This window comes from Nelusetta ayraudi, unplaced genomic scaffold (assembly GCF_046127955.1).
Source record: "Nelusetta ayraudi isolate G7.1 ecotype Tasmania unplaced genomic scaffold, CSIRO-AGI_Nayr_v1 ptg000050l, whole genome shotgun sequence".
NCBI lineage: Eukaryota > Metazoa > Chordata > Actinopteri > Tetraodontiformes > Monacanthidae > Nelusetta > Nelusetta ayraudi.
In genome coordinates this window covers 159510-416461 of record NW_027466100.1, presented here as the reverse complement: position 1 = coordinate 416461, position 256952 = coordinate 159510, and the positions used below count along the sequence as shown (strand labels likewise).

Below are 256952 nucleotides of genomic sequence, written 5' to 3'. Positions count from 1 at the left end.
ATTTGTTTATTCATTTTTCTGTCTATCTTTACAGATTTTCTTTTCTTTCACAATATTTTGGTTTCGGTTGAGCTCCAGATGAACTGTTTTCACTTGAAACCTTTTCTAGCATTTTTAACAATGCGTGCCACTAACACAGAACAAATACGTTTGGACTTTGGTCGGCTCTTGAAAGGAAAGTGTTTAAGTTGGACTTGAATTTTTTTTTTTTTTTTTACCCTTCTTCCTTGACCATCCTCCAAGTAATTGCCCGAATCCTCCACATCTTGTCCTGGACTTGTCTTTCCCACGGCTGGTAAAGGAGGGGTCAAGTAGGTGGGGGGGGTCTGGTATGAATATATGACTACTAATGAGACAGCTCTCATAAAGAACTTTGCACTTTGTGTATGAATATGCAACCACAAAGAAGATCAGACAATGGTATATCCTAGCAACTGTTGTCTGGAGGAATTTCAGAGTCAAGTCTTTTCTCTGAAGCACCGTGTACTTGGAGAGACGCGACCCTCCATCTGACAGTGGAGCACAGTCGGCCATCCTGACAAGGACCTCGCAAAAAAAAAATCAAGTGAAGAGGCGGACATTGTCTTGTCCGACGTTTCCATACACGCACATTAATCACACAAGAGGCAGAATGAAAGATGTGGGTAAAATAATAGGTTAACAAGTTAAGTGTGGGTTGATTTATGGATCTCTGACCTCCAACTGACAATCCCAAAGGGACCAACTGAATTTTAGTAAGTACATGTCGCCTAAGGAACATGTGGAAGAGAACACCGTCTATGTCTGCATGCTGCGCAAATCCTGTCAATCGACCAACAAATGCAAAAGGAGTATTAATATCTTTCGTCATGTCAAAGTAAAGTTATTAGTGAGAGAAGCACATTTGAATTATTTCCTCAGAAACTTTTGATTTCACAAATATTGATGGACCCAATACAATTCACTGGCAAGGGCAGTTCATTCATTCATTTTTAGGAGAATAAGATAAATGAATCGTACAGATGTAACATTTGTCTGTGTCTGTGTAACATAAATTGTCTTCATCTTACAGCCATAATCTTGAAAGACAAAAACCTTGATAATGTTTGTGTGTGTTATGCTTCCAGACCCCCACATCCTTTGCTTGCAAATGGTCCGACACTCTTTCGTTTTGGGAGAACCACTTGAAGGGAACCTCCATCCCCTGCGCCTCTAACAGCCCCTTTATCTCCTCTGTTTATTGGTTTTGATACACACTGAGGTGCGCCGAGGTGTTATTTCCAAGTGTGTTAACGCCGCTCGCCAGAGAAGTGGTTTCTGTTGTCGACCAGTTTTCAAACGTGTCAGAGGTCAACATCCTTTGTATCACACAAGTATGCAAATGCCTCCATTACAATACAAGCTTCTCTTCAGCCACCTATACAGAGCGCTGCCTGCCGCCTGAGAGCAGACTGCAGCCTCGCAGCGCTGATGAGCCCTGACGCCCACCACACCTCCTCTCGCCCGCCCCAGCCGGGCTTTGACGGCGATGACAACACAAAAGTGCTTCACACTGGGGGCTGGGTTTGCATTTTGTGGGTCACTGAGCTGTGGCCAAAGCAGCAACGCCGTGTCATTCAGACCCTGCTCCCCTCACACCCACAGCTACCCTCACACTTACTGCTGTGGTATCAGCAAACATAGAGATGGAACAGGCACTGGGGGGAAATAAAATGCATCTGTTTTCCACCATCTCAGCGAGACTTGCCCCCCCCCGAACCCTTGTTAGGATGTATTCACGCCTTCATTTATACATCCTGATGACCACAGTCTGACCAACACTGACGGTCGATGAGAGTATGAATTAATCATTAGTAAGTAACGGTCACATAAATAAAAGCACATTTACAAGTTAAAGTTGTATTTAATATTTCAATGAGAAACTTAATATAACATATCATTACATATACATACATATTTGCAGATGTACATATATATATATATATATATACATATACATAAAGTTTATTATTATGATGGTAACATAATCTTTGTTACAAAAGTACTACATAAGTAGTTCTTTCACTTTTGAAGTCATTTCTATTCAACCTCCAATCAGATTTAGTTGAGACAACGCAAAACTACAAACCTTTAATTTCAAGTGTGAAGATTCTACCCACATCACATCGAACAATGCAACAGTCAATGGAATCAAACACAACATCAAAGATTTTTAACAGCCCTGCAGCCTTTTCCACGGCTTCTATAAAAGCCAGTCCTGGTTTGAAAGTGTAAAAGCAAACACCCTTCCTCCCCATAGGTTTGGATGAGCCCATGAGGAAAGAATTTTCCAACCACAAAGGAGTGTGTAATCTTTTTGCTCATCTTACAGCGAAAAAGAAAAAAAAAATTACAAGGCAGAGGCTGCCCTTCATAGCCAAGTATAAACAATCAGGCGTAACAGTAAAAACTGTAGATAACTCAACAAAGGCAGCACTATTTGATTCACTACTGTACTGTAGTTTTATAGTCTTAAGATAGCATATGTCGATAAGGCCCACAAAAGTAAACCACAAGCAAAACTCGCCTGTTTCATTGGAAGTCCCTAATCTCTGCATGGCAACTTTGAAAACAATAAAGTCTTTCATGGTATCAAAGCAAAAACTAACCAAGATAATGGGAAACATCTCCCATAACAAGTGTGCTACCTAGGAAAAAAAAAAATCCCCAAGCCATCATCCTTTAATGTTCCCTAACACACGTGATTATCTAAAAGCCTTTTCAGCCTGCGCTTTACTTCTGTTCTGAGAGGTATTGTTTATTTCCCCCCGCTCGCTATCCTCATCCCCTTCCTTTCAAAGGCTCCACATCCCGCCTGCGTTCAGACCACCACCTCTGGCAGCTGGAATTCCGAGTGGGTGTCATGTCATGTATGTGGGCCACGGTGTGTTGTTTGGAGCAGAAACAAAAGAGAAGGAGCAGGCCGGGGCAAGCCACGAGAAGAAAGGAAATGTGAGAATCCGCAGCGGAGAAGGCAGAGGACTGCTCATACATTGCACGGGTTAAGTCGCTGTGGCTTCATCCGGATCAGCCGTGGCTGCCTGCGTTAAGGCCAACCTCACGCATCAAAGGGCAGCTGTGAAGGAACTTGAACACTACCGGCACGAACGGATATTTTTTGCAGGAACGCTTAAGATGGATAGTGGAGAGGATTGTCTCATCTTTGAAGTGGAAACCGTCGTGATTACAAGAGCCAATTAGTAATAATCACCACTTTAGGAGTAACTTGAAGGGAATGAGCGGCACCCAAAACGGGCCTGTTACCTTTGCCCAGAGTTCTCGTAGGTGTGTAACAGGTTGCGTATTCTGATTCACCGCAGTCTGGCATCACTTTAATCCCCTTCGTCTGGCAAGTAGGAGTCAAGGGACCAGGCATGAAAGTGAGATCTCTTCAGTAAAGAGTCGCGTTAAATGTAATGGTGTTGGCAGGGAGGCCTAATAAAGATGACAGCACACATTCATATTCATTCGTTTGTGTGCTCAGCTTGACGAAGTATGCCTCACGGCCTTAACAAAGGGGAGGAAGGAAGCCAGAGGCTGTGAAGAATGCCTGTGAGGGGGAGTGTGGGGTGACAACACACACATAGTTAAAGCACACACACACACACACACACACACACGCAGTGGGCCTCCAGCTTGTGGTCTCTCTTGCCTGGAGTTACAGCAGTGACAGCTGGGCTAGCACACTCCGCATGTGCCCATTCTGATCTTGGACACACACACACACACACACACACACACACACACACACACACACACACACACCCCAACAGTCTGTAACACACACAGGATGCTCCATCCTGTTTACTGTTTACAATTCACAGTGGGACTTGGTCCACTTGGGAGGGCTCCTCAGTCTGTTTATTAAGTAGCCAGTGTTTGAGTGTCGTGCTCTGTGTCTGTATGCGTCTGTGTATTTCAGCGTTAGGCTTGTGGGTTGCACAACACGTTGGGATTAATAGTGACTTTATAATTTACAACAACAGTAGTCTGAACAAAAGCTGCATTAAACGATCGTAACTCAGGGTTTAATCAGCAGGTTCAGTTTGCAGTTGGGCATAGGTAAATATTGAGGTGGTCCTGGCACTTGACAAACACTAACCCAAGTGGTAAAGTTTTGTATTTCAAGTTTCACCGTTGCATATTTATATAAATGAGCAAAAACTGGCAGATATGGTTGAAATGGGATTTGCCAGATGTGTCTTGTGGTGACACAGTGTCAAGTTAAAGCCAAACAAATTAATTGTCGTAGTTGTACTCAAAACCTGAACAAAAGACAAATGAACATTTTGCAGCCTCTAGATCATCCATCAAATAATCTGAATGCTTCATTACAGCAGCTGTTTTGAAATATGTACTGTATATTTTGAGTGGGCGCAGTGCCCCTCAGCCAAGTGTTTGTGCTGTATGGCCACAACTGTTTCGACAAGTGAAAGGGGAGGAGCGCAGAGGGCAACTGGCAGTGTGGCCAAAAACACTCAGGTCATTATTTCGCCAAAAGGGGCACCTGCTTTGTCTGAGGTAGGCCAGGATGCAGCGGGTGATGGTGTTAAACAGCTGAACAATGCAAAAGCCCACAGGAGCTGATGTTTAGGTCAGGTCAGCACTTTGTGTCGTTGTGTCTGTTGTGTTCATATTTAAAAAAGAAACAAAAAACGGCTGAGTTTTAGTTTTTTTGGTTTTAGTTTCTACAAGTGACAACCGCTTGTGACTACCTTTCTGCTGAAAATAAGTAATCAAGAAGAAGATTGCATTTGAATGAGGTTCAAACAGACGTTGAGCTTTGAGGATGAGTCAGGCAGGAAGCGGCTATGCTACACAAAGACCAACAGAGGGCCCTCTTGATTAGTCTACATCGGCCCCCAAGTGACATACAACAGAACATGATAAATGCACAAATAAAACAAGATGTTTTCTGCTATGCTGTTGTCTCACAGTAATTAATGATTAATACTTTTTCAGCAACTCTGACCATGAGGAACCACAGTACTATGCATTTACTATACAGTACTATTGCATTCTACCTCTCCATCTCCACAGTCTTGTACCTCTGCTCCACACTGGGTTTCGATGCTGTGACCTCCATGTTGGGAGTCACCGTTGCTCCCCACAAGACCGTCTTCAGCGCTGATGACAAAACAACTATAAGCAGGGTCAGTCCATTGCTTGCAGCTTACCCATGGTTGTTATTGCTTGAAGTGGATTTATTTGAACTATGCTGTTGTGGAGTTAAATATATAAGAGGATCATATTTGTGAGGGCGGTTATTTTAGAGTGTCTCAGCTTTGAGGTCACATTCAGTACATTTTCAGTACAAAGAAAAATTAAAATGTATTGTTATTAAAAGTGTAAAACATCCAACAATGGCCATACCTATTACTGATTACAGTGTAGTTGTGCTGCAGTTGAAAAAAACAAAAACAAAAACATATCGTATCAAGAGTACCATAGCTGTGGAAAAAATTATCCAGATGATCCTGCAAGACCTCTGGTCAGTTCACTCCAGATTACTCTGTCACAACTGTTTAATTGTTTTTGCTAAATTATCAACAAATGTTTTATTTCAATTATTTAAATATGTTACTTTTTTTTTTTAAAAAAAACATACATACCTACATTTCAAAACCTTTACTTTCTTACTTTCATCTGAGTTAAGGAGATGAACCATACGTTTCCTTTCAACTGAGTTTTTTTGTTTGTTTGTTTGTTTGTTTTTTTAATAATATCCCTTACTTTTACTGAATGTGAATACTTTTGACACTTCTGTTCATTGCTTTCCACACCTTGCTTTCTGTTCCGGAAACACTAAAACAGGAAGTGACAGAGCTACTGTAATAACTCTATGTTACACTGTACTCTTGTTGTACGGAACGAGGGTTTATATTATAATAAATACCGTACGCAAGGATGCGGTACAATCGTTTTACTAATGGAACATTCAACAACCTACAGACTCAAATAATCAATCACGAACTGAACTCAATGTTGACATGTCGTATGCAGTCCAAACCAGCTGAGCACCGAGTACTCGATCAAACACTCCACGGCTACAAAACAAAACCTACAGAAGTAAGATAGGGCATTTGCAGAAAAAGCTACGCTAATATTTACAATATTTAAAGATGTCCCGTCTAGCTATCGTTAGCCCGATTACCAATCAGCGAGTATCGTTCATCGACACAACAAAGCAAACCGGAAACACAACCAAACATAACGTGTAAGGCAGAGCCATGGCTGTAACATAAGAACAAACCCTGACAAAAACCTGTCTCGGAACTACTGACTAAGTTTTCGTCGACAACCTTGTTGACTTACATGTTAAAAAAAACAAACGTGACGAATGCCGTAAGCAGCGCCCTCTGTCGCCGCAAAATCTGTCACCGGTTGGAGCGCAACGCCAATGCACCCTCAACGTGAAACAGGTTCGTAACGACACGTGTTGGGTTCGTATCCAGCGATTTTTTTTTCACAGTGCTGTGCGTGCTCTTTTGCATGTGCGTCGCTATATTTATTTCCTACGAGCCGCCGAGTTGACGCCGCTGCGGTGGAACTGTGTGCGTTTCTGTGTAACGGCACAGGAAGACATCGTTGACAGCGCTAGCAGGTGGAAACGTGGGTTAACAGACGTTTGTTTGGGGGATTTATACCCTCTCTTGCAGAACTACCAGGAAGTTAGCAAAATGCGGGTTCTCTCTCGATATTCTTGGAGATATAACACGTAAAGCTACGCTGAGGTCGCTGGAAGAGGCAATTGAACAAAGCATACGTTTGTAGACATTACTGTGGGGCGGGGAGACGTTCAGAGTCCTGTGTAGTACAGCGGTGTGTTCAGGGACAAGTGTGAATTCCAGTTGGCTCGCCTCCACCACCTCTGCACCATAAAAGCTAGTTTCATTAGAGCAGTTAATTTCCGTGTTCCGAGTGTTTAAACTGAGCCTAAAGCAAGTGTATTAGCAAATAATCGTTAAACATGGGCTCGAGCTTATAGTTTCTAGTTTTTGTTCCTCAAATCACCCAACTGTGACTATTGTTTTTTACCCCCACTCCAATCCAACGTCACTTCAGCAAGTCAAAAAGGCACAAAAAGTGTCACAAAATTAATCAAAATACTTTCAAAATTTGTATAACTGGGACACATTACAGTATATACAGTATGCAGGATTTTTTTTTGTTTGTTTTTGGATTGAGTGTAAATTAAATAAAGTTCATATTCATGTTCATTCATAACACAAGCTAATTGCATTTACCAACAAGAAGCAGATGCTTTATATTTTCTGCATAGCTAAGTTGTTCCCGAACAACGGAGTTTGCACTGTATAAGCTCATTTGCTAAAGCTGACATGCTTGAGCTTCCGGAAAAAAGCTAAACTGGGAACTTACTGAAACACTTTAACACACTGTGGTAGCCTGTCTTTATCTCTACAACAACCACGTGCATGTGAAAAGGGGGTCAGTCGGCAGAGGTTTTATGTCTTCAGTAAAAGGCCACTAGCTGTGTATTACTTTGATATTGTCCATTAACCAGAATTTCATGCAAGAATCCCTCATTGTCATTTTTACTCCATTATAATCTTTATTATCCAGCAAGGAAATTACGTTTTACTTTGTAATGTTAAAAATGTATGTGAACGTAAATGTTTTTTTAAAAAAATCCATTTATTTATTTCTTTTTTTAAGATAATACAATATATAGATTGTGCACTTAAGACACAGGAAGAGACACAGTGACTCCTGTCTAAATCTGACTGAATTCCGAATCCAACATTCACTGGAGTTTTTGTACTCAATTACTGTGTGACAGGGCTTTAGCCCCAAAAGGCATAACCTTTTCAAGTAGGTTGTTTAAACAACAAAGAAGATGGAGCATAGAATATTATTTATTTCTGCACTACTTCAGGCCTGTTTGATCTGAACTAGAACACAATTTCAAAATACTCTTTTGAATCCAGTCCAACCTGACTAGTACCAGCAAATATTGTCTGGCGTGGGTTCAGGGGTCCACCAGCCAAAGAGGAAGGTTGAACAGATGGTGATGATGATCATGCCTTTCGGGACACCATGTTTAATGGAGCCATTTCCTTTTCCTTGAAAGTGTTTTTTTTTTTTTTTTTTAACTTCCTGACTATTGTGAAGTTGTGCATTGATGACCACATAAGCTTGACAAAACTTTCCATTTTCATGTAGATAACAATTCTGATGTCCTTGTTTGACCATGTTTTTATTGAGTTAGCTGAAGCCCATTCATTTGTGGAGAGACATGAATTCATTTTGATAAATATTGAAATGATCCGAAAGAATCAGCTCAGTTTGTTCTTGTTCTGAAAGAAAAAAATTAGACAATTTAGTGCAAAATCGTATTAGAGAGCATTTTTACTCTAGCGTTTACCGTTGAGATAATAAAGCTTGTTTTGGAAGTGATTCAGCTGTTGGTAAACCTGGCACTTTTGCCCAGTCAATAATGAATAGAATACATCCCTACAGCAATGTGAATAGACTCATGATATCTTCCCCGAACCACTCGGCTGTGACAAATCTGACCTCAAAGATGCAAAGACGGCATAGCAAACCATCTTTGCAGTGCCTTAGTCCTGAATGAGACCTCTCAGTCAGTATCTGTGGGCAATGCTGTTGGTTTTTATTGAGCATCTTGACTATTGTTTAAGATGGGGATTTTTTTCATCACAGTGTGCAATTATTTATTGCATGATCATTTACAGAGCGGCCGTTATCATGGGTATATGTCGTGGTGTATGCCCTTTTCGATGGTTGATCGAGCCAATTTTCAGTGTAAGACTGGTCTGATAAAAGATTTTCTGTGCTGATGGAAAATAAAAGCAGCTTGTGACCGAGACGGAATTACATGCCTTGAAAAAGCAGAAAATGTCAAAAGATTTGCCACAGAGGATGAAATGAGACTGTGAACGAGGATCCTGTCCTTAATGGAATTATCATCTAAATCTGAATAGTAGGAGCTCTTATCTTAAGTGTAGTTTTTAACTATCAATTGTTTTGTTTGTCTTGTCTTGAGTTAATGCTCGTATCAGTTTTACATAAAATGTAGTCATTTTTTTAAAGTCACTGTTTTAAGAATATTGTTTAAGTAGCTCAGAGGTTGCATTGAATCAGGGAGCAGAGGTGAGTTGGCCTTTGCTGTTTGCTTGGCTGTTGCGTAAACATTTTTCAGATTCAGACGCGGCATTTTACTTTTTTGGTCTTTCTAATTTTTTATTTTTGCTTTGGTAATCAATATTCCTCCCAACTCTTTTCATTAGGTTTCATCACCTTTCTATTGACTGTCTCTTTCTGTTATTTCGGGAGGTTGGTAAAAATATTTAACATCAAATTCAAAAGCCTGGTTTCTTTTTTTTAATATGGCCACATCCAAGGGGCTGATATGTCGACTATGTTTTTATGCAATTATGATCTATCAAACAGTGTCCTCATTTACCATACTTGGCAGCATCCATTATATACAAATAGAAATGATTTGCTCACGAGAGTCTTTCAGGCTTCTTGTTGGGGTCCTTGCGAAATCATTTGGTAGGACTTTCCCGGCATTTAACTGCAGGACTGTCATACTGGAAGCTCAAAGCCCCAAAGCAAAGTGCAAAGTCTGTCGACTGCTCTACAATGATACGCTGCTCATTGCACTCATGACAGCGTCAGGAAACCGCATCACTCGCTCTCAGAGGACCTAGGAAATTGTTGGAGAAGGAGATATTGCCAAGTAATGTATTGCTTTTCTATTTAGCTTTTGGAAGTAGCTTAGACATCTGTGCAACTACTTGTTTGTAGCTGCAGTATAGACTTTGCTTCATAGGAGTTGCAAATCTTGTTGTTTTGAGTATATGTTGAATTCTCTAAATTGTGAGGAATGTTAATGAGTTTTAGCATTTTGGATGTGATGGCTGTAAAAAATAAAAAACAGGACTTTTAAAATATATATGTTTTTTGTATTTGTATTGTTTTATGGTTGTTTACATGTTTGAAATACATAAATTAATAAAATAAACTATTTTTATGTATAGCTGTAATGATTAAGTTATGTATGATACACATCCTACAAACATATAATAAATTGCTCAGTTAGTTCTGCCGTTTATTCCTCTATGTTTGTTTTCTCTTGTTGCTTTGTTCATGCAGGAGTCTGAAGACTGAGGACCAGAGGATGGCTGCCACTGTGTTCCTTCTCCTGGTCGCTCTGTGCGTCCAGGGAGCAAAGACCATTGAGAAAGCAGATTCACAAAGACCCGGACACGTTTCAGTGGTAATAGTCGGTGGCACAGGTGACCTGGCAAAGAAGTACCTGTGGCAGGGCTTTTTTCAGCTTTACGTCAACCAGGTCAGCAGCGGAAACAGCTTTTCCTTCTACGGCGGCGGGCAGTCAGCGGCCGACACAGCCACCCCGGTCCTCTTTGAGATCCTAAAGGGGGTGACCTGCTCGGAGCACGTCTCACTGGAGCGCTGTGCAGTTCTCAAAGAGCAGTTCCTGAGGCTCTCAAAGTATCGGCAGCTCAAGACCATAGAGCAATACCAGGATCTGGCCAAGCACATTGAGCAGCAGCTTCAGCAGGAGGGAATGACCGAGGCGGGCAGACTCTTCTACCTGTCCGTTCCAGCCTTTGCATATGCAGACATTGCTGAGAAGATCAACAGCAGCTGCAGGCCGAGCGGCGGGGCGTGGCTGAAGGTGGTGCTAGAGAAACCTTTCGGACACGACCTCAGGAGTGCCCAGGTTCTTGCGTCTCAGCTTGAGACGTCACTGCGAGATGAAGAGATGTACAGAATAGACCATTACCTCGGGAAGCAGGTAAGTGCCCAGCATGATGCGTTTGATTAACCTGGACATCTTGCCTCCTTTCATGAAAATGTGTCTTCTTTATGCTATCCAGTCGCAAAGGGCGAGAGTCCTTGGTCTTCGTTCACCTTCATTTAATCAAAAATCTTTTTTTTGCAACCCAATTCTGAAAAATGCATCATTTTTGCAAGGTGCAGGGTGGGCGATGGAGGTCTGCATCATAGCCTGTTGACTCTGTGTTATGTCCTTTTTTTCCCTTCGAAAGGTGGTTGCAAAGATACTTCCTTTCAGAGTAGAAAACAAGAAATTCCTGGACCCCATTTGGAACAGACACCACATAGAAAGAATTGAGATAGTACTAAAGGAGACATTGGATGTTAAAGGTGAGTTGCATCTAAACTAACTGCAGTGACCTGGAAACTGAAAACTAACAACTAAAAACTATGTTGTCTTCTCCTGAAGGCCGTATTTCCTTCTATGACCAATATGGGGTGATCCGAGACATTATACAGAATCACCTGACCGAGGTCATGACCCTACTGACCTCAAGAATTCCAAAGAACCTGAGCAACACTGAGGAGGTCCAGCAAAACAAGCTGCATGTCTTCAGGTCCCTTCTGCCGCTGGCAAAGAATCAAGCTGTGGTGGGACAGTACCAGTCTTACGCATCAGAGGTGCAGCAGGAGCTAAACAAGACCAGAGGTCACATCACTCTCACACCAACATTCGCAGGTGAGGACTGATCCCTTAACCTGTCACGCCACATTGAGCATTTTTTTGTCTCCATCTGGGAAAAAGCTCACAAAAGTATTTGTAAATAGGAGGCAAAACTTTAAAATTGCTTCCTAGTTTGTCCAAGAAAAAAAAAAAAAAAAATTCTCAGTACCGATAAATATGAGAAGATTGTCTGTAAGACACTTTCACCCCTCTGCTATCTTTGTGTTTTTCAGCTGTCTTGGCTTACATCAGCGACCCCCAGTACGAAGGCATCCCCATCCTTCTCACCTCGGGGAAGATGCTCGACGAGCGGGTGGGCTACGCCCGCGTACTTTTCAAACACGACGTCTTTTGCCTTCAGAAGCACGACGGCGTCCACTGCAAGCCCAAGCAGATCGTCTTCCATTTCGGCCACGGCAGCCTCAAGTATCCCGCTATCCTCGTGAGTAAGAATCTATTCAAGCCGGCCGTGGTGGACAGCGAGTGGAAGGAGGTGACCGAGCACGGCGACATCGACGTCCTGGGTTTGCCCGTCTCCGACTATTACGTGCAGACCCCGGCTGAGCAGAGGGAAGCCTACTCGGAACTCATCGCCGACATTTTTTCCGGACAAAAGAACAGCTTCATCAGCACCGAGAACCTGCTAGCGTCCTGGCGCGTGTGGACGCCCCTGCTCGCCAGCCTCGCCGACGCCTTCCCGCGCGTCTACCCGGGGGGTGCGGAGAACGGAGACGTGCTGGATGTGAGCATAAGAGCAGCAGAGGTCAGTTACCACAGAGAGGCGGTGATCATCGGCAAAGAGCAGGCAGGTCCCGGCAGTTTCCAAGCCATACAGGGCAAGTTTCGCAACGACGAAATGGTGTCGGCCTGGGCCGAGCAGTTGGTGACCAGGCTCGCCGCCGACCTCCAGGAGGCGGCGGAGTCGGCGGTGCGCGAGGGCGGAGTCTTCCACCTCGCCCTCTCGGGCGGCTCCACCCCGCTGGCCCTCTTCCACCGGCTGGCGCGCCACCACTTCTCCTTCCCCTGGACTCAAACCCACGTCTGGTTGGTGGACGAGCGCTGCGTGCCACCCGCCGAGCTCCAGTCCAACTTCCGCAACGTGCACAATCACCTGCTGCAGCACGTGAGGGTGCCCTACTACAACGTGCACCCCATGCCTGTGCAGATCGGGCGGCGCCTGTGCGAGGCGGAGGACGGCGGGGCGGCGCTGTACGAGAGCCAGATCGGCGAGTCGGTCAACGGCTCCCGCTTCCACTTCGTGCTGCTGGGGGTGGGACACGACGGCCACACGGCCTCGCTCTTCCCCGGGGCCAGCCCGTTCGATCACGGGGAGAGGCTGGTGGCCCTCATTGAGGGCCCCAGCGAGCCCCGCCGGCGCATGAGCCTCACCTTCAAGGCCATCAACCGCGCCCACAAGGTGGCACTGTTGGTGATGGGCAAAGGCAAACACGAGCTGGTCACGCAGCTGAGTCGCGTGAAGGACGTCCCGGAGAAATACCCCGTCACCGCCGTGAAGCCAGCCGATGGCACTTTAGTTTGGTACATAGATTACGACGCACTGTTGCTGTAAGAGTTCCCATTTGTCACTCTCGGCCAGGCGTTGCTGAGGGGCTTTCGTTGCACAGAATTTGAATGACCTCGTACTTTAACTGCATTTTCCTGCAGGGAAATCTTTCCAAAGTTTTAAAGAAGAAAACTGTGATGCACCTACATTTAAAAATGACATACTTTACAGAAAACAATATGTGACATTCATTCTTATTTACAATCCGTTTTGAGCATATGCCATTATTTTTACTGTGATTTAATAAAAAAGAAGCCTCTAGTTTAGTGTGAGATGTGTGAATGAAGCATTTTCCAAATTCCAAGGCATGTACAATCACCTGTGTGCAAACACAATGCAAATCCACCAAACTGCTGCGAGACCTCAGGGGATTTTGTGAATGACCAAATATTTGGTTAACAGTGTGATCAGTACTTGACCTGATTGCAGTGTACTTTTGTTTGGATATAATATGTTTTTTCTTTATTATTATTGATTTAGAATAAACCCCATTCCTGACACTCACATTCCAACCTCCTGATCCAAAGTGCCTCTTCCTTTTTAGGATGCACAGTGGCTTCCTTAACTGGATGTAGGGGTACAGATGCGTTTTGATGGCAAATGTTCTTTTTTTCTTTTTGGGGAGGTCTGGAGTGTTATAACTTCAACTTTTGAGGTACTTTCTTTCATATGTACAAAGAGGGAACATTGCACAGCTATGATAGAAAATACATCATGAGATACAGTGCAACAATTGTATTATATTACTCTATATACAAAAATAAGTTACAGACTTAAAGGTGGCTAGAAAGTATTGACACAATGTCTTCAAGACAAAAACATGGACAATGCACAGAATAAGCAGTGTATTGTTTATTATGTTTAAAGTGCCTTTCTTTTCCAACCAGAGTTCCATGTTCTCCAGAACAATTGGGATCGTCAAGTGTGAACAATGCACAATGAATAGTTATTAATCCATAATATCTGAAAAGTGGTATCCAATTTGACTTGACTGTAATGGAAATGTAAAGTTTAGAACAAGTTACATTTTTCCGGCTGGATTGTCTTTGTCTTCGGCATTGACTGTAGGTTTCACCAACAAATAAAAATAAAAACAGCTTTAACATCTGCTCTGGGCTATTATTTTGAAGTGGGCTTTAAAACGTGAGGAGGATTAAATGGCTTTCCCTTTTTTTTGTTCCCATGGTTTTAGGTTACAGGTGGACGCCGGCATGAAAACCGCATGAAACTTTAATATGCGGTGGATCGGATGTCAACAGTGGGCAGCTGGGCTGTTAAATCACTCATTGTGGCTGCTCAGGTCTATTGTTGGTCGTCTGTTGGTCAGCCAGAGCCCCCCTCTCACCATGACAACACCTGGACAGTGATGAGAGGTCATATTCATTTAAAGCTAAAACACTGAAGGTCCAATGTGCAACATCTATATGAGTATTTCAGCATCAAATAGGGTTGGAAGTATGAAGTCACTTGATGGCTAAGAATAATTACCAATATTTACAAAAGGAGCTGTTTAGATGGTTGCCATATTTTAAAACCACAAAAGTTCAGAATGTGGCTCTGCTAAGTGATTTGGGACGTGAACCCAGAGTCACAACTGGTTTAAAAAAAAAGTCGTGAGATTGGGCAGGATGTCAGAAACCTGAGACTCCCCCGATGCTTTCTAACCACTCGTCATACAGTGTTATCACTATATCTAGCACACTGGTCCTTTAAATAGTGATGAATTCTGGTTCCCTTAGTGAGTTAGGCAGATCATTTTACTCAGTCCACCAAGTGCAGGCTCTTCATGATTCAGTCATATTAAGGCCTTGTTTGATTAGGAATTCCTGTTTGTATTGTCTTAAACGCAGTTATTTTTAGTGACCTTATCTAAGGTTAAACATACAGTTTTGTCCATTGTGAAATGCCTATAGGTCCATTTAAATGCCATGAAACCAGCTTTCAAGTGGTACCAGACAATAATAAGTGTGCCCCACCTGTACTGCAAATGGAAGCCACCATCAGAACTAGAGACATGTAGTACAGATCAGGAGTGGTTCTAACCTGTGAATGTACAGTACATGTTCATATCATACTGATGCTGCAGCCGACCTGTTGAACATTTTTTCATGACAGTCCTGTAGTCTTGTTCTTACACATGCTGATGCTGTTAAAGTCAGAATGACGGTGCACAGTCCATGTCCACATGAAAGCAGCCCAAACATGTGATAGGAGGCCCAGAGTGGCTGAGGAACCAGGTCTAATAACGTGAATATGACTGAAAAACCTGATGGAACAAGGTAAGAGACAAGGGAGGGGAGGGAAATTAAGTCCATGCACTTTATATATATATATATACACACCATTTCTTTCCTTCTTTTTTTCAGAATTCACCTGAAGCCATAAAGGACAAAGCAATTGAAGCAGACAGGTTGTTCAGAAGGGGCTGCTTGCAGTATCTGGAAGATTTGGGCCTTGTTAACAAAGCAGACAGACGGCATTATTAACCCTTCAATTCAAGCAAGCCAACAGACGGACTTGTTTTAGTTACCTTCCCAGAACGTAGAGCTGAGGAACCAGCACAAGTGCGGTGAACATTGCATTTACTATTTGACTGCACATTCGACAAATTAAAGACAAAGCATGACATGGAATAGAAGCAGAATGATTCCGTTTGGTAACGCTTCAAAACAAAATACACTTACAATTTTAGCCTCCGCTTTCTCTGTATCCACCTGCTGCCGTGATAAGCCAAAAAGATGAGCAGGTAAAGGAACATGACATTTTTTTTCTACAGTCAGATCAATGCTGCAAGGGCGGGTTTCCAGCCTGAGAAGTGGCAGCCCCACTGAACGTGGGCGGCAGTGAGGATTACGTTTCACCCCGCACCTGTACCAGACTTCCTGCTCAGTACTGCATGACCTTGAAGCCCAATATCGGCACGTATGTTAAGCCTAAAGATTAGCTTGTTGTGTTTTAACTCACTGAGTACTTTTACATCATGGTTCCTTTGAGCGAACCCCATGATGATTGAATTACTTATGTTTTCTTTTTAAACATTAAGACCAATGCTTTCCTTTAACTATATCCAAAAAGGGAAAAAAGAAAATCATGTCCCACCCCTCAACGCCCCTACTTTGTGTATTCTAAAACGAGATAGAGCCAGCGACATATTACCTTTGCCCTATGTTCACAGGATGAAAAAAAAAAAAATCCATCGGATCACTCCGAGTTTGTTCAGTCACTGTGCAGTCACGACTACAGAACGGTTGAACGTCCAACATGCCTGTTGACTTCAGTGGAACATGGGAGCTTCACAGCGCTGTGAACTTGGAGGGATACATGGTAGCACTTGGTAAGGGTCGCTGATTAACATGAAATGTATGAATTCTTAACTGAGATTTTTTTTTTTGCCTTTAGCTAAGGGTTATATTAAAACAAGTGCAAAGATTTGTAAATATAACATGACAAAGGGTACTCTCTCTGTTGACCTTCTTTTAGTGATGTTTACAGTAAAATGTACTCTTTTTTTTTTTGACCATACAGAGAGCATAAAGCAAAGTGACTACGGCTTAACTCTCCTCTCATTTTGCCACGCAGGTATTGATTTTGCAACCCGCAAGATTGCCTCACTGTTGAAGCCCCAGAAAGTGATTAAGCAAGACGGAGACTCTTTCACAATCAGAACACTGTCTACATTTAGAAATTATGAAGTGTCATTCAAAATTGGGGAAGAATTCACAGAAGAAACTAAAGGGCTGGACAACAGATCATGCCAGGCAAGGGGGAAAAAACATAGTAACAACAAAATTTGTGTCCTTCAAAAGCTGATGTTTTGTTCAAATGTTCAAACTTATTTTAAAGCAGCTTTTCTTCCCTGTTAGACTGTAGTGACCTGGGAAAATGACAAGCTGGTGTGCGTCCAGAAGGGAGAAAAGAAAAACCGTGGCTGGACTCACTGGATTGAGGGGGATGAGCTTCATCTGGTATAAGAACCATTGGTTAAATACTTTTTCCCCCCTCAATTGGTTTTCCCGCCTGAGAAGTGAAAATGTACTTCATATGTTTTCTTTTCAGGAGCTGACTTGTGAGGGTGAAGTCTGCAAGCAAATTTACAAAAGAAGTCAAAGATCTTGAATTTGCCAATTGAAACTGTTTCATGCTAGACTTACATTATATTTGACGCAATTATCTGTACCTACTGTGCAAAAAATAAATAAAAATCCTCGGACGCAGTCGTGAAAGCATGATACATGATAGGTTTTTAAAACCTTAAGAGTTGCAGTACCTCCTCCATACCACACGGTGGTGGTACAAATAACACTCATCAATAAAGGAGTAAAACGTCACGTGTTGTTGGTTTGTTGGTGAATTTCTACCGCGAGTTTTTGTTTCTGCTGTCCGCTTCACGCAAACGACTATATTGTCGTTACCGCCTCGTTTTGTGTAGTTCTTTGCAGGGGTTTGTTTTTTTTTTTTTTTGTGAGCTAATTTGTAGCATTTTAGCCAAATCTCTGGCGTTGTTATCCCGCTGTGCTTCGGCTTTTTTTTTGCTCTCTTAAAATGTCAACCGACACAGATGAAACGCATCAGGTGAGAAATAGCTCAACGCCGCGATAGATGCTACATTTTAAAAGTTAAACTACGGTGGGATTTGTCTTTTTCTGTTTACACGTGACGGCCTAAGAGCGTTGCGCTGATTGAAACGAGTGTGGTTGAACGGTGTGGATTTCAGAGGCTGAAGGCGGCCGTCCACTATACTGTGGCTCGCATCTGTCAGAGGATCGGAGAGGAGCAGCGGAGAGAGTTCAGCAGGCAGACCATCGCTGCTATCGCCGAGACGGTGGTCCGACAGAGTGGTGGGTGGCCGCGCAATTCAATTCGAGTTTATTTGTATAGCACAATTCCATAGACAATAAAACCAGCTGAAGCATTGATAAAGTACAATACAATAAAAATGGGGGGGGGGGGGGGGGAGACAATCAAATATAATGCAGCAAGTAAGGAGAATTTACACTTATGAGTTCACTGCAGTGAACAATAATGTTTTTTTTTTCAGCACTGATTCAAAGGCACCAACAGTTTTAGCAGACCTCAAATCTGCTGGTTTGTTCCACAGATGAGGAGCAAATTAGCTGAATGCTGCCTCACCTTGCTTGGTTCTTGTTATTGGTAAACACAACAAACATGTTCCAGATGACCTAAGGCACGGGTGCCAACCTCAATTACACAGAGGGCCAAAATGTAAAACTTGGACAAAGGCCAGGGCCGACATTGATATTTATTGAAAAAAAAACTTCCTCGAGATAGAACAGTGAACCTTTTTATATAGACCCAAACTAGCTTTGCTTCAACCTGAATATGGAACAAGCAAAGCTTAATACTAGACAATAAATGACTTAATATTGTACACATGCAAAACCCTATTAAAAAAAAAAAAACCCCACTCATCAAAATGATAAAGTGTAAATAAAAAATACAGACTTCTGATTTAAATTTCAACAGTAACATTTTCCCATTGGCTAATTATAAATTTAAAAATATAAATCAACAATAAACCAGTAATAAGTCATAATAATATATCCTTCAATGAACATCCTGTCCTAATTGTGGTGCCAAAATACCAGCAGAGCATTCTGAGATTTGTAGCATTAGCGATACATGTGCTGTGTAATGCTGGTGGGCCAGCTCTAGTAGTTATTTTGTATTGCCTTACGGGCCAAATGTAATCACACTGTGGGCCAGAGTTTGACACCTATGACCTAAGGGGTCTGGATGCTTCATAAGGAACTGATAGATCAAGTATATATTTTGGCTCAAGACCATTCAGCGCTTTATAAACCAGCAATTTGATTTTAAAATCTATTCTTTCAATTCAATCAGCCTAGCTAGCGCTTAAAAAAGTTGTCCGATTATTTATATATGTTTTTGAATTGATTCACTGTTGTCTACTAGAGTCCCGTTACATTTACAACAGGTTTGCTTTGGAGCAAAGTTAACTGGGTGCATGGTAGCAATTCTGTAACGTTTCTCTTCATTACACGTGTGTATTGTTTGATTAAGCTTGACTTTTATACATGTACAGGTTAGACACCTTTAGCGTCAAATAATATTCATATCGAGCTTCTCTGCACTATGAGCTCTATCTTTGCATCACCAATGAAGTGGTCACCTGTCACTTTCATACAGCTTAGTGTAAAATGAGAGTGTTACTTGTGCATCTGTCAGCTAATATTCATAAGACACACCACAGACAATGTTGACAGTTCATTAGTGATGGCATAAAAACACATTTATTATTATGACGTTCGTCCAGTGTTCATAATTGCAATTTTTTTTTATCAGGCAAAATCAGTTGACACAATTGCCCTGAAGGTTTGTTTTCTTTCAGACATATCTACGTTTCATACACATATCGAAATGGTTACTCGAAGGCACAGATGGTTATTCTGTGGCTTGTTGCTCATTGGTTATTCATCAATGGCTGCTGAATTTGCCCTTAGATTAACCTTTGAAAGAAATGTAAAATAAACTCATGTTTACATTCCACAATAATGTGGGAAAAAGTACAAAAATCATTTCTGGAATTTTTTTATTTTCAGATATATTTGGCAAAGATCTGGAGGCTTTTGCAAGGTAAGGATAGTTGGTCATCATGTGTATTATAGGGATTTTTTTTTCTTCTTTTTGTTAGCATCCATTCACCCGCACTTAATATTTTCAGACACGGCAAAAGGAGAACAGTGTCTACAGATGACGTAAAGCTTCTGGCTCGACGCAGTACTGCACTGGTGAGTTCTCGCCGATCCAAAATCAACTGACACACTCCACCCACACATTTCCACGCTTGAGTATATATTCTACTGCACACAGCAAGTTTAATGTTGGATTTGCCTTTATTTGTTTCAGTCCAAATATATACAAAATAAAAGCGAGGAATTGAACCGGGAGCAGGATTTGGAAAAGAAGAATAAGGGGAAGAGGAAGAGCAGAGACACAGATGAGGAAAGCAGGGAATAGAAAGACAGGCAGGTGGATCTGGAGTGTCTCAGTTCTGCCTAGTATTAAGATACACAGGTATTAAACTGGGCAATACATGGCATTGAGTTAAGTTTCAATAAAAATAAAAAAAAATACTGCATTTAAACTTTTAAGTTCTGTCATCGTTTCAGAGAAGGCTTTGTACGCCTCTCCGACTTGGGATCTACAAATATCAAATGTGGTGCAGCTGGCACTGTAAGCAAAAAAGATGTTCTAATAAAATAAAGTTATAATTTGCAAGAATTGATCATTTGATTTCCACAGTACCTGCTTAAAATGCCTGTTTCTAATATGTGTCAGTGGCCATAATTAAATGACTGCTTGCACACACATCCTACAAATAGTAACGAACTTAGAAAAAGAGCACTGCTTATGCCAGATCACATGTTAAATGCAATTCAATGATACCATATAAGGAGCCACTAGAAGTCAGATTTGAATTAAGAAGAAATATCCCCACCACCATTTGTAAGGGTTACCAATGTGTTGTCTGGAAAGAACACATTGCTTGGAAAAGGTGATGCGAGCGATTGTTAAAAAAATTCAGTGCGACAAGCCATTGAAAGCAGCAAAAAGACAGTACTACCCCATGTCATGTCTGAGAAGGCCACACAGTGTAAGTGTTGCAACTTCCATCTTCATCCTTCAGAACAGACTTCAGTCAGGGTTCAAACGGAGACCTCGACCAGCGGAGCCCAAGGTCCCTAGATATGTGGATCGAATTAGATGCTTTTTTATTCCACAAACCGACTCCAGTAAATATCAACTATGCATCTATTCAAATGAACTTTATTAGAGAACTCCTTTCATTTGACATGTTTTTAAGCACCTCACAAACAATAAGAGCTACCGGGAACCATTGTACACACCACTCCACGTTCTCACACTATCACTCGCGTCCCCCAGAGTCTTCAGCAGGTGTCATCCACATCAGAACACACTTAACAGATCAGTTCAAGAACATGAAAGCACACACCATACAGCATTCAAATCAGATAATATAAGCAATACAAATATTCATCACAACATTCTACTACATTTGATATTTCAACATACTTAAGAGTAAAGGAAAATCTTGTCAAGATTTAAAAAAAAAACAAACAAAAACAAAATCTTGAAGTACTTATTAATGAATGTCCATGTATGGGAAGGTGCACGTGGCACCTGCAGCTTCCACTCACACACTCAGAAAGCAGTCAGATTTGGGCTCTTTCACCGCACATCCAGTCCCGTTTCACGCTTCTCTCCGTTCGCTCACTCATCGCTTCACTCTTCGCCACAAGCCATCCGCAATCGCACTCATCAGTTCTTAAAATGTCAGTTGCGCAGTTCTTCTCATTTTAAAAAAGTGGATAAAAATGAAAACACCCACCGTCTCTCAGAACATGCGGAGTGAAGCCGTTCTTTGATGGCATTGCACTAACAGGTGGGAAGAGGGACAATGATACCGAGATCAGCCCAAGAATGCTGCCAAAGAGGAGCTTCCTCGCAGGGAAATGGAAGAGAGGTGAACTGCAGAAGAGATTTCAATGAAGGCTTTTCCATAGAACTTGACTACAAAAAAAATGTTGCACTTAAAACATTTAGGTTTCAACCAGATTCTTCCCAATGCAAGATTGCCTTTTTAACTGGTGAAAAAGCCAGATAGTGGTGACTCACAAACATTCATGCATTTTCTAGATGGTTATATCACGTTTCACAATACATGCATTAGAGAATCCAGTTGAAATAGATGCAAACGAGACAGCAAAAATAGCACTTTAGTTGAACATCCTGGTAAACAAGTCACTTCACTCTAACTTAAATCTTTAGCATCTTTTCAAAATGTACAAAACATCTTTCAAAAAGGTTAACTTGTCAGACACGCATCAACACCAGAAATAAACTTTTTGAAAAGACTCATCCTCGTCACAATACTTACCCATACAAACACTTAGCTTACATACCCCACCCAGATGACTTAGAATCCATACTGGACCCAAACCCTGAGCTAAAGCCACTACCACTCGTTGCAGAGTTTGACCCTGTTCCCCAGCCGAGGCTGGCCGAGCTGGCGCCGTAGCTACTGCTGCCTGTACCGAAAGACTGACTCTGGTCCCTGCTCGAGCTCGTCCCACTGGAGGTGCTCCCTGACGTGGAAGTCTGCTGCTGGCTAGCCAACATACCCATCATACCCCAGCTACTCTGCAGAGCGGCCTGAGCGGCAGCCATCATAGCTGGGTTAAGGCTGAAGGAGCCAAAATTGGCCAGACTGCTGTTACTGCTACTCCCTAGCCCACTGCGGCTGCTCCCAAATGCCTGAGCTCCGAAACCATTCCCAAACCGTGTTGTGCGATCATATTGCCTGCTTCCATGTTTGGGTTCAGCGTTTGAGATGTGAACACTGACACCTTTAATGATCAGGTCCTCTCCACAGAGAGACTGGGCGACCTGACAGAGAAACAAGAGAGGTAAGCAAAGACATTAGTGCATTGACATTTACAGACATTGCATAAGAAAAAGAATAATTGTATTATCGCAACTTATCATTTTGAATGCAAACTCATACATCATATATATAATCCGAGCCCGACTTCATGTCAAGCAAGTTTGCACAGGCGCAACAAAAGAGTTTCAAAGTGGCAATATTCTGAAGAAAAACAAACCCTGGTAGTCAATCTGAAAGGTGTTTACAAGTAGCAGTGGATGAAGAATGATGAGGGGACATAGGCACACTTTATATTAACTAAAAATTATGACATTTCATCATGTTCAACAGAAAACAATTTGTAAACAATTCCTGTGAAAAATAACATTTGTTTTCCCAACGCATCAGAACAATGCTTGTTAAAATGCAGTGCCACATAATTGTCACAAGCATTTCATGTTCTGTCTTCTTGCTCTTTGGGCTTTACGTAAACAAAAAAAAAAAAATCAAAAGATAAATATAGTCTGGTTTCATTTTTTGGAAAAGAATTTGCAAACATCAGAATTCATAATGAGTTTAGGCTTTTTTTAAATTCTATATTCAATTTGAGCACTCAACACTGTGTCTTTGTGCCGCATTTGGCTTGAACCATTATGTTGTTCATCTTAACGAAATACTTTAATATGTTACCTGATCATCCCCAAAAGTGACAAAAGCAAAAGCACGGAATGGCTTTGGAATGAAGACATCTGTGACTTCTCCATACTGCATGAAAAACTGTCGCAGGTCATCTGTGGTCATATCTTCGGTGCAACGGCCCACAAACACTTTCCTGCTCCTCAGGGGCTCATCCAGACCTTGCTGTTGAAAGAAAGATGGTGGGAAACCAGAATACTACAAGTTAATGAGTATATAAGAGTCATCGCATAGGGATACCGTAATGTGTGCAGTTTATGCATGGACATTACCAGATTCACCTTCGAGTTAGGAAGCTTGCAATCACACCATCTTCCGTCGATCATGTGACGTTGCGAGATCACCTTGTCTTGAGCGTCATACTCTGTGAACCTCACAAAGCCGAATCCTTTGGAGTTCCCAGTCTTGGCTTCTCTTTTTACCTGCAACATCGAACAACTAAGTACTTATGGAAATGATTTTACAATCAAAACCAAACACTGCTTTTAGTTAGACTGCATCTTTTTACCTGAACCATGATGACTTCTCCGAATGTGCTGAAGTAGTCTTTGAGGTCCTGCTCAGATGTTTTCCAAGGGAGGCCCAGAACAATTAGGTCAGAGGTCTTCATGTCACCTCTCTTCATTTTCACAGCAGAAGATGCATCAATTTCCTCCATCTTTCTCTTGTTGTCTGGTGAATAAAATAAAAGATGCTCTATGGATAACACTGCGGCCAAAATAGTACAATTGATAAAAGAAGGCAATGTTTCCCCTAATTTGCTGTGCCTATATATCAGTATATTGTAGTTGGACATGTTTACATTTATAATGTTTAAAACCATGCAATTAATTGCTATTAACATGGTTGTTATGGTTTTCATCTTTTCTCTCTCGCGCTACAAAGTTCCTGCCATACGTCAAAAATGTTCACATTTAACTGCAATTGTTTAAATGTGGTTAAAAAAATAGTTTGAATACTAATTAAAATATTTTGTGAAAATGTTTGGGTTAGGCGAGTATTCATGCAGTCTAAAAACTCAATCCTAATAATGTTAATACGATTTTTCAGAATCGCTAATTCGTGAATGTGTTATTTTTGTCATAATAATCATGGGGAGTGTTTAAAAAATTCAGTCATTTCTCATTTTAACTGAAGAGGAACTCGGGGACACGCGTCTGTGGGCGTTGACAAACACTGTCACGTCAATTCCGGCTAGTTTACAGTTCCGAAACTACATAAATAATATATATCGATGTATCGGTCAATAGCTGTGTGTTTCGGGTTACAATTAGATGAAACGTTGGTTTCATAGTTCGTTACCTTTTGGGTAGTTCACCACATACACAATATTGCCCCATCCGGTTTCTGGCGCGTGCAGGATACCCTCCACGAGACGCACTCCTCGCATGCACTGAGACACGGGGCTCCGGAAGCGAAGGCCACACGCTCCGGGGAACTGGGCAGCCACGGTGGAGAGCAGCACTGTCCCGTCGTCCTCTGCAGGGATCTCCATAGGTTCTTCATTCTCCTCTTCGGCCACTCTTATGTATCCTTCGGCCATGTTCGCGCAACGAAAACACCGAGCTCTGAAACTAAACTACGCTGGAGATAACAGCTAACTCGCTAGTTGCTCAAAAATAGCTGCTAACCTTAGCAGAACACGGCAGGACGAGTCACGCTAGTTGTTTTGCTTACGAAAAAAGTAACTTCCCAACAAGAATAGTGTTAACAAAACGCGCAGGAATACGTTCAACCTTAAATTACGAATATTATTGCGCCGCATGTGCCGACAAGCTTGCCCAAAACTCACGGTTCCTTTGTTCGCGGCGACAGGGAACCTTGTGTTGTCAACAGGACGACCGCTCAACGGAGGCGCTGCACACGATAGTCACCTACTAATCCGACACGTTTTTCTCAAAAATTGTAAGTCAAAGGAAATTAAAATGTTGACTCCAGTTCAAAGAAATCATTCGTCTTGTCCCAGACGCAAACAGAATATTTGTCAACGCAGTGAAAACTGGAACCACCATGCAAGGCCTGCTAAAATGGCATTACCCAAACGCAAAGGGAAGTACGTCATCAGAATGGAAGGTTTCACTTTATGGCTGCTTTATTTGTGACATTTGTTTCCTAATTTAAGCAAGTGATGAGTTGGAAACACACTCGCGTAGAGTACCGGTAACGTCCCAGTTTTAGCAGCCCGTACGAGTTGGTTGGCATCTATAAAATAGTGATATTTACTTTTATTCCTCGCTCGTCCTCCCCCCCTTCTTCCGGGCAAATAAGACAGGCCGATTGTGGCGCTGCAGCAAGCTTCCGCTAGAAGCTGCTCCTAGCAGCTAGCTGTGACGTCGGCTGGTTGAGATTGTAAAGATGGCGGACGGTGGAGCATCATCAGTATTAAACGTATTTAAACATAGAGGCCCTTTTCAGTGGTTTTGCATTTCAAACAATATGCAATTAACGAACACAGCGTCAACGTAATCATTTTCATCACAGACGACCGCTACGTAACGAGGATCTTCCCATAAGAGTTGCTATTTTAAGATCATGGTGTGAATAAGACGGATTCTGATGATGTCCAAAACCAGGCCTGGAATTGGAAAATGCGACATGCATTTTCTAAAACGTGGCCATTATAATCCCTTAAATTTGATTCAGCGACTAACAGTTAAGTGTCATAAATTATAAATGGGATAAAAGGAAAGAAAATGCAGTAGGAGAAACATCCTACAAAAAGGATCACGTTCAAGATAAACTGAACAATGTTGCAGTGAACAAACTACGAAACAGCCACATTGCACACTAGGAATCACCTTCTTGACTTTTATTCTTTTCTTTGTTTTTAGAAGTATAATTTTCAACATTGGAGACTCTCATGTGATGCAGATTCTGGATTCAAGTCCACTTAAAGAGATCTCAAACAGCTTTTTATTAACATTTTTCAATCAATAACAGTACAATTTAGTACAGTATCTATCTTGCATCCAGCTCACCGTGTAACACCAACAGACTGAAATGATATACAAAAAGTGAAAAGGTACATAAGGGTGCAGAGCTCTATAATATTAATGGAAAGAGAAAAGGGAATCCATCTCATTTGAATTGCATTTTCACTTGTGGCCACACACGAATACATCACATTTATTGTACATCATTGCAAAAAAGGGAAAGAAAAGAAAAGAGTGAAAATATGTCACAACTTTAACAAAAGTGCTTCTGTATACAGTGAAATGTCATTCAGATGCTTCAGATTTTCTATTTAAGACCAAGGGTAACAAAGAAAAAAAATGCTCTAGGGTTTTAGCATGGACAATATATGAGAACGTTTTTGTTCCATTAAGAGTGTAGATTTTTAAGAGAAAAGGACTCCTCGAGGATAGAATTCTCACAATGATTGTTATAATTATTACAAAAATTGGCATCAATAGTACTGGTAAGCATAATTTACACTAAGTACGCAATCAATTTGAAGGTTGTTTTTTTCCGTTCTTGCTCAATCTGGTGCATAGCATTACCAGTATAAGTACATGATGTATGCAGAGTTGGAGCCAAAAAAAATGGCCTTTTATGTTGAATCAATTGATTACTCTCCTTTTCAGAAACAGAAAATCTAAGATTTTGCACCATTGAAAGCAAGTCTACAGCATGCACATCTAAAGGAACTCATGGCAGACAAAATTAAACGCCTTAACTTAAAACATCAGACCATTATTTTCAGACATTGATTTGTACATTTCATTCACAGAGTTGCAACTGCAGTCCCAAGCAAAGGAAGTGTCTATATAGTCAGGTGAGGTGTTTCACTCAAAGTGGATACTAAAAACACAATTCCCCCATCCATATAATAAAATCCGGCCATGCCCCAATTATCTCAGCACCTACTGTACTACCCTAGGCCCCCCTCCCCCTCCCGCACCCAAAGTCAAAGGCATGTACAAGAATTAAGGGGGTTAACTGTATAAGTTACTCGTAACAACTCCTTTTTGTACTGGAATGAGCATTCATAACTTATAGCATGTGCTTGGTTAGTTAACATAGTATTAGTTGAGAGGCAAAGCTTCTTCATGTGCAAAAGGCTGTGATGAAACAAAAACAGCTAGTATATAAATACATCATGGACATTTTGAAAGCTGCTCGTGTAATATGATCCAAGCTTTTATTTGCATTACTTGCTGCGCGATGTCTCTCATCTGACTTACATGATTTAACTGGATTAGAAAGACAAGCAATTCAAACATATCTAAAACCATGAAAGAAATGACAAAAAGAAAGCCATCAAGAATAACAAACCAGAATAGAATTCTTTAAAAAACAAAAAAAAAAAAAAAAGGAAAAAAAAAAGTTAAATAATTTGTACAATTACACTCCAACATTTGCTTTCAAGACGCACACATTTGCATGGGATGATAGTGTTGTTGTTTTTTTTTCTTTCAAAGTAACATAAAATGGTCCGGGAAGGAATGCACAAGTTTTCGATTTGATACCACAGGAGATCCTTTCTTAACTAGGTGATAAACAATTGTGCTCTTCTTTGTGTAGGAAAGGCATTGGTTTCCCTTCGTTTTTTTGTTGGTGTCCGAGTCAGTTTAAACAGTGTTAAAGAAGATGCTGTGAACATTCTGAAGTTGTAATGGTCTTCCAGTCAACTTTGAAGTTAAAAGAACATCTGGAAAACAAAGAAAATTAAAATTTAAATGTAACTATTCTAGCCTGTGGTGGTTGTGTAATTCATACAAAGTAATTAATAAGTCGAACATTAAGTCTGCTGAAGCGCTGGAAATTTGTTTATGTACTTACAACCAGCTTATAAATTTGTTGGATTGTAGGAGGGGGGGACTAAAGCTACATTACTGTCAGACGCATCAATACATATAGTAGGGTGTCTATTTATGGAAACTACAGTTTTCCAGTCTCTCCATTTAGTGAGATGGCAGCAACTTCACTCTGCACTGTACTGTTTTGCGCACAAATTTGGATTTCCCATTAAGTTTTGAAATATTGTTTTGACGGACCATAATTGGTCAGGGTGAGAGATGTAATAATGTCACCAGTTAGGTCATTTTCTTTATTCAGCAAGTTCAAAATAATACACAAAGAAAAGCCTTAAACGAATGCTAAAACCTGACCGTTATATAGTTCAGACTCGAAACAGCTGCAGTTGGCTTAATATATCTAGAGTTTACTGAAGTGGGGGCAGGAATGTAAAAATTAAAAAAGTAAAAAAATAAAACAAAACAAAACAAAAAAAAAACCTTCAGGCTTCAATTCCAGATCTTCAGAAAACTGTCCCAGGATCCCGTTGCAACGGCCATGCCGTCATCAGTAACTCCCAGGCAGCTAACACGGTTGTCGTGTCCAGCCAGCACACCTAGAAACAACAAAAGTTTTACTTGCCATGGACAATACTGGGACACGCAGCATGTAAACTGCATAATGTACGCTAACTTGGAAAACAAAAGTTAACTGCTTACCGGCACGATCTGCCTTTAGTGTGTCCCACACATTACAGTTGAAATCGTCATATCCTGCCAGGAGGAGGCGGCCACTCTTGGAGAATGCAACAGAGGTGATGCCACAAATGATATTATCATGGGAGTAGATCATCAACTCCTGATCGGCACGCAGGTCAAACAGCCTGCAGGTGGCATCATCCGAGCCCGTGGCAAAGGCATTGCCATTGGGGAAGAACTAAAATAGAACACCAGGATTAGTGCAAACCCAAGTCATAAATAAATAAAAATACAAGAATCAGCCCGTCCTATTGATTTCAATCTTCTCAGAAACTTACGCAGATGGCATTAATGTCAGACTCGTGGCCAGTGAACGTCTGTCTGCACATGCCCTCTCGAACATCCCAGAGTTTGGCGGAGGCATCGCAAGCACCAGAGACGAATAACCGGGCGTCGGGAGCCAAAGACAAGCTCATGACATCACCTGTGTGGCCAGCAAACGTAGTGGTCTGCTGACCAGTCTCAATGTCCCAAAGTGCACTATAAAAATAAAATGGACAGACGCCTCAGTTCCACGATTGCGCACTGGAAAGCTCCTGCATGGAGACGTTGATTTCATGGAGCGTGTCACTCACCAAGTGGTATCTCCAGAGCTTGTTACAATCTGGTTGTCATCAAGAAAGCGACAACAGGACAGGTATCCTGAGAGGGCAGAAAAAAAGAAAAAGAAAAAAAGTCATGAATGGTATGTTTTATTGATGTTTCTTTTGTGATTATTACTGCAAACTGCAGATTGACTTCAAGGTCAAAAACTATGCAGTATTTCCGAGGGAAATGCTACACTATTTGACAGTATTGACAAGACTTGAAAAAAGGAAGTCACTATTTTCAGTTAGTGATTTTTGGACTATATGGTCTTTTAGAAGAGAAGCATATCAAATGTTAAATTGCTATATAATAGTCATATATATCACCAAGATGACAAATGAAATCAATGTGAGTAAATCCCACCTGTGTGTCCGGCGAGCTCGCGGCTTACGCGTACATTCCCCTCACGGGTTTTCAGGTTGTAAATGGAGCAAATGTTGTCTAAGCCACCACAAGCAACGTAATTTCCTGATGGTGCATAGGCGCAAGTCATGACCCAGGAAGATCGAAGTGGAATGGCATGAACCTACAATGAAAGTGACAACAGAACAATTATGTTTCATCAACAGACTTGAACAGAAAACAAAACTTGCAGTCCAGGTTTCAGTCCACTGAATGAGCTGGAAGGAGGTTGGAGCAAAATATTCCGTCAAATGCCGCAGTGTTGTACACGTCCCAGTTTTGTTCTGCTACATTACACGCTGACGACAATAGTTTCCGACTTCACTTCAGTGTAAAATTTTAAATTCAAGTAAGATTAGTATTGAGCATACAACTTTATACTTTGTGGTTGTGATGAGAAATGTTTCAACACAAACTGTTCTAACGCAGGAGGTCCAAACATAGCGCGACTGCAGGTCCATGTTACCCATCAATGAGTTGCATGAACTTGGGAAGCTAAAAATTGAAGCTGAAACTGTGCGTGTAGCCTTTGCATGCAATATATAGTTTTGAGAATGCAGAAATATCATGCAAAACACTAAAATGCAAAGAAGCTATTGTAAATGCAGCAGCAGCTACAATATTTCCATGTTGATGGCAACACCGCCTCGATATTATGTGCAAGTCTAAAATGAAATCGCGATCAGGATGACACAACCATGACATCATTCAACTCACAAGAGGCCGGGCTTACCTTATTTGTGGTGTAACTGTCCCAAATGATGAGTTTGCCATCTTGAGAGGCACTGACCAAGAGCCTACACAAATGAGAAGACCTTCATGAACATCAATTCAAATTTGGTCACTTTTCAATTAGTTTTTCACTTCACTCGGTTTTGGTCATTTTATATAACAACTGAATACCACGTCAATATGGGTGGAGTCACCGGAGCAAGGCTGCCCAAAAGTCCCTTGACGTCATGTGTTATGGTGTTCTATTTGTAACCACTTTTTTTTAGTTTTTCCTGCTTCTCGACACATTTTTTCTGTCCGCTGGTAGCAGTTAGTGGCAATCGGCTCGGAGGACTGATGGACCTCGCTCTCATGACTCATACGTGTCGTCACTCCCTGTCCAATCACTGGCCTGCACTCTGTCGGGGCGACTCAGCTCGCTTGGAACCCCAACCGAGTAGGTACTAAAATAGTACCTGGTATGACAGATTACCGCCGAATGGCACAGCTTCAAAGTCAGGGAGTCAGGTAGAGCAAAGACGCAGTTGAAAATCAAATTGTACTGCGAAGGCAAAACTCTCAGTTGTCTTACCTTGAATCTGTTCCCCAATGCATGGCATAGATCTTAGCCAAATGGCCCCGCAGGGTTCGTCTTGTACGCATTTGGATTCGGCCAACAGGGTCGATGTTGGCTGTGATCTGCAAAACAATGACTTTGTGGATTAATGCTAAACTCAATGTATTGCGTGCCGGGATAAAAAATAAATAAATAAAATACAGATTGTAAACCATTTTCACCTGTGAGAGTGTGGCATCTGCGCATGCTTTCCTTGCATCCTAAGAATAAGAGGGAATAAAAAAAAAACAAAAATGACTGTTGCGTTCCAAATTTACATATAACTTAGTTGGTTTGACGTTATTGTCAATGGAGGGAGAAGCGTTATACGTGTGGATTACTCACTCTGATCTGATTCTTGAGCTGCTCTGCCTCTTGGCGTAACTGGTCCAGTTCACTCATTTTACTCAGCGTTTTTAATTACCTTACTCCAGCTACTAGGGCACTTGTTGATCTAAGACACAGACAGACAGCAGGGGAAAAGAACAGACTTAATTATTATCCACATGGATTCTCCTCATTTGAAAATGTGGTACATATCAGGTGAGAAAATGGAGCGTTGTGACCTCGACATGGCAAAGAATAACGTAAGGAAGGTGACACTTATTTTCCATTGGTTAACCATAAGCATTTGTGAAATGTATCAAGGCTTCTTACATGCCTCAATGTCACTGACATAATCCCAACATACAATTTTGATTACACAAATCCTTTTAAGGCATAACTTTCAAATGATCCTAAAGGAGTCATTATCCCGCTGACCTCAATCCCAGAGTTACTCAGAAATCTACTGATCAATAAGCTACTTATATTAATACAAAACCTCAAGGCCCCTTTCCAATGAATAAAATCCTCATTTTTGTGAGAAACAACAATCAAGCAAAAATGTCTTGAAAATGTTGTAGTATCAACTGGAGTGTTTTGGTATTCATATGTTCGGTAATACAGCGTTGATGCTAATATTTGCAACTCAGTTTGGACGAAAAACTAGAGAGGCTAAAGAAATGCCTTTAGACTCGAAAAATATTAAGAGAACAATATTTAATAGACCACTAATAAGTAAAATTGCATACCTAAGTCAAATGAATAGTAATAGTAATGGTTAAAGAAGCAATTCATTAATCTGAACCTGGTCAGTTACATTAACATCACTGTTACTGTTATTTACAAAGTGGACTGTCACCTGGTCATGCAGATATGACCAGCAATTTTTTTTTGTCAGAAACCGAATGTTCAGAGGCCAAAATCACTGTATTACATCTATAATAAATACACAATTATAAGTGCAGCAGCAGTGGAAGCGCTCAATAGTATTAATAAAAATAAAATGCTAATGTAAAACTGGATTGAGTATTGGAAAATCATGAAACATCAATACTTTCATTAACCTAAGTACACTACAATTATAAGCAATCTGAAAGAGTCCATTAGCTGAGCATCTACAAGAGGCTAATTGTAACCGGCATCTTTAAGGGAAAAAGAAGAAGAAGACATTAAATAAGAGAGTGTCAGGGTATTGATGACAAACTAGAATCTAACATAGCTTTCGGTCGACCTTGCACCCCTAGTTATCTTACCTGGTGGATTTCCTGCTCTAAGGCTGATGTTACAAGACGGTTTTGGACAAGTCTGAAAGTCTGAACTACCTGTCAACGATATCCTGTAGGCCATCTGATTGGCTGGGCTTTTTCAAACACAGGTTATCCTCTTACACTCATTAATCTATAAATGGATGACAGAATGCCACCGTCACCTTGAAAATATTTTTAAAAGCCCGATACAACCGTTGCGTTGCACTTTCATGTTAGTTGGTATTTATGATTCACCAATGTCCATATTTGTATATATTTTTTAGGCACAATAAAATAGACAATGTTCAATTTAGTTGCAAAATGCCGCCTCAACGACGAACTGACTGTAATGAACACTTTAAAAGTGACATGACAATAAAGAAGTTATTTATAGTGGAGATATAAATATTCCTCATTTAAAAACTGTTCCTTTGCTATTGATCTCGACCGATGCTTACAGTTAAGGAGTTCTCTTTCCCTCATCACTTTTGCTTTCCAAGCGCCTGATCAGGGTCAGCTGACTGCCTGATAAACAATGAGCAGTAGCAAACAGCCCCAAGTTGTAGATCACTAGCTGTTCCCAGGTCCCTTAAGGCCTCAACTGCATACTGCTTTTAAAAAGGTGTCTTTTACATCTCCATTCCAACTCGGTCTAAATGTATCTCTCTGTACAAGAGAATTTATCTCTTCTCAGAGGGCAAGTTAGCAAATCCTTGCCGTTAAACAATAATGTGATGGTTCGCCGGCACAAAGCTGGATCATCGGGAGGGCCATAACCAGCAGTATCACTCAGCAACTCCATAATCCTAAAAGCTAAAATCCCACAGTCAATGGGTCTCTAATCCTATCCATGTCCACTAGCATAAACAGCTGGCAGAAGCAGCCCAAGCATTAGACATGTTTTCCTAATCATAATAGGATGAGTTTAATCTTACTTATTTTACACACCGCATGCTTATGGCAAGTGCCTGGATTTACACACGTCCAGAAAATTCATAATCCTGACACACTCCCTCCTTCCTGTGTCTAGTTTGGTAAGATACTGTATCATTAATGGCAGAAGGGATGTGTGGGGGGGTAAAGGTGCATTTAAGGTGTCGCTAAATAAATACTTTATACGGATACCTTACTAAACCTGTTTGCAGAATTATTTAAAACAGAAAAAAGGTACAAAGCAAATTCACAAAAAATTGCCTTAAAATCACATATTATAATGGTGTCTTCGCACAGTTTACTTGACGTTTAAAGCTGTATGCTTAGGCACTGTGTGTGTGTTACTGTGATTTGCCTGCAACAGTAGACATTCGTTTGCATTGCATTTGAATGGCTGCTAGATGTTGTTTTAGTCGCACAGTTAGTCTAACGCGCTTGCTGGGATCGGCCACAGAAGGGCTGCACATCACTTCAACGCAAATTTGGTGGCAACTGTAAGCTGCGATGTGGCGAGATACCGAGGATTCTGCCATACGTGTCTGACTAGGAGGGTTCGAGTTAGGATGTATTTAAAACGCTATCAATGAAATAATAATACGACTCGCTGAGATGGAAATATGAGAAGATGCAGCTAAACGCCATCTTGCAGACCGCTGTCTGCTAAGTTAGCCTGCTAGCGGGCTTGACAGCGAAGGCCTGTAGGCAGGGCACAAGCACTGCTTCAGTAGGCGAATGCTCCAAGTTCTGAGTGTTCGACTAACGATAGGATGGGGAAATGCCCAATAACAAGATAGGCTTGAGTGGCATAATGATCGGACGAATCGCATCAAGCACACCCAACAAGCTGTGGCACCAAAGTAAAATTGGAACTACACACACTTGGGGCTAGACTAGGCAGCTCTTCCGCAATTACACGGAGTGCTATGCAGTTAGCGTTAGCTTTAAATCCAATGCGCTGGGTAAACCCACAGAAATCCAATTACTTGTACAGCAACAATCTCGTTAAAACCGACACTGCAGGGATGATATGATTACAACCTGTGTGTATATTTAATCGGTCTCCTAATCGCAAGGAAGGCGTGAGACTAAAACATTGCAAGGTCGGGCGATGGCCCGGTTAACTTCAATGGGGAAGAACTGTACTGTCAGACGGGTGATTTTGAAATAAAATTAAATAAACAAAAGTGGATAGCCATCAATAATCCATCGCAAAGTTACTGCAAATCAGTTGACCAGTGTCAATTAACTAACGATACAAACCCCGAGTTAAAGGCGTTGCACCGGCGCGGCCCTTTGGTTGCAGGGAAACAGCGATGAGCTAACTTATTAGTCCAGCTTAGAAAAAAAATGGGGTGTTTACGAGGCTGCAACATTGCACACCAAGTGTTCTGTGTGCGTCGTAATAGATATGTAATAGAAATAAAAAACAATTTAAAAATGCATTCCCGAAATACTTACCACGATCACATGCAGAAACCACATATATCTACGGAATAATTCATTAAAAGCTAAAGCATCAACGTAGGGCAGCGCTATGTAATGTGATGGAAGCGGAAATATTGAACAAGGAGAACCCACAATGGTGATTCCATTTGTTGTTTTGTGACTACAGTTACCTTTTCTCCTGTAACGTTACTGGATTTTTAGGCCGAGAGGCCATCACCGATATCAAGGCTCTCTCAAACATCAGTGGTACTTAAACGCCAGCAATGATCTTTCGCTAACTGTGGTTAACCCTGCCCTATTTGCCTAGATATGGTAGCTAATTAGGCGAAGATTTTTTTTTTTCTTCCTGTAGTCATCATTTCAACCATCGAAAGAAAACGAGCCACTGTGTCAATGGTACGAACATTACAACAGGATCCATTTACTCATGATAAAACACCCAGCTTGACGCTCGCTTCCCCCCAGCTAACTAAATGGCTAGGAAGCTAGCTTTCGACACCCCACCCCCGTATAGTAAAATTCCGCAACAATTCATCAGCGAATGCTATTAACCATTAATGTGAAAGATGGTGGAGTGGCACCGTTGTCGCCTCTTTTCACCTTACCTGATTCAATATTCGTTTGTTTTCGCGTTTGGCATTGACTGGAAAACAAGACGGCGTATACCTCCGATCCACGCATCAACGAACACCACAGCGCTAGCTCACAAACTAGCTAGCCCGCTAGCGTTGGGTTTCCGAGGAGCAGCCCTTCCCGAACGCAGGCGACGGCTACGGCTACGGAGCCTGACAACCTCAGTCAACCAACCGAAGAGGGGAGGGGAGGGGAGGGGGTATCACACCCACTAGCCTTCCGCTGGAGACGTTGCCCTGGCAGTCAAAATGGCTTATCTTTAAAGTCACTATACCTCATTCAACCAGGCAGTCTACCGTATCCCCCTTGCCGAGCTTAACATCTGTCCTTTCCGAAGAAATACAGTCGTCCGGCCATCGAACGATTCAGATGGGCGCGGTAACCCTGCAGTCAGCGCTAGGAAACCCCACGTTGCAGCAGCGATTATTGGAGAACCTTCCACCGATTGGCGTCCGTTTAGCTTTTAAAAGAGGATTCTGTCATTAACATCTTCAAATTAATGTTTGGTACCTCCTTCAAACAACCGAAGCAGTTCTTGTTTTACAAAAAAAAACGGCTGAGGCAACAAATTGTTTTCCTCCACCAAGCTAAAAGGCTGAGTCACAGCAGATAGTCAGCCTGGCACCAACTTGGTCCAGGAGAAGGAAATACTGTTGATTTATTTCAGGGAGGGAAAAAAAAAGCACTTTTGTGTTAACAATTGCAGCGTCAAACAGCAAAATATTTGCGGAGCTAAGTGACAAAGACTGCACAGATTTCAATATCCGTGTACTGGTTCCGTGTACAGAGTCAAATTTGAACAGTAAACAAGAGTAGTCAAGGTTTTTTTTTTGCATGGCAAATAGCTGCAAGGTGTGAACCAACAAAGGCACACATATCAAAGTCTCACTCTCGGTCATGATTAACTTATGAAAGACATCCGATAAGACGGTCGTAGACTTCCCTCATGAGATACTTTCTGGAAAACCAACAAAAGTAATCCATGTTGCAACACGACAAAGATATTGTGCCAATTGATAAGCGGGCTAGACCTCATACAACTTGAGGCAAATCATTTATCTGGCCTGGTCTCCGTGTGTGCATTTGATATAAATATAATGCTTAAAAAAAAAAAAAAACTACTCCAACTGCATATTTCTTTTAGTCTTTGACATGTGTGATTTCTTCACTGAGTTCAGATAAAGCCAGTGAAGTGGACCATCTCAGAATGAAACAATCTAGGAGATTATTTGGAGAAGAAAAACATAATTTTTGAGAATTGTGGGAGAAGAAAAACATGTCTGTGATGTTTGAAGTAGTGTTTGTCTTCAGTTTTGTACAGTGGAATAACCAGTTTGGAATGGTAAATTGTAGATGAGAGTTAATGACTTTGATTGTCCATCAATTTCCTTTTTTAACAACATTTTTAACCATGTATCAAGTTGACATTACTTGTCAGAGGATCTGGGGTTCTTTCACAAACTAAGTTTGGTCCAACAATTTATATATATATATATATATATATATATATATATATATATATATATATATAAATTATATATATATTATGTATATATATATATGTATATATATATATATATATATATATATATATATATATATATATATATATATATATATATATATATATATATATAAATTGTTATCCCCTTATCCCCTTATCATTTTTGATAAAATAACGGGGGGTAAAAAAAAATTATTATTATTTCTTTGTTATTGCAAATCCTCATATTTGTTGTTTTGAATAATATCTCAAAAAAAGTCTGTACATGCTTTGTTATTGTATTATATTATATTATATTATATTATATTATATTATATTAATACTGATGCTATTTATTAGTAAACCACTGACCATTTGTCAATGAAGAGTAACTTATGAACACATTTTTTTTTTTTTTTTTAAATCAGTTGTTGTACCAAGATCAGGATAGGAGGTCCACCACTGTGAGGCTGAAGGAGGATAAGGAGAACAGAGGGTGATAGGGAGAGAGAAAGCACTGTCACTTAAGCTGAGCTGGTCAGCATTTCACATGTAAACTTCTGCCCTCATAAATAATGTGGCATGTGTTCTTGAGTATTATTACTTCCTCCAGACACTTCTGTTGTGATCACCAGAATGACTAATGCCATAGAATGACAGGAGGACATGCCTTCTGACAGGACTTTTACTGTCTTTGTTATACTGAAGAGATGGTATCTTTCGATTCCATGGCGACTGTTGCTACTTCATTTGTTGGTAGATGAATTTTGACTCCTTGCAAAGGAGTTGCCCGGCACATGAACCCCAAAGAAGGTAAACTTCTCTGCACATGTGAGGGGAGCTAAGTGGATGCTGCAGAGTCTCAGAAAGGTTAGACATGGGTACCTCAACAACCAAGGGCAGCACCCTTTGGAGCAGAAAGGAGTCCTTGGGAAGGATTAATTAAAGTAACAAGTGAAAAAAACAGATCTATCGTAAAACCTGGGGAGATTTATCCACATACTGATGTTTTTCTCCATCACGTTTGTCCTGCACCTGGGCGCAGAAATGCACAAGTGCACAAGGTAGCGCATGCACATCCATTTGTGCATGCACTACCTTTCTTCCCGATCACAAAAACTCCTCCTGGCAGTAAGTAAAAGCTGTCACATATGCTTTTATAGCAACATGCAATGTCAAATAGACAACACTGGAAAGGAACGCCCTGACCCAATTAGATACGACACAACATCCACTCTCCTTTCTATGCATAAGAGTCGAAGAGCCCAACCATTTCATTCTAAAGTTGGACAAGTTCCACCAACCAGAGGGCACAGCCTGTGTAAAATAAAACTACCTTGTTCCAAGCCAGTAAGGTAAGACAAAAGCAGACCAGTCAAGCTTAAACTGGTGGGATGCATGAGCCAATGAGTTTCATGGTAATCAATCCTCGGAAGACACAGTCCAATGAGCTGATCAAAATTGTGTTAAAAAATAAAGAGGTTAATAAGAGACTGTTCCACCTTTGAATCGACCACAGAACAGATTTTTTTTATGTATGCTGTTTTGCCCTGATTTTGGGTCAATAACTATGTAAAATAATACAGAAAAAAATAATAGGTTGTGACACAAACTAGTGACAGTTTGCCAGTAAAATGTTACCACTGTAATGTGCCAATTCATGTTACATCTGGTACAACAAAGTATTGGAGACAATTTTTTTTTGGTTTATTGTTATTTTCATTTCTAGTGTATTAGAAATCGTTAAGCATGATATTTTCATTTTTATCGAAGAAAACTGTCTGGTGTAGGATGACATATCATTATGATGGAATGTCATCAAATGAGTCTAACCAAAAGCTCTGACTGTGCTTTGATCTGGGAGGGAAAACAGAGTCATTTTGCTGCGTTCTCATTCACGTAGTACATTCTTTTTAAATGCAGGTCAGTATGTGAATCACTGGGTGTCGCTGTTTCTCTGTATGGTGTGCAAATAATTCGAGAACATAGCTACGGCAAGTCAGACAAATGCACACAATACTGCAAATATGAACTATGAATTATGAAGTAAAGTGATGAAAGGCGCAACCTAAAAAGAAAAAAAATATTCAACTCAGAATTAAAAAAAAAAAAATTGAAATTCTAGTCGATTGAATTTCATTCAACATTTTCATGCACATTAAATATTTTAAAACAAAACAAACAAAAAACAAACAAACAATTACTTCCTTGATCACGTCCAGCAAAGTTGGTGGGAAGTGACTAGGCTGAAGTCACTGACCAGCTTAGTACATCACAATTCCTGAAGAACAGGAATTGTGGGCTATGAGATTGTTTAAAGGTGGACATCTTTAAAGCTGAACTATGTGTATGTTATAACAGTTCAGCAGGTGAAGCTGCTGTCCTGGAGGATGTAACTTGTCGTTTTCTTTGCTGTTTCCTAATTCCTGTCGCTATGCTATTCAAATTCATCTCTTCTCAAGAACAAACATAATTTGTACACTTTTTTTTTTAATAGAATAAACCTATTCTTGAGAGTCAGTGTCTGTTCAGCAACAAAGACTAAGACAAGAAAAAACAAATTATTTGCTTAACTTCTAAGCAGATAATCTTTTTGATTCAGCTATATTAAAACAATGACAGCTTCCTTGGTCTGATAAAACTCTTACCACGGCATCAAGAAGGTGCAACTTTCAAAAATTCTTAGTATCTAAGTACGTCACAAATATACCAAAAATATTTACTGCCTGCCTGATGTACTGAAATAGTAATAGTAACATAAGGGTTGAGTAGCACATTTTCATTTCTTTTTCCTATAACCTGAATGGCTACCGATTAGATATATTTCATTGCTCACCTTTAACCTTCCCTAATAGACCCTTTTTCAAAATTACAAACTTACATAATATTTTATTATGTGTTCGCAAAGGGTTTGTCTTAATTTATAATATGTTACGATTGGGATTTTATATTTACTTTGCCTAAAGTAAAAAGACAACTGCTCGGTTGTCAGTACAACCCAAGAAGAAAATATCTTATACAACTCTTTTAGAAAAATATCTTTCTTATAACTATGTATTTACATGGTCAATAATATCATTTAAGAATTCTTAATACTGGTAATACTGATTTAATATTAGACAATTTGTGTTTCTATGATTAAATCATTTTATTAAAAAATGCAGCTTTAAATGTTGAGAATTCATGTAATCACAAAGAAAAAAAAATCACTAATCCAAAAAAAAAAAACAACCCACACCTCAATTATACGTGATATTTTTTTTGTCTGTTTCGCAGCGACGAGACATGAAAGGGTTAATTCCCCCGTTCGGAAACCCGGATGCAGTCATTCACATGAGTCTGACAGCATCTGGTGTGCAGAGCCATTAAATCTCATTCTCACCCCTGCAAAGCCAAACTGGCAGCTGCAGAAGCCAACTGCGTCCCCAGTCCTGAAGCCACCGGACCAATGACAGACTGAGGGGGGCGGGACCTGGCTGTACTGATCTCTGTGTGCAGCATCCTTGGAGCAGCCTCTGTTGTGTGAAATACAAGAAAGGACAGGACGGGGTGATCCTCACAGGCTAGCTGTGAGAAAGGTGAAGGGGGTCTCTTGGAGGTTTCCGGGACAGGGTTGCTTTGATGAGGGGAGTCCATCTTCAAAGGAAATGGCAGTTTTTTCAGTGTAAACAGCCTGAGCTGTACCTGCATTGCTAAAGGGGGAAACAGAAGAGCAGGAGGAGGAGGAAGAAGAGGGGGAGGAGGACGTGGAGGAGGAGGAGGCGGGGCAGCTGCTGGAGAAAATGCAGCCTCTTCCAATGAGAAATTTCCCCTCTCAAGCCAGCCTGGGCCTGCTGCAGCTCAGCACGGAAGTCATGCATGTTGTATGTTAAGGTACGTATGCATCTCTAATCTGGGACGACACATGGACCACTAGCCGGTCACGTTGGCAGGATTAGCTGTTCAGCTGTCTGCACAGGGCGGCTGAGATTAGGGCGAATCTTGCCTCGGGAAAACAATAACATGCTATCTATCACCAACACACACTTGTGAGACACACTGCAACAAGGTCGAGTGGAAGATGTTGCAGGCTCGGTCTTGCGTTGCAGCCCCCGAGACTGTTCACTGGTCAAACAGCAAAAACGCCGAAGCCAGCTCTCCCATTGGTTGTTTGCTGCAGCTCCACATGTTTCCTATTAGGAGCACAAGCAGACAGGATGCACTACGGGGAGAGGAATGGATCATGTGTCTATTTTCACTGCCTTCCTGTGTCGGCATGTTGCACTGCTTTAAAATGAAACATGCTCGCGCTTTTTAAGTGCTCGTATATTAAGATCTTCGGGGATGAGTTGGTTTTTATGCACACAGGATGCGTAGCCTGCATGTGGGGGTGGGTTGGTTGGTTGGTTGGTGGGTGGGATGGAAGTACGTAGTCCTGGATGCAGTGGATATTTTTGGAGGCTGCGTCTTGTTGTGTGTGTGTGTGTGTGTGTGTGTGTGTGTGTGTGTGTGTGTGTGTGTGTGTGTGTGTGTGTGAAACAGGGGTGGCAGATTTGGTTTGATTTTTTTTCTTTTCTTTTTTGAGAGTTGCACCGCCGCCACATACATTTCCTCACAATGTGTGTGTGTGTTTGACAGTTGAGGCCATCAGTCATGTCACTTCACCCTATCCTCCTGTGTTTCTGCTACCCACATCCTGCCCTTCAACACCTACCACAATCGAGTTGGCACAATCACCCGGGGTTTGAATGAAACTGAAGGTGTGGTGTGGCAAAACTGAAAAATTTGTTGAAATTTCGTTTGTATCGGGAAAAAAAGAAGAAGAAGAAAAAAATGATATCCTTATAACCCATATCTCAAGACTGAGATTCCTGGACTGATTTTGCATGGAGGTGTCCTTTATTCCAACAGTGAAGCAGCCACCAGAGCAGTGACTGATTCACCTGCTTCTCTTCCCAGGTCACATGACCAATGCCTCAACCAGACTCATACGACACGTGTGTCAAACTAGCCACTGAGCAGCAAAACAACAACAACAACAACAACAACAACAACAACAACCGTTCAGATTAGACGCACCAACCAGTGCAACCGCGTCGCCCGATCATGGCTGCTGCTGCGGCGGCGAAGACGACGGCGAGCTTTCTCCCGCCGGCAGCGACGGCCAGCCCGACCCCCTTCCTCTCCACGGCCTCGGCGGACAACGTCACAGCCTCCAGGACGACGCTGATGACTGTTACGATAACGACAAACGAAACTCACCTGAACGCCACCGCGTTCCCGGAGGCGGTGATTGAGGGCTCCGGGATGGGAATGGTGCTCGTGCCCTTTGGAATCATCACTGTCATCGGCTTGGCAGTGGCAATAGTAAGAACACACGTCAAGGTCCAGTCTGTGCGATTCGATGTTATGTAGAGATTAATTAGGGGTCTAAATATCAAAGTTTTGTCTTAATGTATTGAGCTAAAATTTGAAATTTAACAAACAGGGAGAAGGACTTCTTCCAAACAGCATTTGTGTGTTTATATTTGTCAATAATGTGTTCTTATATTTGTAAATAAGGATTTTATTCTGAGAAAGGATATTCATTTTTCTCGTCCTAGATGCTGTATATTCGGAAACGAAAGCGGTGAGTTGAAAAAAAAACACATCAAACTTGCTGAACACAACAGGTTTGATGAACCCAAACAAGACATCAGCTGCCTTTTCAGGAGTGTCATGCGGTCATTCACAAAATACATCACTGTGCAAATTAAATTATTAGTACACCTTGTCAAGCAAACCCGGTATAATTTGTTTACATCTCAGTGTAATTTATGACACAAAATGACCTTTTTTTTTTTTTTTTACAATCTAGGCCAAGGGAACAACTACTGTAGTTGGATGAATTGTGAAGCCACATTTATTTCTGACTGGTCCTCTCCTGTTACTACACAGGCTGGAGAAGCTGAGACACCAGCTCATGCCCATGTACAACTTTGACCCGGCTGAAGAACAAGACGACCTGCTGGAACAGGAACTGCTGGATCACGGCCGGGAAGGAAGTCTTGCTGGACCCAACGCCAAGGTAAACCCGAAAGAGCACCGTAGCAAATTGATTTCTTTGTGTCCGTGTCGAACAATGAACGGAAAATGCTCAAAGTCATGGATGAGCTGTGATAGCCCTACATATGATACCTTGAACTGGACATAGTTTTGTTTGTTACATTAGTAGTGGCTTATATTGTGTGTTCTACGTAGTGAAGCAGTTATTAAGTCTTTAATTCAGGCTGAACCCCATCTATGTGTTTTTTCTGTATTAAGTTTCTTAATTTATACCATACCATTGCACATTTGCTCTTTATTTGAGGCCAATAATCATTTTTTCACAATATTTTTTTTTATAATTGTGTTGTTGCATGAATGACTTCTTTTGTTTCCTCTCAAAATCTATACACATTTTCTTTTATGTCTTTTAAGTTTTGACAATGGCACAGTGGTTAAACAATCATGGTAAAGTATCAGCTGTGTGGCTTTTCATCCATCTCTTCAAGCCCTTTCCCCCAAAGAAGTCCTCAGTCTTTCATTCATGCCATTCAACAGACGAGAATGTTTAGAATTCCTATTCATTTGAATCCATAACCAATCAGTAACTCTGTGTTTGAAGGACATTCGAAATACGCTTCACCCCATCACACTTGCATTGTGAGCGTACATTCGTATTCTCTTTCAACCTTTCCTTTCTACGCTCCTGAAACTTGACACTTGAACTAATGTTTCAGGGGCCACATGAGCGCAGAGGTATGCAAAGAAAAAAAAAAAAAAAAAGAGCCAACTCCTGTATTTTGATGATTGGATCCAATACGTGCAAGTCCAATGCGAGAGCGTGTGCACACACTTTTGTACGCTGCGAGTTGTGCCACAACATTACGGCTGACGACTGGATCACAAGAACTGCTGCTCGCAATCTCGGCATTAAGGTCTGCAGTGGTTGCATCCTCGCGGCAGATACTTGAGTCATATGTACTGAAAAAGTGCATGAAATGTACACAGAGAAGCTGTTTGTTAGCAGGATCTTTGCCTCGAAACACGCTGTTCCATGTGGCTTCTGATCTTCGCTCACTTGGCCTAATTTTGCAAACTAAATTTTCAAGACATATACTAAAACGTAACACTGTGTGCGCGTCTTCGCCCCCCCCCCCCCCCCCCCCCCCCACGAAAGGTAAGATTATCGGTGACGTGACCTTGATCGCCGCTCACAGTTTTATCTCCTCCGCAGACTCTAACAACCTCCCAAGGCACCACACAGAGGCCCAGCCGACTTGTCTTCACAGACGTAGCCAAGGCCCTCAATGCTTAGCAGTGATCTCGCTGCACTGAACCTTTCGAGGACTCTCTGGAGCTCTTGCAGACTGTTGCACAGGAAGGAAAACTAAAGGACAACCGTGTTGGAACTGGCACTGCTTTATTTTTGGAGCAACCGGAGCATTCGGCGGATGTTTCCATCGCCGCTACACAGTCGAACTGTAATCTGGCTGCAGGTTTCAGGATGGGGGCGGGAGGGTACTGCAGGGGTTGGTACGTGGGTGCATGTGTGATACGGAAGCACAGCGAGAGGCATTATCTTTTATCTTACACTGACTTCATCGGGCACACAAACAAGGTGTGATGCACTTTTCTTGAATCATGCTGTGTCTTTTCTGTTCTAATGTTTGGTAGCTTGTGAGTGGAGCTCCCGAGAGCTTCAGTATCTACTTCCATGTTTGATAAGACAGGGGTATAAATTTGTCTCCTTTTGATTTCGTGGTCCTGGATGTGTTACAACTCTGGAATGATCCGTTCCTTCATTTTGACTTTGTTCCTCCTGTATTTGACGCTGGGCGACGGTTGATTCTGGCTGTACATATTAAAACCATTTAAACTATGCGACTGTTGGTAAAAAGTCCGTGACAAAGAGAGGGGTGGTATTTGTGGTGATATTTTATTGATAAGCGATAAAGAAGCAGAATAAGCACAAATCACAAGGTAAAGAATCATAACAAAATATATATCACAGGTTCGTGAGTTGTATTAATGAAGTGGATAAGGACACATCAACAACATAACTACAAAATGGTGTTAAAAGTAAGAGGCATAAAAGATGATTTCTCAAGTTACACGTCAACATTTCAAAAGTTGAAAATGGATCAAGTACTGTATTGAATATATAACTATCAGCAAGATCACAGAACAACATTGTCCCTGTAGCGAGTAAATATCCAGACACAGCTCATGTAAAATGACACACATTGACTCAGCTGCAGTTTCGATTGACAAGGCACCATTGAGGCTGACTACTGTTCATCATGTAGTGAGATGAGATGAGCGGACTACAACAGTACTAATCTGGCATTTATTTAAAAAAAAAAGAAAAAAAAGAAAAAAAAAAGAAAAGCCATTGTTTTTTCAAGATTTCATGATCCACATCGCCTGCTCAACTGTAGGAAATGGTTTCGGCATGACCATCCAAAACATTTCATGGAGATGTCCCTGGCTAGTTAGTCTTCAGAGGTAGTCCAGAGGGCGAAAACACGTAAAGTCAATGCAGTTTGACAAGAAAACACACCTATCTGTAAATGAATTAAGCGGCACGGGCAGCAACTTTAACAACAATGCTGAAATACAGGGTGTTAAACACAGATGACCCATCGCCAGAGAGAAAACAGACTCATTCTTTCTTTTTAGCTGCAAATTTCCTCAATGGTAAAAGATGCAGAACTCGACAAAGAGATTTACACAACTCATGTTGCATGAATGTCCACCAGTCCTGATGACTCAGGGTCCAGGGGATTTACTGCTGTTGGTATTTGTCTCCATATAAAACTGAACATTAATCCAAGGTTATAGAAGGTTCCGGGTTAGCTGATGTGCTCCCTACCCACTCTGTTTAGTTTTCAGTATTGAAAACATTTTATGCATAATCTCAAATTGTGCCTTAAAATGCAGACATTTTTTGGTTTTTCACTTATGGCACTGGCATAATACTTTACATGATGAGGTATGACTCTGGATAGCAGACACTAAGAAAGGGGGAAAAAACGAGAAAAATGCCCGCACAAAAGATCCAAGCCACAGAAAAACTGCTTTTGTGAGCAAAACATTGGAATCAAAGGATCTTGTCCAGGTCAAACTCTCCAGGTCAACCCACAGATGACTCTGACTCAGGCTGCGTGTACAAAAGCCATGTTTTTTCAACAGTCCTTCATGTGGCATTCGCTGCTCTCACGGTGTGGAAAACAAAGAGTATTTTTGAGCCATCTTGATGCGCATATGGTATTTTTGCACAATGTTTAGGCTCCACGAGTCTCTTGTTTAACTTTGACATAGCACACCTTCACTTGAGAATTCTTTCGACCAAGAGCAGAAAGATCATCCATCATGGTTTTTGGGTCTAAGTCTGTGTGTGTGTGTGTGTGTTTTTAATTGCTGGATGGGACAAACTGAACATCAATGTGGTGGTTATGGGTAAATTTAGAGCTGCTTGGGAACAATAATCATGAGGGGGGGAAAATAATAGCGCCTGGTATGTCTGGCAAGCCGCAACTATACGACTTTCTATTATTCATTTCCAGTAAGAATCATAAGAACACACCACAACAGTCCGTTTCTGTGTTGACCAAAGCCCCTGAGGAAGGTAGTGTGGTGCACCCCATGCTTTGCAGGTTGCTTTACTGGTAAGGCCCTTAGTTTCTATTCATTTGTACAGCACCTGGATGCGTTCCGATGTAAGTGATCACTGATTTTCAGATGCACGCACAAGCAAGGCAAGGACTTTTTTTTTTTTTTTTAAAGGCATTTGGTAAACTATTGGTTACTGCATCCTCCCAAAAAGACGGAAGACAACAGGTTTGAATTTGAATGACTGTTCTTGTGTAGCTGAAGGTACTGCACTCACCACTGGATGGATATAGTCACATCAGTGTTCCTATTGGTTTTGTGAATGCTAACAGGAAGCAGTCCTTAAAGGTATTTGGTTCTCAGGGGAGCTCCTCAGGCCAGCTCCTCTCAAAGAGTCCACAGAACTGGTTGGAGTTCATGCACATACTGCCTTGGCTAAAACGACAACTACTAATTTGACGATTTCAAATGTTTAAAAAAAAAAAAAAAAACGTTTGACGGCACGCCGTGACATCGAAGACGTCCTGCCGTTTTCCCTCCACCGTCATGTATTTCAGCACGTTGTTGTTATTTTCTGCCCACTTTCTTTCCCAATCACATGAAATAAAAAAAAAATAGAAGCTGTCACACATACATTTTACAGTGTAAGAATCAGAAAAATACACAATAATAGTAAATGAGAAAAGAGTAAGCAACCCCCCCAAAAAAAGAAGCATTTTGTAAAGAACTACCCCTAAAAAGCAAATATTTCATCAAGTTGTTGTAAACTACCGGCTGCATTTTATTTCCCAGAAGAAGTTATGCTTCAGCTTTTAACAAACAGGGCTACAGTTATTGTTTCACATCTGACACTGATGCTTTGAGTTGTACTCTGAGAGTGACATTCTCCTCTGGAGTGAGCGACGTGTGTTGCCATGTAGGCTGGAAAACTCCTCGCTTGTCAGTGTTGTACATGAGCACACAAACAAGCCCGTGTGTGTACAGTAAGTGTGTATGTCGTCGCCGTTGCAGAGGGACTGGAGAAGAACCTGTCTTTTTGCGTAACTGAGGTAGAATGAGAGACACTGAGGGCAACTGAGGTTTAAATGAGGTCTTTTTGTCAAGGCATACTGGTAATGTCAAATACAGGTCAGAAATGCACAACAAACACAGCACAACAATTATTACTGAGTAGAATGACATGTTCCTGAATAGTTCTGTACCTGAGGTTTCAATATGGTGTAATAGCACTGTAATAGCAAAATCCTGAGTGTGGTAGAATGACAAGTTGCCGACGTAAGTATCTATGAAAAGTTTTATATCCAAAATGAGACATCCTTTCTAACTTTGGCTGCCATTTCTCAGCTGGTGATTGGAGGAAAGAAAATATTGTAGCTTTGAGCTAAATACTGCAAGTCGTGCTTTTACATTTTGAATAAGTAAAATGTAGATTTTTTTTTTGGAGGGAAAAAAATACAAAAAAACAAAAAACAAAAAACAAAAAAACAACAAACAGACTTTCTTTCCACCCAAAGTGGATATTTCATTTTGGAGTAGAAAACCATTCATGTTCATGTTTGTATTAATGACTTCAGAGCACCATGATTATAGTATAACATTGCTAAAAAAGAAAAGAAAAAAATGTCACCGTCTTGCTCTCATCATATGAGGATTCCTGACACTTGATGTAGAGGCTTGTTCAAAAAAAAAAAAAATCAGTCTGGTTTCTTTTTTTTTGTAAACCCACCTAATGCTTAAACCTGTAGCCTTCAACCACCTCTCCATACATTCTCTCCCATGCACACACACATGCACACACAAAACAGAGGAGGTTGAGGAAAGCATTCGTTTTCAAAGATTAAAAAGCTGGAAATTTCAGTGAAAACCCCTCTTGGCCTTTTGCTTTTTTCACCAGGATTTAAAATCAATGAGACGATGACGGTTAGCTTAGCGTAGCAAAAATACTGTAAAACTCTTCAGCTCTGTCCGAAGGTAAGGAAAGGTAAGGCACATGTCCACTGTAAAAATAAACACTTTGGTTTGTGTGTGAATTAAACAACAATCAACACTGGAAAATGAGCTTCAGAGGTGCTTGTTGGCAATTTCTCTTACCTTGGGATGCCAAGCTGGGCTAGCCGCCTGCTTCCAGTCTCCTTGTTAAGCTAAGCTAACCGTCCACTGGCAGTAGTTTGATGTCAACTCTTATCATCAATACTAAGAAGTGTTTCCCCAAATGTAGAACTATTCCCTTCAAAACCTTATCTAAAGATCAAATTTCATGAATGGTTAAAAGTTGTTGTTTTTTTCACCACGTTCTCTTGTAATGAACCAACAGAAGCAGACAGTGGTTTCAAATGTGAGGAAGAAACTCCTGTCTACTGTAGATTTTGAAAATATGTTTGTTTGTTTGTTTTTTGTGTGTGAGTGCGTATGTGTGTGTTTGTGCTCCTGAATCCTCATGACAGAAAGGAGTCAGAGTGAATCCGTTTGCTTGAGGCCAAACCTTGAGGTAGTTAGTTGCGTCCTATCTAATCTCCTTCCTCTTTGCCTGGAACCTGAGATGTCGAGGACTCAAGCTCTGACGGACCCTCCTCGGCCTCTTCTGATTGGCCCTGGAAAAACAGGGGACCAACGGTCATTCGGTAGGTTCACACGGAGTCGGTAAGAATATGAATTGTCTCAGCGTCAACTGCGTCAACACTGTAAACTACTGAGCTAAGCAAACCGACAAACCAAAATAAAGATGTTTGGAGTTGAACTGCACCAGACAAAGACTGAGCAAGATTATAGCGATAGGTGAAAAAATGTTCACAACCGGATTTTGGAATAAGCATGGAGTAAGTTTGTTTTGTTGTGACACCAGACTCTGTTAGTTGATATCGCATCCTGTACTTACAAAACTGAAAGGAAGCATATGACCACCTGTCGCAGGTTGCCGTAGGAGTAGAACCCAACGCTGTCAAGAAATGAACATCTGACCCTTGGCTACATGCTGGCTAAAGATTAAGAGTCGCGCTAAGCTATAAATGTCGCCCCACCCAATTGTGCACGTAAACACACTGACCAACTGCAATTATCTCTCTCAGCATGGTGACTCATTACGCACACAGTAATGAATAGACGCGGCACGAGAATTCAAGAATGAGTGTTGGGATTTTTTTTCTTCTTCTTCTTCTTCTCTTTTTTCAATGGTTGCGTGCGGAGGACTGGGTCCAGCTGTCAGCCCTCGAAATGTGAGGAAGACGACGGTTATGCCAGGAAACCGAGAAGACAGAGGAAGGCAGCAGTTAGATCAGGTTTCCCCACTCGACATTGACTCATTCTTCCCCTTGGTGAGCGGGTGCGTGCGCCTGGGAGACGAGTCTGTCTCAACGGTTTCAGTTCTTCAAGCATCTCTTGACGAAACGCTCGGCGCCGGCGGGGCATCAAGGACCCTGCCCGCTTTGGTGGCGAGCGTTGCGCAACGCCGTCGCCTTCAAAAAGTGAACACGATGGCAAAGACGAGGCAAAGTTTCTCAGAAACACGACGGGCCGCGACGCCCCGGTGGCTGGATGCCACAGAGGATGTTCGGAGGTGTATCTGGGGAATTCAACGCCGCCATCTGCGAGTTTCCAGGAACTCGTCACATCCTCACAGAGCCAGTTAACGTACAAGACAAGAAAAAAACGTTTCGCATTGGCGGTTTTTTGATCCAAACGTTGTGCGTGCGAAGGCAAGACCGACAGAGATGTTCAGCTCTCGGATAAAATTAGAGTGCGCGCCTGCGGTTGAACAGTAACCTTTACAGGTGAACATAATTTGACCTTCTCTCAACCTTCCAAAAGTTCACACGTCCGTCTCTTCACTGTTCCTATACGTACAAGATGCTGCAGCAAGGAGATTAACTCAAAAATCTCAAGCACAAGAATCCACCACTAAAATGTTCTGGTTCAGCGACACTGTATTGAAACAGCTCTCCTCCTCACAAAAAAAAACAGTACATTTTGACTGTTCACATTTTGACATCATGTGGCCAGGTTTTTTTGCGGTATGGCCACAACTGTTGTTAGCTTTTTTTTTTTCTTTCTTTCAGTAAATTGCTTCAGAAGAAGAAATGGCCGTTGAAACGCTTTTACTTAAATGCTCTACTTTCATGACAATGCATATATGAGTAAGATGTGAACTCTTGAAACTCTTGATATGAACCATGAACTTTCTGCAAGGAGTGTCTTGGTATCTTGGTAGTTCAATTTTTTTTCTCCAGATTATAACAAAGTCATATTTTCTTTTTCCCAATCTTCCAACACCCGCTCCATCCATCTCCTAAAATTGTGCAGAGTGGCTTAATAAACTCATGTCCCATCTAGTGCCGAAGCACCAAGGGCAGGTGGGACCGTCAAAGCGTCGTTGGGCGGCTGCAGTGCAACTTCAGTGAAGGCAAAGTGCTTTGAATGTTTGTTCGGGTTGTCAAGAAACACACGCCTTGACATCTCTGCACTACAGACGTTAGGGAAAGTCAAACAGTGAAGTAATGACACAAAATGAAATTTCTTTTGAAATCCAGTAGAAGTTTCACTCCAGCAGTTACAGCAGAGACAGAAACTAAGTGAAGTAAACACATTTAAAGAGTTTTGCCGTTACACAGATTCTTAAATAGTACGTTTATTTTGGTATCTTTTATAATTTGTCACTTACATTTTGCATTTGCACTTGCACTTGTTGCCATTTGCTGCTGCACCTTCTGCAGTGCAGCTTTCTTTACCAGAAGCTGACTTCTCTTCTTTGTCTTACATAGACTGGAATATACTGAAAAGATCTGCCAGAGCTGCTAAGGGGCTACATGTAAGCATCAAAATAAATCCTTAGAAACCAATAAGCACGGAAGGATTTTGCGTTCCTCACCTGCTCTTCAGGTACTTCTTGAACAACTTTTTTTTGGGGCTGTGGAGAAAGGAGGACCACAAATTAATCAACCATGAAAGCCAAGTCGCCGTCAAGGACTGTACAGCTGCAGCAGACACCTTGGAGGCTTTGGACATTTACTCCTTGTCTCTAACTGTCAACGATTGCGCCATACCCATTTCCTTGGTCGCCCACGTGGTCGTTTCTCCCCAGGCTCTACTTTCTGAGGAAGAGCAGACGGGTTGGTTAAAATCATTAACAGAGGTTTCAAACTTCTGATATATTATCAAATTCCTGTGCTAAGTGTATTTTCTGTTCATCTTTTCAGAAAGGTTTACATTATACATCTCATCGTAGATCGCTTTTTCGATTTTTAAAAAAATTCTAGACATTACATCTTCTAACTATGTGGACTTAAGAGAATAAAAATCGATGAAGGCCTCATAGCCTCCTGCAACAGCATTTGAACTACCTGCCTATTAGACCTGTAATGTTTGGGAGGGAGCATAAACAATGGAGTCACAAGGTGGCTGAGCCTGAAGGAGGTATCTGCAACACTGCCCCTTATGACATCACGAAGGCTGCCGAACGGCATGAGTTATCCATCACTTTCTGAAAAGTGGATTAAGAAAATTAAGCACATATGTAGATTTTTTTTTTTTCAACTCTTGGGTTTTAACAGACAGGCTGCAAATGCATGTAACTGTTGGAAAACAGTCACATGTAAAAAGAATTTTGTACAATACCAGACCCATAATGCAAAGGCTTCAATGATCTCTCATATTAGTTTGAAATGCACATATACCTCTGTGCAGTGCGATTATCCAAACCAGACCTACACCTGTCAACCTAATGCAAGTAATGAAATGGAATTAACCAATTACATAGTTAAATGCAAAGATTATACTTATAAAGATCATACAAAGATTAATTAAAGCAAAAAAAAAAAAAAAAACTACTCCCCCACACACTCACATATTGGATTTGATTAATAAAAGTTATCTGTGGCAGTCCAACTTGTCAATAAATATTTCAAAGGTACAATGTAAGTACAGCGAGAAAATGAAGCTAATTGGTGGAGGCAGACACATCCAGCCTGTCAAATCATATAAAGGCACCTTTGATAAAGCATTCCAATTCATTGCGAGCTTTGCAAAAGGCAGTCACAATGAAGTCTTCAGAATATGAATGGAAGCTAACAGAACCGTTTCGGATCAATTTGTATGCGGGGGCCTCCAGTGACTTCACTGCACAGCTAGTCTCACCCATTTTATGCTATTTCTTCATTTTATACCTCTCTTATTCTTCTTTTTTTTTAAAAGCTGAAGCATATAATCATCAAACTGCTGTTCTTTTTTGTAAACTAGTGGGTGGGTCAGTGGGTCAACAACTGTGTTGCTGCAGACATCTGTTTCCACGTGACATTGTTGTGAAAAGATCACCTCAGGAGCATTTTTATATTGAATATTTTAAATTCATTTTTCATAAAGCCTTGTGCTCTATTGACAAACTAACAAAAATGAAATGCAGTAATCTTTTTCATATAGCAGCAACAACGTGTGGAAGCTACCCTTACTTCTGGTTTGTTTTTTCTATCAAGGAGTGATACAAAATTATGGTCAAAAAACACACAAACACAAGACTTCAATCCATGTTAAGTCATGAAAACCTTCTTGTGGCATTTTAAACCGATAGAAGCGTCAACATTTACAAGACTGCAATTAAAAAGTGAACGTCTGAGAACTCGTTTTAACCTTCAGTGCAGTTTTTGGGCCTTTGTTTTTGCTGCCTTTGGGTCGCCCTCTCGGCCGCTTTGGAGTTGGTGGTCCAACAGGCTCCTGCAGAATCGGGATCAGGTATGGCAACCAATGAAAACAGAGCTCCTCACCGAGAAGATATGAAACGACAATTAGAATGCATCACCTCCTGCTGTTTCCGAGGCCGGCCCCTGCCCCTGCGCTGAGGCTCAGGAGCCGACTGGGCGGTGCTCGGCTGGGGAGACGGCTCTTTGGTCCCACTGTTACTCATGCCTGGGTCTGTCCACCTGCGTCAGAGAGCGTGGGCATCAAATCCAAGGAGGAGCTGCCTTGAGAGCTTTGAGGACAGAAGGCCAGAGTGTCAGCGGCGTGACAGCGTTAAAGAAAAGAAAACACTTCTCCTCAGCGTGATCATCCCGGGTTATGAAACTCATTTCGTTTGAGCGCAACGACGGGATTGAATACAAACAGGTGCTTAACGCATTATTAAAAGGGGATGGACGGAAAGTCACGCAGGCCTCCTTTCCAAGAGCGAGCGTGGGAACCGCCTGGACAGGAGGCTTGGCACCAGGTTGATCGGAACACAAACAGGAGACTGGCAAACGCAGGGAAACATGAGAGTGGTGTCCAGCGACTAAAAGTAGCACAGATATTCACAACTCATTCTGCCATCCGCGCTCAGTATCTCCTGCGCTGCACACTGTCTCCCATCTGCCTTCTTTGAGCTCTTTTTTTTTTTTTCTCAATGGGGTCCCTGCGGGTTGTAGGTGTGCCCGAAGCTGCTACAACTTGTACCCTGCAGCTCAGACGGCCTCAGACAAACCAACACGTCGACAGAAAGCACAAACAGAAAGAATCAAAACATAAATTGAGCCTTTATTGAGCTACAGTGGGGGAAATTTCTCCAATTAGCATCTCATCTATTTGTTTTGTTGTTAGCACCAGGTAGTTTGTGCTTGTTTACACAGTTGGACGATGATCAGTGATTGATCTTGATGGAGTATTTTTTTTTTTTTTTTAATCTACACATATTTATCATCCCAGATTGCACAGTTTTGTTTACATTAGATCCAATGACTTGCTCACAAGGTGTTTTTTATTTGGATTTTCAGTGTGACTGCCGTACCACCCCTTTCTTAAATTCTACAGACTGAGGAAACTAACGAAAGGACACACTGATCCAGGTTTCCAACACGTTTCCTGGAAATCATGGTCATAAATGTAAACTACACAGAGATTAAAAGCCCCACTTCAATTCAAAAGCAAACATCTACTATAGATCCACTATTTTTTTTTTTTTAAAGACCAAACGTCTTTGGAGTTCCTATTTATTTATGATGTACAACTTTTTCTTTTTTCTTTTTTTTTTTTTCGCTCTGTCAGGCCTCCGAGTTAACCATTTATTCCGCTGCTATTCCTGCCAATTTCCTCGAAAGCGCCCCAGCGACACCCGGCTCGATTTATCAGCGTTGCTCGGAGGGCTTTCACCGTAATCGCACTGAAGTGACACCGGCGGGACGTCCGCGGCTCGCGGAGGTGCCTTTTCTTTCCGCACCGTGTTCGCTCCAAAGAGGAATGTGCCAAACACTAATTGCCAACACACCCTATCAAAAACGGCCGCGGCGAAAAGCAGGAAGTCGCGGTAATTTGAGCGATCGACGTGCCTCGGCAGACACGATTTAAAAGGCCCCCCCACCCCCCCCCAAAAAAACAAAAAAACTAGACGCGCGTACGTCGCTTATAAACACATTTTCGCAGCAATGCAACAAGCGAGCCGCACGACTTCTTCTCCTTCTCCTCCTCCTCCTCCTCGTCCTTCCTCTGCAGGATCGGCGGCACACATAGCGAGCCAGCGAGCCGCCGTCCGCTGCAGCTCGTCCGTGTTTGGCAGCCGAGCACGGGACTGAATGTACTCTTTTTTTTGCATAAGGGCGGCAGTGGCCACCATTAAAAAAACACACACACACACACACACACACACACACACACACATACTTCAACTGGCCTTTTTTTTTTGCAGGAGGTGCGCGGACGGATCGTGCAGCAGCGGAACCGACGCTGGCCGACTTTTCTCGGCTCGAGCAAACAAGCGCGTGTAAAAGTGGGGAGAAAACGGCAAAACAACAGCCGAGCGAGGCCAGCAGTGTGTGTGTGTGTGTGTGTGTGTGTGTGTGTGTGTGTGTGTGTGTGTCTGGGGAGGGGGGCTTCGGGGGGCAGAGCGTGTAAAATGTGCACATCTCCTCGCTCCCATCACTTGCGCAATCGAGCTTTTTAAAAATGCAGGGATTGTGTTTGTTTGTTTGTTTGCTTGCTTGTTTGTTTTTGCCGCGATCGAGGTGGGTGAACCGAAGCGTCCGCAAAAATGATAATAATTAAAAAACAAACAAACATAGGAATGATAAACTTTGTGCACAGAGGGACAATGGCGAGCAATACAGGTGCAAAAGCTCTCCTTTCAGAGCAGCCTCTATACACTCACGCATACACAGGCTAGCCTGTACATACATACATACATACATACATACATACATGCATGCATGCATTCGGGCTAATGGGTCTCCATGTTCAGGGCTGAGTGATCCCACTTTAAATGCGGGGCCGGTGGTCGCAGGGAAAGAAGAAGGAGAAGGAGAAAGAAATCCCGCCAGGGACGCGAGGACCTACCTTGCCGTTGCTCTGCAGTTTTACCTGGAAGTTCACAGTCTGCTCACTTTGTGCTGCAGCACAACTTTGAAAGTGTAAGTGTATCGACCGTCTCATTGGTTGGTGTGGAACTCTCTCTCTCTCTCTCTCTCTCCCTCCCTCCCTCCCTCCCTTTCCCTCCCTCTTTCCTCCCCCCGCACCCCTCCTCTAATCGGAAATGTGTGTGATCCCCCCCCCGCAACCCCCCCAGAAGTCCAGTCACGAATACCCCGGTTGCAGTATAATTGGGGGGTTGTAGCCGAGCAGTATGCATTGCATACTTTCTCTATTAAAGCATGTTTCAAGGAAAGAGCGCGAGTGGTAGGAGTGTGTATGGCAGCGAGCCCCGCCCCCCCTCCCTCCCCCGAATAGCTCACCGGACCACCCACTTGAGAGGAGGAGGGGGCGAGAGGGGGCGGGGGGAGGGGGACGGAGAGTGAGCGAGGAGCTGCTGGTTCCGGGGTTCCCAAACAGGGGTCTGGCTGGGGGGTGGGGAGGGGGTGGTGGTGGCTGGGAAGTTCCCCTCACCAGAGGGAGGGAGGGAGAGAGAGAGAGAGAGAGAGAGAGCGAGAGAGAGAGGGAGAGAGCGAGAGAGAGAGAGAGAGAGAGAGAGAGGGCGAGAGAGAGAGAGAGAGAGAGAGAGTTTCTCCAGTGGAAATGCTGGTGAGGCCAGGCAGTCTAGACTGTCTGAAACAGGTTTCACGACCAGTGTTGTTGGGATTACTCCATAAAAGTAATCCAACTACTGATTACTGATTACTCCTTAAAAAGGTAATCTAATTACTACATTAACTACTTTGTTTCATATGTAATCAATTGCTAATTACTGTACTTTAAAAAAAAAAAAAAAAGGTAAAGTAACAGTTGAGAACGTCTTGTTTCCTGCACACAACGTACAACGAACCACAATATTCTTTCATTTATACGAGATGAACTCAAAATAATGTTTGTATTTCCAGCTGTCAATGACAATGCATGCACGGCTGCACCATCAATCTGCGACATCATTGTTTTCGGTTGTTTTTCTAAATTTCAGACATTTTGTGCGTAATAAGACTTTTTTTTAAGCTTGCAAAATATTTCCGAAAAGTAATGGAATCTTTACTTGACAAAGTAATTATGATATAATGACCATTTTTGCCAGAGTAATCCCTTGACATTACTCTCTTACAAAAAAAAAGTAGTTTGATTAGAGTGGTGGATTAGTTAGTAACAGATTACTCGCCAACACTGTTCACTACTCAGCCCCTGCTGACTGATGTCCGCCTACAACTGCTGCTGAGAGAAATGAGTCGGTCTGCATCAAGCGTCAAATGAGTTCCATGCAAAAAAACAACAAAACCCCCCCCCCCACAAAAAAAACAACAAAGTCAGTCATGCAATAAGAACAGTCTGATGTTCCGTCAACAGTGGGGGAGGGGGTCCTGCATCTTGTAGCAGAGGTGGGCTGCAGCACGCAATTGCATCGGCACTCAGCAGGTGGAAAAACTGATTGACTGATTAAAAGCAAGATTTGTGATCAAAACATTACCTTACAAGGAAAACAAAAAAATGTTTTCATCGAATTTTTGTTCTTTAACTATTAAGAATATTAGTTACTTAGTTACTAACTGCTTGATGAGGACAGTTTATTTTTTTCCTGAAATGAAATGTGAAGCTAAAGCTTGACAAACTACAAGCGCAGAGGAGGAGCCCTCCCTCTCTCCCTCCAGTGAGTGATCGATACACACAGGAATGTTGGCTCCATGGGGAAGGCACATTCCAGGGAAGACCGCGCTGCGCCTGCTCACGGAGTCATATCAGGTGAGCGCGGCTGGCATGACAGCAAGTAAAAGAAGAAGGGCGGGGGAGGGGGGGCGGGTTACCGTGAATGCAGCTCATTTAACCTGTAAACTGTTGAGTCGTTGCGATAGAAAAAACAAAAACCCGATCACTTGTTGAACCTCAATGCCGTTGGCCCCGAAAAAGGAGGTGAAAAAAAAATAAAAAAAATTTGTCCCCGTTCGTGAGGGCAGCAGCATGAGACTTCTGAGAAGCAACGGTGCTGCAAGTCGCTCGGGTCACAAGTGAGCGTGATTAGTCATTACTTTTAATCTTACTGCATGAAAGTGAAAAAAACGAGCGTCCTAACTGTCGCCCTGTCATCCTGAAACGCCGCTCGGTCTAACGGCAAACCGGAGAGGAGAGACGGCGAGACTCTTGCTCGCTTGGGCCCCGAGTCTCTCCACACTGCGGCTGCAGGAGAGATGCAGTGTCAAAACGGCCTCCCCATTGACTGGAAAACAGGGGGGAAAAAAACATATTGGCGAGGGTGTTTCCAAGAGGCGAAGGCAGCGATGGAATGGGGGGAACAGGGGTTGGGTGGGTGGAGGGAGAGGGGGAGGGTCTGCAAGAGAGAGAGAGAGAGAGAGAGAGGGAGAGGGAGAGGGAGAGGGAGAACGTGTGTATGCAAGAAAGATTTCAGTGGCCCTCCGCAGTCTGGTGCGCCTGAGATTCGGTCAGACTCTGATCTTGAGGTTTATTTAAGCTGAATTCCGTGGGCTCATCAGGACCGGGTTACAAAAATCCTCCTATAGAACTAGAAAGAATGTGCAGCGCATACAGTTCTGCATAAGGCACAAAGGCATGTCTTTAGAGGTGGGGGCAGGCATCAAAAGACAGGGAGAGGAGGGATTTCTTTAGAGTCTGGGGGCAAAGAAGGTATTTTTTTTTTCTCTTCCTCCCTTTTTTCGGGGCTCCATTCAGTGCCAGCGAGAGGAGGGGAGGCGTGTACTCTTGTGGAGGAGAGGAGACGAGAGGAGGGGAGAGGAGAGAGGAGAGGAGGGGAGAGGAGAGGATAGGAGAGAAGGGGAGAGGAGAGGGGAGGAGAGGAGAGGAGAGGAGAGAAGAGGAGAGGAGAGGAGAGGAGAGGAGAGGGGAGGAGAGAAGTGGAGAGGAGAGGAGAGGAGAGGAGAGAGGAGAGGATAGGATAGGAGAGAAGGGGAGAGGGGAGGGGAGGAGAGAAGGGGAGAGGAGAGGGGAGGAGACGAGAGGAGAGGAGAGGATAGGAGAAAAGGGGAGAGGAGAGGGGAGGAGAGGAGAGGAGAGGGGAGGAGAGGAGAGGATAGGAGAGAAGGGGAGAGGAGAGGAGAGGAGAGGAGAGGAGAGAAGGGGAGAGGGGAGGAGAGGAGAGGAGAGGAGAGGAGAGGAGAGGAGAGGTGAGGAGAGGAGAGGGGAGGGAAGGGGAGGAGAGGTGAGGAGAGGGGAGGAGAGGTGAGGAGAGGAGAGGAGAGGAGGGGGGAGGAGAGGAGAGGAGAGGGGAGGAGAGGGGAGGGGAGGAGAGGTGAGGAGAGGAGAGGGGAGGAGAGGGGAGGAGAGGTGAGGAGAGGAGAGGGGAGGAGAGGAGAGGAGAGGAGAGGAGCATTTCCAGGGGATGTTAGGAACTTAAAATGTGTGCTGTAAACACCCCCAGCCCTCCACCACCACCCCTCTCTCTCTCTCTCTCTCTCTCTCTCTCTCTCTGTCTCTCTCTCTCTCTGTCTCTCTCTCTCCCCCTATCTCTCTCTCTCACACACACACACTGCTCACGTTATTGTCACTCAGTCTGTACATTTGTATCCCCATGTCCACATTTTGGATTTTTTTTTTTAATGTAAACACATTAAAATGGAGCTTGAATTTAAAGGATTTCACATTTATAAGTTGTACATTCAGAAGACATTTTACACGGCGGCTATAACAACTTTAAAAAGAGGAAATAAGCGTTTATTAGCGTAGATTTTCTTTTTTCCTCCAACTGCAACCTCCCCAGGCAGCTCAGACATGCTGATAAATATTGTAAGGGATTAACAAGTGTTACTGTCTCGCATGCAACCACATAAACTTACCATTCATCCAATTGTTGTCAACGGCTTAATAAATGCTGAGCTGAAAGGATTGAGTGAAAACTGGCAAAACGAATGGACGTCATGACCGCCCTGCTAGATCGCCAGTGATTGCCACTGTGTGTGTGTGTGTGTGTGTGTGTGTGTGTGTGTGTGTGTGTGTGTGTGTGTGTGTGTGGATTCTGGCTGCTTGCAAACGTGAGACACGTGTCGGAAAGGTGCACCAGCGAGCTCTTGTGAAAGTCATTCCAGCTCAAAACACACATCCAATATCAAAATCCATCACTGCGGGTTTAGGGCCGCCGGATGACAAGGAATCACAATTTTGCCCACGAAATGAGAAAGCTTTACATTGTAGAATTGTTATTGTTACAGTAATACATTTGAGCGTATATATTTCACTGCGCTACTGAAAATGCTTTGCGTCGAACGACGGTTAAAAAAACAAAACAAAACAAAACAAAACACAACAACACATGAGCTTGGTCAGTCCCTGTTGGAGGCCAGCTCGTGCCTCTAAGCCATCTCCATGACCTTCTTGATCCAGTCTACATAGACAGACACCCGGATGAAGATGTTTGGCTGCCCCTGGTGTCCGCAGCGCCTCATGGGAATGATCACACCCTCAAGTACCCAGCAGTCCCTGTTCTGACACGCCAGAGGGCCGCCGTAGTCTCTCTGCAGACACACAGGAACAACACTCGGGAGTCATTACTTGTCTCTGTTATGACTGACTGTCACTGCCGAGGTTGGAAACATCTTGCAGTCGCATCTTGTCCAGTCCCCCTCCATTATCCACACAGTGACTGCGGCTTGATTTATAGGGGTGTATAAATAGCCGTACGCTCCCCTCTTCACGTGACTCTCAAAAGCGATTATTTGATGTGTCGATTTGCGTCAGTGATGGGGCGGCGGGGGGGCTCGCACAACCTTCTCGAAGCAGGGTGAAGTTACAAACAGCAAAGTGTCAAGCGGATGCTGGTGTTGAATCTCAATGGTGAACCTGTTAATGCGTCTCAAGTCGGGCAAGAAGATGTTCAGTGTGGCCGTGTGGCTGGCCGGTTTCTTTGCCTGGATGCACTGGTTGAAGACACCAGAGTGGCTCTTCAAGTTGGAAGAAAATATTTTGGACCTTTTTTTTTTTTGTTCAAATTTGTGCCCAAATTTTGATGTGCCAATTTGTTGTGCAAATTTGTGCACAACAAAATAATTGTTGTGCGCAAATTTGCTTCACCTGTGTATTTGGGACGCACAACGTGATCAATGCACTTGGTCAAATGTGGTCACTGATGCAATTAAATAGACATAAAATTGCTGTATTTGAAAAAATATATAATTCATGATAAGTACATGGCCAGCCATGTTCAAAAATGGGGGAAAAACCTCCAAAACCATGAACAGTTTCTTTATTGTCAACTCTAAAAGAACAAAGTGAGCTGTGGTCTGATGTGCTCAACTGGGCTCAAGAACAATACCAGTTTAATCACAATGTCTCCAGTTTGAGCGATGTGGTCGTCTTTGACCATCACTATCTCCTGTCTGCTTCTTCGCACTTAAAGTTTTTTCATTTAATTACAAATAATTTTCAACAAAATGTGAAAAATTTTGAAAATGAAAATGAAATCCTAAACATGCTGCTTCAGTTTCTGGGAAATAAATAAATAAATAAATAAATAAATCTGTCGTAAGAACAGAACAAGGCTGCACCCGTTTGCATAGACACCTACCTCACAAGCGCCGACCCCGCCCTGGAATGAGCCCGTGCACATCTCATTCTCACGAACGCGACCTCTGAAGTATTTGTTGCATTCCCTGTTACTGAGAACCGGTATCTGGGCCACGTTGAGGACGGTCTCATCTCCAGTCCCTTGGGGAAAAAAAAGAGGGAAGAATTTGAATATGTCCATGTATAGGTGCAGCAACAAGACGAGGACTCTTAGCCTGTCGTGCACATCCAGCTAATAAATGGCGTTATAGTTAATGAGCGGGAGTCACCACTTGCCTCTCGTCTCGCCCCATCCCGCAATTTCGCAGCGCGTGCCCTCCTCCACGATGTAGCGCTCGGGGGGGAGGCAGATCTGAGCCACGCGCGTGTTGAACTGGGCAGGGCTGGTGGGAGGAGGAGGGGGGGGGGAGCAGCAGAGGTCAGGTGTGTGCGCGTCGGCGTGCGCGGGGGTGTGGTGTTGCACGGCGGCGCTCACTATTCCAGCTGCAGCATGACCAGCTGAGACTCCGACGGGCCGCAGACGATCTTGGTGAGGGGGATGGTCTGCACGTCGGGCTCCTCTTCCCGCGGATCTCGGAACAGCGTTCCCAACCTGGCCGAGTATCCGGGCAGGTCCACGTAACTGCGTGGGGACAGCAAATCCGATCCGTTCTGTTTACATCAGGGCTCGCTAACTCTTTTTTTGAACCTGAGAGCTACTTCACGGGTAAATGAGACACACTGATCTATGTGAAGGCAATGATCACGTTAATGAGTTCTCAACAATTATCAACAATGACTTAACAAGGTAGGATGAAATTAGATCCTGGACGCAGCTCAACGAGTTGTGCTATTTTTAGAGCAGGCCTGCGGGCTACTCATGTGGTCCTTGGGGGCTACCTAGCACCCACGGGCACCGTGTTGGTGACCCCTGGTTTACATCCGACCCTGGACTTTACTTTGACTCCTGAAGTTTCTGTAGGTCAGCAATGCTAACGTCATCACACTTTTTAGGCTAATAGTACCGTCCTCATTTCATTTTCGCCACAGTGAGTTTGAGGAGTGGCAGTAATATTGACAGTTGCTTAACAGTACAGCTAATGTGTAATTATACTCAGGAAAGCACTCACACAAAGGCAATCTGAACCTCGCTCACGCACGTGCGACCCCAGAGTCGACTTTGTTTGACTAGCGCTCAGCACCATCCTCAAGCATGGCTCTTCTGGCCCCAGGCACAGTTGCAAGAAGTGTATGTTGACGGTACAGCTAGCCGCGCACAAGCACCAGCACGGTAAAAACCCCATGAGGCGAAAGCAGCCACTTCTTTTCCGCTGAGTGGAAGTCCCAGACTTTGTTTATCACTGTTGTGCGGCAGCTCAACAATTCTTTACAACGGGAATGAAGCGACAACGTGATGATGTAAGGTGGTTGGCCGTGCTCTGGCACGTGAGCGCACGCCAGTGAGGGTCTGGGGAGGAGGAGGTCCCTCTGTGCTTTGGCACAGTACAGAACGCCCATATGAATCCCCTTGTAGATGGACTTGAGTTGAAAATTTTAAAGTCTTGAGTGGAGAATCACGGTTCATGCCCGAGCAACTTCTTGGGTTGGTTTGTTTTCTCCTGTGAGAACGCGTCTCCGGTCTGAAAGTCAACTCGCCGAGCATGAGAAAATCCAGAGGATTTGCATGGAAACATGCACTTCTTGAAGTCAACCTTTGCTGAAAGATACATCTTTTGTCTATAAACAGAGGGCTAAATGTGGTGTTTCCTGAAGACCTACAGTTGGTTATTAAGGAACCATGCAGGGCTGCTCCACTTAAGCGGGTATAATATGAGAGCTGCAAAAGTAAAAATGTATATTAACATCTTTCATTGGTACTTGTAAATGTGGACTATGTGTTTTTATAGGAGTCTTTTTCTGTTGAAAAAACACCACAGGTTCTCCATTTAAATCTGGATTTTCATGGCGCATGTCGCCGTGGCTTCCTTTGCACAGCACGATCGTCACTATCCAGCCATATTTACATTCTGTATATAAATGCTTTGTGGAATGTGACAGTTTTCCACTTGTACCCTGCTGGATTTTTTTTTGACTTCAACAGGCAGTTCATGAATTTAAACGAGCCTGCCGGTGCACCCCCGCAGAAGAGTTATGCTCCTAAAAGCCTTTAAAAAGCTTTAAATAAACAAAGTCTACCAGGAGGAGAAACACTGCTTGGTGCTGATCACCCATCGAGAGTTCACCAGGGATCCTCCGCAGAAATGGTTCCCTTTCCTGCAACAGGAGAGAGGTCAGATGTCAGACGCTGCATGGCACAGGAGCGTGTTCCATTTGTCAATGGCCGAGACAAGCGTGCCCACCGGTCTCTGAGGCTCACTGTCCACGGCGAGTTGCCTGGAACCCCGCCCACAATCCGCAGTCTAGTTGGAGCACGATCGTCCCTCTGGCCGCACTCGCTGAACTCCACCTTCTCTGAAAGGACAATATGGTCACGGGGGATTTATATATATATATATATATATATATATATATATATATATATGTATATATATGTATATATATATATATATATATATATATATATATATATATATGTATATGTATATATATATATACATACATATATATATGCATGTATGTATGTATGTATGTATGTATACATATATGTATATACATATATATATATATATATATATATATATACATATATATATATATATATATCTATATATACATATATGTATACATATACATATATATGTATATATATGTATATATTTACACAACAGGGCTGTCAAACAATTAATTTTTTAAATTGCGATTAATTGCAAAATCATCATAGTTAACTACGATTAATCGCGGTTTTAACTGCATGTGTACAATTCTGTTATTTTGCATATCAAGGCAGTTTTAACCCCATACTGACAATTTACATTACTTCATCAAAATCTATCTATCTATCTATATTTCTATCCATCTATCTATCTATCTATCTATCTGACCACGATGTAGTTTGTCCTAATAGAGTTGCCGTAAGACACCAGACAGATCCCATAGCCTCGGACAGATTCTGTCCCTACACCGGCCTTACGTTTGAAATGCGATTAAAGAAAATGAACGCGTTAGGGATTGTATTTAACTAATCACGATTAACGTGTTAACGCTGACAGCCCTAATATACATATATACATGTATCTTAATGACTTGTTGCTCAGTGATAATTCAGAAACTTACCCGGGGGGTCAGGTATGGGCACCTTCTCTCCGGCTGTAGGGAAAGTGGAAGATGAAAGAGATGACACATCCCACATAAAACTGCACACAGTGAGGGGGAGGGGAAGAGAGAGAGTGGTGCGAGGAAGTACCACACTGCTTGATAGCGCAGTAGTCAAACTCAGTTTTGGGGTCGGTGGTGTAGCACCAGGGTCCGTGCTGGTCCCCGTCTGGATTACGACAGTAGTTCTCTGTCAGATTGGCCTCAGGATGCGTCCGCGGGTTTATCCTGGAAAATCCCACAGAGCCATTAAAGGGATTCAGCCATCTAATAAATGCTTCTCACCGCGGGTGGGTGGGACCTCTCCCCCTGCATGTTGTTATCTTTTCTTATGTACGCCAATGCTTACAAAGCACATTATGAATGCACACTGGCAACATCTTCCAAATGGTTTTAGGTGTTCATGAATCTCCAGCAACTCTGTAAAGTATTTTTTTGAACTTTTCCGTAAGTGTCTCATTGTTTGGAGTTACATTGTTCACGGACTGCATCATGATGTTGTAAAGTCTCTTTAGACACATAAAGTGGTTAAGAGGGTATGCAGTGTAGACCCAGCTGTTCTACTACTACTGCTGCAACTAAAACAACTAGTTAAAAAAAAATAAAAGAATAACAAAAAGGATAACAATGTGTACCACGCAGTGTCAGAGATACCCCTTAGAACGTGTTATTGTGACACGACGTGCTCGTCTTACTTGGTCCTGTGAGGTGTGTTGACGTTCCACTTCTGGCAGATGATGCCCTTCCGTGTTTTGCGGACGATGCCTCTGTAGTTTCTTCCATTTTCGTGGTAGCAATCTGGGAGAGAAACAGTCTTGCTCTAACAGTGACGCTGATGGATGACGTCAGGAAGTCAAAAGAGTAGCAAAGCTGTTGTAATTGTTGACATTTAGGTTATGTGCAATTGTCCATCCATCTTCTATACCCACTTCGGTCGGGTCGGCCTGCTGGAGCCTATCCCAGCTGGGCGAAGGCATGTTACACCCTGGGCAAGTCACCAGTTCATCGCAATGCCACATTGAAAGTTCAAATAAAGATTCATATCCACGCAAACACCTATGAGCAATTTAGAGTTTCCCAATTGTCCTCACAAGTGTGTTTCTGGACTGTGGGAGGAAGCCGGAGAACCCGGAGAGAACCCACGCAGACACAGGAAGAACATGCAAACTCCACACAGAAAGGCCCCAGACCTGGGCATCAAACCCCCAACCTTCTTGCTCCTCTGCATCACGATGAAAAAGGTTTTTGGATACCCCATGCAGCTGTGACATATTGCTTTATGAATCAGTTGTAAGTCTGGAATTTCTTTAAGCAGAGGCACCCACAACCCACACGCTCCCTTCTGCACGGGCACTGATCCGTCCAGGTCAAGACTGGATGCCTCAGCCGGATAATTCTCCTCACCACACATCCAGGGCAAGGACAAGAATTGACTTTTGCCATTTTTTCTTTTTAGAAAACCAAAAAAATCATTTGCATTTTCTTGTGTCAGTCTCCAATGATTTCCCCACAAACATGTCTTGATCGTATTTGTTTTTTTGAATTCAGGGTGTTCAAAAACTTTTTTTTTTCCATAGTTGCAAGTTAGATTTTAATAGCTTGTGTTTTACTACAGGCTACTTGATCCCACATCATTAACCCCCCTTTAACCTTAAATATCATCAGAACCACGCCCCTAATTACGGTTGCTGACAATGTCAGTATTCATACATTCTTACAGACATTTACCCATTGTAGCAGCTAAGAGAAAAACATGTTGCCACTATCGCTCTGCGCCGCTCTGTTTCATTCATTCTCACCCTCGGCCTCGATGTCATCTGCACAGCGTTTGATCTGCAGACAGAGCGCCGTCCTCATCTCCTGCACAGATGTGAAGCACCAGGGAGCCTCCGACCCGTCGGGGTTACGACAGTAGTTCTCCTCCAAACCCCTGGATGAGACCAGTGCTGCTCATTAACCAGGACCCGGATCAGTTCCGCTGACTCTAAACAAGTCATACTCAACAACTATTACCACCTGTCTACATGCTTATTCACCCAAAAAACACTCCATGGATTGAAATTACCCATGTGTTTACAGCCTCCAGTGAAAACGCTCAGTTGTTGCATTCTGCTAAATCAGACGCATTGTTGGACTTTCCACATTTTCGAAGGGGACAGAAAAAGTTGGAGTGGTAGTCATGGGCAGTTTGTCACAAAACATAGGATGTAGCATTGCCCTTTATGACATCACAGAGGGCAGATTTCCATAATTGCATGTTTCAACAAAATATTTTATTGGAAGTGGAGCAAGCAAACAGGTAATGGTAAGATATGAATAAACGTTTCTCATTGATAACTAGAGACTCAGATTATTTGTAATGTACATTTTGATTTGCATATATCAGCCCTCATTTAGAAACACTTTGCTGCTCTCATTAGGTAGAAGGTACAATATATAACATATAATATATAAACAATCCAAGTAATTATTGTCTCCCTTCACCTTCCAGCCTCTGGTAAGCTTAAACACATGTAAATTAGCATTCCCAGACCAGTTTGGCACTTTTCCATGCCTCGCTGCACAATCCTGACCCTGTTAGCAATGTTTAACCCTTCTAAGGATGTGTCTCATCCTCTGCAAAAAAAATGTTTTGTCAATGAACAAAAACATATTATCCCATCAGAGACAATTATGCAGGATAGGTTTTCAAAGCTTCAAAGGCAACCATATCTGTTGGATCTTGATTCTATTGTGGCCACAATTTGTTAAAACAATTCCTGAATTTCCCGAAACTGACAACTTAAATCACTCATCCTGGAAAAACACCAAGATATTACACTGAATTATTGTGTAGTACTTCCTCAATCCTCCACCTTCCATTAAACCTTGACCTGACCGGACTCTGATCATGACATTTTGGCAGCAGGATTGATGAATCATCCATGTTGCCACTTAGAGCCAAGAAGCTTTTTTTTTTTCTACATCTATCTAAAAAAAAAAGAATAAGTCCAGTGACTCAACTGCAGTGGCATCTTGACATTAACATTCATGTGAGGAGCAGCAACAAGAGCCTTTTGAACACTCTTGTCTCCTCCTCCTCCTCCTCCTCCTCCTCCTCCTCCTCCGCCTCCTCCTCTTCCTCCTCCTCTTCAGTTACTCACTTGCATTCGTACGTGTTTGGGTAGAAAGGATGCTCATGAGGGTACTGGGCGTCCCACCGCTGGCACGGGATGCCCGAAGTCGTCTCATTGACTTTCCCACGGTAATCTTCGCCACGGCTGCGGAAACAGTTGGTGGTGAAGCTGGAGCGCTGGCGCTTCTCCACCCGCACCTCCGCTGTGGGGCGAGGCAAGGCAAGGCAAGGCAAGGCAAGGCGAGGAATTAGCCAGCCACCTCTGGACCACACAGAGGTGAGCTCGGTTAATGTGGTTAATATTTACGGTGGCAGGCCCGCGGAGGAGGGAGAAGGAATTTGGGGTTTATGTTGCGTTAAATTAAAGCCGAAATGGAGTGATTTCTTTTGTCTCTTTCGGCTCCGTCGGTGTGATGACACAGAGGCAGCGAGCCGTTACATTGTGGCGGGTCAGCTGTAAAAGCTGTGAATGGAATTACAGCGATCTCCTTTCATTAGTGTGTCTGAGCAGAATGATGTGATTATCATGTATCCAGACAAAGTGTTGTTTTTTTTTTAATATACATATGTATGTCTAAAGACAGACATGCTGAAGGCCGATACAGAAAGCTTTTCATAAGAGGCCAACCCATGATGTTTTACTGATTCTTATCTTAGCTTTACTTTGGATGTTATACACTTTCGAAAAAAAGGTCCCATTTAACTCATTATCAAGTCTTTATCTTCATGCTAGACTCCCTCGGAGCAGCCTCACACAATTATCCATTCAAAGACTCCCTGAAAACAGAATGTTTAGCCCTCTGTTTGCAGCCTACTGCAGAAAAAACGCTGGTTGTAGCCTCTGGCTTAAACTGAAGCTTCGTCGCTGTGCCTTACACATATTTGAGGGCGTAAACAAGGCGGCTTTGTGGTTGTCTAACGCAATGGAACCAACACCTGACCTGGGGGTCTTGTCAGGGGCATCACAGCCCTTTGTGACATCAGAATGGCCTAAATTCCCAAACGGTGACTTTCAGCACACGGTCGGTAAACTCGAGCAAATGAATGACTTCACTCGAATCTGGGAAGATCATTGACGGGGAAGCATCTTATTGTTAGGAAATGCTGGTAAAGTAAATTCCCCATGATGATAGAGTATAACCAGACAGTGTTTCCTCTTTTAACTCATTTCTTTTAAAGCGTATTGTGTCATGTGTCCGATGAAGAGACAGTATGAGTGTTGATATGTGTAACTATGCGTGTTCAATTGATTTCTAATTCATTTTTTTTTTTACTGCCGACACTAGATGGTGCTCTCTTAAAGTTTTTAAGTCCCATGCCCTTGGTGGAAGTGCCCGCGTTGCGCAAGTCATTTTGAAATTCTGGAAAAACCGATGAATATGTGTCAAGGCTCATTTATTTATTTACTTTGTTTAAAGCCAATCGTTCAGCCTCTGAGTCTGGGTTCAATGGCATCTATTGAAATGTTATGCACATTAAACAAACCACAAAATCAATGAGCATGTGGAACGTGTAGGCTTCAGACGTTTTCTGTTCCAGTTAAATAAAAAAAAAAGAAACACACAATCAATTCATAAATTAGCAACAATTATAGCTGATGTATAGACATAAACAGCAACTACAATATGGATTAAAGGCTGTCACTTGAGCAGCCTTTATGTTTTAAAGAAAGAGGTACACACATCCAAAACACCACTAAAGCAGTATTTCTAAATTTGATTATGCCAACACTAGTTAGCTCATCTCTCACATCCTGCTGGCAATTTATCCAGAGAAGGGTCTGTTATTGTCCCATTTCAGTAAGCAACCAGTTTCCAATAAACATAAAAAAATAAATAAAAACTGTCTGGTATAAAAGAAGATGTTTAGGACAAACAGGGCAGGATTCTTAAACTGCCTGTTCCCTTGTGAAAGTTCAATGTGAATTCTCCTGTGATGCAATAACAAAATCAGATTGGTCTTACTGCACATGCTAATGTCGCAGCTCTCTCTTTCCACTTCAGGGTCTGTGGTGTAGCACCAGGGCACCGGAGAGGCGTCCGGATTACGGCAGTAGTTGTCGTCCAAACTCTTATCAGGATACCTGGGAAAAAAGAAAGAGTTTGAATAAATATCAAGATGCTGTTGCAAGTTTCTTTTTTGTTGATGTTGTTGTCGCTATTGTTAGCAATTAACAAGCTTGCTTGACGATAGCAATTAAAAATGTGCATACTTCTCCGGCTGGTAGATGTGCTGATGAGGGTATTGCTGGTCCCACCTCTGACACTCCCTTCCACTCACAGTGTGGTCCACCTGCCCCCGGTAGTCCTCTCCATTGCAAGTGATGCAGACGTCTGCAAACCACAAGCGGTCCTTCAAACACACCCTGAATGTAACACTCCATAGACAGTGGCTGGAAATTGCAAAAGCCGGCGTAAGGAACAGGTATAATTGCAGTTTCTTGGGAAGGGTTGCATAATTAGTTTGTAATTACAGGGGGAAATAGAATAGAACTGCTCCATTTAGTAATCACATCCTCCTGTTGGCCAGCAGAACCATCTTTTCGGGTTCAATTTAAATGAAGTGAATCCATTTTGTTGGTTGTAAACTTTGAAACTCTTAACCCACATAAACGTATTGCTGTATGTCCACATTTAAAAAAAACAAAACAAAACAAAAAAAAAACTGAATTGATGACAATGAGAAACAACCTTGTGTCACTCATGCTCTCAGATACAACCTCCCAGAGAGCACAAAGTGCCGCGGTTCATTGCAGGAGACCGAACAGTTTCAGACCTGCGAGCACGTTTTTCGGGATTTGCAGAGGAATGCGGTTAGCGTACCGTCTCTGCACTGTGGGATGTGACAGCTTTCATAACGTCGCTCAGGGTCTGTGGTGTAGCACCACGGGCCGATGCGATCCCCATCTGGGTTCCGGCAGTAGTTCAGCTCCAGACCATTTCTCGCCGTGGGGGTCCACCTGAGATGAACAGTGACGGAGCGGCAGTTATGGCACAGCCACATTCTGATGACATATCGGGTCAGATCCTTTTTTTTTTTTTTTTTTGGAAACGTCTCCTATTTGCTTGCGTTGAAATGATCCGTGAGCAGCCATCAGGTGGAACCTTTCCCTTGCCGGCTTACCGAAGCATTTTGCTTCTGTCATGTCCACTTTGGCCACTGGGCTGCAGAAGAATTCCACATTCAGTCCTCATCCCAGCTGTATTCAAATTGCAGCCCACACCCATACAGCATTTGTCAAGAGTCCAGACGATCTAACTAGTGTCTGTTAGAGAGCTGCCTCACTTGTCAAAATAATAATAATAAAAAAAAGAATCTGGAACGACATCAGAAAAAAGGTGAGAGCTGAAAAAGGCAGCGAGGCGCTTCACTTTCAGCATATTAAGAATAGTGAAATATGATCACATTCTTTGTTATGGTGGTGGACAATTAATTGTTTTTAATAATTGTGACTGTCATTTGACACTTACATGACTGTCAATTGTGAAGACTCCAAAAAAACAAAACAAAAAACCCTGCAACCCCTTAGTGCAGGAGAAAGCGGCTATTTATCATTACGTTTTACCTTTGTGGCTAAATCACTGTATTGTGACTTGATTCATCCATTAATTCAAATTTCCATTCCCCCCCCCCCCCCCCAATCCACATAAATATAACCCAGGCCTTCCCAGGACATTGAGAAAGAATGAATAAAGTCTCTTTGTTCCACCTGGAGGCATTAAACAGTACAATACAGTAAAGCACCAGTCAATGTACTGTGCCGTGTTGTTGCCATTGCAGTGGCAATCACTCGCCTGTAATAAAACCAGCAGACAAGCAGCAACAATTACAGGGGTTTCAAGCGGTGAGTGTGGCCTTCATACAAGGTTGAGATGAGTTGAGGAGCAAAACAAGGCAATAAAAGAGCCTGAAGGGCCCTGAAGACAGGGCGCAAAGCCTAGCAGCAGTTCAGACCTTTTCAAACATGAGTCATGAATTTTTTAAATGACAGCCTGCTTTGCCTTTTCCTCCATGCGACTGTTGTCACACTTGTATACCGAGCTCTGAGATGCTATTTTGCATGGCTTTTTCTTTTTTTGACTTCTTCTTTGCAATGCAGTTTTGGAATTAGTCCCATGGTGATGTCATAAAGGGCACTGATAATTCAATGGCACCCCAATGACGTTGGTGCCAACACACTGCAAATTATTCCTTTTCTTCAAGCACTTGTGCACCTTGTGTGTATCTCTTCAAAACCTGAGGCAGAGCATCAGTTTTAGCAGAAAACCTTTTCTGTTTTTTTATTGCGGGAGGCTGTAAACAGAGGGCTAAATATGTTGTTTTCTGAAGTTTTTTAGGAGGGTTATTTCTGCAAAGGTACTCCACTGGGGTTTGAGATAAAAAAATAATAATAATACATTTTTAAAAACCAGGAAAAAATATGAGGCCTTTCAGTAGCTCTGGAGGACAGACCAAGGTGTCCAATCACTTCCTGCTCAAACAGGATGTAAAGGTGAACCTTCCAGGTGCCTCACCTGTGATCATGAGGAAACTTGGACCACCACTGCTGGCAGGTGAGCCCGCTCCTCGTGGTGAGGACTTTCCCCCTGTAGTCCTCTCCTTTACCCACGATGCACTTCCTAACGTAGACTTCACAGTTGAACAGCCAATTAGATTTCAGTCGTGCCGATGCCAGATCTCCGGGTCTTCATGCGAGAGCCTTACCCTTCTTCTCGTAAAGGTCGCAGTTGACGTTTCTCTTCACCTCGGCGTTGCTGCCGTCCCCCACCCAGGGCAGGTGTTTGCAGGTGACGATGGGACGTGTCTCGTAGTTGAAAGCTCTGATGTCCAGGGATATTTTAATGTCAGTGTTTGGTGCCTCCATCAATACAACAATATATCCCCCCCCCCTTTTGTTAATTACAACTTGGCTCTTAATATAACCATTTTTAAAAATGACAGACGTGAATAACATAGGTTGATAGCAGGATAAACAAGAGTATCAAAAACACATTTTGTTTTATATCAGAGGTCTAAAAATACTCTTGGTAATAACCCTTTAATACAAAGCATCTGCGTCTATTAAAAGTTTGCAGGCTGACATCCATTAATGTTGAGAGCCAACATAAGAGAAACAATATGCAGGCACAGACTTTGATCCCGCAGTTTTATACTGTTGCGAGGCTGAAAAGGGAAATTGTATAACCTGAATAACCAGAGGTAAGTAACGTATCTAATAACTGTAAAGGATTTAGGGCACAAGCAGACTGCAATTCAACTCTTCCATACCAGCTGCCAATTAATGTTCAATTAATTACACTAAATTCAGTTAATAGGCAGGCTTATCTCTTAATGAGATACATGTATATATGCGTTCAGAAAAAAGCCGTAGGTGACAATTTACGCCAGAACCAAACCTAATAATTACACCTTATTTCTGTGTTTAATGCAGAATGAAACGGCTGGCTACCTGCAGTCCAAAGACTGTGAGCAGCGCGAGGCGCACTCCTCCAGGTTCAGGCCTGGCATCAGCAGCACCCGAGCCGCATTCCAGGGCAGGGGAACCAGCTCTCTGCCCTCAGATCGCTGGAAGTCGTTCAGCGAACTCCGGTGGCCTGTTTCATGTAGAACAGAAGAGACGAGTCGGACTCAGAATATCAATTGGGCTCGGGCTCAGGCCGGAGTGCAGGTGGTCAATGGTACCAGCTGGGCACAAGTCAGCTGCATACATATAACCTTTGGACCAAGAGTGCTCCTGTTGCATGAGACCACTCTACCACCGCAATGCATTTGTGTTATAAAGAAAATAATTTTGTTGTGCGTTGTTGTATTAAAAATTGGTTGATTTTTTTTTTTTAAAACTCTAAACACACAAATGAACTTTTCTTTTAATTGTGTAATTCCATCCACAAAAACCACACACGTTTGTGTTTGTCTTTGTGGTGAAACACTAAAAAACACATTCCTTACCTGTGGTCACTCGGGCAGTCAGTAGGATAAAGAGCAGCGGCAGTTTCATTGTTCGTGATGTCAGGCTGATCATCTGCTCACCACCCTCAGCGAGAGCCCGGCTGAGATCTCTGGCCCAACTTTGGGGTTGCAAAACATCCAAATCCGGCCCGAATGTGGAGGGAAGAAAAAAACTCCCCGAGGCAAGTTTAAGATGTTAAAACAAAAAACAAAAAAGGCAGAGGGACTCGGGAGAAGGCATGAAACCCAACCACCCACACTGAATAGCCACCGAGCTCTTATTCAAACAGTCCCTGATCCCCAAAACACAGCCAATCAATATGTGTATTAATCATTAATCAAGAGTGGCATATCAGCATACGGTCATGCATCTCCTCAGATGATTACCAAATACTCCGAAATCAGTGTGTCCAACGATCAAAACAGTGTTGTTTTTTTTTTTGTTGTTGTAAATATCTGGCAGGCGTTAAACGTAGAGGTGAAGCAGAAACGTGTGCAGTTCCCTTGGCAGCCGCTAGACGTCAGCAAAAAATGCAATGAAACAGGAGCTGCTTCCACTTTTCGCTTTATTTATTATTTATTTATTTATTTACCATTTTACTCGCACCTCGTCGTTCCTGGAGGGGCTGACAGGCAAGACGAGGTGGATGACTGTCTTTTGGAGGGGAGAACAAACCCCCTCCGCGTTAGAATGAAGCGGACTTTGACCAGTGGCTGCTCTCCTTTTCCTGCTCACTCACACCGGACATCGCGGCTGACAAGCGGAGTAGCTCGTCTGAAAGTCCCGGAAGTGCACAGACAGTCCGTGCATGTGTTGTGTGTAGCGGCTCGCAGAAGTTGTCGTCGCTGAAAGTGGCCTGGCGAGGTGAGGCGACGAGTTCTTTAACCAGTGTCGACTTGTTTCAAAAGCAATAATAACAAGGCTCCTGCCTCCAGACCACAAGGGTTAAAGATCAGTTGCGTAATTTAGCTTCTAAAAAGCGAAGCGAAGGGTTGTTGTTGTTGTTGTATGCAGTGCTGCAACTTGTTATGTAATATACATTTAAACAGAAACCAGTAAAAGTTTTTTTTGACTTTACATTGTCTATCTGTTCCTGCACATTTTGAAATCTGTCTGGTAAAATGCACGATTATTTTTTACACAAACTGATTCAAAATGCATCACATTAAATGCTCTCAATGTGATTTAGCTGCAGCAGCACGCATTGCAAAAACCACAGTGATCACTTGATAATATTTGCATCTTTAAATGGACATTTTCTGATTTTTTTGTTTTGTTTTGCCACATGTGGCACATCTTTTACCCTTTTCTCTGTTCAGCATGTCTGACGTGAAGATGTCAACGGGGAGCGTGCAGGTGGACGGCTGCAAAGCGCCACTGTTCTACAGACAGAGTGAGCCGGCCAGTGGGGAGGTGAAGATGTCGGTTCTGCTCCTGCACGGCATCCGCTTCTCTTCAGAAAACTGGCTCAACATCGGCACCCTGGAAGTTCTGGCAAAGTTGGCCTGCCGGGCTGTCGCCATCGACCTGCCAGGTGAATATAACTAAATGAATAGATCAGATAGTCTCGTGAACAAAAAAAAGGTCTTGCGTTTTGGACTTTATGCCTTGGAAAGCTGGACTTTTCTGTCCCATGATCTACCTACAGTTTTTCTTTCTTTCTTTTCTGTCCTTCAGTGGAGTGATTATTGATACCCTGTACACAGCATATTTAGCCCACTGTTTACAGCAGCCAGCCAAAGGCTTGTTTTCAGCTTCCTGTTGAAATTGATGCTTTGTTGGACTGTCTACATCATAGGTGTCAAACTCAAATTTGGCCTGCAGTGTAATATAGGCAAAACAACATCAACTAAATCACTACTAGAGCTGGCCCGCTGGTATTATGCAGCACATGTACCACTAATACTACAAAACCCAGAATGCTCTGCTGGCATTTGGCACATCAACCAAGACAGGATGTTAATTGAAGAATATCATTAGAACTCAATTGGTTTATTGTTGTTGCTTTATTTTTGAAATTTACATCGGAAGGCTGCAAATAAAAAAGAGGCATAAGAGTTTTTTTTTTTTTTTTCATTTGAAATTCAGTTTAGCGTGTGTGCAGTATTTAGGTTATTTTTGCTTGTTCCGGGTTCAGGTTGAAGCAAAACATCCATTTAAAAAGATTCACTGTAACACCTGCAGGAAGATTTGTTCAATAAATATCAACGTTGGCCCACGACTTTTTCCAAGTTTTACATTCTGGCCCACTGTGTGTTTGAGTTTGACACCCCTGGAATCTACATGTTTGGAAGTGACAGTTGCTAACAGTGGCCATGAGAGGGGAGCAACATCTTGGTGGTTAAATGACCACTGGAGTGTTATCAATGCCACATGTTGCTGTTAGGAATAATTATTAAAGTGAGTTTTGCATGATCGAGTGGTAAATTCAAACCGGACCACAGCAGGGAGGCTAATCAGATAAAATTCTTTTGAAGTGTGGTAGATGGGCCTTGACCACTTTCGGCCTCCATTACATCCATTCATAAGTTCACTACGATTCCACTATGTTAAAAATGAAAACTTCTCTGGCAAGTTTTCTGGGGTTTGTTTTTTTTTGTCGCTTTTAAGCGTATTGTGAGCGTTTAGTCACAAAGCAGCTCAGGGATACGCAGGCACATCCCGCCGGAGTGTCCAGATTGAGTCATCACGGAGTCCTATTTCTGACACAAACAAGAGCCTCTGTTTGCAGTCGCTGTGTTTAGAACGCCCGCGAGCACCCGCCGCTCTCACCACCCGCACCATCCGTCTCATCCCGGCCTGTCTGTAAATGTCCCCAGGACTGGGTCAGTCCAAGGCTGCCGAGGCCCCGGCAGCCGTCGGAGAACTGGCCCCTGCGGCCTTCCTGAGGGAGGTGTGCGAGCGTCTGAGCCTGGCGCCGGCGGTGGTGATCAGCCCCTCCCTCAGCGGGATGTACTCGCTTCCCTTCCTGCACCAGCACCAGGACCTGGTCCGAGCCTACGTGCCCGTGGCTCCCATCTGCACCGACAAATTCACGGCCGAGCAGTACCAGAGTGTCAAGGTACGAGGAAAGGTCACGTGCGGCTTTTCGTCTCCTGAGTGGCTCGTCCGTCCTTGGGCAATTATGAATGTCAGACGCATTTTCTGGACGTCTCCTCTGGAAAGAAAGAAATAAAGCTCATATTTCGTCCTAGCCATGGGTGGAGCAGATACCAGGCCACTTTGTTCTTTCTCGGGCGCCACTTCCTTTCATCCAGCTCCCAACTCTTTTCAGGATTAGGCGTCTTTGAAGGCGGCCCAGGTAGAGGTGAATCAGGCATGAAGGAGATGCGTTTGTTCTTGCAACGTACGGCCCCTTTAAAAAAAAAAAAACAAGGGGTTCCTCTGAGGTGAAAATGAGTAACACCTACATATCTCACGATTTCCGTGAGTGAGGGAGTGACTGGGCAAAAATAAATGAGCAGAGCCGCAGTGACACGAAGGTGCCTTGGGCCTCTGGTAAAATGGATATATATTGAAATCCGTATTCTTCAGTCTTTAGCTGTGATGCTGAATCACTAATTGGCAGGTTTGGAAGGGATTCAAAGTGTCCTCTTAGTGCCAGCATTGGCTGTGAGATGTAAGTTATCTCAGACTTCAGTGGCGTCGCCTCGCACCGTCAACTAGCCAGTAAACTTATGTTGAGTTTTGGCTTGCTGCTAAAGCTGATGCATTGTGGGAGCTCTCATTTGTTTGGAAGGGGACAACAGTTTTAGAAAATGATCTACAGCTAGGTTGGCTTCACCATGGCCGATATTTCAAAGAATTTAAACTTTCGCTTTCTGGTCATTTGAATGAATAATGTGGGGAAATGACAAAAAAAATGAATTTTTTGATTGCTCCCTTATTGTTAGTGAAGGCACTTTTTAACAACATGTCCACACATGTTATGTCTATTTCCTCACTCTTTTCTCAGGCCAAATGTTTTAGAATTTTTCTAAATGACTCGTTTTGAATTGAACTGTCTTTTGTATTCAAAATCCTAGTATCTTAACTTCTGTAGCCTCTCCGCTGCATGTTTGAAGGTGAAGTTTTCCCTCACCTGGAGCGTCTCGGCTTTCCGTCTCGACAGGTTCCGACTCTGATCGTCTATGGCGACCAGGACGTCGATCTCGGGAATCTGTCGCTCACCAACCTGAGCAATCTGGCCAATCACAAAGTGGTGGTGATGAAGGGGGCGGGGCATCCCTGTTACCTGGACGACCCGGACACCTGGCACAAGGCTCTCACAGACTTCCTCACGGCGTTGTGAAGGGTCACACTAATCACACTGAAGTGGTTCAGAGGTGCGAGGGGAAATCGCAATTTTATTGCAACATTATTGATCCAACACGTTGACCAAATGTTTGTTTTGCACTGTTCTGTTTTTTTTTTTTTTTAATATCATCCAGCATGACACTAGAGGAATTGTACAAGACATGCTTACAGCTAGCCGCTTTAGCATCAAGCACAGGGTCCAAAGGTAGAGCCACCGTCACTCATTGTTATATATTGATTCCTCAATCAGAAAGAGCACTTTCATGTGAAAGCCACTTTGATCAGCTTGCTGCGGTCATCATGAGCTCTAAAAGGCCTAAGTGTGACATTTAAGAAGGTCTTTTGCCGTAACATGGAAAAGAAAATGCATATGAATGTATTTGTTATACAAAAGTATACAAATAAACATCTGTTTTTGCTAATAATGAGCATTTGTATTGACATACCATGGGTCCACGTGCGTCTACTGTAGCCTAGAACGTTGATAGCTGAAGCTAAGGCCAGCAACGCCATACATAATTGGTGAACTGACATTACTGCGTTCTCACCACTAGATGTCACTGAATGTGACACTCCGGTCCTTGAAATGATCCGATGCCGTTTTAAAGCGATGCTATGCTACTGAACTCGAATGTCCCCGTCCCTCCGAACTTCAAAGAGCAAACACAGCAGGCCAAAGTGAAGTGAAAAATATGAACATTATTTAATAACTGATTCTCTGTAATAAACGATTTGAAAATATCTTACAAGGAGTCACAGACACAATATCTTACAAATTTTTGCCCTCTTTTTTTTCTTTTAAGCTTTATCTGTACAAAAGAATGGAGCGACATGGACAAGTGCCCAGAAAAAAGAAGGAACTAAATCTCCACCCACGCTGACACTCACACTCACACAAAAAAATAAAATAAACAAACCATTTAAAACATTTGGACTTCAGATCTCAAACTTACCAACAGTGCTGTATTCCTATAGATATATATATATTTTTGAACTTCACTTAAAGTTCGACTGATTTTATTATTCATTTTTTTTCTCTAAATGTTTCCTTTTTTTTTTTTTGTTTTAAATCACACACTTGTCAAACATTGTCACATAGCACCAGACTACAGACTACAGATTCACATACACACGTGTCTTTCCCAAAGAGACGCACTGACACAGACGCAGCCAGGGGGTCGAGAGGCGGTCCCAAAATGCTTTCCTAGGCATGGATCTTAAAGCTGACCTGTCCCTCTTTCCCCCTGAGCCGCTTCGAGTTTCTTTTTTTTTTCCTCTTTTTTTGGCAAAAGTAAATTTGTCAAACCACAGTAATCACATGTGTCCCTTTACAGATGTTTATTTTATTTTTTTATCCTATCCCTTCCTCCAATTGATATTCTCACAGAAGCATCACCACGTTGATTCTCCCCCCCACCCCCCACCTCCACCGCCGCCTTCAGTACGACAGGCCCGTGCTGCTCTGTGGAGACCCACTCCCTGAGCTTCCCTCTGACATTCCACCCGCTAGCCTCCCTCGCAAAGCAATCCTGACACCTGGGAAGTGACGTCCTGGGCTTCCTACTGCCTGGTGCTTGACATCTCTGTTGGATATGAAGAAAAACGCCCTAAATGTTTACTTGAAGGTCGGTGGTGTGCGAGTGTGAGCGCGTGTGTGTGCGTAATGCGACGTCAGGGTGCAAAGAATCAGGAAGGAGGGGAAAGTTGAAGGGTGCTCGGCTGCAGACGGTGGAAACGGCGACGGAACCGATGGCACGCGACTCGGGCAGACCGAAGCCAGGAGAGTCGGACTGGGTGTGGCCCAGCAGGCAGGAGGAGCCTGATGGGGAAACGCACCACCTTAATGTTTTGACTGCGAGAGGCAGATTATTTTTGTGGGCTTTTTTTTTTTTTTTTTTTTTGTAGTTTACAGTTACTGTGCCAACACGTTCATCACACCAAACAGTGCTGACAGGTGTGCAGCAGAGGTTCAGCTCGGGTCGACCCACCTTAGCGCCGCGGGCAAAGCCTAGGCGAGCTGTTTCAGACTCTTATCTGCCGTCAGGCGTCGAGTCATCATGAATAATTCAAAAACGTGGAGATGCGAATAAAAAAGGAAACAAAATGACGTCAGAGATCACGAGACTAAAAAAAAAAAAAAAAAAAAAAAAGATTTTGGATCCGTTTTCTGTTTGTGTGTGTGTGTGTGTGTGTGTGTGTGAGGGAGGGGGAGCTCCATACTGAATAACACTAAGGCATTTTATAGAGGCTTTCGTTAATTGCGTTGCACGTGAAGCGGAACACACTGATGAGCTACACATTCTTCTGGACTCCTCTGCTCCCCAAGATGAACTCGTAGGCAGGCCGATGGTTTGAAATACAAGATTCTTCATCTAAAATCTTTTTTTTTTTTTTTAACCTGCCCTTATAATTATTATTGTTATCATTCTTTTGAAAACAACTTCAGCGACACATTTCAACACAGGAACAAGAAAAAAAATAAACGAAAGAAAAAACAAAAAACAAACGGCTACGCTACCCTCACTGTCAGCCCTCAAGCACTCCAAGCATCTCATTTAAAACACATTCCCCCTTTGAGGGTTGCTAACGGCAACACGCACGCACGCACGCACACAGTTCAGGCAGAGTTAGAGCAGTCAGGTGGCCCCCAAAGGTTGCTGTATACCTATGTGTGGTGTGTCATAGCTCTATAGACGGCCCTGCAAAGGAACAGTATGGTTACTCCATGTGATGGCAGTCTGGTGAGGTCACAGCCGGGAGGCCAAATACTGAAGCCAGAGCTCATTCTGTAGCAGGTCTGCTCTCGCAGGTCACTATACAGTCACTTTACACTCATACAGCCATTGTGGTCCAAAACAAAGTGCGTCAAGGCACTAATAAAAACAGAACCGGCTCCTAAACACGGGAGTCTAGATGAGTTTGTTTTTTGTTTTGTTTTTTACACATAGTGAGGATCAAAGACGGCAAAACCATAATTGACAGGTTGACAAGCGAACTTGGACACGGACCCCCCCCCCCAAATTCAGTCGCCTCTCCTGCACTTTTGTTGGGAATACTGATGAGCCCCTATCCCAAAGCAGCGAATGGTTTCGAAGTTTGAACAGCATCAGTCAAAGACAATCCCTCCACACTTCAAACAAAAGAAAAAGAAGACGAGCGAGCAGCTCTGTGAAAGTCATGAGGCAGAGACCTTGGTGTAGAAAACCATGATCTGCAGTCTAGGTCGAGGTTACTGGAGGAGCCTCGCGAGGATTGGCAGAGGTGAGCTATCGCATCAGAGAGCACAGGGGGTTCTGTTTTTTTTTTTTTTTTAAATCCCTAAACTTCAGTTCACACCAGAGGTCAGAAAGGTCGAATCGCCCCGACGGAGAAACGGCGCACGACATCGACGACGGCGCTCCGACGCCGATTCGTAATGTGCAGCTTCTGACCGCCAAGTGGTGGGTTTTAAAATGAGAAAGGACCACCGCAAAATGTCGAATGGTGCGATTGCAGTCACCTTCGCACATCGTCCACTTCCAGAGCGCCACTGTGGCACCAGGAGCTGCACAAAACCAAGCGGCGCTCGGCCTCCGTCTTTCTCCTCATGGTTTTCCTCCCAAAAAAATCTAAATCAGAAGCCGTTTCCTCCTCATGTTTTGGCTATAAAAATAAGACCACATGAAAGTCTATCTCATTTTGGCAAGTAGATATAGTGCATAAATGAATTCTTTTTTAACACCTAACAACTTCCTTTCAAATCAAAAAGTTAGTATACTGTAATGTTTGGAATACTTATCACTTCAGGTTTTTTTTTTTTTCTCAACTTGACATTTTGTATACGTGACAGTTCTTCTTCTTCTTCTTTTTTTTTTTTTTTTTTTTTTTTTTTAACTTCTATGGCGGCTATAACAGGCGGAATGATCCTCGACAGAGCGGCGAGACTCTGGGATGAGGGAGAGAAGAAGAAGCAGTCCCATCGACGGACGGACGGACGGACGGACGGCCGGAAGCGGTCGGCCTCCGATCTCAAGTCTGCATGAAGCAACGGTTGTCTGGAGACGACGCTAACGCTTCCTCTCGTCCCCCTCGCTTGTCAGGACGGCGCCGGCGGGGGTCGGAGGGTTCTGGAGCTGCTTTATTTTGTCCTTTTTTTTTTTTTTTTCTTCTGATGTTGCATCTGACGACTGGGGCGGTCGGGCGCCGCCGGATCTTCTTCCTGCGGATGGACGGTTAACTGGCTTGAGGACACGAACATCTTGGCTGTTGCCACTAAGCGACACAAACTGAAGCGAGCTGGGTTAGCGCGGCGCTCAGGGCTTCCGACTTGCGCTGATGAGAAGTCCCATTAATACCTAGCACTATATCGGGGGCTGTAAGGGGAGGGTCTGGGGTTGGGGGGGTGGGGGTGGGGGGGGTTAGATCTGGACAAAGAGTTTGGGAGGAGTCGAGGGAGGTTAAGTGGAGGAGAAGGTGTTGTTTAGTGTAGTAGAGAGTAAATGTTTGGGGCGACGGCTGGGTACAGCAGGAGCAGCTGGACGAGCAGCAGGGTGACGAGAGACGGACGGAAGGAGTGACCTCGTCCGCAGTCTGACGTGTTCTCCTGCAGGGGGACAGGAAGGAAGTCAGAGTTAGCGGGCGTCACAGTAACACGCAAGGGAGCGTTAAAGGCCCAGTGTGTAGGGGTGAGGGGCCCCTAGTGGCAAGAAGGCAAATTGCAAAAAACAAATAAAAAAATTGTGCACTTCCACAATAAAATTCCCTCATCATATTCCCATATATTTACTGAAAGAAGCTGATGTATTTCAGGAAATAGAATATCTGTTTAGAAAAGCATCATTTTAATATTACTTTTACCAGTTTTGTCTGTGTGTTTAAAATGAAAGCAAGCATCCATCTAACTTTGTTCTTGTTATTTAAATGTTTAAAAATTTGTATAGAAAGCGCAAACATAATGCTTTACTCCTCATGATCTATCTATACTAACTAAGTCTTCCACCAGCAGGAGACAATACAAACCCCCTCCCCACATATTATGTGATAGATAGATGGATAGATAGATGGGTAGATAGACAGATTGGTAGATATATAGATATACAGATGGTAGAATAAACAGACAGATGGGTAGATGGATAAATAGATAGATCGACTTAACTAAACCCAGGCTGGAAAATTACAGGAATGTTTGTCATATGATCAAGAAGAGCCGGATGTTCAAGGTTAAAACTAAAGGTAGAAAACTAACTAACTGTTTTAACTATGGTTGAAACACTTACAGTGTGCACCACCAGTATGGTAACTAATCATTACAGGGCCATGGGCACAATGTCATTCTGCTAAGAGCAGCCCTGTGGGCACTGGCACTAGTGGCCACGAGCAAACATCAAAATGCATGTTATAAGTAGAAAGATGACCGCGAATCTGTGAACATTGTCGTGTTGTATCAAAAGCACACATTGTGGCAGTCTTACGGTGGCATTGTTGTCAAAGCAGGTGGAGGGGCCTTTCCGGTAGCGTGGCACAATCACTTCTTGACACGGATTCTCCACAGTGTCTGAAAATACACTCATTAAGGAGAATTGGAACATTTTTTTTTTTTTTAGGTCCAAGCGGTTTTGTAACGTTTTCAACATCGCCGCCCACGCGAGTCCTCGCGCTTCAAAGGTCATCTTTCACTGCTGCAAAAAAACCCCCCAAAAACACAAAAACAAAAAAACTGGCGATGGTTTAAGACAAACAAAACCTTTTCTACAGGCCTGCTTCGGCTGCACAGCGCGGAAGGATACGCTCCACCTCATCCTGGGAGAGCTTCTCTATCTCGCAGGTGGTGCACTGCATCTTCTCCGCCACCACAAACAGCAGGTTGGTGTTGTTTATCCTCTTGGCGTGAATCAGCCTGCGAGGGGACGCAAAACTCTGCATGAGCCACGCGCCGCCGAACCCCCCCAACCCCCCCCTGGCCCCGACGACATCACAGCCTCGTCTGTTAACGGGTGGCTGGGATTCACGAGCGCCTCTCGGCGGCTCGCGCAGCCAATGATGCGACAATTTCATCAGAGGTTTAATCACCGGCGGAATTTATTAGCTGCGATGAATCTGAGGTACCTTGCAAAGCGACTGCGTGTCTCAGTGTGTGTGTGTGTGTGTGTGTGCGTGCGTGTGTGTGTGCGTACCTGGAGCAGTTGCCACAGTCTTGCAGTATGTTGTAAGAGCTGCTGAGATTACTGAAGTAGTACTGCGTCTGGAGCGTAATGCAGCTCCGCTCCTTGGAGTCAAACCCTTCGGCGCGCACCTCGTCTGCAGCGTCGAGATGAAAGCGGCCGTCAGGAGTGATTTAGGAGGAATGGATTTCGAGTTTACCATTTTTTTTATTATTATTATTATTTAAAGAGCTGCATCACATTGTTTGCATCACCGGGCTTGGATGAAAAGTAGAAATCTCATTGATGTGGGAGCTTTCCAAGAAAACCTAAATTTTACTTTGATTTAATCCAGTTTTAGTGCACTTTACTCATGCATTAAGTTTGCTTATCACGTTACACAAAAAGTAGCATTAAATGGTGACAATGTTAAAACGATTCCAGTCAGGGGACGCGACTTTTTGCTCTTTATTCACACTGAACGCGGACATAATGAGCTCGTTGTCTGTCCCTTCAACTCATGCAAGACAGCGGGAAGAGTTCACCGCCGCATCTTTCCTCGCACCCACCTCTGACGAACCAGCTCTGATAAGCCAGCCCGTATATAAACTGCTGGAACAAGGACCTGCGGAGACAAGCAGTCAAATGAATCTTCATCATGGGAGAATTGTTGGCTGATTTGACAGGGGACACACAGTCCAAGCAAAACAGCGTTTCATCTTTCTACTCACCAAGCAGCTGCTGACGTCCACCAGGCTATGTTGACGAAATCCACAATAGTGGGCTGTGGAGAATAACAGCGAACCGTGACGCAGGGAGCTGACCCCGATCTATTGGTCAAGTGCGACGGCGGCGCCTCTCACCACAAAAACCCCTCTGGGCGCCGCGCCGGTTTCGCTGTTGGGCAGCCGCTCGCACACCGACTGGTAGTCCAAGGACTGCTTGCGGTTGTAGAAGGAGTTGTTGTAGAGGGCGTACATCAGGTCGGAGTTGACGTCGCTGAAGAACATCCCCACCTGGAGGGGAGAGGAGACGCGGGACAATGAGGGAGAAGACGAACTGAACATCCTGCACGACCCGACCCAGCCCGACCCGTCCACGAAGAGCTGTGGCTGAGGGGCAGCACCGTCAGCCAGGGGCTGAACGGAGAGGTTCAGATTGTGCAACAGTGCCAAATGAAATTAAACAGAACGTGCACGTGCGCGCGCGCACGCACGCACACACACACACACACACACACACACGCACACACACACACAGTCCTCGCCCTTTAATTAGGCCAAAGGTTTTTATCTTTATTGTTGTCTTAATTGTTCCTTGTTGTTGTTGCTGCTATTGCACAAAGAACAGTCACACTGTTACCGTATTGTTTGTATCTGTTGCTGTTCTGACGCCACAAATTCTCCACTTGGGGAATCGATAAAGTTTATTCAATTCAATTCAATACGAGATATCTGGATATTCCACCAGCATTTTAAATCTGGGAGGAAAATAAATCTTTTCTTTCTTTCATTTAAATTGCTGCGTAGTTGTCCTAAAGGTGAACGCAGCAGTGATAATGACGTGCACGGCAACGTTTACGATCGTCCCATAGGTGGAGTGGACCTGTGGGGAAACCTCACCCTGTTCCAGTCTTCCTTCTGATTGGACATGATTAAGAATCCACCGTCGTCGATCAGGTAGCACAGGAGCTCCTGCACGGAGAGACAGAGTGGAGTGAGCGCGCTCAGAAGAACACGCTAGTGCATGCTCAGCTCCAGTCAATTGGTGGTGGGCAGGTTAAAAAAAGAAAGAGGAAAAGGAAAAAAAAAAGGGGAAAAAGAAAGAAAAAAAGAGAAAAAAAGAAAGAAAAAAAGGAGAAAAAAGAAAAAAGGCAAAGAAAAAAGAAAAAAAAGGAGCTGAATGTGCTAAGAAGAACACAGTGCACTTTCAGCTCCAGTCAACTGGTGAACGGGTTAAAAAAAAATCACGAGGAAAAGGAAAAAAAAAGAAAAAAATGAGAAAGAAAAAAAAAGAAAAAAAAGAAGAAAAAAGAGGAATAAAATAAAATAAAATAAAAATAAATAAATAGATTAAAAAAAAGACTCACTTCACTGTTGGCTTCGCAGTCCATCTCACAGGCCCTGTTTGGGCCGCACTGAAACACGGAAACAGTTTGTCAGTTAGCAGCTTAGGAACACTTGAAGGTGTCGGGAAAAAAAATGCACGGTCTGCGCGGGTGCATTTACTGTGCTGGAGCCTGTGCGGCCGTCTGTGTGGTTGCTGGCGAGGATCTTGAACTTATCCGTCCAGGCTTCCAGGTCTAGCTTCACTCCGACCACTGGGTGAGCGATCATTAGAGAGATAAGTGAGCAAAGATTTGCAAGAAAAACCCCGCAGCTTCGTCTCCGCCGCCGCCGCCGCTGCTATTTCCTTCATCTCAGTCCGGCAGCGGGAGCAGGATTTGCCGTCTCACCCGCAGGTTTAATGGTCTTCCCCCCGACCGTGATCTCCACCGCCGTGCTGACCAGGACCCCTATGGTGTCGTTCTCCGGGTTCAACAGCTCGTCCCTGGCTTTAAGAGGAAAAACAAATAGGAAATGGGGGAGGTGGCAAGGTTAGAAATACAAGTGTCTCCACGTGAGACCTGGAAGCCGGAAGAGCGAGCGCGTGACTCACCCGTTCGATAAGGCGCTCGGAAAATGTAGCCCTTGTTGTCGAGGCTGCGCCGGTAGTAGCTGGCGTTGAAGGGCTCGGGGTCTTCCTCCCAGGATTCCGCAGCCCTGAGGTTTAAGAGCAGCAACAAGAGAATGAATCAAAAGACACAGAGGGGGGGGGGGCGAAAAACCCAGCCCATAATGGTCAGCACACGTACTTGTTGGGGAACACTCTCGTAATTCCTCCGTCTGTTGCGGCGAACACGGCCAGGAAACCGTATCTGAAAGTCGGGATGAAGACGGGTGAGAGGAAGTAATTGACAGTCGCGTTCAAATACTGGATTCCGCTCTTTTCGCCTCGGTGTGGGCAAAACTGCACTCACGTGTTCAAGTCTTTGTTCTTCCACACCTTGTCGACCAGCTGCCGGATGATGCCGGTGTCCAGGATGAGGTTGTGAAGGAGCAGGCTGTCACCTGAACACATCGTCGGAGGCGGAAGGTTAACAGCCGTCAGAATACTCCCGAGCAAAGAAGAAGAAGTACATACAGTAACAGGTACAAAGAATACATAATAAAATAGGGAAAACAATGATTTCATTTACTCAATTCATTCTTGTATTCATTATTTTGACCAGATTTTTTTTTTATGAATAAAGGCTGAACAGAAGCAAAATCAAGAGACAAAAGAGGCTGAAATACAGAAATAACAAATACAAAATACTTGTCCTTATATGTCAAAACAGAAAAAGGCTGATATAATGGAAGTGCGCGACATCAGGAAGGAAGTTGCTGCAGTCAAATAGATATATACAAAACCACACCACTAGATGGTGCAGTTGTGAAATGGATGCGCACCAAAACAAACCAGTGCCAGCACGTCCTCACTGGCCTCCAGCGTTGCGAGCACTAAAAAGACCATGACTGTTTTGTGCACAATGGACAGACCAGCTAAGTACATCATATGTCAAGAGACGGGGGTGGGGGTTTGGCTGTATTGTTTTATCTTTATTTTTTAAAGATTAAATTACAATTTAAGCTAGCAGTTTCGCAGGCTAATGCTACCATTAGCGGTAGCAGCTTCCATTGATTCCATTGAGAGAATGCCACGTGTAGCAGCAGCACTGGTTCATTTCAGTTGTAGGTGACAGCATGTCAGGCCTCCTGCACACCAGACTGGACTATCAAGGTCTTTTAAACTACAAACATGGGCGTAAATGAAAAGAGAGGGAAAAGGAAAAAAAAGAGGAAAAAAAAGAGGGAAACTCACATTGTTTGGAGTCTGGCGTCACCTTTTCCATGAGAGCGATGAAGTTGAGCAGGAACTCGGTGTTGTTGTAGGACAGTTCCAGATCATTGCAATACTCCCTGGGGAACAGACAAGGCATCGCCACGTAAAAAAAAACATTGCCATTCAACATTTATACTCTGTCTCATTCTCACACTGCACTGCGAGATGCAACACAAAGTGGATATGCAGAAGCAGAATTGACATTGGATACCAACGTGTGAGGCATGCGTGTCTTAAAAACTCCATGGCAAAAAAAACAAAACAAAACAAAAAATTTGGCCGATGATCTCAACGCAACGGCGCGGCTCATCCCAGTGAAAGAGTGATTTTATTAGACGGCTCATGCACAGCGTAGATGCGCATTTAGTATTGGAATGTCCATTTCATCTTTCTCTTGTTGGTGAATCACACTGAAAATAGAAACAAGAGCTGTGCCCCATGTTGCGTACCTCCTTTAGCATTACTGTACGCAGCGTCTTCATCTGCAAATTACACCAGGGTAAAAGCAGCATAGACAACTTTTTTTTTCCTTTCTTAAATCCAATGCACAACACAACATTAGCACCTGCTAAAGCGCCACCAAAGCTAAGGAGCATGTTAGCCTACTAGTGGATACTAACCACTAAGCTAGCATGCTCATGCCATTAGCCACAGCACTGATTATTGATTATAATAATACATCTTCACTCACACTTCTCAGTGTGAATGCACTTTCCACATTTGTTCACTCCACTCATTAAGTGCTCCTCTCAAAAGTACGCAAATTGGGGCACAACTTTAGCCACTCAACAGTCACAAGGAGACAGAAACAAGTGGCAGCATGCAGAGATTAAACACAGACTCTGACATCTTAATCCAACAAGGACAGTCACTCTGAACATGTGGCTTGCAATGAAAAGTCAGAGAGTGAAACCAGCCACTCCCTCACAGTACAACTCAACACCACACCAGAGCAGACAGAAGACCAAAAACACAGACACGGACAAAAAGAAAACTCAAAAGAGTGATGGCCACCAACGACAACAAGCACTCACACACAGGGCTACCTGGGAGCAATGAATACATGTCCTTCAGACTCAAAACTGTTTGGCAGCAGTGATTCAAAATCTGCAACAGAAAGGGGAGATTATCCAGAAAGAGCAGTGGGAAGAGCAGCAGTGGGGGCTTCGTGGGTGAACAGCGGCTGTTTCTTCAGAGGTGTGTGTGGGGGGGGGTGGGACGCAAAGAGGGAGTTCACCATAGCAAAACAGAGGCACCATGGGAACATTAGCGTTAGCCAAGATGGCGCCTGAAAACACAACCTGACTCTCGATGGGCGGCTGATTTGGTTTGACAAGCACCCGCAGCTTCTCTCCTTGCTTTCTTTTTTGGGTTCAACAAATTTTTTTTTTCATTATTATTTTTTTTTCCCCAATTTAGCCGGGTTCCATTCTAGCAACGTTTTTTTGGGATGCCCGAGAACTGACTTTTGGAGGCGCCAAGCAAGTTCTCGGACAGTTCGAACACGCCGAGTGCTTGTGAGTCAGGGAGGCGTCAACGTGGCCAACTGTTGCAAAGGGGAGGTGGGTGAGAAGTCCTGATGGAAGGTGGTGGTCACCCCTCAGACTGGCAGAGGGAGGTGGGGGGCGGCGGCCCGGGAGACTCGCAATCAGAGGAAGTGCATTGCATTGTGAAGGGCACGTCGAGGGGCAACTTTGCAGACGGAGCACAGATGAAACTGGACGGTTGGGGTTTCATTTCTTTATTTATTTTCGAGAGCTGGAATAGAGTGCCCAGGTAGTCTCCGCCCACAATGCCGTGCACATCCGGGGGTCACTGTAGTCCACTGAGGAAGTGGCGGGCCGTGGCCCTGACAGTCTGAGGGGTGAGACGGGTGGGGGCAGGGGGAGGGACAAGCCGATGGAGACAGGTGGGAAACGGGGGTGACGACGCCTGGCCGCCGGGGGGAGGGACCATGGCGGGCGGGGCTTAGCTCGGCCCTGGATGGGCGACGATCTGACTGTCGTGCTAGCTCACGAACCTGACGAGCTTTTACTGTCTTGATCAGCGATGCCATCAAGTCAACAGCGGTTTCGCTGTGCGTACTGACAACAATGGTGCAGCTGCAGGAAGTGAATCACGTCAAGCTGCTTCGAGTGATTCAACTCAGCGACAGCGCCTTCATAAGAACATTACGACCTTACACGCTAACTCTTCATTAGAATCTGGTCGGCCTGCCATTCTCGGAATGACTTTTCTCTGACCTTTCTTTATATTTCCCCCGCTGTTAATATTTATTTATTTTTTTCTCATTTTGACGTGGCTTTACTAATGGGCTCTGTCAGAGAAGATTGGGGGACATAGAGAGAGCAATGGTGGCTAAGGAGGAGGGAATCTGGGTAGAGGAATGAGAGGAGGAGTGAAAGGTGATCAGAGAAGGAGGGAGGAGGCGGACGCGGCCTGCGTGGAGCCGCCCAGGAGGAAAGGATTAGGAGGAGGTGAAAGAGGGCAGAGGACATCTTAACACAAAGCTTGAGTGTCTGTCTTGCTGGGGTGCTGTGACTTTTTTTTTTTAATATATATATTTTGGTCAAACTTCTTGAGCAGCGTTATGTGCAAGGGAGGAGGAGATGTGGGACTTGAGCTGCAGCAAAGAGTGTGAAGAAGAAGAAGAAGAAGAAGAAGAGGAGGAGGAATAAAGAGGGAGTCCTGAAGGCAAGACGGGCAGGAACAGTGGCAAGCAGGCTGGGACAGGTGAGGGAGGGGAGGGAAGGAAGAGAGAAGGAAGGGAGGGAAGGAAGAGAGGGAGGGAAGGAGGGAAGGAGGGAAGAAGAGGTGTCGGGGGAGGCAGCAGGAAGAGACTCTGGACAGGGGGGGGTGAGGGAGAGGGAGGGGGGTGGGGGGGTCAGGGTGGGGAACGTGGACCAAGATGGAGTATACTTGCCCTTGTTGTGGTATAGCACTGTGTGGATCCGTCAGAGAAGGAGAGAGCAAGAAAAGAAACAGGGGGTCGGGTGGGAAGGAGGGGAGTCACAGACAATATTTTATTCAATGACTGTTTGAATAAAAATATTGTTTTTCTTGAAAGAAACAAACCCAAAACAAAAAGGAAAAAAAACAATTCAAGTCCAAAAAATAAAATAAAAAACGAGACGAGAGAACGGAACGAAATGAGGAGCAAAAAGGTCCTATTTGCAAGAGCAAATGAAGGAAACAGAAAACCAATGGAGGAAAGGAAAAAAAAACAAGTGTGGAGGAAAAGACACTGAGGAGACGAGACGGACTGGACCAGGAACTGTGACCGGAATTCAAAAAGAAAAGACAAATCAAATGAGTTGAAAGAAAGCAGAAAAAGAGGGCGGGGCCACAGGGTCTGGACACAGACGGAATGAAGGGGGACGTCACGTCTCCCCATTCAGACCCACGCTCGCTCGCACGCACGCACACACACACACACACACACACACACACACACACACAACCAAACTCCCACAGTAGTCAGGCCCTAGTCGCAGGCTGTGTGGGAGTTTCAACACTGAATGATTCCAAAGCTGATTGACTTGTCACACAATTCCAACGGAAAGGAAAAAAAAAAAAGAATAACAAAGGAAAAAACAAAACAAAAACACAAAACACAAATCAATACACGGAACAGAAGAAACCACATCGTCAGGAGTGGAAAGCATGCGTGTTTTCACAGTCTCCCAGAACACCGAGTACTTTCAACACAGACGCTTCAGAATCATTGCTGGGTGGAGAAGAGGCGAGAGCGCTCGGCAAAAAAAATAATAGCACAGAGGTCACCATTATTTTCACCTTTGAGTTGACGCAGTAAAAACCACGGCTTTCACCTTTCTGTCAGTTTAGCTTAGTGTGTTTTTCTTCAGCCAGTGTGAAGAAAAACCGTCACCGGTTGGACAGCACAGCATGGAGACAGGAGGGAGAACGGGGGGCAGTAGAGGAGTCTGGCGGGACACAGGTATGGTCCTATTAGAGGCTGAGGAGAGGAGGGAGGAGGGGCTAGAGCGAGCGAGGAAGGCGGGCGAGCGAGTGGGCTCGCACCGTCCCCGCCGTGAGGTCGGAGAGCCGCGACAGAAGGCTGGAGAGCAGCATTAGGTCATATCCGGGAGAGAGAGAGAGACAGAGGGAGAGGGGGGGAGAGAGAGAGAGAGAGAGAGGGAGAGAGAGAGAGTGGAGGATTGTGGGTCGTCCCCAGGTACTTACACTGCACCTGGAGGATCTGGTCGCTCAGGTTGGCCTTGATGTGGTTCTCACTGTAAGTGGGCAGAACCAAGCCTAGACTGAGGCGGCGAGGGAGAAGAGCAGTTAGAGGAGGCGCACTCCCCCCCACACAGGGGTGAGGCGGCAGGTGAGGCGGCAGGTGAGGTTCCGCTCAGCTCACTGGCCCAAAGAGTCTGGAAAGGCCCGAGTCCCGCCTCCTGGCCCCGCCCCTGCCCCTCCTCACCCCACGCGACCCCACAGCCCTGGGAATAAAATCAAACTACCCACACAGCTCCAGCCATCCTCCTTCTATTACCGCTCATCACGGTGCTGGAGCCAAATCCCACCCAAAAGAACTCATTAAAGACTTTTAAAATAAATAACATCCACCTTTGCCACTGTTGCCATGTTGATTAAGAAACTGTCTGTCAATATGTTAAAAGGCTTTATAATAGTATATATAATATATATAATACAATAATATAATATAAATGTGTAATAAATGTGTAATAATAATAATAATAATAATGATGATGCCTTTCAAGGAGCCCAAGATCACTTTACAAGGTAAACAAACAAGCAAACAAAAAACTAACAACAACAAATCAAACCAAACAGGAAGGGACCTAAACTAAACATTAATGTGGAAAATCAGGGAGAAAAGTTGAGTTTTGTGGTGTGATTTGAAACTGTCCAGAGTCGGGGAGTTACGGAGTTCAGCGGGGAGAGAAATGTATGTAAATGCATATGAATTATATTTCTGTATTGTCAACATTAACGTGCAAAAGAGACTACAAATGCAAATGAACCAGCATCCACAATCATACATGACGTTTGTATGCTTTGTTTTTAGTATTTGTTGACAGGTTGGTTGTTTGTCTTGGTTTCCAGGTGCAAACACCTGATCGCAGTGAGCTCCATTCAATCATCTGAAGATGAGGCGGTTTGGATGACGGAGGGCTTAAAGATCCCGCGAAAATTCTGACTTCCTTCGAGGAAATGGGTTTCTCGACTTCTTTAACTATGTCATGATGCAATACTGAGCAGCACCGAACGCTCTCCAAAGATTCCATTTCAATAGGGAGAACTGGAGCTGCGGGGCTGCAGCTCTTCTCAATAAATCCCCACTATTCTGTGAGCCAACTCAGATCCAACAGTCAGAATACGCCTAAGTCGCCGCCAACCGGCAGCCACCTGCGCTGAAACCAAACCCCTCCTCGTCCCGTCGCCTTCGCCCCTCAACGTTTAGCGACGCAAGGCTGCAAGAACACTGTGGCGACCGCTAACTTAAGCTGCATCTTGAACCGGGGGGGGGGGGGTCTGATCTACATGTCGTTTAAGCTGTTAAGATGTGTGCTCCTCCACCCGAGAGGAAGAACGGAAATACACACCCCAATCTCTTAATCTGTGGTGGCACATGGAACTAAAATATAACCAAGTAAGAGGATTAATGGGAACGGATGGAAAAATCAGCCTGCGACAGAATCGGGGGTTCGGCGACGTTCTGTGATATCGAGCTAAATCTGATTTAAAAGAACATCCACACGCTGCCGCACTTGGTGTCACGTGCACGTCGGAGTAAAGCTCTGAACGCGGCAACGCGTGGGGATTTTTTTTTCTTTTTCTTTTTAAATACGCTGTAGTTGTCCGTTGGAGTTGAACATTAATAGCCCTACGATGGACTCGAGCGGGAACAGGCACGCTGCCAGCCAATGGGAAAAAACAACACCACACACACACACACACACACACACACACACACACGGGCAGGACCGCAGAAATATCATAAAGTGCAATTTGCAAAGCGTTTGCTGGGGGGAAATGTCATTATGTTGCGGCTTCAAAATGTTCAGCAGCGTTTGGAGACAAATAAACTACGAGCAATTAATTTGTGTTTAGACGAGTGTGGAAGATGCTTTTTTTTTTTTTTTTACGAGAGGAGGAAAACAGCTCCTCACTCGGCTGGTTCACACAAATTATTTAATGCAAATGAGCGAGTTGCTCTTGGATCAGCTCGCCCTAAACAGCTCAATAGGTGGTGTAAAAATAATAATAATGACGATCATGAAAACAAGTCGGTTGATCAGTAACGATCGTCGGGGTTGCCGTGCCAAGCGTGAGGCGCTCAAAGCGCCGCGCTGCTTGGACTTCACTCAGGTTTGACTTGCGCAACCTCTGAAAGGTCAAGTGAAGCAACTCCGGATTTCAATGCTACCTGTAATCTGTTCCGCCCACGGGCGTCCACGTGTACGTCCGGGTGACCTCGTCGATGTACCTCTGCGGACACAAAGAGGACACGAGCCGGCTCACTGCCAACGCCCTCGGCCAAGCAAGCCTGCAAACTACGTCCCCGACATTCCCAGTCTGGATCAGCGTCCAAATATTGACGACTTGCCTCATCAACCGACTTAACGAGCGTCTTGATTTTCTTTTGCCCTGATTTGCCATCGATCATCTGCCGGCGGATCTGGAGAGAGAGAGAGAGAGAGAGAGAGAGAGAGAGAGAGAGAGGGAGGGAGGGAAGCAGAGGGAGAGAGAGAGAGGGAGAGAGAGAGAGAGAGAGAGAGAGAGAGAGAGAGGGAGGGAGGGAAGCAGAGGGAGAGAGAGAGAGAGAGAGAGAGAGAGAGAGAGAGAGAGGGAGGGAGAGAGAGTGAGAGAGAGAGAGAGAGAGGGAGGGAAGCAGAGGGAGAGAGAGAGAGAGAGAGAGAGAGAGAGAAGCAGAAGGAGAGTGAGAGAGAGAGAGAAAGAGAGAGAGAGAGCCCGAGAGATAGAGAGAGAGAGAGAGAGAGAGAGAGAGAGAGAGAGAGGGAAGCAGAGGGAGAGGTGGACTCGGGCACTGATTCAAATACCGCTGACTGAAAAGGCAGTTTGAGGTGAAAGGTGATGATTCCCAGAGCCTTTTTTTTGTTTGTTTGTTACCTCCTCCTTGTTGCTGTCTTCCAGCTCTGCGTCCAGAAAGTCCAGAGTGACAGACTCCCTGAAGTTAATGATCTGGAGGAAGAGAGGAAGCAGACAGGGTAAAACGCCAGCCAGCCAGCGGGCCAGCGGGAGAAACATCCCATATTATCCCATTAGAGCTCATTAGATTCAGCGGCGCCTCGGTTGTTGGACGTACTCTGGGTCGCAGGTTGGGGTGCAGCAGCACGTAGCCGTTCGGGTCGATGGCGAAGGTGTAGCCGTTAGCGCCGAGCTGCGCGGGGAGAGCAGAGTGAGGATGCGATTCGGCGTTCGCCGACACGTGCATGTGTAATATTGACTTTGCTCACTCTGTACGTCGGCGTCTTCTTCTTGATCTCACTGATGGCGACATCGACCCCCATGACCCCCAGGATGAGCTGGCTCTGCGGGGAGGAGCATTAGCGTCCGTCAAGTCGGGTAGGTCGAAATCGAAAAACCCCCCTTACAAATCTGTTTGTGGCGACATCACTGCCTTCAATTTGCACCGCAATGTTTTTTTTTTTTCCTCTGTGTCTGGCTCTGTGGGGTGGGGGGAAACCAGAGACGCAAGAGACCGAGCGGTTGCAATGTCAGCCGTCACCTCAGGGGGGAGGTGTTGCTCTGAGGAGCAGCAGCTGCTCGGCTGACAATATAAACTGACTGATGATCGCCAGAGAGGCGCAAAACCAAACCCGAAAGCCCGCGGCTGAGGCTGCTGCCTCCGTTCAAAGAAAGACTTCACCTGTGAGCCGGAGAAGTCCCGAGTTCGGTTGAAGACCGGCAGCGTCCCAGTGATGACAAGGCCCAGACCCTGAGAAAATGAAATAATCAGAATAGAATTAAAAAAAAGGGTACTTGTCTTGTTTGGTTGTGTTATTATTTAAGTATACATATTGTACTGTGATGCTTGTTTCATCTTTTTTTGTTCAATGCCATTTTCTACGCAGGGGGCAGTAAAATTTGACACTGAGGATCGGCACAATGTACCCACCCTATACCCATTTTTATATTACTACAGAGAGTTGAAGTCTCTGCGTGCGCTAAGTTTATCTAACGGTACATGTCCCACTTAATATGACGTCTTGCCCGATGCGAGCTGCGGTATTAAGGGGAAGCGATAAACCCCCAAGCAGATCCATGTTGTGGGCTAATGTGCAGCAAATACCTGGCAGTGCAACATAAAGTGGGCGAAAGAGCGGAACATCCAGGAGGAGGGAAAGAGATCAGCCGAGTGTTTTCTTTTTTCAATTCTGTGTATCTCCATTCCAATGTATTTTATGTTCATCAATGCGCTTTTAGAGAATTAGAAATTGAGAGTAAACGAAAAACGTGAAAATGTGGGTATATTTTCTCTTGGCGTTGAGTAACAAGCATGGAATGGTGAAATTCCCCTAAACATAATTTTTTTTAGACACAATTAATATTCTGAAATCAAACAAAGAATAACATGGTATATTATACAGCAAAGGGACACGTCTCGAACATTTGGATTTAAAATGTGCCTCATTTCCTGAACTGCCACTGACCCATCAGTCAGGCTCAGGCAAGTGTCAAATGCAGGGTTCAGCATCAGTCTAAAGACAAACTCCCTGTCGCTTCGTTTGGTCTCACCAGAGCGTCCTGGTAGACGTTGGTCCACTGCACCTGTCTGGCTTTGGACCCGGCCAGCGCCATGGGCCGACCCAGGACATCCAGGTACTCCTGCAGCAGACACACACACGCACACACACACACACACACACACACACACACACACACACACACGCACCGCATAAAACACATCAGAGCCCGCGTCACACACAGGCATTAAAAGGCAGAGAGCCGCGAGAGCCGCCCGACGTTCATTTGTCATAAAACCACAGAAGCCTGACCGACATTCTCTCCGTCACCACATAAACCAGTGGGGCCAGCGGCCGTCCTGCTGGGCCATAAAAGCCTCCAGTCCGAGAGACGCTCTGGGACGTTTTTCATCATTATGAAGGAGCTATTAAAAACACATTAAGGGTGTCAATGGCACGACATGCAAACAGGCCGTTCTCCCAGAGGCTCTACTGTCACGGCCACGGCTGGGACATGGTCCCCACAGCGGCGCTGAACAGAGGTGAGGGGTTAAGTCCACTTCAAATACATCAAATTTGCTGTTTGCTCTCAGCAGGCCAGAGACCTGTGCTGAGATGTGTTATATATAGATGTACCATATATATATATATATATATATATATATAGGAACAGTGTATGTCTATCTATACATACCTATCCATCTATATAGATATATACACAACATAAATATATGTTGTAAACATAATATTGATCTTTGTGCATGCAGAGACTCAGGTGGTAAGAAATGATGGAGCGGGTGACCTTGTGACGCACCAAGCGGTCAACTGCTGGCGGGCACGTGAGCGTGAGACCGTGAATGTCTCGTAATTATAAAGACCACCACGGTGAAATGACCTGCTCATTAAACGGCGACTCCTAACAATCTTTCCTTGGCGACGGCTCGCAATTATTCCATTTTCATAAACGGATCGCTTCCGACCGCCTGCCATTAAACCTGATGAACGCGTTTGTTTCAACGGCATGATAAAAAATTTTTTTTTTTAAAATCTGCCGCTCTCTCTCTGGTGGGGTCATCAGCAATAACGCAGATGCGTGACCTTTGTCCCAGTCCTCCATACATGAAGGGTTGCACCCCCTCTGCCCCGCCCCTCCACCGCACGAGCATGCGGCAATTTACGTATTATACTTTTAACCGTTTGCTTTTCCATCGCCGGAACAGCGAGGTGCTGACAGGCGTAACCTATTCTATTATTAGCTCAATAAAAGTCGGCTTTAACGCGCCATGGGGAGATATTCCATCAGGACGGCGACAGCCAGACCTTTTCATGGGATGTGGGTGGTGGTGGTGGTGGGGGTGTTCTGCTTGGCTAGAACAATCTAGGAAGCCTCAAGTCAGCAAGTGGAAATGCGAGGCAGGCAGTGATGGAAGCCATACAGGGCTCCAGCAGCATCCCTGCATTGCTGATTAAATACTATTGTCACCGTGGGCAGCTTAAGAAAAAAACACAATTACAAAAGTATGGTGCAGACGCCCGATGCGATGCAAAGCCTTTTGCTAACGCTTCCCCGTCCGACGTCTGATAGGCTGAAGAAAACCCGGAATGGGTGTAAAAAGTCCCGACTGGGCTCCCCAGCTTAGCCGCACGACAGCAACGTTTTCACTGCACGCGCGTGAGCCTGCCAATCCTGCGCTCAAGTACAGCACTGTGCCATCCTCACGTCCCCCTCCCCCCCGCGAGACGGTGAAGGGCACAGTCTCCTGGGCCTTGCAGATGAGTAGCAAATCAGAATCCATGAACGTGGAGGCGTTAATGGAACAGCTGGCAGAATATTCTGGGTCCTGGTCATGCACAGGGGCCGGCCGCTGGTGGAGGGGTGGTGGAGGGAGGCACACAGGAAATCGGGAAGGGATTGTGTGTGTGTGTGTGTGTGTGCGCGGGACCCTCCCGCACACCCCACCCCCCGCCCCTTAAAAGCAACTGAGTCAATTTCTACAGCTGGAATGAGGTTATCCCACAGGGCTTCCATAAACTCCCGGTGCCGCAAGCGAGCAGGGTGGCAGGAGCCCCATGAGGCACTGCAGGTGTGTGTGTATGTGTGTGTGTGTGTGTGTGTGTGTGTGTGTGTGTGTGTGTGTGTGTGTGTACGTGTGTGCGTGCGTGCATGCGTAACAAGGGGCGGAAGAGTTCTGACTCTTTACTTCAGCGAACCCGGAGACACTAGCGAGATGACAACAACGCACTGTTTGTTATCGCTCCTTCTCCAGCAGTGTGTCACCTCCCCCCTGTCGCCCACTGGACCGTATCTACATCTGCACCTTTTGCGACTCAACACTCCAAATCAGAGCCAAACACGCGAGGGAAAAACACAAACACAACTGTTTTTCATGGGTGCCGCTTGGACTTCCACCTTACCTGGGTGTTTATCCTGATGGCTCCGATCGACGGAATCTCAAAGTAGTAACCTGGAGAATTGAGAGAAAGAAATGTTACTCTTGTCATTAATATGGGCCTTGCTGACCGTTTGTGGCCCCAGACGTTCCCTCAGCAGTTGTGTAGTCTCTGGCCACTTCAGCGGGCAGTGACAGGCAGTAATGCGTTAGAAGTGGCACGTTACTGTAATCTGATTACATTTTAAGTAATGAGTAAAGTAAGGGAGTACATTTGTGTGAACAGTCATTTGATGACTGTTACTTTCCCGTGAGCAGGCTGCGCTACTGCGTTACTAAAACGTAGCTTTGTTTAGTGTGACGGTCTCATAACATTGACGTATGGACGAGCGACGCGACGTTAACGCGACATGCGGGGATACGTTAACAAACATGGAGCGCGAGAGAGAGAGAGCAGGACCGTGCAGCGTTGGAAGTACCGACATAACTTTGAGTTTGAGTCGGCAAAACTTTTATCTACAGCGAAGAATTCCACCGCAAATCTGAGGAAGGACCTAACAAACAGTCACAGGAATGCGAAACTCACCGATAAACCCACTGACAAGCTAGCACGCCCCTCCGAGGCGGCGCTAAACCGAGGAAAGCTCGTCGCTGGCTATACTGTTGAGGTTGTGTTGCCCATGTTGCCCATTTCTACTGTAGACTCTGAACCGTTCCGACGCCTCGTTGAAAAAAATCCCGACTAAAAGTGGTGTCAAGGTGCCGCAGAGAAAGCCAGTTTGCAGCACACCCTGAGCTTTATGTTGTGAAAATTTGGTGGAGTGTGCAGGAAATAGGTTTAAATGTTCAACAATTTTGTTCAAGTCAGACTGTTGCACTTAATCTATGTATTTACATAATTTTTGCCTGATGCAATATGCACAAAGTTAAAGGGACTGTTTCATTTGATTCAAGTTTATATAAATATACAGAAAGAATGTATTGAAGCTTAATGGCCTGTTCAGTTTGTGTATCATGTTTTTGGAAAGTAACTAATAAAGTAATTAGTAAAGTAACCTAATTCCTTTTGAAAATAAGTACCGGTAATCAGCAAAGTAACTGGATTGCTTTCTTGTAATCAGTAATTAGTAACTAATTACAATTTCCAAGTCATTTGACCAACACTGTTAGCGGGTACATGCAGCATCATCGGCCGCCGACCTCTCCACACTGAGCTGTAGGATGTAAATGCGGCGGCTCATTGGGAATGCTGAACCCCCTGGGCGTCGCTGCCGTTGCTGCTGCTGCTGATTAGGAATGGAGGGGAGTGACTGACTGGGTCAATAACCACGCCGCTCCCCAAGTTATTAAAGCCAAGAGTGTTTATACAAAGAGCCGAGAAATGGAGACGGCGTCCCCTGAATGTTAAAAGGCAGCGATGACTCTCATCATTTGGGCACATTACGCTCTTTGCCACAGCGCTTTGTGCCGAGAGTAACCGTTTATTTGCGAGTACCCGGCATGCGGGCGTTATGCACACGCCCGTGTTTGGTGGAAATTCTGTCAGTGGGAGTTGTGCAGTCAGGGGGCAGAGTGTCAAAGGAGACAGGTAGGTTCACTATAAATATATGCAAGCCAAGGTAGCTGTGTATGACTGAGACTAATGAACTGCTGTCAGCGAGGAATGTTGTGAGTTGTCGATGCTCAATTCCTACCACATGCCACTGTTGACTATGCTGTGTTCAATTTGGGTGCAGAGAGAAGTCATAGACGTGCACAAATCTATTTATTCAGAATTCTGGATGCTGTCCGAGTTTTTTTTGTGAGACACATTAAACGAGAAGTCCTTTCATGCTGCAAATTGGTGTTTTTCCTCTTATGAAAGGCCCCGGAATGAAAACTTCATTGCAGTATTGTATTATGAACGGCACTCCAGTGGAGGTATTTGGATTTCCAGAGCAGTATATCACATTTGCTGGCGTCATTCCCCGCTTCACCTACAGTTACGGCATGTCGGGGGGGGGGCTCAGCCATCTGTTTTGGATTTTTTTGCTGGAGAGAGCCTGAAGGAACGCTGCCATTGTCCTCCCAAGTCACGCGGAGGTTAGCTCCTTCTTAAGTTGCCACTAAAGCGGCAAAAAGACAAGAGCCGGCAACTTCAAGTGGCCTCGTGGTCTCTGCATCTGTGTGTGTGCGTGTCTGTTGACTGGTGTTTGCCGAGCGCCTGGATGTCACGGGTGAGGAGTTGGCTCCTGCCGAGGTGTCAGGGAGCTGCCTCTGTTGGAGTGAGATACCAAAGGGTAATAAGTAGTGAAGATACAGGAGGACGGCTCCATCGAGGCAGCCGTGTCAAGGCTATTGTCTGACGCTGGCGCGGGCTGGAGTTTTTGCGAGGTAATCGCCAACGGTGGCGAACGGCGAAGAGCAGTGCTGGCACAGAGGCATAATCCTGGACTTTCCCCCAGCCTGACAGAGAGATGGCTCGGTAATCATGCCGCAACCAGACTCCTCTCGCTAATTAATAACAACTTGTGGGGAGGTACTTCTGAAGCACTTTGCTCCACTGGCAAGAAGCTAATCAGCGGCGGCATTAGCCGAGGCTTCAGACACACAGCTAAAGGCCTCGTAAAGGAGAGACTTTGAAAAAAAAAAGTGGGGGGGAAAAACACAACAAAACAAAAAAAACAACATCAATTGAAGGCACAGAGGTTGGTGGAGGTTCACCGCCGAGCGCCGCAAGAGGACAGAGCGAGGCCGCGACTGAATGAGCCGAGCGGAGATGAGATTGGTGCAGACAAAGTCGCTGACAGGAAGAGCAGCTGAATCATATGTGCTGTCAGACTGTCTGCCGCAGTCACGGCCGTCTCTCCGCCGGGTTATTTCAAGAGCCGCTGCTGCTTTGGATTAACGCAATATCGATTTCAACATCACGTGAGCCTAGAGGGACCCCTGCTAGACTGTTTCTCGCTCCTCCTTTTTGTTCTTTTTGGCAACGGCGCGCTGATATCGACGCACAAATGAAAGAAAAGAGGACCAGCATGTGGCAGCTGCTCTCTGTGGTTCCGAAGCCACGTGAGTGCCTTTTGTATTTGAGATTGGACTTGTTCTATATTGTGTCTGTCTGTATACAAGTTACGTTCACGTCTTGAACGTAAAAAAAGAAAGAAGATGTGTTGACCAGTGACGATCAGTGTCGGTGAGTAATCTATTACTAAGTAATCCAAAACTGTAATTGAACTACTTTTTGAGTAATGGAGTAATGTAACTAGATTACTGTGGCAAAACTGGTAATTATATCATAATTACTTTATCAAGTAACGATTTTGTCACTTTTCCAAAATCTTCTGATTATTTGAACAATATGTGCTGTGCAGAAGGCACCAGTGCTGCACACGAGTTTGTTCTGTGAAATGTGCAAAACATTCAACCATGTTAAGAGAACAGAGGCAATATTTGGAATTGCAAAATTTTGCATTTTAATAAAGTTCGTTCCAAAGCAATGAGCAACTTTATCTTTTTTTTTTAAACTAAAGTAATTAGTAATTGATTACTTTCGAAAGAAAGTAGTTAAAGAAGTAATTAGATTACTTTATTACAGAGTAATCAGAAGTTGCATTACTTTTATGGAGCAATTCCAACAACACTGCTGACGACAACCAGAAGGAGAGAAAAGCGGTCCAGAAAAACAAAGTGACTTCATTTGAGTTTTGGCTTTTAGACATAAAAGAAAACAAAACACCAATTAAAAAAAAAACCTTGTCTTACCTTTATTGGCACAGGCTATCCACTGCAACGGCGTGACATCGTAGTTGTGCTGGCCGACGGAGAAGGTGAACACGCGCACCTGGATGAAAAGGACGGAAAGTTAAAGGCCGCCTTCCGAGAGGCAGAACAAACAGTCTGGTTCAGTACAGTGCAAACAGCCCCTGGGCGGCAGCGAGCTTGCTGTCATGAGGCAGCGACGGAGCACCGATCTCGTCGTCTGATCTCGCCTCCCAGTCAACTCTGCACAACTGTCGCAAGACACAAAGCGGCGGTGAGAGCGTTGTCAGGCCGCAGATTATTCTCCCGTGATAGAAAAGAATATCAGCGGGAACGCTGGAGAGCCGCTGAATAAAAAGGGGGTGGGAGCGGCGGAGGGCGATAGCGAGACTGGAGAGAGTGAGAGAGAGAAAGAAAAAGACAAACTGCGCGTCTGCGAGACGTGATTTTTAAAGGCCCCGCTGATGAAGTGGCTAATTAGCAAGAAGGTCAGAGCTGTTAACACCCGCAGCGCTACAACAGAGACAGCAGACAGGAGAAATAGAGTGTCGGCGAGCGGCGAGGAGGAAGCGGGAGAAAAGGCCAGAGAAATGAGACACAAATGCAAAAAGAGAGAGCACTCAGGAGCGACTCCACCTGCGTGATCATGAGACCAACGTCATCAAAACGCAGTGGAGAAACAGCCGATGAAGACAAGGCAGCACGTCTCGGGCCGGCGGAGCGGCGGGACGAGCAGATAAGGTGGGAGGGGGATGGAGGGGGGGGGCAATCTCACCGTTTTGTTGGGCCAGTTGTACTTCTCAAAGATTTCCTGGGCACGATCCTCGCCGCCATCTGTAAACATCATTATCATCTTATTGCAGTTGGCCCTCGGGGCGCTGGTCTCCTGGGGAACGGGGAGAGGGAGAGCGCAGCAGAGACAAGAGAGGGAGGAGGCAGGTTAGGAGACAGGCAAAGGGTGAAGGAAGAAGAAAAATCACGCCAAAGAGGATGCGACGCACATCCACAATCAGTTTTCACCATCAGCGGTCGGTCGGATTTGCTCCTGAGGGATTTTTTTTTAACTTGGCTCGCTTTCTATCTACATCGGTGCGGCAGTTTGAAAATTGAAATCAAACGTGCGCCGAACTCCAGCGTGTCAGAGTGCCCAGTGTAGCTCCACCTACAGGCTCACTCCGCCCTAATTTTGATTTATTATGGAAAAAAAAAGACATATTGCGGATTATGAGATTTGTGCCACATTCAACCAATTTTTTGACACGTGCTTGAGATGGTAACGCGATCCCAACATAGCTGACTGAGGTGAGATCTCTCCTAATAATACACAATAAGCTTTACATTGAATACACCTCTGTGTTAGCTTAGCTTTAGCTAGGACACTTTAACGCTCTCATATTCGGCTTGACTCAACAGAATCGAACACTTTGCACTATTTTCATTTTGTCGTCTTACTTGAACAAACGTTTTGTTTTCTTCAGACTTGTTCCGTCCTCTATTTTTAACACCTCGTGTATTGGTATAACCTGTAGCCGAGCCCCTTTTCTGGAACCGCTAGCTATTTAATCAAACCGAGTCCGGCTAACAGGTCCGCGCTTCAGTAGCCGATGGGAATCGCCCCGGCGCAGTAAACTAGTCTGAAGCTCCGAGCTTCACCTCATTCATTTACAAATGTCCTCGTTTGTAGGCATAGGCTCCCGCATATTATCATAACATTAAAATTTAATGTGAAGTGCGCGGCATTACTCTAGCGTTAAATTTGATTGTGTCGGAAGGCCTATCGCGAGCGCTCCGCAGCCGCGTGCCCGTATCCGGGCGCCACTACTTTTTTTTTTTTTTTTTCTTTTAGCATTCCACTGGTAATCCAGGCCCTGCCTGCACGGCAGCTGCCATTGATATGCAGGCCGGCGGCGCGTCAATCTGACTAGATTCTAATAAAGATAAATAATATTGCCACAATTACACTTTCTTTTTTTTTTTTAACATTGTGCTTCTGCACACCAATCATGGGTGCGACTCCGCCGCAGACAGTGATTAAAGGGGCCCTTTTTATTTCTCATTCTGCTGGCGAAGGGGGATTTGGGGGGGGGGGCTTGGCAGTTGGCTCCATGCCTCCGAGCCCACCAGAGGAATATAAAGTGTCTCTGGCTGATCTCCTCTGGGCCGCGCTCATCAATCATCCCATCAGGGCCCATTAGGGCGGCGCTCTCTTAGAATATATGCGGCGGGCACACGGTGCAGAGGCGGCACCTGCAGCCGGCGGCGAGCGGCCCGCGGGCGACGGGCATCGTTGCCGTCACGCCCGCCGAGGACGTGTGACAGAACTCTGGAAGCGTCCTATGCAAACCTGGGCCACCGGCTGTCGGCGCCGTTTCATCACAGTTAGCGCACTTTTACTCATTGGAGTGGACGGCGAGCCAGGCGGGCTCGAGGTCGCCGCATCGCAGGAAAAACACCCCCGACGTCGCCCCCGCTTACGTTCAGAAGCTGTTCGAAGGCGAAGGTGAAGCCGGACTTGTAGTCGGTGGTTCCTTTGGCCTGCATGCCCTTGACGGCCTCTTTGAAGATCTCCTTGTTGCGGACGTTGGCTTGGACCAAAGTCCTGAAGCAGGGAACGACGGCGTCGGCCTTCTCGTTGAACTGACGGGAGAAACACACAAAGGCACACAAAGTCAAATCCATTTGTTGATCTGTGTGGCCTGCAAGCGCTGTACAACCAAGCAGAGGTGGCAAAGGTATTCACATTCTGCACTTAAGTAAAAGTAAAAAAAAACTCTGGTAAACGCAAGAGTACTAATTGAACTCCTGTACTCAAGTGAAAGTAAGAAAGTACAGGTTCTGAAATGTACTCGAGTAAATGACCCAGTTTTATATTGAAGTACACAACAGCAGATTTCAAGTTAGATCCACTTCAAGCAACAACAACTATAGTATTAAGCAAATTACTTTTAAAATAATGTGTATCTTTTAAACTCTTTAAAACACAACAAGCATGTTTTCCCCAGGAAAATGTCAGGAAAAGAAATACTCAAGTAAAGTACAGATACCTGATAAATCTGAACTATCTGTACTTTGTTGCCTCCCACCCCTGCAACTAAGTCGTGCTGACGGGGGCTGTGCCGCGACTCGCTAGCTGGCAGCCAACGCCGGTAATTACAAGCTTGCACGGAAAAGAACAGGTGCGCCTGAAACACCGGCGCAACAGCGCCCAGACAAGCTAATATCACCTGTCTCATCTCATCGGCGAAATTAGCCCAAACTGTGTTTGTGTGCCAGTGCGCTGGCGCAATATTAGCAGCCGCGTCTGTAATAACGGGTTTCAAATGTTGTGTCTTGGTGAAGGTCAACCTCAAAATCTCCTGACATTTTGCCGACAGATTGATGTAAGCCATTACGCGCGAGGAAAGCTGACATTTCTCACAGTTTGGCGCGGAGTTATTAAATTCGTCAGACAAAGGGAATCAAAAGTGTTTCGGTGGTGCTCATTCAAAAGTTCATCTGGCGTCGCCTCTCGATATCAAAAGCCTTGCACCTTTAATGTTTGCAGCCAGGGCGGAAACACGCCGGGTCGCTCGGCTGCTAACTATAAACATGGAAAAGTGAAGCAGCAGGTGTTTCCAGTGCAGGCAACACTGAAAACTGTGATAAAGAATTCCCCCCCTAAAAAAAACTCAAACCAAGGATTAAATTGTTCTGATTAATTCTGGGGGGAATTATAAAATGGCTAAACACATTATTCAACGTTCTCCTTTGCAACAGTAAGAGAAAATCTGATGCGCAGGCCCTCAGATTATCATGGTCATCCCTTGTTCTTGGAGCTGAATGCGGCAGCAAGGGGAGTGGATTACTAACGGATTACTGCGTCAAGTCTGCGAGCGCACTTAGCACACGGGCGCGCTTGAGCGTAGTGGCCCCGCGGTGGAAAAAATGGGATGAGGTTAATATTTAACCTGACATTAGCCCGAATGGAGAGGCTGCTATCAGTGGGTAAAATGCAGAAAAGGAAGAAGAAGGAGAAGAAAAAAGGAGAAGAAGAGGAAGAAGAAGGAGAAGAAGTAGAAGAAGAAAGAGAAGATTGAGAATTAGGAAAAACTAACATTCAATTACCGATCTCGTTAACATTATCAATTAATCAACATTCTAAAAACAATATTAAATCACTAACAGCTCAAGAACAGTCAATCAATCAATGAATTGATGAATCAATCAAACAAAAAAAACAAACAAACAACCAATCAATCCCTTAAGTGAGCCCATCACCAACAATTAATTCCCTCTCTGTCACTGAACACAGCACTCCATTAAAAGCCCATGTTTGTTGGAAAGATCCCAAATCTGCTGCTCTAGAAAGTGAAATCCAGCAACAATCTTGACTGGATCTTTTTTTTTTTTTTTTTGTGCTAATGACAGAGGCATCAACCTCAAACCCCCCTGTCCACCTTCCTCCTTAGGCTCAACCACACGCCCGGCCTGGCTGAGCTTGAAACAAAGTAAGGCCTGACCAAACCAAGCAAGACAAAAAAAGTGTTTGTTAAAAACCTCCTGGCACTTGGTGAAAACTATCTAAAAACACAAATAAAAGAAGGAAGAAGAAAGAAAAGGAGAAGAAGAAGAGTGGGAAAACAAACCGGGGATGTTCAGTGTTTCCAAATACCTGGAAGCAACGTGAACACACTGTTGCAGCGCTGGGACTTTTCGCTTTGCTTCGCTTTGCTTCGCTTTGCACTTAGCAAGCTGAGAAATAAACATGAAAAACATTTGCTTTTACTTTTGCTTCTTACCATGGCCACATTCACGTAGTCGTCGTCCGACAGCGTGTCCAGCATCTCCACCACGGACGTCTTCATCAGCCTGAGCGTGAGCCCGCTGACGCTGCCGCTCCTGCGGGAAGAAACACGAGGACGCTCGGCTTCAGCTCAGGACTCCGGAGATTTGCATTCGCCTCAATACAAATCATCACATCACATCACATCTGTTCGCAGACGGACGGACGGATGGACGGACGGACGGCGGTCGGCTCCCCTCTCGCTTCATTCAGGTTCGCCTCACACCAACAGGTGGCACTAGCGCCCTTTGGTGGAGGCCGAAAGAGGAGCAGTGGGAGGAGGAGGAGGAGGAGGCAGAGAGTGAGATACTCACACGTCCACAATGATGACCATGTCCTTTGGAGACGATGCGCCCTGGATATACCTGCACAAAAGGCACAACATAAAAGGCCGTTAATTTGTTCCCCTAATCTTTGAGAAGAGGGAGGTGGGCACTGGGAGAGCTGCGGAGATGCGAGACGTGGCGGCATGACGCGACCCAGGCTCGGTCCACTTCAGCCACAGAATACTGAGACGGCTTATGTGCTTAGAAGAGTTAATAAGTTGTGTTATTATACAGTGCAGTGCAGCGCCAGGCCGCGGCTACTGCCGGCTGACATTACCAGAGATAGTCTTCTTTACTCCATAACAATGCTTCCTCTAAATAATTACTACATAAGCCAAGGTAATTGCTAGTTTATGGTCTAAGTGTATAATAACACATTTGCTATAATGGCCTGCACTAAGCTGCACAGCCCTCTGGGCAAAGAGGCGGTAAAGAGAGGCCCTTTTTCCATGCAGGTGAACAAGGCTAAAGTCTGCAGAGCAAAAATAAAAGACATCCAAAACGGATCCATTTAATCCACAGTGGCAACCAAAGCAATGGTTTAATGGCACGTAATTATGGTTATTTCTTTATCTCTTTATTTATTGCAACCTTAAAATGTCACTAGATTTTGAGGTTGACCTTCAGGAAGACATAACATTTGCAACCTGTTATTACAGGCGCGGCTGCTAATATTGCACACACACATATATTTCTCTCACGCGCACTGTCTGGGCTAATTCATCCACTTCAGATGGAGCATCTCGTTTTCCAGAGCGTCCTAAATAAAGTAGCCAAGTACAATACAGAGACTTCAGACCAAACAATGAACAGAGAGACACCCGGATCTATGAAACAGGATGCAAAAGATGGACAAAAAAAAAGAGAAAAGGATTAAGAAAAAAATCAAAACTTTTAATTTCAAATTAGACATTTGGCTTTTGAAATTGTCTCAGTGAGCAGACGCTTGAAATGGAAGTTCAAGCTGCACCGCTGTGCAGTCACGCAACGGTGACTCACGCAACTGGAAATGCTTCATATTGAGTCGCTCGGAATCTCTATTTGTCAGGGCTCCGGCGCGAGCGGCCGTCGACTGGCTTGTGCTGAGCTAAGTGCTGCCAGTGGAATAAGATCGCTGACGCTCCTCTCCCTTTGATGACTCATCAATCGGACGTCAGCCGCATTATTGTTTGCTCTGGCAGCCCCTCAGTGGACGGGGTCGGCGCTCCCCACTCCAGACCACGAGGCTGCAGCGGCCGTGCGTCTCCGGTTGAGAGCGGACCGGACTTTGGGAGGCTTCTTCTTCATTGGGGGCGGGGGAGGGGTTTAGAACGTAGCGCAGTTAGACATTCTGCTGATGAAACAGCCGAGCAGTTAGCGAGTTAGCGAGCGTCTCGGGCGGAGGCAGAGTAATCACCGGGGGCCTCGCTGCGCTGATTATCAGCCGTTCCGCTGAGTGTGGAGAGAGAAGCCAGCTGCCTGTGGGCCGGAGAGAATTTCTTTTTTTTCTCTCTCTCTCTCTCTCATACGCTCAGCCAAGCTGATATGGAGGTAGAGCAACACATACCGCCCCCCCACCTCCTCCTCCGCAGGCTTTGCCACCGCTCCCACAGGTCCCGCCGCCCCCTCACTCGCTGGGCAGCCGCCAAAACCAACCTGCGACGCGACCTCTGACCCCTGCTGAAGTGCCGTCCCTCGCGTGCTTAGCCAGGGCCGCTTCGATCTCTGCCGCTTTTCTGGCCTCGCTTTGTTGACACCCCCCATATGCTGGGAGGGGAATTATCAGAGGGAGCCCAGAGCGGTGGAAAAAGGAAGAAGAAAACAACAACAACAACAAAAAACCCAAAATCTGCTGGCGCTGCTTGTGCATGCAAGACAAGGGAGGGCGTGGTGGGGGGGCGGGGGAGGGGCATGGGTTTGGAGGAGGGGGATTCAATTATTTCAAATAATAAAGAATGCCACATCAAAGGTAAAAAAGAAAAAAGAAAAAAAAAAAATTCTGCGCGCCGTATGAAATCAGGTTTGGAACCAAGAGGCATATTGACGCGCGTGACTTTTTATCAATTTAATTAGTGAAATCTCAATTGGAGCCAGTGGGAGCCGGGAGACGGAACGGAGAGGCGAGACTCACACGCGGCGGCAACGGCGGCAGCGGGTTCTTTCTTCGGCGAAGGCAAAGGCAATCAGCGATGCGGGACAGGGGGGCTGGGGGGGAGGGAAACGAAAAAAAAAAAAAAAAAAAACTCGAGCAGAATGCAGCCCACGTCTCCTCCACCACCTCCTCGGGCTGACGGACGGAGACAATCCCCCTCCCCTGCCGCAACAGAGCGATGGAGGGGTCACGCGGTGTTGGCCGTCTGCGGACCGACTGCAGATTTTCATTAACTTCTCCACTCGGTTTAGAGAATAGCCCCTTCAGAAGGGTCTTCAAGTTATTTTGTAGGGAAGGGGCGGGGAGGGGGGGGCTAAATGTTAATTATGAGGGGATGCGGACCTCCATTAACGGCAGTCATTAGGGGTCATCCCGCGCTCGCCAGCTCTAAATCCCTCAATGGCGAGACTCGCCAGCTCTGCGGCTCTGAAATCTGGCTGAGGGAAAAAAAAAAAAAAAAAAAAAAAAAAATATATATATATATATATATATATATATATATATATATATATATATATATATATATATATATATATATATATATATATATATATCGCTTTCAAGCAGATTGTCCCTCTTGGATTGTGAAAGAGGTGGCGTTGATCAGCAGTGATGGGGTTTTAGGCAGGAAAGCGGCAGGAGGAGTCGCTGGCCGACGGAAAGCGTCGCTCAACGGCTGATTCCGCCCGCGAGATTGTCTCGCCGTATCAGCGCCGCTAACCTCTCCGTCTGCGTTTCTCCCCCAGTGTCTCTGTGCAGAGAGCATCTGGACGCGAGAGTGAGAGAGAGAGAGAGAGAGAGAGAGAGAGAGAGCGAGAGAGAGAGAGGGAGGACGGTGCGAAGCAGGTTAATTCGCAGCGCCGGCGATCAAAACGGTGAAGGAGGGGTCAGCGCGGCCGCTTAATCCTCCACATTCTGACTGGTGGATCCAGATGTGTTGTTTCTGCATGGATTCCACTTAGTAATTACCTCTCAGCTTCTGCCCACTGATGCCATTCTTTCCCTGTCATTACCCGGCCTCCTGCGCGCCAGGGCCAGGTGACAGGCAGATGGGCCTGGCTGGTTGCTGGACCCACGGCCTCCCCCCGCTCCCCCCCCCCGCCCCCCACACACACACACCCTCCCTCCTACCAACCAATTGACACGGCGTCGATCTGCCTTGGGCCTCTTAGTCCACTCAGACTGAATGATAGTCGGTCGCCAGTCTTTCCACTGGAGGCGGCCTCCATAGTGTCAGCACTGCTCAGGCTTCACCTTTGTACGCAGTCGTCACAGGGCAAACGTTAAGAGCTGTTATATTCAGCCGTGCTTATAATTCATGCGGGGCATCATGCTTTTAGTTCTGTTCCAGTGAGTGAGCTCTTTATTTCTTTAGTTCATAAAATCTTCAATAATTGTTGTATTTTCACATCCTGTACATGAGTGCAGAGAAAAATAGATGAATATATAAATAACATACTTTACGATTTGTATTGTCTCTATATTGTAAAATTTTACAAAAATATACTGTAGCCTTACATTACTACGGAAGAGGATTAGGGCCACCAGAAGAGAAAAAAATATTACAGGAAGGAGACGTTTATTGAAGTTTTCATTTCGAGTTTTAAGTTGAAATTTTGTGAATAAAGTCAAAATTTTGTGAAAAAGGTTGACTTAAAAAAGACGGAATTTCGTGAATAAAGTCGATGTAAAAGAAGACGAAATTTTGTGAATGAAGTAAAAATTTCTTGAATAAAGTCGACGCAAATAAAGTGGAAATTTTGTGATCAAAGTGGATGGTGGATTAACCCTGTTACCCAGTTAAAAGTAAACTACTGAAAACAGATGCATACCACAGTAATCAGGAAACTGGTGAAAATGGTAGTACTCCGCGAGACTTGCGTGCAGAGCCTTTTGACTTTATTCTCGACATTTTGACTAACTTCACATTGACATAAATTATAAAATTTCAATTTTATTCACGATTTACGTCAACTTTATTCTCGAAATTTCGACATTAATCACGAAATTTCAAGTTTATTCTCGGAATGGAAACTCCAAAAAACATTCTATCTCAATTTGTGTTCTCTTCTTGTGGACCTGATCCTCTTCCGTACATTACAGACCAAAATGACAACTCATTTAAAAATTCATTCATAAAAACATTTTTTAGGCAAACATTGCCTTTTTATTGAATTGAACAAAAAAAAAAAATTAAATTGCTGATGTCCAAGATGACAAGAAGAAGACTCCAGTTTTGGACTCCTGAGTGCAGGAGAAGCCCGAGACAGAAACTGGGTAGTTTGTTGGACAACTGTGTAGAAATGGAAAAAAAAGGATGAACTGATTGGTAAGAATATGCTTGTTACGTACGGCGCCCACACACAGAAGGCACACCAGCCTACTGCACACATCAGGCCAATGACCTCAGCGGGAGTGTTTTGATCTCCTGATACATGACAAGCTAACAAAGCGGTCTTAGAAATCAGTGTTGGAGCAGCAAAAGCTCCCAGGAAAAGGCTATGAAAGCTCCGTGCAGGCAGTAAGTGACGGAGCGTCCGTGCGTGTGCTCTCGGCGCCGAGGTATTGCCCTCGGCGGGAGGAGACTGGAGCGACGACTCGCAACCTTCCGCCCTGTGAATCCGCCAGAAACACGTCCCACGAGCAGCGAACACGGAGGCACATTCTGCGTGGCCGTGATTGTGTTTTCGTTCCCTTCTGCCGCCACCCGGTGCAGGAGTCTCATTGGAATTCATGAAATAGTTTTATCACGGCACGGCTCTGTAAAATCAATACATTAGCGTTGCCCGGGGGCCAACTCTCTCTCAGGAGATTGTGTTTATGCACCCTAACCCATTCCACAAAGTGTTCTGCATTACATTTAAATCGGAGGAATTATCTACTACATACGTTTCGAGGGGAAAAAAAAAAAAACAACAACCAAAAAAAAAAAACAAAACAAAAGGAAAAGAAAGGAAAGAGAAAAAAGAGCGACGACAACCTCACGACATTCAGCAGACGCGAGCTGCGTGATACACGATGCAGTTCGAGCCCATTATACTTGCATGCAGGAACGGCAAGAGCATTCATTTGTCTCCAGGTGTCTTGGCCACGTTGTGCAGTGCACACGTACGCTACACATAAGTGCTGGTGGGAATATAGAGCACAGCGCCATCTGTACTGTGTGTGTGTGTGTGTGTGTGTGTGTGTGTGTGTGTGTGTGTGTGTGTATGAGTGTTAGTCGACTGCGGGCGAGCACATTTTCCCTCACAGTTGGTTGTGCATCGTGTACGGTAGGTGTAAGCAAAGTAACCACAGGATAATGAGGGGTGGGGGGGGGACTGTATGTCGGACAGACTGCCGGAGTGCGTGAATGTGTGTGTGCGTGCGTTTAGGTGCGCCCGTGTGAGCGTTTCCCCATGTGTATGTGGATTTGTGTTGCGCTGATGGGCTTATTATTTTATGGACTGCTGCTCTCTTAGTGCTCCTGTGGATGTGGCAGGCGAATAAAGATTGAATTAAGATAAAAAATATAGGAGGACCGCGCTCACGGCGCCCGCAGGAGAAAAAGAGATGTTGTCTGCCCGTTTATTTATTCCGCTTTCTGTTGATTATTGGGAGGCGAGGCGCCAAAGATTCGCATTTACATATTTTTGGCGCTCGTGAAAAAAAAAAAGAGGAAGGAGAAGGAAGACGGGAAAAAAAAAGGAAGAAGAAATATGCTCACTAATTTCGAGCACTTTCATTTGTTAAAGCACAGAATGTTAAATTAATCATGTGCGTTGGAATACATCAGCATGAATTAGAAGGGTGTGTGTGTGTGTGTGTCTGTGTGTGTGTGTGTGTGTGTGTGTGTGGTGAGGTGGGGTGGTGTGTGTGTGTGTGTGTGGGTGTGTGTGTGTGTGTGTGTGTGTGGGGGGGGGGGGGGGGGGGGGGGAACAGGCTGCTACTGCGTCATCATCTTCTGCTCAGCCTGGAATGGCAAGTATTTCAGAGGAGGTGCCAGAAAGCTTGTGTCACCTTCACTCTTGCCACACACACACACACACACACACACACACACACACACTGTAAACACATTATATGATATTTGGAGGAAGTCTTGGAAGCCTCAGCCTGAGGATTGACCAACAGTCAGAATGTTTACAATGAGGTCAGACTGACTTTTTTTTCCTTTAAAGAAATCAATAGTTGGTACGGACTGCACGCTGTAGCGATGCTGGGGAAAAAACAGAAAAAGGCAAAGCTTTGCTGCGCTTGGCCGAGACGCCGTCCATGCCTGTCTCTGCTGATTTCTCTCTTTGCCCCTTTCACTTTCCCCCCACTCTTGAACGCTCCCTGACTTCACCCCGGCCTTCACTTCCCTCCCGTGACGTGAACAGAAACTGTAATGGACAAATGTTAATAATTAATGTCAGAGCAAATAGAGACAATTAAGTGTGTTGACTGGACCATTAATTTTCCTGGAGGCAGTTGGGTGGGGAGAGAGCCCATCTGTAGTGCCAGTCGCCTCTTTGCGACCCATTATTTTTTCCACCATCAGAGGTGCACCTGGTCAGTCACTTCGCCATCCATCCTGTTCGGGGGAAAATTGCAGGTTTGTTTTTACTGTGAGCTGCACCCGAGTTGTGGCTGTCGCACTAATCTGCTACTTGTAGCAGTTATCAGTCAGGGATTGACCTCAATGGCTGCACTGGGCCATCCGGGCTAATTTATTCACTTTTAATACAATGTGTATTATTTGTGGCCGACACCATGGTTCACTATTAAGCGTGTCGCCTCACAGCAAAAAAGGTCACTTGTTTGATCTCAGGGTCTGGAGCAGGCATGGGCAAACTATGGCCCGCGGGCCATATGTGGCCCCTTAGGCTTTTTATTCCAGCCTGCTGAACTTGAAGAAATTATATTAATAGTCAGTGAGTCATAAAATTAGCTGTATTTCATCCATTTTCCAGTGTTTTAAGAGGGATTTCAATAAAGAGCTAAATACTGTGGGGCTTCAAAAATACATGTTTTGTGGTGACTTTGCTTTTGTTTATTTTCAATTAACCTTAAAGCACATGTTTTCTACATATCCCATTATAAATTTCTCTTATGAGGTGGGTCACCAAAGCACTCCATCCATCTGCTCCTACTCCGGCCCCCTCTGTCAAATTTTACAACCCATTGTGGCCCCACCAGTCAAAAAGTTTGCCCACCCCGAGTCTGGAGTCTGAATCTTTTCCTTGTGCCTGCCTACCAAAAAAAAATATTTTTTTAAATTTGTGAGGCAAACAAGGAATTCTAATGGTTGTTGGTCTATCTATGAGTCGCTATGATAAACTGGCAACCCAGCGTCTAGGGTGTGACCCTGCCTTCACCTGAAGGGACGGGCTACAGCAACGCCTCCCACCTTGAGTGCAGGAGAGGCGGGGAAAGAAATTACTGAATAAATGAATGAATTAAGTTATTATTTGAGATTATTTGGATTTAAAATGTTCTCATTACACTGATAAAAAATACCAGACAAAACACCTGGAGGCTGATAAGACGTCCTTCAACAGGTCGTACCCGCCTGAATATTTTCCATCAATGATTTTTTTTGTTACCAAATTTATGAACGGCAGTCATTTTTTTTCTTTGTTGAATATCTTGTCAGCCAAAAACAAAAGCCAGGCCTACATCTACTTCCAGAAAAGCCAAGGGGAGCCTGTCAGTGGCCTACAATGACCCAGAAACCCCAACATATTTCATACCCCACAACGATCGTGGTCACATTAAGGCCTCACTTGTTTGCTGCCATTCATCTTAGATACAATCACCAAGTGAAAACACGTGGAACAAGCAGTCTTGACACACAACTCATACCCACGGCGCTGGCAGCGGCTTTGACAAGTGATGACTTGAAGAATGTAGGTCAGACACAAGTGATGTCCAAGGGATCCGTGTGAAACGAGGCAATGTTTATCCCTCTTGCTACAGGGATCATGGCGACGCGGTGCCTGCCGGACTGAATGAAGCCTGGGAAAGAGGGTTTAGAGCCTGGAGGGAGACAGGAAGAATGCCAGGGCTCGAGAAAATAAAAGTTTCTTCTGGAGGAACCCAAGGAGCAGAACCTCATAGATGAAGAGCTCAAACTGTGCTACTGCTGCCCTTCACTTGACATCCAACCAATCTGGCTGGTGATCAGCTATTGGCGTGAATGGTTATCAGGGAGATCAGGGAATAAAATTGTGACGTATTAGTGCAGTTAGTCAACCCTTGGTGAATAGACAAATCGTCTCTCTGAAAAGTAGCTTAGCATAGTGATGCTACCATAGGGAATAATATTTCCTCAGTAATGTCAGAAGACGTTGCAAAAATGTTCAGTTTTTATGTGATCGCTTCATTTGGATGTGAGCACTGTGTATCAGGCCGTGTCATCTGTTGTACACATGGCCAGTGTGTTGGTGTGCTTGTGTGTGCGGGGGCGTTGGCCAGTGTTTAGCCCACACAGCAACGTGCTCGGCTCTTCACGCTGTCCATCCTTGAAACAGCGTTTCCTTTCACAACGAGCCTCCGCCCGACGACTAGCTGACCCGGCGACGACTGCGTGCGCCGCTAACTTCCCCGCTCTGAAATTCTGCGTGGGCGACCACTAAATTGTTTGTAATGTCGCGGCAATCGCCGCAATTGAACAATACTGTCAATTGCTGTCAACTCATTCGGAGAGCCGCTCTTGAGAGACGGGAGGGCGCCCGCTGGTAAACACGCGGTTCCGTGTGCAAAGAGGAAACAGCGTTCTGACGGTTAGACATTCGTATTTTCTGTCGCTTCATGACGATCAATAACAAACAATGACTGTCATTGTTCTCTGTCGACTCGATATGGAAATAAGGGAAAGCATATTAAAAAACACTGCCCGTCGACAAAAGACTCTCACGTCTGTGCCATATTCCACAGATAATGGCAATAAAAATTGCAGCAGATTGCCGGCGTGATTGCACCCATGGGACATTATCAACATCAACCAGATCAGGCTGGATCAGACCAGATCAGCACCACGACTACAAATGCTTTCCTTTTGGTCTGAAACACGCAACTACATAACCTTAACTCTGCTTTGAATGCATTTGTAACTCTACTCACCAATCGTTCACTGTGTACATTGAAGGTCACATACTGCTGATTTATTTTTGTCGTGTACAGGGAAAGCAAATTGACTCTGTTTTATAATGCTGGCATTGTTGTTGTTTTTTGTTTGTGTGTGGCTATCGGTGACACCTTCGCTGCAACACAACTGGTGACCACTAGGCAAACTTTAAAGCTAATCTTAACAGAATCACTGTAACTAGCACAGGTAATAATGGAGAATGGGACAATGTGACAGATGATAATAACCAAATGTATTAGTCCACAATTACCAAGCACTGCAAAATTGCAATTGAAATTGTAGCTAAAATCTAACATGCAAAAATAGAATGTTTCTTAAATCCTGTGTATTCCACTCGCGTTTCAATTTAGGAAAAAGCAGCATGTGTGAAAGGGAAGGCGACACTTTGATGGTGATAGTCCAGACTTCTTCTGTACATCAAATTCAAGCAGAGGTGACGGATTTGACAGCGCTAGTTTATCTAAAGAGCGTGCATACCGGAGATTGTAAAGTGGCTTCCTATTGGTGCAAGGGGCATAATTAGACGCATGTGACCACCTGAGGAAGCCTGCAGTTCCCCTTTTTGTTGTTTAAATCCTACCACAGCCTCTTCCTTCCAGCCTCCTTCTTTGGGTTTTCAGTGCAGCACAGAGGAGTCACTTCTGGCTTTCATCTCAACTTAACCTCTTGTCATATACCTCCTGCCGTTCTATATGTAAATGAATGTGACTGCTTATGGAATTCCTGAGACGTTAAGACTGACTTCAAACACTCGCTATCAGGGAAAATCTCTGAAAGATATTTCAGGGTTGATATCTCCGCTGCCGTGCAAGGTTAGTTTTGAAAAGAGATGAGACAGAAGCCGTGCCGATGGTACACTGACTTGTTGCATTTACCATCTTCAAACTTTTTCCAGTCATAGAGAGAGCTGTGAATCATTTGCCATATGACTTACTCAGAAAAGAAACCTTCGATTTAGACTCGTCTCAGCCGACCTCGGCCTCGTACGATGGGACTCCTGTTCACGTGTGCGCTCCCACTCTCATGCGACAGGTGCCGCCTTCTACAGTATTGCCTTCACTCCCCTGGACTGTTTTTGCGTGACTGGCCGACCTCTCCGGAGAACGTCAGTCAAGGAGACGGCGTGTGAGGCTATAATCACGCAACTCAGACCCGACAAAGCGCGACACTCCACGCCGCAACCCTGCCAGTCAGTGCGGCTGGACACAGGTCGCCGCGCTGAACGCCCACAAGACTGCGTATGTCTCTGACAGGAAAGGAAAAAAAAAAAGGTGTTGCTCTGAGGAAATATATACCTTTCCCTGCCACTCAGCATTTCCTCCCTTTCCTCTTTCCTGTCTCCGGAAAGCGTCCAGTCAAAACACTTGTAGCAGAATTTTAACTTGTCTGTCCTCTGCTTGTTTTGCTGACAGATCAGAGACAGACTCCTTGTTTTAACTTGTCCTCCTACGCAGCTACTTGTGTTTCCCCGAGATTTGTCTTGTTTATGGCGCTGGCCACTGTGGCAGGGGAGCACTCGGGAGACTTCTGGTGCAGACTTAATTAAATTGTCAGCAAATGCCTCATTAAGCTGATGATTGTACGTACACAGGGAGAAAATGCTTTCTTGTTTCTAAAAACATCCACGGCAATTTGTGATCTAACCGTTAGCAAAAGCATCAAAACACAAAGGCAAACCTGCTGTTAATTATAAAAACTAAATATGCTTGTAATTTGGAAAGGGTTGTTTGCGTAAAATACATAACGTAGTGCATTTTTTTTTTATATCCTGGACTCTAGTGGAGCAAACTTTCACAAAACATTTCACTCCCCAAAAAAGATAAATAAACAACTCCTGAAACAATGCCCAGTTGTTGTTTCCTGCACCCTATAAAAGGCTTTTGTCAACCCCCATGACGCGATGATGTCGCGTACCGCTGCGTACACACAAATATAAAGCTAAACAGGAAGTGATGCCATCAATTCTGCATCGTTCTGCATTCAAAATTCGAACAGTTTGGTTGTACAACTTACGTTATTGGACAAATGTGTTTGTTAGTAAAAGAAAAAAAACCAAACAACACATTCGAAATGTATTGATAACCTGCAGCACTCAGTAAAGACACAGCTCCACGGCAATCAATGAAGGAAACAGTGTGAATGAAAACAACACACTGCCTCGGCTTGTACTGTTGTTGTTTTGTCTAGTCTTGTGTGATTGTGTGTAAAAACTGCCCCAGAAAAATGAACCCGAGTGAAAAAACTGAATTCCAGGAATTTTGATGGCTAGCAAAGCATGTGAAAACCCCAACGACAACTTTAGGATTTATTTAGGAGGCAATTTACAGATACTGTAGTGACAACATGCTTAATTTGCAATAAAGAGGAGTTGTCTTTTTTCAAATAAAAGCTAATGTGTAGCATTTTCAATGTAAAGTCGGAGTCGACATAGAGAACATTGAGCTCAGAAGACCTGCGCTGTTTGCGTCTTGACAGATATTTCGCAACATTAACAGATCCACCTATGAGGAGACCGAAGCATTTCTTTGTTGCATTCACACACACAAACAAAAAAAATCTAACAGCCATTCTCATTTCCTAAAATCCTGTGTTTAACTTTGATTTTTCCAGTAACTGCGAGAACAGTTTTCCCTATTTTCCTAAAACCTTCCGAAATGTGGAAAGTGTAGCAGAAAGGGTTCCAATTATCCGCCATTTAGTATTTTTGTCAGAAAAAATTGTGTGATAATGCCCGCTTTTAAAAACCTCTAAAAAAACCAAAACTCTTTCTAACTTTCTAAAAGTGGTGCATAATACACAAGAAACTACAAAAACATCCCTCCCCCTTTCTTCCCCATTATAATACAAATATAATATATTATAATACACATATAATTGGAAAACCTCAGCACCAATTTCAGCACCTTAAATTTTTTGCACCTAAATTAAAGTAATAAAAAGTTTGCATTGATAACTGCATTCTGATTCCTATTTGTCTCCATTTACAGGTTGTGTACTTTGGATGCACGGACTTAATCAGCGGGTGCAGCCTTTTTGTGCGCTGTTTGTTTCCGTTGCTCCGAGTTGACTCCATCTGACAAGCACTGGCCTGACCTCAAACAGCCACTCAGGCCGCGGTGGGACGAGGCAGCGACGGAAAATGGGGTCAGGTCCAATCAACGTTGCTGTCATGATTATGTCCAGTTCACTCCGACCTGTAACCAGGCAACAGGCAGCGCCTGCCACAAAGCCGATGTGACAGTGGCAGGTAGACTGAATGCGGAAAGGCTGGACAGGAAGCTGGGGGCGGCGGGGGCGGCGAGAGGGGTTGTGGGGGTTGGAGAGGGCAAGTGAAGCCTAGTTCTGTCCGACCAATCATGCTCACAGGACTTGGCACGGCGTGCGCCGATCAGCTGTTGCACGCGGCAAAGGTGTGTGTACTCTAAACAAATGCATTGGCCCTTATCTTGTTTTGTCCTTGTAGCCAAACGCAATGCATCAACATTATCGCCAACTGGGATAAAAAATAAATAAATAAATAAATAAATGAATAAAAGAGGTCAGGAAATCGTTTTGATCTCATACCATTAAATAAGAAATCCTTTACGTAGCTCCGGGACAGAAGGAGCACGAGGATGTTTTTGCAGGAGACAAAAGGCAGGGAAGGGAATCTAATGCTGCGCTGCGAGGGCTGCTCTTGTATACAAGTGTTCACGTTCAGAAAGTCATCTGATGTGCTGGTATGTGGTTGGAGCTACTTCATAATAATAATAATAATAATAACAACAAAAACAAACATCTCTCTGTAGTGTAGCGGCATGTAATAACGACCGAGACCGCTCTTTATTTAGTTCAATGATGAATAAATGAAATGATGCACTGACAAGACATTAAATGCTTGCCGGATGCGGCATGAATGTTCATTAAAATAGGAAACAAACTTAATGTGTTTACACAATGCGTGTGAGTGGGTCTGTGTGTGATCACTGGGTGAACACTCGGACCGGCGGTTTGTCTTTTTTCAACAGCATGACATTGTCGCCGCCGCCGCCGCCACTGACAGCCCAGGTGCGGCCACGACAAGATGAATTTCTGCAATTTTCGGCACTTTTCCTCCTCTGTTGGCGGCTTGTGTTGGTTAAAGACTGTCTGGCCCGCCGAGACGCACAATCTTGTCCTGTCAACCCTCGGCCGCTTCACCACCACGAACTCTGGGGTGAATTTTGAAGCCCGCAAAGAGCCGAGGAGCAAAGCGAGATCACAACATCTGCCAAATAAGTTTGGACTTGCAAAGGGTGAGCGCACATCACGGCTGTTTATGATGGTGATTGGCTTTATGCTCCCATCTTTCTGCAACAGTGATCAAAGTGATGGAAACACACCACATTTCCCTCTTTTTCGTCTCTTACTTTGGGAATGTTCAAAAGATTCACTTTGCAATAAATATTGAGAAGTGATTCATTCATGAGTCATGCTTTCTGGTATCTACAAGACATAAAATGATGGGAAAAAAAATTGCAGCAGCCCCTTGAAGTGCAACAGAAAATAATAACAACAAAGGCCCGTATGACCTCCAAAATCACAAACAACGAAAAAAGAAAAATTAGCCACAGATGAAACAGTGTGTTAGAATGTTGTAGCGTCACAAAACATTTCAGCACAGTGTGTTGGTAGATGTAAAGGAGCTTAGAACCAGTGAGCATCGTTTACCTATAACACATGGATCATTTGAGAAGCTTTGTGGACCTGTGGAGGTGTTTCAAGCCTACAGGAAGTGTGTTTTTTTTGGAGAACACGAATTAAGTAAAAAGGTTCTCGGTTGTGTCCTCAGTTATCCGTAAACTCGTAGTAGCGCCTCGCGCTGAAGGAGCTCATGTCTTGAATTTTTCTAATGGCGGAGAAATACGAATTCCAATCGCCTTTCCTGGGGTCTCAAGCGGAGTTCCAACTCCAATTCCGATTCCAATCGAAGTTCTCAAACTCCCATCAAAAGTCGGACTAACACCAGAGTTGTCCGATCACAGTCGGACTAAGACGGTAATTTGGTTTTCTCCAGTGTCATGTAAACGTACTGATTGAACATGCTGCGTATACGCTGATGATTAGTGACTATCTCCTCGCTGACGGACGAGGGCGTCGCTGCCCTTCGACGGCCGACGAACGAAACACAAACCAAAGCTCCAGCGCCAGAAGCGCCTACTCACCACGGCCTCCTGCGGACGTCGTACAGGTCAATCTTGTTTGGTGCCCTCCACGGCGTGGCTGGAGAGGGCAGGAGGAGAAATAATGAGCGGCGCGGCCGAGGATGCCCGGGGGTCAGATTAGATCAAAGCCATCATAATTTCACTCCGTCTATCGAGTGACCAGGTTACAGCCATCTGATAAGAGGCTGCCAATGTTCCTCCGCCGAGGAGGCCCCGGTGGTGGGGGGGGAGGGGTCAATGTAGACATTATCAGGCTGCGGCTGCGAGCTCCGAGGTGGGGAGTGGAGGAGGCGTGACTCGGCGGGGCCTTACCTGGGTAGTATCGAGTCACTCCCGTGGCGCTGCCGAACACCTGCCAGCGCAGCGAGCTGTCCTCCCGCCGGTTGTCGATGAACACCCTCTCCAGCGCCTGCGTCCAGTTCAACTCGTTTAAGATGACCGGAGCTGTCGGAGGGCACACACACACGCACACGCGCACACGCACACGCACACGCACACGCACACACACACACACAGATAAACAAACATGAGGTGACTCACTACAGTGAATGTGCAACTTCAGTCGAAGCACTTTCCCGTGTCCCCGAGCATCGAATTCTTTTTTTGTGGTTCCTTCTGCAATGAGGACAGTATAAATCCCCGTTGCAGAAACAACAACAACAACAACAACAACAACAACAACGCACACACACTAGCACGCACACACAGAGAATAGCCCTCTGGTTATCGAACTGAAATAAAAAGGGAGGAAAAATGTAAATGAGTTCTGATTATGTGCAATAGTCCCTCAAAGTGTATATATATATATATATATATTTGAAAAATTAACTACAGGCAGTAAAAAAAAAAAAATATCATTATAATCGGATTATAACTGTAAATTTTGATTTTCTTTTCCCCCCTACACTTGGTTTTTCTGCACTCAAAATAAACACAGACCCCCAAATTTTCACTGAAATAATAAAGAAGAATTCCCCTTCTGGATAACCTTGTCCACAGGGGCAGCAGCAGCAGCAGCAGCAGCAGCAGCAGCAGCAGCAGCAAATATGGTTTTATGCAGGCAGACGGGCGGTTGCTGAGGCAGGGTATCGGCCTAATCTGGCTGATCTGAGAGGAGTCAAGCCGAGGAGGAATCAGAGGTGACTTTGCTGGGGGTCGGATGTCACTCGCAGAGCATGGAGTCCACAGAGAGGAGCTCCGGAATGTTTTTGCATGCAAACTACATTCCGCCGAACGTCCGCGGCGAGCGTTTGCGTCGGATGCGGCGCGGGGACGCTGAACGGCTGAGACAAACGATCGGGAAAACAGCATAGTCTGCTCTCTGCCTCTTTGTGTGTGTGTGTGTTTATGTCTATGTGCGTGCCCTGCTTGACGCGCCAATGCGAGCGCCGACTTAAAATGTGGGCCCGCAGATATATCTCGCAGGTCAGCCGCGCTCTGTAAAAACAGATTTACGGCTACAGGGGGGACGTATTCATCATCCAGTCAACAAGAGGGGGGATAAAACACTGGCGCTGTGGTGGGACAGGTGTGGAAAAGAAACACCACAATCGTGTCCAAGTGGGTGCTCGTGTCTGCCTCCGACCTTTTTCATAAGAGGGGCCGCACGCAAACGGAACAAATTTTTTAAAAAAAGACTTGCTTTTAATGTGTTTTTAATCAACTTCCTGCCCAAAAAAGTATTTTCCGATGAGAGATATGAACTCAATTGTATTAGAGAGGGAAGTCTGGAGTTCGGATTATCAGTTTGTTTTGTTTTGTTTTTTTTACAAAGCCCCTCCAGATGGGAGGGAAGCCGTGCCGTCCTTGTTTGGCCTCTGTCACGAGTGGCTCGGACAGAAATATCATTTTCGACGGGCCAGAAAAAAGCTGGGATGGCTCATCTTTTCCCTGAATCCTGCTCTTTTGTCATAACTCATTAAGGATTGCTGTTCAGCCATGGTTTTAGGCCCGGTGGAAAGCCCACTGAGTTGATTGGAGCTGATATGAGTTGGAGAGTGGTTGTCCAATCAACTCTTGGAATCAACTCTACCTAAATAAATCAATTCAGAAATCTATGTGACGTTTATTTCCTTCTCTGACAGGAATTTATTCATTTAAAAATATGGAGGAGTCAGTGACACAGAGGTCATTGGCCAGCCCAGATTCATCACTGGCTACACACCTGCCTCACACTATTGTCACCTGTCATCCTTGATGTACTGCTTCTGCTTTTTTCTATTTTGGATGCGTGAAAGTTTCTTTTTTCTTTCTTTGTTCAACAATGCACGAACCCATAAAATGAAAAAATAAAATAAAATAACACCACCGCTCATCTCCATCATCCCAATAGATGCTTCTCACTTCAGGAATTTTCAAGGTTTCAATTTCACAATAAAATAAATACACACTCCAGCTGTGGCAGAACTATGCTGCGCCAGGAAGGGAATACTTGAGTCCAATTACTATAACCACCACCAGGACAAAAAACATAAACTCGTTTCCCTTATAATTCATAGACTTGAATGCAAAAATAAAGCAATCTATGTGAATAGATTGCGTCAAAAAGACCGAAAAATATATTTTTTGCCCATTAGAGTGCAAAAACCCCAAACACGTAAAAAAAGACATTGCAGATTTCACGTGCTAGAGTCAGATTTTGAAAGAACATATTAAAGCCCTGTAATTATAACAGTAAAATGTTTAACAAAAGGAAGCAGGCAGGTCTCAGGCAGGGCTCAGGCAGGTGGAACTCAAACACAGATCATACTGTCAAATTCAAAAAAGCCAACAAAAGAAAAGAAAAGATGAAGAACAAAAAAAAATCCAATTTCAAAGCACAGAAAAACCAAAGTAGACCAAAAACATGATGGAAGGCTGGGTAACAAAAGCAGGAAGTGATAAACTGGAAGGGAGAAAATCTTAGAAATAAAAGAACCTTCAATACAGAAAACATCAGCCAGGGTGAGGATCATAAAGGAAACAACTGATGCAGAGCGGTGTTGTGTTTTGCTTAAGAAGTTCATTCCATATACATACACATACACACAACATGATGTAATCTGTCACTTCCACAGCTCTGAGTCAGTACAGACTCCTCGGGGGATTTGCTTCACCAAGTAACCTACATAAACTGAGGACTCATCCATATTTATGTATTTTTTAAATTTAAATTTTACGAATGCAGATTTTTCTATGTACCTTGTAGAAGAGGTTTATGTCACTGTAAATCAAATGAAGGTTTCAGAAAAAAAAAACAGTTTGTGTGTACAGGAGATATACAGTATTTCGAGCAGGACTTTTCAAATATGCCTCAATAAAAGTGCATCAAATACCTTTTATATTGCTTTTTATTATGCCGGGCTAAATTCGGTAAAACCAATGCACAGCTTTGTTGTAATTACATGAGGATTCATTTCTGCAAAATCACTTCTCCATAAACTTCCATTACTTTTGGAAAATTAGGAGGCAGAAAAGCTCCATGTTGTCCCTCTCCCAGCAACACATTTACATTTGCCAAAAGTCCAGATGGCGCTGAGTGGAAAGTCCAAAGCGTGAAGCAGGGAAGAGACAACTCTGCCACTTTGAACTGGAATTTGAAAACTTGCGGCGGCTGCTGCTCCCATGACTCCGATGGATATCAGCACGACCGGTGGCTCTATATTACTCATGTTGGTGAGTGGAGATTATCGGCCAACCAAACCGTGCATTTCAATTTTCATCTCGGCCGTGCAATACTCCGAGGTCAAAGAGCCATCTGATTAGCGTGTAAAAAGTATTATCCTTTAAGCACGAGCTATCACAGCAGCGCTGGTGAGCAGCGGCCTGTGAGACATCCTGGGAGCTCTTATCAGGCAAACCACTGGCTCTGTAATGATAGATGTCCCGGGAAGGGCCAGGGGCACGGAGACACCCTGCAACCTCAAAACCTCTGAACTGGGACCGACTGGACTGCACCGCCAATGCGCAAATCAATGCGGCAAAGGAAAAAATGTTTTAGGGTCCCTGATGGTGTCATAGTTTTGTTTATGGTTTGAGCCAAACCGGTACACGTGAACCAACAAAGAGAGGCTTTGGGAGCCACGGCCACTCGCACTCTCCTCTCCACCCTCTCCCTCCCATATTCAAAGCTACAAACACCCGCTGAGGGAGTGATGGAAAATGTCGAGAGGCAACGTCAGCAGGTGATGCCGCAAGCCTGTGAATGTTGAGTGAACTAGCCAGACATGCTAACGTTAGCATTGGAATCATGCTGGGTCGTTTCATGAGGATGTTCTGCAGCTCCCTCCCGGGTAAATCCAGAGGGTCACCTTAGGGCGCAATCTTTCGTTCCGCTTTCTGCTATCTGGTTTTCCCAGGAAAAAAAAAAAAATAGAGGTGGTTCTTCCCCGAAGGTATATATGCACAAACTCAGACACGTGGCCGGAATTGCTATAAACAAGAAGATAGAAAGGGTTTAAAATCCACAGACATTAGGACGTGTGATGTGATGCTCTACCCCCAGATGAAAGAACGCCACTGGAGCTTCATACACATCTTTTATCTCCTTGTATCTGACGATGGTGAAAATCACATATTGTCCCTTTAATGTGGCATTCCAGAGAGAAGATATCGTAACTCTTCTTTTTCATCATTAAGCCTTATGGTACAGAGCAGCCCCCCCCCACCGAAATGGAAGCCTGTGTAAATTGTGCACCGACCAATCACATTTCTTCCTGTTGGTTTAGCCAAAGGTGCAACAGCTTCAGTCATCCTATTCGTGCAAATGATGACATAAAACATTACATGAGGCCGTTTTGCATCAACACACCTTTAGTTTCGTTTTTTTTTTTCTATTCATAATACGAAAATGTGCAAAGACTTCAGATAAAACACCAGCTACTGCAGCATCCACGCTATTCTCTGAAGCTGCGCAGAGGCTCGCAGCCACTTCCTGGATTTCTTCATCATCATGTGCGGCGTTTTTAAAGGGCCGTCTGGGATAAAAATGCTACCTGACTGCCCCGGATTGGATATGGAATCTGACGCAAAGTTACCACCAGGAGTGAACACAAACAAGACGGATAAGGAAACAATTTGTGGTTGGAAAAACTGAACGTTTCCAGCTGCCGTGTAAGGTTAGCATGCAAGAGGCCAACTCTGAAATCACACACACACACACACACACAAACGCGCGCGTGCACATACACGCTGACTGCAGGTGTTCTCTACTGAAAAGGGCACATCAGAGATAAGACAACACGGCGAGCTAATTCGCTGTGATTAATTCACTGAGGGTGTATCGTGACTTCTCCGGACAGTAGATAAAACGACACATTTTGCCCCTCGGGGATGGAGGGTATGTATCTCTATATGTGTTCAAACATCCAGACAACACCTCCCCCCCTCCTACATGCACACACACCACACCCCGAGCGCAGGGGCTGTGTTCATCGTTCACGCGAAAGACGCGTGTGCTCCCCCCTTGCCATCTATTAAAGGTAATACTTCCTCCCCCTACTTGGGATTTAAAGCACCCTGGGCTTTGCAGCATTGTGGAGCAAGACTGCAAGCAGGGTGGAGGTGGTGGTGGTGTTGGGGAGGGGGACAATTATGAGCAGAATTTATGGGGCATTTCTGCGCAGATCATTTCTCAGCAGCCCCCCCCCCCCCCCCCGCATTACTCACAGCGATATACTTGAGATAAAGTGTCGTCCAAACCCAATCTGCACCTTATGCTCTGGATTAACGCAACATTATATAAATGGGCTTGTAGGGCTCACGTGGCTGAGGAAAAAAAAGAAAAAGAAAGACAAAAGCACAGAGACCTGCTATATGTCTTCTATGGGAACCCAAGTGGCTCTTCTAAGAAGGCCGTAATGGTAATTGTGCAAGCTATTAAGTTGGAGCCCTTAAAGAGAGTCAGACCCATTAGCACCCCACGGAGTGATCACATGATCAGCTTTGGAAAAACTGACCAAGCGCTGGACTTTTTTTCCCCGTCTATCTGTTGTGATGACACACACGTGACGTCACTTCTAGACAAATGTCGCCAGCTCTGGATCTTCACTGAGCAGCCATCTCGGCCAAAGCTATTCATCAAGAGAAGTGTCGTTTTTTGCAGCACATAACAGGCTGGTGAAATTCAAGCTGATCACGATGGCAAATCTCCGGCAGTTTGCAGCTTCTCAAGGCTTTCTCCTCCGTCCACAGCACGGATTAGGCTCTGTGGTTGTTTCACCTGAGCCGTTGATGTGTCATTGAGACAAAGAGACTTTTTAGTGCTGTATGAAATCTGCTGAGCTCGCTGACCTTGACAGAATTGACTTGTGACTTCCAGTGATGACAGTTTTTGAAGATTTCAACCTGTTTGTTTGAAATACATGAGAAGATATTTTGTTGTTTTTGGACAAAATGTCAGCATAAAATAAAATAAAAAATAAAAAAAGACCAACTCCGCAACCCTTTGTGTTCTTCTCTGGCTTGCCAACCCGATTTGCTTCTTTAACCTCCTCCCATTTCCTGTTTCCCCTCCCTGTCTTTCCTTCTTTCCTCTTCTTTGCTTTGTGGCCTGGCAGTGTGTTAAAGAGCCCTGGACCCTAAACTCTTTCATCCTGGGGAGGGAGCGACGGAAACAGGAGCTGGCAGCGGCTCACACGTCCACAAAGACGAGCTAAAACAAAGTCTCCGCCTTCCCGGAGAAGAAACGAAATGTGTCTTTTTGTAGCTTAAGAGAGAAGAAAAAAAAAAAAAACATCCAAAAGAAACTACGCAGCCTAATTTGTAATCTTTCCAACACACCAAAACATGCTTGCAACATTGCTTTGCCACTGAAACAGCAGCATTTACCAATTGGCATTAAACTGCATGTGGAGGATTTCCTCTGTCTGCCATTAGTAAAGTAGCGTTTTGCTTGTGTGCCCCCCCCCCCCCACTAAACGGCAGTCTTAAACTGCAAAAGCTCACAGATAAATTTCTCTCTGGAGGGATGATTATTCAATATGGAGGAGGAGGAGGAGGCAGAGAGTTTGCCGGGCCTCCGGAGAGCTCCTCCGAATATTCTTTTTAATTATTTCTAAAGAAATAACAAACACGCGGAATGTAATTTGCGAGCCTGCTGGTGAGTGAAGTGGGAGTTTGCTGTGCTGACTGTTCTAATTAGCGTGCGGCTAAATGATAGTGCTCCTTCACTGGGCACCGACTATAGGGTGCGGGTGAGGGTGAGGGTGAGGAGGGTGAGGAGTGGCAGGCGGAGGAAGATGGAGCCTGTAATATCAAACGACAGCGAGCAAGGCAGCCCCGCAGTGTTTATACCCTCTTTCTTCTTTTTGGGTGGGGGGTTCAACTATTTCCAATTCCATTTCACTCACCCCCCCGCCCCCCCTCACCTCTCATCCACAAATCACTCCCCCCCCCGACACACATTCCAATGTGGTTTGATGTTGCGAGCTGACTAGTCGATCTCCCGTCAAGCTTCCTCCACTGGAGGGAACCTGCGGCGCAGTGAAACAAACACCGGCTGTGTTGTCTGTGCACACACACACACACACACACACACACACACACACACACACACACACACACACACACACACACACACACACGACAGTTTTCATTTAGCTAGAGCCAATCCCGACATTCAAGGCCCCCCCAACTTTAAAGGTGACAGACGCAGCCCGCGCTAATTTGGCAACTCTGACTAATTGGAACCCCTGCGTATATAATTCCACCACGTAACCAGCGGAAACTGTCACTGCCTCTTTTCATCACGTCCGCTCTCCCTTCAGAGAACAGGCCCGAGCGCCTCCGCCAGGAGTCACCTTTGTCCCTTCCGGTAGCGGGCCAGACGAGCAGACTCCCCCCCCCCACCCCCCCCACCCTCTACCCCGACATCTCCTCCGCCTCCCCCAAGACGCGTTCTGGAAGATGAGAGACATCAGAGGAGGTTTCGCTCAAACGAAACCCCGCAGATGCAAATCTCTCCCTCCCGTCCAAATCTCCGATGACATCCCCCTGCCTTTCTGCCTGCTGTATCCGTTGCACTCAATTTTCCGCCGCGCGCTACACGCACCCCGTGCAATTTGTGCTTTGCAAACACGGACATGATGATTTTTTTCCCCCCCCGCCCCCTCGCCCTTGTCTCCCTGTTCGCCTGCAGCTTCCCGGAGGAGTCTGACTGCAGACCTGAGAACGGGAGCCAAATGGATGCCAACACTGAGAGGGTAGCGAACGCTCTGATTTAGAGCCTTGTTCCTCTTTCTCTAATTACATTTTTAAATGAGTTAAAGTTTTTCTTTCTTTTTCTTTTTTTTAGTCGTTGGCTGGCCTATTTTTTGATGCTTTGGAAAATGATGCTTTAAACAAAAAAAAAAAAGAAATAGCTGAGCACTTACTAAATTACATTTCAGCTCCATTTGCACACAATGAGGTCTACTTTTAGGCTATGAGGATGCTACCAATAGTGAAGAAGTCGGGTCAGACGTATCACAGACGTCTGCTGTCTGGACAGTTTGGGAAATCTAAGAGGAAATCAATGATGCTAAAGGATGCTTTAAGTAGCAAAAGAAAACTTTATGCCACATGCTTTTTCTCATACTAATGCATTAACATCAGAGAGAACGCACAAAAACTGATGCAGGACTTAACTAAACTGAACTAAAGTCATTTTAACTAAGCAGTCTGAGTCTTAAGCACTGCGAATGTTCCATTCATTCCAATCATTTGTAAATGAGAGGCCCATGTAAAAATATTGCAGAGATTGTGACACTCTCAGTGCAAAGGAAAGAGAGAAAAAGCAACAATCCACAACCAAATACTTTTCTCTGGAGAAGCTTTCAGTGCTGGTTTACTTCAGCTGGCTCTCACTCTTCTCAATCTCCATAAAACAGCGCGGCTCTGTTTCTCTACTTTCTTCCAATTTGCACCTCCCAGCCGAAAAACAACCCAACTGTTTCTTTTATCTAAACATCAAACTTGGCGAAATGGAAAACGGAAAAGGTTCTTCTTTCATCTTTAGCGGCCTGACGATGCAAACCCTCTAAAACTGATCATAATAAAACAAACAGTGGCTGGAGCGGACAATAGTGATTCTGATCAGGGCGGAATCACGAGAGCAGGTGAATCACCGCAACGCAGCGCAGTCGCTCTTTTACCTACAGTACGCCGTTCCTCTCCATTCTCTCCTGACAATGGAGCTTCACACGGCGAGCGCCATTAAGGGCCCGCCGCAGATTAAAACTTGACTGAAAGGGGCTTGTGCATTCCCTGCCGCCGTCCTTTATTCCCCCGCGAGGAACGTCGGCCGCTTATTCTCCCGCGTGAAAACACCCTCGCGGTGAAAAGCGTGCGATTGCCCAGGCGCGCAAAATGACAGCCGCCATTTTTTCAAGCACAAAAACAGGAAAAAAGGAGGATATTTCCGACGCATATCGCACATGCTAATGCAAAACGGCCCAATCTGGTTTAATATTCCCATCTACGTTCCGACTCGGGTCCAATTACCGGCGGGATTCAGCTGAATCTACAGAATAGTCGCCCGAGAGTCATTTGTGTGGTCCCTCGCTGTTTTTTCCCTCCTTATTTTTCGGTGATTACTCCCAGGATTATATTCCCGGAGTCCTTCCTCTGCAATTATTCAGCAAATCCCTTCCTCTTCCTCACCATCGCTGCAACATTCACGGGCAGAATAAAGCCCGTCTGTCGCCGCCTAATAGACGGCGCCACCCACAACCGCGCATTCTCCCCCGGCTATGTCGGGATGTCCACCCTGTAATAGGCGACGCTAATTAGAGGGAAAGTGTGCGAATGTTTGACCTCCGCTAATTAGAAAGTTTGTGGACTTGGCAGCAGGAATCGGCGGCGAGATAATGAATCATAAAATGGTTCATTACTGCGCACAGGGAACACTCTCAATCTCAATAAACGGACACGGGGCCTTGCAGACAAATCAAACCGGGACGCATGCGCTGCCTCATTTAGTGGCTGAAAGGTTCACAATCAAAAAAAAAAAGAAAAAAAAAAAAAAGGAAAACGAAAGCTCTTATTTTTTGCTCTTGATGGTTTCTATTATTAAAGTGTCTGCTCTCCTTCACCCTCCCATCGCCGCCCTTTCGCCATGCCTCCCCCGCCCCGTCCGTTCTATCTCGCAGCCCATCTCCAAGGACGCCCATTTCGCCGCGACTGGCAATTCACTCCGCCGCTCGCCGGAGGGGAAATGTATTCAGTGCATTAACAACGTGCGCAAATCAAAGCGAGCCACTCCCGCATTTGAGTGCTAATAAACAAGATTTGCAGAATTTCATCAAAGCCGGCGAACACGATGTAGCAGCCCGGACCGGGTTCCAGTTGGCCAGTCTTTTTTCCCCGAGCGCCGCTGCCCACCCACACGGCCTGCTTCTGCTCGGCCAGACGCTGGACCCGTTGGTAACCTGGACATCGGGAACTTCTGCAGAACCAGGGTCAACGATCCGCCCACGCCACTCTCCCCCTCGACATCCTCTCCACGGCGCCCTGCAGCCTCTGACTGGCACGACCGGAAAACAACGTGACATGCAGGTGATAATCCCCCGGTCTCCATGTGTCTCTAAAGCACATGCATTAATTTCCCCTGGCATACAGTTGGAAGCTGGATAAAAAAAAAAGCCAAAATATAGCAGTGATAACAAGCAGGAAGTTAGCAAGTGTGCAGCGTGTGGACGGTTACTTCCTTGTCTAACTCATCGGCCAATACTCAGTTGCTACAGTTGGTGGAGGAAAAAATTCCCTTTGCCTTAAATAAAGCCCCAAAAGTCCTTTATTACTACATTTTTATTTAGTTCATAATAGATTTAAATTCATGCAGAAACATCAGGGGCCTGTAAAACCAATTGGCTGCTACGCTGCTGAGCGTCGCAGGCGGCAAATTCCTAATATCCACACCCGTGTCCGAGTTATTCGGCTTGGCCGGCTTGTTGCCAGGATCCCATTTTCAAACATTTCCCATCACCAGTGGCTAAAGCGCAGCCCGCACGGTTCTGGCGGAGCTGGCACGGAATCTGCGGCTGGCAATCTGGGCGTAGCAGACCACGCAAAGGGAGCAAAACCCAACAACATCAATAGAAAACAATGTCCAAGGAAAAGTGGAGATATATATATTTTTTTTTTAAAAATGAACAAAAAAGCAGCGTAAGACCACCCATAGAGCCCCCCCCCCCCCTCCCCCCCTGCCACCCCTCCGTCTCTCCACCTGGCTCAATCAGGAGGGCCTTTATTCTCCGACTCATTATCTTCAGACGCTGGGAGCAGAGCTGCTGGAAAATGGCTCTGGGAACAATGCTCAGGCCTGATTGCTCTATTTTGAGTTAGCCGTGGCCTCTGACACCTCCTCCTGAAGCAGGGGTGTCTAATTCTGACAAGATTTATCTGGTGAAACAGTTGGAGGGTTCTCTAATGCTCGCAGGTGGAGCAGCGTGCGCGCTTTTTCTAATGTCTCCTTATTCCCGTGGCGACGCTGCCCACTAATAGGCCACTGCGGCGTCACCTAGACATCCTCAGATGGGCAGCAAAAGGCTGTTTCCTTCCATTTTCTCATTTTGGACTCCGTATTATCTTGGATTACTACAAAAGGCAAAAAGCCTTTGTTTAGACACACGTGTGAGCCACAGGTGTCTCCCGCACACACGCGCACAGACATCCACATGCGGCTCTGCACGCAGATGTGACATACAAGCGGCAGACAATAGCAGAAAGGAACAGAACTGTCACATGAAAGTGGCTGTCACTCCGCACGTGCTCTGCTTTCCGAGTGTGCCGAGAGCTCGGCAGAGGCTGTCCAAAAGGTTAGAAGTGGATTACAGAGGGAAGATGCCAAGCAAAATGAAAGTCCCAGAAGGTACATGTGTTCCCTTTTGTCCGTTTTGGCAGCTGCAAAGTGAGGGAGGTTGGTGTGTGTCTGCGGGCCAGCGTGATGCCAGACTGGCAGGAAGTGTGCAGTGCTGGTCAAAAATCAAAGCAAGGACAATCTGGTGGGAGGACTGGCCTGCTTTTTTTATTTATTTATTTATATAATATTTGTTGCTGTGTTAAAGCAGAGGACATTGTTGAGAATGATGCAAGTTCAACAGCGCAACCCACTGCGAAGGTCATCGCTGCAGACCTTCAGAGCTGATCAGGATGCAGGAGAATCCCCCGATCCATGTCGTTGCCTTCCCAGTTTTACTACTTCCAACAGGTTTAAATCAGCCGTGTTAATACAGCGAGTCAGATTTTTGATCCCCCGACTGAAACAAACAGGTTGAATTGCACCAAGTTGGCCTGCATGAAATCATGAGGAGACATTTCAGATAGCCAGAGGGAGCAACTGCTGAACGTGAGTTGTATCTTCACACGATCTGTGCACAGACCTCAGCTTCATGAACCTCAAGGGCAACAACAACAACGAACAATCGCTCTGCACAGGACAGGCGGTGCCTTGACACCTACATTGGACAACCGGATGGAACTGGTTTGCTGACAAAAATTTCAATTTTGGCAAAAACTGGCAACAAAACGTTCTCATGTTGTACACAAGTGGGTCCATTTAGAACACACATAAGTACGTCCAAGATCTGACTACACAAATTTAACCCGAATTTTGACATGACAGACACACTTCCTCAATAAACATTCCTCGACAAGACGAAGGCAAAGACCTCAGAATGAGACGTTTGGCTGCTGTGTGGTCAGTGTCGCACTGGCAGTGTGGCCATTCGCCGACACACAACAAATTTATGACTCCATGTTCGTGTAATCTGACATAGTGACCGCAGTGAAGGGCAAAAAATGATGTGTAGCCTGATCCTGGCCTTGGTTTATGATTATGATGACATTCATTCAGTGACTTTTAACAGTTAAAACTTTACAGTTTTTGTTTCATGACAGAAATGAGGCAGGCGTTCCATTCTAATCTATTTTCATCAGGTTTCTTCTTGTAGTTATTGTAAAAAACAAAAAAACAACAACTTTTGATTTGATTGATTTTGCCCCAGTATATGCAACATTACTAAAGCTACAGATGCTTTAAATGAAGCCCATCTTGTCATGTAACAAATCTCACCATGCACACCCTGATGGGCGCTGCTACTCTCATCTTCTCCTGGACTGCTGCACATTTTTTGGGCACCAACATCACACAAACTGCTTCTTTCTCAATGAGAGCGCTAATAAAGAGCAAGTTATTTTCTATATACTCACAGCCTTTGTATATGTCTGTAGGGATCTGGACGGCACTGGACGAGTAGTTGACCTTGTTTTTGAAGTTGGGATCGTCCACAAACTCCAGCTCCAGCGAGGTGGCGCTCTCCAGGGGGTTCTCTTCTTCTCCATCCTCTGCCTGCAGATGCACACACGTGCACACGCACACACACACACACACGCACACACGCACACACAAGCAAAGATTAAAACCAATTCATTGACTTTATCATCGTACATTTGTGCAAGAGAACCTCCAGTTTCTCCGGCATTTTGTTCTTTTAGTGGAAAGTGGCTCTGTCCCTTCAGAGAATAGCAGCTGGTGCCGGAGCAGACGCTGAACAGAGAAACTCATTAGCACCCATGATGACTATCGCCCAGACACCAGGAGCCATACAAATTAACCTCACCAACAACTTGCGACTAACACTTAATGGCCGTTTAGTCTCCCACCACTTCAGGAATAGCACATTCGCTATCAGGCTGGCTCTCTTCCCTCGTCTGTGATTGTTGGGGGAGAAAAAAAACCTCAAAACAAACAGAGGGCACGTTTGGAATTTATCTTGGCCATTTCACGGCTTCTCGGTTTGGCCATTGTGGCCGACGAGAAAAGCCTGGCACACAAACTGCATTCGAAAAAGTGTCAGATATCAAAAGAAAGGCACGGGATGAAAAAAAAAAAAAAAAAAAGAGCAAAACTGGCATTTAAGCTCTTTATCTTGATAAGTTATCAATGGCGTACAATCTGTGCCTGCTCCCACAGGAGGAAGTGATTGTGTGATGTGAAATAAAATGGCAGCGAGATACAACCCGACTCTGCGGCTCGCTCGCTCGCTCATTTTTGCGCATTCTTGATCTTATTTCATCGCGCGGGCTGAGAGGGCTCACAAAGAGGCATCCTTGGAAAGTGACACAGAGGAGGAGGAGGCCACGTTGAAGGATGAGCGTTCACAAATTCAAACGTAGCAGAGCATAGCAGGAGTCTCTCTCTCTCTCTCTCTAAAACAAACACCACCTAATTATTGTGTGTTCATGCGCTGAGCTCTTTGATTCGCTGCCATAACACAAGTAGCCCTCAGCACAGTCTGGCAACACTCTCCCTTTATTAGTCATCCTTCGTTAGCCTTTATTCATTGAATTTTTGTACAACAGGACCCTGATCGTATCTCTGGTCAGTCCCCGAGCCTTCCCGCTACGCTAAAAAATATTTTTACTTTACAATAAGAGTGTTCGGGGAGCTGAAAACACACCACAGTGAGGCAGACTTTCATTTCAAAATAAAGCAACGTGGGGTAATTGGATCTGACGTGAGAGAAAAAACTGTTTGTTTTTTGGAGAAATTAAATCAAAGCCCGACGTCCGTGCAAAAAATGATTGATGGGCCAACTTTAATTGACTATTAAAATGCAATTACAAGCTGACGTTGGGATGAGTGGGCATAGAGTTGCACGAGTCCCGCCAAAAGTCAAACTGAATAACAATAGCGTGGCGTGACAAACCGGCTCTCGATCAACCATAGCCATCACATTATGAAGCAACGGATGGTTTGGATTGGACTGAGCTAACTTGACACTCACAGCCAAGTGGGAATCATTAGACAGAAATTTCTCAATATGCATATGAATATATATGTAAATACGCAAGCTTACAAGTGTTATAGATATACACATATACATGTCCTGGTAGAGTTTTACTGACTTTTCTTTTAGGTGAACATACATTGAGATTCTTTATTTCCACTTTATGTGCGATAAATTAGGGGTATTTGAATGCCTCACTGGGCTCTTGTTTGTCGAAGAGCATCGCTGGATGAATAAAGAGGCTTTTTGAAAGGCTGTTGCAATTTCAGGTTGTTTATGGAGCAACATTTGTTTACCTCTGAACGATAGGGGTAAAAGCATATATCATCAGTATGCATCATATCTGGAACGGTAATGTGAACACATCAGCGACAAGCGCTGTATGAAATAAACAAGAAAAACTCACACAAATTGTCCAAACCCAAAATGTCACGTGAGCTTGTTTTTGCTGTGCATTTTTAAAATGTTGGTCAATTAATGACTGATTTGTTAAATTAGAAGAAAAAAAAGTCATGACCTCAAGTTTTGAACAGTGAAGTGCATTTGAAGGGGCGGTTAGACTCTTCATTAATAGCAAAGCTGATTAGGTTAATGATGCTGGCTTTTCAGCGGCACTGAGTATGAAGTTGAGGTGTTTGTTTATCACTCAGTGTGACACCAATTCTGTCTCGAATGTCGGGCAGGGAAGCCTTTTCTCCCCTCTTCTCCTTCTGCCTTCTTCAGAAGAGCCCAATCATAATTAACCAAGGCAGCGTCTAATTAGGAGCTAAATAAATCCGCACAGGAAAGACTGATTGGCTCATTTTCCACCACCATCCACCACCTGTTTTGCTCGATTCATTACCCAATTTGTTAATTTTATCTGCAGGTTCTCGAGGTTTAATTAAAGGCTGAAAAGGCCAGAGATGACATTTCAAAGATTCTTTCACTCACGCCTTCATTCGGCCGGGGCTAACTCGAGCGTGTCACTCATGACCCTGCAAGTGTGTGCGTGTGCGTGTGTGTGTGTGTGTGTGTGTGTGTGTGTCTGTGCTTAATTCCCAGAGTGAAAAACTGCAAATTAATTTAGAGCCGTTTTCAAAAAAAACAAACCAAAACAAAACAAAACATAAATTACAATTGCAAATGCTTTCCTATATTTGCTTTTAGCATAAACAGACCTCTGAGAAACAGTAACATTTGCATTAAACAGAAGAATTAGACTTAAACAATTATTGGACTGTTCACCTTGAAGTAAACTACTTCCCAATAATAAAAGTCATAAATATTTGAGTAGGTGTCTGTTTTTCTTTCTTTTTCCCAACCTCAAAAAAACACCAAGGTTTTCAAACTGCTCTCACGTGTAGACATGCGTTGCTCGCATGCTGGTGCAGAGAGTAAAAAAACACAACCTCCGAACCCGCCGCTTATCTCCGGGGCTTTAGCTTCCACCGGCCGATCTTTCAAACTACACCTACGTGTCAGTGTTGCGCTGACGCCCCTGCTGACTTCTGCAGAGTTGCCTCTGCGAGCCGCGGGGCCAAAATCGCAGACCACTGACGAGACCGTAGCCGTAGCGCTGGGATGGTGCGTCTGACGCGATTCGGACTTTTGAAAGGAACCATCGCCCGTTGTGGCGAGAGTGCAGAGACAGGAGGACAGATTGCAGGATCAGGACAGAGGACAGGAGGAGGAGGAAGAGGAGGAGGAGGAGGAGGAGGAGGAGCGCTCAGCGGTCACTTACCTGGATTCTCGTCATGTGACGCGCTAACAGTGACGTGCTCTCACTTCATTTGTGGAGGGGAGGGGTGGGGCACCCTGATACCTGTGTCAAGGTGGGTGTACTGGGGGGGTTGGGTGGAGGGGTGTCGGACCAGTGACCTCTGCTGCTGCCTTTGGGTGGTGTGTGGGAGTCGGGGGGGGGGGGTGTTTAGGCGTGTCCGCGGCCCAGCCCCAGTGTGCCACGCTAATGATGACTGATGCTCTCCAATTAGATGTGCTGACAGGCCCTAAAGCGCCGTGTCATTAATCACGGGGTGGCGTGCGCGGGAAAAAAAAAAAAAAAGAAGAAGAAGAAGAAAATCACACCGTGATTTATTGCGCCTCCGCCTCCCTCCCTCTACGTCTCTTCTATCTCACTCTCTCTCTCTTCCCATCTTTTTGTGCTTTGCTGATACGGGGTGGGCGGGGTGTGATTGTTGCACTCTTGCCTGGGAACCAAATCAATCAGAGTGCGACCCGGCTTGCTTCAGGACCGGAGGTTTCCTCCACCGGCGGAGACCGGGGACTGGCAGTGACGTTTTTTTGGACCCAGAGGGGGGCGCTGTGCCGTTCAGAGGGACACACTGTGCTCAGCATGGACGGGGACGGGAGAGGAGGAGGGGAGGAAGGAAGGAAGAGAGAGGGGCTCCACTGGGCCGTTGTTCCGGTGTAGGTACAAAATCTGTCCGGCCAACGGAATCTGTCCAGGGTCCGCGATTTCTGCCGGCGATTTCAATGACGTGGCTAAGCGGTGTCTGTAAGGCTGGGGCTGTGTCTCAATTCAGGGTCTGCATCCTTGAATCAGCCTTCAAGCATGCATTTGAAGGCCACTTAAGTCATAGCACTGCGCGAAGGTCTGTCCCAATTCACTAAAATTTGAAGGATGCTCCAAATCCGCCCTTCAAATGCTCCCTTCTTTTAGCCGATTCGGAGGATGCACCGCTACTGTCCTTAGCATCCTCTTGTATCCCAGGATGCTTTGCGTGGCGGCATCTACTGGCAAAGACACGACATATACACTGAAGTATTCAAATTTCACAGCGGTTTTTACTTATTTGAACATCCAACGCCATATATGTTAAACCAAGACCACAAAATCCAGTTAAAATATGTGACCATTAATGCTGAGTAATGGTTAGCTTGATGCTATGAAGAGGTCACTTCCGGGGTTGGCCAGCAATGAAAAAAAACGCGGTGACGCAATCAGGAAATACGCCGAAGGCTAGACCGTCCCATTTGGTTACCGAGGAGGCGGGTTTGGGTTCGATCCCAGTACGGCAACTCTATTAGGACAAACTACATTGCGGTCGAACGAATGAGCAAATGAACAAATGAACGATAGATATATAGCGTTGTACAAATAAAAGTTGATTGATTGATTGATAGATAGATAGATAGATAGATAGATAGATAGATAAATGGATAGACGGATAGATAGATAGATAGATAGATAGATAGATGGATAGACGGATAGACGGATAGATGGATAGATAGATAGATGTAGTTTGTCCTAATAGAGTTGTTGTAAGACCCCGGACAGATTCCGTAGGCCGGACAAATTTTGTACCTACACCAGGGGAAGTTGCAGGAGCGGAGTGGGGATGGGGGTGGGGTGGTTTGGGGTTTGTGGACGGACGACGGAAGCCACTGTCACACTCGGGCGCGCCCTCTGCTCTGTCACGCCAAGTCACCACGACGAAGCAGTGCAACCTCACTGACACACACAGACAGCCCGCAGCACAGAGAGAGAGAGAGGGAGGGAGGGAGGGCAGGGGGGCGGGGCCAGGACCCAGGTTATGGGGGCGGGGGGGGAGTCAGCAACATTTAAAAATGAGGCCAGAGGGCGAGAGGGGGGGGGGGGATGCGGTTGCAAGGGGGCGGGGACAAAAAATATACATAAAAAAAACGCCGGGGTGGGGGAGGGGGGATTCGGGGGTCAAAGGCAGGCAAACGTTACGGGGGTCACAGGTGCGGAGGGGTCGGAAGGGTCGCGGGGGCGGGTCGGCAGTCCGTTCTGTACTCACATAGTCTGAGTCCGCTTTGGAATCGTAGTATGAAATGGCATTCTCCTGTGCAGGGGAAGAAAAGTGAAGAGACAGGTGATGAGAGAAGATATAGCCGCGTCTATATCAGCCCCCCGGCGCGCTCCTTTCTTGTTTTGTTTTTTTTCGTTGGTGCGATGGTGAGCCCGTTCGAGAGTCACGGTTATATTCCATCAGCATGAGAATATAATCAGCATCACAGACCACAGGAGACGCAGTGTGATGGGGAGGGGTGTGGGTGGGGGTGGGATGGTGGCAGTGGTGACAGAAGAAGGAGCGAGCGGGCGATGGTTGTGGCGATAAACGTGTGGTGGTGGTGGTGGGGGGGGGGGGGGCATCTATCCCCTTCGTTAGATGCCGTGCGGTGCAGCACAGGGAGGCGGGACACCTCGTGTTGCTGGGGGGAGGTTTGTGCGTGATCGCATGTCGATGCGGGATGACGGGTAAAACCCGAGTTCTGCAGCCGAGGCGGGAAGCTGCTCGACGTCCCCGAGGCTTCACCCAACTCCGCCAGGCCGTGCTTTTTTTTTTTTTTTTTTGAAAGCCCTCGGGGGTTGGGCTGATCGCGGGGAAGGAAAAGGGAAAATGAGATAAAGTGAGATGAAGAATGCTAATTTGTTATGTCGGGCCCTTTTTTTTGGGGCTCTAATTAGCCACTAAATTTACACCAGCCGAAGCCCCCATGATCTTTTCACCCCGCTGGTCTTCTCACCCCCTCACTCCCCACACCCACCCTCGCGTATGCAGACCTCAACCCTGCCCCCCCACTCCACCACCTCCTCGGCCCCCTTCGTTAAACGCCGCTCTCGCTCCTCCGTGAGGTTTTAATCACAATAAAGCGTATATTTATTGACGGTTGGCACGACGGCGCTTTTAACCGTCCACGTCGTCATTAGGAGTTAGTCATCAGCAACACATCTATATACAGTGCGACTTAAATGCATTTGATGCATCAATAAAATTCATTTATAAAGTTAAAATAGAGCAACATTTCGTGATTAAAGTCGAAATTCCCAGAGCAAGATGGGCGAGGCCATGTACGATTATGACACTAGCATCCTGCAGTTTCTCCAAGCAGATTCCACTGCGCGATGGTGAATTGTGAATTGTTCACTTTCAAACAATTTTTGACCAATTTTTGGGTCGGCTTCCCCTTTTTCTCTTTCTACTTTTACTCCCTACATTTTAGAAAAGGAAAATCTTAAAATCCATTTTCCTCTCGTAAGATGATAGAAAGATAACGGAACTTCATCTTTGTTTATGAAGAACCTGTTCATATTAAAGTGTAGTTTTGTGAAAGTGAGGTTCTCACTTCATTAATCCCAAGGGATTCTTCTTCGTTTGCTCAAGAAGACTGTATATGTTGTCACTTATCTAAACCCAAGGAGGATTGAGAGTGTATTTTAGTTGCACTTCATTCCTAGTTGGATTTGTTTGGTATTTTTCCTTAAAAAAAAAAAAAATAATAATAATAAAAAAAAAATAATAATAAAAATAATTTATTCCATTGTATTTTGTAGTTTTACCCCCCCCCAAAAAAAATCGAAATTGAAATCAAAAATCAAGTTTTCTGAGAGAAAAAAAAACTTGATGGGGGATTATGTCCAAAATTTACCAGCCCTACTACATTTATACACAAATATCTGTACTTTCTACTCAAGTATGCAGACCTCAATCCCTCCCCCCTCCCTCCTCTCCCTCCCCTCCCTCCCATCCCTTCTCTCCCCCGTGTGCCGCACCGTCCTTATCTCCCGCCGCGGCAGGAGTGGAGGTGGGTCGCCGCTGCACGAGGCAGGACGGCGGTCGCGGGGGCCCTGCCTCGTTATCACCAGGAGCCCGGCAGGCGGCGGGGACGCACGCTCAAGGGCACCGCGGCAAAGGGACGGCCACCGTGAACCGATGACGGCTGACAGAGGGAGAGAAGTAGAGGGAGAGAGAGAGAGAGAGAGAGAGAGAGAGACGGACGAGACCCCTGATTTACTTATTTTTTGTCTGCAAGTGGAGATTGAACTTTCACCAAGTGTAGACACTTTTAAATCCAGGTTGAAAACATTTATTTTCTAATGCACCTCATGCATGTGATCGCAGCATCTCGCCGCTCCAACCTAATGCCAACCTCCTGTCCCCACCACTCAGAACCAAGCACTGGACCTGCGGAGACAGAGCCTTCTCCATGGCCCCTCCTACCCTCTGGAACTCTCTCCCCCCAAACACATTCGTGACTGCACGGACCATCAAACCTTCAAAATTCATCTCAAAACGCACCTTTTCAGAACTGCTTTTAATGTGTGATTAAAGTCCTTTGTCATGTAATGTCCTCTGTCGTGTTATTTTATCGTTCTATTTTTATTTAACCTTCATTTTACCAGGAAAGTCCCATCGAGATTAAAAATCTCTTTTCCAAGGGAGTCCTGGCCAAGAGGCAGCAACACCTAAAAATCACAGCGATTTAAAATCAACAGTACAGTAAAACTGTAAAAAAAAACAGGTACAATATGAGGAGGTTGTCTCAAGCGCTCTTAGTCTGGATTTAAAGGCATTTAAAGAATGTTGTTATGTTCCAAGTAGAAGGAGCAGAGTAGACAAAAGCCCCTTTTCCCAACTCTGTGCGGACAAATGGGACGGAAAGCAACAGGTTATGTGCTGATTCATGTGATTGTCCTGTGTTCGTATCTCAATGTAATGTTTTTATGATTGTTATACTTAGTAAAGGGTCTGAGGTTCTTGAAAAGCTCTATGCAAAAGTCCAAACCGCATCTCAACTTCACTAGACTATTGCTTGCTTTTAATTGTTTTAATTTCACTATTTTCTTTAAATTTCATTTTTAATTTTTGTCATTTCTTTTTATTGCACTTGTTTAACACTTTCTGCAATGATTTGAATGTTATAGCACATTGAATTGTCCTATGGATGAAATGTGCCATTCAAATGACCTTAACTGGCCTTGTCCCCTTTGGTTTTAACCTCATCTTACCTGCCACGCGTGCTGCCAACATTGTTTATATTTCTCTCTCTCTCACACACACACACACACACACATACCAACGTGGCAAAAAAAAGAAAGAAAAAGTAGTAGTTCCGCTCCTCTGTCAGCCTCCATCTATCTTCCTCTGGGTCGCGCTGCGCACCATGACCGGGGCCTTGGCCGGCCTCCAGCGCTAATCAGGGAGTCACTCATGAGCTCGTCTCCGTCTCCGTCCACTTCAACAAGGAAGCGCGGCGTGATCGAAACTCACCCTGACACGGGGAACACGGCCCGCCAGCCCGCGTGCACGCTCGTTGTCTTTGGGCGATGAGCGTAGACGAGACGAGGCGGGCGGGGGGCGGGGAGGGGGGCTGAAAGTGGGGACAGGCTGGTCGGGGGGCAACGTTTGGTAACGTCCGAGGGTGAGGACGTCAGGAGGTTAGCGAGGGGACGAAGCGAGAGAGGGCGGAGCTGGCTGGAGGAGGCGGAGGAAAGAGAGGGAGAGAGAGAGAGAGAGAGAGGGAGAGAGAGAGAGAGAGAGAGAGGGAGAGAGAGAGAGACGCCAGCACTAAAAATAGCAGAGAGCGTCTGAGGAAGAGGAGGAGGAGGAGGAGGAGGAGGAGGAAGAGGACCATGGCGGAGCAACAGGGTTGTTGTGTCTACCAGCAGGATTGATCTGGAGCCCTTTCCGCCCCCACTTGCCTCTGAAGAGTTTCACCTTTGTCACCGCAGCATTACAACCCATTATTATAACAGCGCCACCTCCTGGCAGCCCAGGGGATGACGACAACGTCCAGCACTTTCTGTCAAGCTAATCACTGACAGACTGACAGTATAGAAGTCACGCCAAAAGCTGTTGAGGCACCAGCTGAGAGACGCGTCAGACAACAGTCTTGATTACTTCCCTGCACAGCAGCCTCTTTGTCGCAGTAACAACTATGACAGTAACTGCAGGAACAGTAAAAGTAACGACAGCAATAACAGGAATTAAAGAAGAAGTAGAAAAAAACAGAGCAAAACTTTAGGTAAAACAATGTAAGTAAAGTAAGTAGTGAAGCAAATAAAAAAGTATTGCACGGATGGTTTTGAAAAGCTTGCTTATGATTGCTTCTGCACATCTGGCTTTTGTTCTTTCATTGTATTTTAAATCACTTAAAATACTTAAATCACTTACATATATATATATATATATATATATGTATATATATATATATATATATATATATATATATATATATATATATATATATATACACATATATATATAAAAATCTGTGCTGACTACATTGTAACAGCCTTGTGGAAACAGTGATGCTGTGCAGCTGTGAAATGAAGCTGACAGTACGGAGCGCCGCACTGGCGTCGGCGACTTGAGGCCTTTTATTTGCCAGTCGCTTGACATTGGTCTCGCGTCTCTTTGTTCAGTCAGACAGCTGTGTTTACCTTAATATTTGCTGCGCACGTATCACTTACTCACTGAAAGCCTCCGCGGCGTACGCACGGCGGACGCCGCCTTCGTTAAACGCCGCTCTCGCTCCTCTCTGAGCTTTTAATCACAGTAATGCGTGTATGTATTGACGGCTTGGGACGACGGCGCTTTTAACCTTCCACGCCGTGATGGTTATTCCCCTTCGATAGGAGTTAGTCATCAGCAACACATTTATATACAGTGAGACTTAAATGCATATGATGCATTAACAAAAGTGGCAAAGTGTTGAATTATTTTTCAACAAAACGTAGTTCACATGCAGAAGTGGAAAGAAACAAAGTAGAAATACTTTGTTAATGTACTCAAGTAGATTTTTCAGGTACCTGTACTTTGAGTATTTCCTTTCTGATGACCTTTTACTTTTACTCCCTACATTTGTACACAAAGATCTGTACTTTCTACTTCTTACATTGCAAAAACAAGCTTTTTATGTTTGTATCCAAAATATAAATTGTAATACACTTATTTATTATAGTAATCCCTTAAAGTGGAGCTATTTGAACTTGTTGTTAAATATAGTGGATGATATTTTCCCTGTGACCCTGAGCTCAGGAAGAATAGATAGATGGATGTTATTTTAGAGGGAGATTATTCTAGAGTAATTGGTGTTACTGTGCAGTAGGTTTTCAGGACAGAGAAAAATGAAAACATTGAAAATAACATTGGTTATTTTTCAGTAAAAGTGTAAACCAATAATGGCTCACTGGTGAGAACTACTACTGGTTGCAGTTTGGTTGTGGTGCAGATGAGAACCAAAGCTGTTAAAGATGATCCAAATGCTCATGCAAGTCAACTTAAGTTAGGATTATTATGTCACAACTTTTTCATTTTTGCAAAATTACCAACCAACGTACTGTTTCAACAGAGGCGCAAAAATACATTTTAATTGACTTAAGTACATGTCAGAACGTGTACTTTCTTACCTTTACTTGAGTAAAGGAGTTGAATCAGTACTTTTAGTTAAAGTAAAAGGACTTCAAGTAAAAGTACACAGTACTTTTACTTAAAGTAAAAGTATTTTTTACAAAAGTATTGTACTTAAGTACAGAATGTGAATACTATTGCCACCTCGGCTCAAATGTGACAATTTATTATCTATACTGTATGTATATATGTACGCTCAGTCATATACATGTATTATATATTATATATTATATAATTATATTATATATAATTGTTTGCAGTTATATTATACTTTAATTCTCATGATATAATTCTTATGTACTTACTTTTATTAGAAACTAAATAAGTATATAAGAATCACATTTGCTTTGCAGCGTACAATCGCCGTTTTGCTGCTCTGGTGACAACACACTATACTGTGCAACAATTACCAGCTGGGTTATACAACTTGTCAGTTTAGTGAAACAATGAATTTGCCGACTTACAAAACTCCCCGCTCGTTGTTGCATTCTTTTCTTGATGCAACTGCTAAAGGCAACTTAATATCCGGCAGTGAAAATATTTTCTTTTTGGCCGCCGTGCAACACGTCGCAACCTTTATTACGGTCAGTGTGACACAAAACGCGGGGTCTGCTTGCAAGGGCGATCAGACCTTTCTGCGGCCGTGCACTCACTGGCCAACCTGTCGCTGCTGCTGCCGCTGCCGCGCACGCCACCACAGCGACAGGCTGCGAGGCTCCGTGCGGGTGAGTTTTGGGCTGGCGTGACCCTGTGAGCCGTCCCCCCGGGGCGGCTCGGCCATCTGCCGGTCGCGGGTCTCTGCGGGCCTGTGGTTCTGAGTTAAACACACATCCCGCGCAGCAGCGCGCCAACAACTGAGCCGTGTTTTTTTTCCCTGGCAGCCATATTGACAAGAACACTGCCTGTAGATACAGGCGCAATTAAAAGAATATTAGTGTCTAGTTCCATGTAGCTTGGCAGAGTGAGCCAGCAGGTACGGCGAAGCAGCATCTGGACCGTTTAGAACCTGCGTTTCTCGGCCAGACGGCCGCTGTGAGAGGGATGGAGAAAAAGCCTGTTTCTTCTCAGGAGCTCTGATTTTTTTTTTTTTTTTGAAATGGTTTAAATTGGTGGCTGTGCCCACCTTGGCCAGGGCTCGGCGCTGGCCGCGTGCGTCGGGGAGAAGGAACGCACAAAGTCGGAGAAAGAGGCACAGACGCGACGCGCTCGCTCGCTCGCTCGCTATCATTAAATTGAATCTATCATGCTGAGTGGACCACAAATCCCAAACAGGAGACAAACACCGAGGTCAGGTGATCCTCCGCCGCCCCTCCCCCTACATCAATCTCCCTCAGCTCACCCCCCCGCCCCTCCCCCCCCTGGCCTTATCGCGATCTGCTCGTCCCCTCCCCCCGCCACCCTCCTCCCCCCGGCCTTATCTTCATCTTTGCCCTATCTCTCCATCCTCAATACCAGCCTCCTCTTGCCAATTTCAGATTTCAGCCGAAGCGGCGGCACGCAGGTTAGATGCCTCGCGTCGCCATGGAAACCCCCCCATTCCCCCTTCCGCCACCCCCCTCCTCCACCACCCTCTCCGCCCCAGATTACAATGTGACTTTGTCTGCTGGCAGAGGCTACGACGTCTGCCCCGCTTTATGCTTTATTCCGTCCAGATACACGCCCGCCGATCTATTGTCTGTCAGCGGCGCCTGTCAGTCCGTCTGGCGGCGGCGGCGGCGGGGGGGGGTCCCATCTGACAGCGCCTTTCCCCCTCCGTCACTCACGGGCGCTGCGTGTTATTTTAATGTCACCCAACCCTGGTAGTTACAACATTTAAGCTTCAGAGGTCGACGACGGCTCAGAAAAAAAAAAAAAAAAAAAAATTCCCAACGTGCGAGCGCGAGGCCTTGACGCCGTGATTTATGTCCCGTTTTTTTTTTTTTTTCTTCTTCTCCCACCCACCCGTTTGAAAAATGGTGGGCGCGCCGAGGCTGTCACGCGCTGGGCGCCTGCACGCCATGACCGAGTGTGTTTTTCCCCGCGACGAAATCTCCTGAGCGCGGATCCGTGGGGCCTCTCGGAGGGGCCGGCGGAGGCAGGTTGACATTTTGAGGCGCGAGACAGGCGCTCCATCATGGGTGGGGACGGATCGCAGCCGTATTCGTATCTCCTCCGGACACCTGCTAATGATTTTATAATTACGGAACGCACTGGAAGCCTTGGCCGCCGCCCCTGGGGTGCGCACGCAGCCGCGGCATAAACAGGGGGGGTGTGGGGGGGGTAACGCTTGTGCGCGCACGTCGCCGAACAGTCAAGCCATCATTTGCGGGGATCCGGTTTCCCTAATGGAAGCTGACATTATATCAAACACAATAAAGGATTTCATCAAGGGCTTCTTCATTAGCCCGCCCTCCACCGTCAGGCCCCGTCAGGTGCGCCACCACGCAGCCGCGCGCTCGCAGGAGCTAACTTGGCGGCAACCCAACAAAAGGAGGAAAAGCAACACAATTTTGGCAGGACTGCGCTAGCGCGACGCCGTTACGGAGCTACACGTCCCAGCTCTCATTCCGATCTCCCTTCCAATCTACTCCTGTTTCATCCCATCTCTCCCAGTGTCTCTCCATTTCCGCCGCATCCCTTATATCCCATCTCCTCATGTCAAATGGGATGAAACTCAAAATGTTCTGCTGAAGCCTCTCCAGTCAAAGGCGGGTAGTAATCCTCCTGGCAAAGCACGCACAAGCACGCACACACAAACACACGCACTCTGGCTCCGTTGCACACACATGACACACGGGAACGTTACAATTTACGTGTGTGTGATGCGAGAGATGACTGACATGCAATTTCATCGAGGGAATCAAATGTAAAGGAAATATACGCACCGCGTCCTTCAATGTGGGAAAGAAAAAAAAGGAGGGGGGAGGGAAGAAGAGGTGGGGGGTGGGGCAAATGAAATCACTAAAAGCCATCAGGAGCAAATTTGCTCAGCCGACTCCCTTTTAGCCTATACCTGCAGGTTTACGCAGGTGTCAGGAGGTTAGCTCGTGCAATACGCTCTTCAAGCAGGACTCAATTAATCGCGGACGTGTAGAAATTTGTCAGATATCTAAAAGCTCTTCAACCCGCTTTGATCTCGAATCGCTGAATAAATCATGGGCACGCGGTCTTTGTCGAAACCTCCGTCTGAATTTTGCCAATGTTAAATTTTGCACTTTAATTCGGGGTGGCCAGGAGTGCTTAGTCACACTCATGTTAAGATGATTCAGAGCGAAGACAAAAGTTCTTCTTTTTTTTTTCACTTCAAACTTCAGGACAAAGCCACGTTCTTCAAGGTAGTATCGAAAAATAAATTGCTTGCTTCCTCGCTACTGTGTCGAAATTTTTAGAAATGTTGCTTTTATTTTGCGAAACATTGTAACGGTAACGCAGCACGCACTTCACGACTTGCTGCAGTTCAGAGCGAGCATCAGGATGGGGGAAGAAAGCAGATTTAAGGGACTTGGTGTGGTTGTTGGTTCCAGACGGGCTGCGGGTCTGAGTATTTCACAAACTGCTGATCAGCTGGGAATCTCACCACATCTCAACCCTCTCCAGGATTTACAGAGAATGGTCCCATAAAGATAAAAAAGATCCGGGAGGATACGTCAGTACAAATATCGCCCAGCTCAGAGTCTCGCGTCTTCATGCGATTTGTTTGTGGAAAGAGTGGCGGAACACGTGAGAAAGGTAGTTGTAGCATTTGTCTGAAGAGCCCAATCATCCGACAATAGCATAGCATTTCAATCACATCTGTTCATTCCAATGCCTTTGGAAGCGACACCTGCTATACAAAATGAACAGTTTGAACAGTCGGACAGAAAAATAGAAACACAACTGTGCTGTGATTGAGAGTGAGTTTGCCTGGACTCCTCCAGACTCGGGCAGCTTCTTGGTTTTTTTTTTCCGATTCCTGACGTGGAAGGAAAACACATCCTGAACACTTCCTGGTGTTGTCAGCGACGTGTGAACAGGGCTCTTCCCAGACATCTCGGACTCTGATCTGATGTGATTTTCCTGATGCTGTCCGAGTTCACGAACAGAAACAGGACGCCAACTTCCTGTGTAATGACCAGCATCTGGCCACTGAACTTTTTTTGCGACCATTCTTTTTTTCCCTTAATGTCCAGAAACGCTGCAACCCTCGGTTGGGCCTCTCTCTCTCTCTCTCCTCTCTCTCTCTCTCTCTCTCTCTCTCTCTCTCCCTATCTCTCAGAACTGATTTGTCAGCCGCTGAATTGCTCCTAAACAACAGGCAGTTGTTGCCGCTGTCACGTCGCTTTGTGAAATGAATGCGGGCGATGTTTGTGGCGACGGCTCCGAAAAGCACGGCTATTGTCTGAGCCGTGAAGGTCACCAAAATGCTTCTTCATAATGTCGAATCAATGAGGAGTCGGCCGGCAGAGTGGAAATGAAACTTTTGGCCGGGAAGAGAGACACAGCGAGAGAGAGACAGAGAGAGAGAGAGAGAGCGACAGAGAGAGAGAGAGAGAGAGTGAGAGAGAGAGAGAGAGAGAGAGAGTGAGAGAGAGAGAGAGAGAGAGAGAGAGAGCGACAGAGAGAGAGAGAGAGTGAGAGAGAGACAGAGAGAGAGAGAGAGAGAGCGACAGAGAGAGAGAGAGAGTGAGAGAGAGAGAGAGAGAGTGAGAGAGAGACAGAGAGAGAGACAGAGAGAGAGAGAGAGAGAGAGAGAGAGAGAGAGTCGCTGAGATTAAGTGCAATTCAGATAAACGGCTGCACGACGGAGGCCTTGGGCGTGGCTCTCGCCGCACCCCCCTCCCCTCTCCTCCCTACAACCCTCCTCATCTCGTTGGCATGCCGCTGGTCTCCGGGCTTTTAAGCGATTAAGGCAGCTGCTGGGACCGCAGCGTTTTTCGAAGCGCAGCAGCTCCATGCAGATGTTCATTTCGTATGCCAATAAACAAATGTGCCCGCAGATGAAAAAAAGTGCTGCCGTGGCCGGCGCGAATTCGGGAGAGTGCGAGCGGCCGTGGCGGCGGCATCCCCGGCGTGCGAGTCTCACCAGCGACTTGCTTCCCCTTCAGACGGAGCGTCGCGCCTCCCTAAAAAAAATAACTGCTCCCCACGACTTCAAAGGCTCAGACAAAGACGGGCGGCAACCCTGGAGATAGGAGACGGAGCCGTGGGGGTAGGAGGGCGGAGGGAGGGGAATGTTGCCAAATTAAAATCATGTATTTTAAATATATATATACATATATATGTATAAATATATACATATATATATACACACACATATATATATAAATATATACACACATGTATATATATAGATATATATATATATCTATATATATACACACATACATACATACATACATACATGCATATAAATATATATTAGGGCTGTTGAAGTTAACGGGTTAATAACGCGCTAACTCAAACTCCTTTTAACGGCACAAATTTTTTTTTTTTTTTTTTTATTTATTATTATTAACGTCTGGTTCACACCGGAGGCGGAAGAGAGGCACGCATACGAAAATCACGCGTGAAAATAGAATATTTCCACAAACAAATTATTATTGTCCTCTCCATTTTTTCCTAGAGTATAAGAAACACGATACATATCTTGTTAAGTTACATATAGTTACACGTAGAGCAGGAAAAAAAATTTGCACTTAATTTGCGATTAATCGCAAGTTACCTCAGGACTCGAAAATGCGATTAAAAATTGTAATCGATTGACAGTCCTAATGTATATATACATACATACATGTGTGTGTGTGTGTGTGTATGTGTGTGTGTGTGTGTGTGTGTGTGTGTGTGTGCATATTAAGGTTAGAATTAAGGTTATACTTCAAGCCTCCATTATGGCCCCTTTGGAAACATCCTGCAGGTCACAAAATCCTATTTTCTTTTCTCTTTCTACCCCCCCGCTCCCCCGAGTGAAGGCAGTTCAATTGTACTGTGAATATTCCAATCTTTTCGATAAGGGGGTGGGGGTTGGGGGGGCGGGGGTGGTTCGTCCCGCTGCACTCCGGCTACGGCGCTCGCTCTCCATTGTTGGCTGCCGGGGCTCCATTGAGGGAGCGGCTTTTAGCGGCGATAGCATCGCGGAGCCGCTGCACTGGGGTCCGGTGGCAGATAAAAAGCCCGTCCGACATGACACACGCGTGCCGGCCGACGCCTCCCCGAAGACGAGCGGCCAACAATCCAATCACGGCATGAAGAGGCGGGAAATGGGCGCCGCCGCCGCCGCCACACCGACAAGAGACAAGTAAGATAAACTGGCCGTAGCAACAATAAACGCTACTATAGTTTGATCAACCCGATGCAATTATCCCCATCTTATATTTCAAAGGCATCTCCAGCCGCGCCGACCAATCACAACCGTCCTCGCCGGTGCCGCCGCCCAATTACACGGCTCCACTTGTCTGAGCGCAGCAGTGTTTAAAGGTTCCATTTGTCTCGGGGGTGGACGGACGGACGGACGACGAGGGACTACATCTCTTCGCGTCGCCGATGTTTCCCGGCCGCTTTGACCGGCGCCGGTCGGCGGCAGTGGCGGCGAGGAGACGCCGCCCCCTCTTTACAGGCCGACCGAGAGTGGCAAATCAACAATCAGCGACGGGCCAAAGGAAACCCGTTATTTTCGACCCCCGTAATCATTTCCATCAGATGCCTCGCTCCCTCGTGTCTCGCTATGATTTCAACATTCAAATGGCAAAGAGGGGAAGGAAAGACAAACGTCGGTTCCCGGCGGCAAGGACAGCGAGGACGGAACGTCGCGAGCCGACGCTCAAAGCAGGAGGCAGTTGGTCTCTGCCGCCTGTCACTCACCGTGCGGCAGCAGCGCTGCAGTAAGAAAAGAAAGAAAAAAAAAAAAAATCACCTTTCTAATCACGTCGTCGAGAGCGAAACAAGAGTCTCAGATAGAAATACAAACAGAAAACCCATCAAGGTCGCTCCTATGGCTAAAATGCATCTGCGTGCCCTTTATTCTCACATTAGCAAAAATAAATTTCCATCGCCTCGAAGTGGATTACGCCACCTCAGAGTGACTCCCACGCTGAAACCAAAGTCACCTTTGAGTCTCGCCATTTCAATGATCCCACCCTGACCACAGGGGCCTTTAAAATAGCATTTCATGGCGGCTGACCATGCGTTGAACTAGGTAAATCTCGGCGTGCGCCGTGGCTCGCTGGATTTCTCCGACTATCGATTCCCATCTCCTGCCAGGCGGGAGGATCGATGGCGGGGGGATTTAGACATGGGGCGACTCTTTCAACCGCCTCATCTCTCTCTCTCTCTCTCTCTCTCTCTCTCACACAGCATTGCACTCGGCCAAGCCCTGACTGACTGAACGCTCGGCGGTGCAGCTACTAAACTTTTCTTCTCAACACACTGTAGTGTTTCTTCCATTCCAACCCAGCCAAATAACCTGAGTTGCTTTTTTCTTTTTTTCCCCCCAAAAAGGCGTCGCAAAGTAGCTGGGGAACAAACACAGTGCGAGATGCCGAGTAAAAAAGCCTCTGACGGTGAGGAGAACGCTGGCGCTGTGGCTTTTTTCCTGCTTCTGAGAGCGCCACTTAAGCAAATAACAGCACTCTTACAATCAAGAAGCTGAAATGATCAACGTGTCGGGTCGCCACAGCAACCGGGAGCCTGATCACAGTAAAGAAACGGGTGACAGGAAAGAAAAGAAATGTTAAATGTTTTCATCTGCATTGGCAAAATACCCGTCGACTGATCAGCATCCATTGCACATGCGTCTCCATGCCGACTTTAAGTAACGCTTACTCCATTTTCTAGTGAGGTGCCCGCGACATCAGATACATTTAAAGCGGGAGGGAGGCTCGGCTAAATTGTAAAAATGTGTCGGAATGTGTCTGCGCGCACGCCCCCCCACCCCTCCCCCCTATCCCCTCCCCCACCTCCTCCCCATTTCTTTCCCCTCCAATGGCGAGCAGATGGAAGTGCGTTCCATGGCTCAGGATTCAGCGATAACACTGTTTATGAGTTCCATTACGTGCTCGGCAGGCTGCAGGCACTCTGTCTCAGCTCGGCTATAAGCAAGTTAGGGGCAAAAAAATAAATGCGCGCGATGGAAATTGATGCAGTTTATTCGCGATTATACAATGTGGCAATGTTTACCGAATCTAAGATCCAAGTTAAAAAATAAAATGTTTCCCCCTCGAAACTCCTCGATGGAGACGGTTCCCGATGCTTTGGCGTCGACGGTTGAGGAAAATTTGTTTCATTCGCTTTGTACGCTCTGCGTCTGCCATCACGCCGGAGAGACGAGCCGTGCGGAGAGTTAGGAAAACGCGAAAGGGGCATAAAAGGACGGCCGCGGCCGTATGAAACAATGCCAGCTAACGCTCGCACGCTCCTCAATGGACTCAATTCAGCCTGCCGACAAAATTCATGCGCATCAAAGGGCACAATAGATGCTGTTAAAGTGAATTTCCAAACAGATTTTGGGAAAATTTGCAAAATGCAACAACATAAAAAGGGGGGAAACACAAAGAGCAGAGCAAAAAAAAAAAAAAAAAGGTATAAAAGTAAAGCGTCTTTTCATTTCAGTCTATTTTTTACCAGAATCTGAATCAGAATCTGTCAAAGGCAGCCTCATAAGACTAATGTATTCCGTGGCTAATGGAGCCGGTAGCTTCGAGGGCTGGGCTGAGAGTCGCTACAATGATTCTCACTCATTTGCTCTGAAGGGCCAATTATCTCAAACAGAGGCATTGTGAAAGGAGCCCAACTCGGTCAGGTGAACGAACCCTGGCGACTGCAACCTGGTTGCCTGGGAGCGCGCCGGGGCGGCTTACACCTCTGAGAGGCCCGATTGTGACTTCAAAGGGCAGCGACAAAGGCTGAGGAACTGTGGCTAAGTGCCGACCGCATTCATAGGGCGCAGGACTTGTAATTCCAAGAATGTCCATGGTTTTTAGTAAAAAAAAAAGGTGTGGGTGGGCTCAGCAGGACAGAGTTTATTTTTAGAAAGTTTCAGGTTTTAACTGGATAATTTTCACGTCATTTTATGATAATGAATCAAAATGAAATGAAACAAAGCAAGCGAGGGCACTGTACTAGTCTTTTCATGCGTCTCCAACTGAAATGGCATGTGTCCCATTCCATTCCAATTCAGCACTAATAATGCTAATCTCATCAATGGTGCTTAACAAGTTCAGGATCTAACCATGGCTCGTACCAAGCTTGAATTGGAGTTTAATCAGATTGTGCAAACCAGCCACAGTTCCTTGCTTGTGCCTCGATTCGTTTACTTTCGATCCATTGTCATGATAAAAGGTGAAAATTGTCAAGTAAAAATGTGATTTTTTTTCTTCTTCTTTTTTTTTTTTAATTCTGAGCCCTCCAGAAATAATCTACAATTATCTTGGGAAAACGTAAAAAATTGTGAAATGAAAAATGACTCCCCGCAGTTTTTGAAAAGTATGGCAGCATTATGCTTACGTATGTTTGGCACCATGAAAGGAAAGGTATTATTGGACTCTGCATGGTTAAATTGCGAATTTCCCCCTGGGGATGAAGAAAGTATAAATCAATCCATCCATCCGTCCGTCCGTCTATCTAAAGATGAGCATGTATGTGCTAAGGCAGCCTCATGCATGAGCGTGGGTGGTAGAGTGGAGATAAAGGGAAGGAAGTGGAGCGAGCAGGTTGTCCTATGATGAAAGGATCGATTGATTAGAGAGTGATGATTGCAGCAAATGGCCAGGAAGATGGCTCCATCTTTTCTTCTTTTCTTTTTTTAACTATTATTCCCACACTCATTGCTGGCGCACCTCTCCCCCCCTCCCCCGCTCTCTCCGTCATCGCCCCGACCCCCCTCCCTTCCCGACTCCATCACGGCAGCCCATCAGCCGAGTGCCTCTCTCTCCTCCTAATGGCCCGGCTATTAGCGCTAATGCATTTCAAACGTACAGCAGCTGCCACATCACAAAGTGCACGTCTTTCTCAGATCTCCACAATCTTCAGGCGTTGCGGCCGACGACGTGCCCGCTCGTCACGTTCCCCCCCACCACCACCACCACCACCACCACCAAGTGACAGCGGTCATCATCTGCTGCCAAGAACACGCCGGCCGATTGGTCGCGAACGCGGGTCGATAATGCACTGCTGATCATAACATTTCAGAGGAACGATCTGAAAGCTTTCCTCACAACGCAGTTTGTTGTTGTTGTTGTTGTTGTTTTTTCTCACTTTGTAAAATTGCCAAAGTGAGCGCTCAGAAAAATACTAATTTTTTTACATTTCACTGAGGCATTTGCTGCCGAGTGACATTATTTGACCCGCGGCTCATTGCTGAGTGTCGTGATGTCAACAGTGTGAACCACAGTGTGAACCATCCAACAGACGGCGACGACGAGCTTGAATTGAGAAACACTGGCCAATCTCGTCGGCCTGGGCGAAGGCTGCAGAAGCGACCGACGCACACAACGTTTGGCAACACGTTAAACGTTGCTTCAGAAAACCACCTGTTCACGCCAGCAGCAGATGCGAGGCGACATTAAGGTAGCCGCAAACAGTTCTGTTTCGCATCTGTTGAACGCAAGTTGGAGTTTGTTCCCAATTTTTCCTTTATTCTCCAGCACCATGTGGTCTACAGTTGCAAAAACATTGAAATTAAAATTGTGTTTTCATATCAATTACTTAACTTATATCAGTTTGCCACGTTCCCACCTTACTCCTGGTGCAGCTGCAAGGAGCTTCGGCACTCGGCCACTTAGTGACGCTTTACCATTACCAGGCAAAAGGGAATAACAATGTCCACAGTCAGCGGACATAATAGTATTGCAATACTACCAATAATATCTTTGTGCACCATCTCATTTTCAAACCGCCTTGCCAGTCAGACAGATTTGATAGGATCTGCTGATCGTGTGGCCCTGAGGTAGGCGGGTCAAAGCAGGCTTTGGGAAGTTCAAACGCATTTAGAGGTTCCGTATGGGATAAGTGAACCATTGATTTCCAGAAAATACTAATGGCAGATGCTCAATGATCCAAACCATCCCAAAGCATCAGTGTTTATTGACCCAAAAAGTATGACTCATGCATATAAAAAAAAAAGTCGCTCTAGTGATTATTTGGGAGGAGCGCTGCCTATATACAAAAAACAAAGAAAAGCATGAAGTAGCACCATAAACGTACCACACATGACTGCAGCAAGACATAACCAGGATAAGCAGATTTGAATAATACATGCATGTTTTATGTATGTATTATTACAAATGTATTATTATGTATCATGAATTATTATGTGATTAATCAGGTTGAAAACACCCATAATATAATATAAACATAAGAACTAAATCACAGTACTTATATCTATTCAAAAATATTCACATAATAATTCAAAAACATTTACTTGCAGGTAAATAAAGACAAACTATCTCATCTCAGAGCCAGTTGGTCACAATATCTTTGACCGTGATGACAAATGCTACATGAGGAGAACATGAAGCGTAAACGCGGCCCCAGCTGGGAGCATCAGGAGGGCTGAAGCACGCGAGCCTTGTCTAGCGTCACCCTCCACTGCCTCCAAAAACTTTCCCTGAATAAAAGCTGTTTTTTCAAAGGAGACGAGCTTCTTCAAGGTTAAGATGATCAAAGATCAAGCACAACGAGAAAGTCTGGCTGGTCCAGATTATTTTTGCATCTCCGTGGGATTGAGAATGCAACGATAGCTTTCAGGTAACTACGCCGTCCGTCTCTATCGGCAACTTGTACGATTAAACCCGTGAAATCTTATCTTTCCGCGGAAACTTTCTGAGAAAATGATATAAAAGTGTAGGTTGGGTAGTTTATATTGTGTAAAAGGGATGAAGGTCTACTTCCTGGATCATAATACCCACCGTAACTTAAAATGAAGTGTATTTATGTTTTATGTGTGCAGGGCTGGATTTTGCCGATACCTTTCACTGCTACTTCAAAGTACTTTTATTGTTGCATCAAATTTTATGGGACTGTTTTCTTTTCTTTACGCTTTTTACCAAAGTTTACATTGCAATGCCTTTTTTTTCTTTGCCCTGATAAAGAATATTGCAAAGGAAATTGTCTTTAATCTGCAGTGCTCCGTTAGATCTGAAATGGCTCAATCTTTATAATCAGGACAACTAGCAAATATTACATTAGAAAATGAGAAAGAAGATTAAAATAGAGTGATATTTTGATTTGTTCATGTAAAAATGGAGTGGGGTGGAAATTTCTTAGGGATGTGCTGACATGAATGGCAAGGAACTATATATATAAAAGATATAAACTCTTTCTTTTAATTTGCTAAAAATGTATACACATTCTATCCTCTGTATTCATTTTAAATCAGGTTCACTTGGAAGAAAGCGACCACGTTGCGACCACATTTGGACTGTGACTCTACCATGACATCACAGCTGGGATAAGAACAATGTTCAGTTCAAGGGGGACGTGAGAAAACATGGGCTGACATTAACAATGTCAACGTTAATCTCGCTACTAACCACCAGATAACGCCTAATGCTGCAGACTTTAATTCTTTCAAACAGCAGGCCAAAGCTGGGAGAGCCAGGCTGGTTTTGAAAGCCTGGCTGGAACAGCAAACAGCAAACAGCAACAATCGCCGGGTGCGCTGTGAGGTTCTGAACTTCTCCCTCCCTCAGGTGAACCCCGCAGAGCATCGCTGAAGTGGCCGCGCCCGCCCCCGCCCCCCGCCCCCACCCCGTCTCGGGGGAATCACTTGTGCGCGCGCGCGACACACAATGTCGAGCGTGGCAGTGAGACGAGCACTTGACCTTGAGAAATCAGCGGTAATCCAGCGCTTTAATGTCTATTTCACGCGCCATTTCCTCTCGATGGATTCAAAAACCCACAACCAGACCAACACAACAGGTGTTGCCATCAACATTTTGACATCCATAATGTCCAGCGTGCAGCCGGGCTGGTCAGATAAACCGTGCGCGTACCTTGCGTGTGTGTGTGTGTGTGTGTGTGTGTGCGAGCGTGCGCGCGCGCGGCAGGAGAAGTCTGCGCTAACAGCTGCGATGGCAGCCGCTGCGAGGAGCTGGCGTGTCATTGACTTTCTATGATGTCACCAGTTTGGCGAGGCCAGCAGATGGGCCGGGCTCAGGTGGAGAGGCGGCATTAAACGCCTACAAACACATGGCGGCGCACCGACAAACAGCCGCATCAGGCTTTTACGCAGCACAGACACACAAACACACGCGCGAGCAAAAAAAAAGTACGGGAACGCGCGGCCTCTCATGCATAAACACCTTTTTCTCTCCATTTGACACGCCGCTCCACCTACCAGTTTAAGATGCAAAGCGTTTCCCTCCCTAATATGCCCAAAGAGCATGCAAGCCCCCTAATTTAATTAGAGTGTCAGTCAACGGAGTGTTCATCCAAAGAGAAATTAGGAAAGCGCAAAAATCTACAAACAGAAAAAAATCTCCACGCGAGCACGCGGCGCCTATCTGCCCTCTCCCACACCTCGCCCCTCCCCTCCCCATCCCGCCCTTCCTTCCCCTTCCACTCTCCCCCCCCCCCCCTTCCGCTCCCCTCCCGCTCCTGAAGCTGATTTTGATTTTTTTTTCTTTCTTTCTTTTTTTTCCCCTAAATGGTTTCATAGTCACCCCTGCTGAGATTCATTACCTGGCCTGATTATAAAGGCAAATGAAATCAGCTCTGATACATTATTAATAGGAGGCACGCCATTAGAATTCGTTTGTGGTATTTGCAATATTATTATATATTCCAGCTGTTTTCATGCATGATTAAAAAGCATGTACGGATAAAAAAAAAAAAAAAAAAAAAAAACAAGTGCTCGGACACATGATGGAGGTTGGGCCGTCACGCTGGTCGGGAATGAAAAATGGAGATGGGTGGGATGTGAGGAGGGTAAAGAAAAAAATGGGAGAGGAGGAAGAGTTTTGTCGGGGGGGAGGGGATTTAAGACGGCGCTCTGGCTTTTCCACTCAAGGAGGTATTGATGGCACACTGGGCGCAGCTCCTCAGGAGCAGGTGAGCTGTGTGCGCTCACTGGGATCCGGGATTCGCTTCCTGCGTGGCTACGCAGCCGACGGAGGCGCGTCCAATCCGGGGCATCCAGGTCCAGAGTGTAAGCAACCATGTGTATTAAAAAAAATAGTAAAAAAATGGACTTTGCAGGTAAATGGGTCTCATTATTATTATTATTATTATTATTATTATTATTATTATTATTATTACTATTATTATTATCAATAAGAAAAAAAAATCTGTTAAAACCTTTTCCCTCAAACATCCCCCAGGAGGCGCTGGGTTAAAAATCCATTTGTGGGAAGTGTAGCCTAACAGGAGCTGGTCTCCCTGCAGACGGTTGGGTGGGGGGTGGGTGGGTTGAGCAGGGAACGCGTGTATCGGTTGGACGTCGCTCCGTCCGTGCGTACGATAATGTGTTTGTGGTGCGTGTGAACCCGAGCGTCACTGGACAAACACACACGCACCGACCACTGCGATGCATTTCACCCAGTTTTTAAAAACCCAGGAAAACAACACAGCGTTCATACATCAGGGTGTCTGGGAGATAACAACTGTTTGATGGCTCTAAGGTAAAACTACGGAGCAAACTGTTGTACTTTAATCCAGGGAGAAATCAAACACCTGAATATTTTGTGCCAAGACTTGTGTGTTTGCTCGAGGCTTTCAGTCTTGGTACAAGGGACACACACTCCGTTTTGAGCTCAAAAACAGTTCAGAAGCGCTGTACTGTGTGGATTATCAGAGTGTATCTGCAGACACGCAGGCACGTGTGCATGAGTGTGCGTGCGTGCGTGTGGGCACCGTTGCATTCCGTTGCCGGAGAATTAGTTCTAACTGGTCGTCTCTGTGATGCTGATCACATTGTCATTCAAGAGTTTGAAAGGAAATAAAGCGAGACTGTTAAATCGAGCTGAAACTGGAAGCGGGAAGAAGGGCAGAGAGAGAGAGAGAGAGAGAGAGAGAGAGAGATAGACCAGCTCAGGAAGAGAAACTTGGGGGGATAAAAGGAGGATGAGTGGGGAGGGCCCCCCCCCGCTTTACCGTCACTCCGTCCTGCCACACGTGCTCCATCTGAAGCAGCTCCGCCTCCTGGGCCAGTCGCTAGCAGGGGACACAAAAAACAGCAGTGTGAGGGTCAGAGGTCAAACAAACATTAATGTCTTGTTGTGTGAGAGAGAGAAGGAGAAAAAGAGAGAGATGACATCACTGCACCTGTCTTGGAGTGCAATTCAGAGCTACTAGCTAGCTGGCTAGCAGAGTTATAATAGTACTGGAATTTTCCTTTTAGTTTAGTTTTATTTTGTTTTGACGTATTTCCCTACAACTCAGTTAGTTTTCATTAGCTTGGTTTGCTAGTTTTTATATTTTCAAAAAAGGCTTAGTTTTAGTTTCGTTTTTATTAGTTTTAGTTACAGTTGTTGCATACGTTGGGTTATTTGTCTGGGGCAGCAGGATTCAAACAGGGAAGAGTGACTATTGTGCGATAAAATTCAACAAAAGATAGAACTACTCCATCAACGAATACATAAAAATGTGCATGACAGATGAACACTGTGTGTGGCATTGTGAGACACATCTGGTCAAAAAAAAAAAAAAAAAAAAAAACAGCAAAGCCTTTTACATTTTAGTTCCAAAAAGGTAATTCACTTCGTAGCTCACTAAGGCAATGGAGTCACACAGTCGTGTCTCAATTAACATGTTCACTAATGCATCTTCCCGCTTGTGGTGTTCCTGTGTATTTACTGACCAGCAGCTCGGTCGTCAGTGCAAGCAGTCCATTACAGTTGTCTCCTTCCCTGTGCTACCTAGCCGAGATGTTGCTTCTCTTTGGGCGGCGGCAGGGGAAGGGACCGATGGAGGCTAGCTTGTACTCGAGATTAGCCGCTTTGTGCGACCTTCTTAAATGGACTTTGAGCTTTGTCTGGGTTTTTTTCCGCCTTGAGAAGCAAACCAAATATTTTGTACATTTGCTTTTATCACTAGCCACGTCCTATTCGAAAAAGTCTCATGTAGTTTGTTAACCTACTGCTGTGAAAGAGGGGTGACGCCAGAGAACGTCAGGTGCATTTAGGTGCTGCTGCGTAAAACTTAAAACTTCCTAGGCGAAATATTTATTTGACAGAGACGAAAACGAAGGGAAATATGACTTACACACAAGACAGTTAAAGCTAGTGATCGTTTTTGTATTGTAATTTTCGTTTTTATCTACTTCACTTAACGAAAGTGTCTTTTCAATTTTAGTTTTCGTTATTTCGTTCGTTTTTGCGAACGATTATAACCCTGCTGGCTAGCTAGCTAGCTAGCTACCTCAGAGCAGCAGAAGCGGAACGTCTGCCCACATTGACGCGCTGACATCACCGCATTGACGTTTCAAAACTAACCCCACTGCCGCCGTCCATTCTTCCTGGGGCAGCGAGGACGCACAGCCTTCGCGCTCAGGTGTTTTGGGTTTGCGCCGACAGCGGTGCGGTCGGAACAACAACAGCTACTAAACGCGCGTTACTTTCGGAGATTGCAGAGGAGTTTATCGCACCGGGTGTTTCTATACTTAGTGCGTTAACGTTCCACCTCACCTTGACTGAAATCAAAAACAAAGCACTCAGTGAAAGTGTTTACGGTGGGAAGGATATTTAGCAGCATCCAGCTGGGGCCCTTCAGTGAGATGGCTGACTGTACTTGAGAAAGTGGTCACATGGCAGCTTCGATGAAGGTTGATTGCGTCCACACAGTTTGGACTCGCATCCAACTACAGGAGTTGTTCAATGTCTTCTTTTGCCTCTGAAGATTGTGTGTGACTTTGCCTCATAAAGGAACAGTGACACGACATTGAAAAATGATCTAAAACAGAATTTAAATTTGTCCCTGAAAATTATATTCCATGTAACAACATTCTGTTGTGATAATAATAATTTAAAAAATGACAGTCATTGTCAGGTCAAATATTTGCATGGAGACCTTTTCACCTGAGATGCACAGCTGAACGACATCGCCGGTGCATCAGACAAGGACTTTTGTCGGGAATCTCAAGTTGAGCGCGTTTTTTTTTTCTCGCCAGGTTTTCGGTTGGCGGTTACAAGTCTCTGCAATTCAACGCGCACGCAAGACTCAGAGCCCCGCAATCGGCCGTGTTCTTGTAAATTGCGTCCACTTGACAGCCGACATGTCCACGGCATCGCTGTGCACGGGGATCTCGAAAAGAAAAATAGAATTTTAAAAATACCCACTTACATGCGGACAATTCCTCAGCGGCTCTCCCCTCCCCCACTTCCCTTCCACTCCTGCCTAGTATCTAGGTTTCCCCGGGCCTCTAGGGGGCGATCTTATGGCCGTCCCAGAATATTGTGATCAGCCGTAAAGTCCCAGGGCTCTGAAATTACTAACCCTATTTAGACTTGTGCTCATTCATTAGTGGAGCCACATTGAAGGAACCAGTTTTTGACCACGGGGGGGTTTTTATCTACCAAAAACACACACACACACACACACACACACACACACACACACACACACACACACACGCAGCATAAACTCTCATTATGGTTAAAAGCTGTCCTATTTCTGTTAAGAGTTCTCCACGTGGCTCATCTGGACAGACCCCCTAGATCTCCTGGACACTCAAACACAATATAGTTCTGACTGACTCGACTCCTAACACACACACCTAACCTGGAATTAAAGGATTTAAGGCATAAAGGAATGTACACAATATGAAAAGACAAGATCATTAAGAGTCTTTTCTGCTCATAATCTTAATAACAATACGCTTTCAACCACCTAAACCTAATAATAACTCTAACATTTCATCCGTTTTTCTAAACATGAGATGACACACAAACTGCAACCACGGCTCTAAAGATCTAATTAGCCAGTTGAAATGATTAGCCAAGTGTCCATTAGAAAAGACAATAATTGCGTGGCTTTTCATCGCCTTGCTAAAGGGCAGCGCCACGCTGGTAATCTCCTGGCACAACTATGAGCACTACAATTTTCAATTAGGGATAAACACTGTGCAGCAGCAGCACAATAATCTCACTGCTTTCTTCCAGCACCGGGCTTAAGCATGAGAGCTGACACCATATGAAACCGACTGTCCCAACAGCTGCCTCGCATCATGCTCGCGTTAATATGCAAGCACAGCCTGACCACTGTTGGAATTCCGGTCCAGACGTCGTCTTTTCCGTCTGCATGCAATCTGTCAGCAGGAAACCTTCATATTTCCCCTCACTCTGCCGAGCGACTCGCGCATCCTTTATTCCCCCCAGTGTGTTTGTTTCTCCTCTGTCTGGTGGGCTCGCCATTTCTCTGGGACACTATCTCCTCCCGCGCAGCTTAATGCACTTCCCCTCCTGCTCCATAACAGCCGTGTGTGTGTCTTCATGCGCCTTTCCCTTCCTCTGCGTTGGCCCAGATGGATGGGCAACGCAAACAGCCAATGAATCAGAGTGAGGGATGTGGGAGGGAGGGGGGCAGGGATATATCATCGATGCTGGTGGCTGGAGCCCAAGCAGCTTAGAGCTGCTGGATGCGGCGTAGCGAGATCAGCATAGTACAGAGCAGATAAGCGCAGCGCGGGCCCACACAAAGCAGCAAATAATACTGCGACGCACACGCACGCACAGGGACGCCAGGCGGCCTGACAGGACGGCTGCTAACCCTCGCTAATATTATTTCCGTTGTAACCTTGACATAAAGGAGGAGGAAAAAAAAAAAACGCCTCACGTGTTGGGCCGTTTGTCACCGAGCCTTCAGGCAAGGTCAAGAACCATAAACACATCTCCGCAATGGATTGTGAAGGCCCTCAGACGGCTCACGATGGAAAGGCAGCGCGAAATACAGTAGGCGGTGCTTTGTGCGAACGCATTCGATGAATGATGTTGGGGGAAAAAAACACTCAATCTGGCAACGCCAGTCGCCGCAGTCGCACCGCCGCACACGGCATCAAACTGCTAGCAAATTGTGGAGGCAAAAGCAAATGAAGGCAGCAGCGTTAGATCAGACGCTGCTATGCCCACCGTCAAAACATCTTCATATGAATAATTTCATGAAAAGGTCAGTGAATGGACTCCCTGAGGGGTTTTTCTATTGTAAGGTGTTTGTTTGAGGTCTGGAAAATTGTTTGTACCTGAGGGAGTACTCTCCTGTTTTAATTCTAATAATTCCTCATTAAAAAAGACCATTTAAGCAGCAACATGTTTTGGAGAATAAACTAGGGGTGAAAGCTGCAGCTGCTGTTAGTGTGGACTGAATGGGCAGCAACAAAGCGTCGGACTAACAATGGGGAAATGTCGGTATTCCCAGTGGTTGTCGCCTCAATGCTAATATAAATCCTGATAATGATGATCATTTAATAAGGATTCAAAATTGGACACAAAGATGAAATCTGATGCATAGTTTCAGTGTTGCAACTGATAAAAAAAAGAAAAAGAAAGAGGAAGTGGCTGTAATTTTGAAAAATAATAGCTTACAACAACATACTGAAAATACAAAGAAAAGAACTATGAACTAGTTCATTTTTGGAACCATGAAATTAGATCAAAATTTGGAATTATGAACTATGAACTGAAGTAGCTCATTTTAACTTTTCAACCTAACTTGTTCATTTCGAAAGTGAACTTTCCCAACACTGACTAGTAGGTGGAGTTGAAGGTTCCCGCAGACCAGCAGACCAACGGCGGACATCTTTAATATTCATAACCTTTCTGTCTTGCCTCCCCTTTCCGGAGGGGAGCAGGTTTAATCACTGCGAGTGGTGTTAGTTCTCGGGGGGGGGCGGCACGCTGGGGACGGACCACGTCATGCTGCGCCGAGCGTCGACTCGACGCCTGTGTGATTTTCTGCAGCCCGTTAGGCCTTTCCACCCAGCATTAACTCAAAGGGCACTCGATACGGCGTCGCACTCCAGGACAGCTCAGGGTTGTGTGCGTGCGCGTCTGTGTGTGTCTGTGTGTGGGTAAGAGGCTACTTGAGAGAAGACACGGGCGGTGCTTTGCACGTGTGATTGCAGCCGTGGATCCCGGTGCTCAGCGTTCGACCACCTCCATTCACTTCCCCAGCGACGCCTCAAGTCACCTTGGGGACCGGAAGACTGTGAAATGACTTTGCTGAGGTCACTCGACCTTCTCAAAGAGACCAGAGCCGGGAGAGACGGCCCCCTTTGCAAATTGCTTGATGATTGGCTGCCACGGACGGTGGCAATCACGGCGGCGACGAGGCCTGTAAGCCCTTCGGAGGAAGGGAAAAAAAATAAAATAAATAAATTTAGAGCAGCTCTCTAAAGTGCTCTGCCCACATTGTTGACTTAAACATCCACAAGCGGAGGATTCATCTCAGGAGTGTCAAGACCACTGCCGTGATCACTCCGAGTCGCAGTCAGAAAGCCGGCGAGGTGCGTCGCGGGTCCAGCGTCTTCCGCTGTGCGGGAACGTACGAGGTGATGATTAGCAGTGAGCCCTCGTGGTGAAGCGCCTGAGGGGTTGTGGGTTCGATCCCGGCTGGGGTCATATCCAAAGAGCCTCGAGCGTCAGGGGTTGGACTTGAGATCCTTTGCAATCGACAAATGATTGGGCTCAGCTGTTGCTCAGCACTGCCTCAAGTGGACGAGTCCAATCGTGTTGAAGAAATTCACTGTGTTTCGGTGTGTGACAACTGGTGGTACATTGAAGGAGCCAAAGTGGGGCAGAATTCAAAAAACTTGTAATACAGAAAAATATGTATTGTGTGTCAACAAACCGAAAAAAAAAAAAAAAAAAAAAAGTCCATCCTTTAGTTCTCTTGCTTGGTCCACTCATCAAATTGTGGTAGAAATATTATGGAAATCATCCCTCGGTGATGTCACTAAGGTGATATATCCCAGTTTAGAGGATAGAGGTGTTTGGCATTTAGAGAATGAGCTTCATTTTTAACAGGACACTGTAAACAGAGGGCTAAAATGCTCTTCTTGGAGAACTGTATGTATATTTGTACACTGCAAGCCCTCTAACGTTCCAGCCAAATATCTCCATTGTGTCTCTGCTCTTCTCGCTGTGCTGTGGCAGAGCAGGGAAGCGCACTGTCATGCTGCAGTTAGTCCATTAGAGGGCAGCAGACTGAGCACACCAGTGGGCCACAGCAGCAGGGCAGCAGCAGCCCCAGCAGCCTCAACAGCCACTGGAGCCTGTCAGAGTGAGAGCAGTCTGCTTTAAGCTCTTCATTCTGTCTTCTTCACTCGGCCAGGATTAAGGCCAATCATAGAAATCACTGAGTCAGAACCGTCCCACAATAACAGATGGAGGAACTTTCCACTCCAGAATTTTAAAAGATCGCCGAGCAACTCCTTCACTTCGCCACCACCACCGCCCTCCCCCTGTATCTCCCCTCCTCTTCATGGTGGTCTTTATCCCCTCCATCATTGGCGGTACCCTATTTTTCTCAATCTGTCTCAATTTACTGCCCTCAAACTTTCTTCCCTTCCTTTTAACGCCGCATTAATTCCTGCGGCACCGTCGCGGACCAATTTCAATGTGACAGGAGTTGCGAGGCGGGCGAGTCGGGGGTGAAATGGAAAGTTAAGAGGGGTTAGGGCACGTGTTGCTTCCCTCGCATTGCTTACATTGCTGCGCGACGGCGGAACTTTGTTATTTCAAGGCGACAAAAGGGGGTGACAATCAGAATAGACTCCTCTTCAGACTGGACAAACAATGTCAAAGTCCATAATGAGGGGAAATAATGACCCTTAATTCCAGGTCCCCAGTCGCTTTGCCTCTGACAGCCGGGTATTGTAGTCCTTATTAGCTAACTCTGACAGAGGATCTGCATGGATGGGTGGGAGACCCGGTCTTTGTTCTGCCATCCAAAGCAGCCCATGGCAGGCCGTTTGCAGAGGCTGTGAGCGCGTGTGTGTGTGTGTGTGTGTGTGAGTGTGTGTGTGTGTGCGTCGCGCTATTGTAGCATGTACCGAGATAATCCCTGCCTTTGTCGCTTCACCCCCTCCCTCCATAATCCACCCCCCCCCCCCTCCACAACGGCGAAATGTTAACACTTTCTTTTGCACATTTTCCTGCTCATTCTCGGCTCCGCTCGTCTGTTTCCACGGAGACCGGATCTGGAGGACGCGAGCTGTCACCTACCCACAGCGGCAGCTTTTCACAATCAAACACCAAGCTTTCCGCACTCCACACAGGCCCGCAGAAACGGCATATTTCCACTGTAGATTGCCAGCATTGTGCCGGAGCTTCTGCGCCGCGGTTCAATGGAACAAGAAAGGCGACTGTCTTTATTTGGGAACAATGGAGCAGCTCTCCGCAGCTGCTGAACTCACTCGGAGTGACTCTCCAGCGCCGCGGAAAATAATAGTCCTTGATCATAAGCCCTTGTGTACTGATCAGTGGAATTGCGTCTGAAATACAGATGTGTCAAAATGTGATTATGCTGGAAGAAGCCATGTCACAGGAAGGATCCATAATCACGCTAAATATAGCGCTGACTTCGTATGGAATGAAAAAAAAACAACATTCCCCCTAATTAGGGACCTTTGTGTTTCATTTAGGACACTCAGCTGATAATAATATGCATTTTGCTCATTTAACCACAGAGGGGGCAGCGTCGTTAGCGCTGAACGGGGCCAAAAACCCTGTGCAGCGGCAACGTTATTGGTGCAATTATCGTTTTTATTTCAATTAAACTCCCGGGAGGATGGATGCTACAGACAGCTCCCTCGCAGAGCGCACTCCCAGGCCAAATACAGGCCCCAAGCAAAATGCATTGAGGGTCAAACAAGGATATAACAGGAGGAGCCACAACTGTCCTGCCGCACTGCTGCCGAGCTGGAGCGGAGCGTCCTGCAACCACCGGCCACCAGGGGGCATAGGGTGTGTGTAGACGGAGACGGCCTGTCTCAATGGCATGTCTGGCTGGTTGCACTCCTCCTCTCCTCCTCAGTATTGTTTGATAGATACCCACAGACATGGCCAAACTGCCGCCCTGGATTTTCCGGCTTCTCCCGCCGTCAGACGACAAGGGACAGAGCGAGGAGAGCCGAGGGAGCCTGAAGGCACCGTCCACTCAATGAAATAAGATTCCAATGTCTTGTTTCCCTTGCAGCCCATAAGGCATCGACCTTGCAGGTGACTGAGAGGGAGGAAATTGCACAGCCTTCATCTGGAACAAGCGATAGCCGGGCATAAATAACACACAAAAAAAGGAAACAGTGACACAACGGGGGAAACAACGCACATGACTGTTACATCTGTTAACAGGTGTGTGTGTCTGTGCTTGTGTGTCTGTGTGTGCGTGACCCGTTTGTCTCCTCCACCTCCTCAGCGGGCTGATGGTGTAGCACTGCCGGCGAAAAGGCATCAGGACGGCGGGCAAACGCCTCTTCAATCAGACCTGAGTGCGGAATTGCACATGCATGCCACGCTAAACGTGCCACTAATTGCGTCATGTTTTGATCAAAACATTTGCAATCAGCGGAAAAGCGCTGTCACGCAGTGTGAATGCGCTTTCTCCGCGGTAGGCCCTAAGAGGCGGCCGAGGTGGCGGCTGAAAATAACAGGGTCAGGTGTGTGCATGTGACACAAACCAGGAAGTGATGGAATTTTTTCTCACGCGCAGAATGAATCATCTGCGTTTACATTTCCAGTCAGTGGTTGTAAGGATGGGCTGCAAAACAATTGGAAACCCAACAGAGATTGACTCAAGTATCCAAAAGTCCCTGTCCCAGTATGTTCGAAGAGCTAAGATGTGTCATTAACATGTCAGTGAAAGCACAAAAAATGAAAAAAGTCCATCTTTGAGTACTTTTAACAGCTCCACTCTTTTTATTATTTCTACTTCCAGCTTCTCTGGCTCTAAAAAAAAAGGGCTGAATACACTGTTTTCCGGTGGTCTAGAGTTGTTACTGGACAAATAGCGCGATGTCTACCGGCATTCGGGGGGGAATTAAAATCAGAAAATAGCTCATTCGTGGAATCTACAGAGAAGCTCTTGACTTTTACACGAAATCACAAATCTTCAATAGCGAGACACAGATACAACCTTTAGTGGTCAAAACGCAATGTTGGAATAAAAAAAAAATTCTCCATTGCTCCATCTCCTGCTCTTTTATCTCGTTCAATTTGCAAGCATTACCATGTGAATGGCACAACTTCAATTTCACAGCTTACAATTTCGAGACAACAAATCAACAAAATTACTCGAGAGCGGCCTTCCCTCTTTGCCAAAACAATATCAGCTTGTGTCAGATTAGCGACTTTGTGTTCGGCTCGACACCTCACGCTGATCGCGTTCAAGGACACGCTGCAATTTTCCTTTTCTTTTTTTTTTTTTGTCCTTTCACTTCAATCACCCTCGATCCTGTTTGAAATCAGTGGGAGAAAAGGCTCCGTCTAGTTAAAGGTCACGATGTCTTGCTAAATAGGGACGATTCCACGTGCGGCACCGTTACCGAGCTGCTCCCCCTCCTGGAAATTAGTCACACTGCCAGAGAGCCTCGGAATCAGCCGCTGGTGTTTGACATGCATCAATGACAGAGCCTTGGCAGGGAGTTGTCCACATACACACACACACACACACACACACACACACACACGCTGATATGTGTTAGACTTTAAAAAAAAAAAAGAAGAAGAAGAAGAAGAAGAAGAAAAAAGAAAAAAAAAAAAGGATACGGCCGTCTCTCAAAGCAATTACACCAGATTGGAAGCAAATTAAATTTAAGGCCTGGAGCAACATGACCCACTGAACGCCAGTGACAGATGTGACAGGTGGAGGAAGAGGGGCGCCGCAGCACCAGAGGATGGCGGGGATGTTTGGCGGGAGCGGCAGGTGTGGGTCACACGGGAGGAGAGAAGTAGGGCGGCGAGGCAGCAAGCGCACAAAGGCACTCTGCGCGCTCACATTTGCATCTTTTTTTTAGCTCATTAATTATGAATTACGCTCCCCACACTCTGCCACCGACGGCTCCCATATGCTTTTTTCTTTTTTTTTTCTTTTTTTTTGGGACGGATTTGCCACCTGCAGGCAAGTTTGCTGGTTTACGTTCGTTTCAGCGTTTAATTCACTGGGAGACTTGCCTGATAGGAGTCATACATCAGATCGACTGTTTTATCACCCACTTCATAATCTACAGCTGCACACGGGGCTGATGTTCACATCTGCTTCATATCCAAGTGGGTGGATTTATTCCTATTGGAGGGTTTTCATTACTACAACACCCTTTATTTGTTAGAACTGCAGCAGAGACAAAGGCTGGAAATTGCAGCGGATCGAACATAAAAGGTCATTTTTGCATTGCAGAATTGCATGCATACATCAAATGACTCCTTCAGTCTGTTCTGTCTAATGCACTTGTCTTGTGCATTTTTCTGTGCATGTTTTTGCACGTAACAAACACGGCGCATTTGAAACCAAATGCTGAAAAACGCTTAGAATCCGACCGTCTCAGACGTCGTTCTCAACTCAGTCAGAGGACGAAGAGAGCACAAGAGGCCCAAGTGGCAGTGAAAAGACGGCCCTCGCTTTGTGTGACAGGTGTTCCAAAAAACACAGAACACAGAAAATTCTTTGACCTTTAAGTTTTTTGAGGTTCTCCCCCTTCCTGTGAACCAGATGGAGACCATACTCAATATATTGAGTATATAGCAATACAATATACAGTATCGCTAGATGGAGACATATAGCAGTACGACAAGAAACGGTGTGGACACGGTTGAGCGCGTTTAAGCAACAACAACATGTCGAAACGAAGAGGGGAGATTTGAAGGAGGTAGAGAATATACGGGGACTCATGGCGTGAGCTGGTGAGATGTGACAGGATGGGGAAATGAATGCAATCTGGACACCAACAAAGGAGAAGTGGAGGTCAGTGAGACCAGCTCCCTCTAATGGACGCACAAATGAGCCTATGACTGATTTGAGTTATTGTATTGAAGCTATTGAATATTAGAAACACCTCGATACTGCCAGATATAAATATACAAATTATAAAAAAAAAAGCTGTGAAATGATATCCTCTATTCTATGAAACCTATAAACATGTCTCACAGAATTATGCATTATACATAATGGCTGAGGAAAATAACAGAAAGAGAAACAGATGCATCCGATAATGGAATTTTATTTTTTTTAAGCGATCACAGTGGGGGAAAAAAAACTATAACACGTGAGTAGAAATATGCCATTATCTGCACGCAGTTCACAAAACATGTGCTCGTTAAAGGCACACAGATTAGCTGGGTTTCTAGTTCTCGGAGAGATATCATTTCTCCATTTTCATTATTCTGGTCCAAGAAATGACAGGATTAGTTGTGGCGGCTTTTAAACATCTGATGTTATCTCCCTCTCCTGGGCGAACAATTAATCCTTCTCACTCCCTCGCTCCTCGTCACCCTCTTCCTCTCTCTCTCTCTCTCTCTCTCTCCCTCTCTCCATCTAGGCGACTTGACTGCCCCCCCTCTCCCAGCAGCCCCTCCCATCCCTCACCATATTGACGATCCCTCCTCAAGGAAATCTTTATTTAAATGGGGAAATAAAGCTCAGTCCCCTGGTATTTAAATACCTACAGTGTGCAGTGGAGCTACAGTGTATGGGGGGTTTTATGCAGTCACCCGTCGATGGTCTATTACTTCTTGAACACTTGGTGGGTGCTCTGCAGGGGGAATCAATTATACTACCATATTTAAAAAGGGGGGAATATAAAGGGGATGTGGTCTTTAAAACAGAGGTCGGCTGATATTGGTTTTCCCATTGCTGAGCCAGTGGCCTGTATATAATGATAAGATAACGATATCATGTTGATGTTGTTGTTGTTGTTGGGATGAAATTGCTGCAAGTCACATTTATTGAAAAAGTGCAGAACCACATCTTTGGCCTGAGGAGCATTTTTGAACTGACAAACCAAAGAAACTGCTTGAAGTAGACAGTCAAAAGTCATTTGATACATCTGCAATAGGCCACAATAGCCCCTTAAAAGATTAATATTTACACTTAAACAGCAGTCTGCACTTTTAATGAAGTGCACCCTACTCATAATTATAAACAAGTGATCCAAATTGTGCAGAAATACGGTAAATAATCAAAATGTATGGGGATGCGGCAATGCAATTAAGTGCAGCATTTAGCATCCGATTATGTTACAAAATACCAATAATCAGCTCACCAATTGATAATTAAAGCTGGAGTTGTTCCCTTTTCGCAGGGCCGTATTTCGCATTAACATTAGCAACGACTGCGTTCGCAACCCCGAAAGCCGGAATTCAATTAAATCAAAACAATGTTACATCCAGTAATGAGGCTGACATCACAGGAAGTACGATAACATTTTAAAATAATTATATGCACCCTTTCAATGGCAACACGCTGTTCAAGCCAACAAATCAGGCACACAAGGCAAAGCGCAGCTCGCGCTAGCACGGCTTTAACGCGCTAATGCACGCAACATCTGGCTAACAATGTAAATGTTTGATCACTGTGCTGCGGCTCGTCCTCAAACAGTGTGCACTCCTCGGTCACAGAGAGACAGTCATCGGAATACTCAGAGAAAAGGAAAAAGGAAAAAACGCTTGGCTTTCAAACACTCTCAGACAGATGGCTGTTCCAAAGTGCTAGCTAATAATAACCAGTTATGTAAAAACATTTATCCATACATCATGGGCGGGTTGCAGCAAAAAATAGTCTGGTAATTATTTGGGGAGCACAGTTTCCAGAGGCCTCTTCCAAGTAATTGTGGAAAATTTAAGTCCAATCATCCTTTTTCATTATAAACTCTCCTCTCAGTCTTGTCTAAGAAAATAATCCCACAGCTTTCCTTCCATGTCTGTCCGATGATGATAGAGTGTTCTGGATTTTTCTGAGCTCCTAAGTCACCAGAGAGACTGCCAATATGTGATGTATAGGTTTTTTTTTTTTTTCATGAACGTATAGCGACTGACTGCACTCACCAACCCACAATAAATGTTCAACACCACAGATACACATGACAGCTTGCAGTAGGTAGGGTAGCTATTTTTCTTTTCAGCTAGAGCAATTACAAATCAATTACAAACTGATGATTACATTTTCTTACTGGCAACCTTCCGCAGCAAACACACAGGAGGGGAATTTTTCATAAAAATGTCACTAAAAAAAAAAGTCGCTTTAAAAGCAAAAGTGCAGTGTTTTCAAGGATTTCGGGAAATGCTACCAAGCACTGGACAAGTTGTAACGAGTCGTGCAGGTAAGCTAGCATTGGCCATTGACTTGCATTGGCTGCTCTTAAACAAAAACAAAGTGATATTAATCTAATGCAGCTAATCTTGTGAGTTTAACATTCACTACACCTGAGGGTTAATCCAGCAAACCCTTTTCCATCCAACAGTTTGCTCATTAGCGCTGTTTTTGAAAAAGGCAGAAAACAGCAGCCCAAACTTTTTCTATGCGAATTACATTCCAAACTGTTTCTTTTTTTGAAAAAAAAAAAATCCATTGTGACTTCAACTATGAGATATTCTTCAAACTACACCAACTATAACTGTTATGGCTGAGATAGGAAACATCAAGGCTTCAATTCTCATTTAATAGAGCAACACCACGCTGTTTGTTTCAACCTGCTTTAAAAAAAAGAAGCTGATAAGGAAAGGGACATTTTTGTTAAACATGGAATTAATTGATCGGTGCACCGATCTTAACTGACTTTTAAGACGACTGCAGTGTCTAAATCTATAAAGGAAATTCATCCTGTTACTCCCTCCTGCCCTGATATGTCATCTGACAAGAGCACAGATGGGAGAAGATGGAGGTGTGGACGGGGGGTGTGGAGGTGGAGGGGCTGCATTGAAATTCAAGCATGTCAAGACATATAAAATCAGTGTGTCATGGAATTACTCTTCCACATTTGGTTTTGTTATTTAAAAAAAAAAAAAATCTTTTTGCATCTTTCTTTGCAGTCATAAAACAAACAAAAACAAAAACCTATGAATATCAATTGGTTCTTGAAAATTACAAGCACCCCTGCGTGTGTCATTATTTTTGATCAATGTTTTTTTTTCCCCTCCTTTTTTTTTTAATTGAACATTTTTCAGCACCTGAGCTGAGCAGTGCTCAGGACGGAACAAAGAGGCAAAGCCCAGGATGCAGAACTAAAAACGTGTCATTTAAAAGAAAATGAAAAAGAAAAAAAACATGATGTGCTCATATGTGGCACTCAGGCAACACAAAGAGCAATCCACCTCACATCTATTTTTTGTAGAGTGGGAGTAGTCGGCAACGCAGCATAATGAAACAACTTATCCAAATTGTACGAGACAGAACGAGAACGGAACGAAATGACTTTCCAGAAAAGCTTCAACGCGGTTGTTGCCTGCTGCTTTTATTGTGATAGAGCAACACTGGCCAAAGATTAAGTCGTGTTGTTCATATCGCGTGTTTATGAAATCAATTTGCCAAATTACATTTTCTGTTGTTTCCCGTTTTTTGCCCATGGCCGCCGCGCGCATCGGCCGTGATGAGCAAAAACATTCAAGGAAACTGTCGAGGCTGGATGACAACCGGAGGAAACCACGCGATCCGAAAACTGAACTGTGGAGAAGCAGCAAAAAAAGAAAAAAAGCTGCAAGAGAAACGGTGGAACCCAAAGCCGACGAACGCAGGAAACAAGAGTGTGAGCCGAAGAGTGGCGGTGAGAGGCAGCAGCCGAGCAGTCGTCTAACCTTGACAGAGAGCATCTTCTGACAAGCATCTGCCTCCTGTAATAATTTAGAAATAATCTTCTTCCACAAAGGCCCAGCAGTCTGGCAGAGCAAACGCTCTGTGGCTGATCGATCGCTCCGATTCAGCCAGCTGCCCGTCTCCATGTGTGCAGGCCCGCCATCGATCGCAGGCCTCCTCCTCCTTCTTCTCCGCCACCCCCCCACCCCCTGCCACCACCTCCTCCCTCCATCCCTTCCGCTATGTGCCACACGTGGCAAGGTGACGGAGTGAGAGGATGGAGGAGCAGGTAGTCTCGTCAAACTAAAGGACCCTGAAACGCCTCCAAAGGCTCGACGGGCAATGAAGCGAGATCAATGGAGTCGGGCCGCAACCATTTATCGATGTGGTGGTAGAAAAAAAAAAAAAGAGAAGAAAATCAATGTAAAAATTAGTCGCCAATGAAATTAGCGGTCAATAATTAGCCGGTCACGTCGTGCCTACGTGCATAATGCGGCGGAGCTGAAGTAAACATTTTGTCTGGAGCCGACAGAGCCGATAGAAGCAGCGGAGGGCCGAGCCATCTGTCTTCCTCCCTATCTCTGACAGCTCAGCAGGAGTGACCGGCTAGCACAGCTGAGCAAAACATGGCCGAATGTTGACGCAGGGTACCTGAACGTCCAAAATGGATGAGAGTTTTTCCACCTTCGACGCAGCTCCAAAATGGACAAAGCGCAACGTTTGTGAAGCAGGGCGTCCACATGCTACTGGAGCACATCTGAACATTCGAAACAATAACATTATGGACTTCTAAACACTGACAACGCAGATTCATCTTGTGGCTAGCTTGCGAGATGGGGCTGCTGTTGCTAATGCTCGTTTGGCTCTCCAACCCTGTCATCCATCTTTTTAAGAGATGAAGCCAAAACACTTATTAGTAAAAAAAAATCTGTATTTTCAGGTCATGTGTTGTGGTTTTTATTGTTTCTTAGCGCATGCTGAATGTGCTAAGAAACTATTTTTGCCACTTTACCAAATTTAATAAATCGATTCTGTTTGCGCTAAAGAAAAAGATGACAGCTTACTAAGAGACATTAAATAATTGTTTGATTCATTCCAAACAGGCTGACAGCAAAAGTGATCATGGTAGTTGCAGCTCCACTGTAAGAAATTAAGATTAATGCTCTGGTGTACTCAGTCTCAGTGCTGTCATGGACGTGATTGGTTTTAAAGGAGAGGTTGCCTGGGCAACAAGTGTTGTTGCTCAGCGTCAGAGTGGAAGGAACCACAACTACCGTCAAACCCCATGAGTGCCAATCACACACTGACCGAAGAGGCGCGACTGCCAAAACAGACTTCGTAGAGGATCTGATGTCCAGAAGCAGTCGATAAGAAAAGGTGAGAGACAGACAGCAAACAATCTGATGACACAGAGCCTCATGTGCATTATTATTATGATTGCGTATCAAGTTTATTGTCGTCACTTGCCACATGCCATTACTTACTTCAAATCTGGTGGCTGAACAGGAGCCATTGAGTGCACTTCAAAATTCACTTACTCAATTAACTTTTTTTGATAGTCAACAGATTCATTAACTATTGAACCACTTGTGAGCTGCAGCCCAGTCATCAACCTCCTCTCTGTGTGTGCAATTCAGTAGAACAAATTGAAAATATCAGAGTAATATTTTTAGCAAAAGGTATTAATGAAACAAAAGTGTATCATTTGAGAATAAAACACAGAAATCAGTATGAACTGAGCAGAAAAATGAAAGATTTTTTTCATTTTGAAACCCTGGAGGGTTGTCTGGCTAAAATGCACAGCGTAGGTGTGTGAGTGCAGTATTTGTTCCTCATTACTATAAATGGTGCAGTATTTGCGTGGAGGGAGGGTCAAACGGTGGGAGCTTATTGAGCTAAGCTGAATCTCAGCCGCCGAGTTTGTAATCAATGACGGGGGATTAATGCCCATCAAAGAGGAGAAGAGCCAGGTTGCTTTTATCTAAGGTCGCCTAGATTACCGGAGCAAAAAGACCACATGACACCCAAAGCAAGAGAGTGAGAGGGAGAGGGAGAGACAGAGAGAGAGAGAGAGAGAGAGAGAGAGAGAGGCATACAGACAGAGCAGAGCGAGAGAATAAGATAATTATTATCATGGAGGTGAGATTCCAAGGTCACTATTTAAGATTCCTTCCAACTGTCTCCAAAAGACACACCACGCTTCAGCCACACACACGTACACACGTACACACGTACACACACACGCAAACACATCTATCTGTCTTTGCGAGGGCTTAATTTTCCCTAAAGGTGAACTGCTTCTTCACTCAGCTGGTTAAAAATGTACTCTGGTCCTCAGAATGCCACAACAACAACAACCACACACACACACACACACACACACACACACACACACACACCCTTCACCCGCTGCCTCTGGCCAGGCTCCTATCTTCCTTTCCTGCGTCTCTCCGTCAGTCACTCGGCAGAGGACAGCGGGGTCCTGCGCTCCGTCTCACCGTCTCACTGCCACCACCCGGTTGAAAATACAGCCTGCATTTCTCAAACACCTTATGAGCGAAACGGGCGATAAACAAACAAATTGGATGTATTTTTTTTTTTTTTTTTTTTTTGGGCTGTTTTTGTTAGCAACACACAAGTCACAAAAAATAAATAAATAAAGGGAAAAACAACTGCAACGTGTGACTGGCCTGTGAGGAAAAACACCTGCCAATCATGAGAAACGTCGGGTCATTATCTTATGACGGGCTGTCAAAGCGCAGCGCGGTGTGGCAGGAAGCAGAAGGCAAAGGAACCGGTGTTGACAGCATGAAGTGGAAACTCCTGAGGACCGGAGAGTACACAGGAGACGGCCACGAGTCTTTGAGTCGTAAGAACCGCCGGCGGTGAAAAATGGACACGATGTGAAGCGTTGGGAAGCAAAGTCCAAACATCTCACTCGCACCCCAGAGGAGAAGACCTGGACGGATGCAACAGTTTACATCCAGATATTTAGCGAAGCTTCTTTGTCGTTGCTGAGGTGATCTTTTCTCGTAAATTGAGTTCCTCCACTGATCTTTTTACTCTTTAAATAAACAAGGTTTTTATTTGGCTTTCACAATACTGGGTTGACAAAGCAGGACTAAACCACTTTCACCTCCAGAGAGTTCCACAAACTTTAGGTGTTCACAAATTCCTTTAAAAAAAATGAAATAAAATTGAGTATAACTAGCTTCAACAGTGCAGTAGGATGGGAAAGTGTACCAATGAGAGTCGATGTAGGGTAACATAGGGCTGGGGAAAAACAGCAAGCAAAAACGTCACCAGAGAGGGGGTGCGGTGTCAAGACAGCGTCCTGAAGACACTCACCCAACCTGGACGATAAAAGAACAATTACGGTATGCAAATGCACACACACAGGGTGGTAAAACAAAATACATTCCTGAGGTTGCAAGAAAGGGCATGATAGAAATCCCGTTAGTGCAGGTACCACGACGAAGCAAAGACTTCAAAAGCACCACCTTCGCCACGGACATGGGACGATTCCCAGTTTAAAGGTGCCAGGTGTGTCATATATAAGGTTATAATGTGGATATGTTCAAGGTGCATTTGGGGAAAAGTCGGCGAGTCAAAAGCATTAGCAGTATGTTTCCCTGCCCTGCAGTGTGAGCTGCAGTTCATGAATTATTCAAGTCATGCACAGTAACAAGGTTATTATTTATTCTTTTAACTCAATGTACAGGTTAATTAATGTGATTACAGATAAGCTAAACTTCGTCTAAACTATGTAAATAAACTACATTAAAGCACAGTTGTTTTTTGTTTCAAAAATTTGCATACTTCTGTGCAGTAAGTGCAATGCTGCAAACGCTTAGGACACTGTTGCACGCACATATGTGTGTGTGTGTGTGTGTGTGTGTGTGTGTGTGTGTGTGTGTGTGTGTGAGTGTGTGTGTGTGTGTATATATATGTATGAATGCATATTTAAAAATGCAGGAAACTTCAGCAGACGTCACTTTGGAAGTCACCTGAAAGTCCTTGGTGTAACGTGTGGATGCCCCCGCGGGGAAATCTGGCGTGTACACAAACACGGCCCGTCGAAAACATCGCTGCCAGGAGAGCTCCCGGCCTTTTCGCCCAGGCAAAATCCCCTCCCCTCCTCCTCCTCCATTTTTTTTTTCTTTTTTTTTTTTTTCGCATAACCAACATACGCCGGGCCGGCCGCCACAGCTGATATGAGACGGCGCAACAAGCCAAGACAGACTCCGAATGGCTTCCACTTAGGGGACAAACACAACAGAGGAGAAGTGACAGTGGGCCGCGGACGAATGCAAACTCAGAAGCGATGGAATGGGGAGAATAATTCAATCTGCAGCCAAGGAGAACCGAGATGGCTGCGCGAGGGCTCGGGGTGGGTGGCAGCCGCCCAGATAAGGAAGGCCGGGCCGGGCAGAGATTAAGTGCTTGCTCTGATGGAAGAGCGAAATAAAAGGCAATCTGACCTACGGTTCCCTCGGCCTCTCAGCATGAGCGTCCTTAACTCTGCAGGGACGCGTGTCGGGGATTGTGTACATTAGCCATGATGGGAATGTTTAAACAACAGCGGCGCTGGAGCGGTACAGACAAGGTAAAGTCATTCCTCCTGCGAAGGATACGAACCTCGCGACCTCTGCGATCCTCTCTCTCTTGCGCTTCCACTTTCAAACTTTTTCTCTTTTTTTTTTTCTTTCCGTTTTTTCTTTTTCATTCCCCGCAGCCTGACATCGGCGCACGTGCAGCTGCGGCTCTTTCTTTTTTTTTCTGTCCGTGAAGAGCACTTCTTGGCCCCGGCGCCGCAATAAGGCTCAGCTCCTCCGCTGAAACTGAGCTGTTCTGCAAGATCTAGTGGGCCCGTGAATTGATTTCTTGGATCATTCCAGTGGTGGTCAAGCTTAAGTGCCAAAGCTCTGTTAGCTCTGCAAAGAATGGATCTATCCTCTTACCCCAGGCACTTTCTCTTCACTCCCACAGAAGAAGAGCAGCACGCTGGAGCCAGTTTTTGGACACTTTCCCTGCATTTTGTGCGGCTGGGTTTGTCAGCTGCACACACAGACTCCCAACTTTTGACTTTCAACCCTGAAGAAAGACTTGTATTATGTTTCTTTCAAGGCGCCGTCTTCACTTGTCGTGCCAAAATGATACACGTGTGGTGGCAGCATACAATTACCGCTGTTGCAAACGAAAGAAAAAAAAACCATCTAAATTACTTATAAAAGTATTCATACATATATATACTGTATATACATGCACATACATATGTACATATATACATATATCTATCCATCGTATATATAGACATATATTTATGTCTATATACCTATGTATGTACTGTATATGCATATATACATATACATATATATATGTATATATTTATATATACATATATATATATGTGTGTGTGTGTATATATATATATATATATACATATACATATATATATGTATACATGTGTATATGTGCATATATATATATATATATATACATATACACACACACACACACATACATATATATATATACATATATATATATATACATATATTTATTTTCCCCTCAACACTGACACATTTTGCATTATGCAACCATGACAGTTGGGCTGAAAGACGTCACAGCCGTTTGGCTGACAGGCTGACTTGTCTTTGGCTGACGGCTCACTGGTCGCTGCTCAGTCATGTCACATTAAGCAGCGACACCTGTAAACGAGGACGATGGTGATGGAGATCATCATCATCACTGAAGAAGAGACCAGTCACTTTTTCCTTCTTCGGAGTGTCACGACATAACCGCGTTGTCATTTCTCTTGTGAAGGGCCTTGAAACTAAACATGTCATATCTGAACATTCCTCACGCTCGTGCTGTTTAGACAAGAGGCTTTGGCTGTGTCCGCGACATACAGGATACCCCAGGTGGGTGCGAACTGGAACAAACTCTACTGTTTAACTCTATGGGAGCAGTACAAGCATACAGGACGCAACTTATTGAGCATTTTCCAAAAATATTGAGAAGAAATCCAGAAGGAAAGTCAACGTGATGGTTGATGCATTCTCTGAAATATGGCATTGACTATTTTAATGGCCTGCACATTGACGTGATGCTTAAATCCTTCCTTGTCCAGAATGCAGGCTGCACTAACATATAATCATATATAGAAAATATATATAATCAAAGTCCCTAACCTCGATGTAGCAGAAGTGATTTGAGGCGGCTGCGTCTGGGAAACCGGACGGCGTTGAAATGTAATTTTATTTTACGTGTGCAAAACATCAAATCAGAACCGTCGATATGCATAAATCTGATGTTTCCTTTTGTGCGTGGCTGATTACGTGAGACGTCCCACTGTGAAAACAGCCCAGCGCTCGCGATCACGCATTCCATCAGTAGCTAACAGCTGCCTCTTAATGGCACGAGGCCCATATTTGCCCTGTCCGTTCCGCTACGGGGAGGGAAGGGAGGAGAGGCGCCTCAAGGAAAAGCCAATCTTCCGTCTCACGAGAATCAAGGCGGGGATTATTCACCTCGCCACCAACAGCACCTTCACCTACAATCAACATCAAGCCTCCCGCTCTTGATTAGGTTTATAAAAAGGACTTGTTGCTCAGAAACACCAAATCACCCAGAAAAACCATCGTAAAGGTCCCAGATTAGGGAAAAGTCCCTGCACCGACAACACTGTGTATCTCCATCCTGCCAGTGGATTTTTCTTTTTTGTTTGCTCCTCCACTTTCCAGTTTCACATTTCCAAATTCCACAATGCCACAAAGGGCACCTTTCCCAGCCAGGTGTCCACCCTCCACTCTGAAACCACCTCTGTTTGGTCTGCTCAAAAACAAGCAGAAGCTTCATCAAAGTTAAGTCAGTTTTGGCAGGAAGTTAAACATGAATTTTTATGTTGTTGTTTTTTTTTGGTGAAGGCTGAAAAGAGATGGCTAACAATTCTGTTTTCTTCTGAATTTAGTTGTGCCGCTCCGTTGGCATTAGCAATGCAAAACAAAGACCAGGAATTTTAAAAAGGTCATTCAAAATATAATATAAGCAATGTGTAATTTTACTTTTTATTTGCTAAAAACAAGCTTTACTTTATTACAAGATACATTAGAAGAAATGCTGGGTATTAAAGTCAAAACTTTCCATCTTTGTTCCCATAAGAACCATTCGGCTGTGTAGGTCCTCTGCGATGGTGCTGATAAGATGGAGCTACAGGATAACCGGCAGGATGAGGTGGAGGTTGATTGGGTGGAGGGCTTGGGGATTAGAGGTGGGGTGGATTTAATGCCAAACCGTGATGACATTTTAGGGGAGGCTGTTTTTTTTTTTTCTCAAACCGATCTAGAAAAGGGAGTTGTGGAGAAAAGCTGATGACCACGCTTTGGGATTTTTAACACCCAGGGTAAGATTTTCTGTTTGTTTTCGCGTCATTATTTTTCAGGACGTGGCACTTCTGTTTTTTTCACCCCACAATGCCAGATTTTATACTTCACCACTGAGGCCCTATTTTTTTCTTTTCTTTTTTTTTTTTTTTCAAATCAAAACCCTCTTTATAAAAAATAATCTTCAATTGTGCCCTCTAGGAAAAAAAAGGGGAAAAAAAACGGAAAGACGAGCGAAGTGCCTGGCAATCGAAAATGGGGGCAGCGGCGGTGGCAGCAGCAGCAGCAGCAGCAGCAACAACAACAACAACAACAACAAAAAAGATTGCCTACATTTTACCAAAGTGTTTCCTAATTCAAATGGCTCCATCTCTGCTCCTCTTTCTGTTCTCCACTGACACACAGAAGAAAAGGGGGAAAAAATAGACAGCGCACATGGAAGAGCAGGAAATGTATGTTTTATGCAGCTCGGCGAGACGGCTGAATAAAGCACAAAGCAGTCATTTCCATTCATTTGTCTCCCACCGACGGGGAAATGAGGGAGTGAAGCAGATGCCGCCGCGACGTGAACAAGTTGCTTAAAACAGAGGCGGCGTTCGAGCTCATCGGCGCCGCTGCCGCCGCCACACCCTCTCTCCAGAGTAGGACACATAATTGGATGCTGAATCAACGTCCCCGCCTCCTCCACACTTCCTGCCTGGAACCTGCATTGTCGCTCTAATGAATAATTGTGCACCGGGCCAAAGAAAAGTCACACAAAGAAAACCGAACGCACACAAATATCCATCCATCCATTTTCAATACCCGCTTTGTCCTGCGCTCAGAGTTGTGGAGGTCTGCTGGAGCCTCTCCCAGCTGTCATAGGGCGAAGGCAGGGTGGCACCCTGGACAAGTCACCAGTTCACCGCAGGGCCACATAAGAGACATATGAAGACAAACAACTATTCAAACTCACACACACACACAACCACGGTCAATTTAGAGTTTCCAATTCACGACACATGCAAATTTTTTGAAAAACCCGACGTGTGCGTCTACACGCCGCCCTACCGGCCCTCTCAAGCGCGACGCGGGAGCTGGCGACGACGACGACGACGACGTGTCTCAAGGTCGAACGGGCCGCGCTTCCAGCAAAGTCCCTCCAGGCGTCTGGAGGAAGTTAGCCGACCCTTCAGTGAGGTGAGCGCATCCACTCATATCTAGTAGGAAGCATGGTAGCGTAGCTGCAGGTAGTAACAGATGGTTGCTAATGGAAGTTCATAGATCTGAATGACAGGGGCTGGGGGATTGGGGAGGAGATTAAGGGAGGGGATGTGAGATTCAGGTTGTGTGAGTGTGTGCGTGTGTGTGCGCATGTCCACGGGACACAGTCTCTGCACACATGCATAATTACTGTGTTTATGACTAGAAAAAAAAAAAAAAAGAGAGGAGATCTCGGAATGTTACTTGCCCTTGGTTGAGGGACGCCGTCCGCCTCACAGGTGCACATTTGGAAATCAACACCTGTCTGTCGGCTGAACTCGGGCCGAGCACTTTCCACTGGCACCGCAGGCACTTGGCTTGAAAAGTTCTGCACTTATTCCCCGATCGCAAGAACACGAGGCTGTCTAACCTGTAATCCAACAGCTCCGATAATTCCCCAATGTGACACTTTAATTCGTTTTTTTGTTTGTTTTTTTAAACTTTTTCATAATGAACTTTTGTGTTTGCGGTGAAGTGTTCAATAGAAGCAACATGATATTAGCAACTTTTCAAATTAAACATTGTCCTAAAGATGAGGTTTGTCAAAGTTGAAAACTTCGTTAACAACCTTCAAATCACACTTCAAAAACATCTCTGATGCACCTATTTCACCCATTACTGCTTATTTGTTTATCTATTGTCATTTAATTTTTTGTTGTTTCCCATGTTTGTTTGTGTTCCGTTTCCAATCTGTTCTATTATTCTATGTTTTAATCAGTTGTTGTAAGGAAGGGACGGAGTGCGTTTCAGCACTCTGGACCTCCTCTCATGCACAATCATTGTATTTTTCTTTTTCCTGCTTTTCTTTAACTTTCAGGGCAAACAAATAAAACTCAATCAATTACACGCAGAGGCTATTGCAAAGATAAATTCTAATGCCTTCGGGCAATTTATTAAGGGCTCTCTACAAAATTTGATGTAGTCATTTGTTCATACATAAGGTGCAAAAACTATCCAAAAGAATGTAAACGTTGGTTGGTTTATATCTAAAGCTACATTTTAACAGGTGCTAGAAAACATTTGTGCTTCTCTTCATTTAAATCGAGCAAAGAAATTCCATTCCAATTTTTTTTCCTCCCCCCTTTTAAACACTTGATTGGGAAAAAGGCCCAGGTCCAGGACATCAAGTGCTGCAACGGGTGTCCTCAGGAACCTGATGAAACTTCTACACGCTCACGGAAATTTGATACGCTCTTGGCCATCGGTGAGGGCTGCAAAGTTGGAAAGTTTTCTCTTCTATTTTTACCCAAGTGGAGCTCGGCCTACTTCCCATGTTCTTCCCTGATGGGACCTGGAGTTATAAGAGCCTACAAGTAATAGGAACCAAATTACTTTGTTCCGTTTTCGCCGCGGTGGCCAGGATGGCGGCGCTGACAGCGGGGGGGAGGGGCGGCAGGCCGGGCTGCTACCATGTAGCCGCGTCGTTGGTGGTGCCGCATGCAAAACGCATTAACGCATGTTAAAGTTCCGACTGGTGATTGGGTTCATTAGTTATTCAAACCATCTGACCTCCCCACAGCACTGTTCAGGCAGACTCATTACCAAGTCCTTGTAATTCATTAAGCTCCCTAAATTAACACAAGCCATACCGCGGGTTGCACGCCATTACAGAGAGGCATCGCTGCGCCTCAGGGAGGTTAACAGCAAGTGCATGGATCCCATTTTAATGCTATGATGAGAGCTGGATTGGACTTTCACCACTGACATCAGAGAAATGATAGGCTGGCATGAAAAAAATAAGGTGCAAAAATCTAAGTGCCAGATCCATCAAGGTTGTATTAACGGGCCACCACTGTGCGAGCCGAGTCAAAATAATATATATATGTCATTCAATATATATATATGTATGTATATGTATATGTACATGTACATACCCAATGATGGTTGTGATGATGATTCCCATCAGGTTCGCTTGTATAAAATTTCACTTTGGCGAGGTGAAGGCGAGGAGCCAAGGGGAGGGGGGGGGGGCCGGCAGGGGAAACTCACCCCCTCTGAAAGTGAGGCAACTCCTCCATTTGTCAACACTTCACACCAACAGAAGGGACATAATCACTTGCTACCGGTGGTGTAATTCATTGTGTGCACACCAGCTGCTGCTGTTGGGAATGACAGAAACTTCAAGTGATTTAGAAAACCTGGCACATCCTTAAAAGGTGCCATTTGTAAAATGCGGCGACGATATTTGCTGCGTACGTGAACGGAATGTGGAGGGGGACAGCAGCCTTGATGTTGACAAAGACGTCGCCTGTCAGGTCCTGCAGTACCGTGTCATGCCACCAGGGCTGAAAATCTTCCGACCTTTACACAAATGAACGATGAGTCAAGTTGTGTGGAAGCGGCATGTCCGAGCCTATCAGTTTGGTCCAAACCAGGACTAATGTTGAGCTTAAACAGAGGACTGGAAGGGGCAGAATAGACTGCTGCTGTGTGTGAGTTTTTAAGACCTCTGTCTTAACATGTGAAGAGTGGAGTGCAGGAGAGATGTAATGGAGAGGTAATACTGCACTTATTACCCGCAGGTGAACGAGACACTTTCCTTCTAAAAGATCATGTCACATTTTGTCATGTAATCTATATCATGCCTGCAGCAATGCACACGCTTTGCGCATTACATTAATACTAATTAATGGCTCAAATGGCCTTAGCTGTAACTTAGACGTTACGGGCATGACTGTCTCAAATTGAAATTATTGTGAGCAATAACTTGCAAAAAATGCAGTGGTGTTTACTATATTTTCTTTGCTTTATCTTCTATAATGAAGGCTAAGGGGCACATACAGCATACGCACGTTACAAAACATGAACGGCAAACAAGTCCAGCCCTCAATTTTTATCGCAAGCGCTCCAGTGGTCTGTGATCGCGAGCGATGGGAGTCTGAGTCAAGAGGCTGGGGCCCCTTTAAAAGTAGACGGGCTAAATTTAGCCGTAATAAATTGGCTGTTTGTGCCGGATGCGTGTTCAATTAAAGCCAGTCACCGAGGCATCTGAGATTCGACTGGGATGACGTCTGCAGCCATCAGCCAAACATTCCAAGGAGCAACAACAATTAAACTGTTGATTTCTTGCTTCCTCTTGGCCTGCCAGGAACAAACAAGTGTGACCTATTGAAATGCAGATTAAGAGGCTGCCAAATCACAGTCTGGGTCCTCCTTATGACAAATGTACGTACAAAGGGGGCCCTTGAGCATGTTTTATGACTATTATCATTATTATGATCATTATAACTTGAATTTAACCACTTGTTGAGTTTGCCCTGAAAGGCTAATTCAAAGCCGAGTGCTGCAGTGGTACAGAGAGAAGCGATAATTCATGTTTCTGTCACCCAAGCTGTCAAAATAAGATAAGAAACAACATCAATGAATAGAATCTATTGGCCCCTGTGTAAAGACTGAAGCGTCAGATTGATTTTTTTTCCTGTATTGTCTTGTTGTTGTTTTGTTTTTGTTTATTATTGATTGATTGATTGATGGCAGATTAGCCGGGTGTCAACAGGTCGCAGAGTTCACCGGCGACCAGATCCAAACGCTCGCCAAATGCCGGCGCCGGCGCAAACGCACGCTCCCGTCCCTCCTGGCAGCGCGCCGCCGCCCAGGGCCGGGCCGGGCCGGCCACGCACCCCCGTCTGTCCGGGCGAATTATGAAAGGGGAGTGACCAGATGACAGGTGACTCGCAGCGGCCCGCCGTCCCCTCCCCCGCCGCCGCGTCTTCTTGGTTTCCACGCTCGGCGAGAGACAAAATCCCACGCAAGCGCAGCTGATTAAAGCCTGTCAGGCCCGCTTTCGCCGTCTGGTCCGAACCTTCAAACGCACGACGGTGGTCAGTGCCATGACTGCGACGTCGCGGAGCATCTCCGTCAGTCCCGCCAGAGGCACCCGTCCAGCGTTTATGCCCTTTCGCTTTCATTTCCTTTACGTTTTCCTTCCAACTTGCGGCGACTCAAAAAGTCACTTCTCGTGCAAGATTTGGCAACCGGCCGACGAGGCAACATATCAAGGTCAAGGTTTGCCCACTCTAGTGGAAAGGAAGGGAAACCGCTCCTGCTTCGTTTTTACTACTAATTTCTGGTTGAGGACACAAAGAAGTCAACAGGAATGTGAAAAGGTCAGTAGAAACGTGCATTTTGACGAGAGTAAAATCAAAACGTCCTTCCTTGTCCTCTACATGCAACACTGAGCATCAAGAGACCACTACAAGCTAGCGAAAAAAAACGCTGCCAAAGTATCTATTTAAACTGATTTGTTACAAAGGTTGTGAAATATTAATGATTCATCACCCAAATAACTCAACAAATCTCGAGATAACCTCATATTTAGCCTCGTGTTTACAGCCGGCCACAAATCACTGCCTACCTTCCGCAAGCGCCCATGTGGAAATGAATCTGGTTGTGTAACAATAACGTATAGAACTTAATCCCGCCCTCCATACTCTGCTGTGACAGGTGGAGGCAGATTAAAGAGCCGCAGGAATAAACAGATGGTCTTGGAAGAGTTGAATTCCAAACGCGTTCTCCGAGTCAAAATCGTCCGAACTCTTCATCATAGCGCTTGTTTTTTCGCGTTACATCGCTCGGAGCGTCGTCAAGCGCGCAGCTGCTACAAGTCCTCGGCAAACATCGCCGAAGCCTTTCGTGGTACAACTGCGTGTAATATTAAAAACCCTCCTACGATAAATCATATTGATCACTCTGACAACGCCAACGTCTCCCTGCTATAATAGTCAACCACAGATGTGCATGTTTAACTTAAACGCCCGACAGTGTGTTTTCCTTCTGTCGCGTCGAGACTCCAGCTGGAAGCTTTTTTTTTTTACATTTATTAAAATTTGGTCCAAAAACCGTTCGCTTGCACACATTTTCCTGGAATATTAAACTGGAACATCATCCTTTTACCTTCCTGGCTCCACTCCACGGCGTGCCGCTGCCACCATTTCAATAGCCAACACGCTCCGGTGCCCGAGCGCGTGTATCCATCAAGCGGCGAGTAGCCCTGCGGCGGCCGGGCCTCAGCCTATAAGTAGTATTGGGATTGTATTGAGATGTGTGTAATTGGATTAGACCAACCTTGGTCCCCTCTCTATTCCACCAGTCCCCTCTGTGAAATCAGAAATTAAGAGCTATGACAATGGTAGTTTTGCAGCGCTGGGGCTGATGGGAAATGAAACACAATCTCCGTCTGTCGCTCGTCGCCGTCTCGTCTTTTTCCTCCCCGAGGCTGGAAAACAATCCGGCGGCGGCCTGACTGACGGCTGGACGGCGGCCGGCTGCGTCGGATGCTTCACCCCCCACCCCCCTATCCCCGGCCCCCCCCCTGTGGCGGTCCTGCAGAGGAACGTGCGAGGGAAGGAGTGCTCAGATCAGTGCAGGTGGTCCATCACGCTCGTTTTGGCTCCTCGCACATGACAGGCTGCAGGAGGGGCGGGGGTGGTGGTGGTGCTGGTGGGTGGGGGGTCTTCACTCTGGCTGCTCCGGGTTAAAGGGGCTGTCGGGAAGACCCTCTCACAGCATCACTCAGGTGCGAGCCTGTTGCTCCAATAAAACACGGCGGATGATTCCCTCGTGGGGCTACAGGGGGAGATGAAACCCATGTTGCTTAAGAAGATTATTTGTAGTTATTGGAGACAGGTTGGTTGGTGTTACTTTTATTATTTCATATTTTTCAGATTTCATTTTATAATATGCTGCAGAAATGTGCATAAGAAAGGACTCAAGCACTTTCCTAGTACTGATTTTTTAAAGAATCATATTTTCCCAAACTTCCAAGAATTAAAATGATATAATTTAAACTGGCATTGAAACATTCTGATCACGCACCTGCGCAAAAGTTAATTACCAGCAGATTTTGTTTTCTACCCGCGGCCTCTCAAGTTGCACCTGCGCTTTCAGTTTAATTTGATATTTATTCAGGTTTTGCAGGTCGTATGCAGATTTCATCGCTTTGAATAAATTTGTCCAACGTCGCAGACGTACGCAAAAATAACAGAATTTAGATCAAAAGAAAGCGACCGACAACGTGCGTGAGAGGTCCAGATTTTACGAGGCCATGTAAACAATAAATAAACTGCCATAATTACTGCACGACAATCAGGGGAAAGTGGATGGACAGATTTGGACGCCGCTTTAAATAACGAACAGCTAAACTTAACTGATAAAAAAAATAAATAACAGGAATGGGTCGAGGTACATAAGATAGAAAAAGAGACAAGCCACAGCGTCTCAACATCAGAGGACGTGGCACTTCAACTCCCCTCGGAAAACAAACGGGGGGGAAAAAAAAAAAAAAAGATTTATCGGACGTCTGACGGCAACATGGGAGTCTGTCAGCCTGGAGGGCTCGGCGTTACATTTTAATTCTGGCAGCCATCATTGTTGGAGAAGACGTCGGCAGCCGGAGGCAAAAAAAATAAAGGGGGGGGGAGAGCAGACAGGGACAAGGAGCGAGGAGATTAAGTCATAGGAGGAAACATAACAAACAGGGAGGGGAGGCTTTTAACAAAAAGAAAAGGAGGAAAAAAAAAAATAAGTCAGCTTATGCCGTTTCCATTTTTAGCGTTTTCGGGGGACGTTAAGTTCGCAGCGTGAACCAAGTTGAATTCCCGAGCCGTCGAGAGAAATCAAAACCTCACGACGCAGCCTTGGTTACTTATACCCAGTAACTGCACACACACGCGCACGCACGCACGCACACACGCTAACCTGCGCTTGCCACGTCTGTTATTAAAGCCCTTTCTCAGCTCAACCACCAAGCGCTTTAAACACGCAAAAACTGCACGGCTAATTTAAGGAATTAAGGCTAAAGCAGCTAAAAACACCCGAGTGCAGCGAAAAGCCCCCCACTTCACGTCTGTAACTGAACATTTTGACTCCGTGTGTGTTTTCTCATTAGCAAAATAAACATGAATTACAACGGATCACCCCCAAGCGGTGTTTAAATAGGATGCAGAAGAATAATTTCTTCTTGCCGGCCTGTGCATGTGCGCAGGCACGCTAGCGCGCATTTAAATGTGTGGCGGGGAATATTTGGGACTAAATAACCATTACGGGGGGGGCAGAAACAGGCTGGAATATAAAACGCTGCCAATCCGAGGCTGCGCCGGGTTTGAAACCCTCTTATCTGCCGACCGCATTAAGACACAGCTTTCACTTTCCTGTCGGTATGAATAATAAGTCCGTGTGATTTTTTTTTTTTCCTCTCTCTCTCGCCCGCCTCCTCCAACTTTTAGTCTCGGAGAAAGGTAATAATAAAAAAAAAAAGGCGGAATGCAACAGATTAACTCGTTAGCTGCATGTTTGCCGAGGTCTGTATTCCGCCGTGACCTCCACTGTGCCGCCGCCGTTTTTTTTTTTCCCTCCCCCTGTTTGCAAATTCATCACGTCCGTCCCCTTCCTCCAACTCCATTTTTTCCTCTCCTTCTTTAAACGTAAACTCTCCCACTCGTCCCCCTGCGCCCTCTGCTCCCTCCCTCCCTGCCTCCCTCCCTCTGCTGCCCGCCAACCCCCCACTTGCTGCTCATTTTGAAATCTATGAATTTCTGAACATCATTTTCTTGATTTTCCTCCGCCGCGGGGACACATTCTCATTCCAGCCTTTCTCTTTTTTCACCTCATTTCCTCCCTCCTGAGTGAATCTGCCAGACAGGATGTGAGGTGACAGCGTGGCCCCGTGGAGGTTAGGCTGGTGGTGGTGGTCACTGGTGTGTGTGTGTGTGTGTGTGTGTGTGTGTGACGGAGGGGGTTTTGGGTGGAGGTAGAGCACAGCGGGTCAACGCTGTTTCCAATCCAATACTACACATGACCTCGGGAGACACAAGGCAACACCTTCTCTTTCTTCGCAGACGCTCGGAGTGGAATTAAGCGTGTCTTTGAGAGACTCCTTGGCGCGAGCGTTTCTTATCCCGCAAGGCCCACGAGGCACTTTCTGGAATTTTTTTTTTTTTTTGCCCCTTTCCGCAGCTGCACAGTGTGAAAAACCGGCACTGCGGCGCCAGGGCGCTGTTGAATACATTAGGACTGAAGCCGAGAGTTGATTAGTTGGAATTGTGGAATTTGTTTTGCACAGAATCCTTGAGCATCATTTTAATGTGCCAATATGGTGCTGAATATGTGCTGTATTTTTTATTATTAGAGGCAATTTAGGTGAAATTTAAGTGCTGTTTGTTCTGCGAGCACGCTGCCTGGCATAATAAATAAAATAATACTAAAATAATAAAAGGGGTGTGGCCCCTCTGATGGAACTTTTGCCTTGAGAGGCTTTGTTGCCTCTAATTTGACACAAACAAAAGGCGTTTGGGTTTTTTAAATAAATAAAAGCGCCTCTATGCTTTTGTTTTGAGTGAAGGGATTCTTTCCCTCCACTGTGGCCTTTTAAAACGGTTCCCAGTGCCTGTTCCATTGCTTTCATTGCCGGTCTGCTTTGAGCCGCGGCAACAGGCAAGCACCAACGCACGCAAAACTGGGCTGATGTCACGACCACGTCTGCAGTGCAACAGGACGTAAAAATTCGTCCACCCAAAGCAAAGCAAAGCAAAGCAAAAGCAAAGGGGCCGTAATGGGAGCAAAAAAATTTTAATGGATTTGCGACCAGAAAGCGTGTTCACCCTTTCCCATTCGCCGTTTGAATGACCTTATGCGAGCACCAGCAGATGTGAGGAAGGTATAAAACCGCCTCCATCGCACCGATTCTTAAAGTGCGTGCAAGTGCGACGGGGATGAAATTCATACAAAGCCTCTCGCTGGCGGGAAGGTTTCCCGAAAAGCTCGACACCCGGCGTGGAAATTGATCAACGAGCGCGTCCAAATGTCTCAAGATCAACGTGCACTCTTACTTCTGCGTCTGTTGCGCGACTCATACGAGCAGCCGGTGATTAAACGGGGAGGCGCATGTGTTTGGCAGCAGCGTGCGCTCACGTGGGCGGAGGTGCGAGAGTCAGGCAAACTGATTATGGGAAGTGTGTCACCAGCGATCGTCACGTTCGGAGGTGAAACCCTGAATCCCGTCACCTCTAGCGGCGATGGCGGCGGGTTTTATTTGCACGAACTTCTTTCCCATCCCCAAGTTTTGCACGATTCAAAGTGTGTATTTCTCAGTGTCCCTGTTCCCGTCTCTGTCCCTCAATTCCTCTTCTTCTGCTTCTTGAGGGATTTGAAGTTCCGCACTGGGAACGACGTGAAATTCTAGCTAATCGCAGGCCCGTCTCAGAATGGGCGCTAAGTAAATAATGGTAATAAGTTGCGCACAGAATGCAGGAAATCTTGATGATGGCCTCTCAAAAAAAATACTCACTTCTTATTCACCGTCTCTCAGAAAATTTCCCTCCGACATTAAGCAGAAAAAAAAATTTAAATGAGAAAATGATTGTGCTCAAACAGATAATCATTTCTATTCTTACTGAGCCCCCCCCCCAAAAAAAGGGGGAAGAAATTATCTCCTCTCATAAAAAAGTCTGTCCAGGATAAAGCCGGACGAGGGGACAATGACGTTTATTGAACCGGAGGAATAAATCTGAGAATAAGGCTTTGAATCACCAGCCTTCAGACCACACCCACTCATCTGTGCTGCATGTGTGTCTTTTGCATGCGTGTGGTGGTGCAAACGCGCAGCACGGCGTCTTACCCCCAGCGCCTTGCCCTTCTTGTGGAGCAGGTTGGAGATGTCCTGCGCCACCCTCTCCACCAGGTCCCTGGGGTTGTTCCTCTTGATCTGGAACTGGCTCTTCTTCTCATTGTAAATCTGCAAAGAGGGAGCACGCAGGGGGAGTCAAACACCAGGTCACCCGAACTAATTGTTCAATTAGCGAAATCACAGAAGTCACACAGCGGAGGGACGCCATTGATCTCGGCCAGGCTGTTTTTCCGGCGCGCTGGCAGGCTGCCGTCACAGCCCTAAATCCTGCTGGCTGAAGCGCCACAGCTCGCCGGCCGCAGCCTGGCGCTCCAGATCAAATTAAAGAAACGCAAATTCCGGCAGATCCTCGCTGCTGGCTGAACATCTTGCGTCTCCTGAACATCAACTCGCCTGGAATTGGACCAAGCAGCCTAATGAACAAGCTTGGCAACGGTACCGCAACCAGGGTTACTGGAGGTCGGCTGAAAAGACACAGCTCAGCCCATTCCGGCTCTTATTACAGGAGATGAGAACATTTTTTTTTTTTTTTTAATGAAAGGGCAGCAATGCAACCATGCAGACACACTGGGTGTAAAACGTCGCAGAAGAAGAACAACGAGGCAATAAATTACAGGTGGTTTTAAATGCAGTTTGAGTGCTGCGGTTTAAGACTTTTAAGTCACGATAAAGGAAAATTAAAATTTGTGCTTCAGGATGAGTTATTAGTTATTATTTTTTAATTTTGGGTTGTCCCTTTTTTTTTCTACTCCACCTTTTGCAAGGACATTTGATATGTGTGGCAGGGCAGGAACTAGTATGATGTGCTCAAGCAGTCACTCCAAGTATTACTCCCTCACCAACATGAAAAATCCAATAAACACATTTTAAACAATAAAACATTTCTACTTTACTTTGCTATTAAGATCATGTATTTTAAAACTTCTACGAGACAAACCAAATCAAAGCACCAAACAAAGGTTGCCTTAGCTGCCCCCCCCGCCCCTTGCCCTGGGTCCTAATGCTAGTCTACCTGGTACCTGCCCTGTCGCATCTGCAACTTTATCTTCATGAGAAAAGCATATAGTTCAAAAAGGTCTCAGGCAAAACAGAGCAAGTTGTCCGTCAGGCATCACTTTGTTATGTTCTGTTAACTTTTCAGTTCATTCCAGTGTGGAACTTAATACAAGTAATTCTACTTCATTTGTATCACATATAAGATGTCAACATTTCCTTTACACGTCATGTAGGCCTTAGCTTCTAACCGACCTTGCGACCTTTCAGGCTTTAGCGCCACCTCTTGGTATGGACAGTCTGACGAGGATGAGGACGGGGATGTTGAATGTAATATTACTGGAGCAGGATTACTTCAGATAGCTTTCGGTGTGTATTGGGATTTTTTTTTTTTGTGTGTGTGTGGAAGCATTCTGTCTTGGAAGCCATCTATCTAGCTTATAATGAGCTAAAGAAAAAAAGACTCTTACTGCAGAAAAAGAGCTAACGAGAGGAGGATGTTTGGGAAACCAGAGGGCATTTGGATGTTTCGGGCAGGAAAACAGATGCTGTGGTTGCTAACTGAGAAAAGTGGCTGGAATTAGTCCATTCCCCCTGTTAAAATTGTGAGAGCTGACTCAGCAGCCCGGGCACTCGATGAGATCTATACGCAAGAAGTGAAAGCGGAGAGATTACAAAGGCGCTGGAAGACTTACTCTCGCAGGGTTTAAAAAAAAAATGCACTTTTTCTCACAGAAACGCTGTGAAAAGCCTGCCTAGTGGTGGGTAATTGCAAGCAATTTAAACCTTGTTTTCTCTTCACTGTGAGATTTGCTGTATTTACTTTGGATTCTGTCATGAATAATTAAATAAAGCGCCAATTAAATGGTACAAAAGAACACAAACAAAAGAAAAAAAAAAACACTCATTATGTACGTACTAATCTCTGAGTGTAAAACAAAGTAGTACCTGTTCATACACAACCAGAATGAGAAGTGGCAAAACAAGTAAAAGTGCCACACCTCTTGATATTATGTTCAAGCTATTTTTGATTTGTTTTAAATTATTCACAACTACTTACACAATTGATTGAAAAATGCATCGCACATCAATAAGAATGTATACTGATGGCACATTGTGTCCAAGTGTTTTCATCTGATCAGATCCTGCTGTTGTCCCCCCCCCCCCCCCTTGGGGGAACTAGTGGGCTGACACACAATTCACTGCAATGCAGGGCTGCACATGGCGAACATGTGGCAGTAGGTTATATTCCTGACCAACTCACAAAATGCATAAAAAATAACAGGAGTGAGTGCAATGCTGCATGCGTGTGGATGGCGAAGGCTTTGTTCACAAATGGTTGTCTGAAGTGTTGATTGAGACTATGGGGTATATATGGGAATTAACTGGAGACCCGCGACAAAATCAGCAGCTCGTGCCTACGTGGCAACGCACGCTCGCCACGACAAAGCATTGATTTGTTCTTGGCATTCCACTCAAGACGCTATGGCAGAAATTCATTTGTCCTGCAGTCTGATAAGCTGAATTTCGCACCTCCTCCGAGTCTGACGGACCAATGCACTCAAACCAAACGTTCACTCAAAAGATGTCTCCGGTTGGGTTGGGAGCGAGGTAACGGGGGGGGGGGCAATTAGGAAAGGAAAGCACGTCCATGTGATCTATCTCAGTTGAGAAGAGCACTGGGCAGGTAGCCAGGGAGCAGAGCGGAGCCTTGCCAGCAGAGCACTCTGACTAGATTGCCCGGTGTCTTATTTTGGCCGTCCTAGAAGGGACCGAGGAGTCCTGCTTAGTTTCAAACAACCCCTTTAAATCATCCCCAGCGAGAGAAGTGAAGGTGAGATCTGCACACTCATGCAAAAAAAAAAAAAGAAAAAAAAGAAAAGAAATCGATCCTTTTAAAAATTGAGGCGAGTGAAATAGGTGCTTCAGTTCTGTGGCTTCGTCTTTTGTTTCGTGCCGCTGCTGCTCATCCTGCAGAAGTTGAAAGGCCACACACGCACACACACGCCCACATACACACACACTCTCCAGAGTGAAGGTAGGAGAAGCCATTAACGGAACCTTATCAAACCATAAAACAAGAGCCAAGTTTTCTCCGCTCCATTGATGGACTACAAAACCCTGAGTCTTCTAAGTGATGCATTTTTCAAGTCGATTTAAAAACCATGTCAAATTTGTTTTTAAATCAATATTCATTCCCGCAAAGCGTGGCGGCTCTCTGCGGGTCTGCCTCTCTCTCTCTAAAAAAAGATTCATGACAGTCTTTGGCACATTACAGGCTGAGCCCTGGTTGTCTTGGCTGACAAATAGAAAGGCGAAAAAAATAACTTAAAAATACAGAGGTTAATACAACCTGCAACGCCTCTTGGGGATCCAAAGAAATATTTTGTTATCATATGCAGCAAGGTCCATTTTTTAGTCTGTCAAGCTGTTTCGTTGTGGCTGAGGCAGTTTATTTTTATTTTTTTATGGTAAAAGAAAATCATCTCTTGAGAGTTCCTACAAATTTAAGGAGATAAACTGATTTAAAATGTACAGCACAGTTGTGAAGTTCCTTACCACGGCCATGGAACAGACTCTTTTAATGCCCCGTTTAGAGACTGCCTTAAGCACACAGCCTCCAATATTCAAGAAATATATTACCAACTGCCAAAATGTTTGAAACTTGGCGACTGGGATAAATTTACAAGCAGAGAAGAAAAACATTGGAGATTGGAATATCGGAGAAAAAATATTTTCACGATCTGAAGCCAGAAATTAGTTGCCAGCTAATATCAGGATGTTTGTTTGTAAGCACCGAAATCCTATTCATATTTATTTTGTACAACATTTAGAAGAACATATTTTTGTCGGGGGAAAGGATTTTCTTTAATGACATGCCTACAATCCAAACTGTCCAAGTACAGCGGCGGCATCGCGTAACTCGATGTCAAGAGAACATATCGAGACCAGTCAGTGTCTAATTGTTAGTTTTAGCGACGCTAGCACGAAGAGTTCTGCAGAGAGGCTTAGCGAGCTGACAGCGTTTCAGAAATGCTGTCGAAGAGAAGTCCGTTTGATTCAAAGCTGTGCGTGTGCAAGCATGGGAATTAGTGACCTCTCTGGTGGAAATGTGTAACTGCATCGCCCTGTCTGATTAGCATTCATTTCATCTCAGTTTGACTGAAACTGAAAATTCCTCCTTTTCATGCCAATAAATGACTTCATTCATTAATCAAAGGCTCTCTTCAGCAGATACGTGTTTGACATTTAAGCCCCATTACTCAGGAAAGAGTTCTGACTGGGAAAAATCTCTTCAAACTTTAATTATTCCACTGGGACAGAGAAGATCCACTTTAAACAGGTCAGGATCAGTCTGATCCGACCACTCGGTTTCCTTCACATGCATAAATGAAATTTCACAGGACTGATGAACCAGATTTTCGCGGCTATTTTTTTTTTCCCCCTCTTGTGACTCAGCGATGCAAATATGTTTTGATGATATCTTACCCCGGAATGCGCTCCGCCTCTCTCGCCCTCGCTCGCTGCATGCGAATTTTACATCAGACTAGCACGCTAACAACACTGGCAGCAGTTTATCTGCCCCTCCACATTTAAATGTCATCGTTATTAACGTTATTCCTCCGCGCGGAGCCATAAAATTACAGGAAGACAAATAGGCAGATAGGACTATAGGGTGCTCCTCTCTCTGACAGCCCGGCCATTACGAGCTCCGCAACGGACAGACGAGGTCTCTGTCTATTCCGAGAGGAGACTGAGCTGTGCTGTCAAGCAGACAGAGGCCCCAGTCCAGCCAACGAGCTGGGCTGGCAGAGGGCCGGGTCCGGCCCGACGGCGAACGATAGGCTTGAGGAGCTTTAAATCCCCCTCAGCTCGAGGTTGGAGACGAGTGACCATCATTGCTGAAGGGCCATAAGCACATCAGCCCGCTTGAAATTATATTCGAGGGCTTTAGAGCTTGACTCACTGGCAGGTAATGGGGCAGCTGCAGAGGAGAAATGAGCGCGGCGGCGGGCAACTTTACCCATAATCATATTCAGTGTCAGAGCCGCCGCACAACCACTTGTGGGCACTCGTGAAAAATAAACAGCGGGAACAACAGGGTTCAGTAAAGGCGCATCCTTGCCGGCAATACGAAGGAAACAACCTTATTTGTGTCATGAGTGTGTCTGAAAGCAAATCTGGTGAAACGCTAAGGACAATAGCATAGCTTGAATACAGGTTCTTTTTTTTTTTTGGGCTCCTGAGAGACGTCCAGATACAAGCAAACAAATACAGCAGAAATCAGCATTCACCAGTAATAAAGTATTAAACAGTGTATAAAGCTGAGGGGCAAAGTTCAATATGGAATGCTGCATCAAATAAAGCAACAATGAAGTCTGTCATGAACAATTGCTGTTGTTTGTTTTTTTTATCCCCTCAATATCAACGCACATTCCCATAAAGAGACAGTCCACTTGTAAGAACGCTGCCACATTGTGTCACCACGTACCCGCCGTAGGATCAGAACAAGGCTGGTGCCGGCTTTCACGGTTCATCCCAACATCAGAAAGATGCGAGATCAAATCAGAAAGCAGGGATTAATATTCACACTGTTGCCAATAAAACATTGCACACTGAGCCCCAAAAATATTTTGAATTTTGAATGTTCCTCTAATCTAATCTAATCTGATCTGATCTAATCATACATACTGCAAAAAGCATATCGGAAAGTTAAAAATAAAAAAAATGAAAAAAAGATATGGAGACATGACGCAACGCTGATCGAGCCGTGTGAATTTCTATTGTGATGATAAATGCTAATTTATGAATCGCAGACGCTGTGCAGCCAAATTAGCCGCGTTAATCGGCCGGGCTGTTAGCTTGACGGCGCGACGCCTGGGCAGCTTTTCCGTCTTGGCCTGGCCTTCTTCGCGGCGAGGTGGCGCCGCTGAGGGGCCGGAGGACGTGCCAATCAGCTGCCAATATGCTTCCCCTGGCAGTCACGGGCGCGCGAATCCACACGTACGCGAACGCAGGACGACAACCAGTCCGCCCACCCAACCAACCCTCCCACCCACCGCACAGCAAAGGCATGTCACACATACAGCCATCATCAGCAGGCATGATGATGGCTGGTTGCGTGGTGCCAAGCTCCGGGCGCCACTGTAAACACACAGATGGAGAGACGGGGGGGGGGGGGGGGGGGTGCGGGGAGGCTGGGGGGTGCGGGGAGGCTGGTGGTGGTGTCGGTGGGCGAGACTCCAGATAATTACTTAAAAAGTGGAGATTGGATTCAGCTGGGTCCTAACGCGCTGGTTTAGCTCTTTCTGTGTGGCAGGTCAGGCTCTGCTTCATCTGCATGCATCTGCAGAACCAGCCGGCAGAGTCGGCCACTCGGCGGACACCATTGTTACATACGGTGGCATCTCAGGATTTAAGCTGATTTTATCCGTGCACGTTGTCAACAATCAGTGGCACAGTCGCTAACACAAAGATGAACGCGCTACAGGGTGAAGGGTTGGTCCATTTGCCACCTGTTTTTAGATTTTTGTTTGTCATCCCAGATTCCCGTGGAGCGGCCTCACATTGTTATTTATAAACAATGATAATGACAACAAAAAAAACAACTTTTGATTTCCTGATTTTCGTTCAAAACAACAGATTTTGCCTTCTGCTGGCAGCTCTCGGTCATGAAAGGGGGCAAAAAAGATAAAATACCTTGCAGTTTCAAACTGAACACATGGCTGGGTGTAATCAGATGATTTCTTATTCTGACAGATATGCAGGGTTTTTTTTTTCCCTACCTAGCCATTAAAAAAATTGCATGTCTGACAAAATATGAAATCATCTGATTAAGTAGACACAGTGAACCTTACTGGAAGACGTGGCTGGATGTTGTTCAGGTGTGTTCACATTATTTCTTGACCTCGTTTAAGGTATTGCTGGATCAAGGAGCTGTCTTTGTGTCAGCCTTTCAGGTTTCCGACCACACCTGCACATTTCCCATATCTTTCTCTCTATCAAGAGAGATACGTTAATGTGTTTGTTCCATTTTAAGCTTACATGTGCATATAAATAAAGGTTTGTGCAAAAAGGGCATCTTTCCAAAAAAAAATGTGCATTCCGACTCTGTAAAAGAAAGTAAAGACTTTTCTCATTCCTGGGTTCCTCTCAGACTGGACACACCCATTGTGCGAGAAAATATAGTTGTGATGTGAATTCCGTGGCACGCGAGACCTTTGAGCTCCACTGGGCCTTTTTTTTTGTCCGCGGAAAGACTGAAGTATTAACTTTCTCCCTATCTTAGCCGGTAGCGCTGCTGTTTTCTGGAAGTCCTGATGTTATTGTTGGAGAATCGGGACTGCTTATCTCCCGCTGAAGTCGGCCACAATAGGTCCAGTCTGGCTGCGGCGGCGGCCAAGGTTGACAGAGACAGATGCCGCGTCATTAAGGAATATTAGTGGGGCTCCGCCGAGCCATCTCAGCCTCGGCGCGCCCCAGGAAGAGCTCAATAAGACGGAGCACGCGGGGAGCAGCAGTCCTGTAGAACAGCGCGATAAGATGGAACTCGCTGGAAGCCTCTCATAGCTCAGCAGAACTAAAAACGGCCACCAGTGGAGTCCAGGGGGGAGCAGGGGGAATTCACCGCCACCGAGGGAAGGCTTTTCTGTGCTAAAGGAGACGGACGAGCGTGTCGGCGATGGACAACGTGTCCAGGCGGCTAATCCGCCACCTGATTTCACGGCAAAGCCTCCGAAAAAATAAATAAATAAATGACGCAAGTGCATCGGACCAGGAGAGTTCACAACTTCAATCAATAAAAGTTTGCAAATAACAAGTGCCAACTGACGCAGCGAGCGACTCGAGTCTCAGGATCTGTGTGAGAGTTGATCGATATTTAGCAAGGCTGCGCCATTAATCAGGGTTCCGTGTCGGTGACGATTTTTGGCTCAGTCATGAAAAACAAAACAAAACAAGATAAAAACTATTATTATGCCAAACAACCACCGTCATGACAATATGAGATTTAGATTAGAGTTCAAAATGCCAACTGGTGATCTGCCTTTGTTTGTTTCCCCTATGGAAGTGCATGATTTCATTTGTAAATAAATGCCCATATTGCAACTTAATTATGATTTTTTTTACATTGAATAAAACTTTCCCTTGGGGCTTTCATTAGAAATATTCTTTATATAACTGACATTGTGTATATTGTAAGTTCAACACCACTATTGGTTTATTATTGGTTCAATTACGATCCTTGTTTTCAAATTGGGGAAGAATAATATACAATTAAGAAGGGTTTTTAATTAACATTTCCAATAAATCAGTAGTGCAACTTTTGTTTTAATTATCCAGCCATAATACTTTTTGGATAACTGGAATCTCATATTGGTACATTGAAGCAAGTTAGAAAGAAAACTGCCCAGCACAAATTACTAGTAAGCTCTCATAAAACTGCACAGGAACGTGTGGGTAGGAAGGTTCAGATTATTTTCCAATGAGATGCATGGAAGAAACTTTTAACTGTTGAGTGTTTTTTTTTTTTTTTTTGGTAGCAAGCGGATGATGGCGAACGAGAGCGGGCAGAGAGCAAGACAGACAGCAGCACATGATGGACAGTTTTAGGTAGCCATTAAATCCAGCAATCACGATGAAGACTTCCACTCTGAAAGCAATGAAGGTTCTACATCACATTAGACCGCAAAGAAAATAAAAACTGCCCACACTTAAGAAATGTTCATTTCTCACACACACAAACACAGAGAGAGAGAGAGAGAGAGGGAGAGAGAGAGAGAGAGAGAGAGAGAGAGAGAGACCTCTATGGCCCCTGCCCTTAAGTGACTACATTAAGTCTGAGTGTCAGTCTATATACATTTCCCCTCGCACTGACTCACGAGGCGCTGAGAAGAGTAATCCTTAATCTGGCATGTAAGGGCAGCTGAGGCTTCTCATTCACACTCTAGATGTAGATGTGCAAGAGTTGAATTCTGGCAACACTGCCCCATTAATAAATGTTGTCAAATTTCAGGGGAAGCACAGCCACGGCGCTAACGGAACAGCGAGAGTTAAGACTTGATTAGAATCTGGTGTGGGGCCAAAATTGGACAAAAAAAATACAACAACATATTGCTGATAAAAAGAAAAGAAAGTTTCAGTCACAAGACAAGTGTGCTGCAGGTGTCCACCCATCCATCTTCTACCACTGCTTGCCCCAACACTCGGGGTCACAAGAGGTGCTTGAGTCTATTCTCAGGTCTTGGACAAACAACACAACGAACCGCACTCACATTCACACCTAGAATTTGAACAATGTGCAGTGATGCAGGAAGTACCTGGAGAAAATACACCCAGACAACAGCTGCATTTTCAATACCCTGAGAATTGCGCAAAACCTAAATATTGCAATTAAACATTGGCAATGGAAACGCCTAAACTTTGAAAAACCTCTAAAATATCACAAAAATGTTTTGACGCTCTCATGAGGTGGTTTTTCAGACGCATCGATATAGAGGTGAATCGCAAAAGTCTCATGGAAAGACTTTTTTCGCATACAGACGTACAGGGTCACAAAATAGCGCGCTGTGTTCGGACGGAGGAGGAGACGGAATATTTTTTTTAACAGGTAATCAAGGAGAAAAATATAACAACCATTCTAGACAGGAAACAAACCTGGACAAACAAAAGTAAACGTAATTCTCGTAAATTTCGCAGGAAGAGATTTTTACGAGAATTACGTCCCGTGAGAATTCCGAGAATTCTGCCTCTGATGACTGTCCTCATATTGTCGGACCATCCGAACTGGGGGGAGGAAAAAAACTTCAAGTAAAAGAAGCAGCTAAGTAAGAATACGAGGATCAAGTCACAGTCAGTCCATATCACGAAGTAGGAATTGCATTTGGCAGATTGCGAAAGTCAAATTAAGCCGCAAATCCAAATGGAAATGACAAGTCTGCGAATGCCTGGAGTTAAAATACTGGAAGTACTGGGACACTCTGAGACCTGAGCATAAATGTTACACCATCGTCAGTAGTGTGTATGTAAAGGGCATGCGCAGATAGAAAATTGAAAAAAAAAAAAAAAAAACTCTGCTCGCTACAGGAGCCGTGGGGGACAGGACTTCATGCACTCTTAATTGAAGCCGTGTCAGCCAGACCCATGAGTGTATCTGCTTAATTGTGAGTTGACAGCTCAGATGCCTGAACATGTTAATTTTTACACACTATCTATTTACCAACGATGCCCACGATGATGCATACGACACCAAGTTTTGAAAATACAGTCAGTGCTGCATGGGAAATGGGAAAACCAGTGCAGCAGCAGCAGCATGAGGCAACCTCCAACACAAAGCAAGCCAGAGCTAGCTGCTGCATCCGGGAACTCAAACTGGCTTTGTTTCCTGCCGTGATGAATATTTACATACATCCCTCAGGGAGCGTTTGAGATTAAAGAGAGACAATAATAAAAAAAAAAAAAAGAAAAAGAAATAAAACCAACAACAAGAAGGGAGATGTGTGGAGGGGGTGTGTGTGCTCTGCTAACATCATCAGAGGGATTGTCAGAGTGATATAAACAGGTCCGCTCAAAGGAGAGGCATTATTTCGGCGCACGCAACCGCAGCTACGCAATGTTAGCAAAACACCCACAGAGACGGAGGGGGTTTGAATGAACAGCCTCGTCTAATCCCTCCTCCTCCTCCTCTCTGGCACAGCCTTCACGTTCACCTGCAGCTACTGTAATCGCCAGTTCGACTGGAGCGGCGCCATCCGGAGGGCGCCGGCGTCACTTCGCGCCGGACGTTGAGGACTGTGCGCAGTGGTGGGAAATGTAATTTCTTGGAATTACAAGTAAGCCTCCTGAATTTCATGTTGGTTTCAATTTATTTACCAAAGTAACATAACTACTGTATTATAGTAACATTTGACTTCAATTTGATTACTTTACTCAACTTCGAATAAATGTTCTGTTTAGACCTGACAACAACAAAATAACAGCCACAACAAGGTCAAACTACAACAAACTACAGCACCTCTTTACTGCGAGAAGATTGTAAGATACAAAACCAGGGTGGAAATTCAGCAGCATCAATGACATTTTTGCAAAGATCTGCTTTTTAAACCAATCATTTAAGATTTAATTAAGCACTTGGACTGTCAACATTTTTGCACGTTTTTATTTTAAATGTATACTACTGTGCTTAATGTCAAGACAACTCCAGATCAACATCTAACATGTACTGTAAAAGAAATTTGGTAAAATGATCATAAAAAGTAAATCAGAGTATTGTGTCGGCAGTATGAGTATGGACTTTGAAATCGCTCAGAGAGTCAATTCAACTGGCAGGCGAGTGGTAGGGGTGGCGATGCAACCCCCCCCCCCCCCCCACCCCCTCCCTCCAACTGGACAGGAGAACCAACCAGAAGCATCAGAATGGCGTCAAACTTCACCTGTGGATCGGAACGGAAAAGGACCGAGCTCATGCCAGACTTTTGTGTCAAAATTGTTCAGATGTAATTAAAGCTGTAATCCTGAATAATTCCACAAGGAACTGTAATTCAACGACATATATTACGTTCGGTAACAGAACCGATCGCAGTTATCTCTATTCTGTAATTAAATCACGTCACGACGTTACACGCAACTCGTTAACTCCCCAACACCGACGGCGACGGGGAGGGTGCATTGAATCAGTGACGGGGCTCAAAGGGGAGCTCTGGCGAAAACCGACCTTGAGCGCCGCGAACGTTAAAGGAAAGGGAGAGAGAGAGAGAGAGAGAGAGAGAGAGAGAGAGAGAGAGAGAGAGAGAGAGAGAAAAAAAGTCTCAAACTGATAAAACGTGCCAGCGTGACAGAGTGGGGAGGGCGGGGGGGAGGAGAGAGAGGGGAGGGGAGGAGGGGTGGGGTGAGGGGTGGGTGGGGGGGTATATCCGCTACGCCGAGGCGCAGACGGTGCCAGCCAACAGGCGAAGCAGGACCAGCTGGACAGACGGAGCCCGTGGCGATCTTTTGGCCGCCCGCTCCTCCTATCTATTCATTAATTAGCTCTGTCAGCAGAAAAACGGAGGGGGGGGGGGAAAGAGGGGAGGTGGTGGGGGGGGGGAGGGAGGGAGGGAGTGGAGGGAGGGGAGGGACGAAGCGTCCGCCGCAGCCTCGGTGCCATTCAACAGGAGGCCGAGCGGCTGCCAGGCTTGTCGGCGCAGGGAATTCGCGCTAAGTGACTTGTTGGAGGGAAGCGGGAAGACGGCAGGGAAATGTGGGGCAGAGCACCCACCACCCCACCACCACCACCACCACCACCACCACCCCCTCTGCCCTGCTCCTCCGCTCCTCCTCCTCTTCTCTTCTTTTCCTCCTCCTCTTCTCTCCTTCCATCCTCAGTCAGGGTATTTGTCTTTTGGACAGAGATAAACTGCAGCCTTTTTATTAACTTGCTGATGGTGGGGAATTGTTTTTTTGCACACACACACACACACACACACACACACACACACACACACACACACACACACACACGCACACACGCACACACACACGCACAAGCTTTTCTCAAACAGACAGCCACACAAATATCCTCCCTATAACTCTTCTGGGCAATATTTCTCCTCTTTTTCCCCTGACTTCCTCTCTGCCCGCCCGCCCCTCCCCCAGCCCACCCCACCCCACCCTACCACCACCACCACCACCACCACCACCCAACTCCCCCCATTCAATACTTCATGTAGCTCTAAAACTGTCTGCAAATTGTCACAGTGATATCTCTGGCAGAGGGCCACTGCTGGCTTTTTTTTTTCCCCCCCTACAGAATCTTTTTCCTGCGCTTTCTGTTAAAAAAAAATACTCTATCATTTAAATTCCATCTCCCTAACCATTGCATTAAGTCACAGCAGTGGCAAAAAAAAAATAATAATAATGATAATAATGCGTGTGCTTGTTTGCGATGCCCGCATCAGTTCTGGGGGCATGTGTGCTCCGTTTTCTCTCTTTTTTTTCATATTCCCCTCCTCCCTCCCTCCGCCCCCCATTTTCTAAAAAGGCTCCTAATGTGTGACACTGTGCAGATTACATTAAACATAACATTTCAGTTTGTGCATGAATTTGTGTTTGCACGGTTGTGCTCTGGTGTGTGTGTGTGTGTGTGTATTCGTGTGGGCTGCGGAGGTCCTCCCGCTGAGAAGACAGAGCCTCCAGGGGCCTCGTTCCTTTGTAGCGTCTCATCCACTTCCTCTTCATTTGACTAATTACTGCGCTACTTCCACGCCACTGATGCGGCCTGGCACCTGTCCATCAGTCTTACTGTGAGCTCGGCTTGTTTCGCTCTATTGATACAGGAAGAAAACACCGTCTCATCCTGCCCTCTGACGGGATTTCTTCTTTTATTTCTTGTTTTTTTTTTTTTTTTTTCAAGGTCCAATGCAGTGAATTAATTCTAGGAGGCACCAGCCCACACTCTGTCAAAAGCATTTTGATGGCCCTCTTGACAATATTCACACAGTTTTTCAGCTCATTATTTATTTTGTTTGCTTGCTTGTTTGTTTGCTTGTTTTTTTGTTTTGTTTTTTCAAATAATCTGAGAGAAATTGAATTATATGTAGTCTGCAGCTCACTGCTCACTCTCACAGCGTTGGTTTTAGGTCATCTGTGCCGGGGTGTGTAGGCCCCGCTGCACTGTCGCGCTATCTGTCGAAAGAGCTGAAGTGCCTTTTTGTCTTAATGTGTTTACATATTTTCCTCAATATAAGACTATCTCCCACGTTTCTCCACCGGAAAAAAAAAAACATGTTTAATCTCTGCTTCTTCTCTTCTGGACTAACTCAGTGCAGACACGATGAGGACTTTGAAGGAAAACAGGCAGAACCAGCCACGAGTGGATCAGCCTTTGTTTGGAAAACAACCTGAAATATGTGATATATTTTGCATGGCACTCAAGAGTTTCACTTACTGTACACTGGAGCCCAGATTTGGCTTGACCACTGCTTGGAAACGAACCAATGGAGCCACTGCAGCAAACTGTCCTTAAAAACCACATTAGAAGATGAAGAAGAAACTACTGGGCTCCAAATAAAGCTGAGGAGATTTGTGTGGATGCTGCAGTAGAGGCACTTTTATCAGCAAGCAAATGTTTTAAGGTTTCTTTCCTGACACAAAAAGAAGAATCGCTACAAGCTTTTCCTCGTGAAAAAGACACACACACACACACACACACCCACACACACACACACACACACACCCAAACAATATAAATATACATATATATATATATATATATATATATATATATATATATATATATATATATATATATATATATATATATATACATATATACATATATATATATATATATACATATATATATATATATATATATATATATATATATATATATATATACATATATATATATATATATATATACATATATATATACATATATATATATACATATATATACATATATATATACATATATATATATACATATATATATATATATATATATATATATATATATATATATATATATATATACATATGTAGTGTTTTACTTGCCACAGTGCAGTGATGTATTTTTAGCGTGGCTCCTCAAAACCGATAGCAAGGCAAGCGACTGGTCTTTGAGTATGACTGGCAGAGGATTCGCCTACAATTTGTTGATTACTCACGACGCAGTATGACTTACTACAATCTACTTCCTCCCAATTTAGCTATCCATAACAACATGGGAAAAAGGAATTCATGCCAGAAAAAAAACTAAAAGCCAAACTCCTACAGCCTAACTTTATTTTGAGCGCCGTGCTTTCAGGCTCCTGAGCACAGTTGGGTGTAATAATGTGTGTTAGCAGGTGCTGAAATGAACAGCTGCCACGGGCGAACGTGGGCGGCATTTCAGTTTGTTCAGTAAGACTTGCAAGAATACACTGGCAGGTAAATGGCAGGTTAGCTCTTTTTCAGACTGCTGTATGTGTCGTCGAAAGACACACAATACACGGTGCATTCGGGCTCAGCCCGGTAATCTCAAAATTCCTCTTACTCTTTAACATCAAAGCAGCAAGATGCACATTCAGAGACAAATTCAATAGAATATAAATGAAATAATTGCATTTGTTGTAATGTTACATTGTAATTGTCTTTGCAATACTCATCAGATTTGCCATATGGCTCCATTGTTTAAAACAATCTTTGTTTGCATTCTCATGTCAACTGCTTAAGCTGACTGGTAGCTCAGAGTTCAAATGCTCTGAGCAGAGTCGCTGTTGCAGCTGAGTGATGAAGACAAGAAGCAAGAAAACCGGCAGAGAATGTGAGCGGAACAAAGGGAAATGCTGCAGCTCGATACAAAAAGTCATTAATGAATAACACAGGAAAATAAACAGTGAGAGAAAAAAAATCGACTTTGCTCTGCTTCTCAGCCTTTTGGACAGCGCAGACGCGCAGGCGTGTGCTGCTCCCTTCTGCACGTACATTGTTCTGTCCAGGTCAAAACTGGATGTTTCAGCAGGATAATGTCCCTTGTCACAAATACAATCATGTAATTTTGAATCTGGTTCACGTTTCCAAACAATTTGCATTTGCCAAATTTTTCAATCAGATTTTTTTACACAAATATTTTATCATTTTTGAGATTGTGGAATATTTGAAAGGTGTCATAAGACATTTTCCCCGCTTTTAAATTGAAATCCCTACTGGGTTTAAACTGGTTCTGGTCAGATGCGAGGCCTGCTATCCACGGTGAGTTCCAGCCCTGATTCGCTGTCCTCAAGAGCACAGTACGAATAAAAAAAAAAAACGTACGCAACTTACAGTATTGTACCTGCTTTTATTTCAGAAACGGAATCATCAGCTCGGTGAGAGATAATTTCGAGTGGGCTGTTCAATGTCAACGTCTGTGTTTGGCTGTGAAATAACTCTCCATGGGTTACATATCTGCGATAACACTTTCCTTTCTTGGCAAGGCCGGCTCTTTTCTTTTTTTTTTTCTTTTTTTCGCTTTTTTCCTTTTTTTTCTCCTCTTTTCCGCGTCCGACTCTGCAGGCCAAGCGCATACTTGGTGACAGCCGTGGTGACAGTCTCTATGACAGCCATTTTGTTTGGCCCACTTATCTTACCACCGGCAGAACAGAGCGGTGAGGGGGCTGGGGGGGGGGGGGCGGAGGAATCCAAAGACAATTTCAACTCGCAGAGCAGATTACATTTCAAACCTCCCAGACTGAATATTTAACCCTCCTTTGGTTTTTCGATAAGTGATAGGGGGGATTTTCATTGACTCAGGAACTCGATTTAACTTCCTCTCTGTGAGACGAGGCAGCCGGGAGCCGTCCTATAGGCCCTCGCGTTCCTCCGGCTGCCTTGATATAGACGCCGTCCCCGTGCTATGTCATTACACGGGGAGCGTAGCCTAATTACACAAAGACTACCCTCCCCTGTCACCTGCCAACAGGGTCAGCGCCCCCGAAAGTGACGGAATTAAGAGAGCGGCCACTGAGAGATAAGGGACGCCAGACGTCTCCAGCGCTCCTTTGTGTGGCTGGTGGGGCCGCGTGCCCTCCGCGACCTTCAACATCAAACCCCTCACTGGCCGACAAACCGCCTCCGCCCTTGTTCTTTTTCTCCTGAAGCGGCCGGGCGGCGCTGTCTGACCCGACCGGACGAGGAGGAGCTCTCAGCGTTCTCCGTATTGAACGGCGGCGGCGGCGGCGGCGACGCTTTCACATCGTGCCAATTCCTGCCAAACTGGCTGTTGCCATGGAAACGCATCGCTTAATGACCGATAAGAGAAGGAACGACCTGGGAGAGAGTTGAGAGCGGCGGCGACAGACCGAGGGAAAGAGAGAGAGAGAGAGAGAGAGAGAGAGAGAGAGAGAGAGAGAGATGGGGGGAGGGAGAGAAAGACGGAGATCTCGCCGAACAAAAGAAGCAATTTACTATCGGAGGACAGCGTGAAGCCTGATTATGTCGTCAGAGTAAATGATCATTAATTTCCCTCCGTCCAGCTCGGCCAGATTAATGCCCCCTCATTCCGCTCGGTGGAAATGCAGCCAGGGCTGAGCCACTTCACTTCACTGGGCGAAGCAACAAGCCGTCAGACCGAAACCGAGCCAGCCTGCGCACACACACACACACACACACACACACACCAACTGACCCAACATTTCTTCTCTTTATAACTCGGCCATTTCAAATGATCCACTCTAGGATGCACATCGTGGGTATTTTTTTTTAAATATATATTTTATATTACTTTCATGTTGTTTTCATATTATTGCTCCAACCAGTCTGGCCATTCTCCTCTGACCTCCACACATCATGTTCTGTGAACCCTTGAGTTGGTCGCATCAGTGTGAAAATCCCAGTGGGTCAGCGCTTGGTGAAATCCTCAGAGCAGAACTTCCGGCACCAACAACCATGTTCAACACATCCAGTCACTTCAAGCCACTTCCTTCCCCTTCACCGAGCCTACAGGCCCAAATGTATTGAGTCTCTGTCATGTGATTGGCTAATTAAATTAGATTCGATTATTTGATAAAGAGGGACAACGTACATTAAAGGACATTTTTACAAAAAACTGTAAAAGCACCCAATTCTAGCATGAAGATAATTTGCATTGGTCGTCCCCCTGGGCATCCATAAAAATACACATTACAATGTATGACATAATTTTCCACTATTCAACTATAGTACAACAAAAAATCAAAAATATTGTAAGTAGGCACAACCCCGCAGACCCCAATTCAACCAGAGGGACCAGATATTTAAGTGCGAATGTAAGGGCCAATTCCAATTCCTCCCTTAACTCCTCAGTCTCAACCCTCGCCCTTAACCCTCAATCTTTGGCCCTCAAAAATAAGTGTAAGGGCTTAGAAATGGGACACCCCTTAAGTGCAGTTACGTCTTCAGACTGCGGGGGCGGCCTTACGCCAAAGCTACGTCCAGTCTGTCAAGAAGACGACAAGGACGAAGAAGTAGGAGGAAAAAGAGAAAGACGGCGAAAAAGGAAGAAGTCCTCCTTCGCTACACAACGAGGTATACAAGTAACGTGAAGCCGGGACCGCCGGTCTGGCTGACAAACCTCGTAAAGTAAAAAAAAAAAATGTTACGCAACAACGATGTCAATAATCCATAAAAAAAAAGTCTTAAACTAAGACAATAAAATGGTTTCGTAATATTTATATCTTTATTAACTAAGAAAATACTTCCATTTGTAGCTCGCTTTTACCGCGCGATCTTTTTCGAAGATGTCTTGGCGAAAATACGCAATGCCTTCTGGGTAGCCCTTACTGCCAAGGGTGGCGCCGGAGAATCTCAATATTGAGGACGATACAGCCCTTAAACTCCTCCCTCAACTTGACGTTCTTAGAATCGGGACAGCACTTGCACCTCGCAGGAGCGCGCATTTTTGAGATTGAGGGTTGAGATTGAGGGTTAAGGGAGGAATTGGAATTCACCCTAAAAGTGCTTTAGTGCTAAAGCGCATTCAGTAAGATGTAAAGTGCCGCTGTTATTGCACACTCCCAATTGCACAAAGACATAGGTGTGCAATGAAATGCACACATACCCTTAGCTATCTGTGCTAACAAGCAATTGCGGATGAGCAAAATGTATTTACGATGCATTCCAGTTTACCATATTGCTGCTGTCTGACAACGAAGAGAACAGAAGCTACTATTTCTTTTTTTTTTTTTTCACTCAAGCCCAACTGATAATGGCACAGTATGACTTCAAAGGGACCTTTCTGATGACACGGTCAGGCAAGAAATCTGCCTCCGCCGTGTTGATGACATTTAAAGTGAACCTTTACTCTGTATTAATAGCACAGCCCCACAGAGTAAGCCTGGACCTATTCACGTTTCTCCTATAATGTTTAGGTTGGAAAAGTGTTTTTGCGTAATGGTTTGATGCCGCGTAAAATTACTGTCAACTTTACTACAATACCATCTATCCAAATTTCTACACATCTGAGAGATGTTCAGTCAAAATTAACATAGAATGTCTAGTATAGTGGGGAGGGGGGAGGGATCCTTTGAGGTCTGATGACCTTGACTTTTAAATTCAGATCAGCAAACTTGAAATTTGTAATTGTGTTTTCGTTCCACTCAGACTGTGTCTGTTGGCATTAGAGGCTGTTGCACTTACTGGCACACGCCACATCGACCTGCCGAGCGTCAGACACTGAACTATACAAATACACGACAGCTCGTTGTGACTTGCAGGCCCTCGTTAGAGATGCAGCTAGTTTCCAGAATTAGTTTTCAATCAGACACGTTTAAGTGCCACAACTGATGATGTTTGTGTAGTCATGTGGAGTGTCTACTAGCTGCTTTATGAAGTGTGTAATTGAGGTTTGTGGTAAAGACGATTTCCTTTAAAAGGAGGAGATCCTCCGGTTCTTTATCTTCCTGGAACGACGTCCTGTGATTCTGTGTGCATTAGACTCCAGATTGTGCAGACACTTGAAGCTGTGCATTGTACAATTTCACAGCTACGATTTTTAAACAAGTCAGAATCTGCTCCTGCAATACTTTGCAGAAACAGAAAAAAAAACTGAAAATTGCACTTTGGCCCAAACAACAATGTTGGAAGTGTAATTTTAAAGGATTTTTAAGCCTTTTTAAGATTTACATTCAGCGTGCCTGCTTCTCTATTTAACAGCATTGGAAAAGAAATAAAATCGGTCAGTGAAAATAAATAAACAAAGCAGACAAAGGCCTGATTTATCCTGTGGGAACTACTTCCAAACGCCTGGAGGTACATCGTTCATCTATTCAGACTGTGGCACAATGATATCCACACCACGGGACCAGACGACTGTCAAACTGCTCAGCGGGGAGCTATTTTGCATGAGCATATGTGGACACACGCAAAAAAAAAAATGACGACCCATCCCAAAAGCGACAACAGCTGCAGGGTCGGGAAAAGGTGCAAAAATATCCTCACCCACGGCAAAACAGGCCCTTTATGGCTTTTACTACAAAAGCGGAATAAGGAGGACGAAAGCTACTGACAAGAAACCGACGGGCTAACAGTCTTGCAGTATAACAAGTCATCGCCTGGTGTGATGAAATGCAGACGAGACATAGCACATTTTCCAAACGGAACATCATGGAGTGGCCTACTATATTGTCATACATTTTGAAATGCAGAGCTGACAGATAAGATACGCGGCCAAATTTAATTACTTCTCCTCTTTTTGCGCAAAACCTAGTGCACAAAATGTCTGGCACATTTCGCTACGGTTAAAAAGAAAGTAAAGGATGCCAGCAATGTCCATGATTAGAAATTTCTAACAGTCTCATACACCATTGAAGGTAGATGAGCCCAGACAACTAAGGATTTTAAGCACCTGCTGAAAAGACCCATGAGCAGAACTACTTGTTTGTATCAGACATTTTGAGAAAAATTCAAGCCATTTCTTTGAGGAGAAACTGGCACCTGCGGGCGGCTCTGCTACTCAGGCTCCTCATCTTCACGGTTCTTGTCGATGAGGACGACTCCTCCTCCTCCTCCTCCTCCTCCTCACAGTCTTAGACAGCAAACGTCTTGTTTGCAGAAGCAGAACTTTGAAATGAAACATGGAATGGTGACTTCAGTTTTGGCAAGTAATCTATTACTAAGAAATCCACTACTGTTATTAAAGTACTTTTTAAATAAACAGAGTAATGTAACAGGATTACAGTGGTAAAACTGGTAATTATATCATAATTATTTTATCAAGTAACAAGTTTGTTACTTTTCCGAAATATTTTGCCAGCTAAAAATGTCTGAAATTTAGAAAAAACAAAAACAACGATGCCGCAAATTAAAGTAATTAGTAATAAGTAATTGATTACTTATGAAACAAAGTAGTTGAAGAAGTAATTAGATTACTTTTATGGAGTAATCCCTGCAACACTGGTTGATATAGAGTTATCTTTACATATTTGGTTTGGTTTTTTTCTTGCCTAAGCATGTTAACATATTTTATTTATTTTATGTTTTTCTTTTAAGCTGTTCATACAAATAAAATGAATGAAAATAAATGAAAATGAAAATCACGTTGAGACCAGATTCCACAGCATGAGGTACGGCAAGAAAGCCGGTGGGATGGTTTTCAAACATTGTAATTGTCCCTGAATTGTCCAATGACGATGATGATCGAATTTGAACATATCCACATTACATGTGTACATGCAAACCAACCCAGTACACACCATCATCTACTCTTTTGCGCACACGCACACACACGCTTAGACCTAAATCATGCCTATCATCCTGAATGTCAAAGCAGCTCAAGGAAACCAATACATGACAAGTGAGCACTGAAGTGATCTGGACCTGCTTCCCGTGAATCCAGGGAGACCAAACGGGTTCCCCTTCATGTCGTCCACTTCCTTCGTTAGTCTCACCATGCTGACACGGCAACAACAACCTCCCATTCCCCTACCCCAGAATAGCTGCTTGTCACGTTCTTTGAAAGAAGCAAATAAATAAATAAGTAATAACCTAAAGTTGCGGAGTGCCAGTTCATAGCAAGTAATTCAGAGTGAAAAGGAGTCCCAGATAAGCCCTCGAGGGGAAGCTTTCAATCAGCGTTTCTCCGACAAAGTGTGCGACTGCACCACAATCGATGCCTTAAACGCGCCGGCCGCTCTTTGAAAAGCTCCACAAACAAATGCGGCATTTAAAACAGAGATCAATGTGGGGCCTTGCTTGGTTATGTTATCACACCGCGTGCACATGCGCGCGCGCACACACACACACACACTCCTGCTAAGCCCAACAAATTGCTCTCCACTCGTTAAAACCAAACACATTTAAACACAACCGCTCACAATGAGGGTTGAGGCCCCGAGTAATCAGTGTGTTTGTTTCTTTTTGTATCTTTGTTGCGCCTGGAGAGTCTTTTTATCTTGCAACGAGACAACGCTGTAATATTTAATTACATCCAAGTATTTCAAACAATACAAAATGTTGCCTCCTTGAAAAATCGCCAGCCTCCCTCCATTGTTCCTCATGTTTATAATAATCCTCAAGAATTTGTTTTTTTTTCCCAGGATGACGGAGAGGAAAGTTTTTTGTTTTTTTTTTGTTTTTTTTTTATTAAAAAGAACACTGGTATCTAGTGATTCGAATACGGTATTGTGAATGGCAGATCACCTCCTTTTAACCTGACAGATATTACTTCCTTAAACTCTATTCACAAATTTGTGTTGGTCTAAGGAACATTTAAAGCATAAACCAGTCCGACTCGCTGCAAATTACAATCCTCTTTTGACACGGGAAAGTTTTCGCCTTGCTGGGACAATGTTTGCTGAAACTCTCATTCTTCTCGCCCCACGTTTCAGTTTTTATTCTTCGCCGAGGCTGTCACAGAGGAGTCTTTGTCTGCAAAAAAAACAGAAGAAACAACACACCAGACACTGGAGTCGGCACATAAATGCCTGAGTAGTGCATTTTCTCAATTTGACATTATTTCCCCCCAAAACAAGGGGCTCGCAGTCAGCAGAATGTGGACAGATAAAACACACTGAGGACTGACGGAGACCCCTGTCTGCACTCGGTTTCCACTGCACCACAACTTTTCATCCGTACAGTCAACAAAATGAACAAACATCAAGTTATGTCACAATCTTCTGAATGGTCAATGCCGAACATTGCAACATGGGAAGTGTGTGGAGCTTCCAAGTCTGAAAAAAAAAAAGGCTGTTTTCAACCTGACTAATCGAGAGTTCATTCACTGCCTTTCCAGTATGTTAAAACATGGACACAGAAAATGTATGATACTAATATGTCAAACATGTTATCTGAGGTGCAGTGTTACATATATGGTATAATAAATCTAACATAACAATTAATGATTTTTTTTATGATATGCTACGAGACAGTAGCATTAGACATTGTTGTCAACAAGAGCGCAAGCTAACAGCTAATTGCAAGTTAGCTAACCACATCCACCACAAAATAACTTTACGCAGCACAGGTTTAATATGTTTCATAAGCAGCAAAGGTTTTTTATTTTTCTAGCAAAGAGGGCCAATAAATGATAATCTTGCCAGAAATGAAGTGAGCACTACAAACACAGGTCTCTTTGACCACAGTAGCATCGTTTGAGTCTTCTTGTTTTCGTGCTTCTTTTTGAAATTGTTTTGGCGTACACAATTTTCTCCATTCATGTGGAACACAGACACCAGGCCATTAAAAGATAAAGCACACACGTTAGGGATTCTTAGTGGGGAAAAAACCCTAAAAACACACTTTGCTGGAGACAAACTTTTAGGTACTTTTTTTTTTTTTTTTTTTTTTAATCGGATAAAAGGAACACTTGCCTTGTTAAGGCAACAGTAGTGTTTTAAATTGAAGTCCAAGAAGGCGCACAAACACACAGGTCACGTTTCGGTGAGACAGAGAGTTATTCAGAAGAGAAACACGTTTAAAAGTAGATTTATTTTTGAATTCCTATTACACTGAAGGAAAATGACCACAGAAAAGTGCTTGGCAGATTTCTATGACCCGTCTGCCAGTGATATTAAAAAATGTCTTATAGGAAAAAAAGACAGAAATGGGGCTGCAGTGTTGACCTCAGCCTTGGCTCTCAACTTGCATGAAGACTGTTGAGTCACAGAGATTACTGCGAAAAAGCTAAAAGCTGCTAATTCCAGAGCAGCAGTCCGCCAGATATGGAGAGACTAACTATGTTACAGACTGGCCTTTGGAGGCGATCGTCGGCAAACGAGTCCTCGTGACCTCAGAGCCGTTGCAAGTGCAAAGCAGACTTGGCGGAGCTTTCAGAATGACAAAACAGTCTGCAGGGCTCGTTCAATGAAGAGCGTTTTGAGGCTGTGAAATTGCATGGCGTTACTGTAGAGCCCCAGGAGAAGGATACAAATACGCAACACAGGACACTTAGTATATCGTGTCCTCCAACTACGTACTGAGATACCAACACAGTCAAACATTAATCCCTAAATTCGCTCAACTAAGAAGAGAAGAAATCTCCACGTGTCTGTCCTCTTGATACAAATTGATTGGAGTCTTTCCCTCATGTATATGAATTTGTACCTAAGTTCCAAACCGGCGCGCGACAGCACGCACACGCCGCACACACACAGAGGCTGCTTTGCATTCTTGTATCCACGTGTCCGTATTACATATGAGGCTCAATCAGTCCTGGATGGACTATTTATCCTCATCATTGCGATGCTAAATCCCATCCAGTGCAAACAGCTTTATCCCCTTTCCTCCACTCGATGGAACGGTAACATCTTTATCTAGAGCAGCGACACACACACACACACACACACACACACACACACACATACACACACACACAGAAAGAGAGAGAGAGCGAGAGAGAGAGACAATGTGCAAGCTTACCTAGATCAGTTCAGCTGAGTGCAGCTGAATAATTCATGAGGAAAATTTACAACAAGCTTTCATTATGGGGCTGAGACAAATGTTTGTTTCCGGCAGGGGGAGAGGAACTGTGGGATGGCTCCGTCGCTAAAATGCCACCCTATGAGCGACGACGTCTCACCGTTTATTGACTCACCAAAATAAATGGCACGAAAAAATGGCTTTTATAATTAGCTCCCTAAGCTGTTGATGCTGGAGGATTATACAGTATACTAGCACAGCACCAGCGAACTGGTCATCATCATCATCATCATCATCATCATTATTATTATTACTATATTATTATTATTATTATTATTATCATTATTATTATTATCATTATTATTATTACTATTACTATTATGGTAGTAGTAGTTCAGCTATGGCAAAAGTGAGAAGCAAACAACAGGAAGTGACACTCAAAAAAAAAAAATCCATTAGCTAATACCAAGTCAGTAGTTTGTAAATGAATTACAAGTGCACAAGTATTTAGTCCATCAAGTTGAAGGCCGGCCTGCCTGGAGTCTGGCGACTCCAGCAGTAGAGTTCCGGACACACATTACAATCTCCAGCATTGTGCCTCAAGACATCTGATGACATTTGACAGTGGTAAAAGAACAGGCTTGCATTATAAATGAAGGCTGGATTTAGTTGCCCACTGAAGGTTAACCATGGCTGTTGCCATCAGCACAACGTGTCACTGTCTCGGCTAGTTGCAGCAGCTCCTGTGCTGTGTCAAAATTTCTGCTGTAGCAAACCGTGTTTTTCTGTCAACACGGTCCAAATTTAGTGTCCCGAAAGACATCGACCTGAGGCTGAGATTGTTCCATGATTTCACTCGGAGGTCCAAAAGTCACACTGTGGATCTAACCAACCAAACAATTCTAGAGAACTCCAAGAAACTACTGACTTAACCCTCTGTTTATAGCCTGCATATAGACGGAACTACCGGACTTCTCGCTACGTGTGACTTTTTGGTGGACCTTCCACGAGTTTTGGAAGGGAATAATAACAAAGCGGCTGTGAGGTAGCCACAGCAGGTTGGGACAAACCAGCTGTGGATGTTGTGAAGTATCAGTGCCCTTAGTGATGTCACAAAGGGTGGCATTGCAGAAAAGCGTGGTTCAGTGTAGACGAGCTGCTCTTGCTCTTGGGTACTTTGAGTTGGAAACACTTTGCCATCAAAACCATCTTCCAAGGTCAAACACGCAGGGTCAATGTGAATTTTCCCTGACTAGTCCGAGTGCCAGGTTCATTAAACCATGCGTTCCACTGCATTTCCACATCGCACCAGTGCGAGGACAAGCAAAGATCTCAACACCGCTCAGCTCCCCGTGAACAAGTTTTATTAGCGCAATGCAACATGTGGCACATTAAAGATCTACCGCCAGCATCTAATGGCCTTGCGCTACTGTCATTTTGACTGTAAAGGTTGTGCACGCAAATTGTTTTTGCCACTTAAATTGCAACGAGAAGGAATATCTAACAGCACACGCGGGTGCTCTCCAGATGCAGAAACATTTCACACAACCTGTTATGAAAGCGGCCGAGACGATTAAACTTGTTTGCAATTTCAAGCGGGCTGCCAAGCATGCTACCGTGCCTGTGTGTGTGTGTGTGTGTGTGTGCATGTGCGCAAGAGATGTAAATGGCATACCGTGCATCCACACAGACAGCTCCATGCGCCTATAAATAGAACTGTCATTTCTTCATTTAGCCATACAACAATGAGAAACAACATCATGCTACAGCGCTTACATTAGAGCGAGTGTGACACACACAGAGAGAGAGAGAGAGAGAGAGAGAGAGAGAGAGAGAGAGAGAGAGAGAGAGGCAGCAGGTAACGCAGTAGGACACGCTAAGGTCTCAGTGGACGAGTGAACAACTTCAAGAGGAGACAATAAGAGGCCAATCAGTGGGAGGAGGGGCCAGAGGCCTGATTAATGAAATATCAATGTGTTTACTGAACAGCCGCCGTGGCTGTCGACAGACAGACAGACAGACAGGCAGACAGACAGACAGACAGACAGACAGACTGACAGAGGCGGGGACAACTAAAAATACTCGGCGCAGCTGAGGGCTCCGCCGGCGACCCCAGCCATCTCCGGGCGCCGCTCTAATCAGCGTACAACTCATCGCAATCACAATCACCTGCAGAAATGATGATGATGATGATGATCATCATCATCATCACCATCGCGCTCGCCCCCTCTCTCTCCTCCTCCGCCGCCGTCTTCGCCCGTTCATCTACATTACAGGTTTGGATGCGCGACGCAATCACGCCTGCAGGAAATTGAAGGTTGGCCACGATCAATAAATACAATATGAAATTAAATTAGTTGCCGCGATGAGGGTGAAAATGTGAAATGGCGAGTAAAGACGGAAGGAGTCAAAACAATCTCGACCCCCCCCCCCCCCCCCCCACCCCCCCCAACCCAAAATAAAAATAAATCAGGGGACGGAAGTTGCAAGAGAGAGAGAAGGAGAAAAAAATCTCATCGCATTTTGCTTCGATGGGTGCGAGCGTGCGTGCGTGAGAGCGAGCAGGCGACTCGCGGCGGCGTCCAATCAAGGAGAAAGGCGGGCGGCTTATGCGAGAGGCCGCGAGACGGCAACACAAGTGACCTGCTTTTAATAAACACACGTGCACTTCTCGCCGCACCGGCGGCTAGCAGCCGGGCGAAACCACCTGAAGAGAGATCCCCGTCTTCCTCGTCGCCCGCTCTTTTGAAGTTTTATCTCCTCCCCGGCGCTCGGCGGCGCGTCGCACAACTCCATCTGTTCATTTCAATACGAATGGGAGCCGTGTAAGTTTGGCGCCGCTGGAGCGGCCGGAGATGTGAAATTGCGGGTGCGGGCGCCGAGCGGCCCCGACACGCAGGGTTAATTCCAGCCCCCTTTGATGTCTGCCTGCGTGTGAAATGAGCTGGTGGTCCAGAGTTCGCCCTTCATCCACGGGGGGGCCTGCCTGCCTGCCTGCATGCCTGCCTGCCTGCCTGCCTGCCTGCCTGCGCGAACACTGGCGCTGATCAGAAGGGAGGAGGAAAACACTTGAGGGAGCGTCCGTGAAGACAGAGAGGAGTCGGAACCACGGGAAATTGCCTGCACGATGACGATGCTGCACAGTGTTGGGAAGGTCACTTTGCAAGTGTAACTGGTTACAAATACAAGTTACCCAATTAAAAAAGTCATTGTGGTGTAACCATTTCAAATAGCTTTTGAATTGAATAACTTTTGAAGGAATATTCACAACAGTTCAGCTTTCATCAGTGGTCAAAACAGAGATCAGCACCAGAAACTTGTCTGTCTGTCTGTCGGAGGGAAACCACAAAAAAATGATTAAAACAAAAAGCCTGAAAAACCTAAAAACTGCTCAAATGTAGTTAAAATTGCAGTCATGAATAATTCCACAAGTAACTGTAATTTACCTACAAATTTAATCCAGTAACGTAACAGACTAAAACTACTATTAAATTACGTAACTCTGTTACATGTAACTTGTTACTCCGCTGGATGCCGCACAGTGCAGCGGCGGGCCAAAGCGCCAAATGAGAGCTCAACTTTACAGTGTGAGCGAGTCTTAAATCCTCGGTGCTCTTGTGGATTTACCCCCAAACATTCGCTCCCATGCCATCCACATCCACGCCACAATGGGAGCTAAGCTGCCTGTAAGCAACAGACTGGCTGGCTGGCTGGCTGGCTGGCTGGCTGGCTGGCGCACGGTAGCCACCAATGTTAAAAAAAAAAAAAAAAAAAAAAAATACACACTGCTGCTACTGCTGCTGCTGCTGCTGCTATACAGTCATACTGATTGGGAAAGAAATCTAACTTCTTAAATGTGACCCTCTCCCCGCTCCCCGCCGCCGCCTATGATGCGAGTGCGCTATTGATTTTTGCTCTCGACAAAGCGTCAAGCATTACGCAATCACTCATGTGTTCCTCGACTACAAGGAACAAATGCGCTCGGTTCAAGCGGATCGGCCACGCGGCGACGGCGCAGCTAATTGGAAGCGCCTCGCACGTAAAGTGCAGACAGAAAACAGTCGCGAGAAGTCGAGAGTGCGAGAGGCAGATTTATAAATAAACAACACCCCCGGAGTTGTGTTTACTGGACATGCTGTTAGAAGACGGGCCAATTACACAGAGCCAACCACTGTTTCCAAAAATATTAACTCCCAGCTTATGTAAGCATCAATCATTGATTTTGCTTTTGTGGTGGCAAATTTTCCAGACGCTTTAGACAGAGACGCTATTAGTAGAATAGCACAAAGCGCTAAAGCGGGTTCAGTCCATAAATGAGTGATGAACGGTTCCCGCCTGCAACGCCGGCTGCTGGAGTGGAACCACGCTTCATTATCTCTCCAGTTTTACGGTGAAATAGCACACGCACAGATAGAGGTGCAGGTAATGGTGCTCGCTTCTTCTCGGGCATTAACTGCGAGGCAGCGGAATCCGCGCGACTGCTTGTGTAGGTGGCCGGGCTCGGAATGTGTGGGAGTCTTTATGGCCATAAATACAACAAGTAGTCCAACATTAGTGTTTATATAAAACCCATGAGGACCAAAGATCAAGAGCAGTTTCATCTGTAACATGGAGACTTGTGGCATGGAGGCCGTTTGATACATATGCACAGTAGCATGTTTTATTTAAAAAAATTAAAAAAATGCAAATAATTGAAGGATTAATGCTGTTAAATGTTTGGAAAAGAAGCTATTCAAAGCCTGGAGGAGAGATACTGCAGTCTACTCATTAAGCACTTTTGACGGCTTATCAAAAAGTCCCACGTTATTTATGAGACCAGTTCTTTAAAGCAGAGAGAAATGTCTGTCATTGAATTCCCCAAAAGTTTGTAGTTTGCCAATTTTTTTTCACTCAACTTTCAAGGAAGCGTGTGTGTTTGGCCACAGACACCTCTGTCGGGATGGTGACAGGAACCCCGGCCCAGTTTGTTCTTCTGGGAATGCCTCACAGCAGCACACAGCGTGTTTCATCCCCTTCCAAACACATGGAGCTTCACATTTAGCAGGAAGCTAAACCAAGAGTTCCAGAGGTACACATTTTGTTAAATAACTCATTTTGGAATGCAGAACCACTTGAAAAATGGAATCTCAAAGTAACATTACATTTGTGTTTTAAAAGGAAAGTTTGGCCACACTTTTATGCTATACTGGCATCAAAAACAATTCACAGACCTTGCAAGTACCAAAAAAAATCCGGTTCAGAATTCATCGGCGACATTTTTGCCACAGTTCTCGCTCTCGAGAGTAAACGGTCACTTCAAGTGATTTCTCCTCGGCAGGCTTGGAGAACTGCATGGATGACCTTAATGTGTTCTCCAATATATGTGAGTATGCATCCACATGCCTGAGTGCATGAGTAACGCAGACATTGTGTAGTGGATGAGCACAAATCCCATCAAACAGCAGTGCCCTGGGAAGAGGGCCAGAGGCAGAGATGAGAGCGAATGCTGTTGGAAGCCAAAAAAAAAAAAGGGGGGTGGATGGATTGTGGAAGGAGTTGAGAGCTTCTTTCCCAGTTTTAACAGAAGAATTTGATCTGCACTGCACAATAACATATATTCTTTTTTGCTTTGTTTTTTGTTTTTTGTTTTTTAAATGTAGGTTGCACTTTGGAAGACTTCTTTCAGAAGGCAATAGAGAGCCCTCGCTGCCCACATGATGAAAAAAGAAAAGAAAAGAAAAAAGGAAGCGCTCTTCGCGGACTTCCACAGTGGTTCGCCGTTTGAGAACCACCCACTGCAGAGGCAAGCCAATTAGAGTTATTCAGAAGTGTGACCAATCAATCCCAGACTGGCACAGGTGGAGGAGGTGGGGGAGAAGTAGAGGACAAAAAGCGGTCGGAGACTTTGCACGCACTCGGCCTCCCTCGCCGAACGAACACACAAACAGCCATTTAACAAAAAAAAAAAATATATATATATATATATATATATATATATATATATATATATATAAAATAAAAATGAAACCCATTTTGCTCACAGTGGAGAATAAACGTCACGCTCACCACTTCACACGCACACACGCGGCGAAGCACTTCACACCTGCAATTTTCTAGGGCATCGTTCCTTTCTGTGTTTCAGCGGCTGCCCACTGCTGGAACAGTGCTCTGTTTACTCTTCTGTGCTCACGCTGACAGGACCAAAGATAGGTGGTGCCCTCGTGGTAGCATCAGACAGATGAGATACGTCTAAATTTATAGAAAATGTGTTTTAAACATTTATCTCTATCTATCTATCTATCTATCTATCTATCTATCTATCTATCTATCTAGCTCTCTCTCCATACATATATACATATATATATGTACGTATATATGTATATAGATAGATAGAAAGATAGATATAGATATACATACATATATACATATTCTTTTATATATATATATATATATATATATATATATATACATATATATATACATATATATATATATATATACATATATACATATATATACACATACACACATATATATGTGTATATGTGATAGTATATATATACAGTATATATATATATATATATATATATATATATACAGTATATTTTATATATATATATATACTGTATATATGTGTGTGTACACACACTCAAACACACAGCAAATATCAATGCAGCTCAACAGAGGCACCAAGAAAAGATTTGCAGCGTAGGCAAAATGAAGCATCTTCCTCTGACAGGCGGCTGGGGCTTTTGCAGACCTCTAATCCTATTTTGACACATAATGCTATATTGTCTTCCTTTAAGCGAGAGCAAGGCCTCGCTTCCTCCACAAAAAAAGGCACCGTTAGCTCGAAACGCATCCACTTTTTTTTTTTGTTAGCCCTGCATTCACGGCGCGACAATTAGCTCCAAGTCCACCCAACGCAGCGCAGGCGCACGGTGGGAGGAGCCAAACGCCCCCGCCGACTCCTTTTAGGAAAAGTTGCAGACGCTGAAAGGGGTTCTTGTCCTTCCTGCGCGTGAGCATTTCGAGGCCCCATCGTTGTGGTGCCTCGCTGGAGTCAACGAGCACACGTGCACAGTGAAATTCCTCAAAGGGTCTCTCAAAAAGACATTATGAACCGGCACAAGCAGCATGTAGGTGGTGTCACAGAGCCTGACGCGTGCATTATTGATTGCGCTCGGCTGGCAACTGGCTCCATGTTAAGTTGGGCAGCTAAAAAATGCCAAACTTAGAACAATGTGTTTTCAACACACACACACACACACACACACACACACACACACACACACACACACACACACACTGTATGAGAGGTGATATTACCATTCACTTCAAATCAATATCAAAAACATCTATGGTGAGATACTACTACTTAAAAGTGAAGACAATGTGGAGGATTTATTTAAATGCTAAATGCTAATTTAAATGCGTTTCTGTGATGCTAGCAGCTCTTTTGCAGTCTAGGCGTATGGCTGAAAAGTCAGGATTCTGTCGCTGAAGATGCTTGTATAGCAACTCCGGACTGCACTGTCAATTATTGACCATAGTTGTGTTGTTGTTGTGGAATAGACAACAATTAAAACAAACTTGGCAGGGGGAACAGCTCCAGAGCTGAAGAGCTGTGGCTTTAGCTGCAAAGCTAGCTTCAATAATTCAACCTGGGGATGCAGGCGGGGCTGCACTCTGCGGATATATGCAAGATATATGTATTATTTACAGAAACACGGCCAACTGCTGCCAGGCTATCAACCCGGGGAGCTAAAGAACCCGGGTAACCTTTCCAACAGAGAGAGAGGGAGAGCGAACGAGGCAGGAAAATGAAGACGCACAAAGCACAGTGTTTGTGCGGCCTTTGGTTCTGCCGTCAGCCCAGCAGAGCCTTGGACTGGACGGAGCAGCCCTGAGTAGCTCTCACACTGCTCAGCGTTCACTTCTCTACGAGCCTTTCAGCGCTCAAAGGTCGACAGCTACTTAATGGCGTGCTGAAGTGTCTGAGGTGAGTTCAAGGGAGAAAAAAAAAGGAAAATAAATCTCGTAACACTGTCAAGAACATAAACATAAATAAGCAGTTTGTCGACAGAGCCAGAGTGAGCTGTCATGAACATATGGACTCCTCGATTTCTTCTGGGAGGAGAAGAAGAACAGCGCGGCCCTGCTTGTCGGATGTCTGAACAGGAAATTGCACGTCAATATTTCATGACTCACAGCAGAAGTCAGTTGAGCTAAAGTCTGAATGACTGGGCGGTTGGTGCTAATTAAGATTGTCTGGGTTTTTGTCTTCTTCTTCCTTTTCTTCTTCTTCTTCTTCTTTCTGTACATTTTGTGACAGTGGAGCCTGTTGAGAACGGCCAGACATACGGGGGCGTGTCCCATCGCTGCTGCTCCGCCCACCCGCGGCTTCGTCTCCCAAAAAACCCGCTAGAAGTTTACTCAGTAACAGCCGCAGCACGGCAGCTGCGGTCAAGACTTCGTCTCTTGCAATCTCTCTTATCCATCTCGCCAATCTCAGCCAGAGAAGTATTTTCAGTTTTTGATCCTGTTTGTGAATCCCGCAGCCTATCAGCTCCCTTTAAGGTGTGACCAAACCAGGAAGTGGGAGCTGCAAGCTGCAGTAAACAAAGGCCCCCAAAAAAATAGTAGAAGAAGAAAAAGAAATGCTGGGAGTCGATTGTGAGCCTGCGAAAAGATTAGCGCGGATGCTGCAGTAGCAGCAGTTTTATCAGAGCTGGGTGGGATTTTCACATTAACAGAACAAAGAACGGCACTGAAGGCTTTTCTCGGTGGGAGAGACGTTTTCACTTTAGTCCTGAGCGGCTCGGGCCGGAGTAGAACACTGCGGCGCAGCACGACGTGCTTAGGGGGCCAGTGGAAGAAACAGTTTCTGACGCTCGTCACGCTAACAGGAAGCCTCGAGCTGCTGCTACCTGCTTCAGCCGCTAAGCACAAAAAAAAAAATCCAAATTCTGAACGTCATGGAAAGAAGGTTCTTCCAAATTGCTATCCAAGCTTCTTTTTTTTTTTTTTTTGCATTCCGACAGATTTAGTCAGCGTTCCATCGGACATGCCAGGTTATTTAATCAGCATTTTTTTTTTTTTCATTCTATGAAAGCAGTTGTATAAAATACAACATTTCTTTAGAGCTCAACTTCCTAAAATCCTTTAAGTTGAAACCAATTTTTTTGTTTTCCCTCCTAGGTGGATCATTATTTTTTTTTGGGGGGGGGAATAAATTCATGTCCAGCAGTGCAATAAATAGCCTTTGTTCACTCGTTAATTTTAAATGAGGTCCCCCAATAGGGGCGTGTACTGATGCATGTTGCACAATGACTAAGGGGAAACTTAAGTCAAGCATGCGAGTGGATTTGAAAAACAAAAAAACAAAAAACACGCAACACAACAGACTGAGGCTGCGAGTGGACGACCTGCGCTGCAGAAACAAAGCCCGCCATGGTTCTCTCAGCTGTTGTATGGAGTCCGGACCAGGAGGTGGTGGAAGATGAGGTGGAGGACGAGGTGGAGGAGGTGTCCCCACCCTTCCCTATATGACATAGGTGTCAAACTCTGGCCCGCGGACCAAATTTGGCCCGCAATAGTAAATGACTACAAAAAGCTGGCCCGCTGGTATTATACAGCGCATTTACCGTTAGTACTACAAATCCCAGAATGCTCTCTGCTGGTATTCTGGCAGACTATAAGTAACGTTTTCATTATGCACCTTTCTAGCTGCTCCAAGGCATTAGCTTGAATGGTTGCACGTTCATTAAAGGGATATTATTACTAGTGAATTGGTGTATTATTGCTATTCGATTTTTAAATGTATTGTTAGCTAGTGGAAAAAAGGTTACTGTTGAAGTTTAAGTCAGAAGGCTGCAAATACAAATAGAGGCATACGATTTTTATTTACATTTTATTTGGGGTTTTTAAATTGGAAATACGATTTTGAATGTGTGCAATATGAAGTTAGTTATTGTATAGTGTTACGCATCACTTGTTCCATATTCAGTGTTGAAGCAAAGCTTGTTTGGGCCCATATTAAAGGGTCACTGTTACATCTGTGGTAAGATTTTTTTTCACTTGGTCCAAGTTTGAAATTTTGTCCCACTGTGTGTTTGAGTTTGACGCCCCCGCTCTATGAAAACCACCGTGCTAGCAGTGGGGAAGGGGAGGGCGGGGCTTTCCCAGCCTTCCCGTAAACTGTAAAAGCGGCGCTGATCTGCCTTTCACATCATCATCAGCACCATCAGCTGATGTCCACTGATGGAGCCGCACGCTGGGAGGCTGCAGCTGACATCAGCCGAGGCAGGAGGCAGGCGGGAGGCCGGTGGGGACCGGGGGTGGGGGGCGGGGGGGGGGGGGGGGGGGGGGCTGACGCCGGGTGGCATTTGGCCCAGATTACTGGGAATCTCTGTAGTCAGCGCGAGTGGGCAAAATCCAGCGGTGCACTTTGTAGAGATATGTGGATGTCGGTGGTGGTGGATGGACGCTGCCGCCCGCCCGCCAGCCAGCCAAGCCAGCCAGCCACCTCCTCCTCTGTGGGGAGGCGAGGGAGGAAGTTTGGAGGCGCATTCGTGTTCAGCCTGCATACGCCCTCCCCCTCCCCCTCCCTCCTCCCTCCCTCCCCCCGACACCCCTCCGGTCAGGAAAACACACCTGCACACATCAAATAGAACCAGAGGCGGCGGCGGCGGCGGCAGCAGACGCGAGGAAGACTCAGGTCTGAGGGCAAAAACGTCTGTGCTGCACTGAGATAAACCTGCAGCCAGCATGTGGTCAGCGCTGCTGCGGGGCAAAGAAAGACTCCTGTTTTGTTATTATTTCAAATGTAAATGTCCAATATGGGGAAAATATTCATCTGTCAAAGCTTTCCAACACAACAAAGCGTCTCTAGTGCTGAACTGTTGGAATTTCTCGACATGAAAAAGGCACAGTGATGACTCTGAGGAGGCTGAATTTTAAATTTCTGTTTGTTTATTTTGGATAATAACTGTGAGAAGCGGCAAAACAAAGATCTAAACATGCGAATGACACGGGGCCTTTTCGCAAATCTCTGCTCGAAACGGGAAAAAGAAAGGAGAACGCGGGACGACTCCCACGCGCTTCGGCCGTCTCCGTGCTTTTCTCTCTCAAGGCCCGGGCTGTCTGATCAGGCCTGGCGCTGCTCTCAGGTTCCCAGTAATCAAGAGCAGCAAGAGTGGAAGGAGGGTGCGGGAGGAGGAGGGCGGCCCCCACAGTGGCACAGTAGACCCGGCCTGAACCCTGGGCCTCAGCAGCAGCAGCAGCAGCAGCAGCAGTCATGTGTACTGCACTGAATTATTCATGCTGATTAGAATCTTCTCACAAAAATGAATGGAGGGGAGTTCCAGCGTTTGCTGAACAGCACCGCTGTCTGTGAAGCCTGAGCCTCCTGCGCAGCAACTGGACCGAAACATTGGGCAGCGACGAAAGAACATCAAGTGCTGCAACATTTCTTGAGCTTCAAGTTCTACTGCTATTCCGACATGTAGCTTGTTTTTAATGTGTTCTGAACTTAATGATCAGGAACAGGCAAAGTGCTCTAAAATGCAAATAGACAGTTTTTTGTATATGTCTGCTAACGATCGTACGCTAATAATTCAGTGCTTGTAGCAGCACTGGTGAAATGTGCGTGCTCATTTCAGGCTGGAGTCAAAGCCAATGAAAACATGACAAAACACAGCAGCAGCTACAGTGGAATAACGAAGAGGACGGAGACTTTAAACAGCAGCTGAAATTAGCTCTCATCCTTGTCCATCTGTTGCCAGACTGACGCTGAAATCCAAACACAGCCGTCACAATCATCACGCAAGAATTTACTCTACCCCCCCACCCTGACCTGTGTTCTCCGACGACCCGCGGAGGCCGCTGACGGGTTGTAAAACTGCCCTCTGTCAATTTCCAGCGCAAACACAACAGAAATTGAGCCGCCGCAACAAATCTTTGCACGACAGCTAATCTTTGAAAAAAAAAAAAAAAAAAAAAACCTTGTCCCCGTATTTACATTCCAGCTTAACTACGCACACATTTCCTGGCCAAATACCCGTCATCATCCTCGGCGCTGTTCACGCTCCGGCGTTAACAAAAAGACGAGGGACGTTGCGGTTTTGTTTTAACGCAGACAAAGCGAGCGCATCAATCGAGGAGAATAATTTGCATCAACTCTTATCTCAAGATTTGATGCGAAACGATCACGTGCGTCTCCACCAACGAGGAAAACCGCTTCAGGTTCCATTTTGAATCCGTTCTTTCCTGACCTGCGAACTTTTTCTTTTTTTTTTTCGACCCCCCCGTCTGGAACTTTCAGCCGTGGAGGGGAGGAAATTATATTCAGCTCACTCTCTCGCCTCTCCCCATGTACGGCCAAACTTAAAAACAATTTGGACGCACTTTACATTTCTATTTTCTCTGCGAGAATAAACTGCGCGCGCAGGGAAAGTGGGCGCGCGCGGGGAGGCAATCTTGTTACCAGCCGGCATAGCCCTGGGAAGATTTCTATCAGACGCACGTACGGAGAGAGGCATCCATTTAGAAAATGGCTTTTCAAGGCATGCTGGGCCATTTAGCACACCCTGTGACGACTCCTGTTTGGGGCCGTGATAAATGTTCCGCCGCGCCCGCCATATGCACACGGTCAGGCCAGCGCGCTCGCGCACGCACGCGCTCGAGCTCACAGTGTGAGTGGGAAGCCCACACTGGATGTGAGAGGGACGGGGGCGGGGGGGGCCGACGCGACGAAATTATTTGGAATCCGCAGAAAAGTTGAACGAGCAGAGAGCAGGTCGCTGTACATGACAGCCCTCGGAGCACTTGTGCACTTGTGCACGGGGACGTTTGGCCAATCAGCGAAGGTCGCAACGGGGATTAAGGGGGAAGACGCAAATTTCCCAACAATCCCAACAATTATCATTCCATATTTCAAGAAAATCTTTTTTTTGGATTGTTTCTAACGGCGCGGCTGCATCTGACACAAACAAATGCAAATGCAAATGCAAATTTTTTTTTTGCCTGTTTGCTATTATTTGACTAAATTCTCATATCGTCGTCCCGGATGTTTGTCAAAGGAAATTATCTTGCTGTAACATCCAGGTGGGACCTGGACAGACCAGTACAGGGTGGTGACTACACTAAAATGAATTGCACTAGGAAACTTAAGAGTGATTCTTAATGCAGTGTATCACAAATGCATTGGTTGTCCATAAAATGAATCCACCACTGTATATGGATATTTCTCAAAATGGGTCCTTACATGTCTGACAACATGTTCAAGGTTTAGTTACAGGGAGAAATCTTTGAGATGCTCAGTTTTTGTTGTGCATAGCCATGGTAACAGTAGTAGTGAGAGTAGTGAGAGTACTGTTGACTGAGTAAAAGTATATATTTATATATGACTTCTTGCCGTATAAACTGTTTTTACAGAAAGCATGGTTTCAGTAAAGTGGTTTCAAGTCCACTCATATGAGGGGTTGAGTTTTCTTTTCTTCTTTTTTTTTTTTTTCAACCACTTGTCTTGAGCAAACGGAACCAGAACCAAATTGAGTGTCCTGAAAGACTTAACAAAAAAAAAAAAATCCTCATTTATACATTATTTGTAGTTTATCAGCATTTTCCAGAGGGGGCAGATTTATGACAAAAACAATGAACGGAAAAAAGAAAAAAAACTGCACATTGGAGAAAAGTGAAGTAAGTAAAACGTAAGCGTCTCACTTGAATCATCCATCAGCTCCGCACTTGTGACGCTCTCTCATTTAAAGAGTTTAAAGACTTTTCACAGTCTGCGAGATAATGACGTTTCCGAGTCACATTCACCTTGAAACCACGTGAAAGACTATTTTAGAGTTTGACTTGCTTCCAGCTCTGCTCTGTTTGACGCACGCGCTGCAAAGAGGGGGGAGATTAGAAGAAGTTAAGAAGCCCCGTTTCCGTTCGCTCAAGACGAGCGCTCGGACAAAAAGAAAAAAAGAACTAAAGAAAACTCAACCCCCCCACACGCAGGCCGCGTGTCCGCCTGATATTCACTGATGGCCATTGACCTTTAAACTGGCACAATCCCCTCCGAGTGGCTGCCTCTTCCTCCTCCTCCTCCTCATTTTCCTCCTCCCCCTCCTCCTCCTCCTTCTCCTCATCCATCCATCTATGTCGCCGCCGCACCGACAGCCATCGCGCCCGCCGCCGTTCCCGCCGTCATTAAGGCTGCCACGGGCGCCATGCCAGCTGGATGAATCACACTCACCCATACAGCAATAATAAAGCATCTATCTCAGGGTGCATTACAAGGGCCCGTGAGCCCGCGAGCCCGCGAGCCCGCGAGCCCGCGAGCCTACTGCCGACGCCACCACGAGGTGTCAATCACACCCTGCCCAACCATCTGCTCCTGCACGCGACGTGCATGTGCAACGCGGCAGCCTCGCACGTGCACGACGACGAGCGCCCCAGGAAGCAGCACTGGGAAATATGTTGATCGTCCCTCTTGCCAACCTCCCAAACAGAGTGTTTTCAGAGCAGTGTCGCCAACTTTCATTCAGAACAATAAAGGAGGCCTCCTGCAGTGCCAAGGGGTCATGACCTTCATAGGTCAGTGGCTCGCCAGTAGTGGGAAATCATAACTTAAAATAGGGTTTCAAAACAGCATATGGTTCACATAGTTTGAACAGCTTTGTTACCAATAGACAAGAGAACTAACGTGAGTTTGCATCGAAAATAAAGTTACGTTCAAGACAACTCAGTTGCAGTTCGGGACAAACCCCGTCCCGTATCCAGTCAAATACGGAACAATTCTGTCTTTTAAGGAACAGTTGGCAACTCTACGCAAGAGGCTTTGACTCCAAACTCCAACCAGGAAGTAGAAGTGACCAATAGCAAAGATTTCCACTACGGAGAGTCATGATTGGCTACATCTTTACATGAACAAGCGTCCTTTGTAAAGGACTTAGTTTGTGTCACAGCATCTTTTTTTTTTTTTCTCTTTAAAACAAGGTGGATGCATGAGACGAATCCCCAGAAAGCTTTTAAGCTAGAAAACAAGTCATTCTCTTCATGTCTTAGCATATTTCTTTGTGTATTTCAATGGATTTCAATGCATTTATTCCCCAACAGTCCAGATGTTTCTTCACTTCTCGACGTTTCCTCAGAAGGAGGAGTGAAAACAACAACATTCAAATGACCTAGACACACAGCCACTCCTAACAAGCGCAGGCACCTCGGCGATCGGCCTGAGCGGCGCTCGGCCTCGTCTCGGCACCATCTACCCCCCCACCACCACCCCCGCCATTAATAATGCAGGGAAATGAGGCGCGTCACGTGTCCATGTGACGTCAACTTACCGATCTCATCTGCTGAGTGCCGGTGACGTGCTGCAGAACCTTTTCCAGCTCCTTCTCGATGCGGCCGGCCCAGTGAATCATTCTGAAGGGAGGCGATGAAGGGGGGGCAGAGGGGGGGAGGAAGAGAAGGTGGGGGGGGACAAGCAGCAAAGAATTAGGCGTGTTTAATGGACATAGCTCGACATTATCGTCTGAACGTGTCATCGCGGGTTCACTGCTTCCTCCGGAGAGAGAGAGAGAGAGAGAGAGAGAGAGAGAGAGAGAGTCTGCCTTGTGTTTGTCTTTCTCTCTCTGCCCGCTGTCAGACTGGCTCACTCTATATCGGGACCACTATCTGCCAGCATCCCTGCCCTCCTCTCCACTAATGCCGGGATTAGTCATCAGCAGCGCTCCCCACCCACCCCCCACCACCATATCTTGCATATACACCCCCCCCACCACCACCACCACCACCACCACCACCCCCCTTACCCGCCTTGTCTGGTCCAGGATCTGCGGCTCGACTACTCAGGTCTGACAGGAATGCACCCTAAGCAGGAAGCTGATCTCCTGCTAGACGCGAGCCAAGTGTGGAATTAAGAGATCAAACGGCTCGGAAACTCGGAGCTCCACATACATCCCGGCATGCAACAAATGACTTAATGGATCGAGATTTTTCGCCGGATAGATTCGAGGCGGCGGGGAGCCCAGCCCCGGCCCTCCTGTATAAAATTGTGTACACAAGCCGCGGACAGGAATCCGCAGACTTGATTAGGATTTTTTTTTTTTTTTAAATACTTTCCACAATTATACTGCGAGCTTCGAAACCCCGCCACTCTCTCGGCGGCAACCTTTTTTCTATCTGGCAGATAGCTAATCACCAGCATCAAGAGCGCAGCACAACATTGGCTCGTTTGTCTTTTAACACGATGAGGGAAGCAAATGTCATCTTTAAATGTCAGATTGGCTCAGAAGACAAGAGGGGGAGACAGATTTATTAAAATTGTGCTAATGTCCCGGGCGGCCGCAGCGCTCGCCGGCGATCGCAGGGGCTGGAGCTGGAGCTGGAGCCGGAACTGGAGCTGGAGCTGGAGCCGAGCCGGAGCTGGAGCTGGAGCTGGATCAGGCGTTCGCAGGGACGAGATGAAGGGTGGGCCTGCGACAGGCAGGGCCGTGCCGAGCAGGACCACTAGGGAGAGGCGGCTGGCTATGAAAAGGTCACCTCGATGTGAAATGAAAACAAGCTTACAGTGGGAGCCGAGGCGAGCGGGACGCAGTGATACTAACAGTGAGGGACAATACCTCCGCCCCGAGCCAGGCAGACTTCTTACGCAACTTCATTAGTCGGCATCCTACGCAGACACGCACGGACGGGAAATGCGCGCGGCTCCCTCCGACGCGCAGCCGCACGGCGCTGCGTCGTACGTGCGGCCCCGGGAAGATGTCGAGCGTCATGGCAGGGGAATGAATTGAAATCATGCAACATTTAATCCCGCGGAAGAGCATTTTCCAGGAGATGCGGCCGTTTTGAAATTCAGAGCAGACACGGGGACGGAAGATTCGAACTTGGTCTGATTTCCAGCGGCCTGTTCTCTTGCGTATTCAGTTCAGTTTTATTTCATATTTTCCTTTCGTGCCAAACACACGATCGTACCTCATACATTTGTGATACAGCCTCTGAAAGCCGTCGTCCCTGAAAGGAAAATAACTGCTGGCCTAATGTTGTTGTTGTTGTTTGCATCCCTTTTCAAGGGTAATCAATAGACAAGAAAATTGTCTCTTTGACAAAAAGTGCAGTTATCATTTTGATGGCCTTCAAAAGCAAACAGATTATAAGCTCATTCAAGCTTTCTGATTGGATTTTTTTGACAGTTAGTGAGACTCTGTTTAAGTCTGGTCCCATGAACAGTATTGTCCACTGTACTGAGAAGCAGAAAAACTGCAGCCGAATAATATCCCAAAGCACTCGGGAATACACGCATGTGTTCCAACGGCACGGCACACCTGCGCTCACCGGCCTCATCACTCCTCCCACCTGGTGCACTCAATTACCGGCGGTATTCTCATTGATCGGAATGCACCATGAAGGAGTCAGTGAGACGCTTCCACATGCGCGGCGACACCCGTGACGCGGTGACAGGTGGCGCCGTCGACCCCCCCCCCCCCCCGGTGCCTTAATGTGGACAAACTGCGCCGCCGCATCAGAATCACATCGAAGCTCATAGGATGGAATATAGAGACGGGGCTAATGTACACCTGTGTCCGGTCTTCTGTTTACTTTTGCTGGTGTTTTACTATTTATGTAATGCTAAATAAAAGCAAGAGAATGTGCTGAAATGAGCGTGGGCGGACGGGCCGCACGGCTTCGCCGCGGCCCTTCTGCGGCGCTGCTGGCCTAAGAGAGATGCTGGAAATGTCTCTGGGGCCAGAAGGTGGATTATTTTCATAGCGGAAAGCGTGGAATTGCTAGAAAATTGCTCCGGAGAGGAGTGGCAGCATTTTCTCCTTTTTTTTTTTACGCTGTGTGAGATGATTGTTTACCCGCCCATTTTGTCATCAGTTATCTAAAAATGTCATTTAGAAATATGGAAATAGTATTATTTCACCCCTGAACACACACACACACACACACACACACACACACACATGCGCACCACAAGTCTTTAAAAAAAAAAAAAATCAGAGGAGGCCTGCAACATTTCGCCCAATCATGCTGTCTTGTCTTGATGTGTGTGTGTCTGTGTGTGTCTGTGTGCCAGCACACACACGCACGCGCCTGTGTAATACAAAAGCAGCTCCCTATACACTCTAATTAGGTTAATGCCAATTCCTGGCAGATAACCCCCTTGATGAAGGTGACACAAAACCCAAATTCCAAACCTCAGGAGGTGATTGGCTGTCAAATATAGAGCCCCGGTTTTTGGTACGTCTTATTTTTATCAGCCTAAATGAGCTCATTATCCTCCAAAATAAAAGATAATTAGAAAACTGTCTCGTTGCGCTAATAGTAGGTACGATTACGAAAAGGCAGAGCTTAATGACAAATAGAACAACAACAAAAAAAAAAACAACAACAACAACTCAGGGCCAAAATAATTGTGTTCAAATTAAGTAGTTTAGCCTTGCATGTCCGTGTGCATCTTGTTACAAATATGATTATGTTCAACCACGTGACAGTTGTACCGATGCAGCTAATTGTCGTTACGAGCCAAACGGTGAAAACTGTGATTTTACTGTGAAAGTCACCTTGGTTATCAGCAGCAAAACAAACCAGTGGACAAACAAAAGGCCCGGGGCGATAAACCGAGGGGCGTGGGCGGGGGCAGGTGGGTCATTTAGATTCTTGTCTCTCTCCGTGAACCTGGTGACCGCCCCTGACGGGAGACCAACTAACTAACGCCTCATCACCACACCGCCGTCTCCTCCAGTCGTCACGTCATCACGTGGGATCGCGTGAAAACGCGCCGGCGACGGAAACTTGTCTTCCCCCCCCCCCCCCCCCTCTTTTTTAGGGGTGACGCCGGAGAAGCAACAGCTGCTTCTGAGCCGAAGTGAAAGCAAGAGTTGAGTTTCTGTTTTCTTGGGCAACTGTTGGAAGGAAAGCCCACCGCAGCAGGACGCTCGGCTGGCGGCACAATATTTGGGACGAACAGGCGGATCAATCTGTTGCTGAGTCTCCGCGAGAAGTTGCGGATTAACTTTGGCTGGGAAAAAAATATAAATATCAAAATACATATATATGTGCATATTTACTGGTGCCTCATGGTCGCACACTCAGCGTGTCCTACTGCCGGCTGTTCCGCGTGTGTCCATCACGCGTAAACAAGGTGGCGTTTCAGCTCAAACAGCCGCATCGACTATAATTAATACTGATTGCTTTTAATTCCAGCCGTGCCAGCGAAGCGTCATTATGATGATTATTACACTGCTGCTTTATTTGGCACGGACGCCTCCGTGGTCTAGCAGCAGGCTCGTCCCCCACCACCATGCCGGACACGTTACACAAGACTATATGAAATGTCACCGCTTATAATAAACGCGCAAGATTCATCACATCACACACCACCACAGCACCGCGTCAGCGTCGGGCAGCATCAATGAGGTTGGGGGGCGGGGGGAGACAGACCGCGCGCCGGTGGACGGTGGCCACCTGTCCTCGATCTGCACCCCTCAACCCACCCACTGTCACCCATCCGAGCCGTCAGCCCACCGGAAACGGCGCGGGGGTACTTACGTGTAGTGCTGCGGGAAGAGTGGGGTCCCGTCCGTCGGCGTGGAGACGCACACGATGAGTACAGTTTGGATGGCGAAGAGGCAGAAAACGCCACACGGCTGCGCGCAGATCGCCATTTTCCATCAAATATTCAAGAAACTGTGGGGGTTTGAAAATTAAAAAAAAAAGAAAAAAAAAGAAAAAAGAAAACCAAGAGCAAGAGGGCCGGAAGGACAGTGTATCTCTCGCCGCGGAGAACAGCCGAGCTCCGAAATATGAATTTAGAGGCGGAAGGAGGTGGAATATTATTAATAATATGAAGAAGAAAAGTGTGGCGGGAGGCTGATGGTTGCCGGAGGCTTCAGGACACTTGGGCAGTGGAGGCGCTGGGGTCTCAGTGGAGGCTGGCAGCTGAGGATGAGGATCAGGAAGATGCTCTGCCGCTGCTGCCGCCGCTGCTGCTGCTGCTGCCGCCGCTGCCGCTGATGTGCCAGGATGCCTATTTGCGCACTCGCTCGTCTTCCCTCCCTCTCCGCTGCCGCCGCCGCCGCGCACATTTGCTCCTTTTTCTCTCTCCCACTTTAGCAGCCGCACGCGATCAAGGCGGGCGTGACTGGGGCGCACGGTTCCTTTCTGCGCCTTCAAAGTAAAAAAAAAAAAAAAAAAGGCAACCACAGTATTTGCCAGGAGAGGTCTCTCTAAGGTCAACCTCGCAGCAAGGCTGCGCCGGCTATAGAAATATGCATTATGCGCTGTCGGTGACGTGTATCATTAAAAACAGGCGCTGGCATTTAATAGACTGATACTAACATCCGATGGGCTCTAAAAAACCGCTGTGAGTTGAGGCTCCCTTACAAGGGGGGAGGGGGTTCGCGTCAGCATCGTTTTATTTTGAAGGCGCGGTGAAAGACCCTCACTTCCTGTTTGCGCGCTGCCGCATCTGCGGCGCTTGACCGCGCCGTGGGCACACAAGCGCTCCTTCCTCCGTTCAAACCGCCTATTTCTGGGCGTCAGACGGGGGCGCGCATCATCAGGCCACCTCCTCTTCCTCCTCGTGCGTCCACTCTCCATCCCAACCCCTCCTTTCCCCACACCCCCTCCTCCTGCTCCTAGATCATGTTCACAATAACAGGCTTTATTTTGGTAATTAGGGGCGGACTTGCACGAAGTGGAGTGCAAACATTTGGAAATCATCTTAGGGATACTCTCCAAAGCACATTTGTTCTACTTATTATCGCATCTGGTCCACTGAGTGGACATTTAAATTAAGGCGAGGGGAATTAATAGTCTACGTCTTTCTCTTTTTTTCTTCCTTTTTTTACTTGAAAAAATGATTTAATGCCATGGGCTGTTTAGAACGCAGAAGGGGACACGGCATTGTTTCACATGACTGAGGTCCTCCACATGTGCATCAGCTTGTTACAGTAATAAGGCACATTTTAGATGAACCAGTTTCCCCGCAGACATCAGTCAGATACTGTTGATTTTAATGGTAAACAAGGGGAGGAAACGCACTGAAACCTGGAGGTAAATCTAATTCAGCATGAAGTTCCCCCCCGGATAAGAAAATATCTCGCTCTATCAGCTGTGTGTGTGTGTGTGTATGTCTGTTTGCGGGGGTTGTGTGTGTGCAAGTGTGCGTGTGTGGGTGGGTGGGTGGATGAGTGTGAGTGTGTGTATGTGTGTGTGTGTGTGTGTGTGTGCACACCCAGCTCTACCTGTCTTCCTACCCTTTCCCTGTGCTGCTGCTTGTTTTCTGACCTCTCTGTTTTCAACTTGAGGGCCCTACAAGACAAATTTGCACCTGAACAAAGACATTTTTGCGTGTTCTTTTTTTTTCTAACTGATTATTTTCCCTTTCTATTCTCGTCTCCGACATGAAACAAATTGCGGTCCTCTGCCGAGCAAGCGCTTCAGGTTTGTTCCATCGGGATGCTCTGCACCCCCAGCGTCTCGGCTCCTTTTTCTTTTTCCTTTTCTTCCTCGCTAGCCACGGGGAGGCAGCCAGCCGGTCATGTGACTGCGATGTCCTTGGTCCAGTCTGTCAGCAGGGGGGGACATGCAGGTGCTCTGCTACAGAGAGGTTCGCTCGCATTTCCGTCTCGTGGCTCAAAGCCAAGCCGGACTGGAGCGGAACAGCGACGGCTGAAACAAATGTCCCGACTCTTTCATCAGCACTAACAAAAATAACCTTTCATTCACACGCATTAGGGACTTGGCTTCTCTCTCCCCCCCCCCAACGCCCACCCCCTCATCCCCTGCGAGCAAACCTTTGGCAGCCAATCGGGCCCGGTGCAGTTTTGATTTATAATCATTAACTCTGTAAGGAACAGCCCCGATAGCCCTAATTGATCGGCGTTAATTTACTGGAGCACTGCTCCCACCGTGACATCAGTAATAAGCAGCAGATACAGGTGGAGCCGGTGTCAAGCTGACTGACTCACACGGAACGTTTCTGCTGACTCACAGCCTCCCCGTGGACGCCGAGCCCATTCAGACATACATCTCGCAAGACTTGTCTCAATTTACCTGGCTGACGGAGCCCTGAGGAGGACACACTCGTGCAAAAATTGATATGTCACCAGAGAGCCACGGCGCATGTCGCCGTCTCTGACGCAGGTGACTTTTACAGCGCAGGAAGACGGGTTTTGTTTTGTTTGGGTGTTTGTAAGAAACAAGTCGTGGGAGCGAGCTCTTTCTCCAGGTGGATGCCATGCCTCTGTACGTTCCAAGGAAAAAATAAATAAATAACGTGCTGGAGGAGGAGAACCACAACCAATTTGGTAAATATTTTTTTGAGTGGAGCTGTCACACTTGGATTAAATGCAAATTAAATTTATTCTGCCTGAGAGCATGCTGTGTGCGCACGTATATGTGCCGGGTATGTGACAGTGTCGCTGATGCAGCTGCGAGAAAATGTCTTGACATCGTCATAGACATACGTCTATGGTGTGTGTGTGTGTGTGTGTGTGTGTGTGCCTGCACATCATCCTCTGAGCTGTGGAGCATGATTGGTGAACACTGTACACATTGTACATACACACACACACACACACATATATATACATATATTTGTATCTATATATATACACACATGTGTATACACGTATATACACGTATGTGTGTGTGTACATATATATACATATATATATATATATATATATATATATATATATATATATACATATATATATATACATACATAAAATCTTGATTAGTTTCTATACATTCTGTGAAAATGTGAGATTATTTCAACAAAAATTGCCAAAATTATTGGCCTGCTAAATGATGTCTTTTTTTTGGGAGACCCTGGATATGTGCATATTATTATGTATACATCGTTTATCAATTGCAATGGACAAACAGTGGAATTGTTACCCATGTATCGTTGTACAATCACAAGAAGCCTTTGATATAGCCGTGCTCATATGTGTGTCGGAGGAGAAGGAGGAAGAGGAGGGGCAGCGGCAGGATGAATAAAGGTGAATGCCACCCCCAGGCCTTGTATCTCACTGGACATGCCGAGACGCTCCGAGGATCCCGGCTTCATTAGTGGCGGATCAATCGAGGGATCAGCTCAGTGAAAACACGCAGATCGATGACATCAGCCGTCCAGCAGAACGGTGAGAAAGTCAGATGGAGGGGGCGGGTCTGAGAAGCTCTCCTGCCATTGGCCACCGCAGTTTCTCCCGAAGAGATCAACATGCCAATCGGTAATTGATCTGGGAATCTCTCTCCCTCTTTCTCTCTCTCTCTCTCTCTCTCTCTCTCTCTCTCCCTCTCTCACTATTGGACCTCCGGGCGACCGCTCCCCAGAGAGAGGCCAACTGGGTTGTAGCAAAATAAATCACTGCCTGTTTCCCCTGTCTCCAGGCGTCAGAGTGCACCCATACAGTCTGGAAGCCCATATACCGACACACACACATACACCCTGGCCTCTTATCATCCTCTCCTCCACCTTATCCATCGCTTTCCCGCCCTTAATCTCGGCTTCAGTCTCCCTCTGCCGCCTGTCTGCTCATGTTCAGCAGCTCCAGCCAGGGAAATGTGAGGCCTCACTCTCCCGCCAAACCTGGACCGTCGCCGATTAGCAAAAGACTGGGCGCATGCACGGCGACGGGGGCCGGCTACCCTTGAGAGAGAATCCCAGAGCTATGAGCAAACTTCAGTGATCCTCTTAAGTGTTCTGTGTTGGAGAGAGTGAGAGGGAAAGAAAGAGAGGGGGCGGGGGGGGAACCACTCCAGTGTGATGCTCTGTTACTCATTTTTTCATATTCCTACTTCCAGGGCATGTTTTTTTTTCCTTCCAAGGGCAGAGACGGTGTGCCCTTGTGAAGAGATCGACGGTGATTCCAGCAAATCAAGGTTATCTGACTGCGTCCTTTTCAGCTTATCACCCCATTCGGGCTCATCAAGACAGAAAGATCCCATCTAAATAATGCAGAGGACCCTGCTTTGCATTAGTATTTGCGCGCTACGTCGCTATCATCGGTAGCGACGAGTCTCTCGCTTGACGCGGACAAACGACGACAAGACGGGTCCCGTGCGGGCCGCGGGAGCGCCGCGTACCTCCGCCACTGCACGACAACGCAAGCGCGGCCAGCGACGTGAGGCCGGAAGGCACCGTGGAACTTTCATGCACAAATGTCAGAGCGTTTCACCCTGATGACGGTGACTCACTCGCTCCCTCCCTCACTCTTCAGTCTGCATGAAACAACAACAGCATCCAATTAATGACCCAGCCTCCTACCCGGAGAAGCGGCCGCGCTATCAGGCCGTACCGCCGGGCGCACGGCGAGAGATAGAGTGATGCAAATAAATGTATTTATGACAGAAAGGCGCGCATTTACAAACCCACGACTCGATCACCCCGAGAGAATCGAGCCGGCGAGTGCGAGTGAAAACAGAGCAAGACTCAAGCAAGCACTCATTGACATGCTCTACTAGAGGCCTAATGGCCCCTGGGTAATGGCCTCTTTGGTCTTCGGAAATCCTCCCTCATGCATACATCAAAGCTGGGATTGAGAAGGATAGAGAGCGGAGGAGAGAGACATCAGCGCCACACAGGGAGGAGGCAGACACACACGGGAGAGAGGAGGCCCTGATATAAGTCTATTATTGTTGGGCCGTCAGCGTGAGGTCACAACAACATGTTTAAGACTTTACACTCGTGTCTAAAGCGACGCCGTGCTTGTCTTGTCATGTTTAAAGGGGCCCTATTTGTGAACAAAGTTTAATTTCTCTCATTTTATTGTCACGTGGGGGTGCTGGTGTTGGCGGCAGGACCAAAAAGCGGAAGCAAACCGCGTGGCAGAAGAACAAAAAGTGCTTATTTTAACAACAAAACGAAACAGGAAGAGTCCACATGGGTTGAAATTGAACCAGTTAGAAACAGCAGGCTTCAATTGACAACTGAAACAAAAACTGACAAACATGCCAGCATGGAGGACATGGCTGCGGCAACATCAGTGCCTGACGATTGACAAATGGACGCAGACAAAGGGAGACAAACTATTTATACAAGAGGGCAGGGAAACAAAGGCGATAACAATCAAGGGCAGGATCAACAACGAGACACAGGAGAAACAGTTGGAGCAAAAAAGGCAGGAAAACAGGAATCGCAAGTAAATTACCAAGAACCCAAGACAAGACTATCAAAATGAAAAGAAAATCAAATAAAAACTTTCAGATAAAAACTTATTTCTTACTCCACTTTAGCCCCCCCCCACTACCCTACCTGCTCCATTTTGATTGGCCGGTAGCTCACGACTAGCGCTAGCTACTAGCAGGGTAGATGGCAGCTGGCTGGCATTGCAGTGAAACAATAACGGCAGCACATCAAGAAACACAAAAAGAGTTTAAAAAAACGTGTCCTCTGTTGGTTGGCGTTCTCTTTTATCATTGTTGTATTCTTTTCTCAGTACCTTACTCTTATCCAGCACACTATCAAAACATTTTAACTCACGCTCATGTTGTCACTCTGATTCATCCAGTTTATCTGCACTGATTATTGCAACAACAATCGGTGCGTAGCTCAGTCGGTCCGCAGTGAGTGGAAGTGCAACATTTGAAGGCTTTGATGATCACTCAGCTCTTTGTCAGGAACGGTAATAATCTGAATCACTCTGTTTTGTGTGGTGATCAGACAAAATAAGCAATTTAAATGTGCCCCCACTTAGCTTCGAGGAGCTGGAGAAAGGGAAGGGAAAAACCCCTCTGTTGTGACATTTTGCTGTTTTAATGACAACGCAGCTAAGTGATTCTTCAAATCGCGGACGGCATTTGAGGGACATTAGAAACAATCATTCGCTCGCCTCCTCTGTGTTTTCCCCGCAGTGCACTCCCACTATCTCCACTTCCTCCCGGCTCCCGGCCGCACATTACCTAGACTTGTCAGCCAGCTGCTGTAAACAGGAGACCTGTGGTCTATCACCCCGGCAGCACTCATCTGCGCCTACCCTCCCCTCCCCCTCCCCCTCACCCACTGTCCATGAGCCATCTGCTTAGTCTGCATATTGTAGATCTGTCAATGCTAGCTAATTGCAATTCACGTCTAAGAGTGTCATTTTGACCGTGACCCCTTTTGCAAACAGTCTATCTATCTATCTTTTTTACTTTTAATATTTATTTATTTTTGCTCAATTAGATAAAGGAAGTATGCATAAACATAAATAATAATGTAACAGTGCGGGGAGAGGCAAAAACCAGAGTCGGCTCATTTGAAGCCACCACCTTATAACAATAATTAAATGTAATCACAATTTCACGTACAAGCACAAAGCATCAAAAATGTTAAGAAATAATAAAAATTAGACATTAACAACAACAATAATATAAAATAAAACAGAAAAAAATAAGCGTATGTATGTATGTATGTATGTATGTATGTATGTGTGTATGTATGTATGTATGTGTGTGTGTGTGCTTGTAAGTGCACGTAGGCTTGTGTCACGTGTTGTCTATCTATCTATCTATCTATCTATCTATCTACATACATATATATATATATATATATACATATCAGCCAGTCACCTCCCCTCTGAGTAAATTCAGCGGTGCACTGCGCGGCCACCTTCACACAGAGCCGTGACCTCTGTGTGTCGTACGCCAGGCATCGGAGCATGTCAGTCCTGCCCTGCGCCATGATCTTCCCTCGCTCACCACCCCCCACCCCCAACCCCTACACACCTCCGCCGCCCCGTTGAAGTGAGTGCGACCCCCGTCGCCCGCTGCCTATTCTTCAGCCTCTTTTGTGGCAGCCGTGAGATGGAGTCAAACCATCTGAAATGGCATGAATCTAGGTCAAAATGAATTAGGAGTGGCTTCACGCTGTTCCACAGTGGCATCCTGCCGCCGGCCAATTGGCTCCAATACGTTTTTGTTGTTGTGTTTTTTTTTTTTGGTTTTCCCGCGATAAGCAAGACGCTAGGTGTTCCCGCACAGAGCCTCGTGGAAACAGTGTGAGAGTCAAAGAGCCAAAACTAACAGGGCCAATGGCGCCTCGGCGTCTCGATAAGGCGAGTGGGTGGTCGTCTCTCCCAGCGTGGCCCTGCTCCTCGTCTCTTGTCACTGAGGAGTGAGGAGTGCACAGTCGCTCGCCCGCCCCGCCGTCACATTAAAGCGCATCTTAATTGGCACTAAAACTGGCGATAAGGGCTTAATGAAGGAATTAATAGATAACACACATTGCCGGGCTTATTCTCCACAGTCACACTCTGAGGGACACATAAACACTTGGAGCTGCGCTCAAAATGGCAGATTTTTTTTTTTTCTTTTTCTTTTACAACGTTCAGTGGGAGCGAGGAGACCACGGGGAAAATAGCTGGCCAGCAGCAGGAGGGCGGGAGGTGGGAACAGGAGCGCCAGCGTCTAAATTGTTACATCACCTCGCGGCCGCGGGTTTGGCTCGAACGGAGCGCGCGGCAACATCACTCTCTGCAGTTAAACGGGCTTTTAAACTTTTAAGAGCAACACTGCGCGACACGGGGCTTTAACTTTTATGCATACACTATACATCAACTCATATACCTGCTCAAAGTTTAAGGTCAAGTGCTTTCATGGATGGATGCCAGAGATAAAGCGCGACGGACAGATGGATTCTAATGTCGACGTGTGAAAGGGAGTTGGAAAGTGCGATACAGAAGCAGGGTATAGTTTAAAAAACAAAACAAGACAAAAAAAAAAAAAAACCTTGATAAGCTAAGTGATCTCAACACCTTCTGACCAGCTTTTTTCTGAAATGATCAACATTCAAACTGGCAATCGATAAAAACCAACTGCAGTTGACAATAAAACTGTTGAGTGATCACATTTAAAAACAATAACACGATTTACCGAATGCCTTTCACTGCACTAGCTATGAACTTGAGTTTAGGTTTTTAACTTGCAATATTGAACACAGTCGCACAGTGAACCTACTGCTATGATGGCCTGCCACCAACTTCAGCTTTTTCGACAATGACTCTGTCACATGCAACTTCCACACAATGACTTTGAATTTTGTTGCCACTGTCTTCCTCGTGTTTCCTGAAGTTGCCAAAGTGAATCCTCCATTCAAGTGGCAGATTTCTTACTTTGTGATGCCCAGGCGCGAGCTGCCCACAACTTCTGTGTGCAACTCCAGGGTAGATCATCAGTGGCGATGCTGTTGAGGTTCATACACAGGCTTTGTGGACTGAGGCTGCTGGACATTTACTTCAACCTCATTCATTTGAACAGACCATTTACTCCGGGTTCAGGCGGTATCATGTATCACAGCAAAACTAATCTCTCTCTCTCTCTCTCTCTCTCTCTCTCTCTCTCTCTCTTTCTCACTTTCGCTCTCTCCACCCATGTTTCCATATATGCAATTTGCAGGATCACAAGCGATACAGAAGTGACAGAAATGGGTTTAACGCCTCCGCACACGCAAAACACAACAATGGCAATGACATCGATTTATGCCGTACTCGAAATAATACATTTTCGTGCAATCATTCATTATTGTTTGATTTAGGAAGAATGGCCTTGTGCAAAAGTGTTGTATTTTTTTTTCTTTTTAATGCACATGCATATGCTGTGTAACCAGTGTGCGTTTCCCGCAGCTGAGTACAAAACCCAAAACACAACAGACTAGTAAAGCTAACCAGCTAAAACAGGGAGCCACGCTCTCATAGGAGGAGTTGGTCTTTATGCATGGAACCATGTCGGTTCATCTTCACTGTAAATGCTTTGCTGTGTGATTTAGAGAAAAATAGCCAAAATATGCTAAAATATATCATGAAAATTCTGGGTCAAACATACAAATTCATGCAAAATGTACTGTGTGTGTGTGTGTGTGTGTGTGTGTGTGTGTGTGTGTGTGTGTGTGTGTGTGCGTGCGTGTGCGTGTGCGTGTGCGTGCGCACGCGCGCACTGAGCCACAGGTCTGGGCTGTTTTCCCAGAAATGCCTTCAACAGAGGGAGGCAGATGCTTTCCTGTCCTCCCAGAGGAGACTGCAACACATGTGGAGAGCGGCTCGGCTGGTCATATTATACACACCATGTGCATCCTGCATGTGACTGTGAGAGCGCGCGTGCGCGCGCGTGGCCTCGCACGCGCAGCCCCACAAGCCTCTAAGCGAGACACCTAGTGGCTGCACCGCAGCACGTCAGCGGCGCCGATAAAGATCGACGCTGCAAAGCCGTGAGTCACTGCGTTTGTGAGCAATAAAACTGTGACTGATGGAGTTTGTGATGTGCTTTTTGTTTACAAGACGTGCAGCAAACTCGTCAATTATTATTAACGCGTGCGTGTATTCGTTTTTACTGTACTTGTCTGCGTGTGTGCGCGCGCGCGCGCGCGTGCACGTCTGTGTTTGCGTTTGCCCGATCGTGGATATTGCTGCAGTATTTTCCCCATCATTCCTGCTGTCACAGCAATAGATCTTGCAGTTGATGGTGATGTATCATCTGTCAAACTATCAGTGCCAGTGGCATGGTCCGCTGCTCCCATGATTCACAGCAGCGAGGCGGCGTGTGTGTGTGTCTTCTCTCACCTCTGGAGTGGCCACTGCGCGGTTGCGAGCCTTCGCCGGCCATTTACGTAATGTCGTGTTAACCTTGCGCCGCTGAGCGCTGATTATTTGCGCAGGGGGATATTCGGGGGCCCGCGCGAGCAGCGCGGCGAGCTTATCTCTGTTAATCTAATGTTAATCAAGACATCTGCCCCACGAGTAAACAGTCCTCTGCAATCCCCCTCCCGCTCCCCCCCCCCCCCCCCCCCCCCCACGGTTATTAGCTGCGAATCGTCAGGCCTTTCACTGTTTACGTCAGCGGCGATCTGCTGACGGGTGTTTTCAAATAGCGCAGTCAAACAATCTCTTTGGTTTCAGATTGGATGTTAATTCTGATGGCTGTTACATATACAGTTACCGGTTTGAACACAGAAGTGAAACACACGAGGAAATGATTATAGGCATATTTTTATTCACATGCAAGTTGGACATATTTCAGAAGTGTCTTCAACATGTGACCTTTGATTGAAATGGGTTTTTGAGGTACACTGTATCGCCAGTGGTTTAATCTGAGGTGTGGCGATTTTTCCCCCAGTGGCCGTTCGAGGTACTGCAGCCAAAAACTCCAGGTGGCCCAAAAAGCATTTTTCCCACAGACTGTGAAACAAAAAGTAAATGTTGTAAAACTGCTGACAGGACGCCTCTGACCTGAAACACGGTTCATTATAAATCTCATTATTGTAGATTTTGAAGTCATGGTCTTTGCATGACGGGAAGTGACACTATTACTACTGCAGAAGTAACCTGGGCACCTCAACGTATACTTACATCGTCACTTTCTTGCTTGCTCAGTGGTTGCATGCAAGACTAGGGAGGGGGCGGAGCAACAGCAATGCGAGGAGCACAAGGAGGTGGGTCTCTTTATTGTGGTTAGCATGCTGTGCTCAGCTGCCTATTATATTATTATATTATGTTATTTATTATTGAGCCTATTTTGATGCTTCACCATGCCTGTCATGAGCCAGGTCAGGTTGTTCTGCAGACCTTGGTTGCAACCAGTGGTTATTACAGTTCCCGACGCTTTTCTATGGTCTCCAACCTCTTTCCCATTTCTGACCTCTGACCTGCGCTGACATCAACCAGGCATTTTTTTCTTGGTTTGCTCATGATTTTGATGTTCAGCAGCTCTCAGTACTTTTAGTTAAGCTGTATGTTGTTGTTGTTGTTTTTTTTACAACTGTTGTTTGTGAACTATTCATCACCTCAAATCAAGACAAAATAAATCCGAGCAAATCAGATTCGTTTTTCCCGTCACTGTCTAATGCAGATTTCAGCGCATTCTTCGCTCCAGTGCCTGCACAAAATGTGCATGGGCATCAAGGTTCAAACGCTGATAAACCAGCTTTTATGATGCTGCCGCCTGCTTGAGCCTCTTCACCAAACTCCAGCCTCTTTGTTGCCGCTAAGCTGGGAGGCGGGACCTGCCAGTGGAGAAGCAGCGAGGAGATTAAAACCTGAATCAAAAAGCAGATTAATGGGCCTGCGTGTGTTTGTATGTCGGCATGGATGGGTGAAAAGGTGGGCGTACCGGCGTCTGTATGTAAATGTCTGATTGAACAAATAGCCTGCGTTTATGTAAACAGCGCTTACCCACTTGCCATGTGTGAGTCGGCGATCTGTGCGCAAAAACAAAAAAAAAAAAACAGCCTCTGGTACAAGTGGCACAAATCAGAGACTTTCCAAAAATATCAGGGTGAGGCTTTTGTGAAGCGATGTAGTAATCCTGCGTGTCCTGGGAGGCTGCGATCCCGCAGATAGTGTCCAACACTGCCACAACAACGTGGAAGGTGATTGTAGAGGGTACAGATGTGTCACCTCTCAGCGCGCACGCGTGCAGGCACACACACACACACACACACACTTCAGGCCTCGTTTCAGCGCGACAGAATCTGCAGGGGCCGCCTGAGTGGTATCCTCTCTAATCACCTCGGAGTGATCAGCGGAGATAAGATCAAGAACAGCTCCCTCTGCAGCCAGGGACAGAGACGCCGCACAGTGCAAATGATGGAGGCGGATTTGCAGACCGTTCATTGGGTCCAAAATTTTCTCAAAAATTGAATTGTTCTTACATGTCACGTTATGTGTCCATGATGATGAGCGTACAACGGCAGGGGGGAGGTTGGAAGAGAGGCGGAAGGAGCACAAGGCTGAGCCGGAACAGCATGGCCCGGTTTGAAAAAATTGCTATGGAGTACTCCAGGTGAAAGTGCATGTAGGTCACATGGTTAACCTATTTCCATACTGTGGAAAATGGGCAAACGGCGTCCTTTATCAATCATGCACACAGCTGCGGTGTTCCATTATTGAGGTTTACGGTGCTGAAAATCTGTTTTAAGGAGCACTGAGGTGAACGAGTTGGAGCTGCAGTAAAAGGAGCCGGCTACAAGTAATGAGGAGCAATTAGTTAATAGTGCAGATTACCGCGGGTGGCTTAATAGACAATCAAGGCTGAAATTATATCGTGCAAACTGCAGCGAAAGGTCATGATGCAAATTGCAGAATCCAGTGTGTTGCTTTTATTTTGACACCTTGGACCTAGATCTGCTATGTAGGTGGCAGGGAGATGGAGGGGGGAGAGGTCTCCCTCTTGGCAGAAGCATACATTTACATATACTACACAGGAGAGGTCAGTTGCTCCCGATCCTCTGCTGTTCCCAAAGTCATTTTTAGAAGCTAATCACACGTGTTTATTGTTTGTTATCTGAATTTTAAGAAAAAAAAATTATTGAAGTTGCTGGACTTTTTATAAGTTAGGTGAACAAATGGAAAATAACAATTCAGCAATAACGCTGTAACAAACACAAAGAGATGAAAGCCCCCAAAAAGAGAAGCAACCCAGAGACAATTCCAGTGCCACGTGACCGTGTTTTGAATTTCACTGAAGACTCGTGACGGCAGACGTGACTTTGATTCCAGCTCTTAAGCGCAAAGCTTTCAGTCTGTGTTTCTTTTGCTGCCGCTTCTGGTTTGATTCAGCAACTTCAGACCACTGTGAGTAATGGGAGTATCAGTCCTACTGTCAGATATGGCAGACAAATGAACAATGTATGGACACTGAGCAGTGCTGACTGAGCTTAAAAAACAGGCCCGCTTTCGAGCAGGACGGGAAATTCGAAATTGCTCTGTCATTTCGCGAGGCAACACTGGATTGATTTCACGTTGCAGGAGAGGAAACAGACTAGATTACCATAAAATCTTAGGTTAGCAGTTTAACCGTGAAAAGTTATTTGAGTTTGCCACTTAATTTTCATCTCGTGATTCCGCTTATTCTTTATTTCACCTTGTTTTCCCACTTATATCCTCTTATGATAGCAAAAAAATAAAAAAAATAACAAACCAGATGAAATCTATGGAATTTTGCCAGTGTAGCATCAATACTAATGCCATTAGTAGAAGTCTGGCAGTTGCTTTTCCTATCAAGATACCTAGTGTAACATGAAACATGGAAGAAATCTAGACACAATGCTACAAATCTGGGTCACAGTTTAGAACAGTTGGTGTATTTATCAAGTCAGCTTTCTCTGCTGGTTGAGGAAAGCTGTAGCCATTATGAAATTCTAATTGTCAATGTAATTATGTTAAAATGGGTCCACTTACAAACTTATTAGGTAATATTTGCAAACTGGATTGTACGTTTTGTGGCGTCCCAAATCTAGTTCGCTTCTTCAATGTTTCAATGTCATCTATTCAAGTGCACAGACATCCTGTGGACTGTAAAAAAAAAACAACAACAAACGGTTAGACCAGCACAAGCCGGCAGCGTTCAAGTCAGACACTTTAGGGATGTAAACATAGGAAAAATACAAATATATCACCATCCATTACAACAGAGACAGACTCATATGGATTCATCTCCTTTGTCCTTGACTCGTCCCCTGCCGAGAAGAGAGATTTGAGCCAATTTGTTACTCCGCCGACATCAACTGGCTGTGACTGCAGTAGAATTTAAAACAGTAAATACGGAGGTAATGGGCTTTGAGCCTACTGTCATCTCCAGTCTAGCTGTGGCTATCAGCCGGGATATTAGCAGATAAATCTGAACGGCTCCCATCTCGGGCAGTGCACAATGGTTATTGATCAGACAAGTCTTTGCCGAGTGGGGGGAGCAGCGCAGAGTTTATTAATTAGGCATTGACAGCCAATTCCCTTTCCTTATTCACAGACGGACAGCTCACGAATCCTGATGAGCCGTGCCCTCTGTGCATCAGTCATCCCCGCAGTGCGCGCCCCTCCCCTGCAAACACAATAACACTGCGCCACTGCGAGGAGAGGGAATTGGACAGGTGACCCCACTGAGTGGTTGTAAACCTGGGCACAGTGCTGTGAATCAGCAGGTCATTCAGGTGTGCAGCGGCCAGCCAGTCCACAGCACACATCCTGGCGCTCTGAAGCCTCTTTCACACATCGACAAAATCCCATATGAAGAATAATAAGATGGGGGTAATGTCTACGATCCGCCTGTTCACACAGGCAGCAAACATCAAGAGACCGTGTGGGGAAATAGGCAGAAATTGTGACTGCCACGCTAAGCTAAGCCAGGTAAAAGCGAAGGCAGCTGATTGATCACAATTAGATCTAATATTACCACTTCATTTATGGCACTATTTGCTTATTCTGTACCATGCTTCATTCCTTGGGTTAAGAGTCTGTGGCTTTATTGCCGCTAACATCATCAGCCAGGGCCTGGGTCTTTGTTCTGCATGTCCTCCCTGTTTCTGTAGAACTGAGCGAGGTGTCACTGAAGGCAGTGGTGTGTCTTTGTACTCAAACGTGTCTCTGTTGAGGACATCAAGGAACTTCATCTAGCCATTGTTGTGGTGCTCACCATTTGCTAGGTGAAAGATCCGCTAGCTAAGCTAGCTTGTCAAAACCATTGCAAGCAACCTTTCCTGCTCTGTTATCATCTGTGTTTGTCTTTAATTGTGGGGGGGAGCACCTGACACCATTGTTTTCATTACCTGCCATAGTTTCATTGGGAGACTAGGATGCAGCGACTTGCTTGTTGGTTACATGCAAGTCGCTGCATGTGTTAAGTAATTTCTTGAAGTCTCTCTCTGTATATTTTTTTTTGGAAACCTCTCTTGCCCTTCTCCCTGCCCTGCTGGCATGACAATGACTTAATTGCAGTTCTTCACCAGCTCCCTAAACTTCAATCTAATAGGATTCCGGGCTTTTCCACTGATTGGGTTGCTAGAGAATAAAATTGGCTCTTAACTGTACCTCAGTCCAGAGAGGCACCCTAATCCAGCCATCCCATGTTGCCAGGCTCCCGTTGTTCTCCCTCACCTCTCCCATATACTCCGATACGGATCTGATCCCCTGCACAATTTCATGCCTGCTTTGCCCTCTTCTCTTGCAGCAAAGCATCAATTACCCTCATAAAACAAGTTCTGCCGCCAACCCCCCCCCCACCTTCAGAAGGTTCAGCCAAACATGCCATCGCCTACCATACTTCCATATCCGTCCCTGTTGCAAAATAAATAGTCGAGCCACGACTCCAGTCAGAATTCTGAGCAGATTGTGCAACTTTCCTGCTCTTTATTGAAAGCCTTCTTGAGCAGTAGGGGGAAAAAAAACCAACCTCGGGATTAAACAAACCAACATGGGACAACTAATATCCACTTGAGGAAGTCTGCCGCATGAATGCGCAGGCAGCTGGAGGCGGCGGGCATCATTTCCTTTCTTTTGGCAAATAGAAAAAGGAAGCGTTGGATTCCAGTGGAGCGATTGGAAAGCAGAGTGTGCAGCAGGGCGACTCACTTACTTCCTGACCCTTGACTTCCATCTCAGCCAGGCTAATCCCAGGTTAATGGCGGGACCAGGGGGTGCCAGGGTGGGACGCTGCAGTCATCCTAAACACAGCCACACACAGAGGGACACTCAGTAGGGGAGTGAGTTTAAATGGTCACTTTTCTTTTTGCCAATCTGATCAAAATGCTTCAAATTGAGAGATCACATTGTCCCGGTTACATACATAAGTGATCAGACTGATATGTGGGTTCTAAAAATGCCGTGAACTGCGACATAGTTTGTGACACGCACACTTGAAACCACTCAGGTGTACCCAGGTACCCACCTGTGTTTGACACCCAGGAGAAGTTTTCTGAACAGGAAGCAATTGTTTCGGTGTGAAGGTTAGCACGATCAGTACGCCACAGGTTAGCATGATCATTACGCCGCCAATGTCAGTGTGAGTGTTTACCTGATGGGATTTCAATCTGGCCAGCGTTTAACCAGATAGAGATCTGGACCACATTTTAATGCCATTTCAACATTTCAACATTATTTATATATAAAAAAAATAAAGACCTGTTGATCAATCAAACCAACATTTAATTTCCATTAAAGTAAAAGGTCGAACCTAAGTAAAAGTGCAGTTTTAAAAGTTAGCCACTTTATTGGGTAACACCTTCAAGTACTTGCTACCACAAACAGCTCATCAGTCAATCACATGGCAGTAACTCAACACACTTAGACATGTAGATATAGCCGAGACAACTTGCTGGAGTTCATGGTGAGCATCAGATGGGGGCAGTCAGGGCATTTCAGTGACGGGGATGTTGGTGCCAGGATCTACTGGGATTTCCACCAACATCCATCCATCTCCCGTGTTCACAGAGAATGGTCCCAACGTGTGAAGAGAAAAAAAAGAAATGAATATTCCTGAGGGCATTTGTTGGAGATGAGCTTACAGAGAAGCATGTAAGATAGTTGTGGGAAGTTCAAGAATACGGTGAACCTTCTGAAAGAGGGCTGACAGTGTCACAACTGGCAGGCGAGAGTCATCACTCATGCTGCCACATACAAAACTACCAGAGATCATTTAGATAGTCCAGTGGTGTCAAGCAGAGTAGCAACTGTGAAATGCTTGAGTCAGTCCAGGGTCTCGTCCCTTTCAATAATCATTAATCATGAGCCAGTTTGTTTGAAAATATTATCGGCCCTCGTTTGATGTTGAAAGATTTAACTGTGCCACGTAATGAATGGATTTCAGAGCCAAATTTAATCCACCGCCATCTACAGTAAACAACCACCAGGCAGCATTTGATTTAATTATGTGCTAATGGCTGTATCAAGGTTAATGGCAATTCATTACCTGCTCCCGTTTAAACAGGAGATCCGGGTGATGCTTTAAAAATCGAGAGCGAGAGACAGCAAAAAAAAGAGAGAAAAAAAGTCAATTTGTTTCACCACACTTTCCTTTCTGCCTTTTTGTTAATGACTTATTGAGTATTTTCTTTCATCAGTTAATTAGCATTGAAATACAAAAGGTACTTAATTTCAAAGTAATTATCGCTTGATTGGTTGGCTCGCATGAAGAACTGCCCTGCCCTCTGTTCTGCTCAACCCTCTTGGGTTTCGCTATGAATTGATTTACCTGCGAGAGTGTGCACCAATGTCTTAGTGTGTGTGTGTGTGTGTGTGTGTGTTTTAGGCCCAAAAATACCCGATACCCTTGACTGCGTCCATGCAGGTCCTTGGCTATTTTATATTCTTTCAGTCATGCGGGCTAATTCCAAGTAGCAGCTGGACAACATCTGCCGCGCAAAGTGACGTCTTCAATGGGAGGAAACGCTGCAAACACAAAGTAAATATCGATAAAGTTATTTACACAGAAATGCCCGCGGGCTCGCAAGGCGCGCACGCACGCACACACACACACACACAATGAAGACAAGGCCTTGGGAGAGCTCTGGGATCGTGCCTCGGCGTGTAGCGCGAGTAGATAAAGTGGAAATGCGCGGCGCAGCAGTCAGCCGGTAGCTGGTATCAGCCTCCCGCTCAGCATTTATCTGCAGAGAATCCTGTGTACACACGGCGCAAAACGCCTCGAGATTTCACAATTTAATTACGGCGTCAAATTAAGAGCATGACAAGTGCCAGTGGAAGGCCAGCGGAAGGGGTTTATAATCCCCTTTGCTCCTCGGACTCTCCTCCACGGCACCTCGAGCGCCACCTCAGCCACTGTTTACCAAATGAGAAAGAATCCCAGCTGCAGAAGGCAATCAGCGCGCGCGCGGATTTGCGCGCCTCCAGCCCCCGCGCTTTATTTGTTTGCGCGCGTTACTGAAAGGAAAGTGATGCGTGATTTAATTGAACAAGGTCCCTTTTTGCAGCCAGTTTAAAGAGGTGCGTTTGATTGCAGTTTTAATTAACCGGCACAGTTGCCCCCCCTTTAATCGGTCCAGGGGATTACAATTCCGCACACAATGAGGCAGCTAGCGCGCGGTGATTTGGTGAAGGTGGCTGAGGGTGGGGGGGCTTTGCAGGGACACTTTCAGTTCAAGTTAGGAGGACTTTTGTGTTTCGACATCAACAAAAATAAGAATCTGATGCGATTAATAAGTAACTTGGGAACTTACAGTTACAGGTGTGAAAGATTAGCAAGTGTAGAATAATGAATGCATTAAATATGTACATAAGTAATATAATATATATAAACATGGATTTAAGTAATATTATGAGATTCCTAAAAATGATCACCATTAAAAATCCATCTTGTGCTGTACATTTATATATTTTTTTTATCCTATTATCATATTATTATCATTTCATTTCATTCGTTCTGAAACTATTCAGAGTAGAGATCGTTTTTTGTTGCCAAC

At 45.2% G+C, this 256952-nt stretch overlaps 10 protein-coding genes and 1 long non-coding RNA gene across 25 annotated transcripts; 6 read left to right on the top strand and 5 right to left on the bottom strand.

The window, feature by feature from the left end:
* The first annotated feature begins 6095 nt into the window (after positions 1 to 6095).
* On the top strand, positions 6096 to 14200 carry h6pd (hexose-6-phosphate dehydrogenase (glucose 1-dehydrogenase)). 2 transcript variants are annotated; one of them, XM_076037167.1, is made up of 5 exons: positions 6096 to 6440; positions 10162 to 10828; positions 11082 to 11199; positions 11279 to 11548; positions 11767 to 14200. In XM_076037167.1, exons 2-5 carry the CDS (start codon positions 10187 to 10189, stop codon positions 13101 to 13103), a joined length of 2367 nt encoding a protein of 788 aa, XP_075893282.1. In that variant the 5' UTR covers positions 6096 to 6440; positions 10162 to 10186; the 3' UTR covers positions 13104 to 14200. The 2 variants fall into 2 exon arrangements, with proteins under 2 accessions (XP_075893282.1, XP_075893281.1); XM_076037166.1 differs by lacking the exon at positions 6096 to 6440 and adding an exon at positions 9597 to 9745.
* Positions 14201 to 16275: 2075 nt separating this feature from the next.
* rbp7b (retinol binding protein 7b, cellular) lies at positions 16276 to 17425 on the top strand. Its single transcript, XM_076037196.1, has 4 exons — positions 16276 to 16431; positions 16677 to 16855; positions 16961 to 17062; positions 17154 to 17425. Exons 1-4 carry the CDS (start codon positions 16359 to 16361, stop codon positions 17211 to 17213), a joined length of 414 nt encoding a protein of 137 aa, XP_075893311.1. The 5' UTR covers positions 16276 to 16358; the 3' UTR covers positions 17214 to 17425.
* A 30-nt stretch (positions 17426 to 17455) lies between these two features.
* cenps (centromere protein S) lies at positions 17456 to 20343 on the top strand. The gene is made up of 5 exons (XM_076037197.1): positions 17456 to 17669; positions 17812 to 17935; positions 19679 to 19712; positions 19801 to 19867; positions 19986 to 20343. The coding sequence occupies exons 1-5, from the start codon at positions 17640 to 17642 to the stop codon at positions 20094 to 20096; spliced, it is 366 nt and encodes a 121-aa protein (XP_075893312.1). The 5' UTR covers positions 17456 to 17639; the 3' UTR covers positions 20097 to 20343.
* On the bottom strand, positions 19954 to 25280 carry tardbpb (TAR DNA binding protein b). Of its 5 annotated transcripts, XR_012928266.1 has the most exons (6): positions 24523 to 25280; positions 23729 to 23892; positions 23493 to 23642; positions 23215 to 23418; positions 21490 to 22547; positions 19954 to 20821 (listed from the first exon to the last, which is right to left on the bottom strand). XR_012928266.1 is itself a non-coding variant. In XM_076037176.1 (5 exons), the coding sequence occupies exons 1-5, from the start codon at positions 24761 to 24763 to the stop codon at positions 22056 to 22058; spliced, it is 1251 nt and encodes a 416-aa protein (XP_075893291.1). In that variant the 5' UTR covers positions 24764 to 25280; the 3' UTR covers positions 20891 to 22055. The 5 variants fall into 5 exon arrangements, 4 of the variants coding, with proteins under 4 accessions (XP_075893291.1, XP_075893293.1, XP_075893292.1 ...); XM_076037176.1 differs by lacking the exon at positions 19954 to 20821 and having other exon boundaries at positions 20891 to 22547; XM_076037178.1 differs by lacking the exon at positions 19954 to 20821 and having other exon boundaries at positions 20891 to 22547; positions 23215 to 23385.
* An 830-nt stretch (positions 25281 to 26110) lies between these two features.
* Positions 26111 to 36148, bottom strand: gnb1b (guanine nucleotide binding protein (G protein), beta polypeptide 1b). Of its 4 annotated transcripts, XM_076037189.1 has the most exons (11): positions 35588 to 35881; positions 31378 to 31486; positions 31215 to 31253; positions 31009 to 31115; positions 30439 to 30502; positions 29667 to 29829; positions 29291 to 29357; positions 28994 to 29195; positions 28677 to 28893; positions 28458 to 28573; positions 26111 to 27871 (listed from the first exon to the last, which is right to left on the bottom strand). In XM_076037189.1, exons 2-10 carry the CDS (start codon positions 31432 to 31434, stop codon positions 28467 to 28469), a joined length of 1023 nt encoding a protein of 340 aa, XP_075893304.1. In that variant the 5' UTR covers positions 31435 to 31486; positions 35588 to 35881; the 3' UTR covers positions 26111 to 27871; positions 28458 to 28466. The 4 variants fall into 4 exon arrangements, with proteins under 4 accessions (XP_075893304.1, XP_075893306.1, XP_075893305.1 ...); XM_076037191.1 differs by lacking the exon at positions 35588 to 35881 and adding an exon at positions 36126 to 36148 and having other exon boundaries at positions 26111 to 28573; XM_076037190.1 differs by lacking the exon at positions 35588 to 35881 and adding an exon at positions 35890 to 36049 and having other exon boundaries at positions 26111 to 28573.
* A 4172-nt stretch (positions 36149 to 40320) lies between these two features.
* cunh3orf18 (chromosome unknown C3orf18 homolog) lies at positions 40321 to 44982 on the top strand. 3 transcript variants are annotated; one of them, XM_076036899.1, is made up of 6 exons: positions 40321 to 40971; positions 42037 to 42444; positions 42681 to 42706; positions 43015 to 43144; positions 43537 to 43569; positions 44336 to 44982. In XM_076036899.1, the coding sequence occupies exons 2-5, from the start codon at positions 42184 to 42186 to the stop codon at positions 43540 to 43542; spliced, it is 423 nt and encodes a 140-aa protein (XP_075893014.1). In that variant the 5' UTR covers positions 40321 to 40971; positions 42037 to 42183; the 3' UTR covers positions 43543 to 43569; positions 44336 to 44982. The 3 variants fall into 3 exon arrangements, with proteins under 3 accessions (XP_075893014.1, XP_075893012.1, XP_075893013.1); XM_076036897.1 differs by lacking the exon at positions 43537 to 43569 and having other exon boundaries at positions 40340 to 40971; XM_076036898.1 differs by lacking the exons at positions 40321 to 40971; positions 43537 to 43569 and adding an exon at positions 41609 to 41837.
* A 2806-nt stretch (positions 44983 to 47788) lies between these two features.
* LOC142895680 (uncharacterized) lies at positions 47789 to 56155 on the bottom strand. Of its 4 annotated transcripts, none has more exons than XR_012928237.1 (6): positions 55996 to 56155; positions 53498 to 53668; positions 53329 to 53412; positions 51694 to 51797; positions 51575 to 51613; positions 47789 to 49304 (listed from the first exon to the last, which is right to left on the bottom strand). XR_012928237.1 is itself a non-coding variant. In XM_076036900.1 (6 exons), the coding sequence occupies exons 2-6, from the start codon at positions 53600 to 53602 to the stop codon at positions 49221 to 49223; spliced, it is 360 nt and encodes a 119-aa protein (XP_075893015.1). In that variant the 5' UTR covers positions 53603 to 53668; positions 55996 to 56154; the 3' UTR covers positions 47789 to 49220. The 4 variants fall into 4 exon arrangements, 3 of the variants coding, with proteins under 3 accessions (XP_075893015.1, XP_075893017.1, XP_075893016.1); XM_076036900.1 differs by having other exon boundaries at positions 51750 to 51797; positions 55996 to 56154; XM_076036902.1 differs by having other exon boundaries at positions 51750 to 51797; positions 53498 to 53618; positions 55996 to 56138.
* On the top strand, positions 54689 to 55609 carry LOC142895681 (uncharacterized). Its single transcript, XR_012928238.1, has 2 exons — positions 54689 to 55240; positions 55352 to 55609. It is a non-coding gene; the product is annotated as an uncharacterized LOC142895681 (long non-coding RNA).
* Positions 56156 to 59665: 3510 nt separating the features above from the next.
* Positions 59666 to 74201, bottom strand: mst1 (macrophage stimulating 1). The gene is made up of 18 exons (XM_076037055.1): positions 73919 to 74201; positions 73419 to 73563; positions 72674 to 72789; positions 72484 to 72598; positions 70792 to 70928; positions 70182 to 70302; positions 69934 to 70052; positions 67998 to 68172; positions 66654 to 66784; positions 65550 to 65652; positions 64946 to 65082; positions 64816 to 64848; positions 63942 to 64053; positions 63778 to 63855; positions 62078 to 62224; positions 61879 to 61985; positions 61604 to 61743; positions 59666 to 60554 (listed from the first exon to the last, which is right to left on the bottom strand). The coding sequence occupies exons 1-18, from the start codon at positions 73989 to 73991 to the stop codon at positions 60393 to 60395; spliced, it is 2151 nt and encodes a 716-aa protein (XP_075893170.1). The 5' UTR covers positions 73992 to 74201; the 3' UTR covers positions 59666 to 60392.
* A 361-nt stretch (positions 74202 to 74562) lies between these two features.
* On the top strand, positions 74563 to 79123 carry abhd14b (abhydrolase domain containing 14B). The gene is made up of 4 exons (XM_076037194.1): positions 74563 to 74783; positions 75239 to 75453; positions 76739 to 76980; positions 78031 to 79123. Exons 2-4 carry the CDS (start codon positions 75240 to 75242, stop codon positions 78208 to 78210), a joined length of 636 nt encoding a protein of 211 aa, XP_075893309.1. The 5' UTR covers positions 74563 to 74783; position 75239; the 3' UTR covers positions 78211 to 79123.
* Positions 78895 to 238864, bottom strand: cacna2d2a (calcium channel, voltage-dependent, alpha 2/delta subunit 2a). 2 transcript variants are annotated; one of them, XM_076037164.1, is made up of 38 exons: positions 238334 to 238864; positions 234121 to 234202; positions 194468 to 194584; positions 161609 to 161668; positions 141170 to 141214; positions 135826 to 135964; positions 122971 to 123102; positions 122659 to 122716; positions 108222 to 108272; positions 107864 to 107963; positions 105561 to 105722; positions 103861 to 103971; positions 103089 to 103167; positions 99370 to 99419; positions 97007 to 97096; positions 96138 to 96206; positions 95725 to 95799; positions 95574 to 95648; positions 95378 to 95449; positions 94854 to 94925; positions 94674 to 94735; positions 92462 to 92538; positions 89305 to 89365; positions 88238 to 88335; positions 87354 to 87444; positions 87189 to 87251; positions 86993 to 87096; positions 86790 to 86888; positions 86563 to 86654; positions 86424 to 86471; positions 85957 to 86028; positions 85198 to 85350; positions 85066 to 85118; positions 84904 to 84959; positions 84368 to 84491; positions 83981 to 84090; positions 83666 to 83748; positions 78895 to 82797 (listed from the first exon to the last, which is right to left on the bottom strand). In XM_076037164.1, exons 1-38 carry the CDS (start codon positions 238447 to 238449, stop codon positions 82675 to 82677), a joined length of 3324 nt encoding a protein of 1107 aa, XP_075893279.1. In that variant the 5' UTR covers positions 238450 to 238864; the 3' UTR covers positions 78895 to 82674. The 2 variants fall into 2 exon arrangements, with proteins under 2 accessions (XP_075893279.1, XP_075893280.1); XM_076037165.1 differs by lacking the exon at positions 141170 to 141214.
* Positions 238865 to 256952: the final 18088 nt, after the last annotated feature.

What these genes read in the sequence shown, in the direction of transcription:
- h6pd (XM_076037167.1), top strand. Translation starts at nt 10,187, where the DNA reads ATGGCTGCCACTGTGTTCCTTCTCCTGGTCGCTCTGTGCGTCCAGGGA. An exon ending in ACCATTACCTCGGGAAGCAG is followed by an intron (nt 10,829 to 11,081) that starts GTAAGTGCCCAG and finishes TCCCTTCGAAAG; the next exon opens with GTGGTTGCAAAGATACTTCC. An exon ending in GGAGACATTGGATGTTAAAG is followed by an intron (nt 11,200 to 11,278) that starts GTGAGTTGCATC and finishes CTTCTCCTGAAG; the next exon opens with GCCGTATTTCCTTCTATGAC.
- rbp7b (XM_076037196.1), top strand. Translation starts at nt 16,359, where the DNA reads ATGCCTGTTGACTTCAGTGGAACATGGGAGCTTCACAGCGCTGTGAAC. An exon ending in GGGATACATGGTAGCACTTG is followed by an intron (nt 16,432 to 16,676) that starts GTAAGGGTCGCT and finishes TTTGCCACGCAG; the next exon opens with GTATTGATTTTGCAACCCGC. An exon ending in AGGGGGATGAGCTTCATCTG is followed by an intron (nt 17,063 to 17,153) that starts GTATAAGAACCA and finishes TTTTCTTTTCAG; the next exon opens with GAGCTGACTTGTGAGGGTGA.
- cenps (XM_076037197.1), top strand. Translation starts at nt 17,640, where the DNA reads ATGTCAACCGACACAGATGAAACGCATCAG. An exon ending in GACGGTGGTCCGACAGAGTG is followed by an intron (nt 17,936 to 19,678) that starts GTGGGTGGCCGC and finishes TTTTATTTTCAG; the next exon opens with ATATATTTGGCAAAGATCTG. An exon ending in CTCGACGCAGTACTGCACTG is followed by an intron (nt 19,868 to 19,985) that starts GTGAGTTCTCGC and finishes TATTTGTTTCAG; the next exon opens with TCCAAATATATACAAAATAA.
- tardbpb (XM_076037176.1), bottom strand. Translation starts at nt 24,763, where the DNA reads ATGGCCGAAGGATACATAAGAGTGGCCGAAGAGGAGAATGAAGAACCT. An exon ending in TGTGGTGAACTACCCAAAAG is followed by an intron (nt 23,893 to 24,522) that starts GTAACGAACTAT and finishes TTTATTCACCAG; the next exon opens with ACAACAAGAGAAAGATGGAG. An exon ending in GAGAAGTCATCATGGTTCAG is followed by an intron (nt 23,643 to 23,728) that starts GTAAAAAGATGC and finishes TCGATGTTGCAG; the next exon opens with GTAAAAAGAGAAGCCAAGAC.
- gnb1b (XM_076037191.1), bottom strand. Translation starts at nt 31,434, where the DNA reads ATGAGTGAACTGGACCAGTTACGCCAAGAGGCAGAGCAGCTCAAGAAT. An exon ending in AGCTCAAGAATCAGATCAGA is followed by an intron (nt 31,254 to 31,377) that starts GTGAGTAATCCA and finishes TCTTATTCTTAG; the next exon opens with GATGCAAGGAAAGCATGCGC. An exon ending in CGAGCTCGCCGGACACACAG is followed by an intron (nt 29,358 to 29,666) that starts GTGGGATTTACT and finishes CTGCCCTCTCAG; the next exon opens with GATACCTGTCCTGTTGTCGC.
- cunh3orf18 (XM_076036897.1), top strand. Translation starts at nt 42,184, where the DNA reads ATGGCTGCTGCTGCGGCGGCGAAGACGACGGCGAGCTTTCTCCCGCCG. An exon ending in TCGGCTTGGCAGTGGCAATA is followed by an intron (nt 42,445 to 42,680) that starts GTAAGAACACAC and finishes TTCTCGTCCTAG; the next exon opens with ATGCTGTATATTCGGAAACG. An exon ending in TATATTCGGAAACGAAAGCG is followed by an intron (nt 42,707 to 43,014) that starts GTGAGTTGAAAA and finishes GTTACTACACAG; the next exon opens with GCTGGAGAAGCTGAGACACC.
- LOC142895680 (XM_076036900.1), bottom strand. Translation starts at nt 53,602, where the DNA reads ATGAGTAACAGTGGGACCAAAGAGCCGTCTCCCCAGCCGAGCACCGCC. An exon ending in GGCCTCGGAAACAGCAGGAG is followed by an intron (nt 53,413 to 53,497) that starts GTGATGCATTCT and finishes CCGATTCTGCAG; the next exon opens with GAGCCTGTTGGACCACCAAC. An exon ending in GCCCAAAAACTGCACTGAAG is followed by an intron (nt 51,798 to 53,328) that starts GTTAAAACGAGT and finishes GCTCTTCCTCAG; the next exon opens with AAAGTAGAGCCTGGGGAGAA.
- mst1 (XM_076037055.1), bottom strand. Translation starts at nt 73,991, where the DNA reads ATGATCAGCCTGACATCACGAACAATGAAACTGCCGCTGCTCTTTATC. An exon ending in AAGTTTCCTCATGATCACAG is followed by an intron (nt 70,929 to 72,483) that starts GTGAGGCACCTG and finishes TGTTCATCTCAG; the next exon opens with GTGGACCCCCACGGCGAGAA. An exon ending in AGATGACATCGAGGCCGAGG is followed by an intron (nt 65,653 to 66,653) that starts GTGAGAATGAAT and finishes TTTCTCTCCCAG; the next exon opens with ATTGCTACCACGAAAATGGA.
- abhd14b (XM_076037194.1), top strand. Translation starts at nt 75,240, where the DNA reads ATGTCTGACGTGAAGATGTCAACGGGGAGCGTGCAGGTGGACGGCTGC. An exon ending in TGTCGCCATCGACCTGCCAG is followed by an intron (nt 75,454 to 76,738) that starts GTGAATATAACT and finishes AAATGTCCCCAG; the next exon opens with GACTGGGTCAGTCCAAGGCT. An exon ending in AGCAGTACCAGAGTGTCAAG is followed by an intron (nt 76,981 to 78,030) that starts GTACGAGGAAAG and finishes CCGTCTCGACAG; the next exon opens with GTTCCGACTCTGATCGTCTA.
- cacna2d2a (XM_076037164.1), bottom strand. Translation starts at nt 238,449, where the DNA reads ATGGCGATCTGCGCGCAGCCGTGTGGCGTTTTCTGCCTCTTCGCCATC. An exon ending in GACGCCAGACTCCAAACAAT is followed by an intron (nt 87,445 to 88,237) that starts GTGAGTTTCCCT and finishes CGATGTGTTCAG; the next exon opens with GTGACAGCCTGCTCCTTCAC. An exon ending in ACGAGAGTGTTCCCCAACAA is followed by an intron (nt 87,097 to 87,188) that starts GTACGTGTGCTG and finishes CTTAAACCTCAG; the next exon opens with GGCTGCGGAATCCTGGGAGG.